The sequence below is a fragment of the Maylandia zebra genome, linkage group LG18 (assembly GCF_041146795.1).
Source record: "Maylandia zebra isolate NMK-2024a linkage group LG18, Mzebra_GT3a, whole genome shotgun sequence".
Taxonomy (NCBI): domain Eukaryota; kingdom Metazoa; phylum Chordata; class Actinopteri; order Cichliformes; family Cichlidae; genus Maylandia; species Maylandia zebra.
Window position 1 is genome coordinate 2431334 of NC_135184.1, and position 261369 is coordinate 2692702.

Consider the following 261369-nt stretch of genomic DNA (forward strand, 5'->3'; position numbering starts at 1 on the left):
ACACACAACAGAACCACAGTGTGCACATATTTAAACACACAACAGAACCACAGTGTGCACATATTTAAACACACAACAGAACCACATGTTTGTTTTTTTTAAAAAGAATTTGACTATAAATTATGTTTCATGAGATTTTATTCTTTTAAAGTCCTTTGTTTATAATTTATGAACTTTAAAATGATTTTTACAGAATATTATTTTTTATGTTTGTATTTTTCTTTATAGTTTAGTTATATTTAGTGTTTTCATCACAGCTGTTAAACCACAGATAACAGTGTGTGTTAGTAAATTCACAGCAACATGAATGTTTCTGAGTGTTTGTGCATCATGTGACCCAGATTTTTGGATCTGCTGTCAGATTGAAATGAAGACGATGAAACCACAGCAGCTTCAGCTGAGCTGTCAATCAGCAGCAGCAGTCTTATCTGTGGGCCGCAGGGGCTGATGGGAGCTTTGAGGACCTGTTAGAAACCACGTGGCCCTCGTCTGATCTCACAGCTCGTCCTTGTTTGGCCTCAGCTGCATCAGAGCGCCACTTCTCCCCAGGTTCACCAGAGGAAACACCACTGCACAAAATGCTTTTCCTCCCAGCTGCTGCTCTGTGCTGTCTGTGTTCAGGTGAGTGTTTCCAGCCAATCAGGAGCCAACAAAGTCAACCTGTAACAAACACTGTCACACTAACCTTCATCTTCACTTGTATTTTTATTTTTTATTTTTTACTTTTTTATTTTTTATTTTTTATTCTTTATTTTTTATTCCTATTTATTCTATTTATCCCCTTCGTATATTTTATTTATATTGTCTCTGTATTTATATATATGTGTGTGTAATATTCTGTAACTCTGTAACTTCTGTCGGTGCTGTGCTTTTTGGAAATCGAATTTCCCAGAGGAACCCACCCGAGGGATTAATAAAGTTCTATCTAATCTAATCTAATCTAATCTAATCTAATCTAATCTAATCTAATCTATCTGTCTGTGTCTCTACAGCACTGCTTACCATGGCAGCAAAGGTGATTCAGGACGATTTAACATTCACCAAGAGAGTTGGAGGAAAAGTCTCCTTCAGCTGTTGGACTGAACAGTGTAGCAACAGCTATGTTTTCTGGTACCAGAAAAAAGAAAAAGAAACATTCAAAGTTATTCTGCATATTAATACTGCTGATGGCAGAGTTAATTCAGATTACGGTCACCCTCAGAAAAATGAATTCACTGCTGAGATGAATCAGAACATCTTTGAATTGAAGATAGAGAAGGTTAAACTCGATCATTCAGCCACCTACTACTGCACATGTTGGTCCCCACAGTGAGAAATGATCCCTGCAGCCTGAACAAAAACCAACAGATGAACAGATGTCAAACAGTGTCTGTGACAGGAAGAGAGCAGTAAACCACAGCCCAGCTTCACATGTTTCACCTCCATCTCAGAGTCACAAACATACTGAGCTCCATGTTGATTTACTCCTCTAAGAATTAAGATTATTTTATTTTGACAGTTATGTTAGCATGCTCATTTGAGCATTGTTTGCTAACTTTGGCAAATAAGCCCTGAAAACTGTCATGGTCCTGAGTCTGAGGACTCAGTGGTTTTGTGTTTCCTTATGCTTTTGTTCATTCCGAGTGTGTATTCTGTTGTGATTTTGCCATTTGTTAGGTTTCTGTTCTTTGCCTGCCTGCTCCCACTTCTCTGTGTTCCCTCTGTCTGTCCATGGTGTTATTGTGTCTGCTCATGAGTCTGCCTGTCAAGTTCAGTGTCCTGTCTGGTTCTCTGTGTCTGTTAGTTTCCTGTTTTATTCTGAAAGTTCTTGTCTCATGTCAGTGTGTTCCGTTTTACCTCTCCCCTGTCTCGTTAGCCTAATTGCTCCCAGCTGTGTCTCCCTCCTGTGGCCCATTCCCTGATTACTCCCCGTGTATTTAAGCCCTGTGTTTTCCTGTGCTCTCTGCCGTGTCGTCTGTTTAACTCCATGTCTGTCTGCAGCATTCTGTGTAACCCGGTGTTCAGTCTGCGTCTTGCCGCCATCTTTCATTGTGTATTTTGTTCCTCCTTCCGTGCGTGTTTGGTTTAAGTTGAGTTCTTTAGTTTTCCCCTGTTTAGGTTGGTTTACTCCCCGCTCTGCTCCTCCTGTTGTTGTCACCTTATCACTAGTGATGGGCAGATGAAGCCCCATGAAGCACTGAAGCTTTTCATCCAATTGGTTCACCCCAACGCGAAGCTTCATGAAGCTTCATTTGCTCTAGCAGGACACCTACTGGACGTAAAAATAATAGCTGGCATGAATTTGAAGAGTGTGGCATTTTGCACACAGCCTGTAAATGTCAACAACAAAAGGAGTGTGTAAAACATGTATATTGTAGTGATGGCAGTATACTGTGTATATTTATAGTGGCAGTATGGAAAATGATTATTTGGAAATGCTTGAAATGGAAATGATCATTTACTGTGAGGTGAGGTGTGGTTGGGGTGTGGACAGTAGTTGTGCTTTTGTAACGTTGAGGTATGGACAGCTACACACTGAGGCTTTGAGCCTCAGTCCTGCCTGTTCACATTTTATTCTGTAAAAACTAAATTTTCACTGCTTTTATGACCTTTTTAGTGGGGAGAACATAGCTAGGATTTAATGATTTAACAAATCTTTTGAATCCTTTGTCCTCCACAATGCTAAATGGCTGGGAGTCCTCAATCACCATGCTAACCAGGTCTTCATCTATTGGAGATTGTCTTTGTCTTTCCTCAGGAGAACAAAGCACAAATATAAATATCACACACGTAACTTATAACAGTTGTATAATATTGTTATATCATTTAGTAACATTACTGCATGCTATATTATCATTGCATTTGATGGCTCACCTGGTCTTGCTCCACGATCGGTGTTCCTCTTATTCTCATGCAAAGCTCTGTAGTGCCTAAGCATGGATGAGGTGTTGTTGTTATATCCCAGCTCCCTGGCACATAGCAAACACTTCACCTTGTACAAAAGTACAGACAGCTTAACATAAATTGTATTGCACCATCAGTATCATGAAAATACATCTTCTGTAGAAATTTACATACCTTGTTGGGAGGAATAAGATCAAAATGTTCCCACACAGGGGAGGACATCCTCCTCTTCTTAGCTGGCTCCATTCTCTCCTGACTTTCTCTCCTCACTCTCATAAACCTCCAAACGGTCTCCAAACTCTCACTAACCGCAACTCTCCATCAAACACCTACATTTTGAATGAAGTCTGAGGGTTTATATCGCTGTCATAGCTCGCGGCAAAGTTCGAACCACTTCATGAACCAGTCACGTGGTACAGCCGGGCAGCGAGGCTTCGGACGTCATCATTTTCAGCTCCTCCCATAAATGAAGCAAGCCTCGATACGCGCTTCGCGGAAACGCCCCCTCAATTACTCGACACAAGCTTCGAAGCCTCGATACAGAACGTCACATCACTACTTATCACCTCTGCAAATAAACATTCACTCGCACCCCAGTCAGTGCCTGCATCTTGGATCCTTTTCTCAATTCACCACACGACTGCTGTGCAGCCGTGACAAAAACAAAACACAGCTTTTTGTGTCGGGGTTGTTATTTAGTGTTCAAGTCCAAGTTGGTTTTTAATCATTCTCGCCTCCTTTAAATGTTTACACGTCAACTTTAGAATTTGCTTTTGGAAAAAGGGTCCTAAGAGCCTTCAGCATGTTTTAACATCTATGCTGTATTTCTTTGAATAGTGGCTCTTTGATTTGTTTTACGTAACGTCTGATTCATGCTGTTGACATTTGGGAAGAGTAGAACTTATTCCAAATAAATCTGTGGCAGCACTCTGAGCCTTGATAAGCTTCCAGACAATCATGACTGTGTATGAGTCTTGTAAAACATTTGTCCTAATGTTGTTCCTGCATCCAAATGAGAAGCTGAAGATTTGAGGTTCGAACCTTTCAAAACTTGAATAAAGCAGAATAAAAGTCATCACAGCTTCTAATCAGGACATTTAGATGATGCGAGCATTAGTGACATTAGGTGTGTTTTTAAATGTTTCAAGTAAAACAGAGCAGAGTTGAATAATTCACCCACTACTTACCTTTTTTATTTCTTTTATGTTTTTGTATGGAGGGTAGGACAGTCTCTAAACACTGTTTCACATTTCAGAATAACCTACATGAACATTAAACATAAAAGAAAATCAAATACAGACGTCAGTTAAAACAAAATGATCTTTCTATTGTTAATGGAAGCTAGCTTGACTCTGCTTGAAACTGAGCCATTAGAATCTACAGTCTGTCAATTTTGTGTCTGCGTCCTGTTAACAAAGGCTGAAGATGGCAAGCTGAGAGGCTGTGAGCTTTTCTGGCTGTTTGTACATTGTGAATAAACCTCAACAGCCTTTCCTACCTCAGCAAAGGCGTCACTGTTGTTATCAATTAAATGTCTTCAGATTTCCTTCATCTTTATCCTGGTAAAACTGAGGTCCTTGTTTTCAGCCAAGACAGCTTCTCTAAGGAGGTCAGTCATTACATCAGCATCAATCAGTTCAGTTAAAACAGCTCTCTTTTAGACAACTGCTGAAAAGTCATTTTTTATGTTAGCGTTTCCTTAAAATGTCACCTGTTATTTTTGGCTATAGTTCCCATTTAACCTGTGTATGGAAATATGCTTGCAGGAGTTGAATATATGCTATGCTTGACTGCGTGTCTCTTTAAGTTTGCTTAACGTGTATTTGTGTATGATGTTTGGTTTTATCCAAACTGTGAAACAGTGGGTCTCTTAAAAGGTTCCTGAAAGCACCGACTCTGCACTTTTTATTGATATTCATTTTATTAATTCTAGTAATCCAAAGCAATGAGTCACAGCAGTCTGGGGTCTGGAAGAGGAAGGCTGAGAGAGAGTGAATGGACATTTGGTATTTTTAAATTCTTTTATGTTTGCTGTGTTTTTAGCATTTTATGCCATTTGTTTGTATTTTGTTTATTCCATATTATGATGTATCACCCACCAGCAAACATACACTGCTCAGCCTTCTTCAAACACCTGAAAAACCAGGTGTTTGAGGCTTGTACAACATACAGTAAATGTAACAAATCCAGAGGACGCTCAGTTTATTCAGCCTCACCTCTGGTGCTGGTGCCCACCTCCCAATTTAAATGCATGGAGACATTGAGAGTTCCCAGGAGGGTCCGTGCTGACACCAGCTGCTATCTGGCAGAGGGTACCATGCCCTTCCCATGTTTCAAATGCACTTTAGACCAGCACGCAGCAACACCAAATATGAGCAAGAGAAGTGAGGTATGGGGTCTTCACACCCCCGTTCTCTGTTCGTTATCTGGGCCACGGGCCGAGAGCAGGAGCTGGCCGTCTGGTCGTGGTCTGAGCTGGTGGCCTTCCCTGTTGCTGCAGGACTGGGGGTGGTCTGCTTGTCTCCACCCCAGAGTAAAGGGAATCATCTCCTGGGTCTGAGGTTGACAGCCCCTCTGGGAGTGATGGTTCCTGGTCCTGGGAGTATAGAGTATGTTTGGTGAGTGTGAGTACAGTGTTCATTTCTGTGTGTATGTTGGGCGAGTGCTGAGTATTTGTGTATGTGTGCATGAGGGTGGGAATGCATGTTTGTGTCTGTGTTTATGTGTCAGGTCGACTCCACCTCTCAGAACATCTCAGCCTGGTGGTTGCTTGGCAGGGTCTGGCCCTCCTGGCTCGGTCTGACCCCTTCTAGGATGTGGAGGGCCGTCGGGTCTCTGCACCCGGGGCTCGGTCTGCTAGTCAGATGCTGGCGACGCCTCCTTGGGCTCTCGTGCTCAGTAAACTGTCCCACGTTGTTTTTTTCTTTGTATTTGTAACCAGACCTTAACAAAAAAAATAAAAAAATTCTAAGTTGTGTAAATATTTTTTACACACAAACAAATTCTCATCTATAGAAGCAAATACATAAAACGTTCAGATATTTAGGTTAACAAGGTTACAAAACTCAGCTCACAACTACACATTTAAGATAAGTGCAAAATATTTATGTTGTGGCCATTTTTGTTGAATGTTTATAAAACGCAATTTTTTTGTTTTTTCTTTAAAGTTGTAAGAATATGCTGACCTAGTTTTGTTATGTAAATTCGTAATTAATTTTATTTTTGGAAAGGTTTTTGGAAAGTTTTTGGTTTATCAGCTTATGGACCCTCCCATTAATCAAGGGATGAAGAGCACCCTGGAGGGGTGTGGTAAAGTTGTTTTTTGTTTGCCAAATGTCAGATGGGACGACGGGAGGGTTTAAAAATGATTTTTTGACCACTTTTGAAGTTGTGAAAGCAAATTAAGTTAACTTTCATTTAATTTTAAGTTGTAAGAAGTTATTTGGTTATTGTTTATAATTTTTAAACAATGAAGTCAGAGGTGCGTTCTAAAACAAACCTCCCGCTGCCACCCACGGCCTTTTCTTTGATGTTTTTGGTTTTGGAACTTAAAAGGCCGTGACAATTTATGATCACAATTTGAGGGGGTCATCTGATTGTTTGGGGTTTTCTCTGTAGTATTGTGGGATCTGATTTGGTACTAAATGAAAGTGAATTGAATTACTGACACCTTAAAACAGACATCAACTAATACATACCAAATCGAAAATGATCTCTCCTTCCTTTTCTTTTCTACATTTTTGATTGGATATTGTCAGATAACCATGTCACATGGAGCTCAGGACTTTTAAGTCAACTCTGAATTTATATATTTATTATTTCAATCAAGTCAGTTTAAGTCAAGTACAGATTACAAAGTGCTGTGTGTTTCAAACTGGTGGAGTCAGAGAGAACCTCAGAGTTTTAATGTGGAACAGAAAACTCAGTTTCCTTCATGTCAGGATCAACAAAGTCAGAGTTGTTGGCTAAATCTGCTTCCTGGAATAGGGCCCGGGGCGCTATACTATGAAACCTGTTCAGCACACCCAGGATGTCTTTCAGTTATCTGGATTCATGACCCCCACACTGTCGATCAGGATAAACAGCCATACAATCACCTTCGATAACCAATCAATCACCAATCAATCATAAATTGCAAGGCAGGAAATACACATGAATGAATCACAATCTTCATCAGCCAATCAAATCTCTGTAACTGGGAGTTATTCAGGATGTGCTGTTTCCTGAAGTTTTCTGAATAATTGAATAATCAGGTCAGTAATTTCATGACACCAATCAGTGATTCTGATTTAAAACACACTTTAACTGAAATACAGCAAAAGTAAAGTCTCTCCTGATTTTTTGTTTGTTCTCTAAATATTGTAGTATTGGGTAGTTTTAATCTTCTGCTGCTAGTTACCAGTCAAGAAACTGATGTACTTTATTATTATAGCTTGTTAAAGATTTCTCTTCCTGCTCTGGTTTGAGCTTCAGTGTTTATTCAGGTAACATCGCTTTGACAGCAACTCAAAGCGATGTTACCTGTCTGTGTCCAGTAACAGCCTGTATTCAGTTTATTATTGCTATGGGGGCGATCGTGGCTCAAGAGTTGGGAGTTCTCCTTGTAATCGGAAGGTTGCTGGTTCGAGCCCCGGCTTGGACAGTTGTGTCCTTGGGCAAGACACTTCACTCGCTGCCTCCTGGTGGTGGTCAGAGGGCCCGGTGGCGCCAGTGTTCAGCAGCCAGCAACCTCTGTCAGTGCGCCCCAGGGTGGCTACAATGTAGCTGCCATCACAAGTGTGTGAATGGGTGGATGACTGGATGTGTAAAGTGCTTTGGGGTCTGTAGGGGCTAGTAAAGCGCTATACAAATACAGGCCATAAACTGGTATGGATCAGTTTGCGTCTTTTATTCAGTGTAACATTAGCTTTTGGTTGTTGGCATAAAGACTTAGAGAGGAGGACAGAAAGGGAGAGAACAGAATGAAGAGAGCAAAGAGACCAAAAACAAAAAAGCAAGAGAGGACATGTGGTCAAATTCACCAAAAATGATAAAGCTGTAACTTCTGTTTACCGACATTCATTCATGATGAGTTCACATAACTAAAGAGTGTTTTGTACTGTTATCAGTTGTGGATCCCCGACCTGCTCCTATAATAATTACTATAAGATTATATTTTTGTCTAATTCAGCTGAGATGTGCAAATATGAAAAGGGCTGATGACATTTGCAAACAGCATATTCCATTAATAATAATTACAAGGCACTGCAAGCATGACATTATGAGTCCCCCTAAAGTTTGAACCTAGAGTCTCATCTGAGCAAACATAAGACATAAGTTTTTTCATTGATTTCATGGAGGAATTGCATGCTTTCCAGTAGCACTATTAAAATTTGCCAGTGAAGATTATGGACACAGCATATTGATATGAATGATATCATTTTATAGCATTCACTCCAAACATGTCTGAACAGGATAGATGCCACTACATGGAAATCTATTCCCCACTCATGAATCCACACTAATGTTTTTCAAACATTAAGCTTAATTTAGGTCTTTTTTTTTTTTTGCTGCCGCTGGTTCAGTGAATTTTTGTCAGTTTGTCAGTCAATTTGTTTTACTTTTATTATAAGTTTTCAGTTGCTGACGACTATTTGAATCGAGTATCTAAGGCACAATCAAGTATCTAAGGCGCAACTCTGTTTTGACTTGTTTTCGCAATATTTGCGGGCTTCTATTGCTTGCGCTGCAGCTGTCAGCTGGTTGTTCGGTTCCTCTATTTGTGTTCAGTGCTCGGCCCTGATTAAGATGTGGATCCACAGGGTGTTGGTGTGGCTCGTGCTCACCTGGGTTGTTTTATCCATCATTCATCACCCAACGACAGCTCTTCTCCAGTACTCTGCTAAGGATCTTTTGTGGCTCCGTTTTTGCCTGGCTGTCTCTCCACCTGTGGCTCTATACTTCTACCCGGACATCGCCTTCAAGCCCCGCCGCAGGTATATCCACCGAGGGTTTCGGCAGAATTTCAACATCAGTGACACTAACTCAATATTTTCCATCTGGTCAAAAACTCGTCGTCCTCCCCGCAAGACTGACCGGGCTGTCGACCACAATGTGCTGGCCCACCTGGCTTGATCAACTAAGCCTACTGTCAGGCATGGTAACTCCAGCATCAACTTCGGTCTATTAAACATCCGCTCTCTCACTGGTTAGGGACATCTCGTCCATGATCTCCTCTGTGATCGTAAGTTGGACTTTCTTTGCTTGACTGAAACATGGCAACAGCCCAATGACTTTGTTTCTCTCAATGACTCCACTCCATCTGAGTTTGTTTACACCTGTCAACCTCGCATCTCCGGGAGGGGCGGAGGTCTCGCGATAATTCACTGAAAGCACTTGAAAGTTCTCCCTGTATCTGCCTCTCCCTCCCATTCATTTGAATACATCCCACTACAGCTCCCAGTATCATTAGAAGACATAGCATACATTTTCACTGCTATGCAGATGACACCCAGCTCTATCTGTCCATGAAGCCAGATAACACACACTAATTAGTTAAACTGCAGGAATGTCTTAAAGACATAAAGACCCGGATGGCCGCTAACTTTCTGCTTCTTAATTCAGATCACACTGAGGTTATTGTACTCGGCCCTGAAAAGCTTAGAAATATGGTATCTAAGCAGATTCTTACTCTGGATGGCATTACCTTGGCCTCCAGTAACACTGTGAGGAACCTTGGAGTCATTTTTGACCAGGACATGTCCTTCAACACACATATTAAACAAATATGTAAGACTGCGTTCTTCCATTTGTGCAACATCTCTAAAGTTAGAAATATCCTGTCTCAGAGTGAAGCTGAAAAACTAGTTCATGCATTTATTACTTCCAGGCTGGACGACTGTGATTCATTATTATCAGGATGTCCTAAAAACTCGCTGAAAAGCCTTCAGCTAATCCAAAATGCTGCAGCAAGAGTCCTGACAGGGACTAGAAAGAGAGAGCAGATTTCTCCTGTATTGGCTTCCCTTCATTGTCTTCCTGTTAAATCCAGAATTGAATTCAAAATCCTGCTCCTCACATACAAGGTCTTAAATAATCAGGCCCCATCTTATGTTAATGACCTTGTAGTACCATATCACCCTATTAGAGCACTTCGCTCTCGCTCTGCAGGCCTACTTGTTGTTCCTAGAGTATTTAAAAGTAGAATGGGAGGCAGAGCCTTCAGTTTTCAGGCCCCTCTTCTGTGGAACCAGCTTCCAGTTTGGATTCAGGAGACAGACACTATCTCTACTTTCAAGATTCAAACTTTGCTTTTTGCTAAAGCATATAGTTAGGGCTGGACCAGGTGACCCTGAATCCTCCCTTAGTTATGCTGCAATAGACGTAGGCTGCCGGGGGATTCCCATGATGCATTGAGTTTTTCCTTTCCAGTCACCTTTCTCACTCACTATGTATTAACAGACCTCTCTGCACTGAATCATATCTGTTATTAACCTCTGTCTCTCTTCCACAGCATGTCTTTATCCTGTCTTCCTTCTCTCACCCCAACCGGTCGCAGCAGATGGCCCCGCCCCTTCCTGAGCCTGGTTCTGCCGGAGGTTTCTTCCTGTTAAAAGGGAGTTTTTCCTTCCCACTGTCACCAAAGTGCTGCTCATAGGGGGTCATATGATTGTTGGGCTTTTCTCTGTATCTACTGTACAATATAAAGCGCCTTGAGGCGACTTTTGTTGTGATTTGGCGCTATATAAATAAAATTGAATTGAATTGAATTGAATCTACCCCCACCATCATATGTACTGTTTTTTCAGCCAGCTAAGCCAAATAAGGAGTTTTTAAATGAATTTTCTGCTCTGCTCACTCATTTCTCTGTACTTTCTCCAAATCTAATAATTGTTGGTGACTTTAATATTCATATGGACAATGATAAAATCCCTCTTTCCAGAGATTTTACCTCCTGCCTGGAAGGTTTTGGGCTTCTACAGTACATAAAATCCCCTACCCATTCTAAAGGTCATATCCTGGATTTGGTCTGTAGTTCTGGCATTACTCCCACCCATTGTAAAGCCACATTGTTTCCCCAGTCTGATCATATGTTTATTTCTTTTGATGCAAACATAACGCTTCCAAAACCTGTATCTCTCATAATATCACTTTTAGGAAAATTAGTAATATTAACCTGTTTTAAGCTGTTTTTTCATCTGCCGTCCACGACCTTCCATCTATTCACAGCTCCTCAACCCCTCATGAACTCGTTTGCCATTATAATGTCAACCTTCATAACCTTCTTAACATATTTGCTCCCCTTAAACATAGAACTGTCTCATTTTCCCGTTCAGCTCCATGGTTTACCTCCGACCTGCGTCATCTTAAAGCTAAAGGACGCCACTCAAACGTCTATTCAAGAAAACCGGACTTACTGTACATAAAGAAGTGTACGACGATCATGTTTTGTTCTATAAGGACTGCATTGCCTCAGCCAAATCTGCTTACTACTCTGGTTTAATTAGCTCTAATGAAGGTAACTCCAGGGCTCTCTTTTCATTGTTCAGTAAAATTACAAAACCTCCAGACTCATTCCCCTCCCACATGTATTCTGTTGATTTTTGCAATTCTCTTATCTCTTTTTTCACTTGTAAAATTTCAGATATCCACCGTCAACTTAACTCTTTAGGAGCTCCTGACTTTGAAGTAGACTTCCTGTTTCCCCCACTGTCTTCCTGTCAGTTATTTTCAAGCTTTACTCTTCCCTCCATAACTGACGTATCTAATCTTATAAAAAAATCTAAGTCATCCACCTGTCAACTTGACCCTCTCCCTACTGTGTTAGTTAAAGCCTGTCTTCCCTCGTTAGCACCAACCAGTATTATTCATTCCTCCCTGAACACTGGAATTGTTCCTGAAGCACTGAAAAAGGCTTCTGTTATCCCAATTCTCAAAAAGCCTGGTGCAGACCCCAATAACTTTGATAATCTTCGCCCTATATCAAATCTCCCCTTTATTTCAAAAATTCTTGAAAAAGTTGTCACCGCCCAGCTTCATTTACATCTCAATGACCATAATCTCTATGAACAATTTCAATCTGGTTTCCGCCCCAATCATAGCACAGAAACTGCTTTGTTAAGGATTACCAATGACCTTCTGATGGCAGCTGATTCTGGCCTCCTATCCATCCTCATCCTTCTTGATCTACGGCGGCGTTTGATACCATTTCTCACAATATTCTCCTGAACCGGTGAGCTTCGATTGGCATTAGTCATACCCCGCTTACCTGGTTTACCTCCTATCTCTCAGACCGCACTCAGTTTATCCAATTTAAATCCCTTTCCTTAACTCTCTATCCTGTTTCTGCTGGTGTGCCCCAGGGTTCAATATTAGGGCCTCTTTTATTCATTACTTACATGCTCCCTCTTGGTCATATATTCCAAAAATATAATATAAATTTTCACTGTTATGTCGATGACACCCAGCTCTACATTTCTTCTAAACCCAATTCATCCCTCCCACCTACCTCCCTCTCAAACTGTCTTATTGAGATTAGATCCTGGTTCTCCTCCAATTTCCTCAAACTCAACTGTAATAAAACTGAAGTTTTACTTGTTGGTTCACCATCTGTCTTAACCAAATCCCACAGTTTTTCCATTAACATTGAAAATTCTCCTACACTTCCCTCCCCTCAGGTTAAGAGTTTGGGTGTCATACTTGATAATACTCTTTCATTCCAGTCTCACATTAATTACATAACCCGGTCTGCTTCCTTTCATTTACGTAATATTAACCGACTCCGCCCCTTCCTTACTCCCCATGCTGCTGCCATCCTTGTCCAAGGTTTTATTACGTCCCGTATTGATTACTACAATTCCCTCTTATTTGGTCTCCCTAAAAGGTCCCTTCATAAACTCCAACTCCTTCAAAATTCTGCAGCTTGGGTCATAACTCGTACTCCGTTAAGAGCTCATATTACCCCAGTTCTTCAGCAGCTTCACTGGTTTCCCGTAGAAGCCAGGATAAACTTTAAAATCTTACTTCTTACATACAAGTGTATCCATAAATCTGCTCCTTCATATTTGTGTGACCTGCTCCATATCACCACTGTTTCCCGCCCTCTCAGATCCTCATCTGCTATTCATCTTACTGTTCCATCCCCACGTCTCATCACTATGGGGAACAGAGCTTTCAGTCGCTCTGCTCCTCAGCTCTGGAACTCTCTTCCTCCTGCATTAAGAAATATTGACTCCCTTTCCGTATTTAAGTCACAGCTCAAAACACGTCTGTTTAAACTGGTTTATTCGCTTTAATGCTGATTTCACCTGTTGTCAAGCTCTGTTTTGTAATTTTAACTTATTTTATGTATTTTACTTTTCCTTTTATTAATTTTGTTCTTTGTAAGATGACCTTGGGTTTCTGAAAGGTGCCCCAAATAAAATGCATTATTATTATTATTATTTATATTTACATAACAGACCTGGCATCACGTCCGTGAAACTGAAAATTCCCCTTTTCTGCTCCTGTACATAAAATTAAAAAAATCAATGCTAGCACTTCCACCTGATTTTAAACTTAATCATGAAACATAACCTGCAACTCAACTTTCACTGTTTCTTCTTTCAGATGCAGGCTCAGTGCTTGAGAGCAAAAATTAGATTTAAAAACTTTATTCAGTCTCATTCTACATACAAACCTCATATCAAGACGTCAGCAAGTACAGTGCAGCAGAAGTATCCTGTTTTAGGATCAGATATTAATGCTTGTAGAACAATAAAATTGGTGTAAAATAGTTTACTGCCAACAGAAAAAAATATAAAATCAGAGAGATTAATAATAACTCAGTATAAAATCCAGATTGGTGTAAAAAACACAGCAAGTGCAGAAAAGATGAGAGAAGGAGAAATGTTCAGTGCATCATGGGAATCCCTCAGCAGCCTAAGCCTATAGCAGCATAACAGAGGGAGGATTCAGGGTCACCTGATCCAGTCCTGACTATATGCTTTAGCAAAAAGGATGATGTCATCCTGTATTGAGTGTAGACACAGCCAAATATTTAATGCTGACACAAAGCTGACTGACTGCCATTAATAACTACATTTTAAGCAGACTAAACAGAAGCCTTTAAATTCCAGTTGCATTATACATGTCAGGTGTTTCATTCCAGACCTCAAATGTTGACCTAGATCAAAAATTCAGAATCAACTGAATCAGTTAATGAAGAATCCATGTGCATTAAAGAAAAGAGAAGAAGAGACAGTCATGTTGATATGAACATTAGAGAAACACATCATGGAGCTGAAATATGATCCTGCTTCCTCATTTGGACTCATTCACCTCAGCTGACACGTTCAACAGCAGACAGGTTTTTGTAGCAGTCTGTCTCACTGTGGGATACATCTTTGGCTCTGGAACTAAACTCTATGTAACAGGTAAGAACAAAGAATTTTCCTTCAGTTGTTTTATTGTAGAAGCTGAAAATGTGTTTAAAGTCAGTTTGTGCTGCTTCAGGCTTTACATGTTAGTTTTTCATCATTAGTAGAGAATTCATCTGCAGCCATTGTTACATAAGAAAAGCTCAATAATCTCTGAAAACATGTTGAAATCTCACTGAACAACTAAAGTTATTCTTTATTTCTGCAAATATTAGTGATGTTACAAATATTTAGGATTTGATCCTCTCAGTGATTCTGCTGGTTTTTAACACAAGATCATATTTGATGTTCAAATTAAATTAATATAGATTAACAACAAATATGGTTTCAGGAAATATTTGCTTTATGTTGAGGAACAAATATTTTTTAATAATCAAACATTCATCTATCTACTTCAAAAATGTTTTCTGGTAAAAATAAATAAAAGTATAAAAACAGATACTGATTAGAAAACTCAGAAATGATATGACAGATAAATTTAGGATGAATTTGACATCGTTAAACTCTGATATTTATTTCTGAGATGAAGTCGTGTGTGTGGATTTGTACGTGACAATAAAAAGTTAATAATACTTAAATTTTCTAAAATACTTTTCAAGACAAATTTTTATTAAATATATTTTGTCAAATAATTTTTATTTTTATGACTAAAAATATCATGAAGTATATTTCATATTATTGAAAACGTTTTATTCAACATTTCAGTTTTAGTGTTTTAAAATAGTTGCTACAGTTTTTTATTTGAATAAAAACATAAATTAAAATAATCAGTGTGTTACTTTTCCAATTTTTACACAAAAATATTTAAGAATAAATTAGTCTGAAAGACAAATATGGCCTTTATGGTAAAATATATCAAAGACAAGAAGAATGGAAATTTTATCTGCTGAACTGAATTTTGTGAAATGATATTTAATTTTATTAATAGTACAAAACAATATGAAAAAAGATGAATTTATTTTTGGACAGAAGAGGATCTCTGTTAGAACTCGTGTCTAAGGACTAATAAGAAAAATACATTTTCACTTGTATAAAGACAAATGTAAATATTTTAAAGTTGGACTGAACTAAATTTCTATAAAACAATAAAAAGCAAACACATGACGAATTAAACTGAAATGAATTTAATTTGACTTTAAAATCATGCTGAGTGTTGCTCATGTGAGCCATGATGACATGAGGTGATGACTGTGTTTGATATGAAGCTGAATCCAGTGTATGTAGTGAACTTTGTGCTGATGAGTAGTTTAGTGATCAGAGTCCATGTAGTTTCCAGGATCAGACTGAATGCAGTGCAGTGCTGGAAGCTGCTGCTGACTGTGTGAATGTGTGTCTGTGCTGCTTGTTGCTGCTGTCAAACTTCAGATGAGCAGGTAGTGAAGCCCGTGGTGAGCGTGTACCCAGCAGCATCCAGAGCCCACCTGGAGGGGAACAGCTCCCTGCTGTGTGTGGCCTCAGCCATGTTTCCTCCTCTGGTCCAGTTCTCCTGGAAAAGACAGAAGAAGAACGGCGGAGAAGCGGAGGAGCTGCCCCCTGCTGAGGGAGAGCAGCTGGAGCTCAGAGAGGCGGGACGCACCATTGCCATCAGGATGGTTGATGGGAGCCATTCTGACACATATAAATACAGCTGCTGGGTGAAGCACGAGGGGGGCACAGTGGAGGCCCGAACACAACAAGGTAATGAAGGCTTGGTGACTGTGTTCAGCAGTGATTCAGCTTCATGTGGAGATGCTGTCAAAGAGAGCAGAGCAGCAGAGGACTGACATTTCTCACTGCAGCTCCAAACATTTGACTCCTTTTCTGTTTCAGAGCTTCCAGCTCCAGCAGCCTCCTGTCCTCCAGAGAGAGAGCCAGCAGACCTGCCAGCTCTGCAGCCAGCTGACTGTAAGATCACCTGCTGCAAGATCACCTGCTGCCTCTCTGCATGGACAGCTCCAATGTCCAATGAGGCAGCTGGAACAAGTTTAGGCTCTTAAAGTTGCACTAATTGATCAAATCTTCATCCAACAAGCTCTGATAAAGCCACTGTACACTAGCTGCTCAGCACCAAACAGCAGACAGACCATAATATGTCAGAGATCAGTTTGTTAGCTGCTTGTGGAGTTCTTCTGCCCCCAAGTGGACACAAACACTACATCAATTCATCCACTTGAAGAAGAAGCTGTGACTGTTTCTATTTGGACTTTTTCTCCTTGATCTGAGAGGAATAACCCGACTGTCTGTCTGTCTCTTTGTGTCTGTCTGTCCTTCAGTGTCCTTCCAGTCTCAGTGCAGGGTGAAGCTGCTCTGCCTGCTGTACACAGTGCTGATAGTGAAGAGTCTGGTGTACTGCTGTGGACTCTCTCTGCTGATGATGCTCACAAACAAGGGAGCGTCCACCAACTGCACACATGCTGACTGACTGTTTCCTGCTCGCCTTTTCTCACCATCACATCTCATCAATTCATCTCATTCATCACTTTGATCACAAATGTTAGTTATGATGTGTTGAGCTTATTTTGCCTTTTTCTTCAACAGTTAGAAGATCGTCTGAAATAAATACATCTTTACATGTATTGTTGCTCTGAGTTAGAATTCTTTTTGTGCTTATTGTGACTTTTATTGTAGTAACAAAAACCATCAGGAATATTTTTATCACAAGTTTTTGTTTGATTTTCAAATGTCAAACAGTGTAGTTGTGTTTGTGTGAACAATAAAGATTTGAAGATGAAGAGTTTGATTCTACTTTCATTGTGTGATCAACAACAACCCGTGTGAGTGAAGCACAAACTGACTGTATCCAAACTTGCTCTCCTGCAGCAGACGGGCTGTGTGGGTTTCTGCTCTGCAGCCTCCACACCGTTAGCTGTGGCTTTCACTTTAATAACACAATGACAGTTACAAGCAGGAACTCTGCTTCAAGAATGATTCCAGGAAGGATCTGTGTTCTTCACCTGTGAGAGAAACAGCTCAAATCCTCAACTCACAGCTGACAAATGAACTTTAATGGACTCAAAGGAGAGACCATGAAGCCCCTGCAGTCTGCTCAGCTCCCATTTTATTACCTGAGCTGAGTTTTTCATTCTGGATATCACACACGTAAGAACAGATCAAGTCTGAACAGCAAATGTTGGAGAATCATTTTGAAGTCTTGCTAAATGTCCTTATTATTACAAAAACTACTGAATGATTCAGAAAATCCTTTCCAACAAGCAGAAATATGCAAACAAAGTAGAAACAAGGCAACATGAGTCATTCAGATGCAGATAACATATTCTCCTTATTGTGAAGAACACAGTCATGAAATCTTTCTGTGTGTCATTCATTGAGTTGAAGTGCCTAATAGAAGAGGAAGAGCAGCAATAATCAATGATAGCTGAGACATTGAGAACATGGCTGTATGCCTGCTATCATAACAGCAAACAAAGCACACAAACAGCAAACACACAATAATGTGCTCGCAGCTTGTTGTGTGTTGTGTCATTTTTGACATTTCATGAAGTCACAAAAATGTGTGCGACTCATTAAAGGAGTGTGTACGTGTCAGTCAGTGCTCTGTATTCATGTGTTCACCTCATTAAAGTCACTCAGACACTTTTCTCCTCCAAACTTACAGCACAGCTTCATATTTCACTGACTGATTCTTTCATTACATCCATTAAGGGTCACACAGTGAAATTAGTGCAAACTTACAAATGTGTTGCAACAATTTTGGCCTCCAAACTGAACTTTGAGACAAACAGTGAAGCTGTGAGCAAAAAGAGGCTCCAGTGTGTGTCATGGTGGAGGAAACTGTTGTATTCCCACATTCAAAACATGCTGATCTTATTGGATTTGTCCCTCAAAGTCTTTTTCCTCCTTTTTCTCTTCATCCAAATGTTCTAGCAGGCTGACTGTGAGTCCCTGTTGAACCTGTACAGCAGAAAGTAACAGCAGTCAGCGGCCTCCACTTGACTTCATGACTTCAACGCCTCGCACAGTCACTTTCACTTTCTTCCTTCTGTCTTTTAGTCCTAAAATGTAGAACAACACCAGATCCAAATATTTGTGTCCTTCACTCACATCTTCAAATGATCCCTTCCATATCAGAGATGATACAAAGGCAACATTTGTCTTATTTCTCTTTCAGGAATCAAAAAGTACTTTTGTACTGTTGTGTAAATGTGTGTGTAAAGGTGGATGACTGCCTGCTGCAGATGAAATCTAACCATGGCTACAAATAAATGAAGCTGACGTGAAACACAGCCCTGTTTTTATTACTGTTTATAGATATTAGAATTGATGATCATCATTTTAATGATTCTTAAAAAGGCTTTAATGAATCCTTCAGTCTGAAACCAACTTGGAACAAAACACATTAGAAGATGTGGGAAAGAACCACAGTGTGCACATATTTAAACACACAACAGAACCACAGTGTGCACATATTTAAACACACAACAGAACCACAGTGTGCACATATTTAAACACACAACAGAACCACGTGTGTTTGTTTCAAATAAGATTTCACTGTAAATGTTGTTTAATCTGATTTTATTTTAATCTATTTTATTTACAATGTTTTCTTTAATTTTAAATGTTTTTTACAGCATAATAATGTTTTATATTTGTATTTTTATTTATAGTTTAGTTATATTTAGTTTGTATATTTAGTGTTTTCATCACAGCTGTTAAACCACAGATAACAGTGTGTGTTAGTAAATTCACAGCAACATGAATGTTTCTGAGTGTTTGTGCATCATGTGACCCAGATTTTTGGATCTGCTGTCAGATTGAAATGAAGACGATGAAACCACAGCAGCTTCAGCTGAGCTGTCAATCAGCAGCAGCAGTCTTATCTGTGGGCCGCAGGGGCTGATGGGAGCTTTGAGGACCTGTTAGAAACCACGTGGCCCTCGTCTGATCTCACAGCTCGTCCTTGTTTGGCCTCAGCTGCATCAGAGCGCCACTTCTCCCCAGGTTCACCAGAGGAAACACCACTGCACAAAATGCTTTTCCTCCCAGCTGCTGCTCTGTGCTGTCTGTGTTCAGGTGAGTGTTTCCAGCCAATCAGGAGCCAACAAAGTCAACCTGTAACAAACACTGTCACACTAACCTTCATCTATCTGTCTGTGTCTCTACAGCACTGGTTACCATGGCAGCAGAACAACTGATTCAGGATGATTTAACATTGACCAGGAGAGTTGGACAAAGTGTCTCCTTCAGCTGTGGAGGGATGGAACAGTGTTATGAGACTGAATATGGATTCTGGTACCAGAAGAAAGAAAATGAAACCTTTAAAGTAATTTTGCGAATTTATACAAATAATTGTGGAGTACACTCTCGCTACGGTCACCCTCAGAAAGAAGATTTCTTAGTTGCCAAAAAGCATAACAGCTGTGAGTTGAAGTTAGAAAAAGTTAAACCTGATCATTCAGCCACCTACTACTGTAACTGTGTTAAAGTTGATACCCACAGTGAGAAATGATCCCTGCAGCCTGAACAAAAACCAACAGATGAACAGATGTCAAACAGTGTCTGTGACAGGAAGAGAGCAGTAAACCACAGCCCAGCTTCACATGTTTCACCTCCATCTCAGAGTCACAAACATACTGAGCTCAGGGACCATTTTTATTTACTGCTGTCAGAAATTCAATTCGATTTATTTCTGTTTAAACAGATTTTTCATCCTGTTTTAAGACAGAAACAAGAGGAACAGATGACATCAAACTTCCAAATGTAAACAAATGTATCCTCAGTCCCACAAAAACATTTATTCAAAGTGAAAGAAAAACAGATTGTGTCAAACTGAGTCAAAGTCCATCCCTCATTCACAGTCTTAATGTTCTCTTCATGAAAACTCTTCCAGCAGCACTTGTTGTTTAACACCTTTCAGTACATTTAACCAGACACTTGGACTGATGTCAGGTCAGGATCTTGTCCTTCTAGCAGCGGCTCATTAGGACGCTGATTTTGTTGGACACATTTCCATCTAGTTGGTTCTGAAATTGTCCAAACCCAGCAGGTCATGGCCGCCCTGACCTGGTTGTGTCAGAGGTTTGTTCCCTGAAAAACAGAGCTGCTCCTTCCCACTGTCTGCAAGTCCTGCTAGTAAGGAAATGTTGTACATTTAGTGTTTCTCTTCATGATGTTGAAAGGTTTTAATTCCCTCTTTGGTTTTAAGTCCTGTTAGTCGTGCTTTATCCTCACATAGAGAATTTAGGAAACATGTCGTCCTGAACAAGCAGCTTGTATTAAGATATGTGGTCTGAGCCTCCTTCAGCTTTCAGAATAAACATGAGTTTTACATGATTTAGTCTCTGACTGAAAGTAAACAGGAAGGAGATGAAAAGCCAACAGAAGTGTCCTGAAAGACAACCTGAGCAAACTGGTGGTTTTCCTGCAGACTAAGGAAAACTGCAGGGTCAGACCTGCTGCTTCCACCTACAGAGCCTCTGTCAGTGCCCCAGGTCAGCCGTGGTACAATGTAGCTGCTATCAGCAGTGAGTGAATGTGTGAATGACTGAATGTAGTGTAAAACGCTTTGGGGTCCACGGGACTAAGTAACAGAGATGGGCAGTAACGCGTTACTTGTAACGCGTTACTGTAATCTGATTCCTTTTTTCAAGTAACGAGTAAAGTAAGGGATTACTATTGCAAAATCGGTAATTAGATTACCGTTACTTTCCCGTAGGAACGCTGCGTTACTGCGTTACTAAAACCGTGATTTTTTTTGCGAGAATGTCTCATGACAGTGACGTAAGCAAGTGCGACGTTGGTGACAGCAGCTGTGTGCAGATCAACAATGGATAATATATCGAGTGCGGGAGAGAGTATGAGCGTGCAGCGTTTAAAGTGTGGAAGTACTGACCTTACTTTGAGTTTGATTCCATAAAAAGTGACAAAAACATTAGTGTCCGCTGTGCGTGGGAAGAAAACTTCTTTTTACAGCGAAAAAAACCCCTAAACTTCCGAGCAAGCACCGAGTAGCTACGACGTGATGGGAAACTCACAGAGACACTCGCGCGGATTCTTCAACTGACCGCAGCACACCTACACCAGGGTAACCCTCCGCCTACCCTGCTCCTGCTTTACAGGTGAAAATAGAGCAAAAGGACCGCTGAGTCTTTGACTTTATTTATTTTCTGCTGTGTTTTACTTGCATCTGTTTGAAAGAGTGAGTGAAAACACAAAAAATATTTTATTTTATGTGCTGGAATGTGTAGAAAATAGGTTTAAATGTTAAACTAATTTATTCAAGTCAGAGAATGTTGCATATAATTAAATGTTTTGCTTGATGCATAAAGTTAAAAGATTAAAACTGATAAAACAAGTTAAAAAAAGAGACTTTTCCATTTGATTACATTTTGTATGATGGATTATGTAGAAAAAGTAGAATTGAGCTGAAAGATCTATCACTTTATCACCTCTTCAGGTTGTAAATCGTGTTTTTAAAAAGTAACTAAGTAACTAAGTAACTAAGTAATTAATTACTTTTGAAAATAAGTAATCAGTAAAGTAACGGGATTACTTTTTGGGGGGAGTAATCAGTAATTAGTTACTGATTACTTTTTTCAAGTAACTTGACCAACACTGCTAAGTAAAGCCCTATACAAATACAGGCCATTTACCATTTAAGTTGTACTTGATGTCCTCGTCCTGGCTGATGTCCTGGGATTTTCTGCACTACAACCACATTAGTGTTCTTCTTCATGCCACCTTGTGAAGTATACCTCAGCCTCATGTAGCAAAACACCACCACAGCATGATGCTGCTGGCAAAGTGTCATGTGACCTGGGGGTAGAAAGAGATTGAAGCCCCCCGACCCCCCCGCTGCCACCTGTTATTACAGCTGAGAGGGTGTGGTGACAGGAGGCTAAAATACAGCAATTTTCATTTAATATTCTCCAAATATGTTAAAAGCAAATAATCTGGTCTGTAGGAATGCAGGGAGATAAGAAATGTCATCAACTCATCTTTCAAGTGATTCTGAATCAGAGAAATAGCATCAAGTGTTGTACACTTTGAACACAGAACCATAATTTATATGTGATCTTACTGAAGATTAATTATGCATAATTGCACCATACAGATCAGAATATTAAATATAAATATGTTTAAGTTAACCAGTTTTATGATCCTGAAAATTAGGCCTCTGAGAGTTTGTCCTTTGAGTGTGTGTGTGTGTGTGTGTTTGTGTGTGTTATGAGACACGCAGGCACCGGTTTCTTCATCTCTGACTTTTATAATAGTGGAACCCCGGCTTACAAAGACCCCATTTAATGAAAAGTTCAAGTTACGAAGGCACTTAACGGCAATATTTCTGCCCGTGATACGGCAAAATGCCCACGTAACGACATAGATAAAGAAAAAAAAATTAATTAAATTCCATAATGTTATGTACATGTACACGTACGTATGTATGCATGTGTAACCCACTCCTGGGTAAGTACACCTCACTCTAGATTCGGGGATGAGCTGGACATGAGTGCGAATAATCATAACACACAGAAATTTCAGACTTTGACAATAACAGTTTTCACAGCAAAACAACAACTAGGGCCCTTAAAATAAAAATTTAAAATTGTCCCTTTGAAAGTATTTGCTAGTTGCAACCTTATAGTTCAGTTTGTTCCTCAGAGTTTATAGAGTAGAGGGTCAGTCAAGTCAAAACACAGATCGAATGAGGGAATGATCTGCAATGATCTGTCAGTCAGCAAAAAAAGGGTGAAGTTTCACACTTAGTGTTTTTATAGTCTAGAGTGCACTCTTTTTATCCGTTCACTGTTGCCAGCCGGGGTGACTGGTGGAATCCTACCAGAAACCAGATAAACCATTGGCCGTCTGACTGGTTGTGCAGATCTGGATCCTGGAAATCACACTGGGAGGCTCGCCATCAATTGGAATCACTGGTCTTTTCTCGTGGAGCTCAAAGCTCACTAAAAGACCTGACATCCTGAAAAATTGTAGTACTCGAGACACGTGGAACACTATTAACTTAGCCGCCACCTCTGCTGATTTCGGCAGCTCTGTCTAACATTCAACTCACTATTGAAATGTTAGCCGATAACTTCTGAACACTCTTTGACAACTTTTATGAAGCCTTGCTTCCGTAACTGCGGCAGTTTCTGCTGCTAATCAAGATAGCTTCAGATTTTTCTTTTCCTCGAATGGCTGGTATCAATACCCCATGTTAAAACACACAACTTCCTGTTAACCTTCAAATTAAAAGCTCCTGCTAGGCACAGCAGGAAGTGTGGAAATAAACACATTTTTTCACTTCTTGTGACAATAAAATAAAACAAATAAAAGAATGATTCTGAAACTAAACAAATACCTTATAAAGCTCATCTTATTTTTACCCGTTTCTCCAGCTGGGTTACACATGCATACGTATGCTTTCTTCAACCTCCACCACCTCCTCCTCCACCAAGAACTTCGTCTGCAGCCGGTGCTTCGACTTATGAAAAATTTGACCTACGAAAGACCCTCTGGAACGAATTAACTTTGTAAGTCGGGGTTCCACTGTATATGATTTATTTAAAAGAAATTCATATTGAGTGAACTGTGACTGATAAACAGTAAAAGAATGTGTTTGTGTGTAACTGGAGTAAAAAAGGACAATGCCAAAATGAATGTTCTTGTGAAAATGTCCTGATGGAAGTAAGGTTGCATAAACTGCATAAAACAAGATGTGAAGCATATTTTCATGTGTATGTAATAGAATTTTCTGTGTTAAGATTATTACAGAAATGAAGAAAATGTAATGAAGGTGTCACAGGCTCGGTCTCTGACCCAGTGTTTTGAGTTTTATTTTGTAGGTTTGACGTTTTCATGTTAGTTTGGTGAATATAAGTTTGTGTTTATTCTTATTTTGGGTTTAGTGGAGGTTTAGGTTAGTGATTATATATCATCTAACTCCATGGTTTCTGTTTGTGGTTCCTTGTCCAGTCTCATGTGTTTTAGGTCTGTTAAGCTTTTGTTGTCGTGTATAAGTCTTCATGTTCTCTATTTTATTTTGAAAAGGGTCTTATGTTCTGTGTTCGTGTGGTTAGTTTTACTCTCCCCTGTGTCATTATGTTTCATTCCAGCTGTGTCCTCATGTGTCTCCACTTCCCCTGATCACCTCATGTGTGTATTTAAGTCCTCAGTCTTCCTGTGCTCAGTGTCGCGTTGTCTGTGTTTCCTTCTGTATGTACCCCTTGTCACAGTTTCCCAGTCAGGTCACAGTAAGTTATGAAGTCCCAGTGAGAGTCCTAGTTTCCCAGTTTATGTTCAGGTTTTCCCTCAGTTTTGCATTTTTGTGAATTTTCAGCCCTAAATAAAGGTTGGCTTTTCGTTAAGTGCAGTTTTGTCTCCTTGCCTCTGTCTGCGCTTGGGTCCTCTACTCTCTCCACACGGTCTTCCCCCTGCAGCTCGTGACATGAGGTCTTTAAGCAAACTTTTTTTTAAAAAAAAGTTAGAAATAGATGATAAGGTGGGACATTGTATGATCAGATGTCAACAACTTAATTGGATGGACAAAATGTGAAGATCTCCAGTAGGAGAGGATTCAAGTTTTTTATTTGTCACAAACAGGTAACAACAACCAGAGATGGGCAGTAACGCGTTACTTTTAACGCGTTGCTGCAATCCGATTACTTTTAAAGTAAAGTAAGGGATTACTATTGCAAAAACGGTAATTAGATTACTTTCCCGTAGGAACGCTGCGTTACTGCGTTACTAAAACCGTGATTTTTTGCGAGAATGTCTCATGACAGTGACGTAAGCAAGTGCGGCGTTCGTGACAACAGCTGTGTGCAGATCAACAATGGACAATATTGTCACGGTCTGGCTGGCAGACCGTGGGGGTGTAGGGAAGGAGGACCCAGGCGCGGTGCTCTGTGTGTAAACAGTGCATTTATTTACAGTGTATGAAACTAAACAACAATAAATCCCCGTGCTTTCCCCAGACTCCCGTGTCGTGTCTTCTCCCAGTGTTTGTGCTCTCCGCTCCCGTGTCTCAGCACTCCCTGTGCTGGCTGCTGTCTGGCACTCCACCCCTCTCCTGGGGACACAATAGAAGCAGGACACATACAACCGCGGGCATACACACACACTAACCAAGCACAACTGGGTGACTAACGTGGAGTCTCAAGCAATGATCCCGCGTCGGTGGGAGCTCCCGACGAGGCCTGATCAGCAGCAGGTGTGTGGCTTCGGGTGTGGCCAGACCGCCAGCAGGGCCACACCCACCAGGCCTGAAGGCGCCCGTCGAAACACACACACACGCAAACAGGGAGAAGGACAGCAACACCAAATATACATACAATAATAATATAATTCATAACTGCTCAGGGATCCTGGGTCGCTCAGACCTCCGCCTACCCTACTCCTGCTTTACAGGTGAAAATAGAGCAAAAGGACCACTAGTCTTTGACTTTATTTATTTTCTGATGTGTTTTACTTGCATCTATTTGAAAGAGTGAGTGTTAACACAAAAAATATATATATTTTATGTGCTGGAATGTGCAGAAAATAGGTTTAAATATTAAACAAATTTCTTCCAGTCAGAGAATGTTGCATATAATTAAATTTTTGCTTGATGCATAAAGTTAAAAGATTAAAACTAATAAAACTAGTTTTAAAAAGAGACTTTTCCATTTGATTACCATATAAATAATGACACTGGACGCAACGTGTTCGGGTGATGTTTCCCAACTTTACTCGTAACCCGGAAGTTCCCCCACACACAGCCTTATGGGAACAGTAGTCTACCGCTACACCTCCTCCTTTTAGCTAAAGACATACTTCATAACAACTCTAACAGCTCACTAGAACAGAAATGGGGAGCATCATCAAACGTGAAAATTATACACATCCCACACTTGTTCACTTACATTTAAACGAAACACATTATTGTAAACATCTCCAGCAGCCTAACCCAGCTTTGAATAGGGCATGAATGGATAACTTCAGAGAATTACACATCCAGTCTTTCAGGAGGTCTCACCACTCGACCAGATCTGGTAATAGTCCCTGTTGGTCTGAGGTGGCTCCTATTTCTCCTCAGAAAACCCCTGTCTGTCTCTACCACATAGGATCTGGGAGCACGGGCAGGTCCAACTGCTGCTCCAGTGGTTCCTTCAGTGGTAATCCACACTTTCTGTCCTGACGATAGTTCCAGAAGTGGTCTGACTCTATGTCTGCGGTTGTAGTGTTTTGCCTGCTCACGCCTCCCCTCCTCATCTTTTTTGCGAAAAGCCTGTAGGTCGGGCCACTTTGGCACCAGCTTTGCCACAGCTTGTGGCAGCGTGGTCCGCAGTTGTCTCCCCATTAGCAACTGCACCGGCGAGAGCCCATGTTCCAGTGGGGTGGCCCTGTACGCTAGCAGTGCTCTGGTGTAGTCACAGTCCTTTTTCCACAAGTCTTTAATGGTACGAACAGCGCGTTCTGCCTCCCCATTGGCTTGGGGGTACCTGGGGCTGCTCGTTTCATGTGTGAACTGATACTCTTTGGCAAAGTGCTTGAACTGTTCTGAGGAAAATTGCGGCCCGTTTTCCGATACGACAGTCTCGGCAACACCATGTCTTGCAAAGGCCTCTTTTATATCATTAATAGTGACCTCTGCTGTTGTGTGTCTCAGTTCAGCTATCTCAATGTACCTTGAGAAAAAATCAATAATCAGCAGGAAATGTTTCTTTGACCACTCGAACAGATCCATACTGACTTTTTGCCATGGGCGGTCAGCAACAGGAGTCACCAGCATTGGTTCACGGCACTGTAACCTGTGTTTTTGACATGTTTCGCACCTGTCTACCATTTGACGTATTTGGGTTGAGATGCCCGGCCACCACACCAACTCTTTTGCTCTGGCCCTGCATTTTGAAACGCCCTGGTGGCCTTCATGCAAACGTGACAAAACCTCTGCTCTCATTTGAGGTGGTATCACGAGTCTCTTCCCTTTCATGAGAAGACCATGGACTAGATTGAAGTCCATTCTGTATTGCCAGTACCCCTTTAACTCTGGATCTAGTTTACCTTTTTCTGGCCAGCCTGTCCCACATTGATACACCACCTTTCTACACAGGTCATCCATTTCCTGCGCAAACTTAATCTCCTCCAGCCTTTTATCTGTTGCTGGGAGATGGGAAACTACACCGTCCACGAAAACCTCCACCTCTTTTTCCAGCTGAAGATGCCCCAGCAGAAGGAGGCCCCGCCAGCGGTGCTCGTGAGAGAGCATCAGCAGTGACGAGGTTCTTCCCTGGAACATGGACAATGGTGAAAGTAAAGCGCAGCAGCCTGAGGCGGAATCTCAGGATGCGTGGAGGCAGGTCGTCCAGGCCTCTTGTGCTCAGAAGAGGGACCAGGGCTTTGTGATCTGTGATTAGAGTGAACTGTAATCCCATGAGATAAGATGACAGTCGTTCACACGCCCACGTTACAGCGAGCGCCTCCTTTTCTGTCTGCGAGTAGCGTTTCTCTGTGCCTGTGAGACCTCTTGAGATATATGTGACCGGTCGCCAGGAGTGGTCAGACTGTTTCTGAGTGAGAACAGCTCCAATACCGTATGGCGATGCATCTGCAGTGACTCGTGTATCTGCTGAGTTGGAGTACTGAGCGAGCACTTCCGGAGAGCTTAATATCCTTTTTAGTCTCCTAAACACTGTTTCCTGTGGCTCCGCCCATATCCACTCGTTTCTGTCTTTTAGCAGTTCCTTTAATGGTGTGGTGATTGTGGCTAGTTGTGGCATAAACTTGGCAAGATAGTTGGCCATGCCCATGAGACGGCGCATATCTGCCGCACTCTGAGGCTGTGGCAGGTTATTGGGATCAGCCTGAATGCCTTTTGCTGACACTTTGTGTCCCACAAAGATTATTTGACTTTTGGAAAACTCACACTTCTCATTCAGAGTGAGACCCTCCTTCTGAAACTTTTGAAGGACACAGTGCAACCTCTGGTCGTGCTCCTGCCTGTCTCTGCCATATATAAGCACATCATCGGCGTGACAAATCACCCCTTCAAAATCTTCCAGCATCTGTGACATTCGCCTTTGGAAATGTTCCGGCGCCGATGCAATGCCAAAATGAAGGCGGTTGAACTGAAACCTTCCAAAAGGCGTGATGAAGGTAGTGAGTGGCCTTGACTCTGGCGTGAGCGGAATTTGCCAGAATCCAGACCGGGCGTCAAGCTTTGTGAACACTTTAGGATCTTTCATCATCGCTAGTGTTTGATCTACTGCTGGGAGGATGTGTCTTTCTCTTTTGACTACTGTGTTCAGGGGTGTGAGGTCCACACATATTCTGGGGGGCTTTCCTGCTGGTCTGGGGACCACTACCATGCCAGAACACCACTCTGTAGGCTCAGTGACTTTGGAGATAACACCCATTTCTTCCATTCTGTGCAGCTCATTTCTCACTGCATCTCTGAGGGGAAGAGGAACACGTCTTGGGGCAGATAGGGCTATTGGTACAGCTCCTTGCTCTAGCTCAATGTGATAAGGCTCCCTCAGCACGCATAAACCTTTAAAAACGTCTGGGTATGCTGCCCTGAAATCTGTCACCGATTCCGTTACTGTGCTTACTCTGTACACAAGGCCTCACACGCTGGCCTGCTTAGCAGTGGCTGTACTAGACCTGACAGACGTCTTGAGAAACACTGCACCTTTTCACTGCTAGCTGTGCCTCGAAGCAGCCTTTAACATTGAGTGGGTTACTGCCCGGCCCTAGTAACTTCTTTCTGGGTCTCTGCAGCTTACCATCCCTGTCTGGACTGTACAAACCCTCTGGAATAGATGTAACATCCGCCCCTGTGTCGAGTTTAAAATATACATTTCCCCCATTTAACTTGACCTTTTGCACCCAGGGCTGTGACCTCCCGGTCTCTACTTCACCCAAGAACACACAATCCTCGCTGTCTGTATCTTTCTGATTTTCTGTCACTTCGCGTAGCGCTGCAGCTTCACTACTGCGACAGACCGCAGCAAAGTGCCCTTTTTTCTGACATTTTCGACACTGTACCTCTTTGGCTGGACATTCTTTCCATGAGTGTTTGTTCTTGCGACGACAGCGGCCACATTCCTTTCCACTTTGCTTGATTGGCTTTTGTTCTTTCTTCTGCCACGTCTGCGTTTTCCCGCGTGTTGTATTTGTCCGTATTGTGTCCATGTTCAGTGTTTTCTCCACTGCCGCGCTGCAGTGAAGTATTGATTGTTGTTTCTTTACCGTTTCGCTCTGCCTAACTTTCTCAATGGCTTTAACAAGAGTCAACTCTGAGTCCATTTGCAGCAGCTCGGACAGTCTTTTGTCTTTTATGCCACTACAGTTCTGTCCCTTATGAGTTCGTCTTTGAGTGCTCCAAATGCACAATTTTCTGCAAGTTTGTGCACAGCAGTTATGAACGACTCTGTACTTTCCCCAACCTGTTGCCATCTGGAGTTAAACTGTGCTCTTTCAAAAATTACGTTATGTTTTCCTACGTAATGTTTTTCAAATGCCTCTTTGACAGTTGCATATTTCTTTTTATCTGCATCGCACAGTGGTAAAACTGCCAAAACATCAGCAGCAGCGTCTCCCATAGCGTACAGGAGTGCGTTAACTTGATACTCGTCTGATTTGTTATCAAGAGCGGTTGCAATGCGAAATCTTTCGAACCTTCTGATCCACTTTGGCAATTTGGCAGGATGAGAAAAGTCAAATGTTTCTGGGGGTGTTATTTGTACCGTGGTCGCCATCGTGACGTGTGGATCTCTGGCTTCCTCGCGTTCAGAATCCAAGCTTTCCGGTGCGCCGACCCCGTCTCCTCCCTCCGACATGTGAGGCTCGTGCTCGACCGCGCGCGCACACGCGCCCTGTTGATAGCGCCGCTCACAGCCTCGGCCGCGCTTCACCTGCATGCCGGTCTTGTTCGGGTTACCGATGCGAAAACTTCTCTCGCAGTTAACTGCACCGTACTGTACTCAAAAAAAGAAAAAACTGTGGAGACCTCCGTTCGCACTTCTGACACCACGTATAAATGATGACACTGGACGCAGCGTGTTCGGGTGATATTTTCCAACTTTACTCGTAACCCGGAAGCTTCCCCCACACACAGCCTTATGGGAACAGTAGACTACCGCTACAATTACATTTTGTATGAAGGATTATGTAGAAAAAGTAGAATTGGGCTGAAAGATCTATCGCTTTATCACCTATTCAGGTTGTAAATCGTGTTTTTAAAAAGTAACTAAGTAACTAAGTAACTAATTACTTTTGAAAATAAGTAATCAGTAAAGTAATTTATTACTTTTTTGGGGAAGTAATCAGTACTGATTACTTTTTTCAAGTAACTTGACCAACACTGACAACAACACATCACTACCAGCAGTAAAAAGTTTAGGCTCAGAGCCTCAGATTCCAGCAGAGATGATTGATCGCAGACCAACATGCGAACCTGCAAACTGGTTTTGTAATTTTTTGCCATGTTAGGGCAAAATATCAAGAAGACCTGGATTTCCACTCAGCACAGAACACAGACATGAGGATGTCCAACATGTCTGTGGCCTGGGCGGGGCCCTTTCTCGCCAATATGTCTGTGAAGGTTCTCTGTCATTCAGGTCATCATACTCTAAGACACTTGAAAAAAAGCATCTGGACGTCTTTAAGTTTCTTGAAGATGTTTCACCTCTCATCCAAGAAGCTTCTTCAGTTCTAGGGTCAAATGGTGGAGAGTCCCACTCCCAACAGGGCTTAAAACTCTGGGACTCTCCACCATTTGCTCTCAGAACTGAAGAAGCTTCTTGGATGAAATGTTTTCAAAAACCACAGGAGAAGATGAGTGGAGGAAACGCAGACAATCCAACGTGGAGCAAAGGCAAACACACACAATAAATACACAGAGGGGAATGAGGGAAAAGCACAACAAGAGGGACACACAAATGAACGTAGTCAAAGGAGCTTGCAAAGAAAAGCATCTGGACTTCTTTAAGTTGCTTGAAGATGTTTCCCCTCTCATCTGAGAAGCTTCTTCAGTTCTAAAGTCAAATGGTGGGGAGTCCAGTACCTCCTCTTTGACTCCCATCACCCTCTGGAACACAAACTTGGAGTAATTAGGACCCTACACCACCGGGCAGAACATGTTCCCTCTAAGCCTGAAGGGAAAAAGAAGGAACACACACATGTAAAGGAAGCACTTAAAACATGTGGTTATCCTAACTGGGCTTTTATAAAGTCAGCAAAGATGCACAGAAAAGAAGATCAGACACCAGCGAGGGAGGATCAGAAGGACAGACGCAACAACATTGTCATCCCCTATGTAGCCGGTGTATCAGAGAAACTCAGGAGAGTTTTCTCCAAGCATGACATCCCGGTGCATTTCAGACCCAGCAACACGCTCAGACAGAAACTGGTTCATCCCAAAGACAAAACTCCAAAACACAAACTTAACAACGTGGTGTATGCTGTACAGTGCAGCGAGGAATGCCCAGACCTCTACATTGGAGAGACCAAACAGCCACTTTACAAGCGCATGGCACAACACAGAAGAGCCACCTCCACAGGACAAGACTCAGCAGTCCATCTGCATCTAAAGGTCAAAGGTCACTCTTTCGAGGATGCCAATGTTCACATTTTGGACAGAGAGGACAGATGGTTTAAAAGAGGAGTGAAAGAAGCATCTATGTCCACTGTGAGCGACCATCTTTGAACAGAGGCGGGGGTTTACGACACCAACTGTCTGCCATCTATAATCAGTTTTGAGATCCTTCCCAGACGCCTTAACGCCCACTCACATCCTGGGCCATCTGACCTCAGGAAATCGCATGATAAGGTGAGGCCAGGTTTCACAATGAGCTCACCCGAAACTCTGGCTGATTGGGACCCACACCCAATTTCACACCTTGGCTCAGGCGATTAGAGGATCATCAGGGGGTCCTTTTGTCCCTCTGTGGGGGGAAACTCCCACTAGGTTTATATCTGGGACTCTCCACCATTTGACCTGAGAACTGAAGAAGCTTCTCGGATGAGAGGTGAAACGTCTTCAAGTAACTTAAAGAAGTCCAGACGCTTTTCTTTGCAAGCTCCTTTGACAACTGATTTATAGTTAAGCTGATCTTACCCAGCAGACAATGTAGAGTTCAGAGCCGGTATGGGTGAGGGGACTCGCCCAGACAGAGGAAAATGTGCAGGACAGAAGAAACAGCAAAGGAAATCCTGTCAGTGTTGAAAATAGAAGAGCCTGTGCAGACCAACATGTTTCTCTTCTAAAATACACCAGGTGTGGTTTGAAGGACGCAACAAAACCACATCAGAAAGACATCAGACTCATCACATCACTCGCTGGATTCACTGGATTCTTTTTCTTTCACCATTATTTGGAACAAAGAGAACAAACGTGACTGGTTTGTGTCATTGTGGTGCTGCATGGCCCACTTTCTCCTGAGATTCAGTTCACAGACAGATGTTCTGATAGTTTTCTTTACAATTTGCTGCTAGAATTCAAAATTGATTGTGTGATTAATGATGGTGAGCCAGATGGGCCAAACCATGATCCTATCAGCAGCATGTTTCATTGTAGTGGTGCATCATTGATGGGATAAATGGACTGGTGCTTATATAGTGATTTTCTGTTTTCATGTGGACTAAAGTAGTGGACTGACCAACAGACTGACATTAACATCAGAGCCGTGCTGCTAGTGTGGCTAAAAGAAAAGAGAAGAAGAGACAGTCATGTTGATATGAACATTAGAGAAACACATCATGGAGCTGAAATATGATCCTGCTTCCTCATTTGGACTCATTCACCTCAGCTGACACGTTCAACAGCAGACAGGTTTTTGTAGCAGTCTGTCTCACTGTGGGAGTGGGATGGTACTACCGCATCTTTGGCTCTGGAACTAAACTGTCTGTAACAGGTAAGAACAAACATTTATTTTCCTTCAGTTGTTTTATTGTAGAAGCTGAAAATGTGTTTAAAGTCAGTTTGTGCTGCTTCAGGCTTTACATGTTAGTTTTTCATCATTAGTAGAGAATTCATCTGCAGCCATTGTTACATAAGAAAAGCTCAATAATCTCTGAAAACATGTTGAAATCTCACTGAACAACTAAAGTTATTCTTTATTTCTGCAAATATTAGTGATGTTACAAATATTTAGGATTTGATCCTCTCAGTGATTCTGCTGGTTTTCAACACAAGATCATATTTGATGATAAAATTAAATTAATATAGATTAACAACAAATATGGTTTCAGGAAATATTTGCTTTATGTTGAGGAACAAATATTTTTAATAGTCAAACATTCATGTAGCTGCTTCAAAAAGGTAAATAGAATAATAAAAACAGATACTGATTAGAAAAACTCAGAAATGATATGACAGATAAATTTAGGATGAATTTGACATCGTTAAACTCTGATATTTATTTCTGAGATGAAGTCGTGTGTGTGGATTTGTACGTGACAATAAAAAGTTAATAATACTTAATTTTCCAAAATACTTTAACATACAAATTTTTATTAAATATATTTTGTCATATAATTTGTATTTTATGACTAAAAATATCTTGAAGTATATCTCATATTATTGAAAAAGTTTTATTCAACATTTCAGTTTTAGTGTTTTAAAATAGTTGCTACAGTTTTTTATTTGAATAAAAACATAAATTAAAATAATCACTGTGTTACTTTTCCAATTTTTACACAAAAATATTTAAGAATAAATTAGTCTGAAAGACAAATATGGTCTTTATGGTAAAATATATCAAAGACAAGAAGAATGGAAATTTTATCTGCTGAACTGAATTTTGTGAAATGATATTTAATTTTATTAATAGTACAAAACAATATGAAAAAAGATGAATTTATTTTTGGACAGAAGAGGATCTCTGTTAGAACTCGTGTCTAAGGACTAATAAGAAAAATACATTTTTCACTTGTATAAAGACAAATGTAAATATTTTAAAATTGGACTGAACTAAATTTCTATAAAACAATAAAAAGCAAACACATGACGAATTAAACTGAAATGAATTTAATTTGACTTTTAAAACTTGCTGAGTGTTCCTCATGTGAGCCATGATGACATGAGGTGATGACTGTGTTTGATATGAAGCTGAATCCAGTGTATGTAGTGAACTTTGTGCTGATGAGTAGTTTAGTGATCAGAGTCCATGTAGTTTCCAGGATCAGACTGAATGCAGTGCAGTGCTGGAAGCTGCTGCTGACTGTGTGAATGTGTGTCTGTGCTGCTTGTTGCTGCTGTCAAACTTCAGATGAGCAGGTAGTGAAGCCCGTGGTGAGCGTGTACCCAGCAGCATCCAGAGCCCACCTGGAGGGGAACAGCTCCCTGCTGTGTGTGGCCTCAGCCATGTTTCCTCCTCTGGTCCAGTTCTCCTGGAAAAGACAGAAGAAGAACGGCGGAGAAGCGGAGGAGCTGCCCCCTGCTGAGGGAGAGCAGCTGGAGCTCAGAGAGGCGGGACGCACCATTGCCATCAGGATGGTTGATGGGAGCCATTCTGACACATATAAATACAGCTGCTGGGTGAAGCACGAGGGGGGCACAGTGGAGGCCCGAACACAACAAGGTAATGAAGGCTTGGTGACTGTGTTCAGCAGTGATTCAGCTTCATGTGGAGATGCTGTCAAAGAGAGCAGAGCAGCAGAGGACTGACATTTCTCACTGCAGCTCCAAACATTTGACTCCTTTTCTGTTTCAGAGCTTCCAGCTCCAGCAGCCTCCTGTCCTCCAGAGAGAGAGCCAGCAGACCTGCCAGCTCTGCAGCCAGCTGACTGTAAGATCACCTGCTGCCTCTCTGCATGGACAGCTCCAATGTCCAATGAGGCAGCTGGAACAAGTTTAGGCTCTTAAAGTTGCACTAATTGATCAAATCTTCATCCAACAAGCTCTGATAAAGCCACTGTACACTAGCTGCTCAGCACCAAACAGCAGACAGACCATAATATGTCAGAGATCAGTTTGTTAGCTGCTTGTGGAGTTCTTCTGCCCCCAAGTGGACACAAACACTACATCAATTCATCCACTTGAAGAAGAAGCTGTGACTGTTTCTATTTGGACTTTTTCTCCTTGATCTGAGAGGAATAACCCGACTGTCTGTCTGTCTCTTTGTGTCTGTCTGTCCTTCAGTGTCCTTCCAGTCTCAGTGCAGGGTGAAGCTGCTCTGCCTGCTGTACACAGTGCTGATAGTGAAGAGTCTGGTGTACTGCTGTGGACTCTCTCTGCTGATGATGCTCACAAACAAGGGAGCGTCCACCAACTGCACACATGCTGACTGACTGTTTCCTGCTCGCCTTTTCTCACCATCACATCTCATCAATTCATCTCATTCATCACTTTGATCACAAATGTTAGTTATGATGTGTTGAGCTTATTTTGCCTTTTTCTTCAACAGTTAGAAGATCGTCTGAAATAAATACATCTTTACATGTATTGTTGCTCTGAGTTAGAATTCTTTTTGTGCTTATTGTGACTTTTATTGTAGTAACAAAAACCATCAGGAATATTTTTATCACAAGTTTTTGTTTGATTTTCAAATGTCAAACAGTGTAGTTGTGTTTGTGTGAACAATAAAGATTTGAAGATGAAGAGTTTGATTCTACTTTCATTGTGTGATCAACAACAACCCGTGTGAGTGAAGCACAAACTGACTGTATCCAAACTTGCTCTCCTGCAGCAGACGGGCTGTGTGGGTTTCTGCTCTGCAGCCTCCACACCGTTAGCTGTGGCTTTCACTTTAATAACACAATGACAGTTACAAGCAGGAACTCTGCTTCAAGAATGATTCCAGGAAGGATCTGTGTTCTTCACCTGTGAGAGAAACAGCTCAAATCCTCAACTCACAGCTGACAAATGAACTTTAATGGAATCAAAGGAGAGACCATGAAGCCCCTGCAGTCTGCTCAGCTCCCATTTTATTACCTGAGCTGAGTTTTTCATTCTGGATATCACACACGTAAGAACAGATCAAGTCTGAACAGCAAATGTTGGAGAATCATTTTGAAGTCTTGCTAAATGTCCTTATTATTACAAAAACTACTGAATGATTCAGAAAATCCTTTCCAACAAGCAGAAATATGCAAACAAAGTAGAAACAAGGCAACATGAGTCATTCAGATGCAGATAACATATTCTCCTTATTGTGAAGAACACAGTCATGAAATCTTTCTGTGTGTCATTCATTGAGTTGAAGTGCCTAATAGAAGAGGAAGAGCAGCAATAATCAATGATAGCTGAGACATTGAGAACATGGCTGTATGCCTGCTATCATAACAGCAAACAAAGCACACAAACAGCAAACACACAATAATGTGCTCGCAGCTTGTTGTGTCATTTTTGACATTTCATGAAGTCACAAAAATGTGTGCGACTCATTAAAGGAGTGTGTACGTGTCAGTCAGTGCTCTGTATTCATGTGTTCACCTCATTAAAGTCACTCAGACACTTTTCTCCTCCAAACTTACAGCACAGCTTCATATTTCACTGACTGATTCTTTCATTACATCCATTAAGGGTCACACAGTGAAATTAGTGCAAACTTACAAATGTGTTGCAACAATTTTGGCCTCCAAACTGAACTTTGAGACAAACAGTGAAGCTGTGAGCAAAAAGAGGCTCCAGTGTGTGTCATGGTGGAGGAAACTGTTGTATTCCCACATTCAAAACATGCTGATCTTATTGGATTTGTCCCTCAAAGTCTTTTTCCTCCTTTTTCTCTTCATCCAAATGTTCTAGCAGGCTGACTGTGAGTCCCTGTTGAACCTGTACAGCAGAAAGTAACAGCAGTCAGCGGCCTCCACTTGACTTCATGACTTCAACGCCTCGCACAGTCACTTTCACTTTCTTCCTTCTGTCTTTTAGTCCTAAAATGTAGAACAACACCAGATCCAAATATTTGTGTCCTTCACTCACATCTTCAAATGATCCCTTCCATATCAGAGATGATACAAAGGCAACATTTGTCTTATTTCTCTTTCAGGAATCAAAAAGTACTTTTGTACTGTTGTGTAAATGTGTGTGTAAAGGTGGATGACTGCCTGCTGCAGATGAAATCTAACCATGGCTACAAATAAATGAAGCTGACGTGAAACACAGCCCTGTTTTTATTACTGTTTATAGATATTAGAATTGATGATCATCATTTTAATGATTCTTAAAAAGGCTTTAATGAATCCTTCAGTCTGAAACCAACTTGGAACAAAACACATTAGAAGATGTGGGAAAGAACCACAGTGTGCACATATTTAAACACACAACAGAACCACAGTGTGCACATATTTAAACACACAACAGAACCACAGTGTGCACATATTTAAACACACAACAGAACCACAGTGTGCACATATTTAAACACACAACAGAACCACAGTGTGCACATATTTAAACACACAACAGAACCACATGTGTTTGTTTCAAATAACATTTTTACTCTAAATGTTGTTATATATGATTTTGTTTTTGTTTTTTTAACTACTTTGAGTGCAATTTATGAACTTTTAAAATATTTAACCATATTATTTATTTTTAGATTTTTCTATTTTTCATCTACAGTGTGTGTTAGTAAATTCACAGCAACATGAATGTTTCTGACTGTTTGTGCATCATGTGACCCAGATTTTTGGATCTGCTGTCAGATTGAAATGAAGACGATGAAACCACAGCAGCTTCAGCTGAGCTGTCAATCAGCAGCAGCAGTCTTATCTGTGGGCCGCAGGGGCTGATGGGAGCTTTGAGGACCTGTTAGAAACCACGTGGCCCTCGTCTGATCTCACAGCTCGTCCTTGTTTGGCCTCAGCTGCATCAGAGCGCCACTTCTCCCCAGGTTCACCAGAGGAAACACCACTGCACAAAATGCTTTTCCTCCCAGCTGCTGCTCTGTGCTGTCTGTGTTCAGGTGAGTGTTTCCAGCCAATCAGGAGCCAACAAAGTCAACCTGTAACAAACACTGTCACACTAACCTTCATCTATCTGTCTGTGTCTCTACAGCACTGGTTACCATGGCAGCAGAACAGCTGATTCAGGAGGATTTAACGTTGACCAGGAGAGTTGGAGAAAGTGTCTCCTTCAGCTGTGGAGGGACTGAACCGTGTTATTTCAATGAAGTATGGTGGTATCAAAAGAAAGAAAGAGGAACATTCAGAGTGATTGGGTATATGCCTAAGAGAGGTAGCTGCACGCTTAACAAAGGTTACGGTCATCCTCAGAAAGATGATTTCTCATCCATGAATACACAGGACAGCTGTGAGTTGAAGATAAATAAAGTTAAATCCGATCATTCAGCCACCTACTACTGTAACTGTGTTAAAGTTGCTCCCCACAGTGAGAAATGATCCCTGCAGCCTGAACAAAAACCAACAGATGAACAGATGTCAAACAGTGTCTGTGACAGGAAGAGAGCAGTAAACCACAGCCCAGCTTCACATGTTTCACCTCCATCTCAGAGTCACAAACATACTGAGCTCAGGGACCATTTTTATTTACTGCTGTCAGAAATTCAATTCGATTTATTTCTGTTTAAACAGATTTTTCATCCTGTTTTAAGACAGAAACAAGAGGAACAGATGACATCAAACTTCCAAATGTAAACAAATGTATCCTCAGTCCCACAAAAACATTTATTCAAAGTGAAAGAAAAACAGATTGTGTCAAACTGAGTCAAAGTCCATCCCTCATTCACAGTGTTAATGTTCTCTTCATGAAAACTCTTCCAGCAGCACTTGTTGTTTAACACCTTTCAGTACATTTAACCAGACACTTGGACTGATGTCAGGTCAGGATCTTGTCCTTCTAGCAGCGGCTCATTAGGACGCTGATGTTGTTGGACAGGTTTCCATCAGTTTCCTGTGGATGTTTATAGAGGATGAATCAGTCACGGTGCCTCATCTTTCTGTCACCTTCTTTTCTCTCTGATAGAAAAAAACTGATTTTGTATCTGAATATGTCAAATCTGGAATCACAGGACAAGATTTCTGCTCTCTGTTTGTGTTTCCTGACCAATCACATTTGAGCAGCTTTGGCTGCTTCATTTCATTTCCAGCATCGCTGCTGAAGAAGAATCAGAGTCTGACTGGATCAAACACACAGATTTAACAGCAGAAAAAGTGATTCCATGTAAAACACTCTCGTTCACCAGTTTTAACTCACATAACTTCACATTTCCTCAAATTGAATCTTAGTCATTTAATCACAGGAAGTTTCTGGGATTTTGTTCCAGACTGTATATTTATTAATAGATTTTTCTCTACTGACTTTGTTTGAAATATTCAGGTTTAAAATCAGTCTGATGTATTCTTAATGAGTCTTGTTCACAAAGTTACATGTGCAGTACTCTGTACATCTTCCATCCTTAGAGATCAATAATATATGTTGACCAATACTCAGCAGACTGAACCAGGACTGGAAACCTGCTCATCATCTCATCTTTGAGGTCTCCATTTAAAAGCAGCAATGACTCGAAGGTAAATATTATACTGGATAATGTGTTAGTATATAAGACTTTGTCTTTTTTAACAAACAGCTCATCTATCAGCTGTCAGCAGAACTGTAGAACTTCAGATCCTGAAGTGTGTGAGGACAGAGAAGAGTCAGCTTTACTTCAGGTTTGATGGATAAACTTTCACAGTTTGTGATGATTCTGCTCTCTTTGTGATTTTAGGAGCTGCCCTCAGCACCACCCAGTGACATCACACACATCATCCTACATGTTCACTCTTTGTCAGTGGAAGCTGCAGCTGTTTGATTGATAAAGTTAAAGACAAGAAGTCAAAGGGATTAATCATCCATGTAACTGTGTCACTATATAGGAGCATAAATATTAACTCAGTTTGGTGTTTCAGAAAGCTGCTGATCTCAGACCTGCACAGCTTCTGTTTTAAACACTGAATGTCGTCAGCTGCATGAAGTGAGATTTTCTCTGACACAATTAAGTAAAACCTGATGAAGGTCAAAGGTCACTTGTCACTTGTATGTTGAACTAAAAACTTGAATCTGGAATTCACTCACACTGTGTTTTGCCAATATTGTGTTTTTTACCATGAAGTCATTCAGAGTCCTTCATACCAGAGTAACCAGAAAGGATAATATATATTTTAAATAACTTTCTACAGGACTGAATATAACATCATTATGTAAAAGTCCAGAGTCTCTGTGCTTCATCTGAGGATGATGTGAAAACTTCTAACATCACACAAAGTAAAGGTCTCTATCACACTGCTCATGAAATGCAGATTTGTCCATCTTCTATTTTGGGCGTCTAGTGGAGGTCTGAAGATTTCCCTCCGAGGAAGCTGCTGGTGAAGATTGCGAGTTCTGCTTGATCCCTGCGGTGACCTTCAGTTCCTGATGTTTCTGAAATGACACATCAGGAGTCTTCCTCCGTGGGTCAACAGAAGCTGTGATAAATGAAAGGGAGGACATTTCTCAAACCTCTGGACCCAGGAAACCCAGCTTGGTCCTCATGGTCACGTTCACTTGTTGCTCCCCAGGATGAATGTAGCTGTTGATAATGATGTGGATCCAGGAGATTTTTATTTTTTTTCTCCCCCCCTTTCTCACTGTCCCTCTCCCCTTCTGTTTTTCCTTTCCTTCCTCTTTCTTTCTCCCTTTCCTATCCCTCACTCATGTCTGTCCCGTCTGTAACATCTGAAAATAAAATATAATAAATAATAAAAATAAAGATCGACCAAATGGACCAATACGGCAATGCCACGATGATCCATTTGGCAAAGTAAATCCATTGGGTATCCTTGTTGGTCTTCAGACAACAATTCTGACGGCTAAAGAACCAAATGGGACAGGCAGAAAAGAAAAAAAAAAAGATAATGATGTGGACTTTGGACCCTGTTATTAAATGAAAAGAACAAATTACACTTCTATCAAACCTTTTGTCAGTGTGCTTTATTTCATTTAAACTTTCCATGTTAGCAGGCCGTAGAGCGCTCTGTGTGAACTGAATCTAAAACTGTTTAAATCCATATCATTCAGATACTAACAGTAACTCTGGGTCTCTGTGGAGTCTGCTGCTGATGTCATCTCTGTCTAAAACAGGATAAGAAAAAATGAGACCTGTGGAATCATTGAAGCATAAAGACTACGGGAGTAACAGGTGTGCAGCATCGCTAGCTAGCAACAACCCTCTAATACCGTGTGGCTAATCTAGCTAATGATCGCTTACAGTTAGAATGACAGAGATGACATTTTGTATAAAAACTGTTTAACAGGTTGTTGATCCTGTCGTGTTCTTTGTGTGTTTGGCAGCCATCATGAAGCTGTACGTGTCCATCACTGCTGTCAGTGTGAGAGCAGGACTTCTGTGTATTCTGGCTATCAAACAGCTCTACAGAGCACACTGTTTGTTCTTTAAAACATTTATTTAATCACAGTTCAGTGGCCGTGATATCACCACTGTTCTCTGTAATTCCACTTCTAAATCACAGAATTTCACCTTGGATGTCAGGTTGTGTTTTTGTGCCAGCAAACATTTAAAAACTCTTCTGACTTCAGTTCTTCTCAGACTGAACCATCAGGAGGATTCATACCTGCAACACCTGGAACCAGTCAGCTGGAGGCAGCAGCAGTTTGTCTCAGAACAACTTTATGAACAAAAAAAAGTAATCTCAGAGAGATAGATACCAACCTCTGAACATGGATTCAAACCAATAACCTTCATCTGATCGACCTTTCAGGCTACACCTGTTATTTGTAGCTGTCCACTGTAACACAGCAGGCTGAAACTGACTCTGATCCACAAAGCAGGACCTCTGCTAACTGGAATGCAGCCGTCATTATCACACCTGTATTTTTCCTCCTGTGAACTAAAGACATCTGCTGTGGAAGAGGTCTGTCTGTGTCCCACATGTCTGTCTGTGACTCTCAGGTGCATCACTGTTTACAGGATCACAAGGATCCACCTGACAGCAAGAACACAGGAGATGGAGGCGAATCCATCAGCGAACCATTAAAGTCCTTCACAGTAATCTGCTTAAATGATCTTAATATATGCTGCTCAACAAATAAAGGGAACCCTTAAACAACACAATGTAACTCCAAGTGTTCCCTTTATGTTTTTGAGCAGTATATAACTTGGAATGTAATTTAGGAAAGTTTGAGCAGCATTGTCACCGTCACACTGTGCTGCTAACTTTAAATGACTGTCAGGTGATTTGTGACAGAAGGACAGCAGCAGAGTGAAAGGAAGGTTTACAGGATGTTGGTGAGAGCTGCTGTGATGTCTGGTTTGGATCCTGTGGCTCTGACAAAAAGACAGGAGGCCGAACGGAAGATGTTCAGACTTTCACTGGACAAGATTAGAAATGAGTTCATCAGAGACAAAGTCAGAGAGGCTGACATCCTAATCTTTCCTGGGAATAACACTCCAGGAAATATAAATCTAATAAACTAAGAGTTCGTAAAGGACACAGACTCATTACTGTAAGATTAATTTTAATAGTTTAACTGATAAATCAATAAATGCTGGAGCTGCAACATGTTAACATGTAGTTAACAGATTAAAATTGAGGCTCTCATATTAACAGCTAACTTTCTATACTGTGCTGATTTATTTGTCACAGTCTTGGTCATTTATTTTGAACTTTTTTGTGGAGGTTAAACTTTCTGTTATAAATTTACCTGTATGTGTATTTTAAATATGATCTGTGTCATTAAATGCAACAGTTTCAAATCCACCTTGAAGGCTGAGTTCTTGTTCTGAAAGATGAGGATGTGTAACTGTGACACTAGAAGAGGTGTGGATCTAATTCTCTGAACTTCCTCTAAACTTATATTTTATGTGACAGTAACTTTGTATTTTCTGTTAACAACACCAGGAGCCACTTGGATGATGTCCATTAGCTTGGATATTCTCTTCTGCCAAGACTTCTGCTGCCTTCCTTCCTCCATACCTGACAAAGACGACTGACTGTTGTGTTCTTTTCATATCAAGTGTCCACATTATTCAGCTCATCAACACAGAGATTTTTAAGGAGAACATCCCACAGATGATGTTCCCACATGCTGGGATTGTTGTGTGTGACCCTGGTTGGACATCCACAGAGAAAGGTGAGTGTTATTATCTTTATTATCATATCACCACCAACATCTGGTTTTTGTGATCATTAAAATCTTCTAAAGTGTTTCAGTTACAGTGAGAACATTTGCACTAATACTGAACCATTCATTAAAATCTTTTACATACAAAACATTTTTACGGAGCAGGTCGCTATGATCAGCCAGCAAGACGCTAAGCCGACCGGGAGACGAAGGCTGTCGTGACGTGACCAAGGGTCCATCCCCAGAGAGGATCGACTGTTTCCACACACAGGTGAGGGGGGCTGGGGGCGTAGCCAGCTGGGAGGTGGGGACCATGCTGGGAACGCGACCCAAGGGTCTGTCCCCAGAGATGACCAGCCGCCCCACGCTGTCCACAGACAGGGGAGGGGACTGTTGCTCTAGTCCGTGGAAAAGTCATGAGGGAGGGGGCCTGACCTCCAACTGCATCTCCTCCCAGTTTCTCCTGCATGCCGGCGTTATTTCTGCGAAAGGCCTCCAGCTGGGCCCTGAGATCCCCAGGGCTCCAGGCCTCAGGAGCAGACTGAAGCGTGGAAACCCTGGGCTTCCTAGCGCTTACAGAGCATGCTGCAGGAGTTGGGTTTCCCTGAGCCGACAATGGCTGCTGGTAGGTAGCCTTGTCAGGCAGCCCTGGTGATCATTTCTGAACCTGGGACTTGGCACATTTCTGCACTTGACTGGACAGGTGACACAGGTAGAGGGACAAAATGGATGCTGTATTGGCTAGACAGGCCTGTGTAGACATAACCCTGTGCAGTCTAGCCAGCAGGGAGTTCATAATATTACAGTCCTTGCTAGGCATGCAACCAACAGGGCAAGAGTCTGATTCACTGGGGAAAGCAGACCACAGGTCTGTTCCTGCCTCTGCATGTTATAAAATATCTTGCAGGCAGAGGATCACCTGCGCACAGCACCAGGGGAGGCAAACTGCCTGCACACCAGGTCCTTAAAATCAGGCAGCAGCGACACCAGTGCCAAACCTGGAGGTCACCGTTGCCAGGTCCTTGGGGAGGGCAATATCCAGAGTTGTGAATGCCCTGTTCATCCCCTCAAAAAACATGACCCGGCTGCCCATAGGACAGGTAGCAGCCTGCGGAATAGAGGATGGACTCAGCCTCAAAGTCCTCTTGATAGCTGTCTCCAGTAGCCCCTGGCTGGTGAGAGAGGGAGCTGGCTACACAGCAAATTGTGGACACTCTACAATTGCCTGTGAGGCATCCACCTTCCCTACATTAACCTTAGGCATGTCGGGAAGTCGCTGGCTGGTGCGCTTAGAGAATAAAAGCGAGCACGAGCCTCTCCGATATGTGCTGGCAATATGAAACAATCTATGCAGGACTGTGGAGCTTCCCTTCTCTGCATGACATGTTCCCAGAGGGAACACAGCTTACAACAGCGAGCATGGAGAGGGCACCGAGCACGAACTCGTGAGACTGTGAGAACAGCTCCATGTCCACCAGAGAACTCCCACACACTGGGCAGGTGATCCTCAGCAGGACCTACTAGATACGTGAATCTGCGAGGCCACAAGCAATACTCCAGGAGAATGCTGGCTGCAGGACCCTCGGCAAGCGCCGAGTGTGCGATCTTCGAGACATGTCGCCAGCAACTAGTCACCGCAGGAGAGCTTTTCCATTTTGGATCCGGACAAAAGAAACCTGGGAGACTTCGGAGAAATGTCTTGATGCATGCTCAATCATCCAGGTAATTAAATCTCCAAAAGTTGATTCTGTTCATCTGGACGTAGCGTTTTCAGTGGGAGAAACGTTTCGTCACTCATCTGAGTGACTTCTTCAGTCTCAGCTGACTGCAGGTTTCCCCAAATCTTATAAACAGTAAATTTGCATAATGACTGAAACCAGCCCACTGAGGGAACATTGGCCTTGGAGGTCAGTTCATCATGATCATGCAAATTGTCATGACCATTGATTAGTGGTCAAGAGCACCATTCACAGAGAGTTGGGGAATGGCTGCAATCACAGCATTGTAAGATGGCGAAACATGTACACTTAGACCCTGTTACGTGCCTGTGTTGGTGGGTTATCTGTTTCTTAATGTGTGTATGCAAATTCACCTGTGCAGGGGCTCGACTGTGATTGGTGGACCTAAGGAGCGGCCTGATGTAACTGGTTCCTGCTGTGGACATGGACTATAAAAGGGCGACCGAACAGCTGCGGCGCGGGGGGTGTGGCAGACTTCCCGTTCACTTGCCTCAGGTCCAGACGGAGCAGCCGTAGCAATAGCTATTTGGTTAAAAGGTCGGGCACGTGTGTGAAGTGCGGAGCAAGTAGGGGTGAGCTGCCGATTATTTTGGGAAGCCTTCTTTTCTCCTGTGTTTGTAGACCAGGGAGGTCAGACTGTGTTGTTTCTTTCTTTTCTTTTCCATAAACAGGTCAGAGGGGAACCGAAGCCTAGGTTGAGTTTTGTTTGTTGTGTTGGCCTTAGCTCACCCCGAAATTATACACTCCCACTACTGTGAGTGCCATTGTTGTCAATAAACTATTGTTAAAAGTCCGATGCTGTGGCTGTGTCTGTGTCTGTTTTTTTTTTTGTTTTTTTTTGGCCTGTCCCATTTGGTTCTTTAGCCATCAGAATTGTTGTCTGAAGACCAACAAGGATACCCAATGGATTTACTTTGCCAAATGGATCTTCGTGGCATTGCCGTATTGGTCCATGTGGTCGATCTTTGTTTTTATTATTTATTATATTTTATTTTCAGATGTTACAGATGGGACAGACATGAGTGAGGGATAGGAAAGGGAGAAAGAAAGAGGAAGGAAAGGAAAAACAGAAGGGGAGAGGGACAGTGAGAAAGGGGGGGAGAAAAAAAATAAAAAATCTCTTGGATCACCTGTTGAGAGAAAAATAGAAAACAAGCAAAAAAAACAAAAAAAACAAAGCAACATACTAAACACAACACCATCGCATTAATCTAGCTAAGTGTAAACAGCAGTAAATACTAAATATTCAATGTTGTTGTGCAGCACGCAGAAAGAGTGAGGTGCGTGGGAGGATGGAGTTTTCTTTAGATGACTTTGTTACCTCGCCTTCTTGGGATAAGATAGAGTTGTGTAGAAAGGCGGATTTGCTTATTATAGCAAGTTTTTTTGATATCAAAGTGTCCTATAATGCCCGTAAAGCGGAGGTGAGGGATGCTTTGTGTGTAGGCTTGGTGGAGCGGGGCATTCTCCCTTCCCCGACGGCAGCTGTAAAGCGGCCTGGTAGGGGCGGCGTGGAGGTGGCTCCGGAGGCTGAGCCGGAGCCAGATGCCAAAGGACCCGTTGGCATGTTGGCTGAGGTGGAGCCTGATGCGGATGAGGCGGGGTCGGATGTGGCAGAGGTGGGGTCTGGGGCGGCTGAGGAGCCTCAGGCAGTAGGGTCTACGGAGGACCTCTGTTTGACCCTCCGTATAAGGGAGGTAGAGGTTCGCGCTAAAGAGCTTGAGGTGCAAGCTATGCACCTCCGGGTCAGAGCGTTGGAGTTGGAGCGTAAGCCCGCCGCTGTCTCGACACCTGTTTCCGCTGCCTCCACACCTACCTCGAGTCGCCCTGACACATCCACAGTTGCTTCACCAAGTTTTGACATCACCAAACATGTTAAACTAGTACCTCCGTTTCGGGAGTCCGAGGTTGATTCCTATTTTAACGCTTTTGAGCGTATAGCAGCTGCATTGAGTTGGCCTAAGGAGTTCTGGGCGCTGCTACTCCAGTGTAAGTTAATCGGCAAGGCTCAGGAAGTATGTACTAGCCTTTCCGTTAACGAAAGCCTCCAATATGATATCGTAAAAAAAATCAATTCTGCACGCGTATGAATTAGTTCCTGAAGCTTACCGTCAGAAATTTCGTAAAAGTAAAAAGACCGCTGAACAAACCTTTGTGGAGTTTGCCCGTGAGAAACATCACTTGTTTGAACGCTGGATGCAAGCCAGCAAAGTGAAGGATATTGAGGGATTGAAGGAGTTGGTTCTTTTAGAAGAATTTAAAAAGTCTCTCCCGGATCAGTTGGTAGTTTATCTAAATGAGCAGAAGGTGATGTCCCTGGCAAAAGCAGCAGTTTTAGCAGATGAATTCACCCTCACACATAAAATCATTTTTCCATTTTCAACCGGGGCAGGACGAGAAGTGAGGGGAGGGCAGGAGAAGAGACAAAAATCTCCTAAACAGACCCAAAGGGCGATACAGGAGGAAACCGAAAGGCGGGAATGTTTTTATTGCCGTGAGTCTGGTCACCTGATCGCCAGTTGTCCTGCGCTGCGGAAGAGCAGCGCAGAGGGTCTAAGGGACCCGTGGGGCTCATTAAAGTAGTTTCCCCACCTATCGGTCCTGATCAGACGCAGGGGTGTGACCCAGAGATGGAGGTAGAGTCCCCTTTTAAACCTTTCCTTTCCCAAGGCTTCGTTTCGGTGGCAGGAGAAGAGAAGGACAGGGTTCCTATCACCATTCTCCGAGACACCGGGGCACATCAATCTTTTATGTTAGATGATGTGTTGCCACTGACGGATAAAACCGCCTGCCACACGGATGTGTTGGTGTGGGGAATTGAAATGAGTGTTCTTCAGGCGCCCCTTCACAGAGTATATCTACACTCACCTATCACAACTGGACCTGTGAAGGTCGCCATAAGACGACAGTTGCCGTTCAAAGGTGTGTCGTTTATCTTGGGCAACGATTTGGCCGGGGGGAAAGTGTTTCCACCGCCTGAAGTGATGGATACACCTGTTGCAGCTGATCCAAAAGCGACAGTTTTTCCCGTTTGCGCTGTTACGCGGGCGCAAGCGTGTAAATTTGCTGATGTGGTTAGTATCTCAGATACATTTGTGGCTGGGGAGCAAAAACCTTCTGTACGGGAGAAAGACAGTGTGGGGGATGTTAAGGTTCAAAAATTGAGGAAGGAGAGTACAAACAACCATGGTCCAAGAGCTTGGTCAAACAATTGATTTTAATGAATACACGCGTGGGAAGACCACTCTGTACGCAGACAGGGATTGATCTTCGACTTAATCAAAGCATACACAGATTTTTATAGCATCAGGGTTTGAATTAATGATGCCCCTTCATACGTCACAGACAGAATATATACATACGTCAAATCAAAACCACAATGACTTTTAACACAGTTTAAAAAAACATCATCTTCTATTTTCATGGCCGATTCCTCCAGTCAACCTTTTGACTTCCTGTTCAGCCACTCATCGTGCAAGACCTCGTTCCTTATTTTCAGAGACAACAAGGAACGGTTCCTCTTTTACCGAGACAATTTCGTAGTTACAACCAGACATGACTAACCTCTCACCTATAAATAAATCTAACTAATGTGTGTGTGTATGTGTTGACCTCACTCAGCCTCTATGTCACCTCTCGCCTACTAACTGTCTGTGTCTCGTCCTTAAATGCTCTCTCATCTCACCCGTTGCACTTCTGACCTTTCACCAGAACAGAGGCTCCTCCTTATGTACAATAACCTAACTGAAACTACATGTACTATGTTGAATAAATGTTTTAATCAAGAACCTCTAATGAAAGCTTAATAAAAGAATATAAAAGTATAACAGACAATTTGAATAACCTAGTAATTCAAATAGCCTCGTCTAGCCAGCTCCTCAGAATAACTTAGACTCTGCTTTCACTTCTGCAAACTCTCTGCAAACCTGCAGCTTCCTGTCAGCCTGTGACTTTAGTCTTTCTGAAAGACACACTGTTTAAACCTCTGAATGCAATATACTAAAAGCTTAATATAAAAATGACCTGATATAAGTGTTTTGTAAGCATGTATTGCAATTCCTTCTATGTTCTAATTTCCCTCAGCATGTATCACCTGGACAGTCATGTCAGTGAAGCTTAAGACCCTTAATGAACCGAACATCAACTCAAAATAAGCACAGATATGCAATATGTATAAAATAGTTAAAACTGCATCTGGAATACAAGGTTAATATGATAACCGTATGCATAAACATCTTAAGGCCATCTTAAAGCTATCTGTTACATTGTTAAAGCAATGATCATACTACAGATTATATTATTAATGCAATGGTAATGATGATGATTATTTAACAATAGCAGTAAAATAATTTCCCTGCTCCACAGCGATAAATACAGTGTGCTAAACTTAATACCGGCATTGAGCGGCGATGTGAATAAAGACGCTTTGGTAAGCGCTCAGGAAAACGACAAGTCTTTGAGTTCCTGTTTTGCAGCCGTTGTCACGGCTGGGGAAAGCACCCTTCCCCGTTTTTTCCTGCAGGATGGCGTGTTAATGAGGTGGTGGTCTTCTGATCAGAGTGGAACATCAAGTGTTACACAGGTGCTGGTACCAGCTCAGCATCGTGATCAGGTGCTAAGCTTAGCACATGATGCCGGCATGGCTGGGCACCTCAGAATAAATAAAACTTATTACCGAGTGCTGGGCAATTTCTTTTGGCCTGGCTTAAAAAAACATGTAGCTGCTTACTGTCGATCTTGTGCCACCTGCCAGTTGGTGGGCAAACCCAATAAGCCCATTCCACCTGCGCCATTAACTCCTATTCCAATAATGAGTGAACCTTTTGAAAAGGTAATACTAGACTGTGTGGGACCGTTGCCGAGAACAAAAGCCGGTCATCAGTATATTCTTACTGTAATGTGCTCAGCAACGAGATTTCCGGAAGCCATTCTGCTGCGTACGGTGAAAGCCAAAGCAGTAATTAAAGCTTTGATTAAATTCTTTTCTGTGTTTGGGCTGCCGAAAATCATTCAAACGGACCAAGCCACCAACTTCATGTGCAGAATCTTTGCACAGGTTGTTAAAGAACTACATGCTAAGCATGTTACATCCAGTCCATATCACCCTGAAAGTCAAGGTGCTTTGGAAAGGTTCCACCAAACTCTCAAAGTTATGTTACGTAAGTTCTGTTTGGAGTCTGGTAAAGAGTGGGATGAGGGGTTGCCCCTATTGTTGTTTGTCATTAGGGAGGCTAAACAGGAGTCGCTGGGATTTAGCCCCGCGCAGTTGGTTTTCGGACATGTGGTCCGAGGCCCTCTCCGACTTTTGAGGGAAAAATGGCTGTCGGAGGCCCCAGAGGAGCCGTGTAGTGTACATGACTATGTGAGTCAGCTTCGAGATAGGCTTCGCCTAGCGTGGAAAATAGCCGGGGGAAACTTAAAGCAAGCGCAAACTAAAATGAAGGCTCGTTTTGACAAAAAAGCTGTGGATAGAAGTTTTCAACCAGGGGAGAAGGTGTTGATGTTACTGCCTGTGGTAGGGTCCAGTTTACTAACACAGTTTGCTGGTCCTTACAGTATGGAATATAAACTTGACAATAACCATTATGTGATTCGCACTCCAGATCGGCGGCGAAAAACCAGGGTTTGTCATGTGAATACGTTGAAACTGTTCTATCCCCGTAAGCAAAATACAACAGCGCCCCCGGTGTGCGCTGTTGCCATCCTCCCCGCCTACAAACTGTCGGATGACGGATTATCTGGGAGGGATGATGCTGCATTAGGTAGTGGGCTGAAAAATTCAGTAATTTTAAATGATCTTGAATCACTTGTTGCCGATTTACCTGAAACTGCTCAAACTGATATCATTACTCTGATAAAAAATAACTTGTCACTTTTCTCTGATCACCCGCGCCAAATGACTGTCTTAAGTCATGACATTGATGTGGAGGGGCATAAGCCAATTAAACAACATGCGTACCGGGTGAATCCAGTAAAAAGGGAAATAATGCAGAGAGAAGTCAATTACCTCCTTGAGCATGGCTTAGCCGTTCCAAGTGCTAGTGCATGGAGCTCCCCATGTGTGTTAGTGCCCAAATCTGACAATACTCCTCGATTCTGCACGGATTATCGAAAGGTGAATGTGGCCACTAAAGCAGACTCTTTCCCATTACCTAGGATGGATGACTGTGTTGATCGGGTGGGATCCGCTACTTATGTGACCAAATTGGATTTATTAAAGGGATATTGGCAGGTCCCTTTAACTGCAAGAGCGTCTGAGATCTCTGCATTCGTTACCCCCGATCACTTCCTTCAGTATACCGTGATGCCCTTTGGCTTGCGTAATGCACCAGCGACATTGGCTAAGGTTTTGGCCGGGGTCCCTAACTGTGAGGCCTACTTAGATGATGTGGTCATTTATTCTGCTTCCTGGAGCAATCATCTCCAAACCCTCTTAACTGTTTTTAAGCGTTTCGAGGAAGCATCGCTCACTGTAAATCTGACCAAATGTGAGTTTGGAAAAGCCACCATCACCTACCTCGGAAAGCAGGTGGGTGATGGTGGCTGTGTGCGACTCATGCGCTGGTCCCTCCTTTTACAAGACTTCAACTTACAAATTAGCCATAAAAAGGGCCTCGATAATGTCCTCGCTGATGCCCTATCTAGAGCAGTGTAAACAGGTAGGAATTAAACATGCAGTGGATGTTTAATTCTTATGGTGGGGGGTGTTACGTGCCTGTGTTGGTGGGTTATCTGTTTCTTAATGTGTGTATGCAAATTCACCTGTGCAGGGGCTCGGCTGTGATTGGTGGACCTAAGGAGCGGCCTGATGTAACTGGTTCCTGCTGTGGACATGGACTATAAAAGGGCGACCGAACAGCTGCGGCGCGGGGGGTGTGGCAGACTTCCCTTTCACTTGCCTCAGGTCCAGACGGAGCAGCCGTAGCAATAGCTATTTGGTTAAAAGGTCGGGCACGTGTGTGAAGTGCGGAGCAAGTAGGGGTGAGCTGCCGATTATTTTGGGAAGCCTTCTTTTCTCCTGTGTTTGTAGACCAGGGAGGTCAGACTGTGTTGTTTCTTTCTTTTCTTTTCCATAAACAGGTCAGAGGGGAACCGAAGCCTAGGTTGAGTTTTGTTTGTTGTGTTGGCCTTAGCTCACCCCGAAATTATACACTCCCACTACTGTGAGTGCCATTGTTGTCAATAAACTATTGTTAAAAGTCCGATGCTGTGGCTGTGTCTGTTTGGGCGTGGGAAGTCACGGGACACCCCACTCTTGTTACGGTCATTTCGAGCCGGGTTGTAACAGACCCCTTCCTCGATTCAAAGGAGGGGGCCTATATTACAAAAATATTTCCCATCAGTGTTAAATGAATTAATATTACTGCTGCATATGTTTAAGGTAGATCTAATTTTAAATACATTCTGTTTAATATCCAGCATCATATTCTATAAATCACATGTTTGTAATAGCTGCCCTGTGAGGACCAGATAGAAGACCTGAGCTCAGAAACACAGGGTTACATCTGGATTTTTAAAAAAACATTTAAAATATTTGAATGACAAAAAAATCGGCTGAATTAAAAGTCTGGAGCAGTGTGTGACATCGATAACTATATGAAAAGAATGAATGATCAGTGATGAATTATGGTCTTTGATCAGTGGTTGTTGATCAATGGTCATGAGAATTATGATGAAAGAACTGACCTCCCAGCCCATTGTTCCTTCAGTGGGTGTCACGGTTGTTAAAGAGTGGACTCAGGCGCGGAGCTCAGAAATAAAGACAGTGCGTTTATTTACAGTGCAGTAAGGTGAAAGCAGTGACAACAGATTCTGGGCTGGTTTCAGTCATTATGAAAATGTACTGTTTATAAGACTGGGAAAACCTGTAGTCAGCTGAGACTGAAGAAGTCACTCGGATGAGTGACGAAACGTTTCTCCCACTGAAAACGCTACGTCCAGATGAAGAGAATCAACTTTTGGAGACTGTCGAGAAAGGCTCCCCACCACAAAGGTAACAAACTCACCCCAGCCACATAAGTACCACACACAAGCATGCACACAGTAAAAAGTGGAGATGCAACGATCACCAGTTTCACATCTGCACAGCTGATTTATAGTTAAGCTGGTCTGTAGAGTTCACATGGAGCCGGTGTGGGTGAGGGGACTCGCCCAGCTCTAATGACCAAAGTCCAGGTGTTGTCCCTCTGTCCACTGACAAGAAACAAAGAGCTGAGTAGCCTTGCAGGTCAAATCCTACCAGTCCCCTCAGTATGACAGCTCCCCCCTAGATCGTGGAACTTGTTAGTAACAGGGTTGATGTCAGAGGCCTGAACAGTCAGTCCCAAGAGAGAGTTTGTGGTGGGGCGTGGTCTGCGGTGCCGTGCGGACGCACCTGCACGGCATCCGCAATCACGCCCGCCGTGTTAAAACACGGGGACTCAGGGGTTGGTGTGTGTGTGGTGTGACGTGAATTAAATAAAGTTGGCTCTGAACGTTGCTCCGTGGTCCCGCCGTGCCTTATTCACGCCACAGAGTTATATTTAAAGGCCCGGAGTAACCTCTAAGAACTGTTTATAATAAAATGATTAATATTCTTATATTAGTTTTACTATTTCACAAAGGTTTAAAAAGGGTATGTCCACAATTTAGACTGTAATTACAGGATATTTTACTTTATTTGGCAGGAGAGAAGCAGAGGCAGAATTAAATGATAATAACAGTCACAAAATAATAAGAAAATCACATCAATCATACTTATCTCATTAACCTACTCTGAGCTAATGCTGATTTTAAAGGATGAGAGAGGTTGGAGGAGAGAATGAGCAGATCTTGTGCTGAATTTTGTTTCATCTCAGTGTTTTGTGCTAATGGAAACAATCCAACAGGAAAGCAGGAATCCTTGAATATTCGATACTTCAGGAAAACAGCGAGACCCCAGATCTTCTCAGTGTTGGGAGAAGCTGCAATCCACCAGGAAAATGATGGGAGTCCAAACCGTTAGAATTATAATCCAACAGAGCAAAGATGATGATGATGATGATGATGATGATGAGCAGAGATGGAGGCAAATCCATGTTGAATTTGTAAGTCCATTGTTTGGGCAGCTGCTTGATGTCTCTGGTGTCTCTGCCAGAATTTCCAAAGGTGAATTTCTGGTATCCGATCATCTGAACTGCTCATCACACAGAACTGCTGGAAACAGAACCTGAACATCTCTGAGGCTCCAATTTATGCTCTGACAAGTGGTCACTCACCCCACCTCTCCTCCCTCTGGCAGGTCGTCACCAATCACTGTGTTTACAGAAGATCAGCAGTTATTTTACTTACTACATTTATTATTTAACATATAGATCAGGATCATACTTTGATTATAACTTTGATGAAAAATAAAGATGATTTACTACGAGCACATGGGGAAAAAGCTCTTTTCTTACAGTGATGCCACAAATCTGGATCTAACACATGAGGCTGGATGTTAAATCCTTTTACCCCCTCAAAGATGTGATGACAGGGGAAAGTACTTCAGCCTCTCTGTCTCACTTCTTCCATCAGAAACTTTTTGTTTTTTTATTGAGCTGAGATCAGATTTGTGACGGTCACTCTGATAACTGGATGTTGTTTAAACCATTTTGCCAAAGTTTCTGTACAACTGTGTGTTTAAACTTCAAGTTCAGCTCTTGAAGCTCTTCAGCTGCTCATGTTGCAGATCCACTGTGAGCTGAACTTCCAATGAAGCTGTTAGAAAAATCAAAGTGATGTTTCAGATCAGTCAATGAGCTCATTAGTTAATAACTGTGTAAGATGGTGTTATGGTCCCCTGATCCTCTGCTGCCTACCCACCATCGATCTTTCCTCCCTCTGTTTTCTATCTTTGTCTCTCTGTGAGTGTGGCATTTGTGGTGTGTGTGATGTGTGTCGGTGGGGTTTGGCAGTTCTGCTGGTTCCTGCTCCTCCTCGGCTGGAGCACCTGCAGTAACTGATAATCAGTCCAGCACATCAGTTTGGAAGAATTTGACTCCATTTTTGACACAGAGCAGCTTTAATTCTGACATGTTGGATTTTCTCACATGAACTTCCAGCTCTTTCACACCATTTCTGTTGGACTCTGTTGGACTCGGTTGTTGCAAAGCTCTATTTTTAACAGCAGGCATGGACGCTGTGTGTTCCTACGAGGCTGCTGGAGCTGATTGAGGCCACTCAGTACAACACTGATGATTCCAGCAGACATGCCACAGCACATTTCAGAAGCATCCCTGAAGCATCTCTTTGCTCTGCACCACTAAAAATAACTCTGGATCTATTTTGTACAGAAGCTCCATCAAGCTGCACAAAACAGAGGAAAATGTGCAGGACAGAAGAAACAGCAAAGGAAATCCTGTCAGTGTTGAAAATAGAAGAGCCTGTGCAGACCAACATGTTTCTCTTCTAAAATACACCAGGTGTGGTTTGAAGGACGCAACAAAACCACATCAGAAAGACATCAGAGACTCATCACATCACTCGCTGGATTCACTGGATTCTTTTTCTTTCACCATTATTTGGAACAAAGAGAACAAACGTGACTGGTTTGTGTCATTGTGGTGCTGCATGGCCCACTTTCTCCTGAGATTCAGTTCACAGACAGATGTTCTGATAGTTTTCTTTACAATTTGCTGCTAGAATTCAAAATTGATTGTGTGATTAATGATGGTGAGCCAGATGGGCCAAACCATGATCCTATCAGCAGCATGTTTCATTGTAGTGGTGCATCATTGATGGGATAAATGGACTGGTGCTTATATAGTGATTTTCTGTTTCCATGTGGACTAAAGTAGTGGACTGACCAACAGACTGACATTAACATCAGAGCCGTGCTGCTAGTGTGGCTAAAAGAAAAGAGAAGAAGAGACAGTCATGTTGATATGAACATTAGAGAAACACATCATGGAGCTGAAATATGATCCTGCTTCCTCATTTGGACTCATTCACCTCAGCTGACACGTTCAACAGCAGACAGGTTTTTGTAGCAGTCTGTCTCACTGTGGGAGGATACTACTACTTCATCTTTGGCTCTGGAACTAAACTGTCTGTAACAGGTAAGAACAAACATTTATTTTCCTTCAGTTGTTTTATTGTAGAAGCTGAAAATGTGTTTAAAGTCAGTTTGTGCTGCTTCAGGCTTTACATGTTAGTTTTTCATCATTAGTAGAGAATTCATCTGCAGCCATTGTTACATAAGAAAAGCTCAATAATCTCTGAAAACATGTTGAAATCTCACTGAACAACTAAAGTTATTCTTTATTTCTGCAAATATTAGTGATGTTACAAATATTTAGGATTTGATCCTCTCAGTGATTCTGCTGGTTTTTAACACAAGATCATATTTGACATTAGAAGTAATGTCGAAGCAGTAAATTTGTAAATATAAATAATGCTGAAGTGAAAATGTAGACATGGTTTATGATAATTGTCAAAGAGACATTTTCCTGGTTCAATCAGTCTTTTTTTAAAATATATATATATATATATGAATATGTTAATTGTCATAAAAACTGAGACATTAAAATTTGTGTAAAATGTGATTAAAAATGCAGGATAAAATATGAGATTGTTACAGTCTTTCAGTATTTCTTGCTTGTTTGATGTGTCTTAATTGCAAAATTCAAAGATTTTGGCAGAAAACACAACTTTGTAAAATAATTTCACATTCTTTAGATATTATATCATAAACACGGATTAATAAATTTGTTTTACTCTACTATAAATTTCATATTAATTGCATTTAAATGTGTGCAGTGATACTTTCACATATTTTTAAAAAGTATAGCAAAAACAAAACTGATGTTCTGCTCTTGTCATCATTGTAATAAAATAGTTCAGAATCATTCACTTTGTAAAACAAGTATGTTATTTATTATAATATGTTTTATATATCATTTCAGTTGTATTAAGAAAAATTTTTATTTATTGCCCAATAATATATAATATATATGAAATCACACCGAGAAAAAGTTGAAGAAATGTCAGTTTGGTTCAGCCGTGTCTCGCTCTTGTGTGCAGTTTCCTTATTTCCCTATATGTATTTATAGTGTGTTTTCTTGAGTTCGTCACTGGTCCGTCTGTGTTACCTCGATGTGTTATTTTGTGTTTCACCCTAGCATTATCCCGCACATCATCCTGCGCGTCATGCTGTCAGGTTTTTGTAGTTAGTTCCTGTCCTTGTGTTACTCTGCATTTTCACCCAGTGTCAATAAAGCGCACTCTTCTCATCTGAGTCAGCGCCTACATCTTTGGGTTCTTCTCTCACTCCACACGGCTCGCCTTAGCTGTAACTCATTTATCAAAGTAGTTTTCTTCCAATTTTTGAACTAAAAGAATTAAAGAAAAAACAACATATGGTCTTTAAAATAAATTGTATTATACATGACAAGAATGTGAATTTTCTTGGATGAATTAAATTATGTGGAATTACTTTTTATTTCCTTTTTAGTGCGAAATATTATGAATTAACATTATTGCATTTTTATACAGAAGAGGATCTCTGTTAGAAATCCTGTAAGGACTAATATGGAAAATACATTTTCACTTGTATCAAGACAAATATATATATTTTAAAATTGGACTGAACTAAATTTCTATAAAACAATAAAAAGGAAACACATGACGAATTAAACTGAAATGAATTTAATTTGACTTTTAAAACATGCTGAGTGTTCCTCATGTGAGCCATGATGACATGAGGTGATGACTGTGTTTGATATGAAGCTGAATCCAGTGTATGTAGTGAACTTTGTGCTGATGAGTAGTTTAGTGATCAGAGTCCATGTAGTTTCCAGGATCAGACTGAATGCAGTGCAGTGCTGGAAGCTGCTGCTGACTGTGTGAATGTGTGTCTGTGCTGCTTGTTGCTGCTGTCAAACTTCAGATGAGCAGGTAGTGAAGCCCGTGGTGAGCGTGTACCCAGCAGCATCCAGAGCCCACCTGGAGGGGAACAGCTCCCTGCTGTGTGTGGCCTCAGCCATGTTTCCTCCTCTGGTCCAGTTCTCCTGGAAAAGACAGAAGAAGAACGGCGGAGAAGCGGAGGAGCTGCCCCCTGCTGAGGGAGAGCAGCTGGAGCTCAGAGAGGCGGGACGCACCATTGCCATCAGGATGCTTGATGGGAGCCATTCTGACACATATAAATACAGCTGCTGGGTGAAGCACGAGGGGGGCACAGTGGAGGCCCGAACACAACAAGGTAATGAAGGCTTGGTGACTGTGTTCAGCAGTGATTCAGCTTCATGTGGAGATGCTGTCAAAGAGAGCAGAGCAGCAGAGGACTGACATTTCTCACTGCAGCTCCAAACATTTGACTCCTTTTCTGTTTCAGAGCTTCCAGCTCCAGCAGCCTCCTGTCCTCCAGAGAGAGAGCCAGCAGACCTGCCAGCTCTGCAGCCAGCTGACTGTAAGATCACCTGCTGCCTCTCTGCATGGACAGCTCCAATGTCCAATGAGGCAGCTGGAACAAGTTTAGGCTCTTAAAGTTGCACTAATTGATCAAATCTTCATCCAACAAGCTCTGATAAAGCCACTGTACACTAGCTGCTCAGCACCAAACAGCAGACAGACCATAATATGTCAGAGATCAGTTTGTTAGCTGCTTGTGGAGTTCTTCTGCCCCCAAGTGGACACAAACACTACATCAATTCATCCACTTGAAGAAGAAGCTGTGACTGTTTCTATTTGGACTTTTTCTCCTTGATCTGAGAGGAATAACCCGACTGTCTGTCTGTCTCTTTGTGTCTGTCTGTCCTTCAGTGTCCTTCCAGTCTCAGTGCAGGGTGAAGCTGCTCTGCCTGCTGTACACAGTGCTGATAGTGAAGAGTCTGGTGTACTGCTGTGGACTCTCTCTGCTGATGATGCTCACAAACAAGGGAGCGTCCACCAACTGCACACATGCTGACTGACTGTTTCCTGCTCGCCTTTTCTCACCATCACATCTCATCAATTCATCTCATTCATCACTTTGATCACAAATGTTAGTTATGATGTGTTGAGCTTATTTTGCCTTTTTCTTCAACAGTTAGAAGATCGTCTGAAATAAATACATCTTTACATGTATTGTTGCTCTGAGTTAGAATTATTTTTGTGCTTATTGTGACTTTTATTGTAGTAACAAAAACCATCAGGAATATTTTTATCACAAGTTTTTGTTTGATTTTCAAATGTCAAACAGTGTAGTTGTGTTTGTGTGAACAATAAAGATTTGAAGATGAAGAGTTTGATTCTACTTTCATTGTGTGATCAACAACAACCCGTGTGAGTGAAGCACAAACTGACTGTATCCAAACTTGCTCTCCTGCAGCAGACGGGCTGTGTGGGTTTCTGCTCTGCAGCCTCCACACCGTTAGCTGTGGCTTTCACTTTAATAACACAATGACAGTTACAAGCAGGAACTCTGCTTCAAGAATGATTCCAGGAAGGATCTGTGTTCTTCACCTGTGAGAGAAACAGCTCAAATCCTCAACTCACAGCTGACAAATGAACTTTAATGGAATCAAAGGAGAGACCATGAAGCCCCTGCAGTCTGCTCAGCTCCCATTTTATTACCTGAGCTGAGTTTTTCATTCTGGATATCACACACGTAAGAACAGATCAAGTCTGAACAGCAAATGTTGGAGAATCATTTTGAAGTCTTGCTAAATGTCCTTATTATTACAAAAACTACTGAATGATTCAGAAAATCCTTTCCAACAAGCAGAAATATGCAAACAAAGTAGAAACAAGGCAACATGAGTCATTCAGATGCAGATAACATATTCTCCTTATTGTGAAGAACACAGTCATGAAATCTTTCTGTGTGTCATTCATTGAGTTGAAGTGCCTAATAGAAGAGGAAGAGCAGCAATAATCAATGATAGCTGAGACATTGAGAACATGGCTGTATGCCTGCTATCATAACAGCAAACAAAGCACACAAACAGCAAACACACAATAATGTGCTCGCAGCTTGTTGTGTGTTGTGTCATTTTTGACATTTCATGAAGTCACAAAAATGTGTGCGACTCATTAAAGGAGTGTGTACGTGTCAGTCAGTGCTCTGTATTCATGTGTTCACTCAGACACTTTTCTCCTCCAAACTTACAGCACAGCTTCATATTTCACTGACTGATTCTTTCATTACATCCATTAAGGGTCACACAGTGAAATTAGTGCAAACTTACAAATGTGTTGCAACAATTTTGGCCTCCAAACTGAACTTTGAGACAAACAGTGAAGCTGTGAGCAAAAAGAGGCTCCAGTGTGTGTCATGGTGGAGGAAACTGTTGTATTCCCACATTCAAAACATGCTGATCTTATTGGATTTGTCCCTCAAAGTCTTTTTCCTCCTTTTTCTCTTCATCCAAATGTTCTAGCAGGCTGACTGTGAGTCCCTGTTGAACCTGTACAGCAGAAAGTAACAGCAGTCAGCGGCCTCCACTTGACTTCATGACTTCAACGCCTCGCACAGTCACTTTCACTTTCTTCCTTCTGTCTTTTAGTCCTAAAATGTAGAACAACACCAGATCCAAATATTTGTGTCCTTCACTCACATCTTCAAATGATCCCTTCCATATCAGAGATGATACAAAGGCAACATTTGTCTTATTTCTCTTTCAGGAATCAAAAAGTACTTTTGTACTGTTGTGTAAATGTGTGTGTAAAGGTGGATGACTGCCTGCTGCAGATGAAATCTAACCATGGCTACAAATAAATGAAGCTGACGTGAAACACAGCCCTGTTTTTATTACTGTTTATAGATATTAGAATTGATGATCATCATTTGAATGATTCTTAAAAAGGCTTTAATGAATCCTTCAGTCTGAAACCAACTTGGAACAAAACACATTAGAAGATGTGGGAAAGAACCACAGTGTGCACATATTTAAACACACAACAGAACCACAGTGTGCACATATTTAAACACACAACAGAACCACAGTGTGCACATATTTAAACACACAACAGAACCACAGTGTGCACATATTTAAACACACAACAGAACCACAGTGTGCACATATTTAAACACACAACAGAACCACAGTGTGCACATATTTAAACACACAACAGAACCACATGTTTGTTTTTTTTAAAAAGAATTTGACTATAAATTATGTTTCATGAGATTTTATTCTTTTAAAGTCCTTTGTTTATAATTTATGAACTTTAAAATGATTTTTACAGAATATTATTTTTTATGTTTGTATTTTTCTTTATAGTTTAGTTATATTTAGTGTTTTCATCACAGCTGTTAAACCACAGATAACAGTGTGTGTTAGTAAATTCACAGCAACATGAATGTTTCTGAGTGTTTGTGCATCATGTGACCCAGATTTTTGGATCTGCTGTCAGATTGAAATGAAGACGATGAAACCACAGCAGCTTCAGCTGAGCTGTCAATCAGCAGCAGCAGTCTTATCTGTGGGCCGCAGGGGCTGATGGGAGCTTTGAGGACCTGTTAGAAACCACGTGGCCCTCGTCTGATCTCACAGCTCGTCCTTGTTTGGCCTCAGCTGCATCAGAGCGCCACTTCTCCCCAGGTTCACCAGAGGAAACACCACTGCACAAAATGCTTTTCCTCCCAGCTGCTGCTCTGTGCTGTCTGTGTTCAGGTGAGTGTTTCCAGCCAATCAGGAGCCAACAAAGTCAACCTGTAACAAACACTGTCACACTAACCTTCATCTTCACTTGTATTTTTATTTTTTATTTTTTACTTTTTTATTTTTTATTTTTTATTCTTTATTTTTTATTCCTATTTATTCTATTTATCCCCTTCGTATATTTTATTTATATTGTCTCTGTATTTATATATATGTGTGTGTAATATTCTGTAACTCTGTAACTTCTGTCGGTGCTGTGCTTTTTGGAAATCGAATTTCCCAGAGGAACCCACCCGAGGGATTAATAAAGTTCTATCTAATCTAATCTAATCTAATCTAATCTAATCTAATCTAATCTAATCTAATCTATCTGTCTGTGTCTCTACAGCACTGCTTACCATGGCAGCAAAGGTGATTCAGGACGATTTAACATTCACCAAGAGAGTTGGAGGAAAAGTCTCCTTCAGCTGTTGGACTGAACAGTGTAGCAACAGCTATGTTTTCTGGTACCAGAAAAAAGAAAAAGAAACATTCAAAGTTATTCTGCATATTAATACTGCTGATGGCAGAGTTAATTCAGATTACGGTCACCCTCAGAAAAATGAATTCACTGCTGAGATGAATCAGAACATCTTTGAATTGAAGATAGAGAAGGTTAAACTCGATCATTCAGCCACCTACTACTGCACATGTTGGTCCCCACAGTGAGAAATGATCCCTGCAGCCTGAACAAAAACCAACAGATGAACAGATGTCAAACAGTGTCTGTGACAGGAAGAGAGCAGTAAACCACAGCCCAGCTTCACATGTTTCACCTCCATCTCAGAGTCACAAACATACTGAGCTCCATGTTGATTTACTCCTCTAAGAATTAAGATTATTTTATTTTGACAGTTATGTTAGCATGCTCATTTGAGCATTGTTTGCTAACTTTGGCAAATAAGCCCTGAAAACTGTCATGGTCCTGAGTCTGAGGACTCAGTGGTTTTGTGTTTCCTTATGCTTTTGTTCATTCCGAGTGTGTATTCTGTTGTGATTTTGCCATTTGTTAGGTTTCTGTTCTTTGCCTGCCTGCTCCCACTTCTCTGTGTTCCCTCTGTCTGTCCATGGTGTTATTGTGTCTGCTCATGAGTCTGCCTGTCAAGTTCAGTGTCCTGTCTGGTTCTCTGTGTCTGTTAGTTTCCTGTTTTATTCTGAAAGTTCTTGTCTCATGTCAGTGTGTTCCGTTTTACCTCTCCCCTGTCTCGTTAGCCTAATTGCTCCCAGCTGTGTCTCCCTCCTGTGGCCCATTCCCTGATTACTCCCCGTGTATTTAAGCCCTGTGTTTTCCTGTGCTCTCTGCCGTGTCGTCTGTTTAACTCCATGTCTGTCTGCAGCATTCTGTGTAACCCGGTGTTCAGTCTGCGTCTTGCCGCCATCTTTCATTGTGTATTTTGTTCCTCCTTCCGTGCGTGTTTGGTTTAAGTTGAGTTCTTTAGTTTTCCCCTGTTTAGGTTGGTTTACTCCCCGCTCTGCTCCTCCTGTTGTTGTCACCTTATCACCTCTGCAAATAAACATTCACTCGCACCCCAGTCAGTGCCTGCATCTTGGATCCTTTTCTCAATTCACCACACGACTGCTGTGCAGCCGTGACAAAAACAAAACACAGCTTTTTGTGTCGGGGTTGTTATTTAGTGTTCAAGTCCAAGTTGGTTTTTAATCATTCTCGCCTCCTTTAAATGTTTACACGTCAACTTTAGAATTTGCTTTTGGAAAAAGGGTCCTAAGAGCCTTCAGCATGTTTTAACATCTATGCTGTATTTCTTTGAATAGTGGCTCTTTGATTTGTTTTACGTAACGTCTGATTCATGCTGTTGACATTTGGGAAGAGTAGAACTTATTCCAAATAAATCTGTGGCAGCACTCTGAGCCTTGATAAGCTTCCAGACAATCATGACTGTGTATGAGTCTTGTAAAACATTTGTCCTAATGTTGTTCCTGCATCCAAAGGAGAAGCTGAAGATTTGAGGTTCGAACCTTTCAAAACTTGAATAAAGCAGAATAAAAGTCATCACAGCTTCTAATCAGGACATTTAGATGATGCGAGCATTAGTGACATTAGGTGTGTTTTTAAATGTTTCAAGTAAAACAGAGCAGAGTTGAATAATTCACCCACTACTTACCTTTTTTATTTCTTTTATGTTTTTGTATGGAGGGTAGGACAGTCTCTAAACACTGTTTCACATTTCAGAATAACCTACATGAACATTAAACATAAAAGAAAATCAAATACAGACGTCAGTTAAAACAAAATGATCTTTCTATTGTTAATGGAAGCTAGCTTGACTCTGCTTGAAACTGAGCCATTAGAATCTACAGTCTGTCAATTTTGTGTCTGCGTCCTGTTAACAAAGGCTGAAGATGGCAAGCTGAGAGGCTGTGAGCTTTTCTGGCTGTTTGTACATTGTGAATAAACCTCAACAGCCTTTCCTACCTCAGCAAAGGCGTCACTGTTGTTATCAATTAAATGTCTTCAGATTTCCTTCATCTTTATCCTGGTAAAACTGAGGTCCTTGTTTTCAGCCAAGACAGCTTCTCTAAGGAGGTCAGTCATTACATCAGCATCAATCAGTTCAGTTAAAACAGCTCTCTTTTAGACAACTGCTGAAAAGTCATTTTTTATGTTAGCGTTTCCTTAAAATGTCACCTGTTATTTTTGGCTATAGTTCCCATTTAACCTGTGTATGGAAATATGCTTGCAGGAGTTGAATATATGCTATGCTTGACTGCGTGTCTCTTTAAGTTTGCTTAACGTGTATTTGTGTATGATGTTTGGTTTTATCCAAACTGTGAAACAGTGGGTCTCTTAAAAGGTTCCTGAAAGCACCGACTCTGCACTTTTTATTGATATTCATTTTATTAATTCTAGTAATCCAAAGCAATGAGTCACAGCAGTCTGGGGTCTGGAAGAGGAAGGCTGAGAGAGAGTGGATGGACATTTGGTATTTTTAAATTCTTTTATGTTTGCTGTGTTTTTAGCATTTTATGCCATTTGTTTGTATTTTGTTTATTCCATATATGACGTATCACCCACCAGCAAACATACACTGCTCAGCCTTCTTCAAACACCTGAAAAACCAGGTGTTTGAGGCTTGTACAACATACAGTAAATGTAACAAATCCAGAGGACGCTCAGTTTATTCAGCCTCACCTCTGGTGCTGGTGCCCACCTCCCAATTTAAATGCATGGAGACACTGAGAGTTCCCAGGAGGGTCCGTGCTGACACCAGCTGCTATCTGGCAGAGGGTACCATGCCCTTCCCATGTTTCAAATGCACTTTAGACCAGCACGCAGCAACACCAAATATGAGCAAGAGAAGTGAGGTATGGGGTCTTCACACCCCCGTTCTCTGTTCGTTATCTGGGCCACGGGCCGAGAGCAGGAGCTGGCCGTCTGGTCGTGGTCTGAGCTGGTGGCCTTCCCTGTTGCTGCAGGACTGGGGGTGGTCTGCTTGTCTCCACCCCAGAGTAAAGGGAATCATCTCCTGGGTCTGAGGTTGACAGCCCCTCTGGGAGTGATGGTTCCTGGTCCTGGGAGTATAGAGTATGTTTGGTGAGTGTGAGTACAGTGTTCATTTCTGTGTGTATGTTGGGCGAGTGCTGAGTATTTGTGTATGTGTGCATGAGGGTGGGAATGCATGTTTGTGTCTGTGTTTATGTGTCAGGTCGACTCCACCTCTCAGAACATCTCAGCCTGGTGGTTGCTTGGCAGGGTCTGGCCCTCCTGGCTCGGTCTGACCCCTTCTAGGATGTGGAGGGCCGTCGGGTCTCTGCACCCGGGGCTCGGTCTGCTAGTCAGATGCTGGCGACGCCTCCTTGGGCTCTCGTGCTCAGTAAACTGTCCCACGTTGTTTTTTTCTTTGTATTTGTAACCAGACCTTAACAAAAAAAATAAAAAAATTCTAAGTTGTGTAAATATTTTTTACACACAAACAAATTCTCATCTATAGAAGCAAATACATAAAACGTTCAGATATTTAGGTTAACAAGGTTACAAAACTCAGCTCACAACTACACATTTAAGATAAGTGCAAAATATTTATGTTGTGGCCATTTTTGTTGAATGTTTATAAAATGCAATTTTTTTGTTTTTTCTTTAAAGTTGTAAGAATATGCTGACCTAGTTTTGTTATGTAAATTCGTAATTAATTTTATTTTTGGAAAGGTTTTTGGAAAGTTTTTGGTTTATCAGCTTATGGACCCTCCCATTAATCAAGGGATTAAGAGCACCCTGGAGGGGTGTGGTAAAGTTGTTTTTTGTTTGCCAAATGTCAGATGGGACGACGGGAGGGTTTAAAAATGACTTTTTGACCACTTTTGAAGTTGTGAAAGCAAATTAAGTTAACTTTCATTTAATTTTAAGTTGTAAGAAGTTATTTGGTTATTGTTTATAATTTTTAAACAATGAAGTCAGAGGTGCGTTCTAAAACAAACCTCCCGCTGCCACCCACGGCCTTTTCTTTGATGTTTTTGGTTTTGGAACTTAAAAGGCCGTGACAATTTATGATCACAATTTGAGGGGGTCATCTGATTGTTTGGGGTTTTCTCTGTAGTATTGTGGGATCTGGTTTGGTACTAAATGAAAGTGAATTGAATTACTGACACCTAAAAACAGACATCAACTAATACATACCAAATCGAAAATGATCTCTCCTTCCTTTTCTTTTCTACATTTTTGATTGGATATTGTCAGATAACCATGTCACATGGAGCTCAGGACTTTTAAGTCAACTCTGAATTTATATATTTATTATTTCAATCAAGTCAGTTTAAGTCAAGTACAGATTACAAAGTGCTGTGTGTTTCAAACTGGTGGAGTCAGAGAGAACCTCAGAGTTTTAATGTGGAACAGAAAACTCAGTTTCCTTCATGTCAGGATCAACAAAGTCAGAGTTGTTGGCTAAATCTGCTTCCTGGAATAGGGCCCGGGGCGCTATACTATGAAACCTGTTCAGCACACCCAGGATGTCTTTCAGTTATCTGGATTCATGACCCCCACACTGTCGATCAGGATAAACAGCCATACAATCACCTTCGATAACCAATCAATCACCAATCAATCATAAATTGCAAGGCAGGAAATACACATGAATGAATCACAATCTTCATCAGCCAATCAAATCTCTGTAACTGGGAGTTATTCAGGATGTGCTGTTTCCTGAAGTTTTCTGAATAATTGAATAATCAGGTCAGTAATTTCATGACACCAATCAGTGATTCTGATTTAAAACACACTTTAACTGAAATACAGCAAAAGTAAAGTCTCTCCTGATTTTTTGTTTGTTCTCTAAATATTGTAGTATTGGGTAGTTTTAATCTTCTGCTGCTAGTTACCAGTCAAGAAACTGATGTACTTTATTATTATAGCTTGTTAAAGATTTCTCTTCCTGCTCTGGTTTGAGCTTCAGTGTTTATTCAGGTAACATCGCTTTGACAGCAACTCAAAGCGATGTTACCTGTCTGTGTCCAGTAACAGCCTGTATTCAGTTTATTATTGCTATGGGGGCGATCGTGGCTCAAGAGTTGGGAGTTCTCCTTGTAATCGGAAGGTTGCTGGTTCGAGCCCCGGCTTGGACAGTTGTGTCCTTGGGCAAGACACTTCACTCGCTGCCTCCTGGTGGTGGTCAGAGGGCCCGGTGGCGCCAGTGTCCGGCAGCCTCGCCTCTGTCAGTGCGCCCCAGGGTGGCTACAATGTAGCTGCCATCACAAGTGTGTGAATGGGTGGATGACTGGATGTGTAAAGCGCTTTGGGGTCTGTAGGGGCTAGTAAAGCGCTATACAAATACAGGCCATAAACTGGTATGGATCAGTTTGCGTCTTTTATTCAGTGTAACATTAGCTTTTGGTTGTTGGCATAAAGACTTAGAGAGGAGGACAGAAAGGGAGAGAACAGAATGAAGAGAGCAAAGAGACCAAAAACAAAAAAGCAAGAGAGGACATGTGGTCAAATTCACCAAAAATGATAAAGCTGTAACTTCTGTTTACCGACATTCATTCATGATGAGTTCACATAACTAAAGAGTGTTTTGTACTGTTATCAGTTGTGGATCCCCGACCTGCTCCTATAATAATTACTATAAGATTATATTTTTGTCTAATTCAGCTGAGATGTGCAAATATGAAAAGGGCTGATGACATTTGCAAACAGCATATTCCATTAATCATAATTACAAGGCACTGCAAGCATGACATTATGAGTCCCCCTAAAGTTTGAACCTAGAGTCTCATCTGAGCAAACATAAGACATAAGTTTTTTCATTGATTTCATGGAGGAATTGCATGCTTTCCAGTAGCACTATTAAAATTTGCCAGTGAAGATTATGGACACAGCATATTGATATGAATGATATCATTTTATAGCATTCACTCCAAACATGTCTGAACAGGATGGATGCCACTACATGGAAATCTATTCCCCACTCATGAATCCACACTAATGTTTTTCAAACATTAAGCTTAATTTAGGTCTTCTTTTTTTTTGCTGCCGCTGGTTCAGTGAATTTTTGTCAGTTTGTTAGTCAATTTGTTTTACTTTTATTATAAGTTTTCAGTTGCTGACGACTATTTGAATCGAGTATCTAAGGCGCAATCAAGTATCTAAGGCGCAACTCTGCTTTGACTTGTTTTCGCAATATTTGCGGGCTTCTATTGCTTGCGCTGCAGCTGTCAGCTGGTTGTTCGGTTCCTCTATTTGTGTTCAGTGCTCGGCCCTGATTAAGATGTGGATCCACAGGGTGTTGGTGTGGCTCGTGCTCACCTGGGTTGTTTTATCCATCATTCATCACCCAACGACAGCTCTTCTCCAGTACTCTGCTAAGGATCTTTTGTGGCTCCGTTTTTGCCTGGCTGTCTCTCCACCTGTGGCTCTATACTTCTACCCGGACATCGCCTTCAAGCCCCGCCGCAGGTATATCCACCGAGGGTTTCGGCAGAATTTCAACATCAGTGACACTAACTCAATATTTTCCATCTGGTCAAAAACTCGTCGTCCTCCCCGCAAGACTGACCGGGCTGTCGACCACAATGTGCTGGCCCACCTGGCTTGATCAACTAAGCCTACTGTCAGGCATGGTAACTCCAGCATCAACTTCGGTCTATTAAACATCCGCTCTCTCACTGGTTAGGGAAATCTCGTCCATGATCTCCTCTGTGATCGTAAGTTGGACTTTCTTTGCTTGACTGAAACATGGCAACAGCCCAATGACTTTGTTTCTCTCAATGACTCCACTCCATCTGAGTTTGTTTACACCTGTCAACCTCGCATCTCCGGGAGGGGCGGAGGTCTCGCGATAATTCACTGAAAGCACTTGAAAGTTCTCCCTGTATCTGCCTCTCCCTCCCATTCATTTGAATACATCCCACTACAGCTCCCAGTATCATTAGAAGACATAGCATACATTTTCACTGCTATGCAGATGACACCCAGCTCTATCTGTCCATGAAGCCAGATAACACACACTAATTAGTTAAACTGCAGGAATGTCTTAAAGACATAAAGACCCGGATGGCCGCTAACTTTCTGCTTCTTAATTCAGATCAAACTGAGGTTATTGTACTCGGCCCTGAAAAGCTTAGAAATATGGTATCTAACCAGATTCTTACTCTGGATGGCATTACCTTGGCCTCCAGTAACGCTGTGAGGAACCTTGGAGTCATTTTTGACCAGGACATGTCCTTCAACACACATATTAAACAAATATGTAAGACTGCGTTCTTCCATTTGTGCAACATCTCTAAAGTTAGAAATATCCTGTCTCAGAGTGAAGCTGAAAAACTAGTTCATGCATTTATTACTTCCAGGCTGGACGACTGTAATTCATTATTATCAGGATGTCCTAAAAACTCGCTGAAAAGCCTTCAGCTAATCCAAAATGCTGCAGCAAGAGTCCTGACAGGGACTAGAAAGAGAGAGCAGATTTCTCCTGTATTGGCTTCCCTTCATTGTCTTCCTGTTAAATCCAGAATTGAATTCAAAATCCTGCTCCTCACATACAAGGTCTTAAATAATCAGGCCCCATCTTATCTTAATGACCTTGTAGTACCATATCACCCTATTAGAGCACTTCGCTCTCGCTCTGCAGGCCTACTTGTTGTTCCTAGAGTATTTAAAAGTAGAATGGGAGGCAGAGCCTTCAGTTTTCAGGCCCCTCTTCTGTGGAACCAGCTTCCAGTTTGGATTCAGGAGACAGACACTATCTCTACTTTCAAGATTCAAACTTTGCTTTTTGCTAAAGCATATAGTTAGGGCTGGACCAGGTGACCCTGAATCCTCCCTTAGTTATGCTGCAATAGACGTAGGCTGCCGGGGGATTCCCATGATGCATTGAGTTTTTCCTTTCCAGTCACCTTTCTCACTCACTATGTATTAACAGACCTCTCTGCACTGAATCATATCTGTTATTAACCTCTGTCTCTCTTCCACAGCATGTCTTTTATCCTGTCTTCCTTCTCTCACCCCAACCGGTCGCAGCAGATGGCCCCGCCCCTCCCTGACCCTGGTTCTGCCGGAGGTTTCTTCCTGTTAAAAGGGAGTTTTTCCTTCCCACTGTCACCAAAGTGCTGCTCATAGGGGGTCATATGATTGTTGGGCTTTTCTCTGTATCTACTGTACAATATAAAGCGCCTTGAGGCGACTTTTGTTGTGATTTGGCGCTATATAAATAAAATTGAATTGAATTGAATTGAATCTACCCCCACCATCATATGTACTGTTTTTTCAGCCAGCTAAGCCAAATAAGGAGTTTTTAAATGAATTTTCTGCTCTGCTCACTCATTTCTCTGTACTTTCTCCAAATCTAATAATTGTTGGTGACTTTAATATTCATATGGACAATGATAAAATCCCTCTTTCCAGAGATTTTACCTCCTGCCTGGAAGGTTTTGGGCTTCTACAGTACATAAAATCCCCTACCCATTCTAAAGGTCATATCCTGGATTTGGTCTGTAGTTCTGGCATTACCCCCACCCATTGTAAAGCCACATTGTTTCCCCAGTCTGATCAAGTGTTTATTTCTTTTAATGCAAACATAACGCTTCCAAAACCTGTATCTCTCATAATATCACTTTTAGGAAAATTAGTAATATTAACCTGTTTTAAGCTGTTTTTTCATCTGCCGTCCACGACCTTCCATCTATTCACAGCTCCTCAACCCCTCATGAACTCGTTTGCCATTATAATGTCAACCTTCATAACCTTCTTAACATATTTGCTCCCCTTAAACATAGAACTGTCTCATTTTCCCGTTCAGCTCCATGGTTTACCTCCGACCTGCGTCATCTTAAAGCTAAAGGACGCCACTCGAACGTCTATTCAAGAAAACCGGACTTACTGTACATAAAGAAGTGTACGACGATCATGTTTTGTTCTATAAGGACTGCATTGCCTCAGCCAAATCTGCTTACTAGTCTGGTTTAATTAGTTCTAATGAAGGTAACTCCAGGTCTCTCTTTTCATTGTTCAGTAAAATTACAAAACCTCCAGACTCATTCCCCTCCCACATGTATTCTGTTGATTTTTGCAATTCTCTTATCTCTTTTTTCACTTGTAAAATTTCAGATATCCACCGTCAACTTAACTCTTTAGGAGCTCCTGACTTTGAAGTAGACTTCCTGTTTCCCCCACTGTCTTCCTGTCAGTTATTTTCAAGCTTTACTCTTCCCTCCATAACTGACGTATCTAATCTTATAAAAAAATCTAAGTCATCCACCTGTCAACTTGACCCTCTCCCTACTGTGTTAGTTAAAGCCTGTCTTCCCTCGTTAGCACCAACCAGTATTATTCATTCCTCCCTGAACACTGGAATTGTTCCTGAAGCACTGAAAAAGGCTTCTGTTATCCCAATTCTCAAAAAGCCTGGTGCAGACCCCAATAACTTTGATAATCTTCGCCCTATATCAAATCTCCCCTTTATTTCAAAAATTCTTGAAAAAGTTGTCACCGCCCAGCTTCATTTACATCTCAATGACCATAATCTCTATGAACAATTTCAATCTGGTTTCCGCCCCAATCATAGCACAGAAACTGCTTTGTTAAGGATTACCAATGACCTTCTGATGGCAGCTGATTCTGGCCTCCTATCCATCCTCATCCTTCTTGATCTACGGCGGCGTTTGATACCATTTCTCACAATATTCTCCTGAACCGGTGAGCTTCGATTGGCATTAGTCATACCCCGCTTACCTGGTTTACCTCCTATCTCTCAGACCGCACTCAGTTTATCCAACTTAAATCCCATTCTTCAACTCTCTATCCTGTTTCTGCTGGTGTGCCCCAGGGTTCAATATTAGGGCCTCTTTTATTCATTACTTACATGCTCCCTCTTGGTCATATATTCCAAAAATATAATATAAATTTTCACTGTTATGTCGATGACACCCAGCTCTACATTTCTTCTAAACCCAATTCATCCCTCCCACCTACCTCCCTCTCAAACTGTCTTATTGAGATTAGATCCTGGTTCTCCTCCAATTTCCTCAAACTCAACTGTAATAAAACTGAAGTTTTACTTGTTGGTTCACCATCTGTCTTAACCAAATCCCACAGTTTTTCCATTAACATTGAAAATTCTCCTACACTTCCCTCCCCTCAGGTTAAGAGTTTGGGTGTCATACTTGATAATACTCTTTCATTCCAGTCTCACATTAATTACATAACCCGGTCTGCATACTTAATACGTACGTATATTAATATTAACCGACTCCGCCCCTTCCTTACTCCCCATGCTGCTGCCATCCTTGTCCAAGGTTTTATTACGTCCCGTATTGATTACTGTAATTCCCTCTTATTTGGTCTCCCTAAAAGGTCCCTTCATAAACTCCAACTCCTTCAAAATTCTGCAGCTCGGGTCATAACTCGTACTCCGTTAAGAGCTCATATTACCCCAGTTCTTCAGCAGCTTCACTGGTTGCCCGTAGAAGCCAGGATAAACTTTAAAATCTTACTTCTTACATACAAGTGTATCCATAAATCTGCTCCTTCATATTTGTGTGACCTGCTCCATATCACCACTGTTTCCCGCCCTCTCAGATCCTCATCTGCTATTCATCTTACTGTTCCATCCCCACGTCTCATCACTATGGGGAACAGAGCTTTCAGTCGCTCTGCTCCTCGGCTCTGGAACTCTCTTCCTCCTGCACTAAGAAATATTGACTCCCTTTCCGTATTTAAGTCACAGCTCAAAACACGTCTGTTTAAACTGGTTTATTCGCTTTAATGCTGATTTCACCTGTTGTCAAGCTCTGTTTTGTAATTTTAACTTATTTTATGTATTTTACTTTTCCTTTTATTAATTTTGTTCTTTGTAAGGTGACCTTGGGTTTCTGAAAGGAGCCCCAAATAAAATGCATTGTTATTATTATAATTTATATTTACATAACAGACCTGGCATCACGTCCGTGAAACTGAAAATTCCCCTTTTCTGCTCCTGTACATAAAATTAAAAAAATCAATGCAAGCACTTCCACCTGATTTTAAACTTAATCATGAAACATAACCTGCAACTCAACTTTCACTGTTTCTTCTTTCAGATGCAGGCTCAGTGCTTGAGAGCAAAAATTAGATTTAAAAACTTTATTCAGTCTCATTCTACATACAAACCTCATATCAAGACGTCAGCAAGTACAGTGCAGCAGAAGTATCCTGTTTTAGGATCAGATATTAATGCTTGTAGAACAATAAAATTGGTGTAAAATAGTTTACTGCCAACAGAAAAAAATATAAAATCAGAGAGATTAATAATAACTCAGTATAAAATCCAGATTGGTGTAAAAAACACAGCAAGTGCAGAAAAGATGAGAGAAGGAGAAATGTTCAGTGCATCATGGGAATCCCTCAGCAGCCTAAGCCTATAGCAGCATAACAGAGGGAGGATTCAGGGTCACCTGATCCAGTCCTGACTATATGCTTTAGCAAAAAGGATGATGTCATCCTGTATTGAGTGTAGACACAGCCAAATATTTAATGCTGACACAAAGCTGACTGACTGCCATTAATAACTACATTTTAAGCAGACTAAACAGAAGCCTTTAAATTCCAGTTGCATTATACATGTCAGGTGTTTCATTCCAGACCTCAAATGTTGACCTAGATCAAAAATTCAGAATCAACTGAATCAGTTAATGAAGAATCCATGTGCATTAAAGAAAAGAGAAGAAGAGACAGTCATGTTGATATGAACATTAGAGAAACACATCATGGAGCTGAAATATGATCCTGCTTCCTCATTTGGACTCATTCACCTCAGCTGACACGTTCAACAGCAGACAGGTTTTTGTAGCAGTCTGTCTCACTGTGGGATACATCTTTGGCTCTGGAACTAAACTCTATGTAACAGGTAAGAACAAAGAATTTTCCTTCAGTTGTTTTATTGTAGAAGCTGAAAATGTGTTTAAAGTCAGTTTGTGCTGCTTCAGGCTTTACATGTTAGTTTTTCATCATTAGTAGAGAATTCATCTGCAGCCATTGTTACATAAGAAAAGCTCAATAATCTCTGAAAACATGTTGAAATCTCACCGAACAACTAAAGTTATTCTTTATTTCTGCAAATATTAGTGATGTTACAAATATTTAGGATTTGATCCTCTCAGTGATTCTGCTGGTTTTTAACACAAGATCATATTTGATGTTAAAATTAAATTAATATAGATTAACAACAAATATGGTTTCAGGAAATATTTGCTTTATGTTGAGGAACAAATATTTTTTAATAGTCAAACATTCATCTATCTACTTCAAAAATGTTTTCTGGTAAAAATAAATAAAAGTATAAAAACAGATACTGATTAGAAAACTCAGAAATGATATGACAGATAAATTTAGGATGAATTTGACATCGTTAAACTCTGATATTTATTTCTGAGATGAAGTCGTGTGTGTGGATTTGTACGTGACAATAAAAAGTTAATAATACTTAAATTTTCTAAAATACTTTTCAAGACAAATTTTTATTAATTATATTTTTTCAAATAATTTGTATTTTATGACTAAAAATATCTTGAAGTATATTTCATATTATTGAAAACGTTTTATTCAACATTTCAGTTTTAGTGTTTTAAAATATTTGCTACAGTTTTTTATATGAATAAAAACATAAATTAAAATAATCACTGCGTTACTTTTCCAATTTTTACACAAAAATATTTAAGAATAAATTAGTCTGAAAGACAAATATGGTCTTTATGGTAAAATATATCAAAGACAAGAAGAATGGAAATTTTATCTGCTGAACTGAATTTTGTGAAATTATATTTAATTTTATTAATAGTACAAAACAATATCAAAAAAGATGAATTTATTTTTGGACAGAAGAGGATCTCTGTTAGAACTCGTGTCTAAGGACTAATAAGAAAAATACATTTTCACTTGTATAAAGACAAATGTAAATATTTTAAAATTGGACTGAACTAAATTTCTATAAAACAATAAAAAGCAAACACATGACGAATTAAACTGAATTTAATTTTAATATTAAAATCATGCTGAGTGTTCCTCATGTGAGCCATGATGACATGAGGTGATGACTGTGTTTGATATGAAGCTGAATCCAGTGTATGTAGTGAACTTTGTGCTGATGAGTAGTTTAGTGATCAGAGTCCATGTAGTTTCCAGGATCAGACTGAATGCAGTGCAGTGCTGGAAGCTGCTGCTGACTGTGTGAATGTGTGTCTGTGCTGCTTGTTGCTGCTGTCAAACTTCAGATGAGCAGGTAGTGAAGCCCGTGGTGAGCGTGTACCCAGCAGCATCCAGAGCCCACCTGGAGGGGAACAGCTCCCTGCTGTGTGTGGCCTCAGCCATGTTTCCTCCTCTGGTCCAGTTCTCCTGGAAAAGACAGAAGAAGAACGGCGGAGAAGCGGAGGAGCTGCCCCCTGCTGAGGGAGAGCAGCTGGAGCTCAGAGAGGCGGGACGCACCATTGCCATCAGGATGGTTGATCGTGATGTTTGTGACACATACATGTACAGCTGCTGGGTGAAGCACGAGGGGGGCACAGTGGAGGCCCAAACACAACAAGGTAATGAAGGCTTGGTGACTGTGTTCAGCAGTGATTCAGCTTCATGTGGAGATGCTGTCAAAGAGAGCAGAGCAGCAGAGGACTGACATTTCTCACTGCAGCTCCAAACATTTGACTCCTTTTCTTTATCCACCCACAGATTATCTTCCTTCTCTTCCTTCTATACACGAGGTGAAGCTGCTCTGCCTGCTGTACACAGTGCTGATAGTGAAGAGTCTGGTGTACTGCTGTGGACTCTCTCTGCTGATGATGCTCACAAACAAGGGAGCGTCCACCAACTGCACACATGCTGACTGACTGTTTCCTGCTCGCCTTTTCTCACCATCAGATTTCCTCCAGTCAGCAGTCAGAAATGTAAATTAACTTCTGGTTGGTTCAATGTTTCATTACTGAGCATTTGACCTTTTCTCATTTAATCATCTTAAACTGTGTAACATAAATTTACAGATAAACATGTTTGATGTGTTTGTAAAAGTGTAGATTCTTTATGTGAAGATTTCTTTTGTACATCTCTGCAGAAAAACTGATGCATTCAGATCCCACCATAACAAAATAACAGTGTAGTTATTTGTCTGAAGTAAAAATAAAGATTGTGATTTTAAGAATGCATTTCTCATTTCTTCTGTGATACATAACCTGTGTGACTGCAGCATTCACAGATCATAAACTTGCTCTCCTGCAGCAGACGGGCTGTGTGGGTTTCTGCTCTGCAGCCTCCACACCGTTAGCTGTGGCTTTCACTTTAATAACACAACGACAGTTACAAGCATGAACTCTGCTTCAAGTTGTTCAGGAAGCATCTGTGTTCATGTGTGTGAGAGAAACAAAGTGTGAACTCAGAGCTGTTACACAGTTGATGTTTAGTACGATCACAAAAGACAAATACAAGATGAAGTCTGAACATTAAATCCCACAGAACTCAAGTTGAACCGTTATGATTTAAAAACACTGAAAAAGGGAATAAATTAAGACAAGATTTGTAAAAACAATTTCACAAAACACCATCAGTTCAGATGGATGTTGAGCATCTTTCCATCTTTTTCTAATAATCATAAATATGTAAAATGTTTAATCAAAATGTGTCATTGATTAATCAGCTTAATTATTCAGACTAGTACAATTTATACAAATAATATAATTGAAATAAAACATAATTATTATAATTAAGAGCAGCACAGAGAGACAAACTCAAACAAAGAACATTCATCAATTTGATGATTGAACCAGTGCTGAATATTTATTAAGTTCACCCACGCTGTGCTGTAAATTCTGTTGATATGAATATTAAGATTTAACCCTCATAATGTCCCGATTTCCACACACCTGTGGTCCTCAGGGTCACAAATGTCCCCACTTCATTTCAGTGTTTTTAAAGTATAAATTGTCGATCAATTCAGTGTAAAAAATACATGAAATGATCAGTTATTGTGATCATTGTTTCACAACCAGAGTCGGTCGCTTTAACAGATGATCACAGACGGCTTTATGTCAAAGTTAATGTAGGAAGCTGTTTTTAAACGACTTCAAGTTTTTTACTGGCAGCAAATAATCAGGTTTTCCTTTGGGCTCAAAAATGACCCCGTCTGCTTTGACTGTTTATAAATGAAAGGTATAAAATATCATCCATCTCTGTGTTTCAAGGTTTGATTCAACTTTATTCCAACTTCCTGACATGTGTCTGTATGTTGGCATGGTAGGAACAGCAGGGCATGGGTCTGAGTGAAGGCAAACCTTCATGAGGACAAAGGCGTGTCCATATTTGACACAAGTGCAGGAGGACAAATTAGAAATTCGCTGAACTTTAGTGATGCTTTTAAAGAATCTGTGATTTTAAAATCTTAGATGCAAATATAAAATCTGATGAGATTTATTCCACAGATTTGTGTTTTATGTCAGGGTAAATAATCTCTAACAAGTTAAGTGATTTACTATGAAGTGAAAAAGAGCAAATATGAAACAGATGTTGTCATGGAGGAGTGGACTCAGGCGCAGACAAACTCAGACGCTCGATGGCGAAGAATTAAGTGAAGTTTGTTACAGGAGGTTCGGTGTGACGACAACGAGTGATGAAAACAAACATGAACTAAAGGCGAGAGCCTAAAAATCGGCTCTGAGGTAAATGACTCATTTACAAGGTATCAGGTATCACAGCACGCTGTGAGACGCTGTCAGCAGCACTGAAGGAAACACTGTGAACAGTGTTGAGACCACACCAGCCTCTCCCATCCTTTTGTCTTATAGAGATCACAGAGATGTTTCCAAATATTCCTGCTTTTGTACTGTTGTGTAAATGTGTGTGTAAAGGTGGATGACTGCCTGCTGCAGATGAAATCTAACCATGGCTACAAATAAATGAAGCTGACGTGAAACACAGCCCTGTTTTTATTACTGTTTATAGATATTAGAATTGATGATCATCATTTTAATGATTCTTAAAACCGTCGTCGATAAAACAGGACAATTAAAAATGAGATGCTGTGAATATTATTTATTCATTTTGATTCACAAAGATAAACATATTTTAAACACACAACAGAACCACATGTAAGTAAGTAAGTAAAACTTTATTTATAGAGCACCTTTCAAGATAAAAATCTCAAAGTGCTTCACAGAAGCTAAAACCTTAAAAACTAAAAAAAGAAAAAAGAATTTGACTATAAATTATGTTTCATGAGATTTTATTCTTTTAAAGTCCTTTGTTTATAATTTATGAACTTTTAAATGATTTTTACAGAATATTATTTTTTATGTTTGTATTTTTCTTTATAGTTTCGTTATATTTAGTTTGTACGTTCAGAGTTTTCATCACAGCTGTTCAACAACAGATAACAGTGTGTGTTAGTAAATTCACAGCAACATGAATGTTTCTGAGTGTTTGTGCATCATGTGACCCAGATTTTTGGATCTGCTGTCAGATTGAAATGAAGACGATGAAACCACAGCAGCTTCAGCTGAGCTGTCAATCAGCAGCAGCAGTCTTATCTGTGGGCCGCAGGGGCTGATGGGAGCTTTGAGGACCTGTTAGAAACCACGTGGCCCTCGTCTGATCTCACAGCTCGTCCTTGTTTGGCCTCAGCTGCATCAGAGCGCCACTTCTCCCCAGGTTCACCAGAGGAAACACCACTGCACAAAATGCTTTTCCTCCCAGCTGCTGCTCTGTGCTGTCTGTGTTCAGGTGAGTGTTTCCAGCCAATCAGGAGCCAACAAAGTCAACCTGTAACAAACACTGTCACACTAACCTTCATCTATCTGTCTGTGTCTCTACAGCACTGGTTACCATGGCAGCAGAACAGCTGATTCAGGACGATTTAACATTGACCAGGAGAGTTGGACAAAGTGTCTCCTTCAGCTGTGGAGGGACTGAACAGTGTGTTGTCAATGAAGTATGGTGGTATCAAAAGAAAGAAAGAGGAACATTCAGAGTGATTGGGTATATGCCTAAGAGAGGTAGCTGCACGCTTAACAAAGGTTACGGTCATCCTCAGAAAGATGATTTCTCATCCATGAATACACAGAACAGCTGTGAGTTGAAGATAAATAAAGTTAAACGTGATCATTCAGCCACCTACTACTGTAACTGTTGGAAGTATGATCTCCACAGTGAGAAATGATCCCTGCAGCCTGAACAAAAACCAACAGATGAACAGATGTCAAACAGTGTCTGTGACAGGAAGAGAGCAGTAAACCACAGCCCAGCTTCACATGTTTCACCTCCATCTCAGAGTCACAAACATACTGAGCTCAGGGACCATTTTTATTTACTGCTGTCAGAAATTCAATTCGATTTATTTCTGTTTAAACAGATTTTTCATCCTGTTTTAAGACAGAAACAAGAGGAACAGATGACATCAAACTTCCAAATGTAAACAAATGTATCCTCAGTCCCACAAAAACATTTATTCAAAGTGAAAGAAAAACAGATTGTGTCAAACTGAGTCAAAGTCCATCCCTCATTCACAGTGTTAATGTTCTCTTCATGAAAACTCTTCCAGCAGCACTTGTTGTTTAACACCTTTCAGTACATTTAACCAGACACTTGGACTGATGTCAGGTCAGGATCTTGTCCTTCTAGCAGCGGCTCATTAGGACGCTGATGTTGTTGGACACATTTCCATCAGTTTCCTGTGGATGTTTATAGAGGATGAATCAGTCACGGTGCCTCATCTTTCTGTCACCTTCTTTTCTCTCTGATAGTAAAAAATAGATTTTGCATCTGAATATGTCAAATCTGGAATAAAAGGACAAGATTTCTGCTCTCTGTTTGTGTTTCTGACTAATTACATGCAGCTTTGGTTGCATGCAGGAAAACAGTCTGTGAGGAGAACAAAAGAGTCCATCTGCTGAAAATGCATCACATCATCAAATATAATCCAGACATGACTTTTTATTCAGTTGTTTTTAAATTCTCTGTTTTCATAAACAATGAGCAATAACAAGAAATTGAAGTCTTTGTCCAGATATCTGCTGGACAAACCAGAAGCCAAGAAGAATTGCTTGTTGTATCCTGAAGCTAAGTCAGCAGACTAATCAATGGGTTCCCGAGTTGTCCAAACCCAGCAGGTCATGGCCGCCTTGACCTGGTTGTGCCAGTGGTTTGTTTGAAATAGAAGACAATAAATACGATTCTAGTTTATCCAAACCATTTTCAGTGGGCACTGGATTAAAATTCAATGACAAAAAGACTGAGGTGATGGTTTTTGGTAGCCCCACTGAGATCCCCAATGTATATTTAGATACCTTGGCCCAGCACAATAAGCCAACTGTCACAAACCTTGGAGTCAAAGTGGACTCAGATTAAGGCCGTCATAAAGTCAGGCTTCTTTCAGCTCATGCAGCTGGCTTAAATAAAGCAATTCTTTCACTGCAGCTCTTTGAGACAGTTGTCAACACCTTTGTTAGCATTAGCTGGATTACTGTAATGCACTTTATATAGGAGCCAGTGCTTCATACATTCCTCATCCACAGAGGCCACGAAATGCTGCGACTCGTCTTTTAACTGGCTCTCTAAAGTTTGAGCACATTTCCACCATTTCAGCTTGACTTCACTGGCTGCCCATTCATTTTAGAATTCATTTTAAAATGATTTAATTTGCTTTTAAAGCCTTCCATGTTCTGGTTTAGTTTGGGGATAGAAGCTCCTCTCGAGTCCCTCTGTCCTTGCGCAGATGCTGCAGAACCTGCCTGATTGCACAGGTTGGAACAGATTTTTGCAGGGACGGGACAGCTCCTTCTATATATATATATATATATATATATATATATATTCAATATAATATATTCTGAAAGGGGCGCCGGGGACGTGGACATGTACGTGGCACGCGCTCTGGGAAGCTGCCCTCAAACAGCCCTGCCTTCTTCCTGTTTAGCCGACGTCATCACACCATGCACACCTGATGCAGTTTTATTGGTTGCCATGCTGACAGGATACGATGGGAGGTGGAGAAATTAAACAACTTGCAATTACTGCATATCCAACCTGCTACCATGGATGGAAGGAGAGTTAAATTAGCTCTTTTAAATGCAAGATCTGTATCAAATAAAAGTGTTGACTCAAAGGACCATGCCAGTTTCTACAGTCAATATTCCCCAGCAAGGCGACATTGATCAGTGGCCTCATCTTCAACCTGTTAAACTTCACAACATTGATGCAGAGGTGGAGCTACTGATAGGCACTGATGCTTCCAATGTTTTAGAGCCATGGAAGGTGATAAACAGTGTGGAGGGTGGACCTTATGCTGTAAAAACAACAGTTGGCTGGGTCATAAATGGCCCCCTGCGCACTGGAAGTAACACTGGAAGGAAAAACAACTGCACTGCTGTAACAGCCAATATCTGTTGAGCGTCTTGAAGAAATGTTGATTAAACAGTACAATCATGATTTTAATGAAAGATCCTCAGAGGAGCAGACTGAAATGTCCAGAGATGATCTGTGTTTCATGGATATTGTTAGTAGTTCAATAAAACTTATTGGAAATCATTATCACATGGATTTGCCTTTCAGGAGAGAAGGTCCCAGCTTGCCCAATAACCTCTGTGTCACCGAGCAGCGTCTCCAGAGTCTCAGACGGAGATTTGAAAAGGATGCTCATTATAAGAATGAATACACTGAATGTGTAAACAACATGCTTGAACAAGGATATGCCGAGCTCACAAGCTCACGTCTCAGAAAAACACGTCAACGTTCTCCGTTTCCTGTGGTGGCAACATGGCGACACTACATGGTTGGCGCAGGAATACAGGATGAAGGTACATTTGTTTGGAGCAGTATCTTCGCCAAGCTGTGCAAATTATGCTCTACAGAGAACTGCAGATGACAATGCACAACAGTTTCCAGCTGAAGTGGTTGATACAGTCAAAAGAAACTTTTATGTGGATGATTGTTTGAAATCTGTTGCTTCAGAAGAGGAGGCAGTGCACATGGTGAAGAGGCTGACAGATATCTGCGCCAAAGGAGGATTTAAGCTTTCAAAATGGATCAGCAACAGTCGCACAGTGCTCATTGATAGGTTTGTAGCTTGAACCTATTCGCTGGAACGTTGAAGACAATATAATTACACAGCAAGCAAGACACGAAGTAGGCAAAGTTCTTCATGTTTCTCGTGCACGGGAGAGAACCGGACAAACGCCGTTCCTTCGCTTGACCCCAGTTGCTCTCGTCCGTTCCCCCGTAACACTGCTCTTTTATTGAGGTTACATGAATATGCATATGTAGCACTTACGTGGAGTTACATAAAGTACCGATGGATTATTACCAAAGTAATAAGCAATTTGGGCTAGTGTCAGAAGACTGAGAACGACTCTTAGAGCTCTGGTACACGAATGGCAGAGAAACCAGACAAACACAGTTATGTGGCTTTAAAAGTACTTTAGTGATGTTAAGCCTTGTAAAAGAAATTTGTAAACAACACAGTATTACAACAGGTTTTAACAGAATGTCAAGTATAAAAATTTCCCCCAAAGTAGCAAAAAAAAAATAGAATTAAATAAAATTGTGCACAAGTAAAAGAATTAGTCTTTTTTAAGTCCAAATGGTACCGGTGGGGCCCGTAGAATTCGTCTGACAAGGAGTGTGTGTGTGATTGTCTGTCCTACCGTACTACTTGTACAGTAGAGGATTGTAGTCCATCAATGTGCAAATGAGTGTGCGTGTACATGTATATCGTCTCCTAGGATCTTGGGTTGGCTCGCCATCCAGTGAACACTGGAACACTCTGGGTTCTGGAATCGCTGACCTGGTCTTTGGATTCGTCCCATATAAAAACCTGACCTATAAACAATGGCCAAATATATGTCACGTGCCCTTTAAGGATAACTCTCACAAATTAAACTAAAGTAGTGTCACAGTGCAGTAACTACTATTCAGATCAGCTATCATCAATTCAATCATCATCAGTTCAGTCATGTTGTACAACATTAAAATATCAAGTTTCAAAGGTTAAAGTATCAATATCCAAAATTTCACAGTATCAAGGTTCAATTATTTGTAACCTGCAGTAACATTAAAGATTATCTACAAGGTTTTAAACATTCAGGAATTATAGTCACCATATAATTCACTTTCATTGTAAACATTAATTACATCGATCAAAATAACTCACTGTACATATATATCTAATCACAAATAAATAAGTATATTACCCCTTTTAAGAAATGGAATAATATGCAAATGCTTATCAGAAATTGAACAAAGTGCAAATAATCAATTTCAATAACACGTAAACACAAGGACTCAGTCCACAAATAGGAGTATTAAAATAGACGTGCTTAATCCCGCTTGTACCATAGGCCTACCAGTACAAGTGGAAATACACTAAAAATTACCTCCAAGTGTTCAATACTGAGTATTGTAAAACAACTGATTGACATCAAAATTTAAACAGGAAGCAGGATAAAGTCTGATTACAATTATCTCTCATAAAGTTATTTTTAACTGCTTTAACCATTTACAGCTTTTCACATGTTAATGACTTAGTTAACGATCTAACTAGCATAACAACAGCGTTTCAGAGACATCGAACAACTGTACCCACACTCCGCACATCACGTGTCTGATTAGCCACATTTAGCTTACCGCCGTCGAGTGGATGCTCAGCATTTACATGGAGCCACAGCTCAGTAAACCCTCCGGTTTCGCTCTGCCCTTGACAACAACAAGTGCAAATACATAATTTGTGAAAAATATCAGTTTAGATGGTATTTCTTTTAACTCGTTAGAGGTTAATTTCTCCAGCTTACCGATAACAAAAGTTTTAGTCCGTCTGCTCTGTTCGGCTGTAGAAGCAAGAGACTGAAAACTTGGGAGCTGGTACTAAGGAGGGACAAGAGCTGCCTAGAGCTTCACCGATTGGCTGACATGTGAGGAGTGGAGTAAAACAATAGGCTCTCATCAGAGCTCATCAACCCTCTGAGAAACTTAACCCTTGTTTGACCAGAGCATATCATATATAATCTGCATCCCTTCTATGTTTAAATAATTATTTTGATCTCATTTCACTTTCATTAACCGGGACAGTAAGAACAGAACAATGAACATTAAATGTTTTAATTTTTCTTCTCTTTCTGTTTGAGATGATTTTAGGAACTGGGTTACACCCTCCCCTCTTGAATTCATGCAAGTCCCTTTGCATGTCTACTGTGAACTGCATCATCTAAGAACAATAATTCAGCTTTAGCATTTAAAGAGTCAATGAAAGCTGTGGTTAAACCCTGAAATAATGATTTGACCACAGTGACAAGGGGATTTCCCAATTCAGCATAGTCTAGCCTTTTTGGTGGCTGGCGACTTCTTTCTGATCTTCGAACAGGAATTTCTTTGCTTGTTTGTTCATCTCTCTCTTTGTTTACTGTTTCCCTGTCAAATATCAAGTCCTCTCCTTCCTCATCACTCCCTAACATGTCCGAAAGAAGTAGGATTTGTTCATCCCTCATGTCAGGGCGATCCGTAGAAGGTAAGTCTCTTTCCTTTTCAGGTTCGTCATTTCCGGGTAAGTCTCTTTCCTTTTCAGGTTCGTCATTTCCGGCTAAGTCTTCCCCATACAAGGCTTCTCCATAACTCGCAATCTGATTGTCATAAGGTTGGGTATGGTCAGCATGACTGGCTGGAACAACATCGGAGATGGTGTCTGCACAAGCTGGAGCATTACCAGCCAACTTGTCTTGATCTGCAGTCACATCATCTTGACCAAGACTTGATTTATGGGTCAGCAGAAGATCTCGCTTGACAATGTACGCCGAGTCATTTGGCACTGATCTATCTGCAAACCAGTGGACTGAAACAATATCATCCTCGTCCGAGGGGTGATCTGCTCTTTCATTGTCTTTCTGAGTGGTCCGTCGCGTTCTGGGCCTTTTCTTGGGTTCTGGTTGTTCAGGTTTCACTTCCTTGGCTGCAGAGAGGAACCCACAAGGGAGTAAGAGGTCTCTGTGTAGGGTGCGTATGGGGCCATCCCCGCCCTCTGGTTTAACGGTGTAGACAGGGAGGTCTCCAGCTCGTTTCACCACCACATGGACGGTCTGCTCCCATTTATCGGCGAGTTTGTGTTTTCCTCGAATGCGTATGTTCCTGACCAGCACTCGGTCCCCGATTTCCAAGGTAGATGTGGTCACATGTTTGTCAAATCTGGTTTTGTTCCTTTCGGCTACCTTTGCAGCACTCCGTGTAGCTATTCTATAGCTCTCCTCAAGATGGGATTTGAGGTCCTTAACATATTGGGAGTGTGACTTGTTTTGTTGTTCTCTCACAGGTAAACCGAAAGCCAAATCGACAGGCAACCGTGGCTGACGCCCAAACATCAGCTCATACGGTGTGAATCCAGTTACCTCGTTCTTGGTACAGTTGTACGCATGAACTAAAGGCTTTACAAAATCCTTCCAATGTGACTTGTCTTTGTTCTCCAGAGTTCCAAGCATACTTAAGAGTGTTCGGTTAAAACGCTCCACCGGGTTGCCCCTGGGGTGGTACGGCGTAGTCCGAATCTTCTGTATGCCTGCTACTTCACACAGCCCCTTGATCAACTGAGACTCAAAATCAGGCCCTTGATCGCTGTGTAATTTTTCAGGAATGCCATAGTGTACTATGAAATGGTCCCACAGACACTTTGCGACAGTCCGAGCTTTTTGGTTCGATGTTGGGATAGCGACTGCATATTTAGTAAAATGATCTGTGATGACAAGAACATCTTTCACATTACTGCTGTCTGGTTCAATGGATAGGAAATCCATGCAGACTAGCTCGAGGGGTCTTGTCGTCATGATATTCACCAAAGGTGCAGCCTTCTCAGGTAACGTTTTCCTGCGCACACACCTGTGGCAGGTCTTTATCTTTTTCTCCACATCTGAGGACATTCTTGGCCAATAGAACCTGGCTCTGACCAGATCGAGTGTGCGCTCTATTCCCATATGACCCATATTGTCATGTAGGCTTGTCAACACAGACTCTCGCAGGTCTTCAGGTAAGACCAACTGGTAATGTTCATTACCGCCTTCTCTTCGTGTTCTGTAGAGAATGTCATTGCACAGCTCGAACCTGTTCAACTCTCTCAGCAACAGGACTACGTCTGGAAGTTCTTTCCTCAATGTGGGAGGGGGTTTCTCCCCACTCTCCATCTGGGTAATAACATGTCTGATGCACCGATCAGATCTCTGGCTGTCTCTGAGATCTGCCGGTGACAGGTGGGGAATGATGTGTAAGCCTCCCAATGTTTCTTCCTGCTCAAAGCTGTCAGGTATAGCATCTCCAGAAATGGCAAGACTTTCGACAAGGGTTATACCTGCATCATCACCCAAAGCTTCAGAGGTGGTTGAATGATAAACAAACTGTCTCTCACAGATAGCATGAACAACGTCCTGATCGACTGAGTCAATATTGTCTGGATCTGACAGATGTTGTTTTGCGAACTGGCATATCCGGTCTCTCTCTTTTTGAGATGTAAGGTCATCAGGTAGCCTGCCATGAGGACGACGCGAGAGTCCATCGGCATCTCCATTTTGTTTTCCAGAACGATACTGGAGTCTGAAATTGAAGGTAGAGAGGGACGCCAACCACCTGTAACTGGTTGCATCGAGTTTTGCTGAGGTGAGGATGTAGGTCAGAGGGTTTGAGTCTGTGACAACGGTGAACTGATTGCCATAGAGGTAGTCACTCAGCTTCTCTGTTACAGCCCACTTTAAAGCCAAAAACTCGAGCTTATGTGCTGGATAGCGGGACTCACTACTTGACAAACCTCTACTCGCATAGGCGATAACCCGCAGCTGTCCCTCCTGCTCCTGGTATAAGGCTGCTCCAAGGCCCGTAGTGCTCGCATCCGTATGAAGGATGTAAGGCAGCTTTGGGTCAGCAAAGGCCAGGACTGGAGGCGACGTTAGCTTGTCAATGATAGTCTCAAATGCTTTCTGGCATGCAGGGGTCCACCGTCCATAAAACGGCTCCTTTGGATCATGATACTGATTACTCCTCCCTTTTGATTTGCAATGCTTCCTCAGTGGTGGATAACCGGACGTTAGATCGTTCAGCGGTTTCACAATACTTGAGTAGCCTTTAACAAACCGTCTGTAATATCCACAGAACCCAAGGAAGGATCTCAGCTCCTTAAGGTTCTGAGGGACTGGCCAAGTTTTAAGTGTGGCTGTCTTTTCTGGGTCAGTTTCTACTCCGTGTTGAGAAACAACATGCCCCAAGTACCGAACTGAGGACTGGAAGAACTTGCACTTCTCGGGGGACAGCTTTAAGCCATACTCCTTTAAGCGTTCCAGGACTTTCATGAGTCTGGCTTCATGCTCCTCAAGGGTTTTCGAGAAAACTATGAGATCATCCAGGAAAACAACAACTTCCTTCAGATTTATGTCTCCCATGCATCTCTCCATAAGCCTCTGAAAAGTACTTGGCGCGTTTGTCACTCCCTGTGGCATACGGTTGAACTCCCAGAAACCTAGTGGACAGACAAAGGCAGTCTTGGGCTTGTCACTCTCTGCAACTTCGATCTGATAATAGCCGGATTTAAGATCGAGTGTACTGAACCACTTGGAACCTGAGAGTGCGGTGAAGGTGTCATCCAGTCTTGGGAGGGCGTATGCATCTTTCACTGTTTGTAAGTTTAACTTACGGTAGTCAACACACAGACGTACCTGACCGTTCTTCTTCCTGACCACAACAATTGGCGAAGAGAATGGGGACTCGCTCTCGCGGATTACTCCAGTTGCGAGAAGCTCTTGCAAATGCTTTCGAACAGCCTCTATGTCGTGCGGGTGAATCGGTCGGGCTCTGTGTTTGAATGGTGTCTCATCTGATAGCTTAATGTGGTGTTTGACCTTGTCCGTCCTTCCAAAATCCAGATCAGTCTGGGCGAAGACCTCTGGCATACTGCTCAGCTTTTGAGTAATGCGGTCTTTCCAGTCAGAAGGGATGGGAGAGTCGGCAAAGTCAAATGTCACACTAGAGGTCCTGGATGGTTCACACTCTGATGGCTCACTCACAATTTGGTTGTGAGATAGGACAGTCTGTATTGCACTGAGTTCTGCAATCACACTCTTTGCTGGGATGGTAATGTCATGCTCTGACTCATTGGAAACTACTACAGGTAGCTTGCACAACTGGTTATTTGGCAAGTCAAGGAGACAGGTTTGCACCAAAAGCCCCCCAGGCAGGGAAGATACTGAAGGATATTCCAACAGGGCAGATCTCTCAGTGTAAAATTCCTTGATTGATACTGTCCCCTCAAGAACAACTGTTTTCCCAGCTGGGACGTTCACTTCATCCTTGCCACGCATCCTCACTAATCCAACGTTTTCATCTGAACCTTGCTTTTGCCGCAACTCCAGTACTTTGAGTACGGTTCTGTACCCATGAGGAATGGGATGGTAGCCCTCTGGGTTTGCCTCTCTGTACATTTCATACACTACATCAAGAGTGTTTGTTCCTATCAATACACAAGACTTCGTTAATGTCCCGGTGTCTGGGACTACTAGAGCTAGCGTTTTGACTTCTAGTTCAGCACCAAGAAAGTCTTTAGGAAAGGTGATTCCAATCTCAACATAACCCAGGTAAGGTACAAGCTGCCCATTGGCCCCTTCAACCTCCAGAAGGTCATGTAGTGGCTCTATCTGTTGCTCAGACAAATACTGGTCATAGTAGGACTTGGTGACAGTGGTCACTTGAGAACCTGTGTCAAGGAGACAACTGCACACCTTACCTTTGATCGTGACTTGACCTGTACTCTTTGTGCCTATGAGCCTCTTAGGTAGTCTGAAAGGTTGTTCTCCAACATGGGATTGCCTCAAAGTGGCCTGTGCTCTTGGTTTAGCTTGACTTCCAGATTTAGCGGGACGATGTTGACCTGCTTCAGTCCCAGTTTGCCCCACAACTGAGACTGCGTCTAAAAATCCTGGTCAGCAGATGGAGTGTTTTGCATCTCCCAAATGCGACGCTTCTCTCTCAATTGCTTCCTCTTATCAGCGACAAGAGTGGGGTCTGGGTCATTACTGCAACTTGCTGAGATGTGGCCATCCTGACCACACTTGAAGCAGTACCATGGTTTTGGCTGGGTGCTCTGCCGCAAGTTGGCAGGCTTCGCACTTGTGACCTTGATGCTAGGTGTTGCCATAGCCATCTCACGTAAATCACACTCGGCCTTGTCCTTAGGCTTCGAGCTTTTCTTCTGTTTCTTTGCCATCAAATTAGTAAGCTGACTCTGTAGGGATGCAACTTGCTTCCTCAGATCTGTCAACGGGTCAGAATCAGATTGAGTCACTGCCTGTAGCTCACTACAGGTGCAAGTCTTTTGACAGTGCGCCACAACCCGCTGCCGGGTTGAGCCAAGGTGTTTCTTCATCCGTGTAGCTTTAGCTGCCAGTCTATCTTCTTCTGTCCGGAGCATTAATAGAAGTTCTGAGAATGTTGGGGGTTGGCTTTTCTTGTTTTCAAGATTAAGATCTGAGAGCAAGGTGTGGTCCCAACATCCACGACAAAACTGCTTGAGAATGTGTTTATCGGCATCCCCAGCAGAGACTCCTCCCCTCTTCAGAGTAAGGTTCAATGCGCCCTGAAGACGGCAGAGGTACGCAGAGGCCTTTTCACCAGGATCCTGAAGAGTGTTCATGAATTGGGCGAAAAGCTCCTCTCCATCTTCCACTGTTCCAAAAGCTGCATCCAACAACTGAAGGTAAGTCTCAGGTGTAGCTTCTGGGCTCAGTCTGTTGACAATGTCAGCTGCAGGGGACAACAAGCTCTCAAAGATCTTTCTAGATTTTTGAAGTTCAGACATGGCAGGGTCTTTCCTGAGAAGTTCGACATGTGAACGCCATGTGTCATAATCTGTCTCACCGCTGGGTCTGGGGATCCTGCCAGAGAATGACCGGAGTCTCATTGGAGAATATGAATGTGCAATCAAGTCATCTTTCTTCACGATGTGTTCCACAATGACTTTCTGAATTTCAGGTGGGTTGAAACTGTTTGCCGCACTAAATGGGCTCTTTTTGAAATCAACAGGTAGGTGTGGCTCCGCACCACCTTGAATCAATCCTACCTGGGGTGGATCTTCAGAAAACTGCTGGCGTGCAATCTCAGAAGTTTCAAGAGAGGGGTGAAGCTGGTTCTCCCTGTCTGGATCATCAACTTGCATGGAGGAGAGCATACATTCATCATCGATCTCTGAACTCCCAATGATTTCACTGATCTCTGTCATCATCGACTTCAGTACCTCTTCAAAACTTTTGCCACTCAGTTTTGCCACCTGCTTTATTTCATCTAAGTAGGACTTAGTAGCACTGCCACCCACCTTGGCAGTGTAAACGCTGGAGAGAGCTCTTACATGGTATTTTACACCGGGCTTCCCTTCAACTTCATATGTGTATGGCAAAAGATCAGTTAAGGCATCAATGGCGTTACCACTTCGGTACTCGACGATCAGGTTTTTGAAAAATTCTGAGTTTGGATCTACAACTGGGACGGCTCTAAAGGTACCATACTGCTTCAAAAAGTCAAGAACCCCTTCATCATCCGATGAATTGAGTGTACCACTAACAATTACTGCATTGGGGACTTTGATACCTGAGCTCAATACAAAATCCATCTTGTGGCAATAGCAAAAGATGTTTCAATGACAATACACACTTTAAGGAGGTTTCACTGCTGATATTCATGCACCAAAGAGCTCCTGGCTGGCTCGCCACTTTTGTAGCACTTACGTGGAGTTACATAAAGTACCGATGGATTATTACCAAAGTAATAAGCAATTTGGGCTAGTGTCAGAAGACTGAGAACGACTCTTAGAGCTCTGGTACACGAATGGCAGAGAAACCAGACAAACACAGTTATGTGGCTTTAAAAGTACTTTAGTGATGTTAAGCCTTGTAAAAGAAATTTGTAAACAACACAGTATTACAACAGGTTTTAACAGAATGTCAAGTATAAAAATTTCCCCCAAAGTAGCAAAAAAAAAATAGAATTAAATAAAATTGTGCACAAGTAAAAGAATTAGTCTTTTTTAAGTCCAAATGGTACCGGTGGGGCCCGTAGAATTCGTCTGACAAGGAGTGTGTGTGTGATTGTCTGTCCTACCGTACTACTTGTACAGTAGAGGATTGTAGTCCATCAATGTGCAAATGAGTGTGCGTGTACATGTATATCGTCTCCTAGGATCTTGGGTTGGCTCGCCATCCAGTGAACACTGGAACACTCTGGGTTCTGGAATCGCTGACCTGGTCTTTGGATTCGTCCCATATAAAAACCTGACCTATAAACAATGGCCAAATATATGTCACGTGCCCTTTAAGGATAACTCTCACAAATTAAACTAAAGTAGTGTCACAGTGCAGTAACTACTATTCAGATCAGCTATCATCAATTCAATCATCATCAGTTCAGTCATGTTGTACAACATTAAAATATCAAGTTTCAAAGGTTAAAGTATCAATATCCAAAATTTCACAGTATCAAGGTTCAATTATTTGTAACCTGCAGTAACATTAAAGATTATCTACAAGGTTTTAAACATTCAGGAATTATAGTCACCATATAATTCACTTTCATTGTAAACATTAATTACATCGATCAAAATAACTCACTGTACATATATATCTAATCACAAATAAATAAGTATATTACCCCTTTTAAGAAATGGAATAATATGCAAATGCTTATCAGAAATTGAACAAAGTGCAAATAATCAATTTCAATAACACGTAAACACAAGGACTCAGTCCACAAATAGGAGTATTAAAATAGACGTGCTTAATCCCGCTTGTACCATAGGCCTACCAGTACAAGTGGAAATACACTAAAAATTACCTCCAAGTGTTCAATACTGAGTATTGTAAAACAACTGATTGACATCAAAATTTAAACAGGAAGCAGGATAAAGTCTGATTACAATTATCTCTCATAAAGTTATTTTTAACTGCTTTAACCATTTACAGCTTTTCACATGTTAATGACTTAGTTAACGATCTAACTAGCATAACAACAGCGTTTCAGAGACATCGAACAACTGTACCCACACTCCGCACATCACGTGTCTGATTAGCCACATTTAGCTTACCGCCGTCGAGTGGATGCTCAGCATTTACATGGAGCCACAGCTCAGTAAACCCTCCGGTTTCGCTCTGCCCTTGACAACAACAAGTGCAAATACATAATTTGTGAAAAATATCAGTTTAGATGGTATTTCTTTTAACTCGTTAGAGGTTAATTTCTCCAGCTTACCGATAACAAAAGTTTTAGTCCGTCTGCTCTGTTCGGCTGTAGAAGCAAGAGACTGAAAACTTGGGAGCTGGTACTAAGGAGGGACAAGAGCTGCCTAGAGCTTCACCGATTGGCTGACATGTGAGGAGTGGAGTAAAACAATAGGCTCTCATCAGAGCTCATCAACCCTCTGAGAAACTTAACCCTTGTTTGACCAGAGCATATCATATATAATCTGCATCCCTTCTATGTTTAAATAATTATTTTGATCTCATTTCACTTTCATTAACCGGGACAGTAAGAACAGAACAATGAACATTAAATGTTTTAATTTTTCTTCTCTTTCTGTTTGAGATGATTTTAGGAACTGGGTTACACATAGGTTCATTAACATATGACGTCTACATACACACAAAGAGTACCTTGCCTTTGTGTGTGTGTGTGTGTGTGTGGGGGGGGGGGGGGGGGGGGGGGGGGGGGGGGGGGTCAGAGTGTGACCCCACAAATAACTTCCCTAAACCTGCTGGTCTGGAAGTCCAACAGTTCATCTAAACAAGAGGCACTTAGCCTAAAACAGATATAGCCACGTTTATCCTACCATAAAACAATAAGACAAGGTACGACCTCTTCTTATGCTCCCAGGATGTAGGTGTGCATTCCAGTGTGGAATACACACCAAGCCTTTGCAGCCTGTTAAAGATCACACATCCTATCACACAGTTTAACAAATGTATTAGCAGTTATCCCATTCCTCATTGATCTCATCCAATGGCAAACTGCATCCTACAAGCAAACAAATAAATTGTTAATGTAATAGTTGAAATAAGAAAGTACCATTTTCAAAAACATCTCAGCTTGGTGGTGCTTCCTCCGGGTGTGCAAATCACATGTCTCTCTGCAGAGTGGTTTGAGTTCTGCAGGGCGTCATGAATGTCTCTTCCGCTTGTTTCCATCACTGTCCATAGGACCAGAGTCCAAATGTATGTAGAATAGACTTTCAAACATACCAGTTGGTTTTGTTGTTTGTCAACATGGGTCTCAGCTATCTCCAAAGCTGCAGACCTCTTCAGCACTCTAGTTTTATGGCCTCTACCAACCCCCATTACCTCACTTCAGGCCTTCGTCCTGCGAGGGGGATACTAATGACTCCTCCACTGTCCACGCTCTGCAGAAAAACCCCTCTGTGGAAAGGTTGCTGGGTCCAGTTATCTTATTGCTGTTATGATCCCAGCAGCCTTCAGAGTGTCATCGTATGCACAGTATAGTGACACAGCATTAGGTGATGTTCATAGGAAACTGCTGTCATCACCACCATAGCTTCTGGTTCCTGTGCTTTCACAGAATCATGATGTCATCCTTAGACTCCCTCTGCGTTGTCGATGGAGCTTGGCACGCTCCCCTCATCCTTCAGGTGCCCGTCTGTTGTCCACAACCTCCTCTGTTGGCCTCTGGAAAGCCCTTTTGGCACAGCTCTCATTCCAACGCAGTTTCATGGTCCTTGCTGTGGCTCCAAAGTCTGGTCTCATGATGGGCCCCAAACAGCTCGACCTTTGACCTCAACCACTGCCTGGGCTGTCAGCGATGCCTGGAATCGTTCTTGTTTCTTACTGGGCCTCTGAAGATTTCTCAGGAGATCCCTTTCAGCAGAATGCTGCACCTTTATTTCCTTGCTAGGAAGAAAAACTTCTATTTGGAGAGCATGTCAACAATCAAACCACATTCTTTAGTTCAGTGAACTTCACTTATAGGCCATCAAAGCCTCATCTGAACCTGGATGCACCACTTGCATAGGTTTAATACTTGTAAATAAACTGTTAATCACACAAATCACTGCAACAATAATAGAAAACATTGTTTAATGTTAATCCTGGACCCCTCCTCTTGACGCATGGACACTCCCATGAGTCAACTCATCAAACCTGGATCCCTGTCTTAAAGAAAAAGGTTAGCTAGATCATGTCCCAGGCAACATCAGAGCATCTCCTCTGGAGTAGCTCCGTAACCCTGCAATAAAAGATGTTAGCGTGTTTTGCATATTAAGTTTGCTTAACACCTGGCTCTGCCAGGAGCCTGCATACACACCATCGTGGCCTGGAAAGCAAAATCTGGAAGTGAAATTAAACTTCACACTTGTAAACAATTGTATCATAAGAGTAAAAAGCATTCAACATCAGCAAGACAAGTGTCATGTGCAGGTTTTCTCAAATCAGTAAACTACAATTATTACCATAAGTCGCCTCAGACATGGATCATCCCATGTACTCAGTTAACATTAATGTAATCAGTGACTTCTCTTAAGCAAAGTCACTCCACTCATATATTACTATGGGCTCAAAAGTGGCCAGCAAATGAGCTCCATATTAAACTATTCCATAAACGCTGCATCTCTCATTTGTTTTTCTCATGTCACTTGTCCGCTTCTTCTGAATCCTCTACATGTACTCTTAGAAAAACAAACATTAGCAACACACATTGATTATGGTCAGACGGTGGTCAGACGCAGGTCGACAGGTTCCAGAGGTGCCATAAAAAGACCATAAAGTTAACCATCCATAGCTGTGGAAAGAAGTGACACTAGTTTTCAACACAGGAAATTTCTCACATGTTATTCACATTATCAAAGTAACCTTCACATTTTCCCATCAACACAGTGCAACAGCATCACCACTCATAACCTATAAATACAGTTTCTTCACACATAAACCCAGAAATCCTGTAGTAGGAAAAAACATCAACCAGTTGTCCTGGTATAAATCACGTGATCAAACCACATGAAGAACTGTAATGCTGTAGAAAAGAAATGTAAATGTTAGCGCTGCGCAGATGTATACACACTTTCTCACAGTTTCCTCTGTGAGCAACACAAGGTAGTGAATAACACCCCTGGTAGATGCACAGACACAGAAAGTGGCACTTAAATTAATTATTATTATTATTATTAAAACCATCACGCAACCTCGAATGTTGCTGTCATCTTCTGCTCCTGTAAAAGGAAACACACATAGATTCATCTGCACCTTTGTCAGGTGGGGTTAACTTCACACAGTCGTGTTACATCAGTAAAGTCTTGTCAGCTTTTGTCAGCTTTTACCAGTCAGTCAGTTTTTTTTCCTCTTTCATTCATTCATTCATACATTCTTTCTTTCTTTGCTGATAGTGGAAACCATCGTCGCATTTAGTTTCCACTCTCAGTAAAATGACGTCATTTCAAAAGAAAAAGAAGAACTTTAGTTCGGATTACATCGCTGAATCCTTTTTGGACAGGAACTTACTTTCTAATTGTCCCAAATAAGTGGCTTTCTCCTGAGCCCATTTTAATGTGGAGAAGCTCACTTGTAACAATTTCCTCGACGACGTGTCGTACAGCGCTTTCTGTTCTAATCGTGCAGATCTGCTCAAACGACAGATTATCGAACAAAACTTTCAGTGCACTGTGAAAGTATCAAAATAAAAAGGCCTTGTTAAGTCATGACACAAACTCCTCATCTCAGGAGGGTAAATCATACCATTAGCATGGTTCATCATGCCATCATACTAATCGGCAGGCTCAACTTCACAACAAAAGAAAAATCATCAGCTAGATTCACTCCAAGCCAACCATCAGCTGCACAACACACAACATAACCCTAATGTCCTATTAGCTATGAGTGTAATCCCCAGGTCTGTGCTCTTCACTCATTTAGGCCACAGATTTTATTCAGTTTTCCTTTTTCCCATCATCATAAAACATGTGACATGCTGTCATGCACTTCACAAAGGAAGTTTGTTCTGACGTATTCAGAGTTGTGTATCTAGATACAGGATTCACTCGCACATCAAAACAGGAAACTCAGTGTTTTAGAGTCTCCACTCAACACACAACAACTCCAACACACCTCATTCACTCGTGCTAGAATTCAGTCACCTTTCATTAATCTAAAACCGATCAACTAATTTGCATATCAGCTATTAACCCACTAAGTTGACAGGACAACAGAAAAACATGTTCAAAATAGTATCACAAAAATAGAATTTCCCTCATACAGTAAATCACTTGTGCTGCATCAATCAAGCAGCAAGCATCTCTCAGTTTACTATATCAACGACTAAATTTATTGTCTGATCACTGGTTGGTCAAACCAGAATCTTTTTTCCCACAAAAGTTAAACTGTTGTCCTGCAACCCAGAGAGTCTTTTTTTTGCATTGGATAAATTCAGCATTTGATAACAAGTGTCTGCTAAATTGACACTATTTTAACACTGATGAAAGATAACAAGCTGATCTTCATTGCATGTGTGTTTGTGTTATTAGGCAGGTTTAATGCATGTCTGTGGAGCTGCATATCCAGCAGGGCATGTTCTTAAAGCTGCCTTTCCTACACACTTCTCTGCTATTATTTGATCATTTCTTAACTAATGTGCTATGAGTCCACTGGTCTTTGCGTCACACGAGGTGACTTGGACAAGATGATAAACAGACTCACATGCTTAAGATGTTGTCTAATCTTCATAAGCTCTCTTGTGCTTGGAAGTGTTAGTAGGGTTAATGCATGTTCTGCTTGTGTGTGTGATTTTGTATGTTTCTTTTTTGCAGTGTTTCAGACTCCTTCACAATTTTCCAACTTAAGCAGTCAGTTTTGTTTTCCCAGGTTTGCTAACCCAAATTTTGATTTCCCACATTAAATAATTCCTATGTGTTCTCACCTAGTCTTCTCACTCTGTTGTCCTCTCACTCTGTGTCCTCTCCCACTTCAACAGTCCAATAGCCGGCAGTTCTCCTTCAGCTTCGTCCTGTGTTCCACTGTCTCTTCTTGCCATTTTACTCCAAAGGTGGCAAATGTCAAACTCCAACAGTCTCCTCAGTTCTCCTCAAACGTTTTCTTCACATGCACAGTGAATTTGCAGCTTGTTGTAAACACAGTGCCATTCATCCGATCAGGCAGGATGATGGGTTTGCTCTTCTTCTCTGATGCTGTTTGTCCACACTGCTGCTGCTTGTTGGGACTCTTTGCTCAGGACTTTGCTGCTGTCTCTTTATCTGCCATGTTATTGCTCTTTGAAGCTGCATTCCTTGTCTTCAGGGAGGAGTGAGAGCTCGCTTGTGAGGTTGAGAGCTTGCTTGTGAGGTTGAGAGACACATGGTACTGTAAATAAGTTAGCCAGAAACTTGGCCTGCATGTTTCCAATGATGTTAAATTATAACTTTCTTCCGACCGCTGCATGTGGAAAATTGATTCAGGTCTGCTTTTCACCTGAAAGTGACAGACTAACAAACTAAGACATTTTCATTATTATCATCACTGCTTAACCACACACATCTCACTCTCTCTCTCTGTGTTTTTGTGAACAATCCTTTCTTAAAAGCAGAAAATGAAATTGTGGTTGTTCTTGGCTGATCAACACAAAACCTTTTTCCTATGATTTTTTTCATCTACAATATAAATTCTTTCTCTTTTTCACTCTTTTTTTTTCTTTACAATAGCTGGTGACCTGCAGAATCACCGCTCTCACAATAAGAGGCAATTACTTTTACACAGCGCACAAAAACACTGTGACGTCAGACACATTCACACTCACTTTTTCATCTGCATAAATAAATCATATGGCTGGTGATATGTGCCATGGTGATCCATAGGCATGATCACACATTTATTTAATTATTTTCAACCCAACAAAACAAATAAACAGAAACATGATGCTGATGCTATGAACACTCTACACACATGAGTCAAGATGCAAGAAAACTGCTCACAGAAACGTTGTACACTCCAGTTATCACAGTTATCATAGTTCTGTTTCCCTCTCTTTGAGGAGTTCTCAGACAGCTCTCGATCTGATGATGTGTAACTTGCTCATCAGCTCAGAAGAGACCGCAACGCAACCTCACACAATGGTCGCGTGCTTTGCCCACAGTGGCAAAGACTTGCACTTTCATATTCAATTCAGCTTCTCCATCATGTACCTTTAGATGTTTCATACAGGGTTCAGCATATTAGTTGTTTTCACAGGTGTGGTCTATATCTCAACAATGGCTCATAATAAGACGACAGTCTTTCACACAGGTCAAGTGCCTCTATGCACTTCATTAGTTTAAATATTTGCCTATTTTACTTCATCTCATATGTCATTGTACTGAATTTGAGCAACCCTAAGCTTAATGCAGGTTACTTTTAACAACTATCCACCTCAATTAAATCTATGGTCTGGCACACAGGCTGTTGTCGATCAGGGCAAGCTAAAGAATAAACATTTTGTGTCAGCAAGGGGTGGGGGAAAGCCATTCACCAGAGCATATCTTAAGTGCTGCTGATGTGGGCTGGCCTTCTCCACACGCTCTTCAAGGCTGGTGTGTTTTCTGAAAACTTCTGACATTTGAATCTCTTCCATTTATAAGCCTGCGATTAACCGCACGGCTCAGGTCCGCGTGAAACCCGCGCGACCGTGCTCGCGTGAACCCGCGCAGCTAAGGAGCCGTCGCTCTCTTTTATTTAAAGTCCAGCATAAACATCTGTCACCCTCTGACACACTCTTGGTTGCTTAGGAACCCATGATAACAACAACAGCCGGTGTCACAGACCACGTGTTCTGCTCCGCACCCACTCACACAAACACACTCAAACACAACAACAACAACACAAAATAGGCCTAATCCGGACTCGCACCGGACCGCTCGGGACACCAACCCAATCTTTCGGGACCCTCACCCAATTCTGGGACCCTCACCCAGTCGCGCGACAAAGCCCAATAAAGGGACGCTCGGGACACAAACCCAGGGCGATTTCAAAACCGGACACTCACCGGACGCTTGGGCCCTTGGGCAATTTTACCAAAACCTCTTTTTCGGGACACTAACCCAGTTCTGCGGTTATAGAGTCGCTCTCTCAACTTACTCGGCGTTGCTTGGCGTGTAATATAGCCTCGAATCCCGCCGATCGTCATTCATGGAGGAGAGAAAACAGACAGCTAATCCACCGGCCCGATGACAAATTCTCACGTCTCGGGACTTTACTACAGGAACTTCCTGGCTGACGTCAGTCTTTCAGCGTGCCTCTTCTCCCCTCGGTGAATGTCGATTCCAGGGCTCCGGCTCTCGAAGGACCAATTAATGATAGGTTTGTAGCTTGAACCTATTCGCTGGAACGTTGAAGACAATATAATTACACAGCAAGCAAGACACGAAGTAGGCAAAGTTCTTCATGTTTCTCATGCACGGGAGAGAACCGGACAAACGCCGTTCCTTCGCTTGACCCCAGTTGCTCTCGTCCGTTCCCCCGTAACACTGCTCTTTTATTGAGGTTACATGAATATGCATAGGTTCATTAACATATGACGTCTACATACACACAAAGAGTACCTTGCCTTTGTGTGTGTGTGTGTGTGTGTGGGGGGTCAGAGTGTGACCCCACAAATAACTTCCCTAAACCTGCTGGTCTGGAAGTCCAACAGTTCATCTAAACAAGAGGCACTTAGCCTAAAACAGATATAGCCACGTTTATCCTACCATAAAACAATAAGACAAGGTACGACCTCTTCTTATGCTCCCAGGATGTAGGTGTGCATTCCAGTGTGGAATACACACCAAGCCTTTGCAGCCTGTTAAAGATCACATATCCTATCACTACACAATCGATTATGCACCTCTAAGCATATATGGTTAAATATTTCTAAGCATAAATGACAATTAACAATACAAAACCTAACACTCATGTCCATCCCAGAGGAAAGAAGAGCAAAGGAAATTAAGGCTCTGGATTTGGACACAGATCAGCTTCCAGGAGAGAGCACTGGGTTTACAGTGGTGCATAGAAACAGACAAGTTCTGGTTCAGAACCTTCCTGCTGGACCGTCCAACAACAAGAAGGGGCATTTTGTCTGTGGTCAGCTCACTGTATGATCCTTTGGGAATCTTGTCTCCCTTCAGTATGCCAGCTAAACTGTTGCTACAAGAGCTTTGCAGACAAAATTGGAAGTGGGATGAAGTTATTCCCCACTCTCTTTCCCAGCGTGGCGTGATTGGCTGGAGGATCTCCAGCTGATTTCAAAGTTCAAAGTGGAACGTTGCATTAAACCAAGTTGCTTTGGAAGACCAGATAAGGCACAACTTCATCATTTTTCTGATGCAAGTCAAGATGGTTATGGAACAGTGTCATATTTAAAGTTGGAAAAGAATAACCTCGCACATGTTGCTTTTATCCTGGGAGAAGCTAGAGTTGCTCCTCTCAAGCAAACTACAATTCCCAGGCTGGAAGTGACGGCTGCAGTTCTTGCCTTTCGAGTGAATATGCTTCTGCAAAAAGAGCTGCAGGTAAGGTTGGAAGAATCTGTTTTTTGGACTGATAATACAACAGTACTGAAATACATCTCCAATGAAACTGGAAGATTTAATACTTTTGTTGCAAACAGAATTGCTGTCAATCGAGAAGCAACAGATGTGAATCAGTGGAGATACGTTTCTTCCAAGGAGAATCCTGCAGATGATACATCCAGAGGCATGAGAGCTGAGGATTTCCTCAAATGTAGGAGATGGATAAAAGGGCCAGAATTTCTCTGTAAGTCAGAAAAGGAATGGCCTAAACTGGATGTGGAATATAGTGTAATTTCTGCAGATGACCCAGAGGTCAAAAAGGACCTGACAATGAATGTCATTGTGAAGGAATTACAAAATCCTACCAATTATCTTATCCATTACTTCTCGTCTTGTGCAAAACTTAAAATCTCTGTAGCCTGGCTTTTAAAGCTGAAAGAGGCCTTGGTGTTGCTGGCGCAGGTTTGAATAAGATTGATCTGGAAAGTCAGAAAGAAGTGGAGATAAGAATGGAATGGTTTAAGACCACTTTGAAGAAAGGAAATATGACTCCAGAATATGTAGCAAAGACAGAACGAGCTATTATTCAATATGCACAACAACAGATATTTAAAACTGAAATGGCTTTAATCAGCAATGGCCTGAAAGGAGTCTCCAAGGGAAGTTGTCTCTACAAACTTGATCCAGTGTTGGATGCAGGAATCCTCTGAGTGGGTGGCCGATTGAATAAAGCAGCCACGACTATGGAAGTAAAGCATCCTGCAATTTTGACAAAAGATATGCATGTGTCCTGCGACAGACTGGCGACCTGTCCTGGGTGTACCCCGCCTCTCGCCCTATGACAGCTGGGATAGGCTCCAGCGCCCCCCGCGACCCTGAAAAGGAGAAGCGGAAGCGAATGGATGGATGGATGGATATGCATGTGTCAACACTGATTTTACGCCATATCCATCAAAGGTTGGGACATGCAGGAAGAGCACACATGCTGTGAAAACTGAGACAAAAATACTGGATACTAAATGCAAATTCTGCTGCCAGGAAAATCATCTCTCGTTGTATCAGGTGTAGACACAACAGAGGAAAGTTTGTTGAACAAAAGATGGCGGATCTGCCTGAAGAGAGAGTCCGAGCCAGACACACACTTTCTCCTGAGATTCAGTTCACAGACAGATGTTCTGATAGTTTTCTTTACAATTTGCTGCTAGAATTCAAACTTGATTGTGTGATTAATGATGGTGAGCCAGATGGGCCAAACCATGATACTATCAGCAGCATGTTTCATTGTAGTGGTGCATCATTGATGGGATAAATGGACTGGTGCTTATATAGTGATTTTCTGTTTTCATGTGGACTAAAGTAGTGGACTGACCAACAGACTGACATTAACATCAGAGCCGTGCTGCTAGTGTGGCTAAAAGAAAAGAGAAGAAGAGACAGTCATGTTGATATGAACATTAGAGAAACACATCATGGAGCTGAAATATGATCCTGCTTCCTCATTTGGACTCATTCACCTCAGCTGACACGTTCAACAGCAGACAGGTTTTTGTAGCAGTCTGTCTCACTGTGGGAGGATATGGCTACTACATCTTTGGCTCTGGAACTAAACTGTCTGTAACAGGTAAGAACAAACATTTATTTTCCTTCAGTTGTTTTATTGTAGAAGCTGAAAATGTGTTTAAAGTCAGTTTGTGCTGCTTCAGGCTTTACATGTTAGTTTTTCATCATTAGTAGAGAATTCATCTGCAGCCATTGTTACATAAGAAAAGCTCAATAATCTCTGAAAACATGTTGAAATCTCACTGAACAACTAAAGTTATTCTTTATTTCTGCAAATATTAGTGATGTTACAAATATTTAGGATTTGATCCTCTCAGTGATTCTGCTGGTTTTTAACACAAGATCATATTTGATGTTAAAATTAAATTAATATAGATAACAACAAATATGGTTTCAGGAAATATTTGCTTTATGTTGAGGAACAAATATTTTTTAATAGTCAAACATTCATGTAGCTGCTTCAAAAAGGTAAATAGAATTATAAAAACAGATACTGATTAGAAAACTCAGAAATGATATGACAGATAAATTTAGGATAAATATGACATTGTTGTGTAGGATTTGATCATCTCAGTAATTCTGCACCATCTGCTGGTTTTTCAACACAAAATCATATTTGATGTTAAAATTAATATTGTAGTAGTAAATTTGTAAATATAAATAATGCTGAAGTGAAAATGTAGACATGGTTATGATAACTGTCAAAGAGACATTTTCTTGGTTCAAACAGTCTTTTTTTAAAAGATATATGAATATATTAATTGTCATAAAAAATAATCAGAGACATTTAAAATTTGTGTAAAATGTGATTAAACAATACAGTATAAAATATGAGATTGTTACAGTCTTTCAGTATTTCTTTCTTGTTTGATGTGTTAATCGCAAATGGCAAAAAAAAAAAAATTTGGCAGAAAACACAACTTTGTAAAATAATTTAACATTCTTTAGATATTTTATCATAAACACGGATTAAGAAATTCGTATTACTCTACTATAAGTTTCAGATTAATTGCATTTAAATGTGTTCAATGATACATTAACATATATTCAAAATTGTAGGAAAATCAAATAACTGATGTTCTGCTATTGTCATAATTGTAATAAAATACTTCAGAATCATGAAGTTTGTGAAAGAAGTATGTTATTTATTGTAAGATGAGATACATCATTTCAGTGGTATTAAAAAAATGTATATTTATTTACATTTGTGATACATTATAGTTTGATATAACACCAAGGAAAGGTTGAAGAAATACATTTTATTTCAGCATGTAAAAACATGTTGAGTGTTCCACGTGTGAGTCGTGATGACATGACATTTTTTCCACTTGCCCCTCATGTTACTCTTTGATCTGTTTCTGTGTCTATTTCAGTCAGGTCTTTCTTTAAAGCCATTGTCTCTGCGTCTGTGTCTTTGCATGTGTGTTGGGTTTCATATCTTATGGCGAAGGTCTGTGTCTTATGTCAGTGTATTTAGTTGCATCCTCCTTGTCTCGTCATGTCAGTTTGGTTCAGCCGTGTCTCGCTCTTGTGTGCAGTTTCCTTATTTCCCTATATGTATTTATAGTGTGTTTTCTTGAGTTCGTCACTGGTCCGTCTGTGTTACCTCGATGTGTTATTTTGTGTTTCACCCTAGCATTATCCCGCACATCATCCTGCGCGTCATGCTGTCAGGTTTTTGTAGTTAGTTCCTGTCCTTGCCGCCTCTGTGTTACTCTGCATTTTCACCCAGTGTCAATAAAGCGCACTCTTCTCATCTGAGTCAGCGCCTACATCTTTGGGTTCTTCTCTCCCTCCACACGGCTCGCCTTAGCTGTAACTCATTTATCAAAGTAGTTTTCTTCCAATTTTTGAACTAAAAGAATTAAAGAAAAAACAACATATGGTCTTTAAAATAAATTGTATTATACATGACAAGAATGTGAATTTTTTTGGATGAATTGAATTATGTGGAATTACTTTTTATTTCCTTGTTAGTGCGAAATATTATGAATTAAGATTATTGCATTTTTATACAGAAGAGGATCTCTGTTAGAACTCGTGTCTAAGGACTAATATGGAAAATACATTTTCACTTGTATCAAGACAAATGGAAATATTTTAAAATTGGACTGAACTAAATTTCTATAAAACAATAAAAAGCAAACACATGACGAATTAAACTGAAATGAATTTAATTTGACTTTAAAACCATGCTGAGTGTTCCTCATGTGAGCCATGATGACATGAGGTGATGACTGTGTTTGATATGAAGCTGAATCCAGTGTATGTAGTGAACTTTGTGCTGATGAGTAGTTTAGTGATCAGAGTCCATGTAGTTTCCAGGATCAGACTGAATGCAGTGCAGTGCTGGAAGCTGCTGCTGACTGTGTGAATGTGTGTCTGTGCTGCTTGTTGCTGCTGTCAAACTTCAGATGAGCAGGTAGTGAAGCCCGTGGTGAGCGTGTACCCAGCAGCATCCAGAGCCCACCTGGAGGGGAACAGCTCCCTGCTGTGTGTGGCCTCAGCCATGTTTCCTCCTCTGGTCCAGTTCTCCTGGAAAAGACAGAAGAAGAACGGCGGAGAAGCGGAGGAGCTGCCCCCTGCTGAGGGAGAGCAGCTGGAGCTCAGAGAGGCGGGACGCACCATTGCCATCAGGATGGTTGATGGGAGCCATTCTGACACATATAAATACAGCTGCTGGGTGAAGCACGAGGGGGGCACAGTGGAGGCCCGAACACAACAAGGTAATGAAGGCTTGGTGACTGTGTTCAGCAGTGATTCAGCTTCATGTGGAGATGCTGTCAAAGAGAGCAGAGCAGCAGAGGACTGACATTTCTCACTGCAGCTCCAAACATTTGACTCCTTTTCTGTTTCAGAGCTTCCAGCTCCAGCAGCCTCCTGTCCTCCAGAGAGAGAGCCAGCAGACCTGCCAGCTCTGCAGCCAGCTGACTGTAAGATCACCTGCTGCCTCTCTGCATGGACAGCTCCAATGTCCAATGAGGCAGCTGGAACAAGTTTAGGCTCTTAAAGTTGCACTAATTGATCAAATCTTCATCCAACAAGCTCTGATAAAGCCACTGTACACTAGCTGCTCAGCACCAAACAGCAGACAGACCATAATATGTCAGAGATCAGTTTGTTAGCTGCTTGTGGAGTTCTTCTGCCCCCAAGTGGACACAAACACTACATCAATTCATCCACTTGAAGAAGAAGCTGTGACTGTTTCTATTTGGACTTTTTCTCCTTGATCTGAGAGGAATAACCCGACTGTCTGTCTGTCTCTTTGTGTCTGTCTGTCCTTCAGTGTCCTTCCAGTCTCAGTGCAGGGTGAAGCTGCTCTGCCTGCTGTACACAGTGCTGATAGTGAAGAGTCTGGTGTACTGCTGTGGACTCTCTCTGCTGATGATGCTCACAAACAAGGGAGCGTCCACCAACTGCACACATGCTGACTGACTGTTTCCTGCTCGCCTTTTCTCACCATCACATCTCATCAATTCATCTCATTCATCACTTTGATCACAAATGTTAGTTATGATGTGTTGTGCTTATTTTGCCTTTTTCTTCAACAGTTAGAAGATCGTCTGAAATAAATACATCTTTACATGTATTGTTGCTCTGAGTTAGAATTCTTTTTGTGCTTATTGTGACTTTTATTGTAGTAACAAAAACCATCAGGAATATTTTTATCACAAGTTTTTGTTTGATTTTCAAATGTCAAACAGTGTAGTTGTGTTTGTGTGAACAATAAAGATTTGAAGATGAAGAGTTTGATTCTACTTTCATTGTGTGATCAACAACAACCCGTGTGAGTGAAGCACAAACTGACTGTATCCAAACTTGCTCTCCTGCAGCAGACGGGCTGTGTGGGTTTCTGCTCTGCAGCCTCCACACCGTTAGCTGTGGCTTTCACTTTAATAACACAATGACAGTTACAAGCAGGAACTCTGCTTCAAGAATGATTCCAGGAAGGATCTGTGTTCTTCACCTGTGAGAGAAACAGCTCAAATCCTCAACTCACAGCTGACAAATGAACTTTAATGGAATCAAAGGAGAGACCATGAAGCCCCTGCAGTCTGCTCAGCTCCCATTTTATTACCTGAGCTGAGTTTTTCATTCTGGATATCACACACGTAAGAACAGATCAAGTCTGAACAGCAAATGTTGGAGAATCATTTTGAAGTCTTGCTAAATGTCCTTATTATTACAAAAACTACTGAATGATTCAGAAAATCCTTTCCAACAAGCAGAAATATGCAAACAAAGTAGAAACAAGGCAACATGAGTCATTCAGATGCAGATAACATATTCTCCTTATTGTGAAGAACACAGTCATGAAATCTTTCTGTGTGTCATTCATTGAGTTGAAGTGCCTAATAGAAGAGGAAGAGCAGCAATAATCAATGATAGCTGAGACATTGAGAACATGGCTGTATGCCTGCTATCATAACAGCAAACAAAGCACACAAACAGCAAACACACAATAATGTGCTCGCAGCTTGTTGTGTGTTGTGTCATTTTTGACATTTCATGAAGTCACAAAAATGTGTGCGACTCATTAAAGGAGTGTGTACGTGTCAGTCAGTGCTCTGTATTCATGTGTTCACCTCATTAAAGTCACTCAGACACTTTTCTCCTCCAAACTTACAGCACAGCTTCATATTTCACTGACTGATTCTTTCATTACATCCATTAAGGGTCACACAGTGAAATTAGTGCAAACTTACAAATGTGTTGCAACAATTTTGGCCTCCAAACTGAACTTTGAGACAAACAGTGAAGCTGTGAGCAAAAAGAGGCTCCAGTGTGTGTCATGGTGGAGGAAACTGTTGTATTCCCACATTCAAAACATGCTGATCTTATTGGATTTGTCCCTCAAAGTCTTTTTCCTCCTTTTTCTCTTCATCCAAATGTTCTAGCAGGCTGACTGTGAGTCCCTGTTGAACCTGTACAGCAGAAAGTAACAGCAGTCAGCGGCCTCCACTTGACTTCATGACTTCAACGCCTCGCACAGTCACTTTCACTTTCTTCCTTCTGTCTTTTAGTCCTAAAATGTAGAACAACACCAGATCCAAATATTTGTGTCCTTCACTCACATCTTCAAATGATCCCTTCCATATCAGAGATGATACAAAGGCAACATTTGTCTTATTTCTCTTTCAGGAATCAAAAAGTACTTTTGTACTGTTGTGTAAATGTGTGTGTAAAGGTGGATGACTGCCTGCTGCAGATGAAATCTAACCATGGCTACAAATAAATGAAGCTGACGTGAAACACAGCCCTGTTTTTATTACTGTTTATAGATATTAGAATTGATGATCATCATTTTAATGATTCTTAAAAAGGCTTTAATGAATCCTTCAGTCTGAAACCAACTTGGAACAAAACACATTAGAAGATGTGGGAAAGAACCACAGTGTGCACATATTTAAACACACAACAGAACCACAGTGTGCACATATTTAAACACACAACAGAACCACAGTGTGCACATATTTAAACACACAACAGAACCACAGTGTGCACATATTTAAACACACAACAGAACCACAGTGTGCACATATTTAAACACACAACAGAACCACAGTGTGCACATATTTAAACACACAACAGAACCACAGTGTGCACATATTTAAACACACAACAGAACCACGTGTGTTTGTTTCAAATAAGATTTCACTGTAAATGTTGTTTAATCTGATTTTATTTTAATCTATTTTATTTACAATGTTTTCTTTAATTTTAAATGTTTTTTACAGCATAATAATGTTTTATATTTGTATTTTTATTTATAGTTTAGTTATATTTAGTTTGTATATTTAGTGTTTTCATCACAGCTGTTAAACCACAGATAACAGTGTGTGTTAGTAAATTCACAGCAACATGAATGTTTCTGAGTGTTTGTGCATCATGTGACCCAGATTTTTGGATCTGCTGTCAGATTGAAATGAAGACGATGAAACCACAGCAGCTTCAGCTGAGCTGTCAATCAGCAGCAGCAGTCTTATCTGTGGGCCGCAGGGGCTGATGGGAGCTTTGAGGACCTGTTAGAAACCACGTGGCCCTCGTCTGATCTCACAGCTCGTCCTTGTTTGGCCTCAGCTGCATCAGAGCGCCACTTCTCCCCAGGTTCACCAGAGGAAACACCACTGCACAAAATGCTTTTCCTCCCAGCTGCTGCTCTGTGCTGTCTGTGTTCAGGTGAGTGTTTCCAGCCAATCAGGAGCCAACAAAGTCAACCTGTAACAAACACTGTCACACTAACCTTCATCTATCTGTCTGTGTCTCTACAGCACTGGTTACCATGGCAGCAGAACAGCTGATTCAGGACGATTTAACATTGACCAGGAGAGTTGGACAAAGTGTCTCCTTCAGCTGTGGAGGGATGGAACAGTGTTATGAGACTGAATATGGATTCTGGTACCAGAAGAAAGAAAATGAAACCTTTAAAGTAATTTTGCGAATTTATACAAATAATTGTGGAGTACACTCTCGCTACGGTCACCCTCAGAAAGAAGATTTCTTAGTTGCCAAAAAGCATAACAGCTGTGAGTTGAAGTTAGAAAAAGTTAAACCTGATCATTCAGCCACCTACTACTGTAACTGTGTTAAAGTTGATACCCACAGTGAGAAATGATCCCTGCAGCCTGAACAAAAACCAACAGATGAACAGATGTCAAACAGTGTCTGTGACAGGAAGAGAGCAGTAAACCACAGCCCAGCTTCACATGTTTCACCTCCATCTCAGAGTCACAAACATACTCAGGGACGATTTTTATTTACTGCTGTAAGAAATTCAATTCTATTTATTTCTGTTATTAAATTCAGTTCTTTTGCATTCTTTTGGCGGCAGAAAAAGACTGGACTCAGAGTGGTCAAAGCTCAAAAAATAATCTTTTTTTCACGTTTCCGGAAATGGAGGCTTGAACACACAGATACAAAAGCACAGGTCTGAATGCAGTAGCAGCCAGCATGGTTATATAGTTCTGCTACGTCACATATAGTTTCGATAAAAACAATTCAATTCAATTTTATTTATATAGCGCCAAATCACAACAACAGTCACCTCAAGGCGCTTTATATTGTACAGTAGATACAGAGAAAAACCCAACAATCATATGACCCCCTATGAGCAGCACTTTGGCGACAGTGGGAAGGAAAAACTCCATTTTAACAGGAAGAAACCTCCGGCAGAACCAGGCTCAGGGAGGGGCGGGGCCATCTGCTGTGATTGGTTAGAGAAGGAAGACAGGATAAAGACATGCTGTGGAAGAGAGACAGAGGTTAATAACAGATATGATTCAATGCAGAGAGGTCTGTTAATACATAGTGAGTGAGAAAGGTGACTGGAAAGGAAAAACTCAATGCATCATGGGAATCCCCGGCAGCCTACGTCTATTGCAGCATAACTAAGGGAGGATTCAGGGTCACCTGGTCCAGCCCTAACTATATGCTTTAGCAAAAAGGAAAGTTTTAAGCCTAATCTTGAAAGTAGAGATAGTGTCTGTCTCCTGAATCCAAACTGGAAGCTGGTTCCACAGAAGAGGGGCCTGAAAGCTGAAGGCTCTGCCTCCCATTCTACTTTTAAATACTCTAGGAACAACAAGTAGGCCTGCAGAGCGAGAGCGAAGTGCTCTAATAGGGTGATATGGTGCTACAAGGTCATTAAGATAAGATGGGGCCTGATTATTGAAGACCTTGTATGTGAGGAGCAGGATTTTGAATTCTGGATTTAACAGGAAGCCAAAACAGGAGAAATCTGCTCTCTCTTTCTAGTCCCTGTCAGGACTCTTGCTGCAGCATTTTGGATTAACTGAAGGCTTTTCAGGGAGTTTTTAGGACATCCTGATGATAATGAATTACAGTCGTCCAGCCTGGAAGTAATAAATGCATGAACTAGTTTTTCAGCGTCACTCTGAGACAGGATATTTCTAACTTTAGAAATTAGAAATACCCCACCTGGGGGGCTCTTCAACTGGTGGGGAAGATTGTCACATCTTGCAGGAGCTTTCTTCTCTTCAGGAACTCTCTGCAGGAGGGGGAGATACAGGAGAGGTGGAGGAAGATCTCAGCCTGGGCCTCTATTGTCTTATGTAGTCTGGAAGATGAGTGGATGGTGGGGTGGGTGCAGTTTTCCCTGTGGTGGGGTTGGGTGGGCTGTCCCAGGCTCTGTGGGGCCGGGCGGTGCTGCTGCACTGGTCCCCGGTCTGGATGGGCCTGGGCCCCCTTTCCCTGGCGGTTCGCGGAGTATGGGGGTGCCTACTGGGGTCAGCGGGGGAGCTGGCCCCAGGGAGGGGTCACTTGCCCCTCCCTTCCTTCCCTCCCCATCTCCAGCTGCCTCCCTTCTCCCGCTCCACCACAATCACCCACACATGCAGGGCCTTGGGGTAAAGGTGTGTCACCAGGGTGCAGAGGAGGCTACCCCCCCCCCCCCCCCCCCCCCCCCACTGTCCCCTTCTGGCTGCCTCTGCCTCAATTTTATCTCACAACTTCTTGGGGGTGGGCACGCTACACGGACTCCAAAAGACCATCAGGGTGTACACCTCACCCCTGGCGTTGTTGCCCACCTCTCAATTTTAAATACACGTAGACATTGAGGGCTATCAGGAGGGACTATGCGCTTACCTGCTGCTCTCTGGCAGGTAGCTCCATGCCCTCCTGGGTTTTAAATGCACCTTAGAACACACACACATCAACATTACAATGAGCGGGTGGAGGGAGGTTTGGAGTCTTCTCTCACCCCCGTTCTCTGCGACCTGCTGGAGCGGGGGGGCTAGGAGGAGGAGTTGGCCGTCCGACTGCGGTCTGGAGTGTGGGGCCTCCCTGCTGCTGCGGAGTCGGGGCGGTCTGCCTCCCCCCACCGCAGTAAAAAGGGTAACACCACCTGGGTCTGGGTGCAGTTTCCCCCCCTCCAGGGGCAAGGGTACCTAGACCCGGTTTGTAGAGTACGCTTGGGGAGTGTGATCGTGTGTACAGCGTCTCTTTATGTCTGTCTCCACGTTGGTTGAGTGTGGAGTAAGTGCATATGAGAGCATGAGGGTAGGAATGGATGTTTGTATCTGTGTGTGCCTGTATTTCTGTGTCTATATGTCAGGTTGGGTGTCAGGCGCCACCTCTCTGGGGACATCTTAGGCCCTCCAAGGTTTGGGGTCTATCTCCACCTACCACCGCTTCCCCTGCCAGTGGCGGACTCCCTCAGACATCGGTGCGTTGGTGGTTTTTTGTGTCCGGGGATGGCCGTCCAGGTACACACCGGCTCACTCCTTGGCAGCCGCTTATCGGGGCCTGGAGCCTGGGGCTCGCTCGGGCCACTTCGGAGGTGGGGTGCCCCCGGCCTCGGTCACTCAGGCACAGCTGGCTGCCGGCGGAGCTCACGGGCGCGTCACTGCAACCCCCCCTGGCTTCTGCTCCGCGGCTGCTGAGTGAGCCCTCATCTGGGACTCTCCTCAGCTCTTACTGGGACAGTGGCGCGGCTGCCCCTCTGTTGGTCTTCCTTGGTCTCTTGTGTTCTGGGGGCCTCTGGATGTCTGGAGTTTTGATCTCCTCCATACCTGCTTCATGCCCTGGAGGACGGGGCTGTGGCCCCCCCACACCCTCTAGCAGATCATTACATGAAGGAACCTTTTAAAAACAAACAATGTCCCCTTGTGGGACTAATACAGGTATTTTAATCAATATAAATCTAATAAACTAATAGTTCATAAAGGACACAGACTCATTACTGTAAGATTAATTTTAATACTTTAATTGATAAATCAAAAAAAAAATGCTGGAGCTGCAACATGTTAACATGTGTCAGGGTTCCTGGGTCAACGACCCAGTGATTTCAGTTTGTTCATGTTCAGTTTAGTTCGCCACATTAATGTTTTCACTTCCTGTTTTTTCCCTGTGTCAGCTTGTCTCTCGTGTCATTAGTCAGATTATGTTCAGCCCTGTACTCACCTGTTTCCAATCATTGTCAACATTCAACCTGTGTATTTAAGCCCTCTGTTTCTATTCGTTCACTGTCGTGTCATTGATGTACATCTGATATTAATGTCGTCTGTATGTTCAGTTCGTCAACCAGCCAGCCAGTCGGTCCTTTGTTCATTCGTTCAGTCAGCCAGCCATTTCCTACCCCGGCACTGTGTGTTCACTCCTTCGGCATTAAACATCCACCTTCACCTACCTGCCTGTGAGTCCAGCGTTTGGGTCCTCCTTCTCTCATCCACGACACTACTCCTGACAGAATGACACGACCCCGCGTTGTGGACCCAGCGGACTCGGACCTCTACGAGCGGCAGGAGGTAGCGCTCTCCTTGTGGGCGGAAAAGCTCAAGGAGAGACAGCGGCTCTTCGCGGAGCGAGAGCACGTCTTCGAGGGCACTCGCTTGGCTCAAGAGACGCCGCGTTCCCCCACCTGCTGCCTCACCTGCACCGGAGCGTTTGCCGCGGAGAGTGGACGTTTCACGCCGTGCTTCGGCCGCTCCCTCTCTCGCCACTCCGCTCCATGCTCACACACCCGCCGCCTCATTCGCCGGACCTCCACCATCGCCACGGCACAACGGCTACGCCTCCCACCTCGGCTCAACGGAGGCTACCGCACCAGAGGCTCTGCTGTTTACCCCGGCTGCTTCCTCTTCCCGGAGAAAGCGGCGCACATGCCGCCATAAAACGGACTACTTTCAGCCACTCCCGATGGTGAGCTCCAGTGACTGTTTTTCGCACTCACCATCTGATCATTCACTCAAAACGCACAATAGCCCCATCTCTGATTCGTGGGATGTTTCCCTCCTGGAGGATTCTATGGACTGGGAAGATTTGTTCTGCTCCGCTCTCCCAAAGACTGTAAATAGTGGTGGCAGAAAAACCAGAACAATCTCCAATAAACCTGCCAGTAACACACACGCCGTCACTATTTCCACACCCATTATTCAGCCATTTCCCACCAGCACGGGGGGCCCAGTCTACGCCCACACCAGTGCCAGCTCCCAGGAGGAGGGCAGCTGTGACACAGTCTACCTCCACACCCGCTTCTGTTTCTCAGGTGGGGGTGACTGTTGTCCAGCCACCTTCCGTGCCCGTCCCAGTGCCCAGGCTGAGGGCAGCCAGAACCCAGCCTGACCTCCCTAGAGGCTTGGAAGAGCTAACCGGTTAACCTGCTACGTCACCACTCCATCCACCTCCTGACCCAGCCTTTCACGCCCTCGCACTATCCCTAGTTAGATTAGCTGAAGTGTCCCCTGCTCAGGCACCGGCCTTACTAGCTCAGGCTGTAGCTTTATCTCCCTCATTAGCTCAATCTGTAGCTCAGCCATTAGCCTCACCGACCTCTGTTTATCCATTAGTCTCCTCAGTCCAGTCAGTTCCCTCACCTGTCCTCCAGTCTCCTCCTGTCCCCCCAGTCTGCCCCTGTCCAGTCTGTAGTCCAGTCAGTCCAGTCTGCTCCTGCCCAGTCTGTAGTCCAGTCGCCTCTCGGCCTGGGGCTCGGTCACTCAGGCACAGCTGGCTGCCGGCAGAGCTCACGGGCGCGTCACTGCAACCCCCCCTGGCTTCTGCTCCGCGGCTGCTGAGTGAGCCCTCATCTGGGACTCTCCTCAGCTCTTACTGGGACAGTGGCGCGGCTGCCCCTCTGTTGGTCTTCCTTGGTCTCTTGTGTTCTGGGGGCCTCTGGATGTCTGGAGTTTTGATCTCCTCCATACCTGCTTCATACCCTGGAGGACGGGGCTGTGGCCCCCCCACACCCTCTAGCAGATCATGAAGGAACCTTTTAAAAACATACAATGTCCCCTTGTGGGACTAATACAGGTATTTTAATCAATATAAATCTAATAAACTAATAGTTCATAAAGGACACAGACTCATTACTGTAAGATTAATTTTAATACTTTAATTGATAAATCAAAAAAAAAATGCTGGAGCTGCAACATGTTAACATGTGTCAGGGTTCCTGGGTCAACGACCCAGTGATATCAGTTTGTTCATGTTCAGTTTAGTTCGCCACATTAATGTTTTCACTTCCTGTTTTTTCCCCGTGTCAGCTTGTCTCTCGTGTCATTAGTCAGATTATGTTCAGCCCTGTACTCACCTGTTTCCAATCATTGTCAACATTCAACCTGTGTATTTAAGCCCTCTGTTTCTATTCGTTCACTGTCGTGTCATTGATGTACATCTGATATTAATGTCGTCTGTATGTTCAGTTCGTCAACCAGCCAGCCAGTCGGTCCTTTGTTCATTCGTTCAGTCAGCCAGCCATTTCCTACCCCGGCACTGTGTGTTCACTCCTTCGGCAATAAACATCCACCTTCACCTACCTGCCTGTGAGTCCAGCGTTTGGGTCCTCCTTCTCTCATCCACGACACTACTCCTGACAACATGTAGTTAACAGATTAAAATTGAGGCTCTCATATTAACAGCTAACTTTCTGATATGGTTTCTGAAAGAGACTCAGGCGCAGGCCAGGGTATTCCTTTAAGCGAAGAACAGTGCGTTTATTCACAGTGAACACAATCACCAAGTGGCTATATACAACGTGCAGGGGAAACGGGTCCGGGTCGCCAGGGTCCGTGGGAAACAGGGTTTGGGGGGGAAGAGTGCTCCACACTTTCTGTACAAAAGCTCCTCCTCAGTCACTCCTCTCATAATCCGGTTCCAAAAACGATCTAAACACAAAAGGTCGGGTTAGCGGGATAATAACAAAAGGCTTTCAAGATACAGGTTGGAAGATACACAAGTTTAAGTTTAACTGATGCTGATAGCTCAACGATCCAGCGAAGACTAGTGCAGACTCGCCATCTAAGTAGTGCAGTAATCAGCTGGGATCAGCGGCCGGTGCGGTGATGAGCAGGTGTGTGGGCCAGCAGCGGGAGCCCGCAATGAGCGTCGCCGCGGCGAGAGAGAGAGCGAGAGGGAGCAAACAAACCACAAACATATAGAGGGTCGACCAGCGGGGCACAGGGACCATGACACTTTCTATGCTGTGCTGATTTATTTGTCACAGTCTTGGTCATTTATTTTGAATTTTTTTGTGGAGGTTAAACTTTCTGTTATAAATTTACCTGTATGTGTATTTTAAATATGATCTGTGTCATTAAATGCAACAGTTTCAAATCCACCTTGAAGGCTGAGTTCTTGTTCTGAAAGATGAGGATGTGTAACTGTGACACTAGAAGAGGTGTGGATCTAATTCTCTGAACTTTCTCTAAACTTATATTTTATGTGACAGTAACTTTGTATTTTCTGTTAACAACACCAGGAGCCACTGGGATGATGTCCATTAGCTTGGATATTCTCTTCTGCCAAGACTTCTGCTGCCTTCCTTCCTCCATACCTGACAAAGACGACTGACTGTTGTGTTCTTTCTCAAATCAAGTGTCCACATTATTCAGCTCATCAACACAGAGATTTTTAAGGAGAACATCCCACAGATGATGTTCCCACATGCTGTGATTGTTGTGTGTGACCCTGGTTGGACATCCACAGAGAAAGGTGAATGTTATTATCTTTATTATCATATCACCACCAACAGCTGGTTTTTGTGATCATTAAAATCTTCTAAAGTGTTTCAGTTACAGTGAGAACATTTGCACTAATACTGAACCATTCCTCAAAATCTTTTACATACAAAACATTTTTACGGAGCAGGTCGCTATGATCAGCCAGCAAGACGCTAAGCTGACCGTGGAGGCGAAGGCTGTCGTGAGGTGACCAAGGATCCATCCCCAGAGCTGATTGGCCGCCCCACACTATCCACAGAGGTGGAGGCCAACCCAACCTAATATCCAGAGCTGTGAATGCCCTATCCACCTCAAAAAGTATGAGCTGGTTTAGGGCTAGGTAGCAGCCTGCGGAGTAGAGGATGGACTCAGCCTCAAAGTCCTCCTGATAGCTGTCCTCCAGTAGCCCCTTGCTGGCGAGAGAGGGAGCTGGCTACACAGCATATTGAGGACACTCTGCCATTGCCTGTGAGGCATCCACCTTCCCTACATTAGCCTTAGGCATGTCGGGAAGTGGTTGGCTGGTACGCTTAGAGTAAAAAAAGCGAGCACAAGCCTCTCTGGTATGTGCTGGCAATATGAAACAGTCTATGCAGGACTGCAGAGCTTCCCTTCTCTGCTTGGCATGTTCCCAACAGTGAGCATGGAGAGGGCACCGAGCACGAACTCGTGAGACTGTGAGAACAGCTCCATGTCCACCAGAGAACTCCCACACACTGGGCAGGTGATCCACAGCGGATCCACTGGATACGTGAACCTGCGAGGCCACGAGCAATATTCCAGGGGAACGCTGGATGCAGGATTCTAGGCAAGCACCGAGTGTGCGACCTACGAGACATGGCGCCAGCAACTAGTCACTGCAGGAGCTTTTCCATTGTGGATCGGGGCAACAGAAACTTGGGAGGCTGCTGACAAAGGCTCCCCATCACAAAGGTAATGAACACACCCCAGCCACACACAGTAATTCAATTCAATTTTATTCATATAGCGCCAAATCACAACAGAATTTCTGGTATCCGATCATCTGAACTGCTCACAGGACTGCTGGAAACAGAACCTGAACATCTCTGAGGCTCCAATTTATGCTGTGTATGCACTTTATGCTAAGTGCTCACTCACCCCACCTCTCCTCCCTCTGGTAGGTCGTCACCAATCACTGTGTTTACAGAAGATCAGCAGTTATTTTACTTACTACATTTATTATTTAACATATTGATCAGGATCATACTTTGATTATAACTTTGAATAGAAATAAAGATGATTTACTACGAGCACATGGGGAAAATAATTTTTTTACAGCCACAAATCTGGATCTAACACATGAGGCTGGATGTTAAATCCTTTTATCCGCTCAAAGATGTGATGACAGGGGAAAGTGAAGGAGACTTCAGCCTCTCTGTCTCATTTCTTCCATCAGAAACTTTTTGTTTTTTTATTGAGCTGAGATCAGATTTGTGACGGTCACTCTGATAACTGGATGTTGTTTCCCTTAAACCATTTTGCCAAAGTTTCTGTACAACTGTGTGTTTAACCCAAGTGTGTTTATAACCTGAAGTTCAGCTCTTGAAGGTCTTCAGCTGCTCATGTTGCAGATCCACTGTGAGCTGAACTTCCAATGACGCCGTTAGAAAAATCAAAGTGATGTTTCAGATTAGTCAATGAGCTCATTAGTTAATAACTGTGCAAGATGGTGTTATGGTCCCCTGATCCTCTGCTGCCTACCCACCATCTATCTTTCCTTTTGTCGCCTCTGTCAGTGCGCCCCAGGGCAGCTGTGGCTACAATGTAGCTTGCCATCGCCAGTGTGTGAATGTGTGTGTGAATGGGTGGATGACTGAATGTAGTGTGAAGCGCTTTGGGGTCCTATGGACTAGAAAAGCGCTATACAAATGCAGGCCATTTACCATTTACCATTTGTGTCATTGCGGTGCTGCATGGCCCACTTTCTCCTGAGATTCAGTTCACAGACAGATGTTCTGATAGTTTTCTTTACAATTTGCTGCTAGAATTCAAAATTGATTGTGTGATTAATGATGGTGAGCCAGATGGGCCAAACCATGATCCTATCAGCAGCATGTTTCATTGTAGTGGTGCATCATTGATGGGATAAATGGACTGGTGCTTATATAGTGATTTTCTATTTTCATGTGGACTAAAGTAGTGGACTGACCAACAGACTGACATTAACATCAGAGCCGTGCTGCTAGTGTGGCTAAAAGAAAAGAGAAGAAGAGACAGTCATGTTGATATGAACATTAGAGAAACACATCATGGAGCTGAAATATGATCCTGCTTCCTCATTTGGACTCATTCACCTCAGCTGACACGTTCAACAGCAGACAGGTTTTTGTAGCAGTCTGTCTCACTGTGAGAGTGGATATGGTTACCCCATCTTTGGCTCTGGAACTAAACTGTCTGTAACAGGTAAGAACAAACATTTATTTTCCTTCAGTTGTTTTATTGTAGAAGCTGAAAATGTGTTTAAAGTCAGTTTCTGCTGCTTCAGGCTTTACATGTTAGTTTTTCATCATTAGTAGAGAATTCATCTGCAGCCATTGTTACATAAGAAAAGCTCAATAATCTCTGAAAACATGTTGAAATCTCACTGAACAACTAAAGTTATTCTTTATTTCTGCAAATATTAGTGATGTTACAAATATTTAGGATTTGATCCTCTCAGTGATTCTGCTGGTTTTTAACACAAGATCATATTTGATGTTAAAATTAAATTAATATAGATTAACAACAAATATGGTTTCAGGAAATATTTGCTTTATGTTGAGGAACAAATATTTTTTAATAGTCAAACATTCATGTAGCTGCTTCAAAAAGGTAAATAGAATTATAAAAACAGATACTGATTAGAAAACTCAGAAATGATATGACAGATAAATTTAGGATGAATTTGACATCGTTAAACTCTGATATTTATTTCTGAGATGAAGTCGTGTGTGTGGATTTGTACATGACAATAAAAAGTTAATAATACTTAAATTTTCCAAAATACTTTTCAAGACAAATTTTTATTAAATATATTTTTTCAAATAATTTGTATTTTATGACTAAAAATATCATGAAGTATATCTCATATTATTGAAAACGTTTTATTCAACATTTCAGTTTTAGTGTTTTAAAATAGTTGCTACAGTTTTTTATTTGAATAAAAACATAAATTAAAATAATCACTGTGTTACTTTTCCAATTTTTACTCAAAAATATTTAAGAATAAATTAGTCTGAAAGACAAATATGGTCTTTATGGTAAAATATATCAAAGACAAGAAGAATGGAAATTTTATCTGCTGAATTGAATTTTGTGAAATGATATTTAATTTTATTAATAGTACAAAACAATATGAAAAAAGATGAATTTATTTTTGGACAGAAGAGGATCTCTGTTAGAACTCGTGTCTAAGGACTAATAAGAAAAATACATTTTCACTTGTATAAAGACAAATGTAAATATTTTAAAATTGGACTGAACTAAATTTCTATAAAACAATAAAAAGCAAACACATGACGAATTAAACTGAATTTAATTTTAATATTAAAATCATGCTGAGTGTTCCTCATGTGAGCCATGATGACATGAGGTGATGACTGTGTTTGATATGAAGCTGAATCCAGTGTATGTAGTGAACTTTGTGCTGATGAGTAGTTTAGTGATCAGAGTCCATGTAGTTTCCAGGATCAGACTGAATGCAGTGCAGTGCTGGAAGCTGCTGCTGACTGTGTGAATGTGTGTCTGTGCTGCTTGTTGCTGCTGTCAAACTTCAGATGAGCAGGTAGTGAAGCCCGTGGTGAGCGTGTACCCAGCAGCATCCAGAGCCCACCTGGAGGGGAACAGCTCCCTGCTGTGTGTGGCCTCAGCCATGTTTCCTCCTCTGGTCCAGTTCTCCTGGAAAAGACAGAAGAAGAACGGCGGAGAAGCGGAGGAGCTGCCCCCTGCTGAGGGAGAGCAGCTGGAGCTCAGAGAGGCGGGACGCACCATTGCCATCAGGATGGTTGATGGGAGCCATTCTGACACATATAAATACAGCTGCTGGGTGAAGCACGAGGGGGGCACAGTGGAGGCCCGAACACAACAAGGTAATGAAGGCTTGGTGACTGTGTTCAGCAGTGATTCAGCTTCATGTGGAGATGCTGTCAAAGAGAGCAGAGCAGCAGAGGACTGACATTTCTCACTGCAGCTCCAAACATTTGACTCCTTTTCTTTATCCACCCACAGATTATCTTCCTTCTCTTCCTTCTACACACGAGGTGAAGCTGCTCTGCCTGCTGTACACAGTGCTGATAGTGAAGAGTCTGGTGTACTGCTGTGGACTCTCTCTGCTGATGATGCTCACAAACAAGGGAGCGTCCACCAACTGCACACATGCTGACTGACTGTTTCCTGCTCGCCTTTTCTCACCATCAGATTTCCTCCAGTCAGCAGTCAGAAATGTAAATTAACTTCTGGTTGCTTCAATGTTTCATTACTGAGCATTTGACCTTTTCTCATTTAATCATCTTAAACTGTGTAACATAAATTTACAGATAAACATGTTTGATGTGTTTGTAAAAGTGTAGATTCTTTATGTGAAGATTTCTTTTGTACATCTCTGCAGAAAAACTGATGCATTCAGATCCCACCATAACAAAATAACAGTGTAGTTATTTGTCTGAAGTAAAAATAAAGATTGTGATTTTAAGAATGCATTTCTCATTTCTTCTGTGATACATAACCTGTGTGACTGCAGCATTCACACATCATAAACTTGCTCTCCTGCAGCAGACGGGCTGTGTGGGTTTCTGCTCTGCAGCCTCCACACCGTTAGCTGTGGCTTTCACTTTAATAACACAATGACAGTTACAAGCATGAACTCTGCTTCAAGTTGTTCAGGAAGCATCTGTGTTCATGTGTGTGAGAGAAACAAAGTGTGAACTCAGAGCTGTTACACAGTTGATGTTTAGTACGATCACAAAAGACAAATACAAGATGAAGTCTGAACATTAAATCCCACAGAACTCAAGTTGAACCGTTATGATTTAAAAACACTGAAGAAGGGAATAAATTAAGACAAGATTTGTAAAAACAATTTCACAAAACACCATCAGTTCAGATGGATGTTGAGCATCTTTCCATCTTTTTCTAATAATCATAAATATGTAAAATGTTTAATCAAAATGTGTCATTGATTAATCAGCCTAATTATTCAGACTAGTACAATTTATACAAATAATATAATTGAGTTAAAAACTGAAATCAAATCATAATTATTATAATTAAGAGCAGCACAGAGAGACAAACTCAAACAAAGAACATTCATCAATTTGATGATTGAACCAGTGCTGAATATTTATTAAGTTCACCCACGCTGTGCTGTAAATTCTGTTGATATGAATATTAAGATTTAACCCTCATAATGTCGTCCCGATTTCCACACACCTGTGGTCCTCAGGGTCACAAATGTCCCCACTTCATTTCAGTGTTTTTAAAGTATAAATTGTCGATCAATTCAGTGTAAAAAATACATGAAATGATCAGTTATTGTGATCATTGTTTCACAACCAGAGTCGGTCGCTTTAACAGATGATCACAGACGGCTTTATGTCAAAGTTAATGTAGGAAGCTGTTTTTAAACGACTTCAAGTTTTTTACTGGCAGCAAATAATCAGGTTTTCCTTTGGGCTCAAAAATGACCCCGTCTGCTTTGACTATTTATAAATGAAAGGTATAAAATATCATCCATCTCTGTGTTTCAAGGTTTGATTCAACTTTATTCCAACTCATTGCCTGACATGTTTCTGTATGTTGGCATGGTAGGAACAGCAGGGCATGGGTCTGAGTGAAGGCAAACCTTCATGAGGACACAGGCGTGTCCATATTTGACACAAGTGCAGGAGGACAAATTAGAAATTCACTGAACTTTAGTGACGCTTTTAAAGAATCTGTGATTTTAAAATCTTAGATGCAAATATAAAATCTGATGAGATTTATTCCACAGATTTGTGTTTTATGTCAGGGTAAATAATCTCTAACAAGTTAAGTGATTTACTATGAAGTGAAAAAGAGCAAATATGAAACAGATGTTGTCATGGAGGAGTGGACTCAGGCGCAGACAAACTCAGACGCTCGATGGCGAAGAATTAAGTGAAGTTTGTTACAGGAGGTTCGGTGTGACGACAACGAGTGATGAAAACAAACATGAACTAAAGGCGAGAGCCTAAAAATCGGCTCTGAGGTAAATGACTCATTTACAAGGTATCAGGTATCACAGCACGCTGTGAGACGCTGTCAGCAGCACTGAAGGAAACACTGTGAACAGTGTTGAGACCACACCAGCCTCTCCCATCCTTTTGTCTTATAGAGATCACAGAGATGTTTCCAAATATTCCTACTTTTGTACTGTTGTGTAAATGTGTGTGTAAAGGTGGATGACTGCCTGCTGCAGATGAAATCTAACCATGGGTACAAATAAATGAAGCTGAAGCTGACGTGAAACACAGCCCTGTTTTTATTACTGTTTATAGATATTAGAATTGATGATCATCATTTTAATGATTCTTAAAACTGTCATCAACAAAACAGAACAATTAAAAATGAGATGCTGTGAATATTATTTATTCATTTTGATTCACAAAAACAAAGAAAAGGTGAAGATATTCAAAAAGTTAGATGAAGAAGAAAACCACAGGTAACAGTGTGTGTTAGTAAATTCACAGCAACATGAATGTTTCTGAGTGTTTGTGCATCATGTGACCCAGATTTTTGGATCTGCTGTCAGATTGAAATGAAGACGATGAAACCACAGCAGCTTCAGCTGAGCTGTCAATCAGCAGCAGCAGTCTTATCTGTGGGCCGCAGGGGCTGATGGGAGCTTTGAGGACCTGTTAGAAACCACGTGGCCCTCGTCTGATCTCACAGCTCGTCCTTGTTTGGCCTCAGCTGCATCAGAGCGCCACTTCTCCCCAGGTTCACCTCCAAGATCGTCTGAGACCAGCCACCCAGACAGCTGCTGGAACAATTGGTTTGCACAACCAAACAATTTCTGCACAAACTGTCAGAAACAGTCTCAGGGACGCTCAACTGGATGCCCGTCGTCCTCATTGGGGTCTTGACCTGACTCCAGCTCGTCGCCGTAACAGACTTGTGTGGGCAAATGCTCACATTCGATGGCGTCTGGCACGTTGGAGAGGTGTGCGCTTCACGGATGAATCATGGTTCACATTGTTCAGGGCAGATGGCAGCTGAGAATGTCCCAGTTCTTGCATGGCCAGCATACTCACCGGACATGTCACCCATTGAGCATGTTCAGGATGTGCTTGACCGGCGTATACGACAGCGTGTACCAGTTCCCACGAATATCCAACAACCTCGCACAGCCATTGAAGTGGAGCGGACCAACATTCCACAGGCCACAATTGACAATCTGATAGACTCCATGCGACGATGTGTTGCACTGCATGAGGCAAATGGTGGTCACACCAGATACTGACCGGTTCTGGGTCCCCAGACCCCCAATAGCGCAAAAAACTGCACATTCCAGGGTGGCCTTTTGTTGTGGGCAGTCTGAGGTACACCTGTGCACTACTCATGATGTCAGATCAGCATCCTGATGTGGCACACCTGTGAGGTGGGATGGATTATCTCAATATAGCAGATGTGCCCACTACCACACATTTGGACTGATTTGTGACCACTGTTTGGGAGGGATGGTTATATTGTGTATCTGGAATGAATTTTAGGTCTCTACGTCCATCCCATGGGGAATGGGAGCAGTAACAAAGGTGTTGCGTTTATATTTTTGTTCAGTGTAGTTAGGGCTGGACCAGGTGACCCTGAATCCTCCCTTAGTTATGCTGCAATAGACGTAGGCTGCCGGGGATTCCCATGATGCATTGAGTTTTTCCTTTCCAGTCACCTTTCTCACTCACTATGTATTAACAGACCTCTCTTGGTCCTGGCTCAGCTTCGGCGCCTAACAAGCTCATCACTGGACCCACTTCAGTTTGCCTACCAGCCTGGCATTGGAGCGGATGATGCCGTCATTCACCTCCTACATCGTTCCCTCGCTCACCTGGAGACCGCTGGAAGCACTGTGAGAATCATGTTCTTTGATTTCTCCAGTGCCTTCAACACCATTCTTCCCTCGGTTCTAAAGGACAAGCTGGTGAACTCTGGAGTGGACCATCACCTCACTACCTGGATCCTGGACTACCTCACCGACCGACCACAGTATGTGAGGACTCAGGGCTGTGTGTCGGACAGGGTCGTCTGCAGTACGGGGGCCCCACAGGGAACGGTTCTGGCTCCGTTCCTCTTCACCATCTACACTGCAGACTTCTCCCACAATTCCACCCAGTGCTTCCTGCAGAAGTTCTCTGATGACTCTGCAATAGTCGGCCTCATCACTGATGGGGACGACAAGGAGTACAGAGGTCTGACCCAAGACTTTGTGGACTGGTGCCAGCTGAACTACCTCCAGATCAACGCCAGTAAAACCAAGGAGCTGGTGGTAGACTTCCGCAGGCACAAGCATTCTCCACTGCAACCACTGAACATCCAAGGTATGGACATTGAGGCTGTGGACAGCTACAGGTACCTTGGTGTTCATCTGAACAACAGACTGGACTGGACTCATAACTCAGACGCCCTCTACAGGAAAGGGCAGAGCAGGCTGTACCTGCTGCGGAGACTCAGGTCGTTTGGAGTGGAGGGCCCACTCCTGAAGAAATTCTATGACTCTGTTGTGGCTTCTGCTATCTTTTATGGCGTGGTCTGCTGGGGCGGCAGCATCTCTGCTGGGGACAGGAAGAGACTGAACAGGGTGATCCGAAGGGCCAGCTCTGTTCTAGGATGCCCTCTGGACCCAGTGGAGGTGGTGAGTGACAGGAGAACGGCGGCTAAGCTGTCATCCCTGTTGGACAACATCTCCCACCCCATGCAGCAGACTGTGACAGCACTGAGCAGCTCCTTCAGTGGGAGACTGCGGCACCCACGGTGTGGGACGGAGAGATTTCGCAGGTCTTTCCTCCCCACTGCTGTCAGACTCCACAACAAAGACTTTAACTGATCAAGCACACACATCCATACATATGCAATAATACTAAGTGCAATAATCCTTTCTGTCATCGTTGTATTTTTACTCAGTTGTATATAGTATTTGTATTTGTATTCTATTTTTATCTTATTGTATATTTATTTTATTTTATTCTACTGTATATAGTATATTATTTTATTCTATTCTGTACAGCTGTGTACTGTATTTATTCTTATTGTATTCTAATTTTTGCCTCATAACTTTTGCACTGTCCACTTCCTGCTGTGACAAAACAAATTTCCCACGTGTGGGACTAATAAAGGTTATCTTATCTTATCTTATCTTATCTCTGCATTGAATCATATCTGTTATTAACCTCTGTCTCTCCTCCACAGCATGTCTTTATCCCATCTTCTTTCTCTCACCCCAGCAGATGGCCCCGCCCCTCCCTGAGCCTGGTTCTGCTGGAGGTTTCTTCCTGTTAAAATGGAGTTTTTCCTTCCCACTGTCGCCAAAGTGCTGCTCATAGGGGGTCATATGATTGTTGGGTTTTTCTTTGTACCTACTGTACAATATAAAGCGCCTTGAGGCGACTTTTTTTTTTGTGATTTTGCGCTATATAAATAAAACTGATTTGAATTGAATTGATTGTTGTTACTGTGGCAGATTATCCACTACCTGCTCACCTTTTGTTTTTTCATTTACTGAAAAAAAAAGGAAGAAAAGTATTATGACGCTATAAGGAAATTGAAAGTGAGAAGATAATAAGGGGCTGGAGGGAAAAAAATTAAGAAAACAAATCAGATTTGTCAAATCAGAAAATTAAAGTTGTAAATTTCAGAGAAAAAAGTGGCAAATTTTAAAGTAAAAAATTCTGAAGTAGTGTGATGCCATTAGGATGAGCTGTGGACTGTGGAATGACTGATCAACATCAGCTGTGTCTAATCACAAAGTGGATGACTGGAATTTATTAACGGGCATTTGGCAAGAGAAGGAGTTGTAGTGGTGGGCTTGCATCCATTCCAAATGATCTGTCCATCATAAGTCAGAGGACATTTGTCTTTGACTGCAGTGAGGCTCCTCATCCTCACCTCTCCCTTTCCCACCTGGATAAGAAAGACGCCTCTGTTAGAATGCTGTTTATAGACTTTAGCTCAGCATTCAACACCATTATCCCCCAAAAACTGTTTGACAAACTCAGCAAGTTTGGACTGAGGACCTCTCTCTGTAACTGGATACTAGATTTCCTGTCAGAGAGGCCTCAGTCCGTCAGAAAGAGAGAAACGTCTCCAGCACCATCAGGCTGCTTGGTGAACATCATCAGCAGAAAAAAACAAGTGCATCTTCAGGCCTGGTCGCTCATCCTTTCACCGACCTTTCTTTGCCAAAGATAAGAACAGTAGCTCAGAGTGGGTTAGTTAAATAAATATAGTTCTATTTGATCATTGTGTTTTTGATTTTCACTATTTGATCTTGCTTGAATACATTTTCCTGCAATTATGGCTAAATTGTGGACATTCACTTTTTGACATTTTGTGAAAAAGCAGAAATGTAACCGATGTGTTTCTGCGTTGTGTCTGATCCTGACAAAGAAAGGTAAAAGAAGGAAAGGCCTCCAAGTAAATAATTTGCCCGCTCCAGCTCCTCTCCTAGCAAGAAAAAGAAGCTAGCAAGAATGATCTATTCATGCTAGTGTTCACGTTCCCTAGAACACATATGTAGCACACACATCCTACACATTTATAGCTGGCAAAAACAGGCACAATGATGACAATAATTGAACTAAAATTGCAATCAGAAACATCAGGGTGGCTAAATATGAAGTATATGAGTGTTTTACAGTGTTGGAAAGAAATGACACACACACAAGAACACATTTTATGTAATTATAACAATATGTAATCTATGACTGGATTACAGAAATCCAAGTATTATTCTTAATTTATGCAAAATGCTCTAACAGGTTACCCTAGCCATAATAAAATAATCTTTCCTTGGAGCCTGGCCTGCTGCCCGGGCTATTGAAACATACCAAAAATAACAAGTGCAACAATTAATCAACAGAGGAGCTACTGTTAACAGGTGCAACTAATAGGATTTGACCGTCAAGCCTACTCACGTTTCTTCTTATCAGGGTTAGCAGGGAAGACAGCATTAGCTGGATAAGTTTGAGGTAGTTAGTACTAGGCAAATCCTCTCACCCACATCAGCTCCAGAACTGCATTATCTACTGTGTGAAACTCATAGGACTTTAGGACCTCTTTCTTTTATCACAGAACCAAAATAAACTTTCTGTATACGGGTTTGTGGGCCTACTGATCGACAATTTCTTTAACTGTTCATTAATGTAAATGTCTAATCACCCAATCCCATGGCAGCAATCCAATGCATTAAGACATATAATACTGTTTCTTACGAGTCGACCTTGAATGCAACACTAAAGTTTCACTTTCGTTCCAAACAAAACTCGAAGCAGAGATCAATGGATAACTTCTTGACTACATTTTTAGAATTATAATCAAATACAGCACAATTTCAGTTTAAGAGGTTTGTGCTCACCTTTTCATGTGGGCCCACAGTAGTCAAGAAATCACCCGAGACGTCTGCCCGTCTGACCACTAATCCGGCTCGACCACCGCAGAAAGCAACACCTCTAGCGCTCTACAAGGTGCCCGCATCCTCCACCAAAGTTGTCGCGAAATCGATCAATGCAGAGCAGTGTCACAAACCAGGCCCCAGAAAAGTGCAATCAAACGTTGAGTTTATTAACAGCCCGGAGAAAACATCAACATGTGTCTTCTGACCAAAATACATGTTGTGGACACTTAAAGCAGTGGGGTACACGCCCCCCCCCCCCCCCCCCCCCCCCCCCCATGGCGTCAATGACAGATTAAAATAGGTTCCAGACATTAGTCACAGTTAATCGTACATCTTGTACATCTTTAATAGCTATAAGCAGACATAGAACTTCTCTTTTCTATAACAGCTTTCATACAAGGTAATAAACTTCAAGCCCTCAGGGTCTCTGGGGCTAATTATTGACTCTGGTCATCTGTTGCCAAGTAGAGTAAAATATATTGAGACACCAAATGAGTTAAGGCCTCAGGCCGGACACATTCCTAGATTATATGTGTTGTAAGCATGCATTGCAGTTATCCTTCTATGTTCTAGTTTCGCTCAGCATGTATCACCTGGACAGTCACGCCAGTGAAGCTTAAGACCCTTAATGAACCGAACATCAACTCAAAATAAGCACAGATATGCAATGTGTATAAAATACTTCTAACCGTACTTGTAATAAAAGTTAACATAATGGAAGGATCCTCAAATGGACATCTTCAATAAACAGCTGTAATGCAGTATCTGTAAGAAATATTATTAAATGGAATAATGCTGTAAAGAATGTTATTAATGCAGTTATAATGATGCAGATTATATGGCAGCAATAAAAGAATTTCTGTATCTCCACAGTATGGTCAAGACAACTTACTGAAGTTTAAACAAAGCATCAGAATATTGAAAAAGGTAATTAAGTGACTTTGAATGTGGCACAGGGGTTGGAACCAGTCAATACAGACCAGAATCCTTAAGGTTTCTAGGACTTTGTTAATTCTATGCCACAAAAAATGAAGGCAAAAGGGTGCCCAACCTAGTACTCACAAAATGTTACGAATGAAACAACTGCTGAGTATATATTTAAATTGCCTAAATATACTCCTATATAGACAGCTACATAGGTGCCTTTCTAGGTCCCAGAAAGGCAGATTTGTCTCAAAATATTAGATGACGTATATATTAGATCATGGTTATTGACTATTGTTATGTGTATCACTTTAATGTTGCAGCTGTGGGGTGATTTTGTTTTTGGATGGCTCGATCTTTTGCAAAAGAAGAAGTATATAAATATTGGAAGCAACTTGCATCCAAATTATAGAAGTGCAGAAGCAACAAATAGCATAACACAAGCATAATTAAATAAACTGCTTTAAAACTGTACGTCAGCCAATGCACTACATTCCTACTGGTCTAATTCATGCTCTCATCCAATGGTGCGTAATTCAGTCCAGGCCAGCCTTTTGGGTAAGTGCCACCACATGCCTCACTTCTTGACACGCCCTAGTATGCTACTGTTTACTCAGTAAACGCCAACACTTGAGGAACGCCCATTTCAAAAAAAAAAAAAAAAAAAAGAACCTGAAAAAAAGCAAATGACAGCCACATAAAGAGCAGGTAAAGGCAATTTTTTATTCCTGCTTGACAATGTGAACAGAAAAGCTGAATAAACTGGTTAATGTTGCTGCATTGGTTGTGAAGATTAGGTGATTTTCCAAACGCATGCAGGGACAAAGTTTATGTTTTTCCGTTTCAACTTCTTTTCGAGCGTTTGTATTCAATTCAGTTCGGCTTCACGTACTAGCAGTTTCACAGTCGATTTGCCCTTTTTAGCTGAGCTACTGTTGTTTGAAAATTTCATTTGAAGTAGTTTCACAACTAACAGTTAGGTCATATATGATGTCATCATTGTTACCGATGGATTTGTTTGTAAGCAGCATTTTGTTTCTGTAACTGTTTGTGACTTCCAGGAATAGGTTTCGGCAAGAGTTACAGGAAATCAACCGCACCCACTCTCTCGCTCTCACACACACGCACAAAGTGAGAGCGTCCTGCCTGTCAGGGCCGGTGTTAATGTAGTGCTTAAAATAGCCTCTTGTTTATGTCAAAGCACATTCACTTTGCTTCTTGTTTAGTTGAACTTTTCAGCTAATTTAGACAAAGGTAACTTTATATAAATGTCGAAAAATGTAGAAGTCTGGGCATTTCAGTAGTTTCCTTTCATCCCTTCATTCTTCTTCCACCCCACTGCAAGCGTGACGCATATTCCTTTGCTGCCCCTTGCATGATTTTTGCTGTTCAGCCAGATAAGCAAATCTCAGGAAATACTTGCTAAACTCCTGTGATTTAATTTTTCACATTTAAAAAGACAAGCTGATTGAAGGCATTTTTTTTAGTGCAAGCTGATAGTATTTGTGTGTGTGTGTGTGTGTGTGTGTGTGTGTGTGTGTGTGTGTGTGTGTGTGTGTGTGTGTGTGTGTGTGTGTGATATTTGGACTCAGATATGTGTGATAATTTTAAATGTTTAGACTTCTCTGTATTATATTCATATGTGGTTATCACTGCTTTATGGAGAAAGTAAAATGTATTGTATTCTAAATGTTGACAGCTTTGCAAAGGATCATTTTATCTCTGTAAATTTATAGGTATGGAAGCTACTAAAGAGACTGAAGATTCTCCCAGTGGGACAGAGCTGGAGGACTCATCCTGCATATCCATGGGTAGCGACAGATCCATGAAGAATCGTACAGATTTTACAAAAGAAAAAATGGACAGGTGTATTTCATTCTTTAAATTGTGCTTGCATTTATTGCATAAGTTATATTTAATTGTATACTCTGTGATGTGTTGGTGCAGCATTGGTGCAACCAATCTGCTGCTGTGAAGAGAGAGCAGAACATAAATGCTAAGTTTTACTGGTTAATCTGTATTCTGGCCCTTAGATTTGGTCAAGAGTAGGGCTGCAACTAACGATTATTTTTAAATTGACTAATCTTCAAATTTTTCCTCAGTTAGTCGTTTAGTCAACAATTATTTCAATACCTCTCATCTCCGCTTCTTGTGGTCAAACCGCATGTTCCAGGCTCCAGCAACTCACCTGCTCAATTCTGCCCACCTGTCAATATCACCCTCTTGTTTCGTCCCGCAGCAAATTAGAATAATTACCCAGGAAACATATGAATATGAAAATAATCAAATGTATTTTTAACATTACTCAATAGGACCATAAAAATAAAAATGAAATAAATACGATTATTAAATAATGTAAATTAATGTGCTAGTAGTATTTAAACAAAAAAAAAATGTGCGAAAAAACCTTGTTCATTAGGTAAAAAAAAAAAGCTTCAAATGAAAATAAAATTTTTTTATTTTTCATTCCAAAATAAAAGTTTAGAGATAATTCAGTTTATGAATTCACAGTTGGAGTGGACATGCTCTGAGTGTGGCTTATCTTTGAGATGAGGTTCCCAGCTGCTGATAATTATGCTGAAGGTGCTCTCTGTCATGACTTCACCCATTTGAGAGGTCCATAAGCATCTTTTCAGGACAAACTCATCTATACACCTGTGCTTAATACAAGTAAAACAGAAAAGACCATTACTAATCACAAATGTGGTTGTTTCTCTGTTGGTGTAGTGTTCAATGCAGATTAAATAGTTTAACTCATATCTATATCTATATCTATATATCTATATACGCCAGGTGAGTGGAGTGAGCAAAAACTGTAACTATGAAGACTGTCGAGAAGTCCAGTGACCAGATAACACTGGGGCGGCAGCGTCTGGTAAACTGATAGTGTGGTTAGCTGGCAAAGAGAAGTTGAGAGCGCTGGCCTTACAAGTCAACAGCTTAATTACCCACTGGTGAGAGCAATGAACAGGAACACGGTGGCTCCTCCCAGAGGTGGAACTGCCGGCTCTGTGGACAAACACTGGCATTCACCCAGACCATGACAGAATTTGTTTCCCCTGCATCAGAAGCGTGCACTGGGCTGTCCAAATGACAGACAAACAGTATCCCACATTTTTAGTTCACAAACACTTCTTACAATCACTTATTACTCCTGAAATTTTGGAAGTTTTATCCGTTTTATACAGTAAAGTTACAGGACGATACAAATGATTATCAGGCAAAATGCTTTGAAGTAATCTCGTCCAATAACACATGAGGACAACAAGTGTATTTTCTGTTAATGTCACTACACTGATCTTAAAAACCGTTTGTTTTTTGATCGTAAAACATCACTCCTTCCAAATACAGTTGATTGGAATGGAGGCAGCGTCAACTGGATCCACCCTCTCTGCCCAGTGCGTGCTCCCAATGCAGGAGAAACAAATTCTTTAGGATTTAGCTACCTTGGCACAACACCAGCGTTTTAAATGCTCCTGCAGTAGTGCTGTCACGGAAGAAAGCTCCACTTTGAACAGTCTACATTCAACTTGTCACGGACGAGAATGCGGTGGACTCAAGAGCAGACTCAATTTGCTTAGAACTGTGTATAATTTATTGAAAAGAACAAAACGTGAACGGAACTGGGTTTAACAAAAACCATACGCAGAAAACTAAAGGAAATCCGTGGGCGGAGAAACCGGCGTAGAGCACGGGGAGACTTCTAACGGGAACTTCTGTAAACACAGGGGAGAAATGTTACTGAATGGGAAACAAACGAGTAAGGGACAAAGGTACGGAGTGCCAGTGAATAGTCTTGGGCTTACTTGGCGACCCTAGTCATTTAACGGGGAAAAGGCTGCCAGGGGTGTATTCCAAAGAGGGTCAAGAGTGGAGAGTCCGGTCCAGATTTCGAAGAGATGGAGAATACAGACTGAAGGGCAGGCTGAGGAGAAGTGGAGTATATACTCCTCGGGTTCCGAGCAGATGGGAGGACAGGATGGAGACCAAAAACAGCACTACTGGTGAGTGCGATGGGTGGAGAATCTGAAGAATACAGGAAACAAAAACATATTAACCCAAGGTCCAGATATACAGAGTCAGAGCTCAGAGGAGGCCGAGTTTACCACAGATGGTAGCAGGACGAACTGGCGAGGAGTGGCAGGCCGTGCTGGCTTAAAAACCCTCTAGGTGGAGCCCCGGAGATTGACAACAGGTGATGAGCTGGCCAACTCCACTCCCAGGGACAAATGACAGGAACCTGGACCACGCCCAACCAGACACTCCCACAGCATATGACACAACTTGGTTTTCTGTGAAATGCTTTCACATTTTTCAAATCTCCATTTGCATTCTCTTTTGTCCTTCTGTTTATGGTACGTTCTTCTTTGTTAGTACTGTGTGCAGTCTTGGCACACGATATAGGCGATACTCCCCCCGTTGCTTCCTGTAGTGAATTGTGGTACCAAAAACACATTTACGTAGTATTAGTATATGACAGATTGAAAATAAAATTCTTCGTTGACAAATTTTTATAGACGACATCATTGATTATGTTCGTTATCGTTGCAGCCCTAGTCACAAGCTCCACGTAGTGACTGAAACAATGAGGTTGTGAATACAAGCAGCTGGGTGGCTGGGCTCTTCCTTAGAGATGGTGTTTGTAGCCTGGCCTTTTGAAAGGGACTCAGAGTATAGCTGCTGCTTCTCCACATCGAAAGGAGCCAGTTGAGGTCATTCAGGCATTTGACTAGTATGCCTCCTGGACACCTCCCAGGTGCTCTCAGCTGGTTTGGGAACAATTCAGTGTCTCCCAAGATGAGCTGGAGGAGGAGGCTGGGGTGAGGGAAGTCTGGAATCGATGATTTGAATCTGTGTCAGTCTTGTAACTGTAAAAGATATTCAATAGAACCTTAATGGAGATTTCCCCCCCATTCATGTCATGGTAATTATTTAGTTATAGATAATAACCAATGTATTTGTGCAGAATGTTGGTTCCATGTGAAATACACTAGTGGTACAGGAGATTCTTTAAGTTTTGCCACTAGGAAGTCAAACTTTCCACTTAATGATACCTCATAACTGAAAAACTCTTAAGATGACAGAGCAGTTTATAGTTGGTGTCTATTTTCTGTGCTAATAATTGAAAATTCAGCATCACAATAACAATTACTTGGTTTTATTGAGCTGAAATTTTTTTTATAACTTTATCAATATTCATTTTAAGGGACGGGCATGATTTTCCAGAGACAAAGGAGCTGGATGGAGATGTCATATTTAAGGTCTGCTGAAAAAAAATCTATATTCCCTTAATAACAGCTTTTGAAAAAAAAAAGTTTTTTTAAGATCACGCCTCTCATAGATATGCTGGGATATGCTTTTGTGTAAAAAAACAATAATAATCATAATCATAATAATCATATATATAACAAAAAAAGTGGATTAAAAAAAGTTTTTCTATTGCAGCTGGTGGAAACCCATGGCATGGAGATTTTTATGAGTGAAATTGGAAGGTATAAAAAGATGCTCTTTCCACATCTGTCACGCTATTCTACTGAAAGGGAAAAGCCAGATGAAGACCATCCGTCTACTGAAAATACAAAGCAAGACACGAGTGCCAGTGAAGGGGTTTTGAGGATTACATTACACGTCTTAAATGAAATTGGCCAAAAGGAGCTTGCTAACAAACTGGAGAAATGTAAGGACAAAACGTGCAAATAGTACAGAATTAGTTTTATAGTTTGTTTTTGTGATCTCTTATTGAAAAAATATATCTTTGATGTTTTTTAATAAGCTGTTTGCGTTCTTCTTTTTTTCTCTTTACAACCAGATATTTATGGCGAGCTTGATGTCTGCCAGCGCAAACTCAGACAAAAACTGAAAAGGTTTGAATACATTTATGAGGGAACAGTACGGCATAGGGACCAGACTCTTCTCAGCAAGGTGTACACTGAGCTCTACATCACAGAAGGACTCAGTGAAACTGTTAACAATGAACATGAGGTCAGGCAGATTGAGGCTGCATCGAGGAGATCAATGACAAAAGATAAGCAAATCAAATGCGAAGACATATTTAATTCTCTTTGTGGATCCCGTAGATTCATCAGAACTGTGCTCACTACAGGCATTGCTGGTATTGGAAAAACTATCTCTGTGCAGAAGTTTAATCTTGAATGGGCAGAAGGAAGAGTTAACCAGGATATTCAGCTCCTTATTAATTTACCATTTCGGGAGCTGAATCTGATGAAGGAGAGAAGATGCACTCTAACAGAACTTCTTCACAATTTTCTCACAGAGGCAAAAGAGTCAGGAATTTCAGATTTTAGCAAATATAAGCTTGTGCTGATATTTGATGGGCTGGATGAGTGCCGGCTTCCTCTTGACTTCAACAACAATGAGCCTCGTTCTTGTGTCTCAGAGCAAATTCCAGTAGATGTGCTTCTCACAAATCTGTTCAAGGGGAACCTGCTGCCCTCTGCGCACATCTGGATTACCACCAGACCCGCAGCTGCACGTCGCATTCCAGTTAACTGTGTTGATCGCGTGACAGAGATACGAGGATTTAATGATCCACAAAAGGAAGAATACTTCAGGAAAAAAATCTCTGATCAAAACATGGCCAGTAGAGTCATTTCACATGTTCAGTCAACCAGGAGCCTTCATATCATGTGCCATATTCCAGTCTTCAGCTGGATATCTGCCACTGTCCTGCAGAAGATTTTAGAAGAAAAAAGCCACGAGAGTAGAGGAGAAATGCCCAACACATTGACAAAAATGTACACACATTTTCTTGTGCACAACTCATTGATCAAATGTCAGAAGTATTCACTCAGTGGAGAGGTTTGCAAAACCCAATCACAGGTCAAAATGAATGAAGAGAATATCTTGAAGCTTGGAAAACTAGCCTTTGAGCAGCTACTGAAGGGAAACATAATCTTCTATGAGAATGAAATCAGCGAGTACGAAATAAATGTCAGCGACACTGCAGTATATTCAGGAGTATTCACAGAGATCTCAAAGAATGATTTTGGAATTCATCTAAAGAGATCATATTGCTTTGTGCACCTCAGCATTCAGGAGTATTTTGCTGCAGTGTATGTTTTCCACACCTTCATTTGCTCTAACCTAAACTTGTTGGAACCAGAAGGATCCCTCACTGTCCGAGAGGCTTCTACTGAAGTAACTGGCCTTCTCCAAAGTGCAGTGGATAAGGCCTTGCAAAGTGAGAATGGTCAGCTTGATCTTTTTCTCCGCTTCCTTCTTGGCCTCTCACAGGAATCAGATCAGTTGAAGAGTATTCTTGCCACCATGAGGAGTACTTTACCAAGTAATGAGGAAGTTATTGAGTACATCAAGGAGAAAATCAGTCAAACTCTTTCCCCAGAAAGATGCATCAATCTCTTCCACTGCCTCAGTGAGCTTAATGACCAGTCTCTTGTAGAGGAGATCCAGAAGTGTCTGAGTTCTGGTAGTTTGTCAGAGATCACACTTTCACCTTCACTTTGGTCTGCTCTGGTTTTTGTGTTGCTGACATCCAAGGATGAGTTGAATGAGTTTGATCTGAGAAAATATTCCAGATCTGAGGAGGGTCTCCAGCAGCTGTTACCGGTGATTAAGGAATCCAAAATAGCTTTGTGAGTAAATTACAACAATACTCTGTAATGTTCATATGACATACAATATTATTTTTAAATGTGACAATTATTATGATGCTAAAAACACAGCTGAAACAAACACACCAGATCAAATTCACTCTCTTCTTCATAGCTAAATAATTAAAAAAATAACACCGTATGTTACTTACTGTAAATTAAGCTTAATATGCTTTACTCAGATCGACAATATGTGGAATCACAGACATTGGCCCTGACTTAATATTTATTTAACAATTTTTTAATACAGTGCTTTAACTTGGCATAATCTACTATTTTATATTGTACGGCAGCCTCTTAACCCTGCAAAATATACTAGCATGTGGTTATTTTTTCTGTTTTTTAAGGCTTAAAGAATGCAACCTTACTGAGAAATGCTGTGAGATGCTTTCCAAAGTTCTATTTAGTTCGTGTCTAAAGGAGCTGGACTTGAGTGATAATGACCTGCAAGACAAAGGAGTGAAACTTCTCCTTGATGGACTGGGAAATACTGCATGCCAGCTGGAAAAACTTAGGTTTGTGAAAATATCCTGGTGCAGGATATTTATGCCACACAAATAGCTAAAAGAAACTAACTCTATATGCTTTAAATTTAAATTTCAGTTTGGCATTCTGTGGAATCACTGACTCGGGCTGTGACTCTTTGGCTAAAGCTCTGACCTCCAGCCTCAAACACTTGAAGGAGCTGGACTTGAGTTACAATCATCCTGGGGAGTTGGGAATGAAGCACCTCTCCTCCATAGAGAACGACCCTGATCACCTCACTATCAGGTATAGTTGAGTTAAATTACACTTACAGTTAAATAAAAGTTATTTTTTTCATGTACTCTAGATTAGCAGAAAATAACATCTTTGATTTTACCTAGGATAAGTGACAGTGGGGAGTGTTACTTAAAATCAGCTCTGAAGAAATGTGAGACTTTTTGTTATTATTTTTAAACAAACATACCAGTGACATTTCAAGTTTTAATACTGGATGGGGGCACAAAAAACAAAACTGAAATCTTTTTTTTCAGATGCACAAGAGCTGACTGTGAACATGAATACAGCACATTCAGAACTATCTTTTTCTGAAGACAAGAAGAAAATGAAACGATTGGAAGAAAGTCAGAAATACCCTGACAACCCAGAGAGATTTGAAGACTGGGGACAAGTGCTTTGTAATGAGGGTCTCCGTGATCGGTGCTACTGGGAAATAGAGTGGTCTGGGGAATGGATGGGTATAGGAGTTGCATATAAAGGAATCAGCAGGAAAGGTAAAGGGAATGAACCAGTCCTTGGCTACAATGATCAGTCCTGGAGTCTACGCTACTGCAAAGGCAAATACACCGTGTGGCACAATAAGAATGATGATGCACCCATATCTGTTCCCTATTTCAACTCCAAGAGGGTTGGAGTGTTCTTAGACTGGACAGCTGGCACGCTGACCTTCTATGCAGTGTCTTCACAGACCATGATTCACCTGCACACTTTCCACACTGAATTCACTGAGCCATTGTATCCAGGCTTCAGACTGGGAGAGCCACGTGCTACATTAATTTTACGCCAGCCAGAATATCTTTAAATGGTGATAGCCCCTGCAGACAACAGTTTGTAGAGTACAGTTTTACAGTATTGACAATTATGTGAACGCTGTAAAACAAATGAAGGGATTTCAGAAGACCTTGTATGTAAGTGATTTCAACAAGTTTTTTTTTGGCGTTTTTTTAATCAAGTTCTAGTTTTGTAGCAAGTGGATATCAAAGCTGTGAAAAGCTGTCTGTCTTTAAGCCTGAATTGAATCAGCAGAAGCGGACGGAAGGATGTATTTTTTCCTATAACTAACAATTTCAAGGAAATTGGTAATAAATTACATATTTTAAATCTTAATATCTATTTTCTGTAATGAGTTTTTTTTATGTTAAAGTGTTTGTATTATGTTTTTTATGCTTTTGTGATGAGGGATGGGATATGGATCAATAGGTGACAGTATTGAGAAAATATACTAGAAGCTTGTGAAATCAAGCTGTAATAAATAATCATCAGAACGATCCCATTGCAAACCAAAAGTGTGGGCATTGGATTTATTTTCACATTTTAAAAATACAGATAAACGTAGATGTCGAAAGCAAGAAGGTACTAGGTTCACATGCACCATCTGCCTGGGCTCTTTCTTTGTGGAGTTTGCATGCTATCAGAATGTTTCCATGTCCAGTCCAAAGACATGCAGTTAGTGGGCTTGGCTTAATTGGTTATCTGAATGGGCGTGATTGCAAGTGGATATCAGCGTGGGAAAAAAAAACCCCACACAGCAACTCACTCATATTAACAATGATTAATTGGAAAAATATATTTTGTCCTCAGTCATAAAATGTTTTGTGGCACTGATTCTTCCCATGGGTCAAATGTAATGTTAACTTCAGTTACGTTATATTGATCAGCCACAACAGTAAAACCACTGACAGATTTTAAATTAAATGTGTCCCTTGCACTCAAAGAACTGTTCAGGAACAATTAAAAGATTACAGCAAAGAACCAAAGGCCCTGACTCAACCTCCTTCCTATTCCAATCTGAGTATCAGTGGGATGACCCTGAACATGCCTGATCCATGGAAGTCCCACTCAGCAACCCACAGGACCAAAGGATCCAGTACCCCAGTGCCTAATGATACACAGTGATCGGCAGGTGATTTTCATGCTGTGGCTGTTCAATGTATGTACTGTACATCTCAAACATTTAAACTACAGTTACGGTGCTTATGGGGAACAAACATATATTTATACATAAGAATTAAGAAACAGCATATCGTATTTTTTTTCCTTTTTTATATCACGAGGATAGAAAAAATGTCCGGTGCAATGTTTATGGATATGTGGAGGAGCCAACAAAAAGTATGATTGGCTAAAACTGGTTGATGCATATCAAACAGTTGAAATGAAAAAAAAAAGTTTTTTTTAATTTTTGTGCAAAGCTAGGTGAACCTTGTGCTATATTGACATAATGATAAAATAATATTAAAATATGGAAACGCAAACTCTAGTCTATTTTTTTAATCGAATTATACTAAAATCTGAAAAAAAGAAGGAAAATAAAAAATATATCTCTATTTTCTGTTGCCTACATTGCAGAGGGTGACTTTGCTTCTAAACAGGAAAATGAGTGGGAAAGGCTAAAGTGTGTGTAACCCAAAGGACCAGACAGGACGCAGAAACTCGTGTTGGGCTTCTGTTTATTTGTTCGTAATGTCATTGTTTGCTTTAGCACTTTTCGGTGTTCACTGCTGCAGATCCGCACCGACTCTCTGCTCCAGAAACTGTCTTCCTCTCCAGCCTGGCCGCCACTGAAAGGGAAGGGATGATTATATGATGCTTGCTATGCTCCGAAAACAAGCCTTCCCAGTCGCCACACCCTGAACACTCTGTTTGACTCCTCCCTTGCAACCGAGCCACCAACCACACTCCGCCACACACCCCCAGCAGGAAATCAGCCACAGCCATCTGAACCCCCATCCTATGGACCACTATGAACTTAAAAGCCTGGAGGGCCAGAAACCACCATATGATCTGGCCATTAGAGAGCACATAACGAAATAACTGAAATGAATTTAATTTGACTTTTAAAACATGCTGAGTGTTCCTCATGTGAGCCATGATGACATGAGGTGATGACTGTGTTTGATATGAAGCTGAATCCAGTGTATGTAGTGAACTTTGTGCTGATGAGTAGTTTAGTGATCAGAGTCCATGTAGTTTCCAGGATCAGACTGAATGCAGTGCAGTGCTGGAAGCTGCTGCTGACTGTGTGAATGTGTGTCTGTGCTGCTTGTTGCTGCTGTCAAACTTCAGATGAGCAGGTAGTGAAGCCCGTGGTGAGCGTGTACCCAGCAGCATCCAGAGCCCACCTGGAGGGGAACAGCTCCCTGCTGTGTGTGGCCTCAGCCATGTTTCCTCCTCTGGTCCAGTTCTCCTGGAAAAGACAGAAGAAGAACGGCGGAGAAGCGGAGGAGCTGCCCCCTGCTGAGGGAGAGCAGCTGGAGCTCAGAGAGGCGGGACGCACCATTGCCATCAGGATGGTTGATGGGAGCCATTCTGACACATATAAATACAGCTGCTGGGTGAAGCACGAGGGGGGCACAGTGGAGGCCCGAACACAACAAGGTAATGAAGGCTTGGTGACTGTGTTCAGCAGTGATTCAGCTTCATGTGGAGATGCTGTCAAAGAGAGCAGAGCAGCAGAGGACTGACATTTCTCACTGCAGCTCCAAACATTTGACTCCTTTTCTGTTTCAGAGCTTCCAGCTCCAGCAGCCTCCTGTCCTCCAGAGAGAGAGCCAGCAGACCTGCCAGCTCTGCAGCCAGCTGACTGTAAGATCACCTGCTGCCTCTCTGCATGGACAGCTCCAATGTCCAATGAGGCAGCTGGAACAAGTTTAGGCTCTTAAAGTTGCACTAATTGATCAAATCTTCATCCAACAAGCTCTGATAAAGCCACTGTACACTAGCTGCTCAGCACCAAACAGCAGACAGACCATAATATGTCAGAGATCAGTTTGTTAGCTGCTTGTGGAGTTCTTCTGCCCCCAAGTGGACACAAACACTACATCAATTCATCCACTTGAAGAAGAAGCTGTGACTGTTTCTATTTGGACTTTTTCTCCTTGATCTGAGAGGAATAACCCGACTGTCTGTCTGTCTCTTTGTGTCTGTCTGTCCTTCAGTGTCCTTCCAGTCTCAGTGCAGGGTGAAGCTGCTCTGCCTGCTGTACACAGTGCTGATAGTGAAGAGTCTGGTGTACTGCTGTGGACTCTCTCTGCTGATGATGCTCACAAACAAGGGAGCGTCCACCAACTGCACACATGCTGACTGACTGTTTCCTGCTCGCCTTTTCTCACCATCACATCTCATCAATTCATCTCATTCATCACTTTGATCACAAATGTTAGTTATGATGTGTTGAGCTTATTTTGCCTTTTTCTTCAACAGTTAGAAGATCGTCTGAAATAAATACATCTTTACATGTATTGTTGCTCTGAGTTAGAATTCTTTTTGTGCTTATTGTGACTTTTATTGTAGTAACAAAAACCATCAGGAATATTTTTATCACAAGTTTTCACTTTGATTTTCAAATGTCAAACAGTGTAGTTGTGTTTGTGTGAACAATAAAGATTTGAAGATGAAGAGTTTGATTCTACTTTCATTGTGTGATCAACAACAACCCGTGTGAGTGAAGCACAAACTGACTGTATCCAAACTTGCTCTCCTGCAGCAGACGGGCTGTGTGGGTTTCTGCTCTGCAGCCTCCACACCGTTAGCTGTGGCTTTCACTTTAATAACACAATGACAGTTACAAGCAGGAACTCTGCTTCAAGAATGATTCCAGGAAGGATCTGTGTTCTTCACCTGTGAGAGAAACAGCTCAAATCCTCAACTCACAGCTGACAAATGAACTTTAATGGAATCAAAGGAGAGACCATGAAGCCCCTGCAGTCTGCTCAGCTCCCATTTTATTACCTGAGCTGAGTTTTTCATTCTGGATATCACACACGTAAGAACAGATCAAGTCTGAACAGCAAATGTTGGAGAATCATTTTGAAGTCTTGCTAAATGTCGTTATTATTACAAAAACTACTGAATGATTCAGAAAATCCTTTCCAACAAGCAGAAATATGCAAACAAAGTAGAAACAAGGCAACATGAGTCATTCAGATGCAGATAACATATTCTCCTTATTGTGAAGAACACAGTCATGAAATCTTTCTGTGTGTCATTCATTGAGTTGAAGTGCCTAATAGAAGAGGAAGAGCAGCAATAATCAATGATAGCTGAGACATTGAGAACATGGCTGTATGCCTGCTATCATAACAGCAAACAAAGCACACAAACAGCAAACACACAATAATGTGCTCGCAGCTTGTTGTGTCATTTTTGACATTTCATGAAGTCACAAAAATGTGTGCGACTCATTAAAGGAGTGTGTACGTGTCAGTCAGTGCTCTGTATTCATGTGTTCACCTCATTAAAGTCACTCAGACACTTTTCTCCTCCAAACTTACAGCACAGCTTCATATTTCACTGACTGATTCCTTCATTACATCCATTAAGGGTCACACAGTGAAATTAGTGCAAACTTACAAATGTGTTGCAACAATTTTGGCCTCCAAACTGAACTTTGAGACAAACAGTGAAGCTGTGAGCAAAAAGAGGCTCCAGTGTGTGTCATGGTGGAGGAAACTGTTGTATTCCCACATTCAAAACATGCTGATCTTATTGGATTTGTCCCTCAAAGTCTTTTTCCTCCTTTTTCTCTTCATCCAAATGTTCTAGCAGGCTGACTGTGAGTCCCTGTTGAACCTGTACAGCAGAAAGTAACAGCAGTCAGCGGCCTCCACTTGACTTCATGACTTCAACGCCTCGCACAGTCACTTTCACTTTCTTCCTTCTGTCTTTTAGTCCTAAAATGTAGAACAACACCAGATCCAAATATTTGTGTCCTTCACTCACATCTTCAAATGATCCCTTCCATATCAGAGATGATACAAAGGCAACATTTGTCTTATTTCTCTTTCAGGAATCAAAAAGTACTTTTGTACTGTTGTGTAAATGTGTGTGTAAAGGTGGATGACTGCCTGCTGCAGATGAAATCTAACCATGGCTACAAATAAATGAAGCTGACGTGAAACACAGCCCTGTTTTTATTACTGTTTATAGATATTAGAATTGATGATCATCATTTTAATGATTCTTAAAACCGTCGTCGATAAAAACAGAACAATTAAAAATGAGATGCTGTGAATATTATTTATTCATTTTGATTCACAAAAACAAAGAAAAGGTGAAGATATTCAAAAAGTTAGATAAAGAAGAAAACCACAGATAACAGTGTGTGTTAGTAAATTCACAGCAACATGAATGTTTCTGAGTGTTTGTGCATCATGTGACCCAGATTTTTGGATCTGCTGTCAGATTGAAATGAAGACGATGAAACCACAGCAGCTTCAGCTGAGCTGTCAATCAGCAGCAGCAGTCTTATCTGTGGGCCGCAGGGGCTGATGGGAGCTTTGAGGACCTGTTAGAAACCACGTGGCCCTCGTCTGATCTCACAGCTCGTCCTTGTTTGGCCTCAGCTGCATCAGAGCGCCACTTCTCCCCAGGTTCACCAGAGGAAACACCACTGCACAAAATGCTTTTCCTCCCAGCTGCTGCTCTGTGCTGTCTGTGTTCAGGTGAGTGTTTCCAGCCAATCAGGAGCCAACAAAGTCAACCTGTAACAAACACTGTCACACTAACCTTCATCTATCTGTCTGTGTCTCTACAGCACTGGTTACCATGGCAGCAGAGTCAAATCAGGGTGGTTCTACACTGACCAAGAAAATTGGAGAAAGTGTCTCCTTCAGGTGTGGGAATCCACGATGTAGTGGCTCTGTATACTGGTACCAGAAGAAAGAAAGAGAAACATTCAAATATCTGCAGTATACAGGTGTTCTGACACTAAACAACATCAGACGTGATCATTCAGCCACCTACTACTGCTCCTGTTGGGTTTCTGCTCCCCACAGTGAGAAATGATCCCTGCAGCCTGAACAAAAACCAACAGATGAACAGATGTCAAACAGTGTCTGTGACAGGAAGAGAGCAGTAAACCACAGCCCAGCTTCACATGTTTCACCTCCATCTCAGAGTCACAAACATACTGAGCTCAGGGACCATTTTTATTTACTGCTGTCAGAAATTCAGTTTCCCTCAGATTCATCTTCATTAGATCAGCATGTCCAAATGAATAATGGAAAACTTTTCCACCTCAACTGTTGTAATTTAATTCTGAAGAGAAACCACAGCTGAGGGTGACAGTTTTTCATGATGAATGAAGTCCATCTCTTGTTTCTTATTTTGTTTCTTATTCTAAAACTGTAAACTTTTATTTCATCAACTTTCATCATCTTTGTCTTTAAGTACATCCACAGATCAGCTCCTCAGCTTTTGAGCCACAAACTTCACTGCTTTCTTCACAGGCCTGAGAAAAGTGTCTGTCTTGCATTAAAGACTGTAGAAAACTAGAGCCGATCAAATGTCAAGATTTGTCTGAATTTTTTAACTGGGATGAAGAATCACCAAAAAAAAGAGTAAAGGAGGGAATGAGGTTCAGTCAAGCCACTGACGAGCAGCTGAAAGGGAGGCTCTGAAAACAGTTGATAACTTCATTATTAACTCTAACTTTCTACTTCTAAATTCAGATAAAACTGAGGTTATTGTACTTGGCCCTGAAAATCTTAGAAATATGGTGATGTGGTAGATGTTTGTATGATATGTACAACTATGTAACTATATATCTGTGTGCACTGAACATATATATTTTAACTTTCATGTAGAGTCTTAAGCACAAGACATTTTGCTTCACCACGGTTTATTAAGGTGGTGCAGTAACAGGGCAGTCAATGTGACGTTTCACTTCTTCCGAGGTGCTAAGCTTCTCGGATGAGAGGTGAAACGTCTTCAAGCAACTTAAAGAAGTCCAGACGCTTTTCTTTCCAAGCTCCTTAGACTACGATGACCTGGATGACTGAGAACCTTCACAGACACCGTGTCATGACCTGTTGTGATAAGCCAAAGCCAAAGGGTAGCCGGAGTCCTTGGCCGCTACCTGACCCCTGCAGCTGTGTTTGGCTGGAGGGCGGGTGGGAAAGTTACCCAGCAGCAGGGGGCGGGGATACTGGTCCCTATATATTAGGGGACCAGAGGACACCCCAGCACTTTTTTCCCCTCTGCTGTTTCTCTCTGTCCGTCTCTGTGTTGCTCTACTGTCTGGGCTTAAGGCTGTACACCCCGGGGTTTTGCTTTGCTTGCTTTCTGCTTTGTAATTTTCTTACTAAATGTCTGTATGTATTTTTCCTGCTGTTCATATGATTCAGTGTATTAAACTCTGTTCCAAGAATTCTGCTCTTTTCCAGAGAATCTTTTTGAGTGTCTTGATTTTAATTGGATCTAAAAGGGTTGGATCTCCACATCGTTGGTGGGAGAAGGTTATCTGGATGTCTTCCACAGCATCTAAGCAGATTCTTATTCTGGATGGCATTACCTTGGCCTCCAGTAACGCTGTGAGGAACCTTGGAGTCATTTTTGACCAGGACATGTCCTTCAACGCACATATTAAACAAATATGTAAGACTGCTTTCTTCCATTTGTGCAACATCTCTAAAATTAGAAATATCCTGTGTCAGAGTGACGCTGAAAAACTAGTTCATGCATTTATTACTTCCAGGCTGGACGACTGTAATTCATTATTATCAGGATGTCCTAAAAACTCCCTGAAAAGCCTTCAGCTGATCCAAAATGCTGCAGCAAGAGTCCTGACAGGGACTAGAAAGAGAGAGCAGATTTCTCCTGTTTTGGCTTCCTGTTAAGTCCAGAATTGAATTCAAAATCCTGCTCCTCACATACAAGGTCTTAAATAATCAGGCCCCATCTTATCTTAATGACCTTGTAGTACCATATCACCCTATTAGAGCACTTTGCTCTCGCTCTGCAGGCCTACTTGTTGTTCCTAGAGTTTTTAAAAGTAGAATGGGAGGCAGAGCCTTCAGTTTTCAGGCCCCTCTTCTGTGGAACCAGCTTCCAGTTTGGATTCAGGAGACAGACACTATCTCTACTTTCAAGATTAGGCTTCAAACTTTCCTTTTTGCTAAAGCATATAGTTAGGGCTGGACCAGGTGACCCTGAATCCTCCCTTAGTTATGCTGCAATAGACGTAGGCTGTCGGGGATTCCCATGATGCATTGAGTTTTTCCTTTCCAGTCACCTTTCTCACTCACTATGTGTTAACAGACCTCTCTGCATTGAATCATATCTGTTATTAACCTCTGTCTCTCTTCCACAGCATGTCTTTATCCTGTCTTCCTTCTCTCAGCCCAACCGGTCGCAGCAGATGGCCCCGCCCCTCCCTGAGCCTGGTTCTGCCGGAGGTTTCTTCCTGTTAAAAGGGAGTTTTTCCTTCCCACTGTCGCCAAAGTGCTTGCTCATAGGGGGTCATATGACTGTTGGGTTTTTCTCTGTATGTATTATTGTAGGGTCTACCTTAGAATGTAAAGCACCTTGAGGTGACTGTTGTTTCGCTGTATAAATAAAATTGAACTGAATTGAACAGACACAATAGGGCTTTGGAGCGTGATGTCACCGGGGTGGGCGTGGAAAGGATTTTGGCCCGATCCGCCATTTTGGGGGTCTAAGTGAAAAAGGAGCGAAAGCATAGCCATGGTTTGTTCTTGCTGTGTGGTCGGCTGCAATGTTCGATCGCACAACCGGCAAGAGAATAAGCTTGAAAATGTTTTGTCTTTTCATTCTTTCCCAACCTGGAAGCAACATGAGCAGCTCGTGTATCGATGTTACCAAACGAAGGCGTCCAGCCTGGATAGCAGCTGTGAGACGAGCTGACGCGCAGCTCTCTTCCATCTCCAAATATCTGTTGGTGCTCCAGACATTTTCATTCCGGTAAGTTCTAAATATGTTCATATCACTCTTTATAGCCTATTAGTTTTCATTTTCGATTCTCTGAGCTCATAGCAAATTACAACAAACATCCTACTGAGTGCAGAACTACCGTCTATTTATAGAGTTGCTAATTATTTGGCATTATTGCAGCAAACCAGCCTATGAAATGGATGAAACATCGTGACTGGTTTCCAGCGCTACACGAGGGACCTGCTTCAAACATACCACCATGCCAATCAGATTACTTCTTCCATGTGAGGGTGGAGAGGTGACCCTTCTGGATAAGATGGTGAAGGTTTGCTGCGTTTGGTGAACAGTGTGATAATAAAACCAGAGAAGAATGAAACCTGCTCCTGTTAAATATTCTTAAGTCTTTTGCTGTATAAATAGCAGTATTTTTTCAAAAGATACAGTAAATAAAGTAATGTTAGTAGTGGGTGATATCATGTAAACACATGATTTTATGTAAACATTTTGTCATTTGTAAACTATAAAGGACATGGATTCTACACTGTAACTGATGTGATGTTCTATAAAGTGGTTCTAATAAAAAAGAGGCAAAAATTAGTTTGTTTCTTTATTCAACATTTGAACAGTGGGACTCAGTCAGTACATATTCAGTAAATGCAAATTATTTACACGGCAGTGCACTACAGGCATAAATCTAGACCCCTAGATAAAACATTATGGCATTATAGCAGTGACGACTCCTCCACAGTAGCAGGTGGGAGGTTTCTGTTTTGAGGACGGCTCCTTTTACCTGTCACTACAGATGGTCTGTTTATGTTTTGATTGAGAGCCTTTTTTTGGGCAGCTGAAGAGGAGAAGTCTATCTTATGGCCAACCTCTGGCTGTATCTTGGTCACATTACCCAGCAAAACCCAGTATGCAGGTTCATCTGTAACAGTCCTTGTGCCACGGATCAACACTGTTGCTTCTACATTAAACAGAAGAGCAGTGACGTGGGTGCAGGTCTCCGCGACTCCGGCCATACAGGTGCAGTGGGCGGCTTCAACCTTCCCTGTGATGCTCACAGTGACCCATGGCTGCAATGCTGGTTCATTCAGTCTTTGAGAGTGCAGGACCTGAAACGCACACAAAGTTCATTTAAAGACAAGAACTATGAGCCAAGGCCGACGTAAATGTGTTTTATCTACTTTATCATAAATGTAAGTGTCTAGAAAGTCAGCACACACATGTAATTATGCATTTCTTTATGTGTCCATCTATAGAGCGCTGCAGCTTATAGTGTAAATCTGCCTGTTCTGTCAGAAACCTGCCTGCAGAAAATGAACCTAAAGTATGTAATGCAAGAATGTGCAAGAAAAGCATAAAGTGACAATTATGAATTATGACAATTATGAATCACTTAATATGATAAGGAAATTCTGCAGGTCATTAATCAATGTATAAAACTAAAATAAAATGTATTTTTAGTGACACGAGATACAAATATGGAAGCAAGATGTATAATTAGAATTATTTATAATAAACATTAATAAATCAGTGCAATTTCTTTAACCATAGAGAATAACTAAATCCTTCAGGACAATGTCACATCAATGCACTGAACTCACTATGTTATCCACCTGACAGCCTCCACATGTTCTCACTGTAATTTCCCCTCATGAATGAATTTATGCTGCACTAATGTGAATGTTTGCAGGGAAATCAAACGCATTTCACTCGCAGTACTCGAGCTGACTTATCTTTGTTTGAATGATGACTTGTACGGCGCTGATTCCACAGATAAGGTATGAAATATATCAGGCTACGTCAATAGCGCTTGGTCTTCAGGGTTTCTACTCCAAGTTCGTATTTCATACGGGTCCACATTTCCAATGCACGCTATTTTCTGCAAGTACAGCTGCTTCGCCTCTGGACCCAATCGGTCTCTATACAGTCCATTCTCTTTTGAGCTGCTTTTAAGCATCTTGTAATCGTCGTTCCAACACATTGTGTTTGTTTTGATTCGTAGACCCCGAAAATGGTGCCGTGCTCCCACAATGCATTGCGGCGTGACGTCAACTCCAAAGCCTAATTAGAAGAATCTGAAAACCAAACTGAATCATTTATCATTTGTTTCACCGTGAGGTCCGGTATGTTATGTAAATATACATAATATCATGTGTGGTATCCATATAAACCTCTAAATCTCAGCTCAAAGAAAATATAAAGCTTTCCTACAGCCACCAAACACATCAAAAACAAAAAACAATTAAAAGAACAGTTATGTCACTTCACAAAATGTATGTACACACAAATAACCGAACCCCGTATACTCTCGATTTCATGTAACCAAACAAACAACACATTTTCTAATAGCAGAGATCTAACTGATTCTAAAATTGCAAGTTTTGTCGTGCTCTGACCAAAATGCACTGAACCAGCTGCAAAAGAAGGCTAAACATAATCTTCATGCTTAATAAACTTCATGTTTTGATAAACAATACAATCATTGCTCTTGGGGACTTTAACAAAGCCAATCTGAGCCAAGAGCTTCCCAAATACAAGCAGTATATTAAATGCCCGACCAGGGAGGAGAGGACATTAGACCACTGTTATAGCACGATCAGCGGGGCCTATCGTGCGGTGCCCCGCGCTTCACTCGGACTTTCTGACCACGTCATGATTCACCTGATCCCCGCGTACAGACAGAGGCTGAAGCTCTCCAAACCTGTCGTGAGGACCAAAAAACTGTGGAGCAACGAGGCTGTGGAGGAGCTTCGCACGTGTTTGGAGTCTACAGACTGGGACACAATGAAGGCTGCTTCTAACAGCTTGGACGAGTTTACGGACACTGTCACCTCCTATATCCACTTCTGTGAGGACAGCATTGTGCCATCACGCACCAGGGTGAGTTATAACAATGACAAACCCTGGTTTACTCCTAAACTCAAAAAGCTGTGGCTGGAAAAGAGAAAGGCGTTCAGAAGCGGCGACAGGGACTGCTACAGAGAGGCCAAGTACAGGTTCACTAAAGAAGTGGACATTGCTAAACACCAGCACTGTGAGAAGATGCAGCAGCAGATCTCAGAGAATGACTCGGCCTCTGTGTGGAAAGGTTTTAGGAATATCACTGTCGCGCTGACCTAGTAGGTGTGGCTGTTATTCCTCTCTTCCTCCTCCTACCCACTACCTGTTCGGTGCTGCTGCTTGCGCATGGCCGCTGATTAGACCTTGTGTGCAATCAAAACTAAGCGCGGCCTGGTGTGCGCCGCCCTGCCAGGTGAGCCACATTAGAGCAATCAAGGGTGGGCGTGCCTAGTAGACCTTAAAATGCATGCAGCAGTCATTTGACCCGTGCGTGACATACTGAGAGGACAGCAAACAAAGTACGATCCACTTTTCCACTGTGAGGAAGACTTTAAGCAAGACGGGCTATCGGTAAGCTCTTGGGCTCACATTTGCTGCTTATATGTTTGGAACTATGGAAGCTCAATTGTGGAAATGTTTTACGCTTAGGGAAATAGTTGCTGCATTTAAGTTTAAAAAATTATATTGATATTAAAATGAATGTTTAAGTTTGAATAAATTGTTTGTGCAGATAGTGTTTCCCACATATTTATGTTAATTAATATTAAAAATAGATCGTAAAACTAGTGTAAATATGTTTGGTTTGATTTAAGGAAAATAATTCTTTGTAAAAGAAAATCCTTGGTTAATGTCTCTATTAAAATGTTTGTAAACTCTAAAATGTATACTTTAAAATACAATTGTTTATAAAAAAGTGTTAAATGCAAAGAAGACACATTTTGTATATTTGAGAACCACAGTTAAATTAACAGTTAACCACATGGTAAATGGCTTTACTGAAGTGTATTTTGTTATTTCATCTGTCTTCTGTGTAATGCATGTAATTTAACTGAATGGTTACTGGTTAATGAAATGTTCTTTATTTTTGTGTTGAAAGGTTTTTTACCTGCTGCTACCTACCTACCTACCAGCTATCAAACTAGCTGGTCAAAATAAAGTTGAGTGAAATTCAAAGTCTGGTCTTTTTCAAGTGTGGGCTCCTCACAGTCAGAGAACACTTGACAATCACCAACTACAAGCCTAAAACCCCCCACTCCACTGATGACTTGCTCTTGACCAACACCCTCAACGACTTTTACTGCCGTTTTGACGAGCCATCGGGCAGCCTTCACACCTCCAACGGCCCCAACAATAGAGACACTTTGGACACTCATTCCCCCACCTCTCCCCCCTCCATAGAGCCATCACCACCTTCAAACACTTCACCTACAACACCCCCCTCCTCACCACACACCAAGGAGGATTTCACACCACCTCCTCCCACCACAACTCTTCATTGTGAGGAAGCAGTTTAAGAGTCTGAATGCTCGGAAAGCTCCCGGCCCAGACGGTGTTTCTCCTGCCACCCTCAGACACTGTGCAAACGAGCTGGCCCCAGTGTTTTCTGGCATTTTCAACTCCTCACTGCAGGCATGTCATGTGCCTGCCTGCTTCAAGTTCCATAATCCCTGTCCCCAAGAAACCTAGGATCACTGGACTAAATGTCAGAGCCACGGGTCTGTAGTCATCTGTGGTCATGAAGACCCTCACGGCCCCCCTCCTGGACCCCCTGCAGTTTGCATATAGAGCCAACAGGTCTGTAGACGACGCCATCAACATGGCCCTACACTTCATCCTGCAGCATCTGGACTCCCCAGGAACCTACGCCAGGATCCTGTTTGTGGACTTCAGCTCTGCCTTCAACACCATCCTTCCAGACCATCTCCGAGGCAAGCTTTCCCAGATGAATGTGCCTGATCCCATCTGCCGGTGGATCACTGACTTCCTGACGGACAGGAAGCAGCATGTGAGGCTGGGAAAGAATGTCTCGGACTCCCGGACCATCAGCACCGGCTCCCCTCAGGGCTGTGTTCTTTCTCCTCTGCTTTTCTCCCTGTACACCAACTGCTGCACCTCCACCCACCAGTCTGTCAAGCTAATCAAGTTTGCAGATGACACCACCGTTATTGGGCTCATCTCGGACGGGGATGAGTCTGCCTACAGGAGGGAGGTTGAACGTCTGGTGTCCTGGTGCAGCCACAACAACCTGGTGCTGAATGCCCAGAAGACAGTGGACATTATTGTGGACTTCAGGAAGCACACAGCCCCACTCCCCCCCATTATCCTGACTGACACCCCCATCACCTCTGTGGACTCATTCCGCTTCCTGGGTACCACCATCACCTCCCTCATTAAGAAAGCCCAGCAGAGGATGTACTTCCTGAGGCAGCTGAAGAAATTCAACCTGCCAACACGGACGATGATGCAATTCTACACTGCAATCATCGAGTCCATCCTCACCTCCTCCATCACTGTGTGGTACGCTGGAGCAACTATCAGGGACAAACAGAGACAGTCTGTTTGACCTGCTCCCCTCAGGCAGGAGGCTCCGGTCCATTCGCACCAGAACCTCTCGCCATAAGAACAGTTTCTTCCCCTCTGCTGTTGGACACATGAACAATAACCATATGACTGTTCCCACCACTAACACATGACCCTACGCTGTGTTCACTGCATCATTCCATGTTTGGCACTGATCACCACCTGCACTCATGTATATATCTTTCTACTTAGCACTTTTAATTCTTATTTTTGTCTATTTAAGCGTTATCTGACAATGTTTGCACTAAGTACCGCAGAAATTTCCTAATGTTGTAAACCTGCTCAACATTTGGCTATGAAACCCTTTCTGATTTTTGATTTCTGAAAGGAAAAATCTGATGATAATGGAGAAGGGACAACAGCTCTGAACATGTCCGGTCTAATAAAACAGTTGTCACAGTCTGGCTGAGGCAGACTGTATGAATGTGAGGAGAGGATCTGAAATGCAGACACAAAAGGAACGTGGAACCAAAACTTCGTATTAACAAAAAGCGAGCTGTTTAATGAGGCTGGTTTAAAAAAAAAAAAAAAAAAAAAAGGGTACAAACAAAGGGCAAGGCAAACTGAAGCAAAACTAACATTAACCTAAAGTGGGTGAACTAAACAAACAACATGAAAAACCCTGACATGAAACTTAGAAACATGACGTGGAGAACATGACGAGAACAACAGATAACCTGACAAGGACCGAACAGAAACACACAGGGGTGATTAGGGGAAATGGAAACACATGGGGAAACAGCTGACACTAATCTGAAATAACAAGCAAAGCCGACTACACTGACATAGGACACAGATCTTCAAAATAAAACAGGAAACATGAGAGGCAGACATGACAATACAACGTCACAACAAGAACAAGACGACAAGAAACATGATCTTCACCAACCTCACACGGCCTGGCTGAACAGTTGCTGTCTTATCATACATGAAGTGAGCAGTGTTCATACAACCCGTAATGTTACTTTGAGTTAAGGAGGTAAAAATATAAAGTCCATCTCAGTCCATGCGTCCAAGTGCAAGCACAATTCCCCCGCACTCTACAGAGGGCAGTGGCACATACTTGTGACATCACAAACATTAACTTAGGCTGTCTTAACCAGTTAAAGGTCAAGAGTCATGCAACCCTCCATGGCATCAAGCCTTTCTTGCAAATGTCAGCATGTGTAGTATCCACAAAACCTTAGAATCTCAGCTAAAAGCTCATTTAAACCATTTCTACAGCCACCAAACACAGCAAAAACAAGCAATGATTAAAAGAGCAGTTGCGTAAATGCACATAAGTCCGCTAAACACAGACAACCGAGCCCAGAATTTGCCAGACTTCATGTAACCAGGTAAACAATGGCTCGTTAGCTCACAGAGACCTCACAGATTCCAAAACACCAAGTTCCATCATGCTTCAACCAAAAGTCAGTGAACCAGCCACAAAGGAAGACCACAAAAAACGCACAGCAGGGCAAATGCGCTAAAACAGAAACTGGCTTACCGTCCCTTCCGCAGTTTTCACTGTTAGCCGATAGCCAGCATAGCTACTGATAATGGAGAGCTAACTAGAAGCATCAGAGCCACTTTTGTCAACAACCACCATTTTGGACCCAGCTAAAGACACGTAGACAGACACCACAGCTGTGTCCCAATTCCTAGGCCACATCCTCCAGAGGCCGCATTTGAAGGCCGATTCCGTCACAGCCAGGCGACGAAGGCTTTCCCAGTTCCAAGGCTGCTCCAAATGCGGCTGATAAAAATGCTTTGAGCAGGAAGCTCAAAGAGACCTTTGGTGCTATATTAACGAAACACCACACAACTGCAACTGTTACAATGTCTGGTTGCAATAACTTTAACTCGCTGCTTTGTCAAGACTGACCTTCATTGATCATTCATATTTGAATCCTCCCTGTAGACACTGACAGTTAACCAGGTCACATACTGCTGCAGACTTTTAATCCAGATGTAGGCCTGTGTTTCTGAGCTCAGGTCATACATGTGGTCCTCACAGGGCAGCCACTACAAACGTGATTTATAGAATATGATGTTGGACATTAAACAGAATATAAAGTATTTAAAATGAGCTCTACCCTAAACATATTCAGCAGTAATTTTAATTCATTTGATGCTGATGGGGAACATTTTTCTGCACAATTGTTTTTTACTTTGCAGTAATACAGTTTTATGTGTACTGAGGTGTTTAAATAATATATTATATTTATATTCTTACAATTCTTTAATAATTCTTCAGTCGGGAAGGAAGGCAGAAACTTAAAGACGCTGCAGGAGGCTTACAGCATATTTAAAACAATAAAAGAGAGGCAGCACAAACACTATGTTTCAATCTGCAGTTGTCTCTGTTTGCCTTTCTGTCACACATCTGTCTTATGTATGTATGGTCTTTTATCTAATAAACTATGAGAAATTAATACCATGTAACTGTTTCCCTGTGTCCCTTCCCCCTGTTTCTCTTGTATCCAGTCTCTATCTATGCTGTTTGCTGTAAAATACACAGTACTGTCCAAAAGTCTTGAGCACCCACCTGATTGTTTTTCTTTTCCAGGAGAAAGACTGTGGCGGAGGTGTGGTCCCGGGCGCGGCTGCAGGGGAGGAGTGGTGCAGTGAGCTCAACGGGGCGGTGCTGCAGACGCAGGTGAGAACAGCTGATGGCGTTCGGACTGATGATGGTTTCCTTCCCCTTTTATGGTGAGATGGGAGAGGAGCGGAGGGGGAGCTGGAAATCAGCTGAGACCGGAGCTGTCAGACTGTGCACGGTCATAACAAATGAAAACTAGAAATAAACGTCTGGCGACAAACAACTGTGCCTGTGTGTACGTGTGTGAAGTGCATTTCACAAGACTCAGAGTGGTCTTGAACAAGAGTTCTACAGGCTTTCTGAAGGTGCTGCTTTTTTGGAGGTTGGACATTTGGACATGTAATTGTAACTTTCTTGTACAAAGACTGAGTGTGAAGATGAGAAAACAACTGTGAGCTGTGTTCAATTTCATGACACACTATGTGTGTCTTCATTCAGAATCAGAGACTTTATTTATCCTCAAGGGGCAATTAACAATTTCATTATCAGGCTGGTGCCTACATGACTGTAGAAACTGAGCTCCCCACTGCTGAATATAAAAAGACTGTATCCACACGATGAGAGCCTGCAACAGACTCGTGAGTTTGAGAGCGCTTACCTCCAAGCAAATTATTGAGGAGATGAGTGTTTGAAAACTGAGAGCAGACAGAATAACTGCTGCAATCTCAACTGATAAAGAACCCAGCTGAAGCCAATTTAGTTTAATAAAGAATTGAAAACAGAGTTCATGTTTTTGTTTTCATTTTTCCACATGAATGTTAAAGTCAGGTACTAATTATTTTATCTGAACTGATCACTAAATCGGACAAATCAAACTCAGAGTAAGAGCCAGACTGACAATAAACAACAAATAAAACAGTTTTTTTTCGGTTAGGGTGTGCAGGGCTAAGAATAAGACTTTCAAATAAATGATAACTTTGTCTGTGGGTTATTAATAAATCAGAAGTAAAGATTCCTGCCACTGCTGCTCCTCAGTGCAGCTCGCTCTGTTCCCTGGAATGAATTTGACTCTGTTCCCCAGATGCTGCAGCTTCATGTTTCTAAGAATAGAGCCAACAACAGCTGTGTTGTAGCTGTGTGAAAAATAGACTTAAAACATGAATGGTTTCGTGGTAAACCTGGGGCTTCTGTTTCACACAACACCTCGTCCTCACAGTGGTACAGTCACCCCTGCTGCTCCGGCTCAGCTGACAGGAGCTGTGTTACTTTGGGCTGCAGTGGTTAAAGGAGCCTGGCTAGCTATAGGATTATTTTCAGAGGTTACATTTATTACAAGTACCATTAACACTAAATGATGCCCAGGAGTAAGTGAGCATTTGACACTGAGCAGGAAGAACTGCTGGAGAACCACAAACCATGCTGAGCTAAGGAAGTTGGACCAGGAAACCCAGGGAACCATGAAAATCCAAAATCCAAACTGTCTGATTAAAAAGTCAGAATCGACAAAGTCATTTAATGAAGTCGATCCTCTAGAGACTAAGAATATCTGTACAAAGTTTAATGTCTTTAGTCCAGATCCAGTCCATGTGGACTAAAGTAGTGGACTGACCAACAGACTGACATTAACATCAGAGCCGTGCTGCTAGTGTGGCTAAAAGAAAAGAGAAGAAGAGACAGTCATGTTGATATGAACATTAGAGAAACACATCATGGAGCTGAAATATGATCCTGCTTCCTCATTTGGACTCATTCACCTCAGCTGACACGTTCAACAGCAGACAGGTTTTTGTAGCAGTCTGTCTCACTGTGGGAGTAGGATGGTACAACTACCTCATCTTTGGCTCTGGAACTAAACTGTCTGTAACAGGTAAGAACAAACATTTATTTTCCTTCAGTTGTTTTATTGTAGAAGCTGAAAATGTGTTTAAAGTCAGTTTCTGCTGCTTCAGGCTTTACATGTTAGTTTTTCATCATTAGTAGAGAATTCATCTGCAGCCATTGTTACATAAGAAAAGCTCAATAATCTCTGAAAACATGTTGAAATCTCACTGAACAACTAAAGTTATTCTTTATTTCTGCAAATATTAGTGATGTTACAAATATTTAGGATTTGATCCTCTCAGTGATTCTGCTGGTTTTTAACACGAGATCATATTTGATGTTAAAAATAATATGTTTGGTATTAAAATGTACATAGAAATGTCAGCTTTGGTTAAATGTAAATAAAAACATTGAGAAATGTGTTTGTTCAGAAAGTCTTTTTTCTAAAGAATATATGAATATGTGAGTTAAAACTGATTCTGTTAAAAAATAACAATAAAAAGAATCATGTTTATTTAGCAAGTAATGATTTAATAAACATATTTATGTGTTCAAGAGCAAAATAATAAATACTTTTAACGGTTAAATTAATGTATTATTTAAGAATATTTTTAAAATTAAATAAAAAATAAATAAAATTACAATTTTATAGAAAATAAAAAACATTCTAACTTTACATATAATGGTGCAAACTTAAGTGTTTCAATCCTGATGGACTGTTTAAATTTATTTAAATCATATTTGACAAAATTAAATGTTAGTTCTCAAGAACAGCATCAGACGGCGAACATTTCCGTATAATTGAATCAATATTTTCAAGTTTATAATTATAAAAATATTTCATTTCATACATAAAAACTATGAACATACTTGTGAAAAGAAAACACTGACATTCTATTTCGGTGTTAATTTTATTAAATTAAAGTGTGTAATATTAAATATTTAAGATGTTATCTCAACGCTGTGAGCTCTGAAATTTTTTTATTAAAGTTTTAAATAATAAAAAAATATATGTTAAATGTCTTTGTCATTATTATGAAATTACCCATAAAAGTCCTAAAAGGAGAGAGCTTGTTCGAGCTGGCAGTGGATAATAGAGGGAACATCACTGACACACTGGGAGTCCAAACACAAACAGGACCAGTGGTTCACACAATTCAGAATCACCAGTTAACTGAAAAAACTTGTATTTGGATTGTAGATGGAAATCAGAGCACCCAGAAAAGAACGACACAGGCACCGAGAGTTCCTGCAAACACACAGCAGAGCCCCACCCGACCAGCAGGTCTGACCCCACAACCTTCACCCTTTGAGGCTACAGAGCAAACCACCACATCACCATGTCACCATTATGTTTTCAAATATTTCTTATGAAGCTAAAAAGAGGAAACAACAGAACATAATCTCTGTGTTTTTCAACCAGCAGGACCCAGAGTCCACGTGGAGGGGAACAGCTCCCTGCTGTGTGTGCCCCCAGCCATGTTTCCTCACCTGGTCCAGCTGTCGTGTAAAAGACAGAAGAAGAACGGCCGGCTGGAGGAGCTGCCCCCTGCTGATGGAGAGCAGCTGGAGCTCAGAGAGTCGGGACGCAACACCTCCATCTTACTGATCCATCAGCAGGAGAAAAGCACATATAAATGTACCTGCTGGGTGAAGCACGAGGGGGGCACAGTGGAGGCCCGAACACAACAAGGTAATGAAGGCTTGGTGACTGTGTTCAGCAGTGATTCAGCTTCATGTGGAGATGCTGTCAAAGAGAGCAGAGCAGCAGAGGACTGACATTTCTCACTGCAGCTCCAAACATTTATTTTTTTGTTCTTTTCATCGTAGATTATGTGCCATCTATGTTCGAGGTGAAGTCGATCTACATGCTGTACACAGTGCTGATAGTGAAGAGTCTGGTGTACTGCTGTGGACTCTCTCTGCTGATGATGCTCACAAACAAGGGAGCGTCCACCAACTGCACACATGCTGACTGACTGTTTCCTGCTCGCCTTTTCTCACCATCAGATTTCCTCCAGTCAGCAGACAGAAATGTAAATTAACTTCTGGTTGCTTCAATGTTTCATTACTGAGCATTTGACCTTTTCTCATTTAATCATCTTAAACTGTGTAACATAAATTTACAGATAAACATGTTTGATGTGTTTGTAAAAGTGTAGATTCTTTATGTGAAGATTTCTTTTGTACATCTCTGCAGAAAAACTGATGCATTCAGATCCCACCATAACAAAATAACAGTGTAGTTATTTGTCTGAAGTAAAAATAAAGATTTTGATTTTAAGAATGCATTTCTCATTTCTTCTGTGATACATAACCTGTGTGACTGCAGCATTCACAGATCATAAACTTGCTCTCCTGCAGCAGACGGGCTGTGTGGGTTTCTGCTCTGCAGCCTCCACACCGTTAGCTGTGGCTTTCACTTTAATAACACAACGACAGTTACAAACATGAACTCTGCTTCAAGTTGTTCAGGAAGCATCTGTGTTCATGTGTGTGAGAGAAACAAAGTGTGAACTCAGAGCTGTTACACAGTTGATGTTTAGTACGATCACAAAAGACAAATACAAGATGAAGTCTGAACATTAAATCCCACAGAACTCAAGTTGAACCGTTATGATTTAAAAACACTGAAAAAGGGAATAAATTAAGACAAGATTTGTAAAAACAATTTCACAAAACACCATCAGTTCAGATGGATGTTGAGCATCTTTCCATCTTTTTCTAATAATCATAAATATGTAAAATGTTTAATCAAAATGTGTCATTGATTAATCAGCTTAATTATTCAGACTAGTACAATTTATACAAATAATATAATTGAAATAAAACATAATTATTATAATTAAGAGCAGCACAGAGAGACAAACTCAAACAAAGAACATTCATCAATTTGATGATTGAACCAGTGCTGAATATTTATTAAGTTCACCCACGCTGTGCTGTAAATTCTGTTGATATGAATATTAAGATTTAACCCTCATAATGTCGTCCCGATTTCCACACACCTGTGGTCCTCAGGGTCACAAATGTCCCCACTTCATTTCAGTGTTTTTAAAGTATAAATTGTCGATCAATTCAGTGTAAAAAATACATGAAATGATCAGTTATTGTGATCATTGTTTCACAACCAGAGTCGGTCGCTTTAACAGATGATCACAGACGGCTTTATGTCAAAGTTAATGTAGGAAGCTGTTTTTAAACGACTTCAAGTTTTTTACTGGCAGCAAATAATCAGGTTTTCCTTTGGGCTCAAAAATGACCCCGTCTGCTTTGACTGTTTATAAATGAAAGGTATAAAATATCATCCATCTCTGTGTTTCAAGGTTTGATTCAACTTTATTCCAACTCATTGCCTGACATGTGTCTGTATGTTGGCATGGTAGGAACAGCAGGGCATGGGTCTGAGTGAAGGCAAACCTTCATGAGGACAAAGGCGTGTCCATATTTGACACAAGTGCAGGAGGACAAATTAGAAATTCGCTGAACTTTAGTGATGCTTTTAAAGAATCTGTGATTTTAAAATCTTACATGCAAATATAAAATCTGATGAGATTTATTCCACAGATTTGTGTTTTATGTCAGGGTAAATAATCTATAACAAGTTAAGTGATTTACTATGAAGTGAAAAAGAGCAAATATGAAACAGATGTTGTCATGGAGGAGTGGACTCAGGCGCAGACAAACTCAGACGCTCGATGGCGAAGAATTAAGTGAAGTTTGTTACAGGAGGTTCGGTGTGACGACAACGAGTGATGAAAACAAACATGAACTAAAGGCGAGAGCCTAAAAATCGGCTCTGAGGTAAATGACTCATTTACAAGGTATCAGGTATCACAGCACGCTGTGAGACGCTGTCAGCAGCACTGAAGGAAACACTGTGAACAGTGTTGAGACCACACCAGCCTCTCCCATCCTTTTGTCTTATAGAGATCACAGAGATGTTTCCAAATATTCCTACTTTTGTACTGTTGTGTAAATGTGTGTGTAAAGGTGGATGACTGCCTGCTGCAGATGAAATCTAACCATGGGTACAAATAAATGAAGCTGACGTGAAACACAGCCCTGTTTTTATTACTGTTTATAGATATTAGAATTGATGATCATCATTTTAATGATTCTTAAAAAGGCTTTAATGAATCCTTCAGTCTGAAACCAACTTGGAACAAAACACATTAGAAGATGTGGGAAAGAACCACAGTGTGCACATATTTAAACACACAACAGAACCACAGTGTGCACATATTTAAACACACAACAGAACCACAGTGTGCACATATTTAAACACACAACAGAACCACAGTGTGCACATATTTAAACACACAACAGAACCACATGTGTTTGTTTCAAATAAGATTTTTACTCTAAATATTGTTATGTATGATTTTATTTTTAACTACTTTGTGCGCAATTTATGAACTTTTAAAATATTTAACCATATTATCTTTTTTTAGATTTTTCTATTTATTTATAGTTTCATTATATTTAGTGTTTTCATCACAGCTGTTAAACAACAGATAACAGTGTGTGTTAGTAAATTCACAGCAACATGAATGTTTCTGAGTGTTTGTGCATCATGTGACCCAGATTTTTGGATCTGCTGTCAGATTGAAATGAAGACGATGAAACCACAGCAGCTTCAGCTGAGCTGTCAATCAGCAGCAGCAGTCTTATCTGTGGGCCGCAGGGGCTGATGGGAGCTTTGAGGACCTGTTAGAAACCACGTGGCCCTCGTCTGATCTCACAGCTCGTCTTTGTTTGGCCTCAGCTGCATCAGAGCGCCACTTCTCCCCAGGTTCACCAGAGGAAACACCACTGCACAAAATGCTTTTCCTCCCAGCTGCTGCTCTGTGCTGTCTGTGTTCAGGTGAGTGTTTCCAGCCAATCAGGAGCCAACAAAGTCAACCTGTAACAAACACTGTCACACTAACCTTCATCTATCTGTCTGTGTCTCTACAGCACTGGCTACCATGGCAGCAGAACAGCTGATTCAGGATGATTTAACATTGACCAGGAGAGTTGGACAAAGTGTCTCCTTCAGCTGTGGAGGAAATGAACAGTGTGCTGACAGGGATATAGACTGGTACCAGAAAAATGAAACATTCAGAATGATTCTGCGTATTGATACAAGAGATTGTAGAGTTGCTTCACGTTATGGTCATCCTCAGACAGATGATTTCTCAGTTGGAGATAAGCAAAATGGTTGTAAACTACAGATAGAGAAAATTAAACGTGATCATTCAGCCTCCTACTACTGTGCTTGTTGGAAGGAAGATCCCCACAGTGAGAAATGATCCCTGCAGCCTGAACAAAAACCAACAGATGAACAGATGTCAAACAGTGTCTGTGACAGGAAGAGAGCAGTAAACCACAGCCCAGCTTCACATGTTTCACCTCCATCTCAGAGTCACAAACATACTGAGCTCAGGGACCATTTTTATTTACTGCTGTCAGAAATTCAATTCGATTTATTTCTGTTTAAACAGATTTTTCATCCTGTTTTAAGACAGAAACAAGAGGAACAGATGACATCAAACTTCCAAATGTAAACAAATGTATCCTCAGTCCCACAAAAACATTTATTCAAAGTGAAAGAAAAACAGATTGTGTCAAACTGAGTCAAAGTCCATCCCTCATTCACAGTGTTAATGTTCTCTTCATGAAAACTCTTCCAGCAGCACTTGTTGTTTAACACCTTTCAGTACATTTAACCAGACACTTGGACTGATGTCAGGTCAGGATCTTGTCCTTCTAGCAGCGGCTCATTAGGACGCTGATGTTGTTGGACAGGTTTCCATCAGTTTCCTGTGGATGTTTATAGAGGATGAATTAGTCACGGTGCCTCATCTTTCTGTCACCTTCTTTTCTCTCTGATAGAAAAAAACTGATTTTGTATCTGAATATGTCAAATCTGGAATAAAAGGACAAGATTTCTGCTCTCTGTTTGTGTTTCCTCACATTTGAGCAGCTTTGGCTGCTTAATTTCATTTCCAGCATCGCTGCTGAAGAAGAATCAGAGTCTGACTGGATCAAACACACAGATTTAACAGCAGAAAAAGTGATTCCATGTAAAACACTCTCGTTCACCAGTTTTAACTCACATAACTTCACATTTCCTCAAATTGAATCTTAGTCATTTAATCTCAGGAAGTTTCTGGGATTTTGTTCCAGACTGTATATTTATTAATAGATTTTTCTCTACTGACTTTGTTTGAAATATTCAGGTTTAAAATCAGTCTGATGTATTCTTAATGAGTCTTGTTCACAAAGTTACATGTGCAGTACTCTGTACATCTTCCATCCTTAGAGATCAATAATATATGTTGACCAATACTCAGCAGACTGAACCAGGACTGGAAACTTGCTCATCATCTCATCTTTGAGGTCTCCATTTAAAAGCAGCAATGACTCAAAGGTAAATATTATACTGGATAATGTGTTAGTATATAAGACTTTGTCTTTTTTAACAAACAGCTCATCTATCAGCTGTCAGCAGAACTGTAGAACTTCAGATCCTAAAGTGTGTGAGGACAGAGAAGAGTCAGCTTTACTTCAGGTTTGATGGATAAACTTTCACAGTTTGTGATGATTCTGCTCTCTTTGTGATTTTAGGAGCTGCCCTCAGCACCACCCAGTGACATCACACACATCATCCTACATGTTCACTCTTTGTCAGTGGAAGCTGCAGCTGTTTGATTGATAAAGTTAAAGACAAGAAGTCAAAGGGATTAATCATCCATGTAACTGTGTCACTATATAGGAGCATAAATATTAACTCAGTTTGGTGTTTCAGAAAGCTGCTGATCTCAGACCTGCACAGCTTCTGTTTTAAACACTGAATGTCGTCAGCTGCATGAAGTGAGATTTTCTCTGACACAATTAAGTAAAACCTGATGAAGGTCAAAGGTCACTTGTCACTTGTATGTTGAACTAAAAACTTTAATCTGGAATTCACTCACACTGTGTTTTGCCAATATTGTGTTTTTTACCATGAAGTCATTCAGAGTCCTTCATACCAGAGTAACCAGAAAGGATAATATATATTTTAAATAACTTTCTACAGGACTGAATATAACATCATTATGTAAAAGTCCAGAGTCTCTGTGCTTCATCTGAGGATGATGTGAAAACTTCTAACATCACACAAAGTAAAGGTCTCTATCACACTGCTCATGAAATGCAGATTTGTCCATCTTCTATTTTGGGCGTATAGTGGAGGTCTGAAGATTTCCCTCTGAGGAAGCTGCTGGTGAAGGTGGCGAGTTCTGCTTGATCCCTGCGGTGACCTTCAGTTCCTGATGTTTCTGAAATGACACATCAGGAGTCTTCCTCCGTGGGTCAACAGAAGCTGTGATAAATGAAAGGGAGGACATTTCTCAAACCTCTGGACCCAGGAAACCCAGCGTGGTCCTCATGGTCACGTTCACTTGTTGCTCCCCAGGGTGAATGTAGCTGTTGATAATGATGTGGATCCAGGAGATTTTTATTTTTTTTCTCCCCCCCTTTCTCACTGTCCCTCTCCCCTTCTGTTTTTCCTTTCCTTCCTCTTTCTTTCTCCCTTTCCTATCCCTCACTCATGTCTGTCCCGTCTGTAACATCTGAAAATAAAATATAATAAATAATAAAAATAAAGATCGACCAAATGGACCAATACGGCAATGCCACGATGATCCATTTGGCAAAGTAAATCCATTGGGTATCCTTGTTGGTCTTCAGACAACAATTCTGACGGCTAAAGAACCGAATGGGACAGGCAAAAAAAAAAAAAAAAAAAGATAATGATGTGGACTTTGGACCCTGTTATTAAATGAAAAGAACAAACTACACTTCTATGAAACCTTTTGTCAGTGTGCTTTATTTCATTTAAACTTTCCATGTTAGCAGGCTGTAGAGCGCTCTGTGTGAACTGAATCTAAAACTGTTTAAATCCATATAATTCAGATACTAACAGTAACTCTGGGTCTCTGTGGAGTCTGCTGCTGATGTCATCTCTGTCTAAAACAGGATAAGAAAAAATGAGACCTGTGGAATCATTGAAGCATAAAGACTACGGGAGTAACAGGTGTGCAGCATCGCTAGCTAGCAACAACCCTCTAATACCGTGTGGCTAATCTAGCTAATGATCGCTTACAGTTACAATGACAGAGATGACATTTTGTATAAAAACTGCTAAAACTGTTTAACAGGTTGTTGATCCTGTCGTGTTCTTTGTGTGTTTGGCAGCCATCATGAAGCTGTACGTGTCCATCACTGCTGTCAGTGTGAGAGCAGGACTTCTGTGTATTCTGGCTATCAAACAGCTCTACAGAGCACACTGTTTGTTCTTTAAAACATTTATTTAATCACAGTTCAGTGGCCGTGATATCACCACTGTTCTCTGTAGTTCCACTTTTACATCACAGAATTTCACCTTGGATGTCAGGTTGTGTTTTTGTGCCAGCAAACATTTTAAAACTGTTCTGACTTCAGTTCTTCTCAGACTGAACCATCAGGAGGATTCATACCTGCAACACCTGGAACCAGTCAGCTGGAGGCAGCAGCAGTTTGTCTCAGAACAACTTTATGAACAAAAAAAAGTAATCTCAGAGAGATAGATACCAACCTCTGAACATGGATTCAAACCAATAACCTTCATCTGATCGACCTTTCAGGCTACACCTGTTATTTGTAGCTGTCCACTGTAACACAGCAGGCTGAAACTGACTCTGATCCACAAAGCAGGACCTCTGCTAACTGGAATGCAGCCGTCATTATCACACCTGTATTTTTCCTCCTGTGAACTAAAGACATCTGCTGTGGAAGAGGTCTGTCTGTGTCCCACATGTCTGTCTGTGACTCTCAGGTGCATCACTGTTTACAGGATCACAAGGATCCACCTGACAGCAAGAACACAGGAGATGGAGGCGAATCCATCAGCGAACCATTAAAGTCCTTCACAGTAATCTGCTTAAATGATCTTAATATATGCTGCTCAACAAATAAAGGGAACCCTTAAACAACACAATGTAACTCCAAGTGTTCCCTTTATGTTTTTGAGCAGTATATAACTTGAAATGTAATTTAGGAAACTTTGAGCAGCATTGTCACAGCCACACTGTGCTGCTAACTTTAAATGACTGTCAAGTGATTTGTGACAGAAGGACAGCAGCAGAGTGAAAGGAAGGTTTACAGGATGTTGGTGAGAGCTGCTGTGATGTCTGGTTTGGATCCTGTGGCTCTGACAAAAAGACAGGAGGCCGAACGGAAGATGTTCAGACTTTCACTGGACACGATTAGAAATGAGTTCACGAGAGACAAAGTCAGAGAGGCTGACATCCTAATCTTTCCTGGGAATAACACTCCAGGAAATATAAATCTAATAAACTAATAGTTCATAAAGGACACAGACTCATTACTGTAAGATTAATTTTTTAATACTTTAAAATGATAAATTTAAAAAATGCTGGAGCTGCAACATGTTAACATGTAGTTAACAGATTAAAATTGATGCTCTCATATTAACAGCTAACTTTCTATGCTGTGCTGATTTATTTGTCACAGTCTTGGTCATTTATTTTGAACTTTTTTGTGGAGGTTAAACTTTCTGTTATAAATTTACCTGTATGTGTAATTTAAATATGATCTGTGTCATTAAATGCAACAGTTTCAAATCCACCTTGAAGGCTGAGTTCTTGTTCTGAAAGATGAGGATGTGTAACTGTGACACTAGAAGAGGTGTGGATCTAATTCTCTGAACTTTCTCTAAACTTATATTTTATGTGACAGTAACTTTGTATTTTCTGTTAACAACACCAGGAGCCACTGGGATGATGTCCATTAGCTTGGATATCCTCTTCTGCCAAGACTTCTGCTGCCGTCCTTCCTCCATACCTGACAAAGACGACTGACTGTTGTGTTCTTTCTCAATCCAAGTGTCCACATTATTCATCTCATCAACACAGATATTTTTAAGGAGAACATCCCACAGATGATGGTCCCACATGCTGGGATTGTTGTGTGTTACCCTGGTTGGACATCCACAGAGAAAGGTGAGTGTTATTATCTTTATTATCATATCACCACCAACATCTGGTTTTTCTGATCATTAAAATCTTCTAAAGTGTTTCAGTTACAGTGAGAACATTTGCACTAATACTGAACCATTGCTCAAAATCTTTTACATACAAAACATTTTTACGGAGCAGGTCGCTATGATCAGCCAGCAAGACGCTAAGCTGACCGTGGAGACGAAGGCTGTCGTGACGTGACCAAGGGTCCATCCCCAGAGAGGATCGACTGTTTCCACACACAGGGGAGGGGGGCAGGGGGCGTAGCCAGCTGGGAGGTGGGGACCATGCTGGGAACACGACCCAAGGGTCTGTCCCCAGAGATGACCAGCCGCCCCACGCTGTCCACAGACAGGGGAGGGGACTGTTGCTCTAGTCCGTGGAAAAGTCATGAGGGAGGGGGCCTGACCTCCAACTGCATCTCCTCCCAGTTTCTCCTGCATGCCGGCGTTATTTCTGCGAAAGGCCTCCAGCTGGGCCCTGAGATCCCCAGGGCTCCAGGCCTCAGGAGCAGACTGAAGCGTGGAAACCCTGGGCTTCCTAGCGCTTACAGAGCATGCTGCAGGAGTTGGGTTTCCCTGAGCCGACAATGGCTGCTGGTAGGTAGCCTTGTCAGGCAGCCCTGGTGATCATTTCTGAACCTGGGACTTGGCACATTTCTGCACTTGACTGGACAGGTGACACAGGTAGAGGGACAAAATGGATGCTGTATTGGCTAGACAGGCCTGGGTAGACATAACCCTGTGCAGTCTAGCCAGCAGGGAGTTCATAATATTACAGTCCTTGCTAGGCATGCAACCAACAGGGCAAGAGTCTGATTCACTGGGGAAAGCAGACCACAGGTCTGTTCCTGCCTCTGCATGTTAGAAAATGTCTTGCAGGCAGAGGATCACCTGCGCACAGCACCAGGGGAGGCAAACTGCCTGCACACCAGGTCCTTAAAATCAGGCAGCAGCGACACCAGTGCCAAACCTGGAGGTCACCGTTGCCAGGTCCTTGGGGAGGGCAATATCCAGAGTTGTGAATGCCCTGTTCATCCCCTCAAAAAACATGACCCGGCTGCCCATAGGACAGGTAGCAGCCTGCGGAATAGAGGATGGACTCAGCCTCAAAGTCCTCTTGATAGCTTTCTCCAGTAGCCCCTGGCTGGTGAGAGAGGGAGCTGGCTACACAGCAAATTGTGGACACTCTACAATTGCCTGTGAGGCATCCACCTTCCCTACATTAACCTTAGGCATGTTGGGAAGTCGCTGGCTGGTGCGCTTAGAGAATAAAAGCGAGCACGAGCCTCTCCGATATGTGCTGGCAATATGAAACAATCTATGCAGGACTGTGGAGCTTCCCTTCTCTGCATGACATGTTCCCAGAGGGAACACAGCTTACAACAGCGAGCATGGAGAGGGCACCGAGCACGAACTCGTGAGACTGTGAGAACAGCTCCATGTCCACCAGAGAACTCCCACACACTGGGCAGGTGATCCTCAGCAGGACCTACTAGATACGTGAATCTGCGAGGCCACAAGCAATACTCCAGGAGAATGCTGGCTGCAGGACCCTCGGCAAGCGCCGAGTGTGCGATCTTCGAGACATGTCGCCAGCAACTAGTCACCGCAGGAGAGCTTTTCCATTTTGGATCTGGACAAAAGAAACCTGGGAGACTTCGGAGAAAGGTCTTGATGCATGCTCAATCATCCAGGTAATTAAATCTCCAAAAGTTGATTCTGTTCATCTGGACGTAGCGTTTTCAGTGGGAGAAACGTTTCGTCACTCATCTGAGTGACTTCTTCAGTCTCAGCTGACTGCAGGTTTCCCCAAATCTTATAAACAGTAAATTTGCATAATGACTGAAACCAGCCCACTGAGGGAACATTGGCCTTGGAGGTCAGTTCATCATGATCATGCAAATTGTCATGACCATTGATCAGTGGTCAAGAGCACCATTCACAGAGAGTTGGGGAATGGCTGCAATCACAGCATTGTAAGATGGCGAAACATGTACACTTAGACCCTGTTACGTGCCTGTGTTGGTGGGTTATCTGTTTCTTAATGTGTGTATGCAAATTCACCTGTGCAGGGGCTCGACTGTGATTGGTGGACCTAAGGAGCGGCCTGATGTAACTGGTTCCTGCTGTGGACATGGACTATAAAAGGGCGACCAAACAGCTGCGGCGCGGGGGGTGTGGCAGACTTCCCGTTCACTTGCCTCAGGTCCAGACGGAGCAGCCGTAGCAATAGCTATTTGGTTAAAAGGTCGGGCATGTGTGTGAAGTGCGGAGCAAGTAGGGGTGAGCTGCCGATTATTTTGGGAAGCCTTCTTTTCTCCTGTGTTTGTAGACCAGGGAGGTCAGACTGTGTTGTTTCTTTCTTTTCTTTTCCATAAACAGGTCAGAGGGGAACCGAAGATTAGGTTGAGTTTTGTTTGTTGTGTTGGCCTTAGCTCACCCCGAAATTATACACTCCCACTACTGTGAGTGCCATTGTTGTCAATAAACTATTGTTAAAAGTCCGATGCTGTGGCTGTGTCTGTTTTTTTTTTTTTTTTTTTGCCTGTCCCATTTGGTTCTTTAGCCATCAGAATTGTTGTCTGAAGACCAACAAGGATACCCAATGGATTTACTTTGCCAAATGGATCATCGTGGCATTGCCGTATTGGTCCATTTGGTCGATCTTTGTTTTTATTATTTATTATATTTTATTTTCAGATGTTACAGACGGGACAGACATGAGTGAGAGATAGGAAAGGGAGAAAGAAAGAGGAAGGAAAGGAAAAACAGAAGGGGAGAGGGACAGTGAGAAAGGGGGGGAGAAAAAAAATAAAAAATCTCCTGGATCCCCTGTTGAGAGAAGAATAGAAAACAAGCAAAAAAAACAAAAAAAACAAAGCAACATACTAAACACAACACCATCGCATTAATCTAGCTAAGTGTAAACAGCAGTAAATACTAAATATTCAATGTTGTTGTGCAGCACGCAGGACAGATGTGCTTCGAAGTAGTAGCCAAGAAAGGTGTAATTTAAGTCTACGAGCAGTGAACACCCGTGTGCATACCTGTGTGGATCAGCGCGCTTGTATTCCAAAGGTTGGCTGTTTGGGCGTGGGAAGTTACGGGACACCCCGCTCTTGTTACGGTCATTTTGAGCTGGGTCGTAACATGATTTGGGGGCTCGTCCTTTTTGTCTTGTTTTTGTGGTCTGTGGTTTGTTCGGTCTGCTTTTCTTTTGTGTGTGGGGAAGAGTGAGGTGCGTGGGAGGATGGAGTTTTCTTTAGATGACTTTGTTACCTCGCCTTCTTGGGATAAGATAGAGTTGTGTAGAAAGGTGGATTTGCTTATTATAGCAAGTTTTTTTGATATCAAAGTGTCCTATAATACCCGTAAAGCGGAGGTGAGGGATGCTTTGTGTGTAGGCTTGGTGGAGCGGGGCATTCTCCCTTCCCCGACGGCAGCTGTAAAGCGGCCTGGTAGGGGCGGCGTGGAGGTGGCTCCGGAGGCTGAGCCGGAGCCAGATGCCAAAGGACCCGTTGGCATGTTGGCTGAGGTGGAGCCTGATGCGGATGAGGCGGGGTCGGATGTGGCAGAGGTGGGGTCTGGGGCGGCTGAGGAGCCTCAGGCAGTAGGGTCTATGGAGGACCTCTGTTTGACCCTCCGTATAAGGGAGGTAGAGGTTCGCGCTAAAGAGCTTGAGGTGCAAGCTATGCACCTCCGGGTCAGAGCGTTGGAGTTGGAGCGTAAGCCCGCAGCTGTCTCGACACCTGTTTCCGCTGCCTCCACACCTACCTCGAGTCGCCCTGACACATCCACAGTTGCTTCACCAAGTTTTGACATCACCAAACATGTTAAACTAGTACCTCCGTTTCGGGAGTCCGAGGTTGATTCCTATTTTAACGCTTTTGAGCGTATAGCAGCTGCATTGAGTTGGCCTAAGGAGTTCTGGGCGCTGCTACTCCAGTGTAAGTTAATCGGCAAGGCTCAGGAAGTATGTACTAGCCTTTCCGTTAACGAAAGCCTCCAATATGATATCGTAAAAAAAATCAATTCTGCACGCGTATGAATTAGTTCCTGAAGCTTACCGTCAGAAATTTCGTAAAAGTAAAAAGACCGCTGAACAAACCTTTGTGGAGTTTGCCCGTGAGAAACATCACTTGTTTGAACGCTGGATGCAAGCCAGCAAAGTGAAGGATATTGAGGGATTGAAGGAGTTGGTTCTTTTAGAAGAATTTAAAAAGTCTCTCCCGGATCAGTTGTTAGTTTATCTAAATGAGCAGAAGGTGATGTCCCTGGCAAAAGCAGCAGTTTTAGCAGATGAATTCACCCTCACACATAAAATCATTTTTCCATTTTCAACCGGGGCAGGACGAGAAGTGAGGGGAGAGCAGGAGAAGAGACAAAAATCTCCTAAACAGACCCAAAGGGCGATACAGGAGGAAACCGAAAGGCGGGAATGTTTTTATTGCTGTGAGTCTGGTCACCTGATCGCCAGTTGTCCTGCGCTGCGGAAGAAAGAGCAGCGCAGAGGGTCTAAGGGACCCGTGGGGCTCATTAAAGTAGTTTCCCCACCTATCGGTCCTGATCAGACGCAGGGGTGTGACCCAGAGATGGAGGTAGAGTCCCCTTTTAAACCTTTCCTTTCCCAAGGCTTCGTTTCGGTGGCAGGAGAAGAGAAGGACAGGGTTCCTATCACCATTCTCCGAGACACCGGGGCACATCAATCTTTTATGTTAGATGATGTGTTGCCACTGACGGATAAAACCGCCTGCCACACGGATGTGTTGGTGTGGGGAATTGAAATGAGTGTTCTTCAGGCGCCCCTTCACAGAGTATATCTACACTCACCTATCACAACTGGACCTGTGAAGGTCGCCATAAGACGACAGTTGCCGTTCAAAGGTGTGTCGTTTATCTTGGGCAACGATTTGGCCGGGGGGAAAGTGTTTCCACCGCCTGAAGTGATGGATACACCTGTTGCAGCTGATCCAAAAGCGACAGTTTTTCCCGTTTGCGCTGTTACGCGGGCGCAAGCGTGTAAATTTGCTGATGTGGTTAGTATCTCAGATACATTTGTGGCTGGGGAGCAAAAACCTTCTGTACGGGAGAAAGACAGTGTGGGGGATGTTAAGGTTCAAAAATTGAGGAAGGAGAGTACAAACAACCATGGTCCAAGATCTTGGTCAAACAATTGATTTTAATGAATACACGCGTGGGAAGACCACTCTGTACGCAGACAGGGATTGATCTTCGACTTAATCAAAGCATACACAGATTTTTATAGCATCAGGGTTTGAATTAATGATGCCCCTTCATACGTCACAGACAGAATATATACATACGTCAAATCAAAACCACAATGACTTTTAACACAGTTTAAAAAAACATCATCTTCTATTTTCATGGCCGATTCCTCCAGTCAACCTTTTGACTTCCTGTTCAGCCACTCATCGTGCAAGACCTCGTTCCTTATTTTCAGAGACAACAAGGAACGGTTCCTCTTTTACCGAGACAATTTCGTAGTTACAACCAGACATGACTAACCTCTCACCTATAAATAAATCTAACTAATGTGTGTGTGTATGTGTTGACCTCACTCAGCCTCTATGTCACCTCTCGCCTACTAACTGTCTGTGTCTCGTCCTTAAATGCTCTCTCATCTCACCCGTTGCACTTCTGACCTTTCACCAGAACAGAGGCTCCTCCTTATGTACAATAACCTAACTGAAACTACATGTACTATGTTGAATAAATGTTTTAATCAAGAACCTCTAATGAAAGCTTAATAAAAGAATATAAAAGTATAACAGACAATTTGAATAACCTAGTAATTCAAATAGCCTCGTCTAGCCAGCTCCTCAGAATAACTTAGACTCTGCTTTCACTTCTGCAAACTCTCTGCAAGCCTGCAGCTTCCTGTCAGCCTGTGACTTTAGTCTTTCTGAAAGACACACTGTTTAAACCTCTGAATGCAATATACTAAAAGCTTAATATAAAAATGACCTGATATAAGTGTTTTGTAAGCATGTATTGCAATTCCTTCTATGTTCTAATTTCCCTCAGCATGTATCACCTGGACAGTCATGCCAGTGAAGCTTAAGACCCTTAATGAACCGAACATCAACTCAAAATAAGCACAAATATGCAATATGTATAAAATAGTTAAAACTGCATCTGGAATACAAGGTTAATATGATAACCGTATGCATAAACATCTTAAGGCCATCTTAAAGCTATCTGTTACATTGTTAAAGCAATGATCATACTACAGATTATATTATTAATGCAATGGTAATGATGATGATTATTTAACAATAGCAGTAAAATAATTTCCCTGCTCCACAGGGAAAAATACAGTGTGCTAAACTTAATACCGGCATTGAGCGGCGATGTGAATAAAGACGCTTTGGTAAGCGCTCAGGAAAATGACAAGTCTTTGAGTTCCTGTTTTGCAGCCGTTGTCACGGCTGGGGAAAGCACCCTTCCCCGTTTTTTCCTGCAGGATGGCGTGTTAATGAGGTGGTGGTCTTCTGATCAGAGTGGAACATCAAGTGTTACACAGGTGCTGGTACCATCTCAGCATCGTGATCAGGTGCTAAGCTTAGCACATGATGCCGGCATGGCTGGGCACCTCAGAATAAATAAAACTTATTACCGAGTGCTGGGCAATTTCTTTTGGCCTGGCTTAAAAAAACATGTAGCTGCTTACTGTCGATCTTGTGCCACCTGCCAGTTGGTGGGCAAACCCAATAAGCCCATTCCACCTGCGCCATTAACTCCTATTCCAATAATGAGTGAACCTTTTGAAAAGGTAATACTAGACTGTGTGGGACCGTTGCCGAGAACAAAAGCCGGTCATCAGTATATTCTTACTGTAATGTGCTCAGCAACGAGATTTCCGGAAGCCATTCCGCTGCGTACGGTGAAAGCCAAAGCAGTAATTAAAGCTTTGATTAAATTCTTTTCTGTGTTTGGGCTGCCGAAAATCATTCAAACGGACCAAGCCACCAACTTCATGTGCAGAATCTTTGCACAGGTTGTTAAAGAACTACATGCTAAGCATGTTACATCCAGTCCATATCACCCTGAAAGTCAAGGTGCTTTGGAAAGGTTCCACCAAACTCTCAAAGTTATGTTACGTAAGTTCTGTTTGGAGTCTGGTAAAGAGTGGGATGAGGGGTTGCCCCTATTGTTGTTTGTCATTAGGGAGGCTAAACAGGAGTCGCTGGGATTTAGCCCCGCGCAGTTGGTTTTCGGACATGTGGTCCGAGGCCCTCTCCGACTTTTGAGGGAAAAATGGCTGTCGGAGGCCCCAGAGGAGCCGTGTAGTGTACATGACTATGTGAGTCAGCTTCGAGATAGGCTTCGCCTAGCGTGGAAAATAGCCGGGGGAAACTTAAAGCAAGTGCAAACTAAAATGAAGGCTCGTTTTGACAAAAAAGCTGTGGATAGAAGTTTTCAACCAGGGGAGAAGGTGTTGATGTTACTGCCTGTGGTAGGGTCCAGTTTACTAACACAGTTTGCTGGTCCTTACAGTATGGAATATAAACTTGACAATAACCATTATGTGATTCGCACTCCAGATCGGCGGCAAAAAACCAGGGTTTGTCATGTGAATACGTTGAAACTGTTCTATCCCTGTAAGCAAAATACAACAGCGCCCCCGGTGTGCGCTGTTGCCATCCTCCCCGCCTACAAACTGTCGGATGACGGATTATCTGGGAGGGATGATGCTGCATTAGGTAGTGGGCTGAAAAATTCAGTAATTTTAAATGATCTTGAATCACTTGTTGCCGATTTACCTGAAACTGCTCAAACTGATATCATTACTCTGATAAAAAATAACTTGTCACTTTTCTCTGATCACCCGCGCCAAATGACTGTCTTAAGTCATGACATTGATGTGGAGGGGCATAAGCCAATTAAACAACATGCGTACCGGGTGAATCCAGTAAAAAGGGAAATAATGCAGAGAGAAGTCAATTACCTCCTTGAGCATGGCTTAGCCGTTCCAAGTGCTAGTGCATGGAGCTCCCCATGTGTGTTAGTGCCCAAATCTGACAATACTCCTCGATTCTGCACGGATTATCGAAAGGTGAATGTGGCCACTAAAGCAGACTCTTTCCCATTACCTAGGATGGATGACTGTGTTGATCGGGTGGGATCCGCTACTTATGTGACCAAATTGGATTTATTAAAGGGATATTGGCAGGTCCCTTTAACTGCAAGAGCGTCTGAGATCTCTGCATTCGTTACCCCCGATCACTTCCTTCAGTATACCGTGATGCCCTTTGGCTTGCGTAATGCACCAGCGACATTGGCTAAGGTTTTGGCCGGGGTCCCTAACTGTGAGGCCTACTTAGATGATGTGGTCATTTATTCTGCTTCCTGGAGCAATCATCTCCAAACCCTCTTAACTGTTTTTAAGCGTTTCGAGGAAGCATCGCTCACTGTAAATCTGACCAAATGTGAGTTTGGAAAAGCCACCATCACCTACCTCGGAAAGCAGGTGGGTGATGGTGGCTGTGTGCGACTCATGCGCTGGTCCCTCCTTTTACAAGACTTCAACTTACAAATTAGCCATAAAAAGGGCCTCGATAATGTCCTCGCTGATGCCCTATCTAGAGCAGTGTAAACAGGTAGGAATTAAACATGCAGTGGATGTTTAATTCTTATGGTGGGGGGTGTTACGTGCCTGTGTTGGTGGGTTATCTGTTTCTTAATGTGTGTATGCAAATTCACCTGTGCAGGGGCTCGGCTGTGATTGGTGGACCTAAGGAGCGGCCTGATGTAACTGGTTCCTGCTGTGGACATGGACTATAAAAGGGCGACCGAACAGCTGCGGCGCGGGGGGTGTGGCAGACTTCCCGTTCACTTGCCTCAGGTCCAGACGGAGCAGCCGTAGCAATAGCTATTTGGTTAAAAGGTCGGGCACGTGTGTGAAGTGCGGAGCAAGTAGGGGTGAGCTGCCAATTATTTTGGGAAGCCTTCTTTTCTCCTGTGTTTGTAGACCAGGGAGGTCAGACTGTGTTGTTTCTTTCTTTTCTTTTCCATAAACAGGTCAGAGGGGAACCGAAGATTAGGTTGAGTTTTGTTTGTTGTGTTGGCCTTAGCTCACCCCGAAATTATACACTCCCACTACTGTGAGTGCCATTGTTGTCAATAAACTATTGTTAAAAGTCCGATGCTGTGGCTGTGTCTGTTTGGGCGTGGGAAGTCACGGGACACCCCGCTCTTGTTACGGTCATTTCGAGCCGGGTCGTAACAGACCCCTTCCTCGATTCAAAGGAGGGGGCCTATATTACAAAAATATTTCCCATCAGTGTTAAATGAATTAATATTACTGCTGCATATGTTTAAGGTAGATCTAATTTTAAATACATTCTGTTTAATATCCAGCATCATATTCTATAAATCACATGTTTGTAATAGCTGCCCTGTGAGGACCAGATAGAAGACCTGAGCTCAGAAACACAGGGTTACATCTGGATTTTTAAAAAAACATTTAAAATATTTGAATGACAAAAAAATCGGCTGAATTAAAAGTCTGGAGCAGTGTGTGACATCGATAACTATATGAAAAGAATGAATGATCAGTGATGAATTATGGTCTTTGATCAGTGGTTGTTGATCAATGGTCATGAGAATTATGATGAAAGAACTGACCTCCCAGCCCATTGTTCCTTCAGTGGGTGTCACGGTTGTTAAAGAGTGGACTCAGGCACGGAGCTCAGAAATGAAGACAGTGCGTTTATTTACAGTGCAGCAAGGTGAAAGCAGTGACAACAGATTCTGGGCTGGTTTCAGTCATTATGAAAATGTACTGTTTATAAGACTGGGAAAACCTGTAGTCAGCTGAGACTGAAGAAGTCACTCGGATGAGTGACGAAACGTTTCTCCCACTGAAAACGCTACGTCCAGATGAAGAGAATCAACTTTTGGAGACTGTCGAGAAAGGCTCCCCACCACAAAGGTAACAAACTCACCCCAGCCACATAAGTACCACACACAAGCATGCACACAGTAAAAAGTGGAGATGCAACGATCACCAGTTTCACATCTGCACAGCTGATTTATAGTTAAGCTGGTCTGTAGAGTTCACATGGAGCCGGTGTGGGTGAGGGGACTCGCCCAGCTCTAATGACCAAAGTCCAGGTGTTGTCCCTCTGTCCACTGACAAGAAACAAAGAGCTGAGTAGCCTTGCAGGTCAAATCCTACCAGTCCCCTCAGTATGACAGCCCCCCCCTAGATCGTGGAACTTGTTAGTAACAGGGTTGATGTCAGAGGCCTGAACAGTCAGTCCCAAGAGAGAGTTTGTGGTGGGGCGTGGTCTGCGGTGCCGTGCGGACGCACCTGCACGGCATCCGCAATCACGCCCGCCGTGTTAAAACACGGGGACTCAGGGGTTGGTGTGTGTGTGGTGTGACGTGAATTAAATAAAGTTGGCTCTGAACGTTGCTCCGTGGTCCCGCCGTGCCTTATTCACGCCACAGAGTTATATTTAAAGGCCCGGAGTAACCTCTAAGAACTGTTTATAATAAAATGATTAATATTCTTATATTAGTTTTACTATTTCACAAAGGTTTAAAAAGGGTATGTCCACAATTTAGACTGTAATTACAGGATATTTTACTTTATTTGGCAGGAGAGAAGCAGAGGCAGAATTAAATGATAATAACAGTCACAAAATAATAAGAAAATCACATCAATAATACTTATCTCATTAACCTACTCTGAGCTAATGCTGATTTTAAAGGATGAGAGAGGTTGGAGGAGAGAATGAGCTGATCTTGTGCTGAATTTTGTTTCATCTCAGTGTTTTGTGCTAATGGAAACAATCCAACAGGAAAGCAGGAATCCTTGAATATTCGATACTTCAGGAAAACAGCGAGACCCCAGATCTTCTCAGTGTTGGGAGAAGCTGCAATCCACCAGGAAAATGATGGGAGTCCAAACCTCTAGAATTATAATCCAACAGAGCAAAGATGATGATGATGATGATGATGATGATGAGCAGAGATGGAGCCAAATCCATGTTGAATTTGTAAGTCCATTGTTTGGGCAGCTGGTTGATGTCTCTGGTGTCTCTGCCAGAATTTCCAAAGGTGAATTTCTGGTATCCGATCATCTGAACTGCTCATCACACAGAACTGCTGGAAACAGAACCTGAACATCTCTGAGGCTCCAATTTATGCTCTGACAAGTGCTCACTCACCCCACCTCTCCTCCCTCTGGTAGGTCGTCACCAATCACTGTGTTTACAGAAGATCAGCAGTTATTTTACTTACTACATTTATTATTTAACATATAGATCAGGATCATACTTTGATTATAACTTTGATGAAAAATAAAGTTGATTTACTACGAGCACATGGGGAAAAAGCTCTTTTCTTACAGTGATGCCACAAATCTGGATCTAACACATGAGGCTGGATGTTAAATCCTTTTACCCCCTCAAAGATGTGATGACAGGGGAAAGTACTTCAGCCTCTCTGTCTCACTTCTTCCATCAGAAACTTTTTGTTTTTTTATTGAGCTGAGATCAGATTTGTGACGGTCACTCTGATAACTGGAGGTTGTTTAAACCATTTTGCCAAAGTTTCTGTACAACTGTGTGTTTAAACTTCAAGTTCAGCTCTTGAAGCTCTTCAGCTGCTCATGTTGCAGATCCACTGTGAGCTGAACTTCCAATGAAGCTGTTAGAAAAATCAAAGTGATGTTTCAGATCAGTCAATGAGCTTGTTAGTTAATAACTGTGTAAGATGGTGTTATGGTCCCCTGATCCTCTGCTGCCTACCCACCATCGATCTTTCCTCCCTCTGTTTTCTATCTTTGTCTCTCTGTGAGTGTGGCATTTGTGGTGTGTGTGATGTGTGTCGGTGGGGTTTGGCAGTTCTGCTGGTTCCTGCTCCTCCTCGGCTGGAGCACCTGCAGTAACTGATAATCAGTCCAGCACATCAGTTTGGAAGAATTTGACTCCATTTTTGACACAGAGCAGCTTTAATTCTGACATGTTGGATTTTCTCACATGAACTGCTAGCTTCCAGCTCTTTCACACCATTTCTGTTGGACTCTGTTGGACTCGGTTGTTCCAAAGCTCTATTTTTAACAGCAGGCATGGACGCTGTGTGTTCCTACGAGGCTGCTGGAGCTGATTGAGGCCACTCAGTACAACACTGATGATTCCAGCAGACATGCCACAGCACATTTCAGAAGCATCCCTGAAGCATCTCTTTGCTCCGCACCACTAAAAATAACTCTGGATCTATTTTGTACAGAAGCTCCATCAAGCTGCACAAAACAGAGGAAAATGTGCAGGACAGAAGAAACAGCAAAGGAAATCCTGTCAGTGTTGAAAATAGAAGAGCCTGTGCAGACCAACATGTTTCTCTTCTAAAATCCACCAGGTGTGGTTTGAAGGACGCAACAAAACCACATCAGAAAGACATCAGAGACTCATCACATCACTCGCTGGATTCACTGGATTCTTTTTCTTTCACCATTATTTGGAACAAAGAAAACAAACGTGACTGGTTTGTGTCATTGTGGTGCTGCATGGCCCACTTTCTCCTGAGATTCAGTTCACAGACAGATGTTCTGATAGTTTTCTTTACAATTTGCTGCTAGAATTCAAAACTCATTGTGTGATTAATGATGGTGAGCCAGATGGGCCAAACCATGATACTATCAGCAGCATGTTTCATTGTAGTGGTGCATCATTGATGGGATAAATGGACTGGTGCTTATATAGTGATTTTCTGTTTTCATGTGGACTAAAGTAGTGGACTGACCAACAGACTGACATTAACATCAGAGCCGTGCTGCTAGTGTGGCTAAAAGAAAAGAGAAGAAGAGACAGTCATGTTGATATGAACATTAGAGAAACACATCATGGAGCTGAAATATGATCCTGCTTCCTCATTTGGACTCATTCACCTCAGCTGACACGTTCAACAGCAGACAGGTTTTTGTAGCAGTCTGTCTCACTGTGGGAGGATACTACTACTTCATCTTTGGCTCTGGAACTAAACTGTCTGTAACAGGTAAGAACAAACATTTATTTTCCTTCAGTTGTTTTATTGTAGAAGCTGAAAATGTGTTTAAAGTCAGTTTGTGCTGCTTCAGGCTTTACATGTTAGTTTTTCATCATTAGTAGAGAATTCATCTGCAGCCATTGTTACATAAGAAAAGCTCAATAATCTCTGAAAACATGTTGAAATCTCACTGAACAACTAAACTTATTCTTTATTTCTGCAAATATTAGTGATATTACAAATATTTAGGATTTGATCCTCTCAGTGATTCTGCTGGTTTTTAACACGAGATCATGTTTGACATTAGAAGTAATGTCGAAGCAGTAAATTTGTAAATATAAATAATACTGAAGTGAAAATGTAGACATGGTTTATGATAATTGTCAAAGAGACATTTTCCTGGTCTTTTTTTAAAAAATATATATATATATATATATATGAATATGTTAATTGTCATAAAAACTGAGACATTTAAAATTTGTGTAAAATGTGATTAAAAATGCAGGATAAAATATGAGATTGTTACAGTCTTTCAGTATTTCTTGCTTGTTTGATGTGTCTTAATTGCAAAATTCAAAGATTTTGGCAGAAAACACAACTTTGTAAAATAATTTCACATTCTTTAGATATTATATCATAAACACGGATTAATAAATTTGTTTTACTCTACTATAAATTTCATATTAATTGCATTTAAATGTGTGCAGTGATACATTCACATATTTTTAAAAAGTATAGCAAAAACAAAACTGATGTTCTGCTCTTGTCATCATTGTAATAAAATAGTTCAGAATCATTCACTTTGTAAAACAAGTATGTTATTTATTATAATATGTTTTATATAAGATAAGATAAGATAAGATAGAACTTTATTAATCCCTCGGGTGGGTTCCTCTGGGAAATTCGATTTCCAAAAAAAGCACAGCAACGACCGAAGTTACAGTTACAGAATTGTTATATATATATATATATACACACACACATATATATCATTTCAGTTGTATTAAGAAAAATTTATATTTATTGCCAAATAATATATAATATATATGAAATCACACCGAGAAAAAGTTGAAGAAATGTCAGTTTGGTTCAGCCGTGTCTCGCTCTTGTGTGCAGTTTCCTTATTTCCCTATATGTATTTATAGTGTGTTTTCTTGAGTTCGTCACTGGTCCGTCTGTGTTACCTCGATGTGTTATTTTGTGTTTCACCCTAGCATTATCCCGCACATCATCCTGCGCGTCATGCTGTCAGGTTTTTGTAGTTAGTTCCTGTCCTTGCCGCCTCTGTGTTACTCTGCATTTTCACCCAGTGTCAATAAAGCGCACTCTTCTCATCTGAGTCAGCGCCTACATCTTTGGGTTCTTCTCTCCCTCCACACGGCTCGCCTTAGCTGTAACTCATTTATCAAAGTAGTTTTCTTCCAATTTTTGAACTAAAAGAATTAAAGAAAAAACAACATATGGTCTTTAAAATAAATTGTATTATACGTGACAAGAATGTGAATTTTCTTGGATGAATTGAATTATGTGGAATTACTTTTTATTTCCTTGTTAGTGCGATATATTATGAATTAAGATTAATGCATTTTTATACAGAAGAGGATCTCTGTTAGAAATCCTGTAAGGACTAATATGGAAAATACATTTTCACTTGTATCAAGACAAATGGATATATTTTCAACTAAAGTTTTTATTTTTAACAACTTGCTGAGTGTTCCTCATGTGAGCCATGATGACATGAGGTGATGACTGTGTTTGATATGAAGCTGAATCCAGTGTATGTAGTGAACTTTGTGCTGATGAGTAGTTTAGTGATCAGAGTCCATGTAGTTTCCAGGATCAGACTGAATGCAGTGCAGTGCTGGAAGCTGCTGCTGACTGTGTGAATGTGTGTCTGTGCTGCTTGTTGCTGCTGTCAAACTTCAGATGAGCAGGTAGTGAAGCCCGTGGTGAGCGTGTACCCAGCAGCATCCAGAGCCCACCTGGAGGGGAACAGCTCCCTGCTGTGTGTGGCCTCAGCCATGTTTCCTCCTCTGGTCCAGTTCTCCTGGAAAAGACAGAAGAAGAACGGCGGAGAAGCGGAGGAGCTGCCCCCTGCTGAGGGAGAGCAGCTGGAGCTCAGAGAGGCGGGACGCACCATTGCCATCAGGATGCTTGATGGGAGCCATTCTGACACATATAAATACAGCTGCTGGGTGAAGCACGAGGGGGGCACAGTGGAGGCCCGAACACAACAAGGTAATGAAGGCTTGGTGACTGTGTTCAGCAGTGATTCAGCTTCATGTGGAGATGCTGTCAAAGAGAGCAGAGCAGCAGAGGACTGACATTTCTCACTGCAGCTCCAAACATTTGACTCCTTTTCTGTTTCAGAGCTTCCAGCTCCAGCAGCCTCCTGTCCTCCAGAGAGAGAGCCAGCAGACCTGCCAGCTCTGCAGCCAGCTGACTGTAAGATCACCTGCTGCCTCTCTGCATGGACAGCTCCAATGTCCAATGAGGCAGCTGGAACAAGTTTAGGCTCTTAAAGTTGCACTAATTGATCAAATCTTCATCCAACAAGCTCTGATAAAGCCACTGTACACTAGCTGCTCAGCACCAAACAGCAGACAGACCATAATATGTCAGAGATCAGTTTGTTAGCTGCTTGTGGAGTTCTTCTGCCCCCAAGTGGACACAAACACTACATCAATTCATCCACTTGAAGAAGAAGCTGTGACTGTTTCTATTTGGACTTTTTCTCCTTGATCTGAGAGGAATAACCCGACTGTCTGTCTGTCTCTTTGTGTCTGTCTGTCCTTCAGTGTCCTTCCAGTCTCAGTGCAGGGTGAAGCTGCTCTGCCTGCTGTACACAGTGCTGATAGTGAAGAGTCTGGTGTACTGCTGTGGACTCTCTCTGCTGATGATGCTCACAAACAAGGGAGCGTCCACCAACTGCACACATGCTGACTGACTGTTTCCTGCTCGCCTTTTCTCACCATCACATCTCATCAATTCATCTCATTCATCACTTTGATCACAAATGTTAGTTATGATGTGTTGAGCTTATTTTGCCTTTTTCGTCAACAGTTAGAAGATCGTCTGAAATAAATACATCTTTACATGTATTGTTGCTCTGAGTTAGAATTCTTTTTGTGCTTATTGTGACTTTTATTGTAGTAACAAAAACCATCAGGAATATTTTTATCACAAGTTTTTGTTTGATTTTCAAATGTCAAACAGTGTAGTTGTGTTTGTGTGAACAATAAAGATTTGAAGATGAAGAGTTTGATTCTACTTTCATTGTGTGATCAACAACAACCCGTGTGAGTGAAGCACAAACTGACTGTATCCAAACTTGCTCTCCTGCAGCAGACGGGCTGTGTGGGTTTCTGCTCTGCAGCCTCCACACCGTTAGCTGTGGCTTTCACTTTAATAACACAATGACAGTTACAAGCAGGAACTCTGCTTCAAGAATGATTCCAGGAAGGATCTGTGTTCTTCACCTGTGAGAGAAACAGCTCAAATCCTCAACTCACAGCTGACAAATGAACTTTAATGGAATCAAAGGAGAGACCATGAAGCCCCTGCAGTCTGCTCAGCTCCCATTTTATTACCTGAGCTGAGTTTTTCATTCTGGATATCACACACGTAAGAACAGATCAAGTCTGAACAGCAAATGTTGGAGAATCATTTTGAAGTCTTGCTAAATGTCGTTATTATTACAAAAACTACTGAATGATTCAGAAAATCCTTTCCAACAAGCAGAAATATGCAAACAAAGTAGAAACAAGGCAACATGAGTCATTCAGATGCAGATAACATATTCTCCTTATTGTGAAGAACACAGTCATGAAATCTTTCTGTGTGTCATTCATTGAGTTGAAGTGCCTAATAGAAGAGGAAGAGCAGCAATAATCAATGATAGCTGAGACATTGAGAACATGGCTGTATGCCTGCTATCATAACAGCAAACAAAGCACACAAACAGCAAACACACAATAATGTGCTCGCAGCTTGTTGTGTGTTGTGTCATTTTTGACATTTCATGAAGTCACAAAAATGTGTGCGACTCATTAAAGGAGTGTGTACGTGTCAGTCAGTGCTCTGTATTCATGTGTTCACCTCATTAAAGTCACTCAGACACTTTTCTCCTCCAAACTTACAGCACAGCTTCATATTTCACTGACTGATTCTTTCATTACATCCATTAAGGGTCACACAGTGAAATTAGTGCAAACTTACAAATGTGTTGCAACAATTTTGGCCTCCAAACTGAACTTTGAGACAAACAGTGAAGCTGTGAGCAAAAAGAGGCTCCAGTGTGTGTCATGGTGGAGGAAACTGTTGTATTCCCACATTCAAAACATGCTGATCTTATTGGATTTGTCCCTCAAAGTCTTTTTCCTCCTTTTTCTCTTCATCCAAATGTTCTAGCAGGCTGACTGTGAGTCCCTGTTGAACCTGTACAGCAGAAAGTAACAGCAGTCAGCGGCCTCCACTTGACTTCATGACTTCAACGCCTCGCACAGTCACTTTCACTTTCTTCCTTCTGTCTTTTAGTCCTAAAATGTAGAACAACACCAGATCCAAATATTTGTGTCCTTCACTCACATCTTCAAATGATCCCTTCCATATCAGAGATGATACAAAGGCAACATTTGTCTTATTTCTCTTTCAGGAATCAAAAAGTACTTTTGTACTGTTGTGTAAATGTGTGTGTAAAGGTGGATGACTGCCTGCTGCAGATGAAATCTAACCATGGCTACAAATAAATGAAGCTGACGTGAAACACAGCCCTGTTTTTATTACTGTTTATAGATATTAGAATTGATGATCATCATTTGAATGATTCTTAAAAAGGCTTTAATGAATCCTTCAGTCTGAAACCAACTTGGAACAAAACACATTAGAAGATGTGGGAAAGAACCACAGTGTGCACATATTTAAACACACAACAGAACCACAGTGTGCACATATTTAAACACACAACAGAACCACATGTTTGTTTTTTAAAAAAAGAATTTGACTATAAATTATGTTTCATGAGATTTTATTCTTTTGAAGTCCTTTGTTTATAATTTATGAACTTTAAAATTATTTTTACAGAATATTATTTTTTATATTTGTATTTTTATTAATAGTTTCATTATATTTAGTGTTTTCATCACAGCTGTTAAACCACAGATAACAGTGTGTGTTACTAAATTCACAGCAACATGAATGTTTCTGAGTGTTTGTGCATCATGTGACCCAGATTTTTGGATCTGCTGTCAGATTGAAATGAAGACGATGAAACCACAGCAGCTTCAGCTGAGCTGTCAATCAGCAGCAGCAGTCTTATCTGTGGGCCGCAGGGGCTGATGGGAGCTTTGAGGACCTGTTAGAAACCACGTGGCCCTCGTCTGATCTCACAGCTCGTCCTTGTTTGGCCTCAGCTGCATCAGAGCGCCACTTCTCCCCAGGTTCACCAGAGGAAACACCACTGCACAAAATGCTTTTCCTCCCAGCTGCTGCTCTGTGCTGTCTGTGTTCAGGTGAGTGTTTCCAGCCAATCAGGAGCCAACAAAGTCAACCTGTAACAAACACTGTCACACTAACCTTCATCTATCTGTCTGTGTCTCTACAGCACTGGTTACCATGGCAGCAGAACAGCTGATTCAGGACGATTTAACATTGACCAGGAGAGTTGGACAAAGTGTCTCCTTCAGCTGTGGAGGGATGGAACAGTGTAACAGCACTGGGAATATATACTGGTACCAGAAGAAAGAAACATTCATTCGAATTTTGCGCATTAACAAAAACAGTCGTGAACTTTTTACAGGGTTCAGTCATCCGCAAATAAGTGATTTCTCAGTTCATATTAATCACATTGACTGTGAGTTGAAGATAGAGAAAAGTAAACTTGATCATTCAGCCACCTACTACTGTGCATGTTGGATCAAAGTTTCCCACAGTGAGAAATGATCCCTGCAGCCTGAACAAAAACCAACAGATGAACAGATGTCAAACAGTGTCTGTGACAGGAAGAGAGCAGTAAACCACAGCCCAGCTTCACATGTTTCACCTCCATCTCAGAGTCACAAACATACTGAGCTCAGGGACCATTTTTTTTTCCTTTTCAGAATTTTGTCACATCTTTTTCCATCAGATATATAGTGATGTAAAGTATTGTACAGTTATACCGGCTGGTTGTTGTTTGCATGTAAGAAACATACATGAACTTTAAAATCACTTCTAGATTAAGAATATGCTATCTAAAGAGTACATGCCGTGTACTCTTTAGATATTTGAATGTTCAACCCATTATTCCTTCAGCCCATATGTCAATGTATCGTTGCGTAAGATACTAAAACCTGAGTTTGTCACAAAAGTATGGCATGGCAATATCAGGTTGAAAATGTTTGTGGATAGGGAATAACAAATTGCCTTTTTGTCCTGTCCTCCTCCCTTCCTCCCATACTATTTGTGGCAGATGGCTGTCCCTCCCTAAGAATGGTTCTGCTGGGGCAGAGGCAGTGTAGAAACAAAATTGAATTGAATTTAACATATCGGAAAGGGATGTCAGGGACTGCATCTGCGCTCATAGTAAATCCAACACTCAACAGTCATCTACCTTTCGCCAACCACTAGCCACCCCTCACAGACCATGGTCATACATCGGCTTAAAATTTGTCACTGGTTTATCACCATCCTCCAGAAGAAACAGTAATTCTCTCTATAGTTGACAGATTGTCCAAATCCGTTCACTTGATCATCTTTGAAAAACTGCCCATGCTGCCTGTTTTTAGGCTTCATGGGTACCCACAGGAGGTAGTTTCAGACCAGGATCCACAGTTGACCTCAGAGACCTGGAGAGCCTTCTGCACCTTACTAAACAACAACGTTAGTCTAAGCTCTGGTTTTCCCCCCCAAACAAATGGTCAGACTGAAAGTTTTAATCAAGAACTAGAAACTGCATTACCTCTCACAACCCAGCCACCTTGTCCTCACAATTCCCTTGGATTGAGTATGAACATAACGTTATCACCTCTTCCGCTACAGGCCTTTCCCATTTTGAACTAACACTAGGATACCAACCGCCACTGTTTGCTGAGAACAAGTTTGGCCTGGCATTCGCTACCATTCAACACCACATGCAGTGCACTCAACAGGTTTGGATTTGAACCCAGAAAGCATTGCTGTGTACCATGGACCAGCAGCACCACTATGCCAATCATGTAAGACACCTGCTCCCAAGTATGAACCCAGTCAAAAGGTGTGGCTTGCTGCCAAGGATATTCCATTAAAGTCACTGAAATGTTTGTAGCTTGAACCTATCCGCTGGAACGTTGAGGACAATATAATTACACAGCGAAGCAAGACACGAGTAGGCAAAGTTCTTCATGTTACTCATGCATGAGGGAGACCTGCCTGGAGCCGAGTGTCGTTCCACCACTTGACCTCTGTCAGACTCTCAGCCAGAATCCCCATAGCACTCCTTTTATTGTGGTTACATGAATATGCATAGGGTCATTAACATATGACATCTTACATAGGTATACATGTGAACAAAGAATACTGTGTGTGTGTGTGTGTGTGTGTGTGTGTGTGTGTGTGTGTGTGTGTGTGTGTGTGTGTGTGTGTGTGAGGTCAAGGTGTGACCCTGTGAAGACTCCCCAAACGCTGGTGCCAGGAGCGGGTCCATCTGAACAAAAGGCTCTTATACTTAAAGAAATATACGTGTGTTTGCTAAACCATATATCAGCAAGAGAAGATACGACCTCTCCTAGGAGGTGTGATCTATGCCAGAACACTCTGTAGAGGGAGTGAACGCACTCCCCCCTTCATGCTACTCAGAGCTGTTACAGACCTCCTAGGATGAGACATTCTTTCAATCTACAAATGATTATACACTTCTAAGCATATGTGGGTAAATATTTCTAAGCATAAATGACAATCAACAATACAAAACCTAACATTCCCCCTGCACACTTGGGCGCATGCGCACGCAGCGACCGGCAGTGAGTGAGAGCTTGGCATCCTAAGTTTTTAAGTTTTTATTATTTCTTTTCGGTTTTATTTGTTGGCATGTGTTTTGGTTGAAAGAAGTGACAGTTTCTTACAAAGTGACACACGCTCCACAACAGTGAGAACGTCATGGATTTTTTCTTCTTCATTTTGGTTGGATTTCTATTGTGCTGGCTTGTTTCCAATGAGGTGGGCGAGGCCGTGAGTCAGCTGAGGATTGTTTACTCCCGCGACGAACTGTTACAACTTAACTTACCGTATGATGGTAAGGACCTCACCTCATGTATACCGGATTTTATACATAAAGACTCTAACAGAACGAGTGAGAAGAGGAAGAGGAAAAGAGGGAGACGGGGAGGTGTTAAATTGCGTATGAGGAGACAACAGGTCAGTCGGTTTCCCCTGCCGTCTGTTATCCTTGGAAATGTTCAGTCTCTTAGGAACAAACTGGATGAACTCCAGGGAAACGTCAGGTTCCAGAAAGACTTCAGGGACAGCTGTGTAATGGCTTTTTCCGAGACATGGCTGACGGAGCTGGATCAGGACGCCGATTTTTCAATTGACGGTTTTGGAGCTCCCTTCCGCCGGGATCGAGATGCACGGGTAACAGGGAAATCTCAAGGAGGGGGAGTATGCTTGTATGTGAACAAACGTTACTGTAGCGCTGTGACTGTTAGAGAGTGTATTTGTACACCAGATGTTGAACTTTTATCTGTGTCACTGCGCCCTTTTTATCTCCCTCGTGAGTTTCCACAACTTTTTATAACCGTAGTTTACATTCACCCGAAGGCTCACCCCGCCTCCACTTGCAGCATCATTTCAGACGTAGTGCAGAAGCTGCAGGCGCTTTCTCCTGATGCACCAAACTTTATAATGGGGGACTTTAACCATGTCTCCCTTAAATCAACTTTGGGCAATCTGTATCAATATGTATCCTGTCCTACCAGACGGGATAAAATGTTGGACCTTTGTTACGGATCGGTGAAGAATGCTTATAAATCCCTCCCGCTTCCTCCTCTGGGATCTTCTGACCATAACTGTGTGCATCTTCTGCCCATCTATAAGACTGTCTTAAAACGAGAGAAGACAAAGACTAAGGATGTTGACATATGGTCAGAAGAATCTGTGCTTACCTTGCAGGAATGTTTTAAGTGTACAGATTGGGAAGTTTTTATTCAGTCTTGTGGAGATGATCTCGACGCTTTGGTGGATGTTACTAGCTCTTATGCAGTATTTTGTAAAGACATGATTATACCCCGTAAGCGCGTTAAAGTCTACGCTAACAATAAGCCATGGGTCACTAAAAGCGTCAAATCCTGTTTAAGGAAAAAGAGACAGGCCTTTAAAGAGGGGGCTGTTACCGATTTTCAGACAGCCACCAAGGAAATGAAAATCGAGATTTTGAAAGCAAAACAGAGCTACAAAAACCTTCTTGAAAGCAAATTTGCTGCAAAAAATTTGGGGTCTGCCTGGACTTGTATGAAAACCATAGCAGGGTTTCAAAATCCCCAGAGCAGCAGTCAGGTCATTTTAGATGGTTTTAATTCAGACAGAGATTTTGCAAATGCCTTAAACATGTTTTATGCTCGTTTTAGTTCTTTTGATTTTAGCGAGGATATTTTGGAACTGAAACAGAAACTGAGAGATACTCAGCACTTTATCATTGAACTCAGCGATGTCCAAAAGGCCTTTCATACAGTCAATGTGAACAAGAGCCAGGGTCCTGATAATATTAGTGGCCGCCTAATTAAATCTTGTGCTGATGAACTCAGTCCTATATTTCAGGTTATTTTTAACAAATCCTTGGAAACACAACATGTGCCCTCTCTTTGGAAAGAAGCAGTCGTGGTTCCTGTCCCTAAATCTAGTCGTCCAAAAATTCTAAACGACTTCAGACCTGTTGCCCTCACTTCAGTTGTCATGAAAGTCTTTGAAAAAATCATCAGAAATGTGATTATGAAAGAGACTGAAGGTCAGCTGGATCCAATGCAGTTTGCATATAGGCCCAACAGAGGAGTGGAGGACGCACTTTTGACTTTACTAAATCTAATTTTTAAACATGTAGAGAGTAAAGGGACTTTTGCAAGACTTCTTTTCATTGATTTTTCTTCGGCTTTTAATACAATACAGCCCCATATTTTAATTAACAGACTTTTAGAACAGTTTGAAATCAGGAAAAACCTGGTTTGCTGGATTTTAGATTTTCTAACTGACAGGTCACAAAGAGTGAGAATAAATGGGGTTCTGTCTGACCCAGTGATCTCCTCCACAGGTTCTCCTCAAGGCTGCGTCCTATCGCCCTTATTATTCACTCTCTATACAAATATGTGTCAGGGCAGACATGAAAACAGGGTCATTATTAAATATGCAGATGACTCTGTTATTGTCAGCTTACTGAAAGAGGGTGAAATTAACCACGGTCCAGTCATTGATGACTTTGTTCAGTGGTGTGAGGAGTCTTATCTCCAGCTGAACATATCTAAAACAAAAGACATGGTTGTTGATTTTAGGAAACAACAAAATGGGCACGGAGTCACTTTAATTAAAGGTCAGAAAATAGAGCAAGTGCAATCATATAAATATCTTGGGACCATAATAAATGAAAAACTGAACTTTGATCAAAATTGCAAATCAGTTTGTAAAAAGGGTCACCAGCACCTTTATTGTCTTAGGAAACTTGTTCATTTCCACATTGACCAAAAATTTTTAACTTTGTTTTATCGTTCTTTTATTGAGTCTGTTTTATCCTTTTGTTTGGTGGCATCAGACCTCTGTCACAGAGAAAAACTCTCTAAATCAGATAGTGAGATGGTCCAGTCGTCTGATAGGTGAGCCACAGTCTTGTTTAGCCTCCCTGTACTCTAAGCAGGTACAGAGGATGGCTTTATCAATCCTTAAAAATGGTTCCCATCCTCTAAGGGGTGAATTTCAGCTTCTTCCCTCAGGACGGAGGTTTCTATTTCCGAGATGCAGGACAAAGAGTTATAAAAATAGCTTTGTCCCAGTTGCTGTCACTGAATTAAATAAGAACTGTTTTTGATTCGAAATATTAAAGTATGTGTCACAGTGAGTTTTATATATTTACTAGGTATGTGTGTTTTTAAAGGGATGTCAAATGCTGTCATTTTTCTGTAAAGCAAATTTACCTTGCCTTTAGGTATAAATAAAGTTACCTTACCTTACCTTACCTTACCTTTTTGACAATTATGCTAGAAAAGTTCCCAGTTATGAATACCTCATGTCTGATAGTTTCAATGCAAACATTTTTATACTCAGCATATGTCAAATCACCCTAAATTACTGTAAAAGTACACAGTTTAACAAATGTATTAGCAGTTATCCCATTCCTCATTAATCTCATCCAATGGCAAACTGCATCCTACAAGCAAACAAAGAAATTGTTAATGTAATAGTTGAAATAAGAAAGTACCATTTTCAAAAACATCTCAGCTTGGTGGTGCTTCCTCCGGGTGTGCAAATTACATGTCTCTCTGCAGAGTGGTTTGAGTTCTGCAGGGCGTCATGAATGTCTCTTCCAGTTGTTTCCAGCATTGTCCATAGGACCAGAGTCCAAATGTATGTAGAATAGACATTCAAACATACTAGTTGGTTTTGTTGTTTGTCAACATGGGTCTCAGCTATTTCCAAAGCTGCAGACCTCATAGGAAACTGCTGTTATCACCACCACAGCTTCTGGTTCCTGTGCTTTTCACAGAATCATGATGTCATCCTTAGACTCCCTCTGCGTTGTCGATGGAGCTTGGCACGCTCCCCTCATCCTTCAGGTGCCCGTCTGTTGTCCACAACCTCCTCTGTTGGCCTCTGGAGAGCCCCCTTGGCACAGCTCTCATTCCAACGCAGTTTCATGGTCCTTGCTGTGGCTCCAAAGTCTGATCTCATGATGGGCCCCAACCAGCTCGACCTTTGACCTCAACCACTGCCTGGGCTGTCAGCTATGCCTGGAATGGTTCTTGCTTCTCACTGGGCCTCTTAAGATTTCTCAGGAGATTACTGCTGCACCTGTATTTCCTTGCTAGGAGGGAAAACTTCTATTTGGAGAGCATGTCAACAATCATCAAACAACATTCTTTAGTTCAGTGAACTTCACTTATAGGCCATCAAAGCCTCATCTGAACCTGGATGCACCACTTGCATAGGTTTAATACTTGTAAATAAACTGTTAATCACACAAATCACTGCAACAATAATAGTAAACATTGTTTAATGTTAATTCCTGGACCCCTCCTTTTGACTCATGGACACTCCCACGAGTCAACTCATCAAACCTGGATTCCTGTCTTAAAGAAAAAGGTTAGCTAGATCATGTCCCAGGCAACATCAGGGCATCTCCGCTGGAGTAGCTCCGTAACCCTGCAATAAAAGATGTTAGCGTGTTTTGCATATTAAGTTTGCTTAACACCTGGCTCTCCCAGGAGCCTGCATACACACCATCATGGCCTGGAAAGCAAAATCTGGAAGTGAAATCAAACTTCATACCTGTAAACAATTGTATCATAAGAACAATAAGCATTCAACATCAGCAAGACAAGTGTCATGTGCAGGTTTTCTCAAATCAGTAAACTACAATTATTTTCATAAGTCGCCTCAGACATGGATCATCCCATGTACTCAGGCAACATTAATGTAATCGGTGACTGCTCTTAAGCAAAGTCACTCCACTCATATATCCCTATGGGCTCAAAGTGGCCAGCTAAGAGCCCATATTCAACTTTTCCATAAACACTGCATCTCCTATTTGTTTTTCTCATGTCACTTGACCGCTTCTGCCGAATCCTCTACACGCAGTCATAGAAAAACAAACATTAGCAACACACATTGATTATCCTGGTGGGCAGGCGTCGGCCATCCACATTCCAGAGGTGCCATAAAAACACCATAAAGTTAGCCATCCCTAGCCGTGGAAAGAATGTCATTCACATATAAACCCAGAAATCCTGTAGTAGGAAAACATTAACTAATCCTCTTATAAATCACATGATCAAACACATGATTAACCATCTGCTGTAAAAAGAAATGTAAACGTTAGCACTGCGCAGGTGTGTACACTTTCTCACAGTAATCCCTGTGAGCAACACAAGGTAGTGAATGACACACACATGGTAAATTCACAGACAGAGAATTTAAACTAAAAAGGTTAAATTTTCAGAGTTCACAAACATAAAAATGGCATTTAAAAGGTTAAATGATCACGCAACCTTGAATGTTGCTGTCATCTTCTGCTCCTGTAAAAGGAAACACACATAGATTCATCTGCACCTTTGTCAGGTGGGGGTTAACTTCGCACAGTCGTGTTACATCAGTAAAGTCTTGTCAGCTTTTGTCAGCATTTACCAGTCAGTCAGTTTGTTTTCTTTCACTCATTCATTCATTCATTCTTTCTTTCTTTGCTGATAGTGGAACCTATTGTCGCATTTAGTTTCCACTCTCAGCAAAATAACGTCATTTCAAAAGAAAAAGAAGAACTTCTAGATCGGATTACATCGCTGAATCCTTTTTGGACAGGAACTTGTCCCAATAAGTGGCTTTCTCCAGAGCCCATTTTAATGTGGAGAAACCCACCCGCAACGGCCCTCTTGACAGGTCGTATAGCACTTTCAATTCCCGACGTGCAGATCTGCTTAAAGAAAAGAAATAGACAAACAAAATCAGTGCCTGTTCAAAAGATAAAAATGAAAAATAACAGAGATTATCAAACCAAACTTTCAGTGCACTGTGAAAGTATCAAAATAAAAAGGCCTTGTTAAGTCACGACACAAACTCCTCATCAACTTCACAACAGGAGAAGAATCATCAGCTAGATTCACTCCAAACCAACCATCAGCTGCACAACACACAACATAAGCCTAATGTCATATTAGCTATGAGTTTAGTCACCAGGTCGGTGCTCTTCACTCATTTACCGTATTTTCACGACCATAAGGCGCACTTAAAAGTCTTAGATTTTCTTCAAAAAGTGCGGCGCGCCCTATAGCGCGGTGCGCCCTATGTGTTGTAAGGAGGACGTAGTAGAGAACACCATGAGAACGTTAAAGGGTGAAGTGTGGGCGTTGATCGTATATACCGGGACAATCGCACATACCTGTATAAAAGAACAGGTATGTGCATTATGCAGGACATCGTTGTTTTAACAACCCTGAAAATGGCAAAGAGACACGCTTACGAAGCACAGTTTAAACTGAAGGCCATCAGCTACGCGGAGGAACATGGAAATCGAGCAGCGGCGAGAGAATTTAAGATTAACGAATCGATGGTTCGCAAATGGAGGAAGCTGGAAAACAAGCTCCGGCAGGTCAAGAAAACGCAGCTGAGTTTCCGCGGACATAAGACGAGGTGGCTCGAGTTGGAGGAAAGACTCGAGCGGTGGATCATCGAGCAAAGAGCGAGCGGGAGAAGCGTTTCGACGGTCACCATTCGGCTAAAAGCAGTTTCACTAGCTGAAGAGATGAACATTGAACATTTCCAAGGAGGTCCGTCTTGGTGCTTTCGTTTTATGAAACGGTGCCATTTTTCCATCCGGACCAGGACTACGGTAGCGCAGCAACTTCCAGCGGATTATAAGGAAAAGCTGGCCATCTTCCGCTCCTACTGCAGCAAACACATCGGCGACAAAAACATCCAGCCCAGCCACATCACAAACATGGACGAGGTCCCACTCACTTTTGACATCCCGGTGAGTCACACTGAGGGTTAGGGTTAGGGCTAACCCTTTTAAGCGAAAGACTTTGCCTAAAGAGAAGTTTCCAGCAGGAATCATCATTAAGGCAAATGAAAAGGGCTGGATGGATGAGGAAATGATGAAAGACTGGCTGAGGGAGGTGTATGTAAGGAGACCAGGTGGTTTTTTCCACGCATCACCATCGCTGTTGATCTGTGACTCTATGCGTGCCCATCTCACAGCCGATGTGAAAAAACTAGTGAAACAAATGAACTGTGAGCTTGCTGTCATTCCGGGAGGCCTGACAAAGGAACTCCAACCGCTGGACATCGGTGCGAACCGCCCGTTCAAAGTAAGGCTGCGAGCGGCCTGGGAGCGATGGATGACCGGTGGAGACCACAGTTTCACCAAGAGTGGAAGGCAGCGCCGGGCGAGTTACGCCACAATTTGCCAATGGATTGTAGATGCTTGGGCTAACATGTCTGCTGGCACTGTTGTTCGAGCTTTCGCAAAAGCCGGCATCATTTCCAAGGAGCCGCACGGCACGGAAAGTGACTCTGACGGTGAAGAAAGTGAACTTGGCATGTTTGATGGAGATTTAGCGCAGCTGTTCAATTCAGACACAGAGGATGAGGACTTCGATGGGTTTGATGATAAAAATGTGAGTACCAAACTCAGTTTTGCTCCTGCTTTATTTTTAAATACGCACACTTGTATGCTTGTGTGTTGTTGATGATGACGATTACTGGTAATAGAAATGTGAGTAAGGTACCGAATTCAGGTTTGCTCCCGCTTTATTTTTAAATACGCATACGGTACTTGTATGCGCCCTATGGTCCAGTGCGCCTTATGTGTGTGTTAAATACAGTAAGGGCACACATAACTGAGACTGCGCCTTTTAGCACAGTGCGTCTTATGGTCGTGAAAATACGGTAAGCCACAGATCTATTTTATTCAGTTTTCCTTTTTCCCTTCATCATAAAACATGTGACATGCTGTCATGCACTTCACAAAAGAAGTTTGTTCTGACGTATTCAGAGTTGTGTATCTAGATACAGGATTCACTCGCACATCAAAGCAGGAAACTCAGTGTTTTAGAGTCTCCACTCAACACACAACAAGCTCCAACACACCTCATTCACTCGTGCTAGAATTCAATCACCTTTCATTAATCTAAGAACGATCAACTAATTTGAATCAGCTATTAACCCACTAGGATGACAGGGCAACAGAAATGCATGTTCAAAATGTTATCACTAAAAGAGAATTTCCCTCATACAGTAAATTACTTGTGCTGCATCAATCAAGCAGGAAGCTTCTCCCAATTTACTATATTAACAACTAAATTTATTGTCTGATCACTGGTTGGTCAAACCAGAATCTTTTTTCCCCACAAAAGTTAAACTGTTGTCCTGCAACCTGGAGAGTCAATTTTTTGCATTGGATAAATTCAGTATTTAATAACAAGTGTCTGCTAAATTGACACTATTTTAACACTGATGAAAGATAACAAGCTGATTTTCATTGCATGTGTGTTTGTGTTATTAGGCAGGTCTAATGCATGTCTGTGGAGCTGCATATCCAGCAGGGCATGTTCTTAAAGCTGCCTTTTCTACATACTTCTCTGCTATTATTTAATCATTAATCAGTCCACTGGTCTTTGCATCACACTAAGTGACTTGGACAAGATGATAAACAGACTCACATGCTTAAGATGTTGTCTAATCTTCATAAGCTCTCTTGTGTTTGTGTTAGTAGGGTTAATGCATGTTGTGCTTGTGTGTGTGATTTTGTATATGTTTCTATTTTTGCAGTGTTTCAGACCCCTTCACAATTTTCCAACTTGAGCAGTCAGTTTTCTTTTCCCCAGGTTTGCTAACCCAAATTTTGATTTCCCCACATTTAACACCAGCACTCCTCTGTGTTCTACTTACTCACTCTGTTGTCCTCTCACTCTGTTGTCCTCTCCCACTTCAACAGTCCCGGCAGTTCTCCTTCAGCTTTGTCCTGTGTTCCACTGTCTCTTCTTGCCATTTTACTCCACAGGTGGCAAATGTCAAACTCCAACTGTTCAGTTCTCCTCAAACGTTTTCTTCACATGCACAGTGAAGTTTCAGCTTGTTGTAAACACAGTGCCATCCATCCGATCAGTCAGGATGATGGGTTTGCTCTTCTTCTCTGATGCTGTTTGTCCACATTGCTGCTGTTTTGCTGGGACTCTTTGCTCAGGACTTGCTGCTGTCTCTTTATCATGTTATTGCTTTGGAGCTGCATTCCTTGTCTTCAGGGAGGGGTGAGAGCTCGCTTGCTTGTGAGGTTGAGAGACACATGGTGCTGTAAATAAGTCAGCCAGAAACTTGGCCTGCATGTTTCCAATGATGTTAAACTATAACTTTCTTCCGACTGCTGCATGTGGAAAATTGATTCAGGTCTGCTTTTCACCTGAAAGTGACAAACTAAGACATTTCATTATTATCATCACTGCTTAATCAACACATCTCACTCTCTCTCTCTGTGTTTTTGTGAACAATCCTTTCTTAAAAGCAGAAAATGAAATCGTGGTTGTTTTTGGCTGATCAACACAAAACCTTTTCCCTATGATTATTTTTCATCTACAATTTAAATTCTTTCTCTTTTTCATCTGCATAAATAAATCACATGGCTGATGATACCATGGTGATCCATAAATATGATCACCAGTTTATTTAATTATTTTTAACCCAACAAAACAAATAAACAAAAACATGATGCTGATGCTATGAACACTCCACACACACGAGTCAAGGTGCAGGAAAACTGCTCACGGAAACGCTGCACACTCCAGTTATCACAGTTATCAGAGCTCTGTTTCCCTCTCTTTGAGTAGTTCTCAGACAGCTCTTGATCTGATAATGTGTAGCTTGCTCATCAGCTCAGAAGAAAAGAAACCGCAACGCAACATCACGCAGTAGTTGCATGCTCTGCCCACAGTGGCAAAGTCTTACACTTTCATATTCAATTCAGCTTCTCCATCATGTACTTTTAGATGTTTCATACAGGGTTCAGCATATTAGTTGTTTTCACAGGTGTGCTCTATATCTCAACAATGGCTCATAATAAGACGACAGTCTTTCACACAGGTCAAGTGCCTCTATGCACTTCATTAGTTTAAATATTTATCTATATCACTTCACCTCATATGTCATTGTACTGAATTTGAGCAACTTTTAACAACTATCCACCTCAATTAAATTTTATGGTCTGGCACACAGGCTGCTGTCGATCAGGGCAAGTTAAAGAATAAACATTTTGTGTCAGCAAGGGGGTGGGGGAAAGCCATTCACCACAGCACATCTCAAGTGCTGCTGATGTGGGCTGGCCTTCTCCACACGCTCTTCAAGGCTGGTGTGTTTTCTGAAAACTTCTGACATTTGAATCTCTTCCATTTATAAGCCTGCGATTAACCGCACGGCTCAGGTCCGCGTGAAACCCGCGTGACCGTGCTCGCGTGAACGCGCGCAGCTGTTGAGCCGCCGCTCTCTCACATTTTTATTTAAATACTTTGTGCTGCCAGGAGCAAAGTCCAGCGCAAACGTCTGTCTCCCTCCGACTCACTCTTGGTTGCTTAGAAACCCATGATAACAACAACAGTCGGTGTCACAGACCACGTGTTCTGCTCCGCACACACTCACACAACAACAACAACAACGACGACGACGACAACGGCAACAACACAAAATAGGCCTACTCCGGACTCACACCGGACCGCTCGGGAACCTGACCCAGTTGTGGGACGCTCAGCCAGTCGCGCGACAAAACCCAATGAAGGGACGCTCGGGACACACACCCAGGGCGATTTCAAAACCGGACACTCACCAGACGCTTGGGCCCTTGGGCAATTTAACCAAAACCTCTTTTTCGGGACACTAACCCAGTTCTGCGGTTATAGAGTCGCTCTCTCAACTTACTCGGTGTTGCTTAGTGTGTAATATCAGCCTCGAATCCCGCCGATCGTCATTCATCGAGGAGAAAAGACAGACAGCGAATCCACAGGAACTTCCTGGCTGACGTCAGTCTTTCAGCGTGCCTCTTCTCCCCTCGGTGAATGTCGACTCCAGGGCTCTGGCTCTCGAAGGACCAATTAATGATAGGTTTGTAGCTTGAACCTATCCGCTGGAACGTTGAGGACAATATAATTACACAGCGAAGCAAGACACGAGTAGGCAAAATTCTTCATGTTACTCATGCATGAGGGAGACCTGCCTGGAGCCGAGTGTCGTTCCACCACTTGACCTCCGTCAGACTCTCAGCCAGAATCCCCATAGCACTCCTTTTATTGTGGTTACATGAATATGCATAGGGTCATTAACATATGACATCTTACATAGGTATACATGTGAACAAAGAATACTGTGTATGTGTGTGTGTGTCTGTGTGTGTGTGTGTGTGTGAGGTCAAGGTGTGACCCTGTGAAAACTCCCCAAACGCTGGTGCCAGGAGCGGGTCCATCTGAACAAAAGGCTCTTATACTTAAAGAAATATACGTGTGTTTGCTAAACCATATATCAGCAAGAGAAGTTACGACCTCTCCTAGGAGGTGTGTGATCTATGCCAGAACACTCTGTAGAGGGAGTGAACGCACTCCCCCCTTCATGCTACTCAGAGCTGTTACAGACCTCCTAGGATGAGACATTCTTTCAATCTACAAATGATTATACACTTCTAAGCATATGTGGGTAAATATTTCTAAGCATAAATGACAATCAACAATACAAAACCTAACAGTCACAATCTCACAAACTTGCTTCATTGGTTGCTTTACAATAGAATCTGTCAGTGGCCCCCTTCATCATGAGGCTAAAGCTCCCATCATCCCTCAACCTCATTCCATGTCTCACAGATCAAGCCCATCCTCTCCAGTCCATTGTTCTGTTCCCAGTCTGATAGATCACCAGGAGGCAATCCTTGAGTGGGGAAGGACTATTTTGATCTAAGTGAGTGTTTGGTATTCGTCAGCTACCCTATGGTGGTAAACAGGCCACCAGGGCGGGGCACCCTCTCTGGCCTGGGTCCAGGGTAGGGCCCTGGTAACCCTATCCTGGGCAGAGTGAATGGTTCCCTCGATCTTCTGCTCATAGGGAGTTTTTAATTGCTCCTTCGTCCCTCACCCAGGACCAATTTGCTATGGAGCCTACCTGGGGGCACAAAGCAACATAGCCCCTGGGATCCCTCGGACACACAATGATAAGGTAATGACCCAGAGAGGGACAACACCCTTTCTCTCATTATTATATTGCAATATTTTGTTGTGGATTTTCAAGGCCAGTATAGACCATTCAATCACTTAAACAAATATTTTATATATATGACGACTGAGAAAAAGTGTGAAAAACAGAGATCAAGCTCCATTCACTCATATCAGCAGAGAGAGCAAATTGATTAAAAATCAACCTGTGTTTCTGTCTCATTTTTTTAAAATTACTTTTAGACAAAGAGTACTGTGCAAATGTTTTAGGCAGGTGAGAAAAAATGCTGTAAACAAAGAATGCTTTCAAAAATGGAAGTGTTAATCATTAATTTTATGATTTAATATGCAGTGAATTAACAAAAGAGAAACCTAAATCAATTCAATATTTTGTATGACCACCCGTTGCCTTCAAAACATCATTGATTCTTCAAGGTACACTTGTACACAGTTTTTGAAGGAACTCGGCTGGTAGGTTTGCAGACGCAAATCATGTGGAGAGAGAGAGGAGTGGACCCCAGACACAGATGCAGGGGAATGGTTAAACAGAAAACAAGCGTTTATTTCGGCTGATGAAACACAATAAACAGGTGGAAAAGAGAAAACTAACCTGAACCTAGAAAACCTGAGACACGGAGGGAATGACATACAGGAAAGACGCCAAAGTAACGCAGGCAACCTGACAAGAAGTAAAGGGAAGCACATGAATGCTGTGGTAGCCATTTTGGTTGAGGGTGCCTCTCACTCTGTACAAGTGGATCCCTGGTCAATGACATGTCATGTCATTGACCAGGGATCCAGTTACACGTACATTCAGTGAAATAGGACCCTTTCCGACTGTACATATTGCACAAATGTGATGTTGGTAAGACAGGTCAGAGAGCGGTAGGGTGGTAAGAAAAACAATGAAATACACAATATATGAGGGACGAGGAGGGGAAAAAATGGAAAAGCCATTTGAAAACAGAAAAACAAAAATGCTCAGCACAATGAAGCATATGAATCTTCACACCTTACAAAATACACAAAAAAATAATAATAAGATGGGTGGGGGGTATAGGATACGGGAGAGAGCTGATGTAGACAATAGCCATCCAGTCCTGCAGCCGAACCCTGGTGCTGAACACAGACCCACCTGACAGCATCATGTCTGTTACGTCCCCACTTAAAAGTCTAGGCGATGAGGGTGGGGGACAGTAACAGTTAGATCCAGGTGGAATGAAAAGAACGCCAGGCAGAGGTATTTAACATAAAATAGATCTTTATTGTAGGCAAACACCTCAATAATCATATAAATGGCAACAACAAAAGGAGACAGCACCGCTGCTTTAATGAGAAATCAGGGAGGTCAACCCAAAGTGGTAATGACCACTTCAACAAAGAAAGCAACAATAAGGCTTCAACAGAAAGAGACAGCAACGCTGCTAGCAAACAATATCCAGGCAGGCCACACAAACTAATGAAGGCCGCCGTCACTCATGGGCAATCACTGCTCAGTTAAACACTACTCACAAAGAGCCACACACCAGAAGGCTGGTCACACGCAGCAGGCTGTTCCACACCTAAGCCAGTAGCACACTCTGACCAGCACAGAGGAAATCCACCAGAAACCTCTCCCTCCTCCTCCACACTGCTCTTCTCCAGCTTATATCACCCCTGAGGGTAATTGGTTGTAACGAGAGCAGATGAGCAGCAGGTGTGACCTAAAGGAGAAGGCAGGGGCAGAGAGAGACAAGGGGAGGGGCCAGAACGAAGGAGGAGGAGAGGGAGAAGACAACACCACGCCCACACATTCCCACAGCCTCCCAGGATGTAACATCCCCCCCACCCTAAATCCACACTATATCAGCCACCAGATTTTCAGTCCCTTTCTTGTGCTGGATAACCAGATCATAATCCTGCACCAGCAATGCCCAGCGCATTAGTCGCTGGTTGTGGTTGTACATGCGCTGGAGGAAAGTGAGGGGGTTGTGATCTGTATACACCGTCACCGGAAAGGAGCTAGAGCCCACATACACAGTGAAGTGCTGCAAGGCCATCAGCATCGCTAGAGCTTCTTTCTCTATGGTGGAATAGTGTAGCTGATGGCGCTTGAACTTTACAGAGTAGTAGCAGACTGGGTGACACACACCCTCTGCGTCGTCTTGTAACAGCACCGCACCAGCTCCGGTGGCACTGGCGTCGACTTCCAGCTTGAAAGGCTGAGAGAAGTTAGGGGCAGCCAGAACTGGGGCGCTGCAAAGGAGGGATTTTGCAGACTCGAAGGCGTGCTGGCATTCCCCTGACCACTTAAAAGGGACTTTGGGGCTACATAGCCTTGTCAAAGGGGCCACAACTACCGCAAAGTTCTTGCAAAAACAGCGGTAGTATCCAGTCATGCCCAGGAACCGCTTTAACTCCCGCCTAGTGGCTGGGGCCGGGTAGCTGAGGATAGCCTCGACTTTTGCCTCCACTGGGCGTACCCGCCCGAAACCCACCTGTTTCCCCAAGTACATGACTGTCGCTTTGGCGAACTCGCACTTAGCGAGATTTAGGGTCAACGAGGCATCAGCCAGTCGCTGAAATACCGATCGTAGGATGGCCACATGCTCTTCCCACGTGGCTGTGTGTATCACTACATCATCCAAGTACACATTACATTGAGGCACGTCTCCTAAAACCAGCTGCATCAAACGCTGAAATGTGGCCGGAGCGTTTTTCATGCCAAATGTGTGACAAATGCAGAAATGTCAGAGGCTCTGGGGGTCAAAGGCACCTGCCAATATCCTTTAAGAAGGTCCAGTTTGGAAATAAATGTGGCAGGACCTATGTTATCAATGCAGTCTTCCATACGAGGAAGTGGAAAAGAATCGGCGACAGTCACTGCATTTACCTTACGGTAGTCGGTGCAGAAACGTGGGGTGCCATCAGACTTGGGCGTAAGTAAACATGGAGAGCTCCAAGGGCTGTGACTCGGTTTCGCCAAACCATTCTCCACTAGATAACTGACCTCCTTCCTCATCACCTCGCGCTTTCCCATAGGGCAGCGGTATGCGTGCTGTTTGATTGGGGTTGCGTCACCAACATCGATATCATGTTCACAAACATTAGTACGCGAGGGCACATCACCAAAGAGAGAGGGGCAGGAGTGCAGTAGATTAAGCACATCTTCGCATTGTGAAGGGGACAGATGAGACAAGTGGGCCGTTACTTCGGCTAAGTAAGCTGAATTCGCCAACACTGTTGTCCCTCAGAAAGTATATGCAGATCGTCGTCAGCACTGGCCTCTACACTCAGCACGGTGGCAGAGACAGAGCTGGAGGTTGCCGCACTGGCAACAGTCTCATGGGTTTCCCTATCATGGTAGGGTTTTAACATGTTGATGTGGCACAGGCGTGTTTTCCTCCTGCGCTCTGGGGTACTGAGAACATAATCCGTCTCAGACACTTTCCTCACTATGACGTACGGTCCCGCAAAACGGGCCGTAAGAGCAGAACCAGGCACCGGTAGCAACACTAAAACCTTGTCCCCAGCCTGAAAATGCCTTTTCACAGCCTTTCTGTCATGCCACGTCTTCATGCATGCCTGGGCAGTACACAGGGCCTCTTTCGCTAATGAGGTAGCACGTTGCCAACGATCCTTACATGTCTTCACAAAATCTGCCACGTTAGTTTTTGGAACACCCCCACTAAGGAACCTCTCTTTTAACATCTTTAGCGGGCCCCGCACCTCGCGGCCAAACACAAGTGTAGCTGGGCTGAACCCTAAGGACTCCTGCTTAACATTGCGTATTGCGAACAGTACAAAGGGGACACCCTCATCCCAACTTCTGCCCGTGTCATGGCAGTACTTTTTTAGCATGGCCTCAAGTGTTTGGTGCCAACGCTCAAGTGCACCCTGCGACTCTGGGTGATTAGCACTAGACACAGAATGAGAGACGCCCAGGGAAGCTAAAGTCTGTTTAAATGCTCGAGATAAGAAATTAGTTCCCTGGTCTGTTTGCACTGTTTTTGGAAGACCAAAGGTGGTGAAAAACTTGATTAGTGCCTTAGTAATGTTTGCAGTGGTGACCCTCCGCAGAGGAATTGCTTCAGGGAACCGCGTGGACAAACACATTATGGTCAACAAAAACTGATTGCCTGCTCGTGTTCTTGGCAACGGACCAACACAATCGACCAAAACATGCTCGAATGGCTCACCAACAGCAGGTATTGGACATAGTGGGGCGGGGGGCACAGTTTGGTTTGGTTTGCCCACCAGTTGACACGTATGACAAGTATTACAATACTTCGCAACATCTGCCTTCATTGCCGGCCAGAAGAAGTGCTGCAGAATACGGTCATATGTTTTAGTTATCCCCAAATGTCCTGACCATGAATGGTCATGGGCTAATTGTAGCACGTGCTGACGCAAACTAGCCGGGACCACTATCTGTTGGACTACACTCCAGTCCTCCCCTGGCTTTGAAGTCCACCTGCGCATTAGCAATCCATCACATACAACAAATGTCTGCTTCCTGTCTCCTGTCAGATGATCACTCTCATCTACGGCAGCAAAACATTTGGTTAACAATGGGTCTGCTTTCTGAGCGATAATAAGGGCCTCCCGTGTGAGGAGAGGGGGGGCTGCGGGTTCAGGAGCAGGCTCAGCCACTTCTTGAGCCAGTTCCTTGGCATCAGGACCCACCTCCCCCTCCTCAGAGGGTATCACATCCATCTCCAGCATAGAGCCGACCACTGACCCTGACAAGTCAACCACTTCTCCCTGCCGATGGGCCTGTGACCGTGTAAGAACACCTACGGGAAATACATCCGGGTGCTGCCGGTTTAAAACATCTGGCAAGGGGCTTGGGTCAGGGGTCTTTGTGACCTCTGGGGAAGGATAAACCTTCCCGCCTGCAATGTCATTGCCCATTATGAAGTCCACACCATCAATCGGGAAACAAGGACACACAGCTACAGGAAAAATGCCACTTACTAGGTCACTCTGCACCCAAATTTGATGGAAGGGGGCTGGCACATAAGTCATTCCAACGCCCCTAACAATAACATCAGTGCCGCTGGCGGTCTTTTCATCAAAGGCAAGTGCACTAGCCAGTATGAGGGACTGTGAATCACCTGTATCGCGTAGAATGGTCACAGTACGCCCATCTCCAGGCTTACCAGAGAGTGACACCGCTCCTTTGAAAATGAAAGGTTTAAAACATTCGTCAGGCGTTTCAGTGCTAAGTGGTCTGCTACCAGGAGAAGCGTTTTTAATCAGCCCTATCCCTTTTGGTTTGCGTGGTGTTGAAACTGGCTGTCTCCGCCTGTAGGCCTCGCAGTCCGCTATTAAATGGCCGGATTTAAAACAGTAGAAACACTTCCGGTCTGACCTGGGACGAGGCACAGGCACCTCTCTCCTTGTGTCTTGCTCACCACTAGCACCGCTAGCCATTTCTAGTGTATCGCGTCGCTCATGCTTAACAACACTGGTTTTATGGACGAGTGCGAACTCGTCAGCCAGGGTCACGGTCTGCTGCAACGTAGAGACCTTCTGCTCGTTCAGATATACCGCCATCCGCTCGGTGACGCAGGTTTTGAATTCCTCAATGAGAATTAATTCCCGTACCGAAGCTAGGTCTGCAGCTTTACAGGCCATACACCACCGATCAAAGAGGACACTCTTTTCTCTTGCGAAATCCAGGAAAGATTGACCCTGCACCTTTTTCAGCCCCCGAAATCGCTGCCTGTAAGCCTCGGGGACTAGCTCATAGGCTAACAGGATTGCACTTTTCAGTTTGTCGTAGTCCAAGCTACATTCAGCGGACAACGAGGAACAAACTTCCTGTGCCTTGCCCACCAGCTTGCACTGTAGCAGGATGGCCCACGCATCCCGCGGCCAACTCAAGGCTGTCGCTATCCGCTCAAACGATTCAAAATAAATCTCCACCTCAGTGTCACGAAATACAGGGACCAGACGACTATTCCTTCCCACATCAAACTGTACGTCTGTCTGTGACAGCGAGGCCACCACAGGAGGGGAGGAGGCCTGCTGGAGTTCCAGCTGTCGCAGCTTGACCTTCGTCTCTGCCTCCACCTTCATCTGCTCAACCTCCCTGGCCCTAGCCAGTTCCGCGTCCAAACGCCTAAGCTCTATCTCCCTTTTCAGCTGGAACTCTCTCTCACGCTGCTCCTTCTCCAGCTGGAGACGAGCCAGACGGATTTTGAGCCTAGCATCCTGCTTAGAACCCTCTGATGACTGGATGGAGAGTGGATCAAAACGGGGCAGCGTCATTGGCCCCCCCTCGGGCAACCCCTGGTCCATAGGCGTAGACACTGCTGGTTCTATAACCTGGCCTCGAACGTGAGGCGCCGCACTTGGTCCAGCCGGACCGGGTGTGCTCGGGGGTTCTTTCATTACAACCACCCTCTTCTCCAACAACCCGGACACCAGAGCGGCCTTCAGCTCGGCTTTGCGCAGACCAGTGGAGACACTGATCCCGTAATATGTAGCCAGCTCATGCAGATCCTTCTTCCTACAAACATCCAGCAGGGCAAGCGACGGCTCTGCCGTAAACCCAGCAATATCAAAACTCAAAACGGCCTGCAAAACACAAGCAAACCACTACAGGGCCACACACAACGCCTTCACTACGGAACTACACACAGGCGAAAGAAAAATGTGTTGTGTCAAGTCAACCATTAATTGAAAATCTACCCACACTCCCCCCAGTCCTGCCTGCTCAGAATCTAGCCTGTCCTAGCTTCTGGAGCGTACCAGGCTCGAGGCCACTTTAAAGGCAAATCATCAAGTGCCACAGGCACCGACAAGCCTACCCCCAACAGAGAATCAATCCCCACCCGGGTTTGCTCCGAATATAAAAAAGGCAAAACAAAAAACGAGTGTCCGAAGGAAGAGCAAATGCTCAGCTAGACACTCCCTGTGCTAGCCGGGGAGAGCAGCAGCTAGCCAAATGACCTTCACACAACACACAAACACCTGTTCACACTTGCAATCAACCCAATTCCTTTCATTCCGATCCCGGACGAGCCCCCACTTTGTTACGTCCCCTCTTAAAAGTCTAGGCGATGAGGGTGGGGGACAGTAACAGTTAGATCCAGGTGGAATGAAAAGAACGCCAGGCAGAGGTATTTAACATAAAATAGATCTTTATTGTAGGCAAACACCTCAATAATCATATAAATGGCAACAACAAAAGGAGACAGCACCGCTGCTTTAATGAGAAATCAGGGAGGTCAACCCAAAGTGGTAATGACCACTTCAACAAAGAAAGCAACAATAAGGCTTCAACAGAAAGAGACAGCAACGCTGCTAGCAAACAATATCCAGGCAGGCCACACAAACTAATGAAGGCCGCCGTCACTCATGGGCAATCACTGCTCAGTTAAACACTACTCACAAAGAGCCACACACCAGAAGGCTGGTCATACGCAGCAGGCTGTTCCACACCTAAGCCAGTAGCACACTCTGACCAGCACAGAGGAAATCCACCAGAAACCTCTCCCTCCTCCTCCACACTGCTCTTCTCCAGCTTATATCACCCCTGAGGGTAATTGGTTGTAACGAGAGCAGATGAGCAGCAGGTGTGACCTAAAGGAGAAGGCAGGGGCAGAGAGAGACAAGGGGAGGGGCCAGAACGAAGGAGGAGGAGAGGGAGAAGACAACACCACGCCCACACATTCCCACAGCCTCCCAGGATGTAACAATGTCAAAGTAAGCATCAAAGGTGTTTTGGGGGGGTAACTGTATATTTGTATCTGAGTACATGTGTACTTGTACGTATGTGTCTGTATCAAGTGTATAGTGTGCTCTTTCACCTACAGTGAGGAACACAAGTATTTGAACACCCTACAATTTTGCAAGTTCTCCCACTTAGAAATCATGGAAGGGTCTGAAATTCACATTGTAGTTGCATTCCCGCTGTGAGAGACAGGATTTTAAAAACAGTTGAGGAAATCCTATTGTATGACTTAAAGAATTTATTTGCATTTCGCTGCTGCAATTAGGCATTTGAACACCTGAGAAAATCAGTGTTAATATTTGGTACAGAAGCCTTTGTTTGCAATTACAGAGGTCAAACGTTTCCTGCCAGAGCGTTCTCACTCCCGAGGCGTAACATGTCGATGTTTTGTCACGTCCCGCGGCGTTCCTGAGGAACGCGAAAGGAGACCTTCGGCGTTCTTATGGTACGCGGCGGGTTATGACTGGGATCCAGTGCAATGACGCTCCTGCGGTAATAGACGTTCCAGCCCTGTATTCCAGCCCTAAACCTAACCTTATCCCTAGCCCTGACCATAACCTTATTCCTGACCTTAACCAGGACTTTAATGATGTTAAATAGCGTGTTTCTAAGCGATTTGAAGAAAAAGAGCGAACATGTGTAGATTCAGTCCAGACGGTTCTCATATTTCCTCTTTTTTCCGAGGTCGTCATTTAGGAACGTGGTGGGTAGCCGAAAACGTAATATGGTGACGATTTGTCACCTAGCGTAAAATGTTACGCTTTGGGAGTGAGAACGGGTTGTTCCTGCAGGACTTGACCAGGTTTGCACACTTAGCAACAGGGATTTTGGCGAACTCCTCCACACAGATCTCCTCTTGATCTGTCAGGTTTCTGGGCTGTTGCTGAGCAACACAGAGTTTTAGCTCCCTCCAAAAATTTTCTATTGGATTTAGGGCTGGAGACTGGCTAGTCCACTCCAAACCTTGAAATGCTTCTTACGGAGCCACTCCTTGGTTATCCTGACTGTGTGCTTTGGGTCATTGTCATGCTGGAAGATCCAGCCACGATCCATCTTCAATGCTCTAACTGAGGGAAGGGGCAGTTGCTCAAAATCTCACAATACATGGCCCCATTCATCCTCTCCTTAATACAGTGCAATAGGTAGATGTCTTCAACGTCTTCCATCGAGAGTGTTGCCAGGCACACGACCTGCCACTTTTCCCAAGAATCCATCGTGTGGGGATGATCGTGGCTCAAGAGTTGGGAGTTCGCCTTGTAATCGGAAGGTTGCCGGTTCGAGCCCCGGCTTGGACAGTCTCGGTCGTTGTGTCCTTGGGCAAGACACTTCACCCGTTGCCTACTGGTGGTGGTCAGAGGGCCCGGTGGCGCCAGTGTCCGGCAGCCTCGCCTCTGTCAGTGCGCCCCAGGGCAGCTGTGGCTACAATGTAGCTTGCCATCACCAGTGTGTGAATGTGTGTGTGAATGGGTGGATGACTGGATATGTAAAGCGCTTTGGGGTCCTTAGGGACTAGAAAAGCGCTATATAAATACAGGCCATTTACCATTTACCATCGTGTATCCAGCAACAAACGCTCCTGCAGGACAATCCAAAATGGGTGGGTTTCTCGTGGAGAAGAGGGTGTCAATTGCATTAAGTTGTGTTAAGTATGTCTGAGAGCTGATGCCACACACACACATAATGATTTAAAATTTTATTCATCAGTCGATAATGCCTTCTTCCATCTTCAGTAGTCCAATAATAATAATGGATTGATATAGCGCTTTTCAAGGCACCCAAAGTGCTTTACAATGCCACTATTCATTCACTCTCACATTCACACACTGGTGGAGGCAGCTACAGTTGTAGCCACAGCTGCCCTGGGGCAGACTGACAGAAGCGAGGCTGCCATATCGCGCCATCGGCCCCTCTGGCCATCACCAGTAGGCGGTAGGGTAAAGTGTCTTGCCCAAGGACACAACAACCAGAACAGAGAGCCCGGGGATCGAACCGGCGACCTTCCGGTTACAGATACGGAGTCAAGGGTCAATTTAACTAGGAAGGAATAAAATAAAATATAAAAATTAAAGTTAAAAATGAAATAACTGTACAACAACAAATTAGAATGAAGGCTAAATTTAACTGGGAAAGAATAAGATAAAATATATAAATTAAAGTTGAAAATAAAATAACTGTACAACAAAATACACAATACACAAATACACAGTATAGAAATATATAAGAATGTATGAAGAAATATAAATATATATATACAATAACAGCAGCTGTACAGCATTAAGTAGAAATGAAGAAATATAATGTCCAGTGTTGTGCAATCCACATTTGTAAGTGTCTTGTGCAGTGCAAATATGCTTAAAGTGATTTAGTGATTTAGTGATGAAGTGATTTGATTAGATGACCACGCATCTAATCAAATTAGTGTAAACAAATGTCCAGAATGTCCAGTGTGTTGGGTTTAGATTTTATTATTGTCATTTGTATTAGGAAACATTTAACCATATATGCTTAGAGGTGTATAATCAATTGTGTAGTGATAAGTTGTGTGAGCTTTAACAGGTTACAGAGGCTTGGTGTGTATTCCACACTGGAATGCACACCTGCATCTTGGGGGCATGGGAAGAGTTCGCATCTTGTCTTATTGTTTTATGATGGGATTAGCGTAGCTACGTCTGTTCTAGTCTAAGTGCTTTTTGTTTAGATGAACTGTTGGACTTCCTTACCGGGGGGGGGGGGGTCTAGTCTACCCTCTTCCTGACTAAGGATGTTTGATGCTTTCATGTTATATGACCCTTTTGACCACACACACACACACACACACACACACACACACACACACACACACACACACACACACAGTATTCTTTGTTCACATGTATACCTATGTAAGATGTTATATGTTAATGACCCTATGCATATTCATGTAACCACAATAAAAGGAGTGCTGTGGGGAAACCTGGCTGAGAGTCTGACAGAGATCAAGTGGTGGAACGACGCTTGGCTCCAGCCAGGTCTCCCTCATGCATGAGTAACCAGAGAACTTTGGTGCCTTGAGTCTTGCTTTTTGCTGTGTAGCAGATTGTCCTTAACGTTCCAGCAAATAGGTTTATACTATAGACCTATCACAGTGTGTGTGTAAGAACTATATGTGTGGGTCAGTACTGTGTGGTGGTGTGATTGAGAGACCGTATCGCCTGCGGGAAGAAGCTCCTCCTCAGTCTCTCTGTGTTGGTCTTCAGGGAGCAGAATTGCTTTCCTGACCTCAACAGAGAGAACAGTCTGTTGTTGGGATGGCTGAGGTCCTTCACCATCTTCCTGGCCTTGGTCCAGCACCGCCTGCTGTAGATTGAGTGCAGGTCAGGGAGCTCGGAGCGGATGGTGCGCTCAGCTTTAAATTGTTAACCCATTTTATATTACCTAAAAAGGCTTTTTTGTATAATTCTGAAATGTTTTGGGTAACTTTACCTTTTTTCAACCTCTGGCAGTTCAAGCTATTCATTGAACTTGAATATTTTTAACTGCAACAAATAACTGGAAACATTGGGGTGTTCTAAAACCTTTGACTCGTAGTGTATATATTAACAGTTCTCCTCTTGTCCCTGTGGGTGGTCTTTATCCTTCAAATTAGGGTCATCTACCAGAGGCCCAGAAGCTTGAGGGTCCTGTGCAATATCTTTGCTGTTCCCAGGACTGCGTTCTTCTCGACAGAGATTTTGGATGTTATTGCAGGGATCTCCTGGACTCACTCGCCTAGCTTGGGAGTCACTGCACCAAATGTTCTGATTACCACTGGGACCAGTGTTGCTGTCACCTTTCACATCTTCCCAAGATCTTCTTTCAGCCCTTGGTACTTCTCTAGCGTCTCTTGTTATTCCTTCCTGATGTTGCTATCATTCAGTTGGCTTCATCTATCACTGGGGCCATCTTTCAATGCTTGTCTACCACTACTATGCCTGGTTGGTTAGCCATAAACACTTTGCCTGTCCGTATCTGGAAGCCCCACAGGATCTTAGCTCGGTATTCTCACCCACCCTAGGGGGCATGTCCCAATTTGACCATAGTACTTATAGGCCATACTCTGCAATGTCTGCCTTCTATCTACCAGTAGCTGGTGTTTTGCTCCTCTGTTATTCCTTAAGAAACAAGGCCTGGGTCTCTCTCATGTATTAAGCCATGTGCCTGTTCATCTTAGCTGCTATGATGCCTCACAGGAGCTTCCATATTGAGGTAGGTTATTAACCAGTAGTTGGATGGGGCTGGTTTTTTCTGGGGGTCATTGGGGATAAGGACTTTCTGGCCTTCAGTTAGCCATTCAGGGTGTCTCACGTGTACTAGAAGCTGGTTCATTTGTGCTGCCAGACACTAATGGCTACTCGTGCTGTGTAATTATTCATATTGGGATCACATGAAGGATCCGTGTGTGGGGGGAATTGAGTATGTGATAGTTACTGGACCCTGTTCAGGGAGGTTGCTCTATTCTGCTCTTAAATCCACTAGCCACTGAGCATTGCTGTTATGGTTTGCGTCCTTCTCCTATATGCTCTTTCAGTACTCCGTCTTCGGCTTTGGTGGGGCCACTTTCATGTTGTTCCCCTGAGAGTACACCTTGGCTGGTTCCATGGAAGAGCTGGTGTATTCTACTACCTTCTGTCTCTTTGGTATACCTCTTCAAGTGGCTAACAAAGGCTATGAGTATTTGCCTGGCAGTTTCCAAGGCCTCGTGTATGGGCACTTCGCTTCTTGGGCACCCTTTTCTTTCCTCATTGTACCTTTCTGTAGCTCCAACAGTTGGCTAATGTCTCTCCATGCTACCTTGAACTTGGCCTATAGTCTCCCTCTCCATGGGTACTGCTCCCTGTGGCTCTTTATCTCTAGGCAAACATCCCCGTGATGACTGCTGTAGCTCAGATGGTTGGTTTCAGTGATGGTCATAATAGGGATTGCCTGTAGTGCTGCATTCACATCTTCTAGCAGACCTTCACGTAGCCTTGGTAACTGGTTAAGAAGGTTCCAAGCTTGTAGTTTCACCATGATCCTATCTTTCAGGTCAGCTCCTCTCACACTCAATGCTCCTTCCGTTGTACTTGGTTCCCAATCTTGGGTGGGAGTGATGATAACCTCGACTTGGCTCCCCCCTTGCCATACCATTTATGTTGCAGCTCATCGATGTCCAGTAGCAATAGAGGTTCCTTCCTCTGAACGTTGGAAAATCGAACTACTAGATACTGACTATGGAAGATTCCATTGGTCCCACAACGTAACCCACTGGGGTTACTTGCAAAGTAGCATTCCAACAGATAACTGATGCTTGGATTCACTGTTCATTCACTGGTTTTGGGTCTTTTTTTGCATTACTGTAAGTAATTAGCATTAAAGCTCTATTTTTGAATTGATTTCCTGTTTTCCAAGTCTTGCATTTGGATCCACATCCTGTCTGCCACACAGATGTTGCCAGACAATCAGAATGACAACTTGGGATTTAAAAAATAAATAAATAAATAAATAAAAATAAATAAATAATATCCAAGAAAAGCACAAATAGACAGCAGACATAGGATCACTCAGTTAGATGGTATAGATCCAGCATATAAAGGTCTAAATTTACCAGCAAAGAGCTAGTGGGTAAAACTATGATTATTTCATGATGAACTAAAGTACTGAAAGAATTGGACTTGATGATGGCACCAGATGAAAGTCAGAAACAGCAAAGTCCATTATGAAAAACGTCTTAAGCAATTATCATGTCAGTCCACCCTGGAACATGCTCCTGCTTCCTCGTTTGTAAACATCTGATAAATTTGACAGCAGACAGGTTTTTGTAGCAGTCTGTCTCACTGTGAGAGTGGCAGGAAGAGACTACAGCTATGGGGTCTTTGGCTCTGGAACTAAACTGTCTGTAACAGGTAAGAACAAACTTTTATTTTCCTTCAGTTGTTTTATTGTAGAAGCTGAAAATGTGTTTAAAGTCAGTTTGTGCTGCTTCAGGCTTTACATGTTAGTTTTTCATCATTAGTAGAGAATTCATCTGCAGCCATTGTTACATAAGAAAAGCTCAATAATCTCTGAAAACATGTTGAAATCTCACTGAACAACTAAAGTTATTCTTTATTTCTGCAAATATTAGTGATGTTACAAATATTTAGGATTTGATCCTCTCAGTGATTCTGCTGGTTTTTGATGTTAAAAATTGACATAGTAGTAAATTTGTAAATAAAAATATGTTTTTTTTAATAATTGACAAAGGAAAATTTTGTTGGTTCAAATAGATTTTTTTAAATGCATGAATACAGTAATTAATGTAAAATGTGATCACAGATTTTTAAAATCTGTCTATAATGTGATTTAAACTTTCGTGTAAAATATGACATCGTTACAGGCATGTATGTATATCTTTCTCTTGCTAATAGCAAATGACAATAAAAAATTCATAAATGTTAGCAGTAAACAAAACTTTCTGAAATATTCAAAAGTGCATATGATGTATCACATTCTTTAGATTTGATATCCTAAAATTAATTGATATTAATCCATAATAAATGTAATTTATACATATTGAATAAATATAGTAAAACCAAATAATAGATGCACTGCTCTCTAATTATTGTAATGAAATATTTTAGATTCATGAAGTTTGTAAAAGTATGTTATTTATTATCAGAGAAGAAAAACTGTAATTTTATGAAGAAAAAAATTAATATTTTCAAATAACACCAAGAAAAAAAGAGAAGAAATGCATTTTATTTCATGATGTAAAATCACACTGAGTGTTCCTCATGTGAGCCATGATGACATGAGGTGATGACTGTGTTTGATATGAAGCTGAATCCAGTGTATGTAGTGAACTTTGTGCTGATGAGTAGTTTAGTGATCAGAGTCCATGTAGTTTCCAGGATCAGACTGAATGCAGTGCAGTGGTGGAAGCTGCTGCTGACTGTGTGAATGTGTGTCTGTGCTGCTTGTTGCTGCTGTCAAACTTCAGATGAGCAGGTAGTGAAGCCCGTGGTGAGCGTGTACCCAGCAGCATCCAGAGCCCACCTGGAGGGGAACAGCTCCCTGCTGTGTGTGGCCTCAGCCATGTTTCCTCCTCTGGTCCAGTTCTCCTGGAAAAGACAGAAGAAGAACGGCGGAGAAGCGGAGGAGCTGCCCCCTGCTGAGGGAGAGCAGCTGGAGCTCAGAGAGGCGGGACGCACCATTGCCATCAGGATGGTTGATGGGAGCCATTCTGACACATATAAATACAGCTGCTGGGTGAAGCACGAGGGGGGCACAGTGGAGGCCCGAACACAACAAGGTAATGAAGGCTTGGTGACTGTGTTCAGCAGTGATTCAGCTTCATGTGGAGATGCTGTCAAAGAGAGCAGAGCAGCAGAGGACTGACATTTCTCACTGCAGCTCCAAACATTTGACTCCTTTTCTGTTTCAGAGCTTCCAGCTCCAGCAGCCTCCTGTCCTCCAGAGAGAGAGCCAGCAGACCTGCCAGCTCTGCAGCCAGCTGACTGTAAGATCACCTGCTGCCTCTCTGCATGGACAGCTCCAATGTCCAATGAGGCAGCTGGAACAAGTTTAGGCTCTTAAAGTTGCACTAATTGATCAAATCTTCATCCAACAAGCTCTGATAAAGCCACTGTACACTAGCTGCTCAGCACCAAACAGCAGACAGACCATAATATGTCAGAGATCAGTTTGTTAGCTGCTTGTGGAGTTCTTCTGCCCCCAAGTGGACACAAACACTACATCAATTCATCCACTTGAAGAAGAAGCTGTGACTGTTTCTATTTGGACTTTTTCTCCTTGATCTGAGAGGAATAACCCGACTGTCTGTCTGTCTCTTTGTGTCTGTCTGTCCTTCAGTGTCCTTCCAGTCTCAGTGCAGGGTGAAGCTGCTCTGCCTGCTGTACACAGTGCTGATAGTGAAGAGTCTGGTGTACTGCTGTGGACTCTCTCTGCTGATGATGCTCACAAACAAGGGAGCGTCCACCAACTGCACACATGCTGACTGACTGTTTCCTGCTCGCCTTTTCTCACCATCACATCTCATCAATTCATCTCATTCATCACTTTGATCACAAATGTTAGTTATGATGTGTTGTGCTTATTTTGCCTTTTTCTTCAACAGTTAGAAGATCGTCTGAAATAAATACATCTTTACATGTATTGTTGCTCTGAGTTAGAATTCTTTTTGTGCTTATTGTGACTTTTATTGTAGTAACAAAAACCATCAGGAATATTTTTATCACAAGTTTTTGTTTGATTTTCAAATGTCACACAGTGTAGTTGTGTTTGTGTGAACAATAAAGATTTGAAGATGAAGAGTTTGATTCTACTTTCATTGTGTGATCAACAACAACCCGTGTGAGTGAAGCACAAACTGACTGTATCCAAACTTGCTCTCCTGCAGCAGACGGGCTGTGTGGGTTTCTGCTCTGCAGCCTCCACACCGTTAGCTGTGGCTTTCACTTTAATAACACAATGACAGTTACAAGCAGGAACTCTGCTTCAAGAATGATTCCAGGAAGGATCTGTGTTCTTCACCTGTGAGAGAAACAGCTCAAATCCTCAACTCACAGCTGACAAATGAACTTTAATGGAATCAAAGGAGAGACCATGAAGCCCCTGCAGTCTGCTCAGCTCCCATTTTATTACCTGAGCTGAGTTTTTCATTCTGGATATCACACACGTAAGAACAGATCAAGTCTGAACAGCAAATGTTGGAGAATCATTTTGAAGTCTTGCTAAATGTCGTTATTATTACAAAAACTACTGAATGATTCAGAAAATCCTTTCCAACAAGCAGAAATATGCAAACAAAGTAGAAACAAGGCAACATGAGTCATTCAGATGCAGATAACATATTCTCCTTATTGTGAAGAACACAGTCATGAAATCTTTCTGTGTGTCATTCATTGAGTTGAAGTGCCTAATAGAAGAGGAAGAGCAGCAATAATCAATGATAGCTGAGACATTGAGAACATGGCTGTATGCCTGCTATCATAACAGCAAACAAAGCACACAAACAGCAAACACACAATAATGTGCTCGCAGCTTGTTGTGTGTTGTGTCATTTTTGACATTTCATGAAGTCACAAAAATGTGTGCGACTCATTAAAGGAGTGTGTACGTGTCAGTCAGTGCTCTGTATTCATGTGTTCACCTCATTAAAGTCACTCAGACACTTTTCTCCTCCAAACTTACAGCACAGCTTCATATTTCACTGACTGATTCTTTCATTACATCCATTAAGGGTCACACAGTGAAATTAGTGCAAACTTACAAATGTGTTGCAACAATTTTGGCCTCCAAACTGAACTTTGAGACAAACAGTGAAGCTGTGAGCAAAAAGAGGCTCCAGTGTGTGTCATGGTGGAGGAAACTGTTGTATTCCCACATTCAAAACATGCTGATCTTATTGGATTTGTCCCTCAAAGTCTTTTTCCTCCTTTTTCTCTTCATCCAAATGTTCTAGCAGGCTGACTGTGAGTCCCTGTTGAACCTGTACAGCAGAAAGTAACAGCAGTCAGCGGCCTCCACTTGACTTCATGACTTCAACGCCTCGCACAGTCACTTTCACTTTCTTCCTTCTGTCTTTTAGTCCTAAAATGTAGAACAACACCAGATCCAAATATTTGTGTCCTTCACTCACATCTTCAAATGATCCCTTCCATATCAGAGATGATACAAAGGCAACATTTGTCTTATTTCTCTTTCATGAATCAAAAAGTACTTTTGTACTGTTGTGTAAATGTGTGTGTAAAGGTGGATGACTGCCTGCTGCAGATGAAATCTAACCATGGCTACAAATAAATGAAGCTGACGTGAAACACAGCCCTGTTTTTATTACTCTTTATAGATATTAGAATTGATGATCATCATTTTAATGATTCTTAAAACCGTCGTCGATAAAACAGAACAATTAAAAATGAGATGCTGTGAATATTATTTATTCATTTTGATTCACAAAAACAAAGAAAAGCTGAAGATATTCAAAAAGTTAGATAAAGAAGAAAACCACAGATAACAGTGTGTGTTAGTAAATTCACAGCAACATGAATGTTTCTGAGTGTTTGTGCATCATGTGACCCAGATTTTTGGATCTGCTGTCAGATTGAAATGAAGACGATGAAACCACAGCAGCTTCAGCTGAGCTGTCAATCAGCAGCAGCAGTCTTATCTGTGGGCCGCAGGGGCTGATGGGAGCTTTGAGGACCTGTTAGAAACCACGTGGCCCTCGTCTGATCTCACAGCTCGTCCTTGTTTGGCCTCAGCTGCATCAGAGCGCCACTTCTCCCCAGGTTCACCAGAGGAAACACCACTGCACAAAATGCTTTTCCTCCCAGCTGCTGCTCTGTGCTGTCTGTGTTCAGGTGAGTGTTTCCAGCCAATCAGGAGCCAACAAAGTCAACCTGTAACAAACACTGTCACACTAACCTTCATCTATCTGTCTGTGTCTCTACAGCACTGGTTACCATGGCAGCAGAGTCAAATCAGGGTGGTTCTACACTGACCAAGAAAATTGGAGAAAGTGTCTCCTTCAGGTGTGGGAATCCACGATGTAGTGGCTCTGTATACTGGTACCAGAAGAAAGAAAGAGAAACATTCAAATATCTGCAGTATACAGGTGTTCTGACACTAAACAACATCAGACGTGATCATTCAGCCACCTACTACTGCTCCTGTTGGGTGTCTGATCCCCACAGTGAGAAATGATCCCTGCAGCCTGAACAAAAACCAACAGATGAACAGATGTCAAACAGTGTCTGTGACAGGAAGAGAGCAGTAAACCACAGCCCAGCTTCACATGTTTCACCTCCATCTCAGAGTCACAAACATACTGAGCTCAGGGACCATTTTTATTTACTGCTGTCAGAAATTCAGTTTCCCTCAGATTCATCTTCATTAGATCAGCATGTCCAAATGAATAATGGAAAACTTTTCCAGCTCAACTGTTGTAATTTAATTCTGAAAAGAAACCACAGCTGAGGGTGACAGTTTTTCATGATGAATGAAGTCCATCTCTTGTTTCTTATTTTGTTTCTTATTCTAAAACTGTAAACTTATTTCATCAACTTTCATCATCTTTGTCTTTAAGTACATCCACAGATCAGCTCCTCAGCTTTTGAGCCACAAACTTCACTGCTTTCTTCACAGGCCTGAGAAAAGTGTCTGTCTTGCATTAAAGACTGTAGAAAACTAGAGCCGATCAAATGTCAAGATTTGTCTGAATTTTTTAACTGGGATGAAGAATCACCAAAAAACAAAAAAAAAAAAAAAAAAAAAAAAAAAAAAAGGGAGGGAATGAGGTTCAGTCAAGCCACTGACGAGCAGCTGAAAGGGAGGCTCTGAAAACAGTTGATAACTTCATTATTAACTCTAACTTTCTACTTCTAAATTCAGATAAAACTGAGGTTATTGTACTTGGCCCTGAAAATCTTAGAAATATGGTAATGTGGTAGATTTTTGTATCATATGTACAACTATGTAACTATATACACTATATATCTGTGTGCACTGAACATATATATTTTAACTTTCATGTAGAGTCTTAAGCACAAGACATTTTGCTTCACCGAGGTTTATTAAGGTGGTACAGTAACAGGGCAGTCAATGTGACCTTTCACCTCTTCCGAGGTGCTAAGCTTCTCGGATGAGAGGTGAAACGTCTTCAAGCAACTTAAAGAAGTCCAGACGCTTTTCTTTCCAAGCTCCTTAGACTACGATGACCTGGATGACTGAGAACCTTCACAGACACCGTGTCATGACCTGTTGTGATAAGCCAAAGCCAAAGGGTAGCCGGAGTCCTTGGCCGCTACCTGACCCCTGCAGCTGTGTTTGGCTGGAGGACGGGAGGGAAAGTTACCCAGCAGCAGGGGGCGGGGATACTGGTCCCTATATATTAGGGGACCAGAGGACACCCCAGCACTTTTTTCCCCTCTGCTGTTTCTCTCTGTCCGTCTCTGTGTTGCTCTACTGTCTGGGCTTAAGGCTGTACACCCCGGGGTTTTGCTTTGCTTGCTTTCTGCTTTGTAATTTTCTTACTAAATGTCTGTATGTATTTTTCCTGCTGTTCATATGATTCAGTGTATTAAACTCTGTTCCAAGAATTCTGCTCTTTTCCAGAGAATCTTTTTGAGTGTCTTGATTTTAATTGGATCTAAAAGGGTTGGATCTCCACATCGTTGGTGGGAGAAGGTTATCTGGATGTCTTCAAAATTTGCGACCACAGTATCTAAGCAGATTCTTACTCTGGATGGCATTACCTTGGCCTCCAGTAACACTGTGAGGAACCTTGGAGTCATTTTTGACCAGGACATGTCCTTCAACGCACATATTAAACAAATATGTAAGACTGCGTTCTTCCATTTGTGCAACATCTCTAAAATTAGAAATATCCTGTCTCAGAGTGACGCTGAAAAACTAGTTCATGCATTTATTACTTCCAGGCTGGACGACTGTAATTCATTATTATCAGGATGTCCTAAAAACTCCCTGAAAAGCCTTCAGCTGATCCAAAATGCTGCAGCAAGAGTCCTGACAGGGACTAGAAAGAGAGAGCAGATTTCTCCTGTTTTGGCTTCCCTTCATTGGCTTCCTGTTAAATCCAGAATTGAATTCAAAATCCTGCTCCTCACATACAAGGTCTTAAATAATCAGGCCCCATCTTATCTTAATGACCTTGTAGTACCATATCACCCTATTAGAGCACTTCGCTCTCGCTCTGCAGGCCTACTTGTTGTTCCTAGAGTATTTAAAAGTAGAATGGGAGGCAGAGCCTTCAGTTTTCAGGCCCCTCTTCTGTGGAACCAGCTTCCAGTTTGGATTCAGGAGACAGACACTATCTCTACTTTCAAGATTAGGCTTCAAACTTTCCTTTTTGCTAAAGCATATAGTTAGGGCTGGACCAGGTGACCCTGAATCCTCCCTTAGTTATGCTGCAATAGACGTAGGCTGTCGGGGATTCCCATGATGCATTGAGTTTTTCCTTTCCAGTCACCTTTCTCACTCACTATGTGTTAACAGACCTCTCTGCATTGAATCATATCTGTTATTAACCTCTGTCTCTCTTCCACAGCATGTCTTTATCCTGTCTTCCTTCTCTCACCCCAACCGGTCGCAGCAGATGGCCCCGCCCCTCCCTGAGCCTGGTTCTGCCGGAGGTTTCTTCCTGTTAAAAGGGAGTTTTTCCTTCCCACTGTCACCAAAGTACTTGCTCATAGGGGGTCATATGATTGTTGGGTTTTTCTCTGTATGTATTATTGTAGGGTCAACCTTAGAATGTAAAGCACCTTGAGGCGACTGTTGTTTCGCTGTATAAGTAAAATTGAACTGAATTGAACAGACACAATTAGAAGAGTCTGAAAACCAAACTGAATCATTTATTTCACCGTGAGGTCCGGTATGTTATGTAAATATAAATAATATCATGTGTGGTATCCATATAAACCTCTAAATCTCAGCTCAAAGAAAATATAAAGCTTTCCTACAGCTACCAAACACATCAAAAACAAAAAACAATTAAAAGAACAGTTATGTCACTTCACAAAATGTACGTAGACACAAACAACCGAACCCCGTATACACTCGATTTCATGTAACCAAGCAAACAACACATTTTTTAACAGCAGAGATCTAACTGATTCTAAAACTGCAAGTTTTGTCGTGCTCTGACCAAAATGCACTGAACCATCTGCAAAAGAAGGCTAAACATAATCTTCATGCTTAATAAACTTCATGTTTTGATAAACAATACTTCAGAGCCAACAATTGCCATTTTCTACCCAGTTACAGACACGTGACTGGACGACGGCATGTGCCTTAAATTTAGGGTCATTTGTATTTCCAGCATGGTGGCAGGGTGGTTAGCACTGTTGCTAAAGGTCCTGAGTTCAATTCCACCATCAGGCCGGGGTCTTTCTGTGTGGAGTTTGCATGTTCATGTACTCCGACTTCCTACCACAATACAAACACATGCAGTTAGTGGGGATAGCTTAATTGATCAATCTAAATTGCCCATAGGTGCGAATGGTTGTCTCTGTGTGTTAGCCCTGTGACAGACTGGCGACTGGTCCAGGGAGTACCATGCCTCTCGCCCTATGACAGCTGGGGTACGCTCCAGCGCCCCCCATGACCCTGATAAGGATAAGTGGATTTGCAGCATGCAACTTCTGATTTGGTGGAACTGGTGTAAAGGTGGTGATGTTACCGTGATTCTATTGGCTTAAGTGACCTCTAATTGTCGTGCATGAAAAAAATAATAATCTGCACTTTGTTGAAAACACAACAAATATTAACAAGTTAACAAGCTTAAGTGATACAGCATCATAATAACTCCTTTAGTGCATAAGCAAAGGAAAAATCTGATGATAATGGAAAAGGGACAACAGCTCTGAACATGTCCGGTCTAATAAAACAGTTGTCACAGTCTGGCTGAGCCAGACTGTATGAATGTGAGGAGAGGATCTGAAATGCAGACACAAAAGGAACGTGGAACCAAAACTTCGTATTAACAAAAAGTGAGCTGTTAAATGAGGCTGGTTAAAAAAAAAAAAAAAAAAAAAAAAAAAAAAAAAAGGTACAAACAAAGGGCAAGGCAAACTGAAGCAAAACTAACATTAACCTAAAGTGGGTGAACTAAACAAACAACATGAAAAACCCTGACATGAAACTTAGAAACATGACGTGGAGAACATGCCGAGAACAACAGATGACCTGACAAGGACCGAACAGAAACACACAGGGGTGATTAGGGGAAATGGAAACACATGGGGAAACAGCTGACACTAATCTGAAATAACAAGCAAAGCCAACTACACTGACATAGGACACAGATCTTCAAAATAAAACAGGAAACATGAGAGGCAGACATGACAATACAACTTCACAACAAGAACAAGAAACATGATCTTCACCAACCTCACACGGCCTGGTTGAACAGTTGCTGTCTTATCATACATGAAGTGAGCAGTGTTCATACAACCCGTAATGTTACTTTGAGTTAAGGAGGTAAAAATATAAAGTCCATCTCAGTCCATGCGTCCAAGTGCAAGCACAATTCCCCCGCACTCTACAGAGGGCAGTGGCACATACTTGTGACATCACAAACATTAACTTAGGCTGTCTTAACCAGTTAAAGGTCAAGAGTCATGCAACCCTCCATGGCATCAAGCCTTTCTTGCAAATGTCAGCATGTGTAGTATCCACAAAACCTTAGAATCTCAGCTAAATGCTCATTTAAACCATTTCTACAGCCACCAAACACAGCAAAAACAAGCAATGATTAAAAGAGCAGCTGCGTAAATGCACATAAGGCCGCTAAACACAGACAACCGAGCCCAGAATTTGCCAGACTTCATGTAACCAGGTAAACAATGGCTCGTTAGCTCACAGAGACCTCACAGATTCCAAAACACCAAGTTCCATCATGCTTCAACCAAAAGTCAGTGAACCAGCCACAAAGGAAGACCACAAAAACGGACAGCAGGGCAAATGCGCTAAAACAGAAATTGGCTTACCGTCCCTTCCGCAGTTTTCACTGTTAGCCGATAGCCAGCATAGCTACTGATAATGGAGAGCTAACTAGAAGCATCTGAGCCACTTTTGTCAACAACCACCATTTTGGACCCAGCTAAAGACACGTAGACAGACACCACAGCTGTGTCCCAATTCCTAGGCCGCATCCTCCAGAGGCCGCATTTGAAGGCCGATTCCGTCACAGCCAGCCGACGAAGGCTTTCCCAGTTCCAAGGCTGCTCCAAATGCGGCTGATAAAAATGCTTTTTGAGCAGGAAGCTCAAAGAGACCTTTGGTGCTATATTAACGAAACACCACACAACTGCAACTGTTACAATGTCTGATTGCAATAACTTTAACTCGCTGCTTTGTCAAGACTGACCTTCATTGATCATTCATATTTGAATCCTCCCTGTAGACACTGACAGTTAACCAGGTCACATACTGCTGCAGACTTTTAATCCAGATGTAGGCCTGTGTTTCTGAGCTCAGGTCATACATGTGGTCCTCACAGGGCAGCCACTACAAACGTGATTTATAGAATATGATGTTGGACATTAAACAGAATATAAAGTATTTAAAATGAGCTCTACCCTAAACATATTCAGCAGTAATTTTAATTCATTTGATGCTGATGGGGAACATTTTTCTGCACAATTTTTTTTTTTACTTTGCAGTAATACAGTTTTATGTGTACTGAGGTGTTTAAATAATATATTCATATATTATATTTATATTCTTACAATTCTTTAATAATTCTTGAGTCAGGAAGGAAGGCAGAAACTTAAAGACGCTGCAGGAGGCTTACAGCATATTTAAAACAATAAAAGAGAGGCAGCACAAACACTATGTTTCAATCTGCAGTTGTCTCTGTTTGCCTTTCTGTCACACATCTGTCTTATGTATGTATGGTCTTTTATCTAATAAACTATGAGAAATTAATACCATGTAACTGTTTCCCTGTGTCCCTTCCCCCTGTTTCTCTTGTATCCAGTCTCTATCTATGCTGTTTGCTGTAAAATACACAGTACTGTCCAAAAGTCTTGAGCACCCACCTGATTGTTTTTCTTTTCCAGGAGAAAGACTGTGGCGGAGGTGTGGTCCCGGGCGCGGCTGCAGGGGAGGAGTGGTGCAGTGAGCTCAATGGGGCGGTGCTGCAGACGCAGGTGAGAACAGCTGATGGCGTTCGGACTGATGATGGTTTCCTTCCCCTTTTATAGTGAGACGGGAGAGGAGCGGAGGGGGAGCTGGAAATCAGCTGAGACCGGAGCTGTCAGACTGTGCACGGTCATAACAAATGAAAACTAGAAATAAACGTCTGGCGACAAACAACTGTGCCTGTGTGTACGTGTGTGAAGTGCATTTCACAAGACTCAGAGTGGTCTTGAACAAGAGTTCTACAGGCTTTCTGAAGGTGCTGCTTTTTTGGAGGTTGGACATTTGGACATGTAATTGTAACTTTCTTGTACAAAGACTGAGTGTGAAGATGAGAAAACAACTGTGAGCTGTGTTCAATTTCATGACACACTATGTGTGTCTTCATTCAGAATCAGAAAGACTTTATTTATCCTCAAGGGGCAATTAACAATTTCATTATCAGGCTGGTGCCTACATGACTGTAGAAACTGAGCTCCCCACTGCTGAATATAAAAAGACTGTATCCACACGATGAGAGCCTGCAACAGACTCATGAGTTTGAGAGCGCTTACCGCCAAGCAAATTATTGAGGAGATGAGTGTTTGAAAACTGAGAGCAGACAGAATAACTGCTGCAATCTCAACTGATAAAGAACCCAGCTGAAGCCAATTTAGTTTAATAAAGAATGAAAACAGAGTTCATGTTTTTGTTTTCATTTTTCCACATGAATGTTAAAGTCAGGTACTAATTATTTTATCTGAACTGATCACTAAATCGGACAAATCAAACTCAGAGTAAGAGCCAGACTGACAATAAACAACAAATAAAACAGTTTTGTTTTTTTCGGTTAGGGTGTGCAGGGCTAAGAATAAGACTTTCAAATAAATGATAACTTTGTCTGTGGGTTATTAATAAATCAGAAGTAAAGATTCCTGCCACTGCTGCTCCTCAGTGCAGCTCGCTCTGTTCCCTGGAATGAATTTGACTCTGTTCCCCAGATGCTGCAGCTTCATGTTTCTAAGAATAGAGCCAACAACAGCTGTGTTGTAGCTGTGTGAAAAATAGACTTAAAACATGAATGGTTTCGTGGTAAACCTGGGGCTTCTGTTTCACACAACACCTCGTCCTCACAGTGGTACAGTCACCCCTGCTGCTCCGGCTCAGCTGACAGGAGCTGTGTTACTTTGGGCTGCAGTGGTTAAAGGAGCCTGGCTAGCTATAGGATTATTTTCAGAGGTTACATTTATTACAAGTACCATTAACACTAAATGATGCCCAGGAGTAAGTGAGCATTTGACACTGAGCAGGAAGAACTGCTGGAGAACCACAAACCATGCTGAGCTAGGGAAGTTGGACCAGGAAACCCAGGGAACCATGAAAATCCAAAATCCAAACTGTCTGATTAAAAAGTCAGAATCGACAAAGTCATTTAATGAAGTCGATCCTCTAGAGACTAAGAATATCTGTACAAAGTTTAATGTCTTTAGTCCAGATCCAGTCCATGTGGACTAAAGTAGTGGACTGACCAACAGACTGACATTAACATCAGAGCCGTGCTGCTAGTGTGGCTAAAAGAAAAGAGAAGAAGAGACAGTCATGTTGATATGAACATTAGAGAAACACATCATGGAGCTGAAATATGATCCTGCTTCCTCATTTGGACTCATTCACCTCAGCTGACACGTTCAGCAGCAGACAGGTTTTTGTAGCAGTCTGTCTCACTGTGGGAGGGATACTACCTCATCTTTGGCTCTGGAACTAAACTGTCTGTAACAGGTAAGAACAAACATTTATTTTCCTTCAGTTGTTTTATTGTAGAAGCTGAAAATGTGTTTAAAGTCAGTTTGTGCTGCTTCAGGCTTTACATGTTAGTTTTTCATCATTAGTAGAGAATTCATCTGCAGCCATTGTTACATAAGAAAAGCTCAATAATCTCTGAAAACATGTTGAAATCTCACTGAACAACTAAAGTTATTCTTTATTTCTGCAAATATTAGTGATGTTACAAATATTTAGGATTTGATCCTCTCAGTGATTCTGCTGGTTTTCAACACAAGATCATATTTGATGTTAAAATTAAATTAATATAGATTAACAACAAATATGGTTTCAGGAAATATTTGCTTTATGTTGAGGAACAAATATTTTTTAATAGTCAAACATTCATGTAGCTGCTTCAAAAAGGTAAATAGAATTATAAAAACAGATACTGATTAGAAAACAATGATATGACAGATACATTTAGGATGAATATGACATTGTTAAACTCCAATTTTTTTTTTTTTTTTTTTAATAATGTGTGTCTGTTAGTACCCATAGGGAAGTTGCTCCTCTGCATTTAACCCATTCACCAAGTGAAGCAGTGGGCAGCACCCGGGGAGCAGTGTGTAGGGACGGTATTTTGCTCAGGGTAGCCATTCAGTGGAGTCGAACCCCTGACCTTCCGATCATGGGGCAACAACTCTACCTACTGAGCTATCCCTGCCCCGATATTTAGTTCTGAGATTAAGTCGTGTGTGTGGATTTGTACGTGACAATAAAAAGTTAATAATACTTAAATTTTCCAAAATACTTTTCGAGACAAATTTTTATTAAATATACTTTGTCAAATAATTTGTATTTTATAACTAAAAATATCATGAAGTATATCTCATATTATTGAAAACGTTTTATTCAACATTTCAGTTTTAGTGTTTTAAAATATTTGCTACAGTTTTTTATTTGAATAAAAACATAAATTAAAATAATCACTGCATTACTTTTCCAATTTTTACACAAAAATATTTAAGAATAAATTAGTCTGAAAGACAAATATGGTCTTTATGGTAAAATATATCAAAGACAAGAAGAATGGAAATTTTATCTGCTGAACTGAATTTTGTGAAATGATATTTAATTTTATTAATAGTACAAAACAATATGAAAAAAGATGAATTTATTTTTGGGCAGAAGAGGATCTCTGTTAGAACTCGTGTCTAAGGACTAATAAGAAAAATACATTTTCACTTGTATAAAGACAAATGTAAATATTTTAAAATTGGACTGAACTAAATTTCTATAAAACAATAAAAAGCAAACACATGACGAATTAAACTGAAATGAATTTAATTTGACTTTTAAAATCATGCTGAGTGTTCCTCATGTGAGCCATGATGACATGAGGTGATGACTGTGTTTGATATGAAGCTGAATCCAGTGTATGTAGTGAACTTTGTGCTGATGAGTAGTTTAGTGATCAGAGTCCATGTAGTTTCCAGGATCAGACTGAATGCAGTGCAGTGCTGGAAGCTGCTGCTGACTGTGTGAATGTGTGTCTGTGCTGCTTGTTGCTTCAACAATATTTCAGCGCCACATAGACTCCACGTCGATGGGGACAGCTCCCTGCTGTGTGTGCCCCCGTTCATGTTTCCATCTTTGGTCCAGCTGACTTGTAATACACAGAAGAAAGATGATCCGGAGGAGCTGCCCACAGACGTTGGAAAGCAGCTGGAGCTGATCCATGAAGAAGAGAGCAGCACATATACATGCAAATGCTACATCAAAAATGTCAGCAACAACACAGTGGAGGCCCGAACACAACAAGGTAATGAAGGCTCGGTGACTGTGTTCAGCAGTGATTCAGCTTCATGTGGAGATGCTGTCAAAGAGAGCAGAGCAGCAGAGGACTGACATTTCTCACTGCAGCTCCAAACATTTGACTCCTTTTCTGTTTCAGAGCTTCCAGCTCCAGCAGCCTCCTGTCCTCCAGAGAGAGAGCCAGCAGACCTGCCAGCTCTGCAGCCAGCTGACTGTAAGATCACCTGCTGCCTCTCTGCATGGACAGCTCCAATGTCCAATGAGGCAGCTGGAACAAGTTTAGGCTCTTAAAGTTGCACTAATTGATCAAATCTTCATCCAACAAGCTCTGATAAAGCCACTGTACACTAGCTGCTCAGCACCAAACAGCAGACAGACCATAATATGTCAGAGATCAGTTTGTTAGCTGCTTGTGGAGTTCTTCTGCCCCCAAGTGGACACAAACACTACATCAATTCATCCACTTGAAGAAGAAGCTGTGACTGTTTCTATTTGGACTTTTTCTCCTTGATCTGAGAGGAATAACCCGACTGTCTGTCTGTCTCTTTGTGTCTGTCTGTCCTTCAGTGTCCTTCCAGTCTCAGTGCAGGGTGAAGCTGCTCTGCCTGCTGTACACAGTGCTGATAGTGAAGAGTCTGGTGTACTGCTGTGGACTCTCTCTGCTGATGATGCTCACAAACAAGGGAGCGTCCACCAACTGCACACATGCTGACTGACTGTTTCCTGCTCGCCTTTTCTCACCATCACATCTCATCAATTCATCTCATTCATCACTTTGATCACAAATGTTAGTTATGATGTGTTGTGCTTATTTTGCCTTTTTCTTCAACAGTTAGAAGATCGTCTGAAATAAATACATCTTTACATGTATTGTTGCTCTGAGTTAGAATTCTTTTTGTGCTTATTGTGACTTTTATTGTAGTAACAAAAACCATCAGGAATATTTTTATCACAAGTTTTTGTTTGATTTTCAAATGTCAAACAGTGTAGTTGTGTTTGTGTGAACAATAAAGATTTGAAGATGAAGAGTTTGATTCTACTTTCATTGTGTGATCAACAACAACCCGTGTGAGTGAAGCACAAACTGACTGTATCCAAACTTGCTCTCCTGCAGCAGACGGGCTGTGTGGGTTTCTGCTCTGCAGCCTCCACACCGTTAGCTGTGGCTTTCACTTTAATAACACAATGACAGTTACAAGCAGGAACTCTGCTTCAAGAATGATTCCAGGAAGGATCTGTGTTCTTCACCTGTGAGAGAAACAGCTCAAATCCTCAACTCACAGCTGACAAATGAACTTTAATGGAATCAAAGGAGAGACCATGAAGCCCCTGCAGTCTGCTCAGCTCCCATTTTATTACAGTTGGAAATGAAACACAAGATGAAGAAGAAATATGACATCATAGAGAATATGGAGCATTTAATTTTTATTAGTTTATTTAATATTTAAAATGTCTTGAACATGGTGAACACCATTCTTATGATTTTTAACAATCACATATTTAGAGAAAAAGACGTTCATGATGAATAATACCAAACCAAAATGTATATAACTGCTACCTACTGTATAAGTAATTGTAATAGTTTATGATTGTTGTATATATTAGAGCCAATAAAAGAACAATGTAGTGTGTTTATTCTTCTTTACACTGGCATTTAGTTGCAATTAACCATTAACTGAGTGGTAAATGATTTTTATAATGTCAATGACAATACTACAATACACACATTTTGTTATTTTAGATTTTCATTACTTATAGTTAGTGGAATGCATTTGGATTGTTATTTTTTTCAGGTGAGAGAAAATATTAAAATATTATTAAATGGCCTGCATGGTAAATGACCTGTATTTGTATAGCACTTTACTTAGTCCCTAAGGACTCCAAAGCGCATTACACACATTCACACACTGGTGATGGCAGCTACATTGTAGCCACAGCTGCCCTGGGGCGCATTGACAGAGGCGAGGCTGCTGGACACTGGCGCCACTGGGCCTTCTGACCACCACCAGCAGGCAAACATGGAGTTAGTATCTTGCCATGCAGCCAGGAGGCAGCCTGGGATCAAACCACCTTCTGATTAGTGGCTGACCTGCTCTGCCACCTGAGCTACAGCCACCCTATTAGAAAAACATAAGACTGTTAGATAGACTCATGAATAAAATTTCCTTTGAAAGAAATCTGATTGAGAAACTTTTTACTAAAACTAACCCTAACACAAGTAAGTTGTGACACCAAGAGAGCAACACAAAGTCACTGAATGTCTGGCCAAAAGAGCACAAAACACACAGCGACAGAAACACAAACAGAACAAACACCAGCACATCATTATTTTAGTAGTGCAGTCAAAAAGTTCTCAGACATGTCAGAGGAGTCTGTGCACACAAGTTTGATTCTTTCAAACTGTGGCCAATAAGTTCAAACACTAGTAAACTATGAACAATCAAATATCTTTGAGACATTTCCAAGCTGAAAAAAACAACGAAAGTAGACTGAGTCTTATTTAGTACAGTTCTACTCTCCCAGAGCAGTCAAAGTGCTCATACAACACGATACATTCACATAAGCACTTTCATCTGTGTTTTAAGTGCTTACTAGCTAACATTTGCATTCCAATGGATGTATTGGAGAGCAACGTAGGGTTAGTGTCTTCCCCAGAGATGTGAGAGATGTGCAAAATAAAGACACTTCAAAATAATAATACAATTAACCGGTCAAAAGAAAAAAAGGCAATACAATAATAAAACAGAAAAAATCTGAAGCTTTAACACTTTCAAGCCCATCATATCGTACTTCATGCATCTGTTTTTGTGAGTTTCTGAGACTTCCACATCATCAGCGTGGCTTTTTTTTTTTACCCTCAAAAAATGATAAATAGCATGACACATTTTTAAGGACTAAATTGCCAAAATATAGTTAATGTAGCAAATTTGATACAAATTAAAACTCATATATATGCAGATTAAAATTTTATATATTTTATATATATTTTGTCTAAAGGTTCAACAAACACTCCATTAAAGATTTCAGGCAGTTATTTCATGGTTCAGGTTTTAAAGGGTTGAAAAAAAAGAAAAGTGACTCTCTTACTGAGTTTAAAACCACCGAATAGCAAAACGTGTCCATATTAGGGCAGACTGCATGTAGTTTAACTGTAGAAGCAGGCAAACTCACAAAGGCGCAATAGCTTCCTTTAAACGTGTCTAATGTGCCCACTGCAGGGGCTGATGGGAGCTTTGAGGACCTGTTAGAAACCACGTGGCCCTCGTCTGATCTCACAGCTCGTCCTTGTTTGGCCTCAGCTGCATCAGAGCGCCACTTCTCCCCAGGTTCACCAGAGGAAACACCACTGCACAAAATGCTTTTCCTCCCAGCTGCTGCTCTGTGCTGTCTGTGTTCAGGTGAGTGTTTCCAGCCAATCAGGAGCCAACAAAGTCAACCTGTAACAAACACTGTCACACTAACCTTCATCTGTCTGTCTGTGTCTCTACAGCACTGGTTACCATGGCAGCAGAACAGCTGATTCAGGAGGGTTTAACACTGACCAGGAGAGTTGAAGAAAATGTTTTCTTCAGCTGTGGAGGGACTGAACAGTGTAGTAGCTATGTGTTCTGGTACCAGAAGAAAGAAAATGAAACATTCAAAGCAATTCTGCGTATTAATAGGAGAGATGGTGCAGTTTCTTCAGATTTCGGTCATCCACAGAAAGATGATTTCTCAGCAGTGAATAAACAGAATGGCTTTGTACGCTTGAAGATAGACAATGTTAAACTCGCTCATTCAGGCACCTACTACTGTTCCTGTTACAAAGCAAGTTCCCACAGTGAGAAATGATCCCTGCAGCCTGAACAAAAACCAACAGATGAACAGATGTCAAACAGTGTCTGAGACAGGAAGAGAGCAGTAAACCACAGCCCAGCTTCACATGTTTCACCTCCATCTCAGAGTCACTTTTTTCTTTTTTACATTTAAAGGTTTAAAAGAAATCACAGAAAAAATTCTAGATATCACAAAGGTTTAGAAATTAATGAATTTAGGTTTGTAAGTTTTTGGACAATGCAGGATTGATTCTTTCTGGCTTCTATCCCATCGAAATCCATGGCATGTTTTTATTGAAAGGGAACAAAGTAATTAAGCAATAAACAATTAACCAATGCCCCTGGTACCAGAGACAAAGGGGAGAACATCTGGTTTACCGGGATGTAATACCAGATCTCTTATTTAAATATAGACACGTGTGGTTCCACACAATGTCAGAATCTCAGCTAAGAGCTCACAAAACTATTTCAACAACAGCTGAAACAGCTGTTTGTTGTTGTAGCTGATTAAAGAGCAGGTAAACTGATTCCGTAAAAACATATAAAAACAAAGTGCGGATTCCCCCATTAACCCGGCAGAAAACACACAGACATGCCGACAGGTGCCTAAAGCCAACGTCGCACAGATCCCAAAACTTTAGGTTTCGTTATTCTTCCACCAAAGTTCACTGAACCAGCAGCAGAACATTATAGAACTGTGCTTCACATTTGAAAAACATTGTAAAGACTTCCCACTTACTTTTGCTGTCTTGCTTCCATCACAATAAAATTCCACTTCCTGCACATTTCTGTGTGCTTGTCTTGTGTTTTTTTTGTATTACTTTTCCCTGAACACTCTCTCACAGTGTGTTCTCTAAAACCTAAAAGAGGAATTATGGATTTGATCAACTGGTCTCTGAATGCAATTGACACACCTTTCTCAACGAGAAGTCTGGGCTCGGGTGAGCCCGAGTGCCCTGGAGGGACTTTCCCTGCCAGAACTGGAGGATCATGTGCCTGGCGGGACTGTCGATCGAGGACGCTGAAGATATCTACCTATTCGGAACCATGATAACAGGGTTCTTGCTGATCGGAGCTGGCTTGGCCCTGACTTATCGAAGAATTAAGGAAGCGGAACTGGCTGTTCAAACCCCCACAAGGCTGCCCGCTGGGATTGAAATGATGGGACGAGGCGTGAGTTTCTCAAAATGGGCTCATTGAGTCAGCACGGAAAAGATCTTGGAGAACGCACGGCTGCCGTGAACACTCAGAACAAGACCTCTGAGTGAAAAACTGGATTACATCTGGAGGGGCTAGCTCGAACAACACCTTTGAGTGCAAATTCGATCACATCTTGGAGCAGCTCACTGCGGTCGTGAGTTCTCAGAACCTGCTCTTTGAGCAAAAAGAAAGCTCATGGCTCTCCAACGGGAGATTGAGAGACCAGTGTTGGACTGTTAGAACAGCTTTGAAATTCATATGAGTTGTTCGCACTAAAGTAAAAACTATCATCACTTCATGCGGAGACCCCTTTGGCGCCAGCTGCGGCCTCGAGGATGGAACTGAACAAAACACCCTGATAACGACTGAGTTTAGACTGTTCCCCCCATTCCATGCAAGGCCACCTGGGTTGGCTGGAAGACTGTTTACTTAGCCTGGCGGGCGAAGGACACTGTCTCAGCTGAACTCTGGACACACACACATACACTGATATGCACACACTGACCCCCCCTCCCTTTCCAAACGCCTTCGATGCTTGTGCCCTACCGGGGAAGATGGTGGTCGGCTCAACAGAGCAACAAACATCATCAAAGACAGTTACCACCCTGGTGCTCTGTATCTCATTGTACATCTGTATAGTGACAATGAAGGCATTCTATTCTATTCTATCCATCCATCCATTCGCTTCCGCTTATCCTTTTCAGGGTCGCGGGGGGCGCTGGAGCCTATCCCAGCTGTCATAGGGCGAGAGGCGGGGTACACCCTGGACAGGTCGCCAGTCTGTCGCAGGGCCAACACACAGGGACAGACAACCATTCACACTCACATTCACTCGCACATTCACACCTAGTGGCAATTTGGATTAACCAATTAACCTATCTCCACATCTTTCTTCAAAAGATGCTTTATTGCACACACTTTGACAGATGATTATTTTTGGGCTTCTTCTCTCAGCAGCTCCATCCACTCTGCCACCAACTCAGACTCCTCTCTTCACACACAATCCTTACTAGGGATGGGTATCGAAAACCGGTTCTTGTTGAGAATCGGTTCCCACTGTTTCAATTCCTTGGAATCGTTTGCCATTTTTGCAAACGATTCCCTTATCGATTCCAGTCGCCCTGAATGACGTCACCACGTTGCGGAGCGTCATTTACCTGGCAGGAAACACGGCGGCTCAAACGCTAAAAAGTTTGGTCATACTTTACAAGAATGGATGACAACAGGGCAACTTGCAATACTTGCAAAGTAGATATTTCATTTAAGGGAGGAAACACTACGAATATGCAAAAGCATTTGCACACAAAACACGCGATGACCTTAAATGAATGTCGTGTTTTTAATTCCGCTCCGGACTCGTGAATCTCAACCCAGCAGCAGCGGTAACGTTTGCACGTCCTCTCCCGTTAATGCGGCAGGTAAATAATCAGCTAACAGTGCATATTATGTTAGCGCGATCTGCCTTATCTGCCATTACTGTGCGTTTAGGTGACCATGATGGGAGAGACAGAGTCTGGCTGGCGCTCGCTGGCAGTTCTCGCTGCAGTCTACCGGTAGCGTCTCCTTTCAAGCCAGGATAGACTAATGTTACCGAGCAGAGACTAAGTTTGTGGTAAAAGGCTTGCACCCATTTGCTACAGCAGATGCCCCCGATTTTCGGTAATCAGAATCAGAATCAGAATCAGAATCAGAATACTTTATTGATCCCTGGGGGAAATTATTTTTTGTTACAGTGCTCCATTTTAAACCAACATTAAGACAAGACAGACAATACGCTAACTAAGAATAGTACAATATATACATATATATACATACATACATAAATAAGTCACTTATAAATAAATATTTGGAAAAGAAACATGTGTAGCTGTTGCAGTAAACAGTGTGTTAAGTGGATGCGTTGTACAGGGAGATGGCCACAGGCAGGAATGATTTCCTGTGTCGTTCAGTGGTGCTTTTCGGTAATCTCAGTCTCTCACTGAACGAGCTCCTGTGACTGACCAACATGTCATGGAGTGGGTGGGAGGTGTTATCCAACATTGTCTTTATCTTGGACAGCATCCGCCTCTCCGACACCACCTTGAGGGAGTCCAGCTCCATCCCCACAACATTGCTGGCCTTACGGATCAGTTTATTAAGTCTGTTGGCATCTGCGACCCTCAGCCTGCTCCCCCAGCATGCAACAGCATAGAGGATCGCACTGGCCACAACAGACTCATAGAAAATCCTCAGCATTTTCTGGCAGATGTTGAAGGACCTCAGCTGCCTCAAAAAATAGAGACGACTCTGGCCCTTCCTGTAAAGTGCTGTGGTGTTTTTAGCCCAGTCCAGTTTATTGTCAATGTGTACTCCAAGGTATTTATAGTCCTCCACAATGTCAACACTGACCCCCTGGATTGAAACAGGGGTCAAGTGTTTCCTGGTCTTCCTAAAGTCCACGATCAGTTCCTTGGTCTTTGCCACGTTGAGCTGCAGATGATTCTGCTCACACCACGTGACAAAGGAGTCGACCACAGCCCGGTACTCTGTCTCATCATCCCTGCTGATGCATCCAACCACCGCAGAGTCATCAGAAAACTTCTGAAGATGGCAAGTCTCTGTGCAGTGGCTGAAGTCTGTGGTGTAGAGGGTGAAGAGGAAGGGGGAGAGGACAGTCCCCTGTGGTGCCCCTGTGTTGCTAATCACCTTGTCAGACACACACTGTGGGAGACGTACATATTGTGGTCTTCCTGTCAGGTAATCAACAATCCAGGACACCAGAGAAGCATCCACCTGCATCGCTGCTAACTTATCACCCAGGAGGGTCGGCCTGATGGTGTTGAAAGCACTGGAAAAGTCAAAAAACATGACCCTCACAGTGCTCGCCGGCTGGTCCAGATGGGTGTAGACACGATTGAGCAGGTAGATGATAGCGTCCTCTGTTCCGAGACGAGGCTGATAAGCGAACTGAAGGGGATCCAGATGTGGTCTTACTATGGGTCGCAGCTGGTCCAGGATGAGCCTTTCCAGGGTCTTCATGATGTGGGAGGTCAGTGCCACGGGCCTGTAATCCTGGGGGCCACTGGGACGAGGCGTCTTTGGTACAGGGACGAGGCATGATGTCTTCCACATCACCGGGACCCTCTGCAGACTCAGACTCAGCATAAACAGTTTATGAAAGACTCCACACAGCTGGGGGGCACAGGCCTTGAGGACAAGGGGACTCACTCCGTCTGGTCCAGCAGACTTGCCTGAGTGAAGTCTCCTCATTTGCATCTCAACCTGGTATTGAGTGAAGGTGATGGGTGGGGGAGGGGTGTCAGGAATCTCACAGGAGGCAACATGTGAAGAGAGAGGCTGGCACAGTGGTGTGGCTCTGGATTCCAGGCTGACTGCAGGTGAGGTTGTGGGGGTGGGAGCAGACACTGTGGTGTCGAATCTATTGAAAAACAGATTCAACTCGTTGGCTCTATTCTATAAGTGAATGTGTTTAATTGTAGGCAGGGACATTACTGGATATTCTTGTGTAATTGCTACAGAATAATTTATGTTATACTTTGTTATTGCTACAGAAGAATATTTATTTTATTATTTTACATTTGCAATTTTTTTCCCCGGGGTCCCTGTGACACCCCATTGAAGAGCCATAGGCTGGATCTCTTAAGATCTCACTGCTGGGTTTGTAAGGCCATGTTACTCCTAAATTTCTATCTTGTTCAAAGAGAAGATATAATACAAAGTTCTAAGCTAATCGACCTTAGTGTTCTCCTTTTTTAAAAAGAATCGATAAAGAATCGAGTCGTTAAACAGAATCGAAAATGGAATCGGAATCGTGAAAATCTTATCAATACCCATCCCTAATCCTTACTGAAAAAAATATAGGAGAGACCTAATTTGGTCATCACTGCAAGCCACCCTTCCCTGACACTGCCCCACTGTACCATCCCTCCCCTATAGCTGAGGCACAAACCACAACCTGCCATCCCAATTACATTTTAAATACGTATACAATTGTGCTATGCTAATTTTACTCTTTAGGAATGGTAGCACAAGCATATTTTATTTAGAAAGAAGAAGAAGACTAAGATCATTTTGCCCCAAAAAATGTTGATGATGGATATTCGTCACCAACAAATCATAAATTTCTAGTGATATAAAATATAGACATGTCAACATTGATAACACCTTAACCTGGTATCCCAAAAGTTTGATTCGTTTTCAGCGGGAGAAACGTTTCGTCACTCATCCAGGTGACTTCTTGCAGTCTCAGCTTTCCCCAACCTTATAAACAGGACATTTGCACAATAACTGAAACCAGCCCACTGAATGAACAGTGGGCTGTGAGGTCAGTTCCTTGATCATTAATATGCAAATTGTCATGACCATTGATCAACAACCTCTGAACAAAGCCCACTGATCAATGTCCATGAGTACCATTCACAGAGAGTTGGGGAATGGCTGCAATCACAGCATTGTAAGATGGTGACAGATGTACCCTTAGGCCCCTCCTCAATTCAGAGATGGTCTTTCCCTTTTCACGTAAATGGCCTCCTTGACTCCGCCCTCAAACCAGCGTTCCTCCCTGTCCAGGATGTTACATCCTCATCATTGAAAGAGTGTCCACTGGCCTGTAGGTGTAAATAGACTGCAGAGTCCTGGCCTGACGAGGTGGCTCTTCCATCCTCTTTGCCAGAGATTGTTTGGTTTCCCCGATGTATAAATCCTGGCAATCCTCCTGCACTTAACAGCGTACACTATGTTACTCTGTTTGTGTCGGGGACCCGATCCTTGGGGTGGACCAATTTTTGGCACAGTGTGTTTTGGGGTTTAAAAGCCACAGAGACCCGGTGTTTCGAAAAAATGCGTCTCAACTGTTCCGATACTCCTGACATGTACGGGATCACTACAGGTTTTCGCTTAGGCAGCAGTTGTCCTTCTCTCCTTTCTTTAGGCCCCTTCCCAGCTTTGACAAATGTCCAGCTGGGATAACCACATTTACTCAGGGCCTTCTTGATGTGATGTTCTTCTGCTCCCTGGCCGCTGTGTCTGTGGGGATGGTGTTCGCGCTGTGTTGTAGCGTCCTGATGACACCCAGCTTGTGCTCCAGTGGATGATGAGAGTCAAACCTTAAATACTGATCCGTAGGTTTACGGTACACATCAGCTTTTAAATGTCCCCTATTACTGATGGAAATCTCACAGTCTAAGAAGGCTAACCTGCCACTTTTCATATCCTCCCTGGTGAATTTGATGTGTCGATCCACCGAGTTAATGTGATCCGTGAATTGTGGTACGTCCTGAGATTTGATTTTCACCCAGGTGTCATCCACATATCTGAACCAATGACTTGGTGGTGTTCCAGGGTAGGATAGCAAAGTACATCATATGAGACCATTATTTCATCTGCCTCCATAATGACATCTCTCACCTTCTCAACAAAATTGAAGGTGTTCTGGATGTGGTGTTCAGAGCTGCCAACGTGTTGAGGATCGAAGCCAGAAACTTAGAGATGTTATAGGTGACCGAGTTGATCATGCAGACAATCTTAAAGGTGCACCCTGCGTATGTATCTTCGGTAAACCATACAGATCTGGTGTATAGTTCTGTATGGGTATAGCCTGTGGTATGAGGTCCAGTCAATAGCATTCACTTGTTCTAACTGCTTCAGACAAAATTTTGTCAGAACAGTGACAACATTTTCTCATAATAAGTCTTTCTGATTTAGCAAAACCGGATAATTTCCTGCTCTATAAAATCAAAGTTAGCATGCTCAGTTCAGATGGCAATGAAAAATCAATGATTTGCAAAACTAATAAACGCATATTTTATTCATAACAGAACATCCAAAACATATCTAAGATGTTTTATTCAGTTGTGTTGTTGACCTTTTGCCAGTTAATTTCATTATTTGCAAAATATTCCTCTACATTTTTTAACCACTTTCTTTTCCCTCTTTTGTGCCTTTTCCCAGTTTTTTTTAACATATGCTGCTGCCATCAAATTCAAAGTAGGTCAGTATTTTTCATGAAATTGTACATTTTCTCAATGTAAACTCTATGTTCTGTGGTGAATAAAATATCTTCATTTTATCAGATTTTGAAATCATTGCAACCTGTTTTCATTTATGTTTTACACGGCTTCACAACTTTGTTGGAATTGGGGTTATACATTAAATAACTCCTGTTGGGTTTTAGCTAATTGCTATTAATTCATAAATTCAATTTAGCAGGAGCAAAGCAAAATCCACACCAAGTGATAATAAGTAATAAAAAATAATAATCACATAATCACTTTTTGTAATCCCAAAACAAAAAAAAGCAGCGGAAAAACTGAGGAAAAATATCTAAATCCACTTTTCTGGGTCCATGATGTTCGGGTGGTGGTTACTCCTCTGGTGGTTCTTGCTATAGTTTTTAACTGCAAATTCCCAGGGCCAAATCCTCGGACCAGTGGCGGTCCTAGCCCGTTTGGCGCCCTGGGCGAACACTCTCTCTGGCGATATTATGGATTAGAATTATACTTTACTATATTTTGTCATAGGCAGCACGGTGGCACGGTGGTTAGCACTGTTGCCTCACAGCAAGAAGGTCCTGAGTTCAATTCCACCATCAGGCCGGGGACTTTCTGTGTGGAGTTTGATTTGAGGTTGTTTTGCAGGTATAGGACCTGAGCACCTTGCTGTCACTGAGTTAACAATGAACTCCTCAGTATAAAAGTATCCTAGAGACAGATTTGAGACCATCAGTCCAACAGCTAAAGCTTGGCCCAAACTGGGTCATGCAACGTTACAATCTTCCTTCAATCATTTACATTATGTTGGTTCAGTACATCACCCCTTGTTGATTGTCTCTTCCTGTGGGTCAGTCCTCCTGCTCCTGTCGTACAAGTTCAGTTTGATATAAGACTTTTATTAGAACAGTCAATTTCAATCTAAGATTTTAAAGCATAAAGGCTCCAACAGCAATGCAGATGTTAGTATAACTGAAATTATTATGTAGTTATTTGCTTTCATTATTATTTTGCCGCTAGCATTGCTTAAAAAAAGGAGTCGTGTTTTTAAATATATATATATTTCATTCATGTTGATATGAATGTTAAGCAGCTGAAATCATGGAGCTGAGAGATGATCCTGTTTAATCTTTTGAACACATTCACCTCAGCTGACACGTTCAGCAGCAGACAGGTTTTTGTAGCAGTCTGTCTCACTGTGGGAGGATATGGCTACTTCATCTTTGGCTCTGGAACTAAACTGTCTGTAACAGGTAAGAACAAACATTTATTTTCCTTCAGTTGTTTTATTGTAGAAGCTGAAAATGTGTTTAAAGTCAGTTTGTGCTGCTTCAGGCTTTACATGTTAGTTTTTCATCATTAGTAGAGAATTCATCTGCAGCCATTGTTACATAAGAAAAGCTCAATAATCTCTGAAAACATGTTGAAATCTCACTGAACAACTAAAGTTATTCTTTATTTCTGCAAATATTAGTGATGTTACAAATATTTAGGATTTGATCCTCTCAGTGATTCTGCACCATAAAGATTTTTTAATAATTTATTGACGCAATTTTAATAAATATGAAAACTGAAAGCAAAATTATATTAAACACAACTTTTACATAATTGTTTTTAACTTAAGACATAACATTACAAATTCTAACACGCAAATCTTAATGTTCATTTTCATTTTAAACATATATGGCATAGGTGTTTGTTAGAATAACTGTTGCTTACAAGTTTATAAAACATGTAAAACAAAATCCAGACACAAAAAAGTTTATTTACACTGCTGAGTTTTGTTTTTTACAATCATCTGTTCTCTTAACAACATGACTTCATAAAGTATATTGTAAATGGACTGATTTGTATATAGCACTTTTCTACTCCCTCGGAGTACTCAAAGCTCTGTATACAACATGCCACATTCACCCAATCACTTTATCTATACTTAGTGCTTTCTAACTACAATCACACACATTCACACTCCGATGGATGCATCGGAGAGCAACTTGGGGTTAGCATCTTGCCCAAGGATACTCTGCATGCAAACTGGAGGATCGAACCACCAACCTTCCAATCAGTAGGTGACCTGCTCTACCTCCTGAGCTACAGCCACCCCGCCATATATTAAAAGAATGAAGCTCCAGGCTGGTAATGGACAAGGAGAAGTGTGGTGTATGTTATGAAAAGGCTGTGAGCCCACACCTACAGCCAGTTTAGAAGTCAGTCTAACATACTTGTCTTTTGAATGTAGAAGGAAACCTGAGTGGACAGAAAAGGACGACACAAGCACCAAGTATACATGTGACCACACAGCAACCACCATCAGGTTTGAACCCAGAACTTTCTTACTTCATGTGCTAACCACCACACCAAAATATCACCCTTCATCTTTTCAGTTATTTTATTCAAATTTAATAACAGGAAAAAATGGTCCAAACTGACATGTAATGTTATTTAACATTTCAAAAGTATTTTGTTTTCCTCATGTGAGCCATGATGACATGAGGTGATGACTGTGTTTGATATGAAGCTGAATCCAGTGTATGTAGTGAACTTTGTGCTGATGAGTAGTTTAGTGATCAGAGTCCATGTAGTTTCCAGGATCAGACTGAATGCAGTGCAGTGCTGGAAGCTGCTGCTGACTGTGTGAATGTGTGTCTGTGCTGCTTGTTGCTGCTTCAAACTTCTATTTTTACCCAACAGGACCCAGAGTCCACGTAGATGGGAACAGCTCCCTGCTGTGTGTGCCCCCAGGCATGTTTCCTTTTCTGGTCCAGCTGTCATGTAGAAACCAGACAAGGAACGGCCGACTGAAGCAGCTGCCCCCTGCTGACGGAGAGCAGTCAGAGCTCAGAGAGTCGAGGCCCTACTCTCCCATCTTAATGACCCATGAAAGCAGCACCTATGAATGTGACTGCTACATAAAGCACAGGGGGAAGCTCCAAACACAACAAGGTAATGAAGGCTTGGTGACTGTGTTCAGCAGTGATTCAGCTTCATGTGGAGATGCTGTCAAAGAGAGCAGAGCAGCAGAGGACTGACATTTCTCACTGCAGCTCCAAACATTTATGTTTTTGTTCTTTTCATTGCAGATTATGTGCCATCTATGTTCGAGGTGAAGTCGATCTACATGCTGTACACAGTGCTGATAGTGAAGAGTCTGGTGTACTGCTGTGGACTCTCTCTGCTGATGATGCTCACAAACAAGGGAGCGTCCACCAACTGCACACATGCTGACTGACTGTTTCCTGCTCGCCTTTTCTCACCATCACATCTCATCAATTCATCTCATTCATCACTTTGATCAGTGTTGTGTTTATGATGTAGTTCATTCCGCTTCTATTTTGCTTTTATATTGCATTTTTATGCACACTGTATTCTAAAGAAGTATATATGGACAGTTATGGATCAAATGGAAATTCCTATAATAAACTGATCACTGATCAAAATAAATGTGATTTTTATTGTCTAGTTATTTTGATTTTTAATTTGGTCATGTATTCTAAAACAAAAAAATAAAGCTTCATATTTTATCATTGTTATAGTTACATTATTATCCAGAGTGAGTTTTTTCATGCATTCAAAAAACTTCAAAGAATCTGTGATTTATGAAACCATGTTAACACTTGTTTGTCACATTTACATCTTTAGTTTTAAATTATATCCATTTCCAAACAGAACTCCTGCATCAGAAGAAGACAAAAGTCAAATGAATGATCCAAATGTACTAAAACATGTAAAAGATTTGAACACAAATTTTAACCTAAATCATCTGAACTGTGACTGAATAGGTTTTTACATTCTGTGGATGAAAAGTTGGTCAACAGCGACACCTGGAGTTGTTTTGTATGTCAGAGAAAACCAGACCTGTTCATTAATACTTAGTGATACTTTTTTCAAAATACAATTTTGAAAATATTTTAAAACAATAATGAAATAATTATGATCACAACACCTCACACTCAACATTTACTTTTGTTTTTTGTTTGGTATATATTAAAATGCTTGACATAACTGGCAGATGTGAAATGTAAACATGAGGTCAGAGGTCAAATGTGACATGACATTTGGATGCAGGCCACATGTGAGGTGCAGAATGCTCGTATTACTTCCTAAATGTTGCCAATACACACAAAGGCAGCAGCATTTTAAGCTTTAATCCTAGAGCTGAAAGACATTTTATGAAAGTTTGACATTATTTGACCTTGAAGAAGAGCTCAGAGGAATAAAGTAATGTGAAATTCAGGATCTCCATATATATATATATATAAATATTCTCTATATGCTGTCAGTGCAAAAAATGACATTAAGAGACATAGTTTTAAATAACTTTACATACCATTATCATAACTTTGACCTTCAGATCAATTTATTGACTTTGAAGGTCAGAGGTCAACTATGATATTTTAAACCTTTACACTCTACTTTCTGGCACTCTACGGCACCTGTGTTTCTTGTAGGTTATGAGGCTTTATGTAAATATTTTTATTTTTTTATTTATGTATTTTATAAATCATTAAGCTGACCTTGAACATGACTTTACTCTACAAAGCTGAAAAATAAGTTTTAATTGTTAATTAATTGTTAAGCTTTTTTGTTTAGGGACAGAATGACACACACACACACACACACACACACACACACACACACACACACACACACACACACACACACACACTAGTGCTACCAAAAACACACTGTCCTTATTACATAATAACACTAATAATAATAATAATAATAATAATAATAATAATAATAATAATAATAACACGAATAATAATAACAACAACAACAACAACAATAATAATAATAATAATAATAATAATAATAATAATAATATAAAGGATTTCCTGTATCTGTCTGCATGTGTCATATTAACGACACTTCATGTTAGAAGAAGTAAATATGTTTCAGTAAATAAGGTGCAAAAGATGTTTTTAAATATTTATGAACGGAAACAAAGAGACTGTTGGTGAATGCGCACAAATGTTTTCTTCAGCTCGAAGAAGTCTTTGTTTTTCTAAGAATGAGGCAACAACGGGACTTTTGTGATTCTGTATCGGGGGTTTCATGTTCTGTTGATCTGATAACAGGAACAGATGTACAGGAGGCCTTTTTCTAAACCCTCCCATATGAAGATAATAACACAAAAATGTATTAATTAATTAAATTAAATAAACAAGAACACAAACGACTGCACTAGTTTAAAAAACAAAAGTTGGACAAATGTGATGTCTTGCATAAATTGTGACATGTGTTGATTGTTATACGCAGCTGTATATGTGCACAATGGTTATTATTGTGTAAGGTTTTTTTAATGTGTCACTTTTTTTCATTGTAAATGGTCACCAACGAACTCTTGAGTGGGTTTTTCACCTCTTCTTTTATTTCATCACAGTTGTTTTGAACTCATCTGTGAGTTGTTTCTCTCACTGATTAAAAACACTGATCATTGCAGATGCAGCTGAAATCAGACCGAGTTCCTGGAATCGTTCTTTAACCAGTGCGTGTAACTGTCAACATATCATTAAAGTGAAAAACCGCAGCTAACGGTGTGGCGGCTGCAGCGCCGAAACCCACGCAGCCCATCTGCTGCACGAGGAAGGAAGTGCTGATGCACTGAGAACAGATTCACATGCAAGAGCTCTTTTTTCCACTGAGCCCCCTCCACCCACTCAGAGTTACACTCAAACAAACAATATTAATGACCCACTTTCAGTTGTTTTTGACCAAGTGATACGAAACCAACAAGCCCGCCGTACATACTATGATCTGAATATAGTCGAATACTGAGAATATGAATTACCTAGAAGTTAAATTATCATGAAATAAATTAAGATATCTGTCATATTTATGGTTTGTTGACTCAGGATGTGTTGTGCTCGGTCATGACTTCTCCCTCCAGCAGCCTTTTGTTTCGAGACCACTGCTGTGAAACGGCGTTGCATAAATAAACTTGAATTATTTGAACATTTCAGATTAAGTCTGTAAAATCTGTTTATAAATTCATGCTTGAAGATTTATTATTTATTATTTGAACCAGATCACAGATTTGGACGGTTTATTTTCTGTATAATATTTTCACTACTTGACAGTGTTATTTCTTAACTTAAAATTGTAAATTTAAATTTTAGAGGAAAAATTAAAAATGTTTTTCTGGTTAGTCTAAATAAGTCCAATTCTGGCCCCCGGGCCTCATGTTTGACACCCTTGGTCTAAAGGTTAATCTCATTGAAAAGACTCGGTAACTTTCTTAAAAAAAACTTAAGTGAGTTCTCAATTTGCTTTTGTTTTACAGTAAATAAAATATTTTTGTACTTACAGAACTGTTTTTGTTAGATGTGGGTTAATAATTTTCTGTTCACTGTTACTGATGTTTTAAATGTTGTAATGTTTCTGCCACATTAAAGCGAACTCAGAGAAACTGCATAGGAATCAAAAATAAACCATATGTGAAAAACTTTATTAACAAGTATTACAGACTCAATTTTTTTGAGCTTCCTGTTTATTTTTGGCCATTTAATTTCTCTATGAATCATTTATTATATTTGGTTAAGTCAAAAATATCAAAATCTGATTCTAAAGAAATATTTTACTGGTGTTTACAACAAACTATAAAGCTTTTCATAGATTTTTCATAGGGAATTACTCCACAATAATTATTTTTGTAAGCTTACTTTGCTACAGAAGACAGAAAAAATGAAAAACGATATTTCAAATAATTTTTTCTTGAAGAAAGTCTCGTGCAGAAATAGATTTATTAAAATTTGACACTATAAAAGAATAAGTCAAACGGAGAGAAGTAAATCTGTAACAGCTGAAAGCTGAAAATAATAAAAAAATAATATGTTTTTTCTTACAGTAACAAAAAAGTATTATTAATAAAACAATATTTAAAATATGAATGACATAAAATTACTAAAAGCTGCTTTTGTACCAATGTGTTTTCCTTGGCACAGTTTGTTGCTGTCTATAAAACACAACAAGCTGTTGAACTGCAAACACAAGCAAAGTATTTTTGTTTTTACAAATTAATAACAGCTTCTGTTTCATGTGCGCGATAGATGACAGGAAGTTTTCTCATGGGGACAACTGTGTACAAAACTCTAATTATCTACAATAAATCACATTCATTTTGAAGGAATATGTCACTCAAATGCAAAGTATTGCTGACAGTGAACATTTCAAGTTTGTCAGTAGCATAAATTCATCATGTTTAATATAGCGGAAGTTTAATTTTAATGTAATTGAGAGATAAAAGCTGTATAAAGACAGTCAGTTAGCAGGTGTGCTGTTGGTTGAACGTCCCTTCTTTCTCGTGATCCCGAGCAGAGAGAGTCCACAGAAGTACGCCAGACTCTTCGCTATCAGCACTGTGTACATCAGACACAGCAGCCTCTCTTTAAACCAGCGTGGGGGAGGCGGTGGGGGAGGAGAAGGTCCTCTAATCTCTGTAAAAGAAAAGGAAAGAATTAACAAAGTCATGTCAATGACCTTCTCCTCTGCTCTCTGAATATTCTCTGAATGTTGAATCACTCAGTCATGAAGTGTTAGTTACCTATTTTGTTTTGGCCGGTCACTTTGCCTTTCTCATGGTGGACTTCACAGAGGTATTTATATGAGTAGATATCACCCTGATCGAGCACCGTGATGGAAGTGATGCGTCCTGGCTCTTTGATTTCCAGCTGCTCCACCTCAGCAGGGGGCAGATCCTCCAGCCGGCCGTTCTTCTCTCTTTTCCAGGAGAACTGGACCAGAGGAGGAATCATTCCTGAGGCCTGACACACCAGGGCGCTCCTCCCCCCGAGGCTGGTACTGTTTGCTGCTTTGTAAGCGGTCACCTCCGGCTTCACTGTCGGCTTATCTAAAGTTTAACAGCAACAAGCAGCACAGACACACATTCACACCGTCAGCATGGACCATAATCATTAACCACTCATATACACATACACAGTATGTTCCCCCACTTATGTACTGCACATATGTACCATGATTTATCACAAATCTTCTGCAGTTTTATATGTGCATCTTAATAACAGAATTTAATTTTTATCTATGCATACAGAAAATTAAAATTATGTCATTCATAATCATTATTATCCAAACTTCCCTGTGAATAAATGGAAATATACAGATTATGTTGGTATAATAGCTACAGTGAAATATTACTATGAATTATGGCTAAAGAATCCACAATACTAAGTATATGATAAATGCATTACTAGTCTACAATGACATAAAGATACATATTAGTTTATATGTGTATCCTGGGAAATCACTGGCCTGTTTTTTCCAGATTAGACTAGTTTGTGGTTTTATCTGAATCCCCTGCAGCTGAGGTCATGAAGTCTTGTCGTCAAAGATAAAGGAAACGTCTTTTAAATCCACAAGACAATGTTTGACTTGCTCTGCTGCACCTTTAGAAGTGCAAAGTAATTTCTGCTCATGTGTATGTTTCACTGCTCACCGGCTCACTATTAATTCTTTTTATTTCTTTATCTACTTTTTTAAAACAACCGTTCAGCAAACCAGCTGTCTCTGCTATCTTTGAATATATTTGCTTCATGTTTGTCATAGTTGCACAATCACTAATCAAATATATTCAAAGATAACTTCCTCTCATTCTAAATAGCAAATTTCACATTTATGCTGTTTTGATGAAAAATCATTGAAACAATACACAACAACTACCAAGAGATATTTTCTAGCACTTAACTCGCTTTAACTGTTAAGTCTAAAATTTAGTAATAAATCATTTAAACCTTCTCTAATGAAGGCTGAGGTACGGCACCGGCAGCAGGTCTCTTCCTAATTGTCGCATCCTTCATACAGTTATTTTATTTGGTCATGTTAAACATATAAAATTGAAGAAATATATTAACACCATGAACCAAAATGTAATTATATGTATGTGTGGAATATTTTTGCGCCACATCATTTTACAGATGTTACTACACCACCTTCTAATCACAGGATTCTTCACAGTTTGATTTTTTTTAACAAGCTGCTTAAATGTGGCTCATCGTTCCATCAGCAAAACCTTTAAATGCAAAGTGATAAAAAAATAGAAACATTTTTAAAAGCCCATTTGTATTTTGGTGCATAACCTTCAAGTTAGATGTAACAATTCAACTACTCAATAATATATAGATAGATAGATACACAACACAGAGACAAATAACAATTAAGAAACACCCAGTGACACAGATTTGTGATCAGATATGCTTCTAATCTGTCATAATTTCCAAAATTCCTATCATATCTTAAATTTGATTTAATTAACATTAGACATTGTGCAACACTAAGAGAAAGAAGAGAGAAAGAAAATCTCCCACAGTCCTTGTGAATCTAATTTTCTTTTGATAAGAGAAAGACAGAGAAAGCAGAGTCTTACGTCTCATTAGAGCGGAGCTGTTTGAGACCAGAGAACAAGTTACTAAATTATTTCTTACACTTCTTTAAATGTCTGCAGGGTTTTAAGATGGAAAGCACACTACATAAAAAAGCTTAAATACATTTCTGACAGCTTTTAGATTGTCGTTTTAAAGTTAGACTAAGTGCACTGCTTTTTTAAAACTATTTTAGAAACATTTAAAACATTTAATGGCACAGAATATAAACTTTTAAGTAAAAAAAACAAACAAAAACAGTAAAATCAAGTAGGTGAAATACATTTTAAGCCTTACCTGTTACATAGAGCTTTGTTCCAGAGCCAAAGATGAGATAGCTGTTGGACTCATCACCGGATCCTCCCACACTGAAACACACTGATACAAAAACCTTTCTGCCGTTGAGTTTGTCAGCTGAGGTGAATGAGCGTAAAGTATCATATTTCACTTCCAGGAAAGGTCACATGGAGTTTATCATTTTGGCTGCTAACTGCCTTGAAACTGTGCTTCTCTTGGATAAACTACAAGTAACTTTTTATATTTTGTTTTTATTTACCTTTTTCTGAACCATAAAAGTTTTTGTTTTTTTTAAATTACAGATTAGTGGGTTATTATTATTTATCATCACCAATTTCCTCAAATCCTGAAAAATAATAATATGGATGATCTCCGGGATTTCATATATAGGAGAATCACTAAGTGTGTGTGTGTGTGTGTGTGTGTGTGTGTGTGTGTGTGTGTGTGTGTGTGTGTGTGTGTGTGTGTGTGTGTTCCTGTCTACCGATCTTTGTGAGGACAAACAGTCACTTGTGAGGACACACATACCGGTCCTCACAAATTTGAAGGAATTTTTGAGGCTCAGAATGTGGTTTCATTGTCAGGGTTGCAAATAAGTTATTGGTAGGTTTAGGTTTAGGGTTAGGCATTCATTTTTAAGGGGCACAGGTGTCGAACTCCGGGTCTCGAGCGCCTGTATCCTGCAGGTTTTACATATGTCCTTGATGAACTTGAGCATCAGAACAGGAAAGATTCAGAGTGTCAGCATGTTCACTGGAACCTGAACATCTGGACGAATGTTATGTTCAGTTCAGTGATGAGTCCAGATTTTGGATTGAAAGGTTAAAGTGTGGAGATGATGAGGGGAACACTATTCTGATTGTACCAATAGCTTAGCAGCTTTAAGTGGAAGCACTAATAATAATAATAACAATAATAATGGATTGGATTTATATAGCGCTTTTCAAGGCACCCAAAGCGCTTTACAATGCCACTATTCATTCAGTCTCACATTCACACACTGGTGGAGGCAGCTACAGTTGTAGCCACAGCTGCCCTGGGGCAGACTGACAGAAGCGAGGCTGCCATATCGCGCCATCGGCCCCTCTGGCCAACACCAGTAGGCGGTGGAGTGGAGAAGATGAAATGGCCTGTCAGTTCTGATTTTAAACACCTTGTCATCAGCATGCTGTGAGTGACCAACACAAACACACTGTCTAACTTGTTAAAATGCAGGTGTGAACAAGTTGTTTGCCATCTGCCTGGCACCACTTCTCTGAGTTCCCTCTGTCTGTCTATGGTGTCACACTGTCTGCTCGTGAATCTGTCTTTTAAGTTCAGTGTCTCGCCTGGTTCTCCGTGTCTGTGAGTTTCCTGTTTTACTCTGAAAGTCTCTGTCTCATGTGAGTGTGTTTAGTTTACGTTTCCCGTGTCTCGTCAGATCTGATTTCTCCCAGCTGTGTTCCTCTCCTGTCTCCCATCCCTTGATTACTGCTGTGAGTATTTAAGCCCTGTGTGTTCTCCTGCCTGTTGCTGGTTTGTCTACGTTATCGCCCTCTGTCATCCTGTGTGGTTCCCCTGCATCTGTCTATGTTTCCCTGCGTCTTCGTTTGTGTCTCTAGGTTTCAGGTTTGTTTTATTCTTAGTTTTTCCAGTTAGGTTTTGTCAGTTCTGTTCTTGCCATCCTTTGCCTTTTGTTGTACATCGTCCTCCTCAATAAAAGCCCACTCACATCAGTAGTGCCTGCATCTTGGGTCCTTCAATACATGGCTCGCCCCGCCAGCTGTGACAAATAGAACACGATGTTTAACTGTATCGAACGCTGCACTGAGGTCTAGCAGGACAAGCACAGAGATGAGGCCACTGTCAGAGGCCATAAGAAGATCATTTGTAACCTTCACTAAAGCTGTTTCTGTGCTGTGATGAGCTCTGAAACCTGACTGAAACTCTTCAAATAAACCATTCCTCTGCAGATGATCTGTTAGCTGTTTGACAACTACTCTTTCAAGGATGTTTGATATGAAAGGAAGGTCGGAGATTGGCCTATAATTAGCTAAGACTGCTGGGTCTAGAGATGCTTTTTGAGTAAAGGTTTAACTACAGCCAGCTTGAAGGCATGTGGTACATTATTAGAGATAGACTGGCGATATTTAAGATTGAAGCAGTAAGTAATGGTGGGACCTTGAGCAGCCTTTTAGCAACGGGATCTAAAAGACACATTGATAGACTGGAGGAGGAGAAAAGAAGATCAGACACCAGCGAGAGAGGATCAGAAGGACAGACGCAACAACATTGTCATCCCCTATGTAGCCAGTGTATCAGAGAAACTCAGGAGAGTTTTCTCGAAGCATGACATCCCGGTGTACTTCAGACCCAGCAACACGCTCAGACAGAAACTGGTTCATCCCAAAGACAAAACTCCAAAACACAAACTTAACAATGTGGTGTATGCTGTGTATGCTGTACAGTGCAGCGAGGAATGTCCAGACCTCTACACTGGCGAGACCAAACAGCCACTTCACAAGCACATGGCACAACACAGAAGAGCCACCTCCACAGGACAAGACTCAGCAGTCCATCTGCATCTTAAGGTCAAAGGTCACTCTTTCGAGGATGCCAATGTTCACATTTTGGACAGAGAGGACAGATGGTTTGAAAGAGGAGTGAAAGAAGCATCTATGCCCACTGTGAGCGACCATCTTTGAACAGAGGCGGGGTTTACGACACCAACTCTCTGCCATCTATAATCCAGTTTTGAGATCCTTCCCAGACGCCTTAACGCCCACTCACATCCTGGGCCGTCTGACCTCAGGAAATCACATGATAAGGTGGGGCCAGGTTTCACAATGAACACACCCGAAACTCTGGCTGATTGGGACCCACGCCTGTTTTCACACCTTGGCTCAGGCGATTAGAGGATCATCAGGGGTCCTTTTGTCCCTCTGTGGGGGGAAACTCCCACTAGGTTTATATCTGGGACTCTCCACCATTTGACCTTAGAACTGAAGAAGCTTCTCGGATGAGAGGTGAAACGTCTTCAAGTAACTTGAAGAAGTCCAGACACTTTTCTTTCCAAGCTCCTTAGACTACTTAATGTGAAAGGAATGGTTGGCTCAACAGTGCTCTGACTTTTTGCAATTACACTTAAATACATTTAAACAAAATTTTTAATAATAAGATAGGATTACTAATAAATGTTTTTTGTTGGAAAGGGGTAATTATATAAAGTTTAGTTTTATTTTGCAATATCAACAAAAATGCAAATATATTTATATTATTCAGTTAAATTATATCTGTACACTTCTGAATCACTACAACATTCACCTAGAGGCACTTCATGCGGTAAGGGAAAGGCCACGGCAATAAAGAGCAAAATGTATATACAGCAAATATACATGTATACAATATTTATTAATGACATAATAAAAAAAGATGTGTTTAAATAAAAAATTAAGGATAATTAAGGAAAATAAGGATTAAGCTGGCAGAAACTTGTATTTGTTTACAGTGAATTTCTAAACCCTTAAAGGAAAAAGAAATGAGGAAAGTGCTCAGGTGTCTGATTTCTGCTAGTCTGTTGGTTTTTGTTCAGGCTGCAGAGATGATTATTCACTGTGGGTACCCGACTTCAAACAGGAGCAATAATAGGTGGCTGAATGAGCAGAGCTAATTCTTGCAACTACCAACTCACAGCCATTCTGTTTCCTTACAGCTGAGAAATCATTTTTCTGTGGATGGTTGAAATCTGAATAAACATAACCATTATTCCTGTTAACAGTCAGAATCACTGTGAGCTTTTCTCTCTCTTTCTTCTGGTACCAGTACACAGTATTTTTGCTACACAACTCAGTTCCTCCACAGCTGATGGAGACTGATTCACCAGCTCTCCTGGTCTGCGATAACTGCTCCTGAATCAGCTGTTCTGCTGCCATGGTAACCAGTGCTGTAGAGACACAGACAGATAGATGAAGGTTAGTGTGACAGTGTTTGTTACAGGTTGACTTTGTTGGCTCCTGATTGGCTGGAAACACTCACCTGAACACAGACAGCACAGAGCAGCAGCTGGGAGGAAAAGCATTTTGTGCAGTGGTGTTTCCTCTGGTGAACCTGGGGAGAAGTGGCGCTCTGATGCAGCTGAGGCCAAACAAGGACGAGCTGTGAGATCAGACGAGGGCCACGTGGTTTCTAACAGGTCCTCAAAGCTCCCATCAGCCCCTGCAGTGCGTAGATTAGTAATATTAGATTTTAAATAGGGTGTGTGGACATTGTTGAATATCTTAAAAAATAGATGTGATCAAAAAAGAAATATTTCTTCACAGTGGGACAGCTTTAAAATTAAATCCATTTTATGTATTAACACAAGTGAATTTCTGTTAAATATGAAGACGTGTCAGCACAGCAGGAAAAAGTTTCTACATCGTTCAGCTAAAGCAGCTCTACTTCTGTTGAATCACAGAGAGTGGAGAATCATCCAGGTCACCATTCAGGGTACACAGAATGACAGCAACTGCTGCTACAACAAGTGCTGTAGCATCAATAGACACGATCTGAAAACATGCATTTTGTAAGTCAACATCTAAAGAGCTATAGTAGCAGAAGTTCCTATCTCAAGTGAATGCAGCATAAAAACAACAACTGTACAAGAATCAGTGTCAGCGATATACACAAAGCATCAGTTGGAATTTGTTTTCATTGAGAAGTAAAATTTGAATTTGTGTTGTTACTGCAGATCTAGAAATATTCATTCCACTGAGGTCATTTTAACATTTTATAAAACATATATATTTTTAACTTTTTCATTGTGTTAAATATTACAGCTCTATGCTTGAAACATGTTTTGTGCTGATATCCTTCATGTGTTGTTTGTTGCTTACAGAAAAGAATTGCATGACAGTGAACATTTCTCTTAATAAAGCTCAAACAGCCTCCAGACCCATTTAAAGGTACAGAAAAATAGTTTTTGAATGTATAAGAAAAACATTTTAAATTTGATTTTACAAAGACTTGTAATGTCTGGTTATAAATTGCTAATATAAATATATATATAGAGAGAGAGAGAGAATCTTCTCTTTTCCTTCTTTTGACTTTTCAAAGGTTAAAAGCTTTGAGCAAGACTCATATTTCAAAAGAGTTCAGAGAAACTTGACATGATTAGGAGAAGATTTTTAGTGTTGTATAAATTAATATATAAATAAGTATAGTTTCACATACAGTGTAAGAGATCTCAAACAAGTAGTAAAAATCCAATCAGATTTTTTGAGATGACAGGCAACAATGTCTGGCTTACATATTATTTGTAATTTTGCACTGATATCAGGCTCATCAGGGTATGATTGCAAAAGATAATACCTTAAATATCTTTGATTAGAAAAACAAGCGTTTGTTACAGAGTGTATTTTGCAATAATTTAGAAGACAATGACGAAATAAACGTATAACAGAGATAAAATTTGCAGCACGTATGAATGGATTAGGATGTTGCTGTGGTTTGCTGCTCTCTTCCTGTCACAGACTCATCTGTTGGTTTTTGTTCAGGCTGCAGGGATCGTTTCTCACTGTGGGGAACTTCTTTGTGACAGACACAGTAGTAGGTGGCTGAATGTTCCACACTGCATTTGTTGATCAACAGTACAATATCATCCTTGTCACTCATAGCTGAAAATGACTCTTTTAGATGATGAGTGAACTTTGAAGTTTTTTTTTCAATGCGGTCAAAACGCACAATCACTGTGAATGATCCTCGATCTTTTTTCATGTACCAGTACATGTAATTATTGTCACATTGGTCGAACCCTGTGCACTTTAGGGATGCTGCTTCACCAGCTTTCTTTGTAGATGTCAAATCGTTCTGAATAAGCTGTGCTGCCATGGTAACCAGTGCTGTAGAGACACAGACAGATAGATGAAGGTTAGTGTGACAGTGTTTGTTACAGGTTGACTTTGTTGGCTCCTGATTGGCTGGAAACACTCACCTGAACACAGACAGCACAGAGCAGCAGCTGGGAGGAAAAGCATTTTGTGCAGTGGTGTTTCCTCTGGTGAACCTGGGGAGAAGTGGCGCTCTGATGCAGCTGAGGCCAAACAAGGACGAGCTGTGAGATCAGACGAGGGCCACGTGGTTTCTAACAGGTCCTCAAAGCTCCCATCAGCCCCTGCAGTGGGCACATTAGACACGTTTAAAGGAAGCTATTGCGCCTTTGTGCCTTTGCCTGCTTCTACAGTTGAACTTCATACAGTCTGCACTACTATGGACACTTTTTGTTATAACGTGGTTTTAAACTCAGTAAAAGAGTCACTTTTTTTAAAGCTATAGATTTGTTCTTTTTATTATTGTATTTCCTTTTTGTCCTTTGAGCAGTTATTTTCATTTCTATTCTTAAATGACCTTATTTTGCAGTTTCTGTGGATGTACAGAAACTGAGTCCGTGGCTGATAACTGGAAAATGCAAAATTGCGAAAAATACCAAAATTATTATCAGTCCTGAACCCATTTTGTTTCAAACCGTCACCTGCCAACGCAGGAGATACTTTTAAAAGTATAATATACGACATGTCCAGTTAACAAATCTAAAAACAGCTTATTTATTGTCATATATCTATTGGCGTGTGTACTCACACGGTTCCCAGTGTTTAATGCTCAGTGTAACAGTCACGTTTAGCTTATTGAACTTGTAACGGCATCGTTCGATGTTTGCTCCAGCCAAACAAAACTTACACGTATCATTCAAACGTTACAACAATCTTCAATCATTCATGATCGTTTTTTGGTTGGATTCCAAGTAACAGCTGAGCTTCCATGTGATTCAATTTGCCACATAGCTAAGTGAATAAATGTAAGTATGCAGCCAATATTCTGTTTTTCAGTACAATAAAATGAAATAAAGTGAATACAAAAATGTAAAAATAAAATTAATGAAACCTTATCACAGCATCTCGTCTGTAAACAGGATTTCAAACTGCTTTTTTTCTGTAATTTGCTTTAGGTTTTCGAGTGACATGCCCTGCTGATTTTTATATGTATATAAAAAATTGTAACCAGCGTAGAAGATCACATTTATGCAGCAGCAGTCTTACACCGTGGTTCAGGGGTTTAGGAAGCTCGTCTTGTAACCAGAAGGTTGCCGGTTCAGACTCTGACTCTTGGTCGTTGTGTCCTTGGGCAAGACACTTCACCTACCGCCTGCTGGTGTTGGCCAGAGGGGCCGATGGCGCGATATGGCAGCCTCGCTTCTGTCAGTCTGCCCCAGGGCAGCTGTGGCTACAACTGTAGCTGCCTCCACCAGTGTGTGAATGTGAGAGTGAATGAATAGTGGCATTGTGCGTTGAGAGTCTAGAAAAGCGCTATATAAATGCAATCCATTATTATTACAAATGATTAATATTATAAGTTATGTGATAATATTAGTCTGACTTGCTCTGTGAGTAAACCTCGACTTTCTTATTTCTTCATCTTTATTACTCCGTCTGTGATGGAGGTGAAGCCTGGGCTGTGGTTTACTGTTTGACATCTGCTCGTCTGTTGGTTTTTGTTCAGGCTGCAGGGATCATTTCTCACTGTGGGCACCTCCTTTATAACAGGCACAGTAGTAAGTGGCTGAATGATCAATCGTACATCTGCTGATCACCAGCTCACCACTATTTTCTTTCCTCATAGCTGAAAATGTGTCTTTTAGAAGATGACTGAAAGCTGTGGGCTTTTTTTCACCACTACGATCAAAACGTAGAATCGCTGTTAATGTTCCCTCATCTTTTCTATCTTTTCTCATGTACCAGTACACAAAATTGGTGTCACACTGGTTAATGCCTGTACACGCTAAGGACACTGTTTCATCAGCTCTCCTGGTCTTTGATTTCTGGTCCTGAATCAGCATTTCTGCTGCCATGGTAACCAGTGCTGTAGAGACACAGACAGATAGATGAAGGTTAGTGTGACAGTGTTTGTTACAGGTTGACTTTGTTGGCTCCTGATTGGCTGGAAACACTCACCTGAACACAGACAGCACAGAGCAGCAGCTGGGAGGAAAAGCATTTTGTGCAGTGGTGTTTCCTCTGGTGAACCTGGGGAGAAGTGGCGCTCTGATGCAGCTGAGGCCAAACAAGGACGAGCTGTGAGATCAGACGAGGGCCACGTGGTTTCTAACAGGTCCTCAAAGCTCCCATCAGCCCCTGCAGTGGACACATTTGACACATTTAAAGAAACCTACTGCGCCTTTGTGTCTTTGCCTGCTTCTGCAGTTGAACTACATGCAGTCTGCCCCAATACACAGCAAAATCTCCAGTGTTAAATTAACACTTTGACAGTGTTATGTGTTTAAAAGTAACCTAGTCAGTTTTGAAGATTAACAAAGGCTAACACTGAGCGGTGCTGATTTTCTAACACTGGAATATTTCTAACATTTTGAGTTATTTTCCAGTGTTAGAAAATCAGCACCGCTCAGTGTTAGCCTTTGTTAATCTTCAAAACTGACTAGGTTACTTTTAAACACATAACACTGTCAAAGTGTTAATTTAACACTCAACAGTGTTGTATCTAACACTCAGAGGTGTGGACCCATATAGACACTCTCCAGTGTTATACAGTACGAGAGTTGCTTTTAATTTTTTTATGTTTCTTTCTTTTTGGTCTTTTGAGCTGTTCTTTCTGTTTTTATTGATTTATGGCTTTTAACATCCATATCCTCTGTGTTTTGTATGTCATTGCATGTGTCTAGAAAACAACGTCATCAACTAAGACTTGTACAGTGCTCAGCTGTAAATCTGCTATAAAATGGAAACTAAAGCTTTGCCACAGCTACATCAGCTATGTGAGTGGTTGATTCAGCTAATGGTCATTTTGCAGCCAACACTGTGATATCCATTATCCATCCATCCAGCCATTTGCGTCCGCTTATCCTTTTCAGGGTCGCGGGGGGCGCTGGAGCCCATCCCAGCTGTCATAGGGCGAGAGGCGGGGTACACCCTGGACAGGTCGCCAGTCTGTCGCAGGGCCAATATCCATCATTTTCTCTGCAATTTAAATAAAATAAAATGAAATAATAAAGGTAATATTTGTAAATGTAACATGTAGAAAATTAATTTGCATTTCTTTGTCTGTTAATATGATCTCCTCCCGACTCACTTCAAACAAGTTCTCATCAGCACTTAGTTTTAGGTTTTCAAGTACGCCGTCCTGCTGTCTTTCCATGTATATATAAAACAGTCATCAGCAGAGATCAGCACATGGATTCAGGAGCAATGTTGCAGAATATTTTTAGTATTATAAACTTTTAGATAAGATCACTTTAACGTCCTCCATCAATAAAAAAAAAAGTTTATATTACATTTTCAACCAAACAGCACGTTCTCACATGAACATATAAACTCTTTAGTTTAGTTTAAAATGTAGCAACAACTCAGCGTCCTTTCTAGTCCATCTTTAGATTTATTTACAAGCTAGTGATACAGATACTGAGACCAAACTATCTTATTGTCTTTGTATGTATAGTATGTCGGTATGTGTTTTGCTCTTCATTTAACTTGATTTTCGAAGAAAAAAATTTAACAAAAAAATATCACATTAGGAGGGAAAGAAAATCTATTTCACGACAACTTTGTGCTGTTTGTAAGAGAAGGAGAACAGAGTACCTGGAAACAATTTTCTTTGAAACTTTTAATTTCTACTTTTTTATTGATCACATAGAGGCTGGCTGTGGTTTACTGCTCTCTTCCTGTCACACTGTCTGACATCTGTTCATCTGTTGGTTTTTGTTCAGGCTGCAGGGATCATTTCTCACTGTGGGAACCTTTCCAACAAACACAGTAGTAAGTGGCTGTATGTTGGGGTTTAATATCTTTGATGACCAATTCACAGCCACCTGGTTTTCTTAAAGCATTGAAATCTTGTTTCTGGGGATGATTGTAGCGTGAGTTAACTGCCCCATCAGCCAGATCAATGCGCAGAATCACTTTAAGAGGATCTTTTTCTGTGTTCTGGTACCAGTAAATCTGTTTTTTGTCACACTGGTCAGTGCTTTTACAGCTTATGGCAACTGTTTCACCAGCTCTCCCAGTCTGTGATAACTGCTCCTGAATCAGCTGTTCTGCTGCCACGGTAACCAGTGCTGTAGAGACACAGACAGACAGATGAAGGTTAGTGTGACAGTGTTTGTTACAGGTTGACTTTGTTGGCTCCTGATTGGCTGGAAACACTCACCTGAACACAGACAGCACAGAGCAGCAGCTGGGAGGAAAAGCATTTTGTGCAGTGGTGTTTCCTCTGGTGAACCTGGGGAGAAGTGGCGCTCTGATGCAGCTGAGGCCAAACAAGGACGAGCTGTGAGATCAGACGAGGGCCACGTGGTTTCTAACAGGTCCTCAAAGCTCCCATCAGCCCCTGCAGTGGGCACATTAGACATGTTTAAAAAGCCTTTCGTACAATTTCATTTATTAAAATTCAAATTCAAATTTTATTTGTCACGTACACAGTCATACACAATACGATATGTAGTGAAATGCTTGGACAACTGCTCGTGACCTAAAGAAAACAAAAAAGGAAAAGGCTATGAATAAGATAGGAAATAAATATGAAAAATTAAAAAGGGTAAATTTAACTAGGAAGGAATAAAATATAAATTAAGGTTAAAAATGAAATAACTGTACAACACAAATTAGAATGAAGGGTAAATTTAACTGGGAAGAATAAGATAAAGATAAATATATAAATTAAAGTTGAAAATAAAATAACTGTACAACAAAATACACAATATAGAACTATATAAGAATGTATGAAGAAATCTAAATATAAATAAATATATACACAATAACAGCAGCTGTACAAGTATTAACCGGAAATGAAGAATATAGTGACCAGTGTTGTGCAAAACCAAAGTCCAGAAAGTCCAGTGTGTGTGTAAGAACTGTATGTGTGGGTCAGTACTGTGTGGTGGTGTGATTGAGAGACCGTATCGCCTGCGGGAAGAAGCTCCTCCTCAGTCTCTCTGTGTTGGTCTTCAGGGAGCGGAATCGCTTTCCTGACCTCAACAGAGAGAACAGTCTGTTGTTGGGATGGCTGAGGTCCTTCACCATCTTCCTGGCCTTGGTCCAGCACCGCCTGCTGTAGATTGAGTGCAGGTCAGGGAGCTCGGAGCGGATGGTGCGCTCAGCTGACCGCACAACCCTCTGTAGAGCTCGTCTGTCCTGCATGGTGCTGTTCCCGAACCAGGTTAAGATGTTTCCCGTCAGGATGCTCTCTATGGTGCACGAGTAAAAGTTCCTGAGCACCTTGGAGGGCAGTTGGAAGTCTCTCAAGCGTCTGAGGTGGTAGAGACGCTGTCGGGCCTTTTTCACCACGGTGTTGATGTGACAGGACCATGACAGGTCCTGCGTGATGTGAACTCCGAGGTATTTGAAGCTGTCCACTCTCTCCACTGGGCACTCGTTGATGACGGGGGTCTGGTAGTTCCTCTCCTGCTTAGTGCTGAAGTCCACTATCAGCTCCTTTGTCTTACTGACGTTTAGAAGGAGGTTGTTCCTCTGGCACCAGTTCTCCAGATTCCTAATCTCCTTCAGGTAGGCCGTCTCGTTGTTATCAGAGATCAGGCCCATTTTATGTTATATTATGTTGTTTTATTATTTTTGCTGCAATATTTTGATCAGTTGTCTGTTTTTTGTTTTTTCAAACCCAGCTAGAGGATGAAGTATTTTGAAACACTTCAGTCTTTCTGTTAAATGTTTGACCTGAAAGTTCTTCTGTTAACACGTTTAAAGGTGCTAAGCTGTAAACCCATGAAAATCCTAAAAACGACTGGACGGTGTTATATATTTTGAGGGCCACGTGATTTCTAACATATCCTTAAAGTTCCCAACAGCCCCTACAGTCCACGTACAATTTGATTTATTACTTTTATTTTGAAGCCAAAGAAGCCGATCTTTTGGAGATCCACACTGTGCTTCCAAAATAAAATAAAAGTTATAAAGAGATCAGTGATGTTGTTGCAAAGCCAGAGAGGTAATTGTGCACTTGAGCACACTTTAGTGTATTTGCTAATTATAAGCACCATTTCAAATGGGCTTTCACGGAAGAGGCTTCTGTGTGACTACAGGTGAGTAGACGGAGTGTTGTTAAACTCGTAACACTCACACAGTGTGTACTTCTGGGAAAAAATAGTCAGTCTGCATACAAATATTTACCTGTGAGTGGAAATGCTGTGTATGCATCTTGTATTAATCCTGACTGTTGGTACTAATAAAATTAACAAAGGCTCTATACTGTGCTTTCAAGTAAACAGTGAAAACAGTGTTTTTATAAGGCCTTTAATAATCGTGTATTACCAGTTTTTCATTATAATTTAGTGTATCTTATGTTTATACGTAGATTTACTCTTAAACAAATCAGACTATTTTATTTTTAATAAAAAAGTCTTAAAATCTTGTTGTGCAGTCTGAATGTTTGAAGTTTATTCATTTCCTTTGGTAAAAGCTTTTATCATCTAAAACAATATTTTTATTGGCCCCTTTTAGTTTTGTTAATTCAAAACATAAACACAGCAGGTTATGGGCTCATTTAAAGCTTACTGATAACTTTGTTCATATTTTAATGTTTTAATTAATAGTTTGGTCAATTTCACAATTATGTTACATTTGCAAAATGTCTTCGTGACTTTTTGCCTTGTAAAAATATTAACAACTAAAGATTTTAAAACCTCAGTGTCTCCTTTTTTGCTTTAAACTTAAGTAACGTCTCTGAAGGTGATGCTGGATTTCCACATTTGTCTGGCAGTTTGTTTCCCTTCTTTCTTACCACAGTAAATAAAAGTTTCAATAAGGTCTCTGTGGTTCGTTTGAAACAAACATATGATCACAAGTTTTGTGGATTTGAGTTTGCTGCTAGTGCTGAGATTAAAAACGAAAAGGATAAGACCGCCATCATGTGGTTATTCAAAAGAACTAAGTAGTTCAAAATCAAAGGGCATTCCTATGAAGAACAAAGGTGAATTATATAGTCATATAATGGTGCTCTGTGTTGGTCTTTTTGGGGGGGGGAGTAGTTTACAGTAATTAGTAAGGTGACATTTCTTTGCCAAAGCTGGATTTATAGCATTTTAAAAAGATCCAGTCGTCTGTGGTCAGAACTGTTGAAACCAAAGAAAAAAAGATTTGCTCTTGTTCTGTTTCTTTGTACGTAGAGAACTTATTTATCTTTACTCATATATGACATTTATTATCATGTACAAATGTTTTACATAAACATGAACACTTCTCATTTGACAAAGTTATTTGGCATGTAGAGGATCTCACAGAATTTCAAACATATCTGTGTGTTTTTGTTTGTTTGTTACTGAATGAGATAAATAAATAAACCCTGACACTTGTCAGTATACTGTTTCTCAGAAAAATGCATTTAGCAGTCTTAAATCCAGATCCAAAGCCAGGCCGGACAGCAGCAGCACAGAAAATGGTGTCAGGTTTCTGTTACGTCTGACAGTAAAAGCAGAAAAACAAAACCGTATTCAACCATGCAATAAAAAAGAAGCTACTCTCAGCTCTTGCCACAAGGGGTCACCACAGAACTGGGCGCTCATGCTGATACAGTCCCAGGGGCAGTGCCTCTGCGAATTCACAAAAATAAAACTGTTTCTGCAGCATTTTTAAAGCAAAGAATAATTTACTGCCAAAAGATGGTGTGAAATTTTTATTTTAGATGTTTTTGGTGTGCAGATGATCACAAAGAGACGCCTTCTCTTCAGCACCAAAATCACACTTAGTATAAGTCAAAATGACCTTTCTCTCACGTTTTGCTGCAGAAGCTACTCAAGCTCTTACATGCCCCACAATCTACTGTGAACTGAAAACAGATGAACCTGTTCAAGGCAAGTTTCACGC

The 261369-nt window shown here is 41.8% G+C and overlaps 14 protein-coding genes and 4 long non-coding RNA genes across 18 annotated transcripts; 13 read left to right on the forward strand and 5 right to left on the reverse strand.

The window, feature by feature from the left end:
• Nucleotides 1–427: 427 nt before the first annotated feature.
• LOC112432404 (immunoglobulin kappa light chain-like) lies at nt 428–16990 on the forward strand. The gene is made up of 6 exons (XM_076876738.1): nt 428–621; nt 993–1299; nt 14203–14276; nt 15645–15956; nt 16089–16163; nt 16532–16990. The coding sequence occupies exons 1-6, from the start codon at nt 579–581 to the stop codon at nt 16678–16680; spliced, it is 960 nt and encodes a 319-aa protein (XP_076732853.1). The 5' UTR covers nt 428–578; the 3' UTR covers nt 16681–16990.
• Nucleotides 16991–19066: 2076 nt separating this feature from the next.
• Nucleotides 19067–35796, forward strand: LOC112436431 (immunoglobulin lambda-1 light chain-like). Its single transcript, XM_076876715.1, has 6 exons — nt 19067–19289; nt 19382–19714; nt 33059–33109; nt 34466–34777; nt 34910–34984; nt 35338–35796. Exons 1-6 carry the CDS (start codon nt 19247–19249, stop codon nt 35484–35486), a joined length of 963 nt encoding a protein of 320 aa, XP_076732830.1. The 5' UTR covers nt 19067–19246; the 3' UTR covers nt 35487–35796.
• A 2090-nt stretch (nt 35797–37886) lies between these two features.
• On the forward strand, nt 37887–59212 carry LOC112431162 (immunoglobulin lambda-1 light chain-like). Its single transcript, XM_076876706.1, has 6 exons — nt 37887–38101; nt 38194–38526; nt 56003–56050; nt 57880–58191; nt 58324–58398; nt 58752–59212. Exons 1-6 carry the CDS (start codon nt 38059–38061, stop codon nt 58898–58900), a joined length of 960 nt encoding a protein of 319 aa, XP_076732821.1. The 5' UTR covers nt 37887–38058; the 3' UTR covers nt 58901–59212.
• Nucleotides 59213–73653: 14441 nt separating this feature from the next.
• Nucleotides 73654–76221, forward strand: LOC143413507 (immunoglobulin lambda-like polypeptide 1). Its single transcript, XM_076876735.1, has 3 exons — nt 73654–73944; nt 75308–75619; nt 75759–76221. The coding sequence occupies exons 1-3, from the start codon at nt 73818–73820 to the stop codon at nt 75914–75916; spliced, it is 597 nt and encodes a 198-aa protein (XP_076732850.1). The 5' UTR covers nt 73654–73817; the 3' UTR covers nt 75917–76221.
• Nucleotides 76222–78574: 2353 nt separating this feature from the next.
• LOC106676804 (immunoglobulin lambda-1 light chain-like) lies at nt 78575–105883 on the forward strand. The gene is made up of 7 exons (XM_076876717.1): nt 78575–78794; nt 78887–79198; nt 86063–86083; nt 102152–102199; nt 104553–104864; nt 104997–105071; nt 105425–105883. The coding sequence occupies exons 1-7, from the start codon at nt 78752–78754 to the stop codon at nt 105571–105573; spliced, it is 960 nt and encodes a 319-aa protein (XP_076732832.1). The 5' UTR covers nt 78575–78751; the 3' UTR covers nt 105574–105883.
• LOC143413520 (uncharacterized) lies at nt 90270–92666 on the reverse strand. Its single transcript, XR_013094118.1, has 3 exons — nt 92316–92666; nt 92152–92220; nt 90270–91347 (listed from the first exon to the last, which is right to left on the reverse strand). It is a non-coding gene; the product is annotated as an uncharacterized LOC143413520 (long non-coding RNA).
• A 12072-nt stretch (nt 105884–117955) lies between the features above and the next one.
• On the forward strand, nt 117956–120282 carry LOC143413513 (uncharacterized). Its single transcript, XM_076876744.1, has 3 exons — nt 117956–118016; nt 119369–119680; nt 119820–120282. Exons 2-3 carry the CDS (start codon nt 119464–119466, stop codon nt 119975–119977), a joined length of 375 nt encoding a protein of 124 aa, XP_076732859.1. The 5' UTR covers nt 117956–118016; nt 119369–119463; the 3' UTR covers nt 119978–120282.
• An 8515-nt stretch (nt 120283–128797) lies between these two features.
• On the forward strand, nt 128798–137636 carry LOC143413486 (NLR family CARD domain-containing protein 3-like). The gene is made up of 9 exons (XM_076876655.1): nt 128798–128844; nt 129873–130002; nt 133343–133397; nt 133582–133813; nt 133946–135749; nt 136115–136282; nt 136371–136538; nt 136634–136680; nt 136784–137636. The coding sequence occupies exons 2-9, from the start codon at nt 129875–129877 to the stop codon at nt 137329–137331; spliced, it is 3150 nt and encodes a 1049-aa protein (XP_076732770.1). The 5' UTR covers nt 128798–128844; nt 129873–129874; the 3' UTR covers nt 137332–137636.
• On the reverse strand, nt 131690–132402 carry LOC143413525 (uncharacterized). Its single transcript, XR_013094125.1, has 3 exons — nt 132243–132402; nt 131943–132162; nt 131690–131852 (listed from the first exon to the last, which is right to left on the reverse strand). It is a non-coding gene; the product is annotated as an uncharacterized LOC143413525 (long non-coding RNA).
• Nucleotides 137637–137740: 104 nt separating the features above from the next.
• LOC143413509 (uncharacterized) lies at nt 137741–140924 on the forward strand. Its single transcript, XM_076876737.1, has 3 exons — nt 137741–139904; nt 140037–140111; nt 140465–140924. The coding sequence occupies exons 1-3, from the start codon at nt 139553–139555 to the stop codon at nt 140611–140613; spliced, it is 576 nt and encodes a 191-aa protein (XP_076732852.1). The 5' UTR covers nt 137741–139552; the 3' UTR covers nt 140614–140924.
• A 1709-nt stretch (nt 140925–142633) lies between these two features.
• LOC112436436 (uncharacterized) lies at nt 142634–154271 on the reverse strand. Its single transcript, XR_013094129.1, has 3 exons — nt 154156–154271; nt 143267–143322; nt 142634–143173 (listed from the first exon to the last, which is right to left on the reverse strand). It is a non-coding gene; the product is annotated as an uncharacterized LOC112436436 (long non-coding RNA).
• Nucleotides 154272–155724: 1453 nt separating this feature from the next.
• Nucleotides 155725–158235, forward strand: LOC112436434 (uncharacterized). The gene is made up of 4 exons (XM_076876731.1): nt 155725–156016; nt 157172–157255; nt 157394–157663; nt 157801–158235. Exons 1-4 carry the CDS (start codon nt 155872–155874, stop codon nt 157947–157949), a joined length of 648 nt encoding a protein of 215 aa, XP_076732846.1. The 5' UTR covers nt 155725–155871; the 3' UTR covers nt 157950–158235.
• Nucleotides 158236–160779: 2544 nt separating this feature from the next.
• LOC143413505 (immunoglobulin lambda-1 light chain-like) lies at nt 160780–182292 on the forward strand. The gene is made up of 6 exons (XM_076876719.1): nt 160780–160837; nt 160930–161253; nt 178997–179044; nt 180962–181273; nt 181406–181480; nt 181834–182292. The coding sequence occupies exons 1-6, from the start codon at nt 160795–160797 to the stop codon at nt 181980–181982; spliced, it is 951 nt and encodes a 316-aa protein (XP_076732834.1). The 5' UTR covers nt 160780–160794; the 3' UTR covers nt 181983–182292.
• A 30024-nt stretch (nt 182293–212316) lies between these two features.
• LOC112436433 (immunoglobulin lambda-like polypeptide 1) lies at nt 212317–214896 on the forward strand. Its single transcript, XM_076876983.1, has 5 exons — nt 212317–212332; nt 212488–212541; nt 213618–213929; nt 214062–214136; nt 214490–214896. Exons 1-5 carry the CDS (start codon nt 212317–212319, stop codon nt 214636–214638), a joined length of 606 nt encoding a protein of 201 aa, XP_076733098.1. The 3' UTR covers nt 214639–214896.
• A 119-nt stretch (nt 214897–215015) lies between these two features.
• On the reverse strand, nt 215016–223319 carry LOC112432403 (uncharacterized). The gene is made up of 2 exons (XR_003023019.2): nt 223198–223319; nt 215016–216229 (listed from the first exon to the last, which is right to left on the reverse strand). It is a non-coding gene; the product is annotated as an uncharacterized LOC112432403 (long non-coding RNA).
• A 1461-nt stretch (nt 223320–224780) lies between these two features.
• Nucleotides 224781–227881, forward strand: LOC143413512 (uncharacterized). Its single transcript, XM_076876743.1, has 4 exons — nt 224781–225055; nt 226626–226862; nt 226995–227069; nt 227423–227881. The coding sequence occupies exons 2-4, from the start codon at nt 226682–226684 to the stop codon at nt 227569–227571; spliced, it is 405 nt and encodes a 134-aa protein (XP_076732858.1). The 5' UTR covers nt 224781–225055; nt 226626–226681; the 3' UTR covers nt 227572–227881.
• A 12473-nt stretch (nt 227882–240354) lies between these two features.
• LOC143413663 (uncharacterized) lies at nt 240355–241205 on the forward strand. The gene is made up of 3 exons (XM_076876984.1): nt 240355–240412; nt 240549–240800; nt 240938–241205. Exons 1-3 carry the CDS (start codon nt 240355–240357, stop codon nt 241084–241086), a joined length of 459 nt encoding a protein of 152 aa, XP_076733099.1. The 3' UTR covers nt 241087–241205.
• A 3471-nt stretch (nt 241206–244676) lies between these two features.
• Nucleotides 244677–251716, reverse strand: LOC101477251 (uncharacterized). Its single transcript, XM_076876985.1, has 5 exons — nt 251546–251716; nt 251124–251453; nt 247532–247693; nt 245404–245709; nt 244677–245296 (listed from the first exon to the last, which is right to left on the reverse strand). Exons 1-5 carry the CDS (start codon nt 251586–251588, stop codon nt 245121–245123), a joined length of 1017 nt encoding a protein of 338 aa, XP_076733100.1. The 5' UTR covers nt 251589–251716; the 3' UTR covers nt 244677–245120.
• Nucleotides 251717–261369: the final 9653 nt, after the last annotated feature.

Coding starts and splice junctions, on each gene's coding strand:
- LOC112432404 (XM_076876738.1), top strand. CDS start 579: ATGCTTTTCCTCCCAGCTGCTGCTCTGTGCTGTCTGTGTTCAG. Junction 1,300..14,202: donor ACCTACTACTGCACATGTTG/GTCCCCACAGTG, acceptor CACGTTCAACAG/CAGACAGGTTTTTGTAGCAG. Junction 14,277..15,644: donor AACTAAACTCTATGTAACAG/GTAAGAACAAAG, acceptor GTCAAACTTCAG/ATGAGCAGGTAGTGAAGCCC.
- LOC112436431 (XM_076876715.1), top strand. CDS start 19,247: ATGCTTTTCCTCCCAGCTGCTGCTCTGTGCTGTCTGTGTTCAG. Junction 19,715..33,058: donor TGTTAAAGTTGATACCCACA/GTGAGAAATGAT, acceptor TCACTGTGGGAG/TGGGATGGTACTACCGCATC. Junction 33,110..34,465: donor AACTAAACTGTCTGTAACAG/GTAAGAACAAAC, acceptor GTCAAACTTCAG/ATGAGCAGGTAGTGAAGCCC.
- LOC112431162 (XM_076876706.1), top strand. CDS start 38,059: ATGCTTTTCCTCCCAGCTGCTGCTCTGTGCTGTCTGTGTTCAG. Junction 38,102..38,193: donor TCTGTGCTGTCTGTGTTCAG/GTGAGTGTTTCC, acceptor GTGTCTCTACAG/CACTGGTTACCATGGCAGCA. Junction 56,051..57,879: donor AACTAAACTGTCTGTAACAG/GTAAGAACAAAC, acceptor GTCAAACTTCAG/ATGAGCAGGTAGTGAAGCCC.
- LOC143413507 (XM_076876735.1), top strand. CDS start 73,818: ATGATCCTGCTTCCTCATTTGGACTCATTCACCTCAGCTGACACGTTC. Junction 73,945..75,307: donor AACTAAACTCTATGTAACAG/GTAAGAACAAAG, acceptor GTCAAACTTCAG/ATGAGCAGGTAGTGAAGCCC. Junction 75,620..75,758: donor GGAGGCCCAAACACAACAAG/GTAATGAAGGCT, acceptor ATCCACCCACAG/ATTATCTTCCTTCTCTTCCT.
- LOC106676804 (XM_076876717.1), top strand. CDS start 78,752: ATGCTTTTCCTCCCAGCTGCTGCTCTGTGCTGTCTGTGTTCAG. Junction 86,084..102,151: donor TCTTCAGGTAAGACCAACTG/GTAATGTTCATT, acceptor TCACTGTGGGAG/GATATGGCTACTACATCTTT. Junction 102,200..104,552: donor AACTAAACTGTCTGTAACAG/GTAAGAACAAAC, acceptor GTCAAACTTCAG/ATGAGCAGGTAGTGAAGCCC.
- LOC143413513 (XM_076876744.1), top strand. CDS start 119,464: ATGTTTCCTCCTCTGGTCCAGTTCTCCTGGAAAAGACAGAAGAAGAAC. Junction 119,681..119,819: donor GGAGGCCCGAACACAACAAG/GTAATGAAGGCT, acceptor ATCCACCCACAG/ATTATCTTCCTTCTCTTCCT.
- LOC143413486 (XM_076876655.1), top strand. CDS start 129,875: ATGGAAGCTACTAAAGAGACTGAAGATTCTCCCAGTGGGACAGAGCTG. Junction 136,283..136,370: donor TGCCAGCTGGAAAAACTTAG/GTTTGTGAAAAT, acceptor TTTAAATTTCAG/TTTGGCATTCTGTGGAATCA. Junction 136,539..136,633: donor CCTGATCACCTCACTATCAG/GTATAGTTGAGT, acceptor GATTTTACCTAG/GATAAGTGACAGTGGGGAGT.
- LOC143413509 (XM_076876737.1), top strand. CDS start 139,553: ATGTGTGTCTGTGCTGCTTGTTGCTGCTGTCAAACTTCAGATGAGCAG. Junction 139,905..140,036: donor GGAGGCCCGAACACAACAAG/GTAATGAAGGCT, acceptor TTTCTGTTTCAG/AGCTTCCAGCTCCAGCAGCC. Junction 140,112..140,464: donor AGCTCTGCAGCCAGCTGACT/GTAAGATCACCT, acceptor TCTGTCCTTCAG/TGTCCTTCCAGTCTCAGTGC.
- LOC112436434 (XM_076876731.1), top strand. CDS start 155,872: ATGATCCTGCTTCCTCATTTGGACTCATTCACCTCAGCTGACACGTTC. Junction 157,256..157,393: donor GAGCCCCACCCGACCAGCAG/GTCTGACCCCAC, acceptor TTTTTCAACCAG/CAGGACCCAGAGTCCACGTG. Junction 157,664..157,800: donor GGAGGCCCGAACACAACAAG/GTAATGAAGGCT, acceptor TTTTCATCGTAG/ATTATGTGCCATCTATGTTC.
- LOC143413505 (XM_076876719.1), top strand. CDS start 160,795: ATGCTTTTCCTCCCAGCTGCTGCTCTGTGCTGTCTGTGTTCAG. Junction 179,045..180,961: donor AACTAAACTGTCTGTAACAG/GTAAGAACAAAC, acceptor GTCAAACTTCAG/ATGAGCAGGTAGTGAAGCCC. Junction 181,481..181,833: donor AGCTCTGCAGCCAGCTGACT/GTAAGATCACCT, acceptor TCTGTCCTTCAG/TGTCCTTCCAGTCTCAGTGC.
- LOC112436433 (XM_076876983.1), top strand. Junction 212,542..213,617: donor AACTAAACTGTCTGTAACAG/GTAAGAACAAAC, acceptor GTCAAACTTCAG/ATGAGCAGGTAGTGAAGCCC. Junction 214,137..214,489: donor AGCTCTGCAGCCAGCTGACT/GTAAGATCACCT, acceptor TCTGTCCTTCAG/TGTCCTTCCAGTCTCAGTGC.
- LOC143413512 (XM_076876743.1), top strand. CDS start 226,682: ATGTTTCCATCTTTGGTCCAGCTGACTTGTAATACACAGAAGAAAGAT. Junction 226,863..226,994: donor GGAGGCCCGAACACAACAAG/GTAATGAAGGCT, acceptor TTTCTGTTTCAG/AGCTTCCAGCTCCAGCAGCC. Junction 227,070..227,422: donor AGCTCTGCAGCCAGCTGACT/GTAAGATCACCT, acceptor TCTGTCCTTCAG/TGTCCTTCCAGTCTCAGTGC.
- LOC143413663 (XM_076876984.1), top strand. CDS start 240,355: ATGACTGTGTTTGATATGAAGCTGAATCCAGTGTATGTAGTGAACTTT. Junction 240,413..240,548: donor AGTGAACTTTGTGCTGATGA/GTAGTTTAGTGA, acceptor TTTACCCAACAG/GACCCAGAGTCCACGTAGAT. Junction 240,801..240,937: donor GAAGCTCCAAACACAACAAG/GTAATGAAGGCT, acceptor TTTTCATTGCAG/ATTATGTGCCATCTATGTTC.
- LOC101477251 (XM_076876985.1), bottom strand. CDS start 251,588: ATGCTTTTCCTCCCAGCTGCTGCTCTGTGCTGTCTGTGTTCAG. Junction 251,454..251,545: donor TCTGTGCTGTCTGTGTTCAG/GTGAGTGTTTCC, acceptor GTGTCTCTACAG/CACTGGTTACCATGGCAGCA. Junction 245,297..245,403: donor GACCGGCCAAAACAAAATAG/GTAACTAACACT, acceptor TTTCTTTTACAG/AGATTAGAGGACCTTCTCCT.